The sequence below is a fragment of the Manduca sexta genome, chromosome 19 (assembly GCF_014839805.1).
Source record: "Manduca sexta isolate Smith_Timp_Sample1 chromosome 19, JHU_Msex_v1.0, whole genome shotgun sequence".
In the NCBI taxonomy this organism is placed as follows: domain Eukaryota; kingdom Metazoa; phylum Arthropoda; class Insecta; order Lepidoptera; family Sphingidae; genus Manduca; species Manduca sexta.
Window position 1 is genome coordinate 9,612,730 of NC_051133.1, and position 255,992 is coordinate 9,868,721.

Below are 255,992 nucleotides of genomic sequence, written 5' to 3' on the forward strand. Positions count from 1 at the left end.
GACTCACCTGCAGCTGTTGATCTTGGCAAATAATAATAATTATTAAATCTATTTAAAAGTGTACCTAGTTACTGCAAACAATATACGAAAATTCATCCTTTGTACTTATTTATTAATATTACTACTTACATTGGTATAGGCAGTCGGGTATACAATTTTTTCCACTCCTAACTAAGCTATCTCCACTGTTCTAAAGTGATGAACTCATTTGCGACGGCTGATATAGTTGGCTAGTAAAGTTGATATCTCCGCGTGAATAACTTGTATATTTCCGAATCACAGATGCGTATGTGTTCACAATAAAATATTTTTTCCTCGTTATTCTGAGACTGCATTTAGTAGCCGTCGCGGACGATGATGGATTGTGCCCACCAAATCACATGAGATTTGAGTACCCTTATAACTCTGTACAGAAGTTAAGGCGTCGCAGTTTTTTAAGTTTTGAAGCAGGCTAGTGACGTCAACCTTGCCCTAAAAGTTATTACTTACTATCATGATTACGCGGTATTTTTATGCAAAAAAAATCCTTCTTACTCTGTATTGGTTTCATTTGGAAAAGATGAGAGAGTAATAAAAGTAAATGAATTTATTTAACCACAAACAGCGCATTATTTGTGCGTTTTGAAGAAGAAGGCTCAGTTAAATATTCATTAGATTGTTTGTGTCTTAAAAGTACAGTTTAGATGCATCATGTTTTATATGAGAATTTATTCGAAACTCTATTTCATAATTGAGAACAACTGATACCTAACCAAATATAATGGGATAGTTCACTATTTTTTCCTAAAAAAATTTAGCATGAATATATGTCATCCAAAATCTAACAGAAAAAAAAATTGCAATTTCTTTGCAATAATAAATAAGTTACAAAGTTTTGAAATTTGATGAAAGGGGTAGCTGTCAAATAATAGCAATAGCATACTGTGTCGTCACCGACTGTCACCGGCCGCCACGCAGCGTGCGTGTGAAAGAGATAGCGCGATAACCCCACACACCCTAGTTTTGCTCACGGCATTATTTTTTTATATATGAATAACTATTTATTTTTAACCAATTTTGAAGCTGCTTTGACGGAAAAAAGGCGTTTTATTTTCTATTACATATAAATAATGTAAAAAATGGCTTATACAATTTAAAATAACTGCATAATAATATATTAGTGATTGACTTGACTGTAATAAGATATATTTTTGTACCAACTCAACAGTACTGATTTTCTGTGCCCCATAGCAGGAGGCTGCGTACATTATCATCTGTATTTCGGTTGTAACCCCGGTGTAAATATTTGACGACGTTGTGACTACTCGCCACAGTCTGTCTTATGCTTAATTTATTTTGACAAATCATCTTTTCTTTGTACGTTTGTTAAAGGTGTTTGCCAAGGGTAAGGTTTGATGTTTGTTTGTATGAAAAAGATGTGGGTGGAGTTGTATATGCTTTAAAGTTCGCGCATTTAATATAGTGGGGTGTGTGAATGATAAAAAAATAGTCTTATTTTATATTACAAAGAATAAGAATGAAAATCATATGTGTTATTGAGCGTTCAGTCAAAAAAATAAATAAATTATATGCTTAATTATTTTTAACAGCCAAGCTTAGGGCGCTTTCAAATTAGGGGCTGCATAGCCGCAGCATGGCAGGCCTTTGGCGCTATGTAAATCCATAAGATTTGCCATACCATAAACGACATTAAAGTAAAACACATAAGAACTCCTTCACTTTGTCGCTAAGTGCTGCACGGCTGGAGCGCGGCAGTCGCGCGTTACTTTTTTATATGGATTTGCGTAGCAATGCGACCGACGCGCTGTATTAGAAAATAAGAGAAGAATAAGAAAGCCACCTTTCAGTAACGCAATGAAAAGCCTATCATAACCTTAAAGTACCCTTATTTAATTTTAGGCCATATAATACAAATGAAAATATTTTTATATTATTTAAAAATAGAATACCTAAGATCTTAGTCGACATTCATATGTTACACAATATAAATTAAAAATAAACTCTGCGACCCTTTCTTTGTCCGTCCAGACTAACGATAACTGCGTATGGCGGCACACATGCAAATATTTGACTGGGAGATAGTTCAACTTGAAGTTAAATAAGTAAGCCGCAAGCAAATCCCAAAAGGTCGCGACATCCGACATTCGGCGAGCCTTTATTTTACCTTGCAGAACATCCCGTATTATACATCATGATTATAATTACATGCGTCATAGTATTTGTGTCAAATTAAACTTAGAATGCTAGGAGCTAAGAACGTATATTTTATTATTTATTTATTAACACACTTTTTATACATTAATGTTTAAAGGTGGACTCAATGCCGAAGGCATTCTTAACCAGTCAACTATTGGGTGATGTAGAGATGATAGTGTAGTGTAGGTAGGTGAAATTTATTGCACCATTTATTCATTCTCATTATTTATAATAATATAATAAAATATGGAAAGGAATAAAACAAAAAATTGTATACTATAAATATAAAAGTAGAACTACATAATCACACCCAAAAACATAATTAACGAATACAATATAAATATATTAACACGAATACTAATATATAAAATATGTATAAATACATATACCTTATATAATAGAATAGGATTATTGAGATGATTGCGTCATTCTGTAAAGCAATCGCAGTCAAAGTTTTGCTTTGAATGCAAAATGATTCGTGGTCGTCCTAACACCGAGTGTGAGTGCATTCCAGGAAAAAAACCTTAATTATTATTATTATATGAATTACATAGGAATGACGAGTAAAGTCGGAACTGTGAGTGGTACACTTAAGTAGAAGATTAATTGAGAAGCGAGCGTTTTTTTTACACTTAGTTGAGTTTCATGATAGAAATAAATATTAGATAAGGAATTAGTGAACTAACTGAGAGTTCAAATAAGTTTCATAATAACAAATTAAACCACTTTGAAAATCAACAAATAACTAAATAATATAAATTTTACGAGAATAACATTATTTTCGCTATGACATGTACGGCAAGATAAATATTTAGAATTTAAATCCAAACAAAAATATTTTAATTGAACTACATTCACCAGTGAGAACACTCTGTACATATCTAAGCGAGATACATTTGACACAGCTTCATAATACATGAGACGAGTTAACAAGCATGTAGTTACTGGCTACCTCGAATGTCGGCGAATCTCCAGAGATATGCCGCGAGTATGGAAATAACTTCACTTTAAATTTTACTGCATTTTTATTCATTTTGGATCATATGCAAGAGAAACGTTGAACAGAGAAGTTAATTGAGGTTATATAAAATTATAAGTTTGGTTTAACCAATCACGTGAGGAACAGTTGTTTTTAAATATATAGATTGATATTATTTTTTTATCATCATTATAGATATTATTACTTCGTAAAACACGTAGAAAATCCACATACGCTTTCACCTTTAGTTACGATGGGTTAAGCAAAGTAACTTAGGTACCGACTACTTTAGGTACCGACATTCGGTTCACTTTATATCCGACCTAATACATAATTAGATAGAACGTGTTTAAAAAACTTATTAATTTAAAAACATACCTATTAACATATAGAATTCAGAATCGATTCTCCAATCCTCAAGAGTATAAGACAATTTAAAAACTCCATCTCTATTCATAAACGCAAAGCAATCGAAACACCAATGGCGAATACTTTATAAAATTCATACGAGATATCCAATTCCAGTATATCGAAGTCCTCGTCCTTAATGTTTAAGTATACATTATCCATCGAACACGCAATTACTTGGGGGACGATATTTGAAAATGTCCCTTAAATATTTCAGTGGAGTAAGTTTGAGGTCCGCTTATTTGAAGGGGTTTTAATTTGTTTCTATCTCCCGATAATGTTGAAATTATTTATTTTTTTGGTCTGACAGTGTTTATATCGATGATACTCTTATTATGATTAAAATATTTAGGGACAATATAAATCGATTCGAAAAAAATCCTCTTTTTAATAGGTTTGGTAATAAACAGTATTTGTATAACGAAAACCTAAAAAACTGCAAATCGCCATTTTATCAGATACGATAGCTCTCAGGAGCCACCAAAATTTGAAAAAACTGGCTTACCAAAAAATAACTTAAATCCACTTAAACATTTCGTACACATATTTGTTTCATTAAACAACGTTAAATAAAACACAACCTTATAATATAGCATATAACATAGCAAATGCATTAAACATAACTTCTCAACGAATTACGAATTAAACTAATCAACGAGCCGAATTAAACTAGTTTATGAACAAAATTAATAGCAATCCGCAGCGGTCAGGTAGAGACGGCTCTGACCGAAACTAATCCGTCTCCCTAATTGCGTTAGCGACAACTTTGATCCTTACAGGACGCATCCCTTAGGATATGATCCGACAAGAAATTATATTAGTTGTAGTTGGCTTCGCTAATAAAGGGCACAAGTTTTGGATGATTCCGATAGTGTTGGGAAATTGGTTGAATAGTTTGGAGAAAATATTGGATGGTTTGCAATGTTTTTGTATGGTTTAGTAGTCAAAACAGCCATGATATAATTTATAATTAAGTACAAAAACATATACACAAACATCTTCACGCCTTTTATCCTCCAAAGGGAAGCTGGTGCACACACTTTCCGCAATGGGTATTCCGTCCCACGATGTGATAGGAAGCAAGCCTCTCGCCATATCAGTCATAAATTCCAGACACGGAGTAGAAAAACCTAATATCACTTTGCCCAGGGAACCCGAGTACTGCAGTCGTAGCGTAATACAACTACGTTACCAAGGTGGTCAAAAAACATACATATTGTACAATACAATAACATAGTTTAAGGCGAAAGTAAATCTTGCTATACGTTCATGGCCCGTCCGACGTGTAATTTTATCATCAGCCCACTTTTCATAAACGAAAAAAAATCTGTAAGCATAAAAGTAACCATTCTAACCACCAACACTCCCCAGTTATTTCACATGACGGCAAATTTAAACCAAAAAATTATGCATGAAGCAATGTTATTCAATGAGGTAAAGAATACCACCGCGCCTGCATCTTGTTACATATTTAAAAAGGCCGATGTCTCGCCATGGAAATTCATTACACAGCCACGTAAAAACACCCCTCTTTGTTTAAACGCAAAATCACAATAAACTTCCTCTTGTAATGGGCTATGCATTTTGAGGAGACGGTAAAACTTCCGGTGAGTATTTTGTTTATTCTTTTAATCGACGTGCGTTGCCTTTTTCGCTTGTTTCGCTTTTTACGAGAATGTGTTTGGGCTGTTATGTAAAGGTTTCCTGAGTTCTCTTTGCATTTTGCTACATAAATAATAAGGAAGATTTTTATACTATAAAAAAGTACATTAAATTAACATTAATTACAATTAAAAGTACCGAATTCATTAACACAGCTGGAATCGTATTTAAAACAAATATCAAACTTTAAATAGGTATAGATTTTGGGACAAGCGCATAAATAGCCAGACAATAGCTGGTGTAATCTAATTTCTCCGGATTGTACAGTCAAAGCCTTTAGCCGGCTGTCTGGTCAGTCCCCAAGGCATAGCCAGTCAAATATCACTGCGAATGTCTCCTCTATCAGATGTATTAAAATGAAGTTCCTTTAGTTCATAACAAAATGTTTTGCTTTTAAAGTATATGATTTTGTTCCAAATACTAGTTGTTAAATTATTATTTTTCCTTTCATAATAAGGTTTAAACAAACTTAGTGTTATAAGGAATTACTCGTTTTTAAAAGAATTAAACTAAAACATTTTGATATAAATATCCAATAGTTATGCTAATATGCTTAATTATTTTTTTAAAGGACCTAATTCAATTGCCTTTTCAATGTATAATTTTAATCTTGAAAGACATATCAAAATGACCGGTCATTCGAAAATTTCGCCGATAAAAATTAAAACAGAAAACACAAATTAAATTTTATTGAATGCGACGCTCATGTTGTCACATAATAGGGTAGAATTACCATATTACCTTCATCCCTATGGTAATGAACCATAAAACATTTCAATTTACCGCATTTATTGGCAAATCAAGCGAAACTCGCCAATTTTGTATCATTATTGGTGGAATGTACGCAATTGTACGATAGTTTTACAGTGGCTCTCTAGGGAATATTACGCATTATATTCCATATTAATAACACAAAGCCTTTTGTGTTCGCATCATTAAGGAGTTAGTGCGAAAATCGACAAAAGCAAAATGATATGGAATTTTGGTGAAATTGTTGAAATAAATGCGAATTAGTTTCGAAATTCAAAGCATTTTGATTGTAGTTTTGTTTAAAATTGTTTTGGATATCGATAAGTGATGGCGTTTGATAATCGCGGGTCGGCAGAATTCAGATTTTCCTAAGGAGAATTATTCGGTATGCAGGTACCATACCTAATCTAGATAACCTAGCTTTCAGGTTAACACCACAATTAATGTAATATTTAATTTCTTATTAATCGTAAAATTTATCCTTTGTTGCTGTTAAGTAATTTTACGTATAGAGCTTAAATATTAAATTATAGGGTCAGATTATTTATTACTTTAGGTTTATTTTACTTATTTGTCGAAACAAAATTTAACTATTATACACAAACACTATCAATAAAGTGAAAATAATATCCGTAATCCACTGCATACCTTTTGTTTATAAATTACTATACACCCTCTTTTCAGAACATGAATACAAATACCACAACGAAACTCAGATAGGAAAAAAATATGTAATTTTAATGCAGTGATATGTTCATAAAATACACATTCTGTTGATAATGAGCCAATAAATAAGGGTTGATAAAGTTCCGTTCATCCGCCGTTATTATTTACGCGCGCAATTTACGACGAACGGAACACGCGTTGTCGCGATTGGCGGGAATTTGTCGCCGATATTTATGATCGCCGCCTTTCATCTACGAAATTGGATGGAACTCGTTTATACGCGTAATTTAAATGAATCTGAATCACACCGTCAGATGGCTGTGATATTATTGAAAGCAAACAAAGATATTACACAATATAGTTCTGGACATCAGAACCAAATTTGTGCTCCAAAAGATATTACCAATACCTCTTATTTGAAAGGTCTGTGTGACAAGATGTCACAGCGTCCTTATATATTAATACAAAAATAATATATTTACAGATAATATGCTAATATACGCACTAAAATTACGATATGGAAAAAATATGAAATATTTTACATATAATTGTTTTGCTATGTTACAGAAGATTGAGTAACATTCGTATGAATACAAAAGTTTTGTATGACAATCATCCCAATGACCGCTCTTTAAAATCGTAGAACTCTTTGAAGGCAAAGTTGAAGTTGAAAGCTACGAAGAATGTTGTCTAGAAGTCGTAGCGGAAAGTGATAATAATAAATTTAAAAAAACTTTCTATATATTCTCATTCGCACCTATTTGCTTCTCGACACTCGTTTGAAACCAAAATTTTGCCTGATTCTCTTTCCACTGAGAGGGTAGAGCTTAAATCACCAGGATGGATTAGTGCGGGTTGGCAGGCCTTAGAAATTACTGTGGGAATTCTTAGGAAAGTAGGTTTCATCACGATGTTCTCCTTCACCATTAAGGCAATCTATAATTGATAACCCATATACACATAACTTATAAATATGAAAGGGTTGTGTTATATTTTGAATGTAATTAATTAATAGAGCTATTTAAAAAAAAAAAAACACTTTTTTAATGTTTAATATCGACAGACATCTAACACAATATACAAAAACTACTGAAGAGTATTTATGCATTAAGTTCTAATGTAAATAACTGTGTCTCAAGTTTTGAACCTGCGAACCTTCGCCTCGAAACCTACTATTAGCTAAAATAAAAATATTGAGTGTCGCCGCATGTTTCCCGCGTTTCGTTAATCCCAATCTGTACTAGTAAACAATCAATACAGCGTGCAATTTATGCGGGGGTAATTAAACGTATCATGTTAATTGCAGCCCTTTCGTACTTAACATCCACGGGGATATGTACTTTGCAAGTATTACTAATTGGGTGCATGTTTATAGTAATATAAATTATTGTAACATCGTTGCTTTGTGAGCAGCGATAGTTTAGTTGTAAATAAACGAACTGTCGCTGCATAGATCCCGAGTTTGAAGCCAGGCTTCGTGTACCACTAAATATTTTTAAATTATATGCGTCATTATCATCCTCATGAAGTTCACTAATCAACATAGGCTTCCCCTAAAGATTTCCCGACGGACCTGTCAAAAGCGGCCTGGATCCAGAATGTTCCTGCGACCTTAATCAAATTGTCTGTCCTTGCATTTGAACGCAGCCACGTGCGTATTCTTTACAAATCTATACTAATATATAAAGCTGGAGAGTTCGTTTATTTGAACGAGCTAATCTCAAGGCATTCTAAACCGATTTTGTTTTTTTCATTGATAGGAAGCTACATTACTCGTGAGTGTTGTAGGGTACGTATCCCAGGAAAATATTTATCCCGGAAAACTTTTTCACGCTAGCTGAGCCGCAGGCACAGGCTATTCAGAATTAAATTAACAGGGTTGCAACTACCTGACTGTCAATCTTGAAACCCTGGATTTGATACCCACAAAAATACAAAAGAAGGTTATTAATGATAAAGGTAGTTATTTAGGTTGATTTAGGTCCAACCCTGATTAAGTTAAAACATCTTAATACAAATTCAGACTATTATTATAATATATTTGTAAATGAAGTTCTTAACACTTCATTTAATTTTATTATTCTTAATTATATCTATGGTTTTTTAATAGACAATATTGACAAATGACATTTCAATTAAAGTCGTATAAATAAAGATTTAAAGATATTTATGAATGTGAAGTAATAGTTTTAAGTGTTGTTTCTCTTTCAGGTAAGATTAGTTTTATTTATTAGTATGGTATTAAGATCTATACATATAAAGTATGAAAATTATTATAATAAAAATATCTCTTTCAGAGCAACAACATATTACTTTTATTTCAAAAGAATACAAATACAAAATATTGAAATAACATATTATATATTTATTTATTTATTTAAACGCCACAAACACTTCTAACGCAAGAAATGTTATTCAAACAAAAAGAGTTGAGACAGCGGTCGTAAATCGGCGAATTCAAACGTATTTCGGTTAAACAAATGCGGATATAAATTAACTGAAGATTGACGAGGGTACACTGACACGTGGAAGAGCATGTATAGGTATTAAATACAACTAGAACAATAGATATGGGAGAACGAATGAATGGGTTAATAATACTAGCCCTATATTATGTAGCGTCCACTGCTGGTCACGGGCCTCTACCACTGAGAAGGATTAGACTTTAGTCCTCCACGCTAGTGTAATGCGGATTGGTAGACTTCACATACCTTCAAAATTCATATAGAGAACTTCTCAGGTATGCAGGTTTCCTCATGATATTTTCCTTTACCGTTAAAGCACGCGATAATAAAAAATACACACATGATTTTAAAAGTTAAGTCTCTATAAATGCCTTCTTAATTTGGACCTTTCGAATAATTGTTTATTGCCAACCTCGCCGCAGATCTAAGTCTCAAAGTATTTTCTCAAAATAAAAGACAGAAAGTGAATATTCGTTAATAAAATGTAGAAGGTCCTAATGATTCACATGTAACCTACTTCTACAATAGTTATTCTAACTTTGACTTTTTGGACATTTTATTGTACTATGACGTTTTAAAATACATTATCCACGAACCAGCGCAAACCAAACTACTTATATCAATAGGCAATACAAGAAAGAAGATTGGTGCGTGTCAGAAAACCATTAGATCGCATACATTGTTTAGTACAATGGACAAACATAACTATTGGCAACATTCACAGACATTGACGTTATGCCACCGGACAAACGCTTCCCCAAACATTTATTAACGAATTGAGAAATATGTAGAATAGACTACACTAAAATATTTTAAGTAAATGATTCTGTGTGGAAAGCACAATACATAACTCGATATAATAATCCATTGTAAGGAATTAAAATGGAAATGTGTGTTAGGGTTTTTCCTATATTCGATATATAAATTAATATTATCAGTATCATCAAGAATAAACACTTTAAATTGTGTACGTATTTTTATACTTCCTACAAAATATTCTACGTACCCATCGGTGAACTTAACTTAAAGGAATACTCTGTTATTCCACCAATACACTATTAGAGCTACGGTATTTCGTATGGCTCATTATAAATAACTACCAATTTAACCTATCGACTTTTGGATTTAAGTCATACACTACGGTAGAAATTACATCGATACTCGAAACTTTAGGAAATATATATCAGTAAATCTACTCAACGTCAGTCTATGATCTTGTCACGTAGTGCATACATCACGGGCCGCGGACCATTATTCTAATTGGTCACAAATTATGCCTGATCGGGTTAGCATTTAGCTCAGTTTAGCTGGGGGGTGACCGCGCGGGCCCTAATTCAGTTTATCTATTGTGCTTCATTATGCTTGCGGCACTGATTATTGCTTTGTTTATAATCAGTTGTATAGTAGGTAAGAATAATATTCAGTCACCTATAACCTAATGTTGTGAAGGCGCCTTCGTATTTGTGATTAACGGCCTATTTAGAGTTATTTCCGAAAGCCGAGGTAGACGTAGGTACCTAGGTAAGTAACTCTGGTTAGGTACTGCTGTTATCCTCTTTGGATCAGCCTGGTCAGTATACTGGCACATTACTGGGCTCGAAGATGATGATAAGATCCATATTTTCAATAATGTTTCAATAACAAAAAAAAAGAGAACTACAAAATAATATCGTCATTATAATATTCAAGAACTCCGCTTCATAAAAACTACCGAAATACATCAGCGACTGCCGCGTTGGCGACAAATATTAGGTCCCAAGGGACAAGAAAATATTATAAAATTCACTATAAAGTAATTGATCTCGCTAAGAACTAAAATAACTTTTCACTCCCACTCACTAATATATATACAAACAACTTTACCAAACGATGCTTTGCAAAAAAAATAACATTCAAAAACTTGCCGTTTTTCGGTTATATTTAAATAACATGTAAAAACCCAACCAAAGCCATTCGCATTAACATAACACGGGAATCCCATAAACATATGACATTTGTTTTAAGCACCCTTGTGGATGAGCGACAACGGATTGTCAAGGTTCCCCCTTTTGAGAATGAAATTCACTGCATAACAAGCGATCTAACAAATATATTCCTATGTTTATTATAACATACAATCACGCCTTTGTTTTCAGCGGTAGGCAGAAGTATAATGCATTTTTAGAAGTAATATGGTCTCCATAATATTCATAATAACGCCAATCGTTTATGACAAGTGTGTTATAAATTTGTTAATTGCTGAAAAAAATATTTTTGCGTACAATATACTTTTCACTGCGGCTGTAGATTAAATAGAGGTCGAAGTACACTTTTTGACTCTTTATTTAAAAATTCAAAGATACCAAAATACTCTTCTAATACTTAATCATTGTAAAGTTACCGTTAATCTAAATAATCAATATCAAACGCCCTCTTTTCTAACTAAGCTCTCTGCAGAAACATTCACTTCAAAATTGTCACCTCATTTCACCAAACTGATAGTTAAATTTAAACCCTCAAAAATTGCCATGACTATGAAAGCATCACTTGTTTTAAATACATAATTATCTAATGGCCTATTTATATACTGTTTATAGCAATATTTCATACTTAGCTCGTACAACTCATTTTGTTAATAACTATTATGTCATTACACTCGGTACTAACTATAATAAATTATTTAAAAATATTCATAGTTAGTCATTCGCTTCCATTTAAGGTTTGGACGACACGCATTTAACCCTTAAACATGGCGGTGTAATTAAATAGCAAGCTAAATAAATGGGCCACATTAATTAAAATAAAGTTAAGTACCTTGTTTTCTTGTGGCGGATTACATCCATATCTACTTAACCCTTTTCGTTTGTTCGTAAACTGTCACGGTCATTTATATTGTCGCAGTTGTGCGTGTTTATACATGTCGTGTGTGAGGTATCTAGCGTGTAATATTATCGATTATAGTATTGTGACTCTATTTCATCTTTAGGAGTCAGATAGAATGTTCATAATAGGATATGGAGATAGGTAAATCAGTTATTGAATAACAAAAGCATTAAACAGTATAGTTCCTTATAGACCGGACATCAGAATCTAATTTGTGATAAAAATATTACCTTTGTTGTAAGTTGTTATTGTATATGAAATGTCCGTGTGGCAAGTTGTCACAGCGTCCTTAGATATTAATACAAAAATAACATATTTACAGAAAATAAGCTATGCACGTTAAAAACGTGCAAACCACGATATGGAAAAACATGAAGTATTTTACATTAGTGTTTTGCTATTTCATGGTAGATTAGGTTTCAGCATCGCACAAGCGTAACATTTTTGTATGAGAATCTTCCCAATATTCACTCTATATGATTTTAGAACTTGCTGAATATCAATATCATCTCTTACAATTTACCCATCTTAGTGAAACTCCACAAAATTAGATTTAGCGCCCTCGCTACAAGCAATATCACAGAAAAAATTAAACCCTTAACATGGCTGAGTGAAAAACAGGAAGATTTTCCATGTGAGTTAATGTAACATACATAGCAGTCGGATTTTAACAAAAAACAAACCCGCGCCCGCACCGCGGACCCCGCACGCGCCGCCCAATGTTTTATTCAAATTTACTTACATTTATACTAACGGGAACGACCTTTGCTATCCAGAATTGTATTCCCCCGCCACACCATATATCTTCTTCACGCTGCGTTGTATTTATTTCTGGAATGTAACTGGCTGGAAAAAATACAATGTTTTTCTTAGAGTTATTTTTAATTTGTGGATATTCGTCCATTAAGTCAGTATTTAAATTTAGAATTGAATTTTATAATCAAAAATATTATTTAATAGTAATCCAGTGTTCGAAATTCGTCGAAATTAATAAGCACTGACTGCACTCTTTTTCTTTATGTACTTTAATTATGCCAAATCTTACACTTCTCCATGCGCGCAATTAGGGTACAAAGAGGTACAAAGTTTTTCACGTATTATTATATTGAGTAGTTACAAAAATTTAACTAAATAGAAAATTTAATTACTAAGTACTAAAATGAATTTAGTGTATCGATAATTCCATTTAACTGTATAATTAGGTAGTTGTATTACGTTAATTCAATTCATCCGCAGGCCTAGGAAAGTTCCCAACTAAACTATTCGGGAAACTATTAACAAGTATGTTAACCATAGTTAAAGTAAAGACGCTCGAAGCTATATTTTCCCACCTACGAACTAGAGTTTGGCATACTACAGATAATAAATAATACAGCGTGTCTTATAAATTATTATCGTGTTAGCTCACTGCTCATTTGCTGACGAAGTTCAAACCCCTCGGGAGTTGAACCAATCACGGCTCCGAAGCGAGATGTGAACTTATTATGGGAAAAGTATGGATGCTGGAACGCCGGACTTTGGCTGAATGGAAAAATTGTTGCCGGGAAATTCTATATTTAATTTACTGTTAGTTTTAGTTTCATTTGCGACACAGGGACATATATTATTTTATAGAAGAAACTAGGTAGATGTTAGATTCACCTTATTTGGTGCTGATTTTGGTGTTATGGTAGGTGATGCATTCAAATATAACGAGTGCGTTAGTCACTTAGCAAGGAAAGGATATTTTTCTGATTTATGTATTAATGCTGAAAATTAGATAATTTTTTTTCTATATTATTCCTGTATTTAAATGCTATTATAATAAAGTAAATTATTAAAAAGTTAACACAATCAATAATCCCTTCTATACCTAACACAACAACATTCAAATTCCTTTGAGCTAAATTAAAAATATAACTCAACAAGGCGATGCATCATCGGTTTATAACAGAGGAGACGCCGACGCGGCTGATGGTGACAATTTTTCAGCGGCAAGTGGGAACGGAACAATCCCTGATTAATCCGCCGGTGAGACCGCCTATTGCTTCACTGGCAATTTGTGCAACGGAGATGTTTTGATACTTTACCATTATAATAATAATAATAATAATATCAGCCCTGTATTATATACTGTCCCACTGTCTGGCACGGGCTTCGTCTACGATTACGAGGGATTAGGCCTTTATTTTACGGTTGATATTTCATAATATGTCTTTAGCGGTTTGATGCTATACCACTATTTTTAAATATATATTTTGTTGCAAGATGGTTATTCTTTAAAATAAGTATGTTTTAGCGATAATCAAGCTTGCAGGTCATCAAATGATAAATAAGAAACAAATTTGTCTCGGAATCTTTTATTTAATATAGCTTACAAAAAACTTACATCCAACGAGAGTTTTTGTTGAAGTAATTAAGTCCTATATTAGGGCATAAAATTAGTAGCTTGTCACTGAGGCGAAACCCAAGCACGCAAGCGTAGAAGCAAACAAGAGTAAAGTTTTGAGCAGTTAAATATATATGACAAATATATTCATGCAATTTAGGGAATTTTAGTATAGCCATACATATTCTGACAGATTACAACGTATTAACAAAATACGTAGTATGCAATAATGCAATAGAATAACTAAAATAACAATAACATTATCAAAGCATCAAAATCATTTAAGCGTACTCAATATTCGCGCCAATACTTACCGTAGAACCGGTGCATTAATATTTTGGTTGAGTTTTTCACCGCCGCCAATTCCCGGGAGCGAGTCCCGGATAAAGTGGGGGGAAGTTAGAAAATTACGGAAGGTATCATACTCCGTCTCAATAAATTATCGGAAATGAGAAGGCACATTAACTAATTAACGTACCGATAGCCGAGTGATATTGTTCTAGAAAAACTTGTGATTATAATTAGAGTTACGTAAGATTGTAGCGAAAGGGAATGTAGAAATAAAGCTATTTTGAGAATTTTATCGCGCTTTTATATTATAATTTGATGTCGACCTTTCGACTTTGCAGCCTTTGTCATCACGGGGCGGATTAAAGTGTTGGTCATCCGAAAAGTTAGTTATAATATTTAATGTCCAACATTCGCGTAAACATAAGAAATCATTATAGAAATAAAGTTTAGGTCAGTTCGGAAATCTTTGGAAAGGCGCACGTTCAGCATTGAATATCTAGTGGTTGATGATGACGATGATGTTTACGACGAATGGTACACTTAATTTCAGCATTTACAAGTCATAATATTTCACATTGTAACCTTACTCCTTCTGATTTCATATTAAACAGAATACAAATTTCCCTTTGTTCAAAAAACAATAAAATTCAAATTCAAAACATTGCTCAACAACTTTCTTAACTAAAAAAGGTGCAATCTCGTAGCAGTTCCAGCTTCACCCTTGCCCGGCGATATTTAATTCAACGGTATGCAGGTAACAATCGCGCCAAACACCGGTAACTGTTGTAAGTAAAGGTAGAGAAAAATTTTCCCCTGCACGGGAAAAAAACAAAGTGAAACTCAGCCTTCCTTATTTCCCCTGGCGAAGGCCCGCCGACGCTCACGGTTTCCCCGGAAATGGAAAATATTGCGATAAGGCGCATTATAGATTAAACAAGTCCCGTTACGTTAATGCTTTTTATGTTCGATACTGTTTAAGTTGTGTATAAGGTGATAAGGATTATGCAAAGGATTTTGATTTTTGTCTACTTAATGGTTTCGATAAGGGTCGTAATTCAGTTTGTAATCTTAAATAATGTTAGGGTGTTTGAGATGGTGTGTGTAAGACGGAACTCATGTCATGTGGGCTCTCCAAAATTTATTTATATTTTTTGAATAATAATTTAAGTTTATTCTTAATCGATATTGTTATTATTTAAGAATTTTAGGCTGATGAAAGATCAATAGTTAAACAGCATATGATTAAAAGAAAATGATAGCTAAAGTTGGTAAAAGATTATGTCAGATATATAAATGACACAAAAATGCTATGCGCTTGAGTGCCTTCAGTTGGAATCCAATAATAGTATTACTACACATTAAATAAAGTTGTCAAGCAGGTGTTACTTAACTATTAGTAATACAAATCAACAACACCAGAGAAACATAATTTTCAGACTAGAGAGGCCAGTAATAAAAACACACACCGAAAAAAAACAGCATGCGTATTTAATGTAAGTAAAATTGTGCATTACCACCGGTGCGTGCTGGTAATCGGTACGAGATCAAAATTTAAAGCCGCACGCACATGTTCCGCACTCAGATTACGCACTGTGCCTACACCCTTATTGTATGCGTTGTGCTGGCGCAAACACTGAAAAGTTTGAACTGTAGGCGGTTATAATTGCGGAAAGAAATTGTAAAAAATCGTGTTGTTAGGTATATTGATAATTTATTAAAATATTTGTTTACTTAGTGTACGCTTTTTATGCTTACATATATAATAAATGTAGTATTCTCATATAACTAGGATTATTTTTAATAATTTAAATTCTAACTATACTTGTATTTCATTTAGTTTATTAAGTTTAACAAAGCTTTATATAAAAATAATTTCATTTTTTTTAAATGCCTTTGATTTGTATATTTTAGCACGACAGAGTGATTTTGTTATATCTGAAATAATATATCAACTAATAAAAAACGTTGCATCCTTTAAAGCTACTATAATTATACAATTTTTTTTTTACATCATTTACATTTCCTTATTCTGTGCATCAATTTTGTGCTTACACCTCTTCATAAAAATCAAATATAAAAATAAACAAAACACAACAGTACTAACGCACACCGCCCAAATGAACAGTCGCGGCCCAAGTGTAACACAAGTAGGAGCGCATATGGTAAGACTAATTCCACACACTGGCCCCTACGTTGGGGTTGAAATAAAATAAAAACCAAATTAGGGGAAGATGATGCAACGACACACCCCTTCGATTCTTGATAAATTCCATTATACGCTTATATCGCGATGCATTAGCTACTTAGCTTTTGCGTTTTATAACACATGTGGAAACGAATAAAGTTCCAAATTTAAAAAAAAATGTTTATGGAATATAAAAAATATAAACAGTATTTTTAATAGCTTTGCAAATTTTGTGCACTTAACCAAAGTTGATAAATAAATTATAGTAATCCCTTATAACTGGTCAACAACAAGAAAAACTATTAACACATTATGTAGGTTATCCAACTAATTGTGACACAAAATATTAATTAACGATTTTTCTCTATTTCAATTTATTGAAATAGAGAAAAATCGTTTTCAGTATACTGCACAATATTTTTGAGATTCATAAAAATATTTTTTCACATAAGACCTACATACTATCCATTATAAAGATGGTCAAATAAACAGTATATTTATTAAAATCATAAACATATCCATTTCAGCAGGCCACATGTTAGTCAATTTGTTTGTTCGGAACGCCTGCTGCGCGATATAAATTATTTGCAACCATCACGCCCCTACGTTCAAATGATTATAACAAAGAGACTTGATTACGTCAGCTATAAGTGTCTATATCTCATTTTTTTATATCGTGATTGTTATTATTGGAGGGACAAGTGCTATTATTATACAAAAGAATCTGTATTTAGACTATGATAAGAATTCATTTGGCTTTTTTAACTTTCATGTAAAGTCAATAAGTATGTCAGTAGATCATGAAAACTCTAAAGAAGCCCAGGGTTTTCTTGGGCTTCGAGTCGCCCTTGCAGAGTAAGGGTGGAAAATAAACAAGGCTTTCCGTCGAATAGGAACTTATATTTTTAATAGAGTTAGCACGTTAGACAACCGTATTAGACTAGCACATATTGCTTAGTAACAGTACAATGTTATTTTATTCCAAATACAATAATTCAAAAAGATACATACTATTACGCGGCCAGTTTACATTACATTATAAAAAAGGGTTTGTATTTGTCTATGCAAACCTCAACAGGTTTCGCGTTGGTAGCCATTTTTTCTTAAACCGCGATGGTATTAACTTCAATTTGTTTACCATACCCTGATCATACATGGCAATATGTAATTGCTTTTGTATACGTCCATGGCAGTAACCCCATTGCCGCTGATGCTACGTGGAGTGCGGTCCAATAGAATGTCGACTGACGAGAGATAATGACAAGAGAATAACAAAACGATCAGGTCTCCCGGTAAATAAATAATAATAATATCAGCCCTGTATTATATACTTGCCCACTGCTGAGCGCGGGCCTCCTCTACTACTGAGAGGGATTAGGCCTTAGTCCACCACCCTGGCCTAGTGCGGATTGGTAGACTACACACACCCTCCAAATTCCTATAGAGAACTTCTCAGGTATGTAGGTTTCCTCACGATGTTTTCCTTCACCGATAAAGCAAACGATAATTCACCAAGAATACACACATCATTTTTTAGAAAAATCAGAGGTGTGCCCTTGATTTGAACCTGCGGACATTAGTCTCGGCAGTCCGTTCCACAACCAACTAGGCTATCGCTGCTTTTGTAAATTGTTAGTAAATTGTTAGTGCTCCCGGTAAATTGTTAGTGCCAAAATTACCATCTGTAACAATGCCATCGAAGAATTTGTTTTACATAATAGCGTGGTAGGTAGTGATTGCGTGTCACTTTGAGACAAGTTGCTGAGAGTTTTGAAATATCTAGAACTATATATTTTTATAGAGTAACGTCACGATTTAGGAAAAGTAGGTTACCTTTTTCCAATTTTGAACTAATGTATAATCTATGGTTATAATCATATCCGATTTCCTCTATTCAATTTTATTTACTTAATATGCACTATCGATCAAAATAAATGAATGGGACTCATATCGAAATTTCTTTTCTTACCTATTCTACGAGTATATAAATTAACTACTCTAAACAGCAATAAAAAAACAATTGTAATTTTTCTCTTTTCTGCGTATCATGTACTGTAATTTATACATTAAACTGATTTTTAAAAGAGCAACACCAGAGTTTCTTGCCCGTTCTTCTCTAGTGAGCATTGCTTTCCGAACAGGTGTTACAGTTAATATCCACGGAATCTAAATAATATATAACATTTTACAAGTTCATATAAATTATTTAATTTCATTTAAATAATATATTTTTTTAAATCTATGTATTGAGTTAATCACCTGTGTACGGGCCGTACCGCACGGACATTGGCGGCAATCAGTCGTACCGTTCCCGGATAATGAATCCCGGAGGAATGTTCCGGACGTTGCAACAATCGTGACTTAACTCTTGATCAATTCCCAATACATAGCCCGGCCGAAATGTACCCTGTGATTTATTACCTTACTATAGACGTTTGTTAAGATACGTAACTAAATGCTGTACAAGGATTCATGTATAATGTTTAGAAGGAAGTGGATTCGGTCTCTATTTTTTTTTTATTGCTTTGAATGACTAGATCTGCTTGCCGTTCGCCTGAACATTGAATCGCTCGCCATCGTGAGACATGAGATGTTAAGTCCTATTATGTACAGTAGTTACACTGGCAAATACAGATAAAATATTTGTTAAATCTGTAAAGTTTGAAACTTTGAATTATGTCAGAAATTTTCCAATATCTAATGTTGAGCGTAAGAAAAATTCGCGTCGATCTTACCTTACAAGAGTTGCAGTAGCGGATTCCTGATCCAATTCCATTTCGATTTTCATGTCGAAAATTTTACAGTAAGTGTCTTCTTTCTGCTCTTTAGCAGTCTCTAACTAACTTACTTACTCTTTAGTTAATTCCACAATTCTAACGATAAGATTGAAACTCAACTCTCTCACACAAATCAACCAAACGGTTTTGTAAGCGCATGAAAATTTCGCGCACTTTTAATCACTAAATATTAATCAAACTCATTTCCATCCTATCGCGTGGGATTTTCCTATAATTAATAAAAACCTGGTCCATTAAACTGGAGTATCGATCTACATCTTACGGTAATAAGTTGATCCAAACAACCCTCCAGTGTATTAAGCCAATAACGCAAAAAAGAGGGCCAGAGAGTCCTAAATGAGCCGTCTCGTGTTACTTGTGAATATTTATGAGCGGCGATCTGCCTCTAAAAACATCATGCTCTTGATCGAATTTAGTGCACGATAAAATAATGTTATGCTTTAAAAATTTAAACCTGTAGCATTTTTGTCTCATATTGGCACCTTATGGGTATTTCAGTACAAAGGAGGTATCATTAATGTTTGGAATACACATGCTATTAAAATATTTGTAAGTTACAAATCGTTCATATGTATCGATGATGTATTTTAGACAGAAGATCCCATGAGTTAAGGGATCTAAAATCCATTACTATTGTAACAATATGCAAGCATATTTGCTCCAGATAGATATGATCGTAAAAATAAGTAAAACCTTTGCCGCAAAAGTTTAAACTGTGTTGACCGACCATATAATAATAGGAGAATGTGAGGCTCCATGGCCAAAAACTGATAAGATAAATCACGAATAAAACATACATTGGCAGGACCTCAGTTAAGTTCAAAATATGGTATCAAGAATGATATTCAAAATTCAAAACACCGACACCTCTGAAAGTTTGAACAGAAACCATATCAAAATTAGCATATGCCCGAATGCCACGATCCAAGTACAATAAAGCAATTATAACTGTCATATTTCACCATTCACCCGCACTCTCTATTTACATTTATATTGGAAGGCGGGTGATACGGATTCGTCCAACGCACGGCATGTCATTTCAGTGGAATGTAGAAAAATTTTTTGGAAGCTAGAAGTATGTTGTTAATTTGCCTAGATCCGTTTTGGAAGCTTGAACTTAGATATATTTTTAGCTTTACTAGATCCATGCTTTAGATTAGATCTATACGAATTATGTTTCACAATTAGAAATACCAGATAATAATATTTAGATGAATTCTTTCTACTAGTGTTTTTGTTTAGATGAGAGATGTTACCTACGGATAGGTATATCTTTGTATATTTCTAACGCCAATGTGTGCAAGATTTGAAGAATCAACTAAAAGTATTTAAAAAACATCCTAAGTTGAGTTAACTTAATCTTATAAGAGTATATGTATTTCTTTATGGATTTTTCTGGGTCTGAAATAAATAAAAAAATTGATTTCAAAACTTGGCTTTGTTAGACTTAACATTTAATGTTTCAAAGTGACGAGCTCTCATCAGATAGCCAGTAGATGTGCTTTAAGTTTGAAGTCCTAGTTAGTTTTCCTATTGATATAATTGGCAAACGTGGTTTGTGACATAAGCGTTATAAAAAATCCTTTAACCATCATAATTATTATCAAATAAATTTAAAAATCGTACCTAAAGCTTGTATTATGTCTGTATAAACAAAATATTGTGTCCATATTCGTGGTGTTAAATTGTAATCATTCGATCGCTACAGAAATCTACAGAAAAGAAAATTTTAGTTTCTTGAAGAAGTCTATCATTTGCAAAATTACAATTGTTTTAAAAGAAACTTTGGATATCTATACACAAACTATCTCACATATTTCCAATAGAAAGAATAAAGTCGGTGACGTATGCGTATTTGCAATTCGGTTCACGGCCGGCGCTGCACTCTTCCTGATTCCATTTGGGAATTACTCTGTCGCCGCAAACTCACAAATCAGTACTTTCATTAGAAGCTTACAGAAACATCTTTCGTGCGCCGATATTCTATAACGGGACAGGAATTTTGAATATTCACTATAGGATAGACTGATATGTCTATCCAGAATAATTTTCAATATATTTTCATTGTGTTCGATCCATGTGGATTTCTTCAAATGAAATACCTTTTTACTGGTGGTAGGTCACTCATATGTGACAGTACGCCTGGGTAGGTACCTTCGCAATGTCTATTTCTGCAGCCAAGCAGCAGTGTGTAGTTACTGTTGTGTTTGAAGGACATTGTAGCCAGTGGACATAACGAGACTTAACATCTCATGTCTCAGGATGGCGAGCGCGGTGAAATACCAAACAATACATTGTAATTCAAGGTCTTGGATGGTGTTTCTTTTGTTTACGGACGGTCGTATCACTTACCATCAGGCGAACGGCAAGCATGCCTCGTCATTCAAAGAAAAAAGTAGCCTAATGTTTTAAAGCAAAGATGATTAATAATAAAAGATCATGTATTGTCAAATGTATTGGATTTTCAATATGAATTTCATCAATAGATGTCAAGCATTTCCTCTTTTAAACTCACCAACACTTTCCCTAACACTTGAATCAAGTTTTAACACGCATGCCTCCAAACCTCAGGTGAATTCAATCCAACTCGAAATACTAATGTCCAATAAAACTTCAAATCCCATGATAGAATAAAAATTCTCGGCATGCAACACCCGAATAAATAACATTGACAGTGGCCATAATAGCTTTTCCGCTGGTCAAAAGTGGGGGCACGTTTTTTATCCCATTATTGTTTCTGAGAAATTGTTACAGTTTTGACGAGTGACCGGGCCGTTTTTCTTGCCGGCCGGCTGGAATGAAAAATTTTCAAGTTGGTCCCCCTAGTGTCCCTAGGGTGCCGTAAAATTCTGTCGGACGCCGGATAGTCGGAAGGCTGACCGCCGGCGGACAATTTGTCATATTCATATGTTAACGTGTCCGTCTTTTCTTGCAAAAAGTGGATAACTTAATTCCGACGCCGCGGCCGGGTTGTTCGGTTTGTGAACATTCAAATTTCACGTCTTGTTATGGTAATACAGGTGTTATTTCGCCTGCAGCGGATTCATATTATTTTTGAGATGTGGGGACATCAAGTTTTGTAATCAGGGTTCGTTTTTGATATTTTTAGCATAACGAATGCCTAGGGCTACGTTCGCGGGGATTTAGGGCGGGTAGAACTCCTCACTGATTCCAGTAGAAAAGGGGAACAGAAAAACGTATTTAAACGGATAAAAAGTATTTTGTAAAAACTTAAAATGTTATTAAAATAACAATCATTAATACCTAACCTCAATTTTATGAATTTAAAGATATTTTTGCATATCTTTTGCGAAAGTCAATAAAATATTCGTAAATTATCACATTATTGATGTTTATATTTATTAATCAAATTACATCGACATCACCTTTCTCTTTTCATATCTACAAAATCATAATACACTAAATTTGTAGGGTGACCACACGATACAAGCGGCCCGCCAATATCAATAACGTATCGCAATTGATGGCTTGTCCGATTTGTTCTGAACACTCGTCCCTCACTCGTTTTACGACAGCCATGTCCCACGCCGATGTTATAGCTTGGATACCGTAGGTAACATCTCAAGAGCGTTGAAATGATTGATTTGTATTCGCTCGATACATTTATGGAGATTTCGGGTAAAAGGCTTAGAGAAAGTGGTCAACCCTGTATTATATACCGTCTCTCTGCTAGGCACAGGCCTCTTCTTCTTCTTCTACTGAGAAGGATTAAGTCCCAATTTACTACGCTGACCTAGTGCGGATTGGCGGACATCACATACTCTCAAAATTCTTATAGAGAATTTCTCGGATATGCAGGTTTCCCTACGATGCAGCGATAATTCACACATCATTCCATAAAAGTCAGAGGTTTGGTTTTAAACCTGCGGACATACATTTAATTACCAAAAATAAAAAATTGCATTATTTGCTGCAGTTACTGAATACATATCTGACAAAAAAAAGCAGAAATACTTTATCATAAAATTATCCACAAAAAGGTAACTTTTGATCAAAAGTTAAATTGATTCATAGTTCTAGTTTTCTACCATCCATTCATCAATTCATACAACTTAATAGTTCTTACTGTCCCTTATTCTCATTCATAAAAAAATCGTCTCTTACTCCCATTTAGTATTCATTGATGATCTTCAATATGACATCATATTGAATCTACATAGTATTTGTTTCTTACTAGACGGTTTTGTGTTCCGAATTCATTGCAGGATTTATAGTAATTTTAAGTGGTCATAGCCTTGTCATTTATGTACATTTAAACAAAAATTCTGACTACACATTTATAATGTCTTAGCTCTTCTACATACCCTATTTATTTGTAATTAAAAGCTATCGGCGTATAAAACAAATGCAATAAATAAGAGCATGACAAACCAAAAACAGCAGTCAAAAACCAGCAGGAACCACTCTATAGCTCATCAAATAAAAACACAAAATAATTAAATTCACTTCATTAGCATGCTTATCATAATGGCTTATTACTTAAGCGAAGATCCTTCACCTGGGGTAAAGTAAACAGAATTTTTGTCACCATGTCCAATGAAATTACATCGGTAGTGTTTAACTTATGACAGGAGGGCACGCGACCGTGTCACTGTAATGACAGAATAATAAATTATTCAGTAATAACTTATTATAATGTATTTTGATGCTTATAACCCCGCGTCGGGCTAATGGACGGGGCCAAAGTGGATTTAATTAGCGAATTTTGTAAATTAAAACGAGTACATGCGAGCTGCAAAGGGTTATTACTTAAAAATTACTGATGATTGTTAGAGTTTATATACCCTACCAGCGTATTTGGGCCACACCACACCCATGTGAGTCAGTTTGTAATTGATTACGATCAAAACTTACAATAAAACGTAATTGTATTTTCATAAACAGCCAGTTTTGTACGAAAATTATTTTGTGGAATGATAATTTCGTGCGACGGAAGAACTCCGTCGGCATTTGAAGATGTATATCTGTTGCAAAGTAAATTTTATAAAGATTATTCTAGATAATCTTAGGTGTAGAAATTTAATTATATTGAATTAGATTTTAATTTTAATTTAATGTAAATATTACCATGGCAACATATTGATATTACGTTTATCTTGATTTGGGAAAACTTCATCATTACTTTATTTTAAAAAATGCCTGATCCTATAAAATCCAGCTTAAAAATCATACACACATCACGGCTGCATCTCTGAAAGTGTAGACAGAGGTGCAACAAGGGCACCTATTTTTCGTCTATATGTTCCGCCATGTAATGTAATAAGGGGCGAGCCTATTGCCATATCGGTAACAAATTCCAGACTACGGACTTATATGGCAGAAAAACTCAATACCATTTTGCCTGACCTGGGATTTGAACCTGAGACTTCAGAATGTTGTACTGCACACGCAATTACGTCACCGGTTTAAAAATATTAATTGATTTAATAAATACATTAAAAATTTTATATAGTTGTGCCATAATCTTAAAAAAAATCTGCTGCCGATTTTATTATAATCCTATTTTCGTTTATAAGTCACATATCTCTGTTTTCATTACTTAACCCAATAAAACCTTCACAAACAAACAACGTTATAAATTCAACTAGTTTATTATAGGTTAGTAAACAAATGCACGTCGTATTTATCTACCCAACTACTTAGTATGCACCCTACAAGGCTCAACTGGTATAAAATAGTTAATTTTTAATTACAATTTTATTACGCGCATCCCATCCAATTACAGAAAGAAATATTAGAAGCCCAAGCCGGGGCTTTAAGGATGGCTTATGGGGCTCAAAACGTTTCATATCAGGAAAAGTATATTTAAAATTTTGAACTGCGAGTACTTGTGGATATAATTAGTTAGGTCTTTAGCACGCTACCAACCTAGCACGGGTACAGCACATTAATCTGTCTTGTAGATTCGGCTAGATAGGTTAGGTTAGGTTAGGTTTAGTATGTCAACTTTCAAAATTTTAAGCGAAAATGAGTATTTAAATCCTATGCGATAGAATTTTATGGAAAGCATACTCAATGACTTTGGTTTTTAAATTTGGAATAATCTTAAAATACTCATCGATTTATAACACAAAGACAAAGATAGCTACAATAATATATAACATTCGAAGTGCTTTATAAGGTACAATCACACACTCCGCGAAATAGGTCGTCTACAACTAAAAAACTCCTTTGAAATTCGAGTCGCGATCTACCACGATGTAAATCTGTATTCCCCATGCTTTTACCCGATACTAATACGATATACGTTATCAGTTAATGCCACATGGGATATGCAGTACTTTGCGCTCAAAGGCACAAGTTTTTTGTATAAACAGAATTTGTTTATTCCTATGTACGTTTGTGATATTTCGTTGGATTCGAGATTTGGTTTTCTGTGATACTAAAGGAGGTTTATTGGTTCCTTAAAGCATCGGAATGTTTGCCGGCAAACATGACAGCTATATGACATTTACGTGTGACACGGGAATATAACCTTATTATGTAGTATATAACGTAGGAATGTAGGAATGGTTTGAATTATAATATCGTAGATTAAAATTTTATGAATATATATTTCCATTTTTTTTATAGGTGCACGGCAGGATTACCCCACTGCACCAGATGTTAAGTGGAGTGGGTCCAATAGAATATCGACTAACGATGGATGATTACCCCTCAACAGTCGACAAAATTATGCCGGCCTGTTGAAATCGGATCAGGCTGATCTTCATACATGTTCACACCTTGTGTACGGTGATGGTGGATATAAAATATATCCTACCACCAGCAAAATATCCAATGTGCTAAATATGGCGTGCTTTGTATAACAGTAAACCTACATTAATTTATAAAACAAATTACATAGAAAAGTGATTTTAAAAATAAAGAATATTCAAAATGGGTGTTTCAACTCCCGGTTTAATCCCCGTCGCATTATCCGCTAAAATAAAACTAAGTTACAAAAACATACAAACGCACTCGAATTCACGTTACCATTTATCAGTCAATAAATATGATAAAAAGTATTATTGGGGCGAAAATGTTCCCGTCGGGACACAACGGGTCCATATTGTTTTTATTTTCACCCTTTATATGTGTTACTGAACGAATGTGTTTCATTGAAATGATGTTTGATATAAAGATTTATTGACCATGTCTGTTGTAATCAATTGGGTACATTTTCCTATGCTTATTTCGGGAAATTGGATTTTTATATACAACTGAATGGGCTACGATTTAAGACACCATCCCGTACTTTGAATTAAAAAAAGTACTTACTTACACCGACGCCCTAAAACATTTTTTTATACGAGTACTGCAAAGTGCCCCACCGCACCTGATGGTAAGTAGAATGAAGTCCAATATGTCGACTGACGATAGATATTTACCCCTCAGCAGTCGATACAATTATGCTGGCCTGTTGGAACCCGATATATGCAGGTTAATCCTGAAATGTAAGTCTTACGTGGGCTACTATGGCGGGTTTTAACACCTTGTGTACGGTGGTCGCTATTCGGGCGGATATAAAATATATCATACCACCAGCAAACATTTTCCTATAAGTTTTATAATAGTCAATAATTGCACTTAAATACTAGATATTGAGTTGAAACATATAAACTTACTACATTATAAATAACTATTAACGGGTTGCTTTTTGTAAATAACAGTTTCTTCACTCTAATCTGATAATCTATATATATAAAAATGAATCCCTATTTCCCTTGGTCACGCCATCACACGTGAACGGCCGGACCGATTTCACTTTTTTTGTTGTGTTTGTTATTGTCAGGAGAAGGTTCTTATGAAAGAAAAAATTCAAAAAATTGCGCGGAAAATTAGAAAATTTAAGAAAAATTAACGAAAATATAAATTTAATGTAACTGTCAATCGTTTGAAATAACTGTCAGCGATTGACAGAATGCGCGCTGCAACTTCATAGTTAAGACGGGACAACGTCTGTCGGGTCAACTAGTATTATTTAAATGTAAGTTAACGTCACCAAAAATGTTTAAATTACATTAACACTCCTTTTTTAAACTGATTGGGATCGGTTTGTATTTAAAATATTCAAGTGTAAAATAAAAAGTATATTCTGTCTACGTGAGATTAAATCATTGCTCGTCCCAGATATAACGCAAAATGTAGGATTATCATAAATCCCCCGACACTCACCGGTGACAGACCTTTGTTAATTAACTTGACGTAGGTGTTACTTGCCTGCTACTTATGAATAATACGTCTTAACACAAATTGAATCCGCGTTTCGAACATTAAACGATCATGGGGATATACGTCGGGAACATTTTCAGTTGAAATTTTCTTTTAAAATATATTAGTCATGTTCTTAAATTAAAAAAATAAAAATTATGAAATCTAACCAAAAACAATTCAGGTGAAAACATTTATACATTCTAATTTTGAAATTTCTATTTTCAAATTCCCGCCAAAATAAACAACATTAATCTCAATAAATAACTATTAAATACAAAGCGCATGCAATCACATTACATCTGACACCCCATAATCGCAAATCGTACTAATTTTACGTACCGTCACCCTAGCTAATAACAAGTAAATTTTTCATACAAACAAAACATCCAATATTGTCGCCAATAGTGAGGCAATAACAAGGTAAACGTCCCCGTCGGTGGCACGTCCTTATTTACTTATTGTAAACTCACATGACAGGTGCCTTAATGGGCGAAATAACATGGCGGGTGCGGCGTTCTACCGGAAATGGCAAAGAGTAGGTGACTTGGAACGTATCAGGTATTCAATTTCGTATTATGTAGATACTAAAACACAAATTTAATAATTATTAAAATAGGGAAATGTTTTGCCTCTCTTGATGTTACTTGTGAAATAGTGTAGGAAATTAAACACTAAAAAAAATAAGAAATTATTTTAAATACGTATCGTCTAATATAATCTTATTGGGAAATAAATTAACGACTGGACTAGCACGTGATATTCCATTTTTAGAAATGAGACTGATTACAATAAAAAAATATTATTTTTTATACGTAACCGTAAATTTTGATAATAAAATTATTCTGCAGGCATAAAAGTATACAACATTACTTTAAGTCTATATATTACAATTAACCAGCAAGAAAACCTTTCATAGTAAAATGTTTAGCCTATAACTTCTTATAAATAATCCGCATATCATCTAAATAAAATATAGTGTACTCACCGTCTACACATACTTATTCTATGCCATCGCTGAACGTGGACCTCATGGGAAATCGAGTGTTGCTCGCTAGTTACGGGTAGGTGCTGCGATGTAACCCGGGCGCGGCACTGCCTATAGCCGTAATTAATTAATTATCGATTCCAACTATCTATCATAAACACGATGTGCGAAATGATATGTATGGAACAGTATTTGGATGAAAATGAATGATGAGATTATGTTTGTACAATAATTGTCTTTGAATGACCGTCATACATTTTTAATATTTTTTAAATACATTCTTAATTAACAATACTGCTTACATTAACATAGATTTAAACAGTAATTTTCAACAAAAATAGTATATACCATTACTTACGTGTTCCTAGTTTATACAGTCTAAATACACAACAAAACATAACGATATGTAAACAACACTCACGCTCGAAAAATACTAAAACATTCACGTTCCAATTTTGAAATCTCGAATTCGATGCACAACAGAAAGTATTACTTGCAAGCTAAAGCCAACGCTTCAATGCGACGGCGTCGGTAAGTGCCAACAATGGGGACAGTTACCCTATCTCCACGAGCCGATAATGGACCGTGAACTCTCCAGGCGGCGTATCTGTCTGGAATGTCTTCCATGCACTAATGCAAAATGCGACTGATACCTATCCTTGGAGAATGATATCTATAAGGAAAGTTGATATGTTCGAAATATGTTTCCATTTTAGTCTCTATCGTCTAAATAAAGTTTCTTTCACAACTTTCAATTATTTCGTATTTTTTTAAAAAACTTTTTTGAATGAATTAAGTTCCAAATATGAAAACGTAAAAAAATATAACAATGGTCTAAAACAAATTATTATAAAAAAAAATCAAAACGAAAAACGAATTCGAATTTGGAACATAAACGCAATAACATGAGGTGAGGCAATAACAGTAGACGCAATAGACGAGCAATATAAACATTGGCAACGTAACGACGAAGTGAATGTGCCCTGACGGACATAACCGACGCGGTCAAATTGTAAATACCGCCGGCTTCCGTTTAGTTTGCAATATTTGTGCGGTTCCGTGTAAATGGAAAAAGGATAGCACAGAGTAGTGCAAAATAGAGTAAACCAATTTTTTAAAAAAAAAAATCACTATAAATACAAAACTAAAAATAACCCTTCAATTCCTACGTTGTTTTCAAAGGCCTATTACATTATTTTCCTAATGACCATAATATTATATCTGTCTCAATTAAGTACTTACATGTATTTTTGGTTAATAACCATAACAACTACAACTAAACCTTACTATAACAATTACAACTAAAGTTTTTTTTACTAGCAAATTATTTGGTATAAGGCTTCGTAGAATCACCGATTGGTTAAAATATTCATAACATTTATTACCGAAAGCGTATCTTTTTAGTCAAATCAAGTTATTATTTTTCACAGGTGAACAAAGCATCTCAAACTAACCTACGTAAACGAGTACAACATGGTATCGGAAACGCTGATGTGTGTAAGTCGACGGGAATTAGACGTTACGAGGGCTGGGAATTGGCACAGACGCCGCAGCGCCCTCGCAGAAGGCAGACGTGCTCCACCTCGCACCATGGTTAATAAATGATAAGGATTCTGACTTTAATGATTTCTCTGGTATAATAGTAACAATTATATTTTGAGCTGACACTGATCGGGAAAATAGTTTCAAATATTAATACTTTAACTTCTGGAGTGACTAGTTTTTGGGCGCAAGTAACCCATCTTTAAATTAAACTTTTTGTTTCTAGTCTAAACACTGACATATAAATAATAAATGAGCTATGTTTAACAATGGATGATGATATGAAATTAATTTATAAATATGTATACGATGTTCTTGTATGGTGTTGCTTAAAATGCCTATAACAGAACGAGGAAGTATAATAGTATATTACATTAAAAATTAGACTAAATCACCAAAACCAACTGAGTTAACTCACCAAATCAATACGTTAAGTAACAGAGCATACGTAACACGCGTTAACAATGATCGAATTAGCGCAAATTACCGCGCAACGTGTGTCCAATTAAACACGTCAAACGCTAGTCATTGGCGCGTGACGTGATTAGGCGAACGCGTGACGGTCGTGTGGGCTGGTCTGTCTGACCCGCGTGCAGTTACGGGTTAGGTGCAGCGTACGTGTACTGTTGGGATGATTTATATCCAATGGGATGAGTTAAGATGTCTATAAACATTAATAGATGCAACAGTTTCGATTTGTGCGATATCAGCTAAGACGCTGTCAAATTAATGACATCATCTCAAGTACGTCGCTTTTTAATAAACAGACTTCAACATCTCAAATGATACCTTTGATTTAAATTATGACGGTTTTTGGCAGCTAAGTTTTGTTTATTAAAGGACGCCCCCTGAGCTGGGAACAAGCTCTTTTATGAAAATTTTATCTTTTTTCATTAAATAGTTTAATACATTAAATGTAAACTTAAGATCCTACTCAAAGCTGAGATTGATGTATTAAAATGGCTCTATTAGTTATATTCTATAGGTAAGTATTATAGACAAAAGGAATGAGTTGCTCTGTTCAGGTGTGTCTGCGCGAATATTTTGCGAAGTATAAGTTTGTAAATTTTGTCGTCAACCGACACTGTTTCATAATTAGGAACATCTTGATTAACCGAGATGCACCTTAACTTCGCCCATCAAGTAAAAATGCGTGACAAATCTCTATCTAACCCTTAATGTGCAGATTGCGTTAATGTGTTTGATGTTGTTGCGAACATTTTATATAGAAGTATCATGCTTTTTACCAAACGTCTAATGAAAATTCATCGTTTATAATCGCCTTTATATGGGTATTTTTCGCCTTAAGTCATTCAGGGTTGTCAGGCGTCACAATTTTACAAAAACTAATTGAAGAATATGGCAAAATAAATAAATGAATGTTGTGAATAGATTTTTCTTCTTCTTCAAGTGCCTCTTTATTGTTGATGGTTAGCCGTCAGCTTCTTGTATTTCTCCTTATCATTGGCCAGGCGGAATAGGTGTCCAATGGAGGTGATACCAAGATGTATAGATTAGTTTGAGTAATCTTTTGTGGGGAAAAGAATATCGCAATTGTCAATCATCATGAATCAACTATACAGTTACGTAGCAGCTATTGATCTAACATGGCTTAACATTAACCCATCCAAGAAAACGTTTACGGGAGATCGCTCGGCCAAATTTTTAACAATATAACACCCTATATAGCGTACGAACATTACGATTTCCTACGGGGTGTATCACTTTTTACCTGGTGCCTAATGAAAATTCACCGTCCGTAATCGCCATTACACAGGGTGTTTTCTCGGCCGCAAGTCATTACGTAGGGTTGTCACGTGTCGCTAATCACGCCGTCACGCGCTTCATATTCACACCTCCACACGTGCAGGTGAGGGCGCGAGATAAATGTAATCAACACGTAATTTACTTTTTCATTTAATGATATCATTTTGGATATGTATTAATTCTATTTTGGTAGATTTTTGTTGAAAAAATTATTTAGAATATTGTTGGGTTTATTCAAATGATTGAAAACTTAGCATGTGTATTGGTGATTGAATAGCAATTATTATGTTTAGTGATAAAATAATAAGAGCCAATGACTAATCTCACCTGACTAGATCTAATAACCAAACGGAGATACACATAGTCCCGAGTTTTAAATCGCAATTTAATAAAAAAATATCAATACAAAGTAATCAAATTAATATATAGCATGGCCTGCGCACACAATGGACGATTACTTTTTCAGAATAAAAAAAACTTACTCTTTATTACTCGTGGATAATGTAATTTTGTATAATAGAGTTTTTAAAATTAGATACATAGTTTCAGAGATTCCCTTCACACATAAGAAGACTGTATTTTAATACAATACATTAAAATACTTCGGGAAACATATCATAGTTATTTACAGCAATGGTATAATAACTTCGAATTGCTGCGTTAATAAGTAAGCAGTTTCTATTTCGGAAATGTGTCCCTAAAACGGGGAGTCTAGACTAGTGTGACCAACTGATTTTAATGGACATCGACGATTTCGTTAATTGATGCTGCCAGGAGATGTCGTGCTTAGGTATTCAGTATAGAGGAGAGAAGAGACTGGCATTTTTAAGACAATTACTTTCATATAAGAAAAAAAAATATTGGGTATGTTATGAGTAACTGTTTTTTTTGTTTTTTTACTTCCTCTTCTTGCCAGTCTTTATTTATTAAAATTATGTTTTGTTTTTAATTTATATCCGCTGGTTTAAAAACTTGTTTTTCATAAAGAAGGTATACACAATAAAAAATATTAATACGGTTTGAGAGGGTACAAAAATTTATAGATGTAGATATAGATCTGGCTATTTAAAATTATTGTAAAGACACGTAAACTGTTAATTAAAGTAAAGATATAGTATAGATTCATAAATCTATACTAAAATATAAAGTTGAAAAGTTTGTTTGTTTAAATTATCTGATCTGAGTAACTAAGTACTAAACAGATTTGTTTTTTTTTTCAGTTATAGAAAGCTACATTACTCCTAAGTGCTATAGTTTACTTTTATCGCGGAAAATATTTTTCCCGGAAAAACTTTTTCACACGGGCGAAGCTTCAGGCAAAAACTAGTTAATAAACGTTTATTTATATGTAGATTTCTTTTCAACAATAAACTTGACGTTTAATCGTAGTTTTAGTGTATAACTAGTAAAGTAGAACTGTAATAAAAGTATTTAAAACAGTTTTTTTACCGTTCTATGAAGCTAAATCAAATTAGGTGTCAGAGAAAAAAAATTAAATGCGCCATCTACTTTTTCTCTGGCATCTAAATCGCGAGGGTGTTGTAAACGGGCGCGAGTAATTAACGCAATGAAGAATAATTCACGGACCGACAAAACGAGAATTTTAATACGCAAATGAAATAATTCCTCGGATTGATGACGCCGGATTTCTCGCGCGATTTTTTCTCTGCACCCGGATTTTTTTTTTGGAATTGAATTTTTAATTATGTTTTACGGGCTCGCGATTCGCAATTTACCGGATTAACTGCGTTTTAGAATGTTCCGTATCCGTTTTATTGCTTTTTACTTTTTGATGGATCGCTCTCTTTGCGCTTGTTTATATTTAAGTAGTTAAAGTTTTGAAATATCACAATTAACCTTTGTATGTTAATCTTTATGTAAAATCATCTGATGATTTACCTACGTTAAAAAAAAAAAACCTTTGTATTATTAGAGACGACAAAATTAAAAAAATAAAAATCTTAAATAATCGGTACATTAAAACCTCTAATGACATAAATACGACAGTATTAAAAATTTACTTCATCATCATCATCATCAGCCGCAGGATGTCCACTGCTGAACATGGGCCTCTCCCAAAAATGTTCAGAACGCCCTGTTGGAAGCAGTCCGTATCCAGCGACCGCCTACGACTTTTATGAGGTCATCTGTCCACCTCGTGGGTGAACGTCCGACCAAATTAAAAAAATATTTTGGCTTTAATTGTTTTTAATAAAACTAAGTATTTATTTGTAATCTTATTTTTCTATATAGTTCTTTATGGGCATTTCTTGTTTAGTCCTTCGCTTCGTAAATAGGAACCTAATACTTACATAAATTAAGTTCATTATGAATTACTAACTAATATTTACTTCAACAAACTACTCCCTAGACTCATATAATTCAAACGCACACAAAGTTGTGAAGTCAACGGCTCTTACAAGCTCTCTACATTAGACTAAGTCCAACTTCTAATGGCCATCTTATAATGGATGTTTCTCTAATTGAGTCGTGTTTTCCCCTGAAGTTGGTTGTAATATTCAAAAGTTCATCACAGTATATATTTTAAGGACTATACAAAATTTGAGTACTTCTATGTGGCATTGCTAAAAGTCTATGGGTGACGGGTGTCGTTTACTTTTTCTCGGACTTGGTCGACGTTCGTGTGCTAAAACAATAAAAAACAACTTAAATTAATAAAATCAAACATAATTTCTCTTATGTTTATTACTTATCCTTTTATTTAGATAAGTAAATAAGGACTCACAAACTTAATTTTATTATTGTGGTTCCAAAGTGTTATATAAATATACATACATGGTAACTAATTAGACAGCACTATTTAATTAAAAGACAGAGGTTTATACGACAGGAGTAGAATCACGTAGATTATGGATGGTAGTGGCTAGGCGATTGTGCTACTTATAATATCAGCCCTGTATTATATTATACTGTTTGGCACGGGCCTTCGGTACTACTGAGAGGAAATAGGCCTTAGTCCACCACGCTGGCCTAGTGCGGGCTGGTAGACTTCACACACCCTCGAAAATTTGAGGTATGCAGGTTTCCTCACGATGTTTTCCTTCACCGTTAAAGCAAGCGATAATTCAAAAAGAATACACATTGTACTACTTAGTATCTTAAAAATACAATATTATCAAATTACAAATGACAACTTTTACCAACTACGAAAAATACTAGCTACATTTAAATTTAGAACAAACTTTGAATAATATACCGAAGAACATTTTAGGTGGAATTTATTTCGCTTCGCGGTAGGTACATCATACAAAGGGCAAGGTTTTAAAATGATATGCGTTTCATTTATAAACAGCGAGACGGGCTCGTCCCGGCAAACAACCTCCCTTAGGAACCAAACTTTCCGTCCACCTAGCGACAATATTTGAAAGTTATTTCAGCGTTCACAACCCTCATAGGCGCCGTTAAAATTTTCCCTGCCACCTTATTCATAATACACATGGTGCATCTATCTCTCTCACGCGCCAATTCAAAATTAAACGCGTGAAAAAGACAGAAATATTTACAAACTGACATCTCCGAATTAACGGTGGTCGGCTCATGATAATTTACATATTTAGGTGAAATTAACCTCGCAACGTTAAATTGTATTATGAATATTAATAGATGAAGGTGTGTGGCGAATGTATTTTGTCCTATACGAATCCCTCTTTATGGCTCAGATTTTGGTTTCGAGTTACGACTGTCCTAAATTTGTTTTCAGGTTGCTTAATTAAATAACTAATCTATATTATGTCATTTTTATGAGTACAAACTAGCCATAAGTAAAGAAAAACTATTACATATTATATGCTTTTCATAGTTCCTTGGATCTGTCATATGCACAAAAAAAGGAAAAACAAAACATTTTTCGTCAAGAAGAATTGCTTTCGTCTAAAATTATATTTTACATATTTAAATATAATATTTATAACCACACTTAATATGTACACCTAACACAATTATAAATGCAATTGGATTGTTTATTGATAATAATTTCTCAACTACTGATACATTCGAGATTGTATGAAACGAATTGATAAATCTCTTCTGAAAATATTAACATAGAACGCAAAACCAAATACAATGGCGTATTGTGTCAACACAGATTCCCATGTTGCCGAAATCCATAAAAAGTACAATTACAATACAAAAAGGTTTTACTAAAATAGAAACCAAAACAATATTTCTTTAATAAAAACATAAACCCAAATCTATTTATTCACCAAATCTGGTTTACCAACGTCCAAAGTAAAAATTCACGATAGCCTCGGGCAAAAATTTGCAAACGTCGACCGGTGAGTTTTATTTGGTTATCTAATAAAATATTACGAGCTTTGACAAGTGCCTTGGAGGTGTCCCCTTGCGGCCTCTGTTTCTTACCTTTTCAGTTATGGCTCCGTAAGCATCCAGTTTATGTAACGAAACAAAGTAAATAACTTTTAGGTAAAATGGCTGACGTCATATTTTATATGTTGCCAGGGGAAAGAATTATTTTTGACCATTATACCGTTTCTCGTGAAAAAATATAGGGAAAGCAATTTCGTCAGTCATAATCATTAATTAATTATTAATTAATCATTAACATTATAACTACGACACATTGGTTCATTACAATCGTTTCAGGTGGCTTAACAAGAACGAAACAAATAGGTAAGTGTTAAAACAATACAACCCAATTTAATTATGAAATAAAAAAATCAATGACCACGCGTAACATTTTTTCACGTTGGCAATAATTTGACGGGCGGGAAGAATGTTAGGGGATTTAAATTTAATTTGCGAACTGGAACGTCGAGAAATATCCCCTGTGGCAGTGCCAGGTTCAACCAAGGAATAACATCTTTCAAAAGTCATCGTAAAAGAAAATGAAAATTATTTAAACTTTCAAAAGATAAGTGAAATTTACTTAAATTGTTTATTTTGTGAAAGCAGTTCATAGATAAAAATGTTGTTTTGACTTTCGTCAGCTCTCTTTTGTTACATTTATACACCATTGACTGAGAGTCAGTGTTAATTCGTACAACATTTACATTATTACTTATGATTGTTCCCAATCTAATATTAAAATACTAACATATATTTCTTAGATAATAATATCATGAATTGTTTATCCCACAAACTGAGGGCCTCAATACTTAAGATCTATGAAAATACATAAAATTTCTATAACTAATATTATTTCTCAGCAATAACAAAATCACAATAAAAATTTAAACTAACTTAATCCAAATATTTCGCAAATAAATATATTTAAAACAGTTTCAATAAATAGAAACAAAACATTAAAAGGTTTCCCCTGGTGCGACAGGCGACTTGTACTTGATAATTAACAGGGACTCCTTAGGGAAGGCCTGGGTCCGGCTAACGCAATATATTATATTCCAGATGACACACCGCCACGCTCGAGGGGTCGCAGTTTTGAAGGATCATATCTGACTTCCAAAACTGAATGTGTATTTGTAATTATAAATATATAGAATTGTGTATCATTTCTGTATTCTTATTATTTTGTCGATATATCTTAGGTAGTCTTAATTATTAGTTTATGGAGAATTCTACGAAAATATTTTAGTTATTTCAATTTCGTAGCTGTGGTTTTCATATTAATTTTACAATTTCAATGCTTAAAATAACTTATGTATAAAGGTTAATATTGTTTCATTCATACCTTAATTGAATGCTCACTAATCTTGCTAGCTCATTGCTTACTATTTATTCTAGAAATATACCAGACACTCCTAAATTAATTACTAATCTTGATAGTTTACGAGATGTTTTTATGATGAACGATACAGCGGTCTACCATTATAAGTCTTGCCACGCCCACAACACAGTCTACGATTAATTCTTTAATCTTTGATGAGATATGACTTCGCGAAGTTGCCGAAGAGATTGAGATATTACGGAAATTAATGGCGCAGTAAAACAATTTTTATACACGTACTGCAATTTCGTCGAATGTTTGTTACTCCGCGTGTTTTTGATTATGAGTTCAAAATAAATTTATATTAGATAGAAAAGGAATTTCAACGCTCCTATTTTTAAACCGTCAATGTAAATATAGTAATTATATTAAGATTCAATATAATATTATACTTAAGCTCAAGGTTTACGGAACTAATAATAATTAATCATTAAAATTTATATTATAAAACAAATTCCCCCACCGCGTCTGTCTGAACACTATAAACTCAAAAGTACCAAACTAATTTCGATTTGGTATGCGGATGGTTCAGGACCCTGGGCAGGGTATAAGCTAATTTTTATCCTACTAAAACGCTTTAACGTAGACGAAGTCATGAGAAAACTCTTAGGACTATAAAATAATAAAAACGAGAATATCCGCATGATAACGCTGGTGGTAGCAACAAAAGAAATTAGTATTATACAACACATCCCAATACACACGGGTACCTAAATCTTATCCTGACATTTTTATAAGAGCCTCTTCACCCCTACTGCTTAGCTGGATTAGGAATTACCGTACGGACAGCAGAAAAAAGCGCATAGAAAGAAATATTTGTGTTTGTTTTCTTACCATATTTGGCTGTCGAATGGACGATCGATAGAGCAGTGAGGCTCTGGATTAGATAAAAAAAAGAGAAGAGCAGAGAGTTAAAAAATGCAGATAGATAAGTATCGGATGAGTGCGCGCTGCTGAAGATCGGGTTTGTTGGCACTTACTTGGGAAAGCCTAGTTATAGCAATGGACGACGATAGCCTGATTCATTTGATTAGATATTAGTTTATGCTTGGGTTTATTTATTGCCCTTACCAGCGTGAGTTTTTTTGGAGGGCCAAATTGTACCTTATCTCTTTTAAAAATGTATAATTTTTGACTTACATGACCAAATTTCTCTTTATGTTTTGTTTGAGTTTGCAGAACAAGATTACTTATTATTTTCGACATGTTATTTAAACACTCGAGGTATCTAACTCCGGATTAACAGCTATTAAACACTAACCCCCCTTATTTGTAGACATTATTTATCTAAGAACGGAGCATTGCTGTGATAACTAGTCTGTTTCTCAGCTTTGTTTATTTGACAGCTTGCTGCTTGTTCAGCTTTGTTTATCTGACATCCAATTTGAAGTTCTATCTCAATATTAGCCAATCACAAGGGCCCTACGTCTACGCACTGCAAAGGCGGCCATGCCGTTAGCTCTGAGAAACATACTTATTATCACAGTAAAGATAGAGCTTCATTAAATAATATCTATGAATAAGGAGATAATTATATAAACCTCTTCGCAGTATCAGGGTCGCATTTCAGATGCAAAGATGTCCATTATATTCTTAACTACACTTATAAATAAAAAATATATAAGATTTTTCGTCAGACCCTACTGCACGCCCCGTTCATCTACACCGTGTCCATAACTAGTGTTTTTCACACAAGTTTTATGTGCTATTATTTGCAACGAGATATAAAAGCAACCCTGGCTAAGTTTACGGCCTGGCCAGACTAATCCCGGCAACGTAAACCTGTACACAACCCCTTTATGTTGTGTTCGACAGTAAAATCTTTGTCTTATGTATTGTTTATATGTTATGTGATATCACTTACCTTCACCGTAAATGTTTGGAGGAATTGTTACTGCTAGCTTTTGGAAACTGTTACTGCGACCTGGGTGTTTGTGATCTAGAAATTTTAATGGTAATCATATGGGAAACTGTCTAGATTTTAATCAATTAACAATGGATACGGAAGAGCAGTGTCTCCGAGTATTGCTACACTTAAAAGGAGACGCCAAAACGCTGTTATTGTAATAGATTTAATTGGTGCCAAATAAATATATATTTTTTAATTTATTATTAGTAATTAACAGCTGAAAGTTTTCTGTATGCTTCTGACAGGTTGGGGATATGTTTTATAAGTACATACGTAAGTAAGCAAGCACCGTAAAAGTACGCGATGACTGATGACAAAGTTACAGGATATACAGATAAAAGATTTACTAGCGATACTATCGATATGTATCTACGCGTTTTAAAGGTAATTAGAACCTAAAGTTATGTGTATATGCTTTGCAAATTATCACTTGCTCTAACGGTGAAGAAAACATCGAGAGGAACTGCATATTTGAGAAGTTTTAGTCTGCCAATCCGCAGTAGGCCAGCGTGGTGGACTAAGGCCTAATATGTATCGATAGTAGAGGCCGTCCGTGCCCAGCAGTGGGACAGTACACAATACAGGAGTAAAATTGAAATTCTAAAATACCATCAATCATTTCCACACTATTACGAAACTACATAAAATGTTATGTCGACGGTGGACTCGTTCACGCGAAAATAAATTATTATTTTTAACGTAGTACCTACAATACCTAATACCTACAGGACCTACTTACAACATTTTTAATATACTCTGCATATAAAAACCGATTTAAGGATTAAAATTAGACACTCCGCATACGAGACCGTAACAATTCGTTTAATGCGACTCCAAGTGATTTCGCCTCATTTCGAATGAAACTGCGACGGGCGAGGCGTCGTGATTGCGTGAAATTTTCATCGTATCGCCACTGTATTGCGGTGGACGTAAATGTGGAAGTTAACGTTTATAGTTTACGTATCGACGGAATTAGCCGTAAATGTTGTAAAGTTTTAGTAAAGTTAGCTATTGAATTATTTGAGTTGTATACAAAAAAAAAAACAGAGCTTTTATTTATTAAGATTTATACCTTCATATTATAAATGTAATAGTAGGTATATTTTAGCTCGATTTCCTGTGTTGTGGCTAGTAGAAATATACTACGTTAAGAGCTTCCTTAAATTTTAACTTATGTTATTCGAATAGAGTGAAGTGAATTCATTCGAATTAATTAATTTATTTTACTAATATTATAAGTGCAAAAAATTGGAAAATGTTTGGATGTTTGTTAGAAGCAAGCGCAGAAAACACTGAATCATTTTGGACGAAATTTCGCACAGAGATAGACCATGTCCTGAATTAAGGCATAGGCTACTTTTTCAGGTAATTTGCTCCCATGGGAAATTAATGGAATTTTGTCCGTAAGTAGTCTTATGTTTACGCAAATGTTAGACATTAAAAATAAACTATTTTTCGGATTACCTATATCGCGGTTTTTATATTTTAATTTTCTCCCGACGCGACGTTTCGAAGAAAGTGACTACGAAGTATGACTAAAATTTGGACCTTTATCTCAGAACTCTTACAGCACCTGTCTCGCGTAAACCGGAACCAAATAAATTGTTTATTGTTCCAAATAGAATGCCCTTTTTTACAGACGTCATACCTCTACCACGTAGCCGCGGCAATCCAAAAGCCATTTTCAAACATAAATAAAACCAGTCTCAGGCGCCCCATACCTTTCAATTTGTACCTAGTGTGCACCTACAATATTCCCGGGCCTGTACTAAACAACTGTCATTTTATTTTATCACCGGGCTTTCGCGTAAACTCTCACGTTTGCGATAAATTTTAATGTCGCGGACGAGTTATTGTCGCGTGGTAGGGGTGTTTCTTATTGAGCGGAGATCGCGACGTCTGTCGTTTCTCTGTATACTTTTACATCACTATGTAATAATATTAAAACATTGTTTTTATTTAGTACTAGTAATTAAGGAAACAAGATTTTCAGGTAGTGTGACAGAAGATAACCCGGTCCCTAACAAGGTCCGCCAACGATGTTTTTGGTACTATATACATGTTACAATTTTTTTGTTACTTCTTTTATTATTATTTTTTTAATATGTATCGATACTTTACAATTTCATCAAAGTTTTTTTTATATTTTTTCATGAAACGATTTCTGATGATTTTTAAAATAGGTGGGCCTTCAATGGTTCCATTATCTCATTATAATTACTATTATGATCTTTATACATTTTGGTTAATGTTGTTGCGCTATCAATAAGCATAATATCATAATTTATAGAACAGTTTTTAGACATTAATCAATGTGTAACTTTTTTATATTCCTAGAAAGTGTTTATGTAAGTATGATGTGGTATGTTCCTAATTAACAAACATTTAACGTCATTAACTATCACAATAAAACCTCTACTAATTTTAATCAAATCGTTATGTACATTTTAGTACTAAGTGAGTATATTACTCAAGTTACCTTCACCGTAATCGTGCGTACAAAGTCGAAAAAATATCTAAAAAAACTTAATGAAACGATGCCATAAGGGACCGCTAAAATTATTCAAGTCAAGCAACCTAACCCATTGTAAAAGTGACTTTAAAACTCAAGGAACTTTTCAACTTTGCAGTAAAACAAAATCTGCCATCGGTCTCCCGGGTACACCGTAAAAAATTAACTCACAAAGAGAGTGAAAAAATAAAAGTTTAAATGTCCCCTCTTCGCGAGAGTAAACATTTTACGTTCGCTTAGTTTGTGAACGCGAATTAAAAATCTTTGTAGCGGTTCACAATGCGAGTACCGAATACCTATTCTGTATTTTTTCGTTTCAGCGTTCAGCGAACAATACCGCTGAAGTCTAAATGTTTTCTTGCATTAACTACTCAAAAACTACACTCAAGTAATTTGGATCTCATATTGAAAAGTGAGACTTTTGTTTCGGTTCGAAATTCCGAAAACGACTTACGCAATGTTATTAGCTAAGCGCCGATTTGTTAATTTTTTTATACTTGACTAAACTTTTAGGATACTTTGCTCTTAACAAGATCGGCTGTAGTTAACTATAGTTTATTTTATTTAAATAAATAGTACTCTATCTATCTCTGTTAGGCATGTTATATGTCACTACATATATAATAATAATATCAGCCCTGTATTATATACTTGCCCACTGCTGAGCACGGGCCTCCTCTACTACTGAGAGGGATTAGGCCTTAGTCCACCAAGCTGGCCTAGTGCGGATTGGTAGACTTCACACACCTTCGAAATTCCTATAGAGAACTTCTTAGATGTGCAGGTTTCCTCACGATGTTTTCCTTCATCGTTAAAGCGAACGATAAATTCACAAAGAATCATCTCACTACATACTACATATTGAAAAATGTAAAATAATAAATGCCAATTTCTCTCACTATCGATGCTCTCACTATCATGTGGCGCCGCCCTGGTGGTGAAAATATTATGTTAACAATTTACATAATAAAAAAAGTCAAATCCTATCACCTAGTCATCTTTAAACATTTTAATACCTAAATACACTTAACAAACACAAGCGCCTAATTAAAAGGTAACGCAATGTAAAAGTATGAATCCGCGATTACCGCAGCCGAGGGAGCCGTGGCGAATTCATGTCGAATTCATTAAATTTGAAGGAGCCTTAACTAGGTGTCTTGATAATTTAATCCTTGCAGGATTGTCCAATTAAAATGTTGCCAACGACTTTTTAAATATTCAGTTCGGAAGGGTTGGAAAACTCAAAAACGGGGCAAAATTTGTCACCCGTCGGGGGAGTGATGGCGATATAATGGCGTTTTAGGTGTCGATTAGTAAAAGTTTCTGTTGAGACGACTTTAAGTTGTCACAACGAGGGCGTGAAATAATTTTTAGTTGAAATCTGTTTGATGCTCTTATTTTATCTATATACAAGATTCAGTGTGTTTTATTTATTCTATTCTCTTACACATTTTCGACAATCTCATATTTATTCTTATTAGTACTACCCACTAATTCGTCTGCGTAGACTTTGATGTATTTGACCCTTTACATTTTAAATTGCAAATATCTTAAAATAACGATAACTTTTTAATAAAATCCGATGAATTCCTAAACGCTTTCTCAGAGTTACACCAAGATGCCACACAGCTGCCCCAAGATTCCTAATCATTTCATGGTTACTGATTTTTGTCATCTATACGCCAAGTGCTAGTTTGCAGATCTTAGCTTAAAATATCGGTTAAGCTAACTTCACGCCTACATTAAGCAAACCGAGGAAAAATTGCTTGCCCTTATAAGATAGCATTATTTTAATATGTTCGGAATGTTAAAACAAATTAACTCTTCATTTCTATAAGGTAAGAAGAACCTATTCCATCTACGGGGCAAATCCGTCTTTTTGCAATAACAGACTTTCTAATGGAAGGACAGGTTTGACAGCCGTATAGATAAGTAAACAATATAGAATTGCTTGACTCTTTTACATGGAATTTTATGTATTCTTTAAATTAGCCCAGCAAGTAGTCCTGTTATTTTATATGTAGTAGGTAGTCATCAGGCCACTAGAGTCATGGGTATAGATTATAATTAGTGCTACCCGTACCAAACCAAGGCTATCGATGAAGATCGCTAGTATTTTTATGAATAATAATATTATTATGTACCTATTTAGGTTTTGCCCTACCTGAGAGAATGGTATTTCCTGGACCAAAAGTCCAACTACGTATTTTTCAGCGGTATAAAATAGCTTAACACATTTTAATTCAGCACATTTCATTTGTGTGACAAATGTCTACCTAATCCATTTATCAGATTTACTTCTAACAAATACGTAGGTACCCTAAGATGTTTTTTAAAACGTCCTTGTAGGTACCTACTTAAGTTTTCAAATACCTTTCTTCATCAAATACTATACAAATATTTGCATTTGTACTATGAGCATGAAGTAAATATAGTTGAAATTACCTAGGAAACGCTAAGCAAGTCCTTGGTGAGTTACTTATCATTCTCTATTAACACGGATGCATTTTCATACTATAATGATGCTAAAAGTACTTATTCAGGAAAGATAAATCATTATTAATAATTGGCATCAAGTAGTAAATAAAAATAAGACTATTTAAAAATAAAAGCAAATTACTTGACAAGGTTATTGTTATTATGTAGTAACAGTATACTATCGTTATTATGACGCTATTACGCAAGCCTCGGTAGCGCAGTAGGCAGCGCGTAAGTCTCATAATCTTAAGGTCGTGAGTTCGATCCTCACCCGGGGCAAACCTTTTTTATCTTTTTACTTTTTTTCACAAACAATTATTTAGCTTAGATACCTCAATAAAAAGAAAATCTAATTATTATAACCATAAATATTATTATTATGTATACACGTGCTGTCTATGATAGTGGTGCGACAATTAGTGATTTAACAACAGCAAAAACATTAAAATAATAAAAAATATGTACATACCTACTTTTATAAATTTTATTTTAAAGATAATAAGGTCATTATTCTTTAATTTGCATTTTAAAATTACTAGTTTAGTGACATCTATCGCATACATTTTTATTTCTAACATAAGGTGTACTATATTTGTATTGCACGTTATTAAATAGATGGCGCTTATAAGTATTTTGCTACAGAGCCATCTATATTTTATGGCTTAAACTATTTAAATACGTGAAGTTCTTTATCCAAATATCGTACGGTAACAATATAAGGGTTGTGTATCTTAATCAATAGATGGCACTATTTAGTAAAAAGAAATATTTTTCTACAATATTTTTCCGTTTTACCCGGATATATAATATTATACTTAAACATTCATCAAAATAGTCAGTAATAAATTAATCAAATCAATAATATGACATCACTGTGCGCTAATAAAAATAACTTTGCGTGTTATTGAGATAATTTATTATAAAATAAAATGATTACACCATATTATTAAAGAAATTAATGAGTCGATAAAAAGTTTAGTCATGTATTTTTATGCTAACGATTTTAAATTGTTCAAATCAGAAACAAAATATGTTTTTCAATCAGCAATCATTTATGCTGTCGTTTTTTACAATAATATAATTTTTTATCGCAAAGTTGTCAACTGGCGCCAGTATTAAAATTCTTTTGTAATGATGGAATATTTTTATTCCAAAAAAATAAAATTTACCTAATTTATCCGTTTATTAATTGTGTTTCATACACAAAAAATGCATACACCTAACGAGATGGCTTTTTGATTTTATGTGTATAATAAATATTTTTGAACTTGATTGTAATTTATGTAGTTGTTGTGCAGACTTTTATTGAATATCCTTTAAGCTTAATAACAAAAGGGATTATTTAATTGTTAATTATTTTATCGGTGGTTTTAATCTTATATCCAAAATTAAACTAAGCCCCTAAAATACGATAAAAATACGTTAATATACCAGCCAAGTATAGTAACAACTTACGACTAAAACTTTGACCAGGCCGTAAAGATCATTAAAATCTTGAAAAATTAAACAAATTTGGATGTCTGACTTTTCTATACATATTACCTACTGTCAATAAAATTGTACCTAAGCACGTAGTTCATGATATTAACGCGTCAATATTGCCCCTTATAATGAATTATTACAATTTATCTATGATAGTAGCCTATAAATGCCGAAGCTACTAATGCGAAGATAATAATTTGTTATAAAATAGTCAATTGTTTGAATTAATACTTAGATTGCATAATCTACGTAGGAAAATAAAATGCAGCAAAAAGTGTTCCCAAAAATATCTTGAATCGTCAATAATTCATCCTAAGAAGATTTGATAATTACTGGCATGATGGTTTAAACGATAAATTCTAAAAAATAAAAGAAAAAACCAACCAGAAAATTCAAATTTCGAACGCAACTAGGTTATACCGTACTGTTACTGGCAACTCAGCAAAAAGTAAACATTTGACAATAACCGGTGAGCAATAAAAGAACAAAATCCCTTGGAGGCAGTTTGATGGCGCATTGTTTCGGATTCCATCACGCGTCGTGCAGCGGACGTAGGTTAAGGCCGCTGGTCAGTGGTCACTCCAGGCTTCACAATCTAAACGCCAACATAGGTATTTTAAAATACCTGTGCGGGCTCATTTTCTGACGGTTTAGATTAAATTCCTCGACGGTTTACTATATGTAAATATATTGTACATCTTTATATTTTGGCTATTTCTATAATATATGGGTTTAATTGGTTGTTGTTAATAGTAAGACTACAATATATTATAATTCATATCTTTAATGATTGGGTTTTCTCGGATAGAAACGTCGTTATGTTAGCAATACCCCTAGATTAAAGGTTATAATTTTAACAGAAGCCTAGGAAAGTATTATGATTTTTATATAGATACCTGGGGTATGTAACATTCGCTCGTTTAAAAACATAGAATTATACTATAAAAAATATAATTCCTGAACAATTGTACAAACTGTGGTTTATAACGGTAATAAATTTTACCCGAGACTTCGTTTCCGTTTGTCTGTAATACAAAATGTAGTTAAATGGCAAATACCAAACATTATTTTTATCACAGCTTAGTAGTAAACTTAAAAAAAAAATAAAAATAGTCTTTATTTGCTACTACATTTTCGATACCTAAGAATCTAAACATTAAAATAATAAAAACAAGTGATACTGGGTTTTCCTTATCAATCAACCCGGTATCTAGAATTTATGATCTGGAAATCATGTTGATCCATCAATCATGTTGATTCCAATAGGTTGATCTGGATAAAGATTTCCAGATCAATCTATTAGAAGCGCCTCACATTCAGCGTCCTCCTTGGACTTTTATTGGGTCATTTGTCCACATCGCGGGTGTACTCGTACGTCCGATGATGTGCTTGCCAGTTCATGGCCTCTACTCCTGAACCTTCGTGCCCCATCATCCATCATTTCTGATGGCAGAACTGTTGGCTGTTCAGTTCCCACTGCCACTTCAACAAATTTTTGCTCAGCCAGCTAAGGAGAGGACTATGCTTGGTGTTTCTCTACGTGGTCAAATCAGAAATGAGGAGATCCGTAAAAGAACGAAAGTCACCGATATAGCCCATTGGACAGTAAGCTGAAAAGGAATAGTCTTTTCTCCTCATTCAACACTATATGGACTCCTTATTCGCTTAGCATCAGGTGCAGTGGGAACAGTTTGTCGCGCCAAACAAAAACGCTTTGCTTTACCTCTTATAAGAATATATATAATATATTTTTTTACGAACACGGCATAGTGACCTCACTGAACATGATGGTAAGTGAAGTGGAGTCCAATATAATGGCGACTGATGAGAGATGATTACCCCTCGGTAGTCGACACAATTATGCCGGCCCGTTAGAACCAGATATAGGCTGATCTCGGAACGTGATACACTGTGGGCCACTATGGAGGGTTTTAACACCTGTGATCGCTATCTGCCCGTATATAAAACATATTATTATACAAAAGTTTATATAATAAATAAACAAAGATAATTTAATTATAGTGCAATAGTTGACTTCACATAATAGGTTACGTTAAAGAGTGGCAGACGGGTGCATCACGACTCAACGATTATGTGAGAAAAACACTACCCATGTTATTTTGAAGGTAACTAATAACAAACTATTGAATATAACAAACATCTCCTTGAACAACATGATTTATAGTTCCTGTATTAATATAACATATTTATAATCGATGTTAAAATAAATAATGAAACTGTTGTAAGTTTAACAGCTCCTATAAATGCATCCAGACAAAAATACCAAATTAAAAATAAAATCTGAAGTAATAACGGAAAGAAAACGATATTATTTGAAAGAGATCAGTTGTATAATAGCTTATCTAATAATTGATGATAAATTGAAAGAATATAATAAAGTAATATCTTTAAAAAATAAAATAAATAAACTTTAAAAAATATGTGCATGCTTAGATCGTTTATCCGAGCATCCTGGATGTAAATTAACAGATCAAAAATAAATGCAATTTTTTATGGGAATAAATTATTTAAACTCAACACACCTAAAGTTAAAGATTATCAGTATTATATTTGCGGTACAAATGTTTTAGGAAAAACTACTAGTCGTAATCTGTACTGAAGCAAAATGTTTGTTAATGTTAACAATATTGATTTTTAAGGATTATAAAATAATTAATATTGATGTCGACCTCAACACTATCGCTGAAATGGAAGATAACACTGCTTTATCGACAATATTTATTTCATCGAAGTCATTTTGAATACATTTTAGCTTGTAATTTACAATTTTAAACACACCGGAATCGTTCAGGATTGGAATTTCTAATCAATTCTTAATTCTGCAGTCATTGCCCGTGCAGAATTATTTTAATTATCCATCAATTTAAGCTAATAAGGTCGTGCACCTCGAATGTGTGTTACCTTATAATTAAAACATAGCTTCCAACATAATTCGTCATCGCATTAATTACAGTGTATGATAAATTGTATTTTTCCCGAGATTCCAAGCGCTCATTCATCAGTCACCCTCGGACAAAGGGCGGCGTGTTATATAAATCACAACATTAAAACTATGCCAGATGAGCCTTACGATGCACTCAAATCAGTCAAGGGGAAGATCTTTAGAGCTAACATTGTTGGATTTTTACATAGCGTTACAGACCGTCTGAATGAATGAATCCCCCCCGTGACCACAAATGCTGCAATGTCTTCGAAACGTCGGGAGAAAAATTAAAAGATAAAATACGAAAAATAGTTTAATTTTAATGAATGAATCCCTCCTAAAATATAGGCCACGGCGGCTAATCTCAACGGAGACCAGTCAGATACGCAGAAGGTATTATAGTGCATAGGCGCTCTCTGTTCCTTCACTCTCAGTCCAGTGAGACGGCAATTTGACATGACTGGAGAGAGATCAGGCGCAGAGCCAACGGCTTATAATTTATGAAACTAATAAAATTATATCCGAATAAAGTTACCCATGTGTCTCTTTTTAAATGTTTTATTTTATTTTTTAAATATTTCGAGAAACGGAAGTCTCGAAATTTAAATATATATATCCTTTCACAAAAAGTTTTAAAAAGTAGAGTAACTTTCATAAAATATTCCAATGTATTTTTTCGGTTTACTTCTCCTTAACCCTCCAACGGTGACGGTGCACCCTTAAAATCACCCAATTATACCCCTTTTAAAGGGCGCCGCCCTAAAACACTATTAGCTGTTAAACTACTGATTTATCTACGGTCATTAAGATCATTGACGATCACCTACAGAAGGCAAGAGTCATGTAGGGTTGAACTCTTGTTATTCTTCTTGTACAGCATACCTGAAAAACATTTAACATATTATTTTTAATAGTCGTATCTTTTTCTAAAATAACATGATTATTAAATCGAGAAATACCTAATGGAGAATCGGTCAGTTTGTAGTAGAGACTACTGTTTTTTTATGTTCTTATTAATAAGTAACAATTTATCAACAGATCAGAAAATTAATACATTTATAGTGATTTTTCAACAGATCAAAAAATTACATACTACTTATTGGTAAAATACTTTTCCACGCTTTTTCATTTACTGCAAGAAGTAATATCATTTTTCAATGAACGCTTAGTCATTAATATTAGTGACAAAACTCATAAGGATTCGCGGATGATAGAGTGAATAAAACAGGAAATTAGTACCCGCCCTATATAAACGCGCTATTACTGCTACATCCGGCTGGAAATCGATGGATTTGTAATTAAAAGGGGTAGCCAGGACGTGCAATGTGCGAAAAACACGCACCCCTTTTTTAGAACGTAGGTTATTTCCATGAACGAAGGATATTTTTTTTTGTAGTTTATTTCTTGGCCTTAGCGTAGGTTATAAAAAAAGGTATGAATTTTATTTAAAGATTATATTCGTGTGTCTGTACGGTTAAATGTTTACCTTAGAATATAAGTTTTATGAAGCATTTTTAGGCACAAAAGCAAACTGTTTGATAGTCTAAGAGCTGGTCTATCTGTGTCAGATTATAAGTATACTTCTAACAAGTATACATACATGTATAATACTATATAGAGATACAATTTTCTTCGATTTAATTTTTAATGTTTTTTTATTGTTTAACCTAATGACAAACTTGATTTTTATTTAAAAATACATAATAGAATATACTCTAATCTTGTCGACTTCTCATTAATATACATTTTTTTTTGGGTCCGATTTTTCAATTTTCAAATAAGTTATCCATCAGATAAATTATAACCCAACTTAATATAAAAGTGAAACAATTGAACTATATACAACCGTCATTTCTATTTGTTCTTATTATACTGTATATCATAAATAAGTTTTATTTGATCATTGAAAAATTTGCCCTTACAATAACAATTTTCCTTATTAAATTACCGTTCGATATACGTTATTTTTCTAATAAATCGACCCTGTAGGTAAAACGGTCGATATTATTAATGTATTATTATTATTCAGCGTGCATCTTTTCACAAACGGTGCCGCCCGTGATGAATTTGTATGAGAAATGAAACGAATAGAATCACCATGTACTTATTTTTTTATTTTTTTGTTAATTTATAGGATTTTTTTAAATTTAGAGTACTGGCGGTTTGAGTACTGAATACTCTGAAGAAGTATAATTATGAAAATATATTTTCGCAATAACTTCAAGCAACATAAAAGCCAGAGCATTAATATTATTAATATGCAGTTAGAGACATCATATTTTTATCTAATATGCAATGTTAAGAATATAGTACTTAAGTATTTTTACTACCTTAATAATTCCATACAGGATTCCTTGAAAGGCATCAAGATTTTTAATTAACCATGACTGATAAAATACTGCCGAAATATTAATTAATAGAAAAAATATATACACATACGTCATACATCTAGATCTGTATTTGTTTTAAATTTTTTCTAACCTGTTTTCATCCTTTTTTACCAATCTGTTTAGGTGGAGACTTCTTGGCTATATATTTAACAACATCGTTATAACTTTATTTTTATAAAGCTGATATTCTCCTATAAAATAAAATAAATACAAAAACAAACGGCAGTACAGCGCACCACAACTCATTTAAAAAATTTAAACCGACTCTACATCTTCGTTCGTCCATGCACGTCCAAATTGAGTTATCAACTTTCGTGAAATTCATTGTTTTTAATCTTTGCCTTTTTGTGCCGATACGTTTAATACTCAATTAATGACGCTACCTGCGGCTCTTTTTATCCCGGACCGATCGGAGAGCATCTTGACCAGTCATCTCCAAGCCTTAAGGCGTCACGTGATCGACCGACTTATGCCAGAACATATTAAGATTTTTAGATTTAATTAGTTCCATAAAACCAATTGTATGGGCTTTCATGTAAATATTTTCCAAAAAACATAATGTAGAGACTAGCTGGGACAGATTACTGTATTATAAAAGTGGTATTTAGAGATTTTTTTTTATTTAAAACTGATTTGTGTTGATTAAAAAAGATTTTTATTCAATCAATTCCATAAAATAGCATAACAAGATTTTTAACAGAGTTATCTCTACCCAAAAGTTACAAATGTAAATTGAGTCCAAAACACTGCTTAAAAAAGTACTGTAAGTATTATTTAATGTTTCAAAAATATAACCCAATTTATTTGAAACTACTTAAATGTTGGCCATATTTAAATTCTTTTTTATTTTACATACAACAAAAGCAGCCATTCTTACGCTCTCAAAATAACATTTTAAATTAATTATAAATATAATAAAACAATATATTTCATAGCATATTGGACTTACTAGATATATCGCCATTGGCATTAATACAACATAATTTAAGCGTAGTTAAAAGTAGTAGGTGATTTTAGTTCCATCTTTTGCCACTAGATGCCGCTGTTTTAGGTTATAGTTTTAATCTTCGTCTATAAATAATAACTACTTTTTATAGACTGGCGGGTTGTAAAATACACTTTTCGATAAAACTCTACACATGCCACAAATTGCATTTACTTAACTCTTCTCTTAAAATCACACGGTAGAGTTTAAAACCCAAGTATAATATTTTATTATAGGCTTTAAACCCGTAAAAGTTACATGGTATATTATTTATTATTATATACTAACACAATTGTCAGTTTAACAAAAAATTTAAAATCAAATGTTTAATTACAATTTAAATTAATAATGGTCTCTACATTAGTTAATGCCCCAAGTGCTGCCATCTAGCGTGGTTGAAATAAACATTAATATTCATTTGATTTCTCTGTGGTACTTACAAATTATAATATGTTATATCAGGAGGTTATAATTTTATTTTCATTATTAATTATTGCAATAGTCTCACATGAAATAATAGAGGCTGTAATAGGATAAAAATGTGACCCCACGGTAATTAATTTAATCTTAGTAGATTTAATATTATATTGTTGAGAATATTGTGTTATTATCACTATGAACAATATGATGAATAATACAATTCAAAAATAATAAAATTAAGCTAACAACCGACATTTTAAGCTCTACATGCATCGGCCGAAATAGCTCAGTTGGGAGAGCGTTAGACTGAAGATCTAAAGGTCCCCGGTTCAATCCCGGGTTTCGGCATACGATACTTTTTGGGCGCAATTTGTCTTGTAATTTATTATTTTTTTATTTCAGTTATTTTAGATAAAGAAGATAACGTATTATAGCCATCTGAACCCATGGTTTCCATAGTTTAGTAAATACTGATTAAAATGCAGAAAATTGAAGTACTGAGTCACAATTTTCCATTTTTAAATTTTAATTGTGACAATTCTAATTAGGGTTGCCATCCGCGCTTTATAGTAAAGTATTGTACGTTGTATCGGGTACTAATACTCTGTAAAGTGCGCCTAATACAATCTACATATTCGGTATTCGGACAAATAGGCCGAATATATGTTCGGCAAGATATTCAAGCCGTAAATATCGATTGATATTTACTGTAATCAAAGTTGCCAATAAACATCCACCATACTAGAGTTGCCTACGATGTTTTTAATTGCCATCATTTTAATATATAGGAAAACAGTGATGAATAAAGAATAATTTTAATAAAGGTACCAGAAAATAATATAAAAAATAAAAACGCGAGTATAAAAATAATTATCTGCCGAAACCCGGGATTGAACCGGGGACCTTTAGATCTTCAGTCTAACGCTCTCCCAACTGAGCTATTTCGGCTTGTGGTACACCTTGCGAAATTTACGATTTCAATACTATAATGCTGTTTTATTTCATAAATATATAATTATATTATACTAACTATATATGACTAGATGCTATAGCTCAGCCAGTGTATCGTTTGAGAATACATTTACCGTCTTTTTTTATTGCTTCATTATATTATGCTCAGTTTTTATGGAAAGAAAAATATAAAAATCTGAAAGAAAATTGGATTATTTTGTAAGCATTATTACATAAGCTCACGGTTTGAACCGCATAATTGTGTATTGTTTCATTTGTTATAGGTTTTTCAGTTCGTATATAGGAAATTTAAAACTAGCGATCCAATTTCGAAGATATTTAACTGGTAAAGAAAGTAATTTAACGCTAGCAAAGCGAGCAAAAGCTAAATAAACGTAACCCTTGGCTTCTTACTGTTACCAACATATTGTCCAAAAATAGTAGATAACCAAAGAGAACCAAGTAACCTCCCAAGTAGAGCATCAAACAATCCATTCACACCAATTTTCGCACTAACAACATTGGCGGCAAATCGACCCTCTACATTATACGTTCACTATAATCAAAGTTGTTAGCCGTTTCGTCTATAAGTCGAGGCGATGAATCAGCCAGTTAAATAGTTTGTAATTACGGTATCTCCCCGGTAATCCATTGAAATGAATATCAATTTGCGAACATCGCTTGTGAGCCTCCTTGCTATAAAATACGTTACATTTCGCACTTTGTTTTGTTGGGCGATGAACAGTTCCTGGTGTTTTAATGCATAAACAATTTACGAGTTCTAAGATTCTAATTGGGATAAGTTACATTCTAAGTATAGGAAATTATTAAATCAAAGAAACAGGTATATTAATGTTTTTTAAGTATTATTGGTAATGAAAAGGAAACCTGCAGATAGTAAGATTATGTCAACAGCGATGAGACTTGAATATGGGCTTGAAGAAGACAAAGGAAATTCCGGTAAATAATAAAAAATGATAAGATGTATAAGTATAATTTTAACATAATTCTTTTCCTACAAATCAATGGACCTATGATCAGGACTTTGGTTCTTTTGCGAAGTAACCCCACTACACCTGATGGTAAGTTGAGTGGGGTCCAATATAATGTCGACTGACGAGAGATGATTACCCCTCGGTAGTCGACACAATTATGCCGGCTTATTGGAACCGAATATACACAGGCTGATCCTGGAACGCGACACACTCATAGGCCACTATGACGGGTTTTAACACCTTGTGTACGATAGACGCTATCCAGGCGTATACAAAATATGTCCCAAAGACATACCATATTGGTCCTTACGCGATTCTCACCTCTTCATATACCACCCCTAAACCACCAACTTCCCAATATCAATCAATTTATATTTATGATACGCTCATTACTCGAAAAAGAAACTCAACAACAAGCTCGCACGCCTCACCAAAAAAAACGAAAGAAAATAATTACAAGCGATCATCGTCGATTAAACGTCGTATATTACTCGCGTAACGTAATCGCTCCACTAATTATAAAGCGCGGTGTGTAATTGAGCCTTAAATATAATAATAAATTTACCTACTTGCGGTAACCAATTATGGTGTTAAGAAGAATAGTTCGTGCGTTTGCACTTTAAGGTATTATTGTAGACGTTGGTAAAGCGTACCTTGTCAGACATAGGATTATACGCATTTACAGATGCATAAATCTCTGTTGATAGTATTTTAACATAGTACACATGCTACATGATTACTAGTGGAAAATGCAAATAGCCAATTAAATGTTGTTTAACATAAAAGCATTAGTATTTTAAAAATATAGACGTTAAAGCATCTATCAACGGCAACAGTCAAATTCTGCCTGAAAGGGTTTTCTGCAGAAATGGCGCTAAATTTCAAATCTTGTCGAATCAGCTGACGGAGAGAGCTGTTTTAGTCTACATAATATAATCAATCGTATAATTACCTGCCAGGTGTTATAGATTGCATATAAAAGCATATCACCGATTGATAGGCAATCATATCTAAGCGACAATCAGTAAATTTTTGAGTAGAGTGATTTAAAATTTTGATTTTTATATGAAAATTCATAACAATTTAACTTTTTATTTTATTAAAATATAATCTAATGTTATTAAAATTGTCCTAGACCTACAAAACCTAGATCAAATGACGCAGAAAAAAATTGCGATTCAAAATATTTATATAATTCATTTTCGGTATAGTTGCTTAGATATATATTATTGCCTTTCAATCGTCGATATATATGAACGTAATTGACACTAGGTATTATTTTTTAATCTTGAGTAAAAATCATTATGAATAATTAGGAAATATTTTAACTCCGTCGGACCTATGGCTTAATCTCCGATATCAAAATATAATAATATAATTCTAACAACTTTCTGTCCGTATAAGACGTTAAAATAAGATATTTTATTAGTCTATCTGTCTGTTTGTTTTCTCTAGCGAGTCTCTAGAGCGACTCGACGGTTTTCATATTTCTTTAGCAGCTAGAGAACTTTCAAACAATAATCTAGAATTTATTTTTATAGGTTTTTTATATGGATATTATTTCGGGCTAAATTTATAATATTAATAAGGTTTTAAACACACGATTAGAATAACATTTCAGGTTTTTCGTTAGTTTGTTATAATAAGGTTGTTAGTGTATTTTATTTAATTAAGATTTTAAACTTTCATTTATGCAAAGTTTTTAGAATCACAATATTATGTATGGGTAAGATTAAACCATAAACAGAACTTCACATGCTGCAGTAGGTTAGCATTATCTTGGACGAAATTGCGTCTAAAGTTGTGTAAAGAAATTATCAGTGGATAAACGTTATATTTTTAGTTATATTACTATTTATAGCAATTTTAGAAATTATCTTTAAAATAAAATTATCAGTCGGGAATGCAATTTCATTTTCATCAATGTTCTGCAATAAGATTTGTATTTATTAATGAAACATTATCACATTCATTGAAATAACAATATCTTTGTGGTAGGTGGTGAAAACATTTAATTTAAACGGCGGTATACTGGCCCCTTATGAAATCATGAAACGAAAATATCTTCGGCAAAATGATTAATCAATAGAAATTACTGGCACCTTTACCTAACCTACTGCTCATCAAATAAATGATCCTCGCCCCGTTTCACACCTCTCTGTGGAAAACACCTTGTATATGATAAATAATTAAAAAAACTTTTTACCTACCTAACTTTTTTGGTGCCGACATTTTTTGTTATCGATGTTTCTTTTTACATAACTAGTATTATATCGATATTTGTACAAATTAGCGTGGATACTGAGGATACCTTGGCGGCGTAGAGTATTACGGTACGAATGCTGTGCTGAGGTCTCAAGTTCGATCCCCGGGTCGGGCAGTAATTACTACATCAACCCGGAGTGTAGAATTTGTGCGCGATATGACGATAGGTTCCCTCCTATCACATCATAGGATGGAATACACAGGGCGAAAAGTGGGTGCACCTGTTGCACTTCTGCCTATCCCTTGAGTAATCAAGGACATGTGTGTGAGTGTCAGTCCCGGATCTTGAATTTTTTGGAGGCGGGGCTAAACCTGGATAATGCCGCCCCCGACCACCTATATTTTTACCCATGTTTACCCATTGTCATCATCATCTCGCGCCCCGCGGGAAATAATTTACGTGTTTAATCAATGTACTGAACGTCTCAGTAGTCAAAGATGTGTTATTGATGAGTTGGGTATGTGTCTGCCAACTGTGAATTCGCCGCCCGGTGCACGGGCCCTGGCTTGCCCCCCACCCACCAGATCTGGGGCTGGTGAGTGTGTATAGAACTTTCAAGACCTTTGTTGTCGAGCTTGGATCCTGGTATGGTTTTTAACTTACATCGATAAATATTACAAAGATATGCTAGTTTATTATTAATACGAATAATAAAAGCAATAAACATTGCGAAAATTATCAATATTATAAAATTTTGTAGAAACAAAGAACAATTTTACAAATAAAAATGGTCAAAGGAAGGCATGCGGAAACCATTTTAATTACTCATTTTCCTATGTGTACTTGCGGTATATTGACTGAGTTAACATAATATATATTATACTTTAATCTTACCAATACATCTTTGAATTCCTCAAATATTTTAGCATAGACATCCCCTAATATCGTGTTCTATATCCATATTTGACCCATAACATTTACACAAACTAGGTATTACTCAACCTTCACCCAATAGAACTAGGAAAAACACATTTAAATGTCATAAGTAATCAATAATGAAATAGTAACGACTTAAATTACGATACGTAGGCGTCCCGGCGCCACCGTTCCAGCCCGTTCAATTGTATGCAAATTTTTCGAGATTTGAAATAGTAATTAAATACAAAATATTTTTTTAAAGCTTTAAGGACACCGCAACTGGTTTCCTTTTATAATTGAATACCGGTTTATTATCTGTAGGAATAACTGGCCCTTAAATATTCAGTGAAGCACCGTTGGTTAATGTGGAATTGCTCGTCAAAATTAGTGGATTTATATGTGATATATTTATTTATAGTATTTTTAATGATAAAAGTATTAATTCTAGGAGACAAGGATATTAAAGTCCATTTCAATTAAAACAATAAAAATAATTGACAATAATTATAATATAAAAAAATAATATAATCAACTAAGGACGTAGTGTTAAAATAAAGTTAGTGATAGTTTCGCAGTTGAAGAGTAATAATCATGGATATTTCGGCCTTTAAAATTTAATATGACGAAATTTTAAAGGCAGAAATATCCATGATTATTAATTATTTTACATTTTTCTTCAACTGCGAGAACTAATCACTAACTAGACGTGAATTTAAATTCTTTACTTGCCAATACTTGTTTAGTTACCCAGATTAAAGCCGAAACAAAATGTATGAAAATGGACCTTGAGCTACCACCTTAAGTACACGCAAAAACCCGCAAATGGATTTGAATACAATTTTGCGCAAACTTAAACCACATTGTAAATAAAAAAATATCCCTAAAAAGTACATAGTGGGGAAAATTAGGCCTAAAAAGTAATTAGTAAGACTTTTGTCCTGAAAAAATAAGACAAGTAAGGCCGCAAGCAATACCTAGTGTAATGTATTGAACTAGTTATCGAAGAATGTAGAAAATTCGTAAAAATATAATTGATCAAGATATTAAGATAGACGATTATAATTTTAGAAGAATTTTTGAGTTTAGATTTAATAAGGACAGATTTTGACTGATAATAACTGATTGTTATCGATGTTCTTACTACGATTTGCCGATAGTTGCATTTTGTCATGTTCCGATGTATTAAATTTATTATTTACTGATTTATTTTTTAATCTAGCAACATTTGAGTGAAGCTCAATGTTATTAATAATTAATTACCCCAATTTAATATGTCTCCTTTTATAAAAAGTAAAAAGGTTCAATAAATTCTAGAATTAAATTTTTCCAAAACTTTTCCACCTTCTCCTCTATTACAATGTAGAGTCAAAAAAAACACTTCTAAGCATATTGCGGTAAAGATTAGGCATAGTTTTACAACCACCTGTCTATTTGACGTTAACTGTGTCTGTAGGATCCAATCCCAGGCAATCCTGTATAAAAACACACATAAATATTGATGGAAGTGGAAGTGTAATAAGCTATCACGACGCCAAGGATATACATGTCCCTACATCGATAGGAAAATGTGTAAAATTATACACGCACAAACACAACGCAACATAAATTGTACTTTTAGATTTTGAATATTTTCTTTTGTTTTGTATTATTTTTATTTTTTTGTAATACTTGATCTATATTTAATTGCTGTTTTGGAAGAGCGGGGCCTCCTAACACAGGTATTGCTATATTTAAAAGGAGTGCTCTAATAATTACAAACTGTATTTAGATAGGTTAAGATAATACATTTTTTTTTTATTCATTTAGTTTTGATAATTAAATGCCAAGAAAAAGGATAAGCTCGACTGATTATTCAGAAATTGAGACCTTGACAATATAAGAATTCGTAAATTGAATTATTCATGTCCATTGTTTTAAATGCGAGTAGGATAGATGTAATTGAATCAAGGTTAAATAATGTATGGATTTCAAAATTTTAATACAATTCCATGATGTAAGTTGGGTTTTTATTATACGTTCTGACTGCTAGGCAGTTATTGTACTTTACGAGAATGCAAATACTATCAGCCCTGCATTATATAGCCCGTGCCTAGCAGTGGGAAAATATTCTCACTGCTGGGCACGGGTCTCCTCTACTAATGAGAGAGTTTAGGCGCTTTAGTTAGTTAGTTTACCACACTGGTCTAGTGTGGCTTAATAGACCTAAGAAATTATTATGGAGAATTGTTTCTTTTGTAGATCTCCTCATGATGTTTTCCTTCACCGTTAAAGCAAGCAAAAATTCACGAAAAATGCACACAAAATTATTACACCTTTAATTTTCAATTTACGTGAAAGAAACCCGGTAAAGAAGTCACATGAATTACTAGATAAGAATTTTCGTGGTAGCATTGTTTTAAAGAGTATGAAGTTGAAATTAAACTAATTTTCGGATTCTATCGCGGTGCTAGTATTTTATTTTCTCCCGACGTTTCGAAGACTTTGCAGCCTTCATGGTCACGGGGGACTGAGGTGTTGTTCATCCGTAAAGTCAAAGTTACAATATCTACCTACATTTTACAATTATACAACTTTTTTAAATTTTTTAAATTTTAGCTGTTGGTGGTCCGATCTACGCAGAATGAGCTCACAGTGTCTTGAAGTCTGGCAGCCGGTCTTTTGGGTTCCGATTTAATTAAATGTAGAACTGGATCCCAGGCTTGTGCAAGCTTCCAACCATCTTCCCTATTGAAATTAGGATGTTTTTTAATTTCAATAGCCTCGCGAATCATCCTAGGCAGGAATCGGTGTTCTTTGGCGAGGATTTGTGGCTTGTCTAGTCGCAGATAATGATTGGCGCCTCCCTCAGAGTGTTCAGCGACTGCAGACTTCGTCGAGCGTCGGTGTTTCACGTCAGCTATATGTTCTTTTACGCGGGTCCCTATATTTCTTTTTGTTTGCCCGATATAACAGAGGCCACAGTTGCAATCTATTTTGTATACTCCCGGTTCTTGTAGAGGTATGTGACACTTGACAGGTGGTAAAATTGACTAATCTTCTTAGGCGGCTTAAAATAAGTTTTTATGGAAGCACGCTTCAGGATGTAGCCAATCTTGTCGGTGACTCCTCTTACATATGGTAATACAACCGAACACGTTCAACTGTGGCTGGTTTCACTCGGTTTCTGTGACGGCGGCGTGGAATTTGGAGCTTGTTGTCTCGCAGTACTTGCTTGACATGTTGCAGCTCAGCGGCCAGGTGTTTCTCGTCACAGATTCCTTGTGCTCTCTGAAACAAAGATTTGCCCACGGTAGCTAACTGTTTTGGGTGGTGATGAGATTCACCGTTCAGATATTTATCAGTATGGGTCTGTTTCCGATATACAGTATGACTTAAGGTCTGATTAGGATTACGGATGATTAAAACATCTAAGAAAGCAAGAGATTTATTGTGTTCTAACTCCATAGTAAATTGGATTTTATTGTTGATGGAGTTAAGGTGATTTAAAAATGCAGTTACTTTATCAGATGGTAAAATTGTGAAAGTATCGTCTACGACCGCTTATAAAACCTTGGAGTGACCGGGCTGTACTCAGGGCTGTCTCCTCGAAGTCCTCCATAAATATATCGGCGACTACCGGAGATACAGGGAGCCCATCGCTACCCCCTCAACTTGTACATAGAACTGATTATTCCACAACATATAGCCAGATGTAAGGCAATGTTGGAGTAGTTCTGCATATTCCACAGGAATGTTATTCTCTGCTAACTTCTTAGATACAATTCTGATGCAATCTTGTACTGGTAAGCTCGTAAAGAGAGACTGGACATCAAAACTGACCATAGTTTCATTGTCAGCTAATTTTAGGTCTTTAATATCGCTGACAAATTGGTATGAATCCTTCACAGACGCTCTAGTGTTTCCTCTAAGTGGTGAAAGCACTTTTGCTACGTGCTGAGCCAATCTGTAGGTTGGTGTGTCGATTTGACTCACTATGGGACGTAGCGGAGCATTTAATTTGTGTATTTTCGGCAACCCATACAGTTTAGGCGGTTTTGCACACGAAGGAACGAGCAAGTTTACGTCAAGATTTAACTTATCGGAGTAATCTTTTATTAAAGAGCTAGTAGCCTTTAATACTTTAGTAGTCGGGTCTGATTTGACTATTTTATACGTACTTACATCCGATAAAAGTTGTTCCATTTTATTATTGTAGTCTGACGTATCCATTACTACTGTCGCATTTCCTTTATCTGCACGGAGAATGGTAAGGTCCTTCATCGATCGCAAGTTCTTTAAAGCGATATATTCGTGTTTTGGAAGATTTGGTTTCGGCACTTTCTTTTGACGCAAAATTGACGAAATGTCTTGGCGTATCGCCTCCGAATCTTCCTGTTTCAAGTTATTTTTGAAGAGACTATTCTCAACATTGCAAATAATGTCTTCATACGGTATCCTTCGTGGAGTAACAGCAAAATTTAAGCCTTTCGATAAAACCTGAATTGTGTTTTCGTCCAATGTTTGTTTTGACAGATTTATTACTGCGCGTTGTCCATGGTTTGCGCGGGAGTGTATCTTATCTATGGTCGCGCACGTTCCATTCCTACACTCGGTGTTTTTAAGATTATCGACATTTAATTTTGATAGTAATTTGTTGTATTTTATTATATGTGTATTTTTGCATTCATTATATTTTGAGGTTTCGCGCTTATTTAAGGTCTCGATGCAATTTTTAAAATCAAATGCTGATAACTCTGTCTTCAATTCATTGGATATAATCTCAACACAATTATTTATGTACTGGAGGTCGGATCGTGTTTCGTGTATGGTAGCTCGTAACAGTTTTGTACTCGCCTGGTTAAGAATTTTAGCGCTCCCTCGTATGTATTTCTTAGGTGATAGCTTGACACACGTAGGGATGAGATTGTGGTCACGACATCTCTTCAAGAAATTCAATGATGTGCAGAATCTTGCGCGCTTGGTTTTCAAATTCTCCAACCGGCGTATTTTGTTGGCAAGTTCCAGTCCGTACTGGTTTGCATTATTATTAATCATTATCAGTATGAAGTTGATATTTGTTTTTAGTAAAACAATATTCATAATTAACTATGTCTACTTTAGAAGTTATATAAATACGATAACTATAAAGAGCATATAAAATACTAGTAGCACAGGATTTATTATCAAAATAAATGTATTTTAAACCTCTTAAACAAAATTTATGTAACACCGAAACCGACCGTAACAGTTCAGAGTTTTAAAACAATTTAAATTCAGTTTTCCCGCAAGTACGACAACTTAAAATGTATAAGAAGCGTCCAATAAATTATTTTTAAATAACGCCCGTTAAATATGCTCATTACATGATGGAACGCCTACCAAAACTGTCGATGCATATTTTAGTAGCGAGAAGCAGATACAGTTAACTACACAGAATAATTTATAACTGTGGTAATAAAAATGTAATATATTTTATGCACATAACAGTGACGTCTCTGAGAGACAAAACATAAATTGTGCGCAGGAGTTGTTCGAAACATTCGAATAAAATTTATGTCTGTGCCTAATGTTGACGACATGCCAGGGGAAAGTCATTTGTGTCGGTATTCTCGTGATTTCTTACGCATTTGACAATCTGGCAATAATTTAACATTGTAAGTAAATTCAAATTCCGAATATGGATGGTCTTACAATAATCATTTGTAATCACTGTTTAACTTTATCAGCAATTTGTCTCTAACTCTGAATTGTTTCTTGCAACACGTATTTTATTCGCTTTGTAGATGAAGGAATATATCATGACTAAGCTGTATACCTGGGAAGTTATCCTAAAGAATTTCAAAGGTATGTGAAGCCTGTCAACCCGCATTAGACCAGCGTGGTAGACAAAGTCTTAAACCCTCTCAGTAATAGAGGAGACCCTTGCCTAGTTATGAGACAATACATAATACAGGGATGATATTATTATACTATAAAACATACTTTAGATGAACTTCTACAAACTCTGATTTTTATTGAGTCATTTATAGCTTTGAAACTATACGTTTAAGTGATTTTCCAAAAATGCTTTAATTTGTGGAATACAGTGCACACTATACCTAATTTAACAAAAAATTAAACCATAACCACTTTGTCGCCATAACAGGCATTAAACTCGGAATTGACGAACATGTAACACTTATAATGACAAACAAATCAAAGTAGTACCAAAAAAGTCCCACTCACGATGAAAATCTATCGGAGGTATTTATGACAAATTTGGTAGCCTTAAAACCAACGGAAGAATTGATTGGTAATACTTAATGATAACACAAACGACCTTCGTCAACTATCTATAGTCCAATCTGCTTAAACTTCATGAAGGAAAAGAGGCTAATATTAAGTCGGAGTAAGTTTTTGCATCTCTTTTAAACCTACGCTTTTTTTATTTATTGAAGTTACAAGAAAAAGAATGAGAAATATTGGGTATACTATAAATAAGCAAAAATATAGTCTATTCATATATCTTAATAGAAATGTGAGCAATTCTATCATGCATATTCAATTCGGCACCCTACAGCTCTTTAAGCCTCCGCATAGACGATCTAATAACGATAAAATTAAAGAAAACTAATTAATTTAAAAACCATATAAAAATATTAGCAGATTTTAAAATCAATTTTAATTGAAGATGAACATCGCTTTAACAACACATAAGTTATTCCATAAAGACGGAATTTCAAGCAAGCATATCTACTGACAAAAGCTAATAATGTTTAGGCATTAAAGAAAGAAAATACTATAAATATCTTTACACAGTGTCATCTTATATCTACGTCATAGTTATAAATTTTATAAGGCAGACAATGATTTTATTGAAGTCACAAAATTACATTATGTCTGTATTTTTCCATTATCTAACGAGTTATTTAAGAGTTTCTTTTATTATCACTTCTGGATATGTTTTCAATGATATCACGTCTATTTTCGTGTGTGTTTTTGATATCAGTGTTATTCTTAGAAAGAGCTGTAGATTCTTTGGGACATTTTGTTGCCGTTGCGATAGCTTCTACTTTTGGCAAGGAATCTCTTCCTAACCACTACAATTCTACTTCAATTTCTTTCTTCATAAATAATCATAATCTCAGTAACATTGCTCACCAGCAATATATCTGGGCGAATATAAAATATATCCTACCACCGTAGGATATATTTTATATTCGCCCAGATAGCGGGCACTGTACAAGGAGTATCCGCCATAGTGGCCAAAGTGTGTCGCGTTCCGGAATCAGCCTGTGCATATCCGGTTCCAGCAAGCCGGCATAATTGTGTCGACTGCCGAGGGTAATCATCTCTCGTCACTTGAAATTCTATTGGACCCCACTCCACTTACTATTAGATGCAATGGGCTCACTCTACCGTGCATGCAAAAAAAAACATAGAAAAAGATGATTCACACAAGTTGTTTGCTCACAAAAGATTTAACTAGTGGTAGTGGTTGGAACACCAGTAGCAATCAATTAAAAAAATCTGATACCAATATAGTTTAGTGAATTTAATAACTCCAAAGTTTTTTTAGTGATAAATATTACATGTTAGTAAATATTTACATAAACACTAAAACAAATCAAAATATATCTTTTAACGTTATGTGAAATACATTCCGTGCCAACTTCGCGACAACAAATTATAGTCAATTACAAATGATGCTTCCATTGAAACGCTCGTATTAAATTTATCACATACATTCTCTTTGAACGTTATCTATGCTAATAACGATTGTGCATGTTCATGTATGGAATATTTAGTGAAAAAAAAATCGGAATCTTACTACCATTAGCTCCTCATATCGTATGCAAATTGCCGACAACACAGGGCCTACAATTACGTCGGCCGAACGTCGATTTCTCTTAATTTTTCGTCATTCATTTCCCATAATTTTCATTCTTTATCTACGTTGTTTACGATCGCATGTATTGAAGGTGATGATTTTGGGTGGTCCATCAGTAATGATATTATTTACGGTGAGTTATTAATGATCCAGACGTTTCAAGTTATCGATAATTCAACCACTCATTAGTATTGAACGGTTGACTTTTGTCTTTATCTATGTTTCGATGTTGATTTGATCCTTTAGAATGGTTGTGGTATGCGTGTTCTTGGTATTGGAGCGTCGTTTGAGTGAGTTAATTAAGTATATTGGGTTGTCCTTTGTGTGGGCGTATATTGTACGGAATCTTGTATTAAAATGTCCTATTAATTAGGAGGTTCAAGTATTGGGTAATGATTGAGTGAGTTAATGAGACCTAAAAAATATTCAACAGCTACAGTTGTATTTATAATATACTAGCTGTGCCCGCGGCTTCGCCTGCGTGGAAATCATTCACAAAGTTTATCCCACGTAAATGCCACGAGATTTTTTACAACCATGCCACCTCTCCAACGGTAATCGTTATATTTCAGTCAATTTACATAAAACCGTAATGTATTATTAAGTATTAACCTAAGTCTTCTTCAAGAATAGCACTCTCTTTTAGCAAAAACTGTACAAAAATCCGTTCTGTAGATTTTGAGAAAATTTATGACATATAGACAGACAGCTTTTGGAGACTTTGCCTTATAATATAGATTTTAAACCGTTCTAATTAATGATGCAAATGGCCGCCAAAACAATAAAGATACAAAATAAAATATTTAGAACCGACTTAAGCATAGCAGGACAACACGACAAACAAATCGAAGACAGACTTGACAGCGATATAAAAGCGTTCAAAATAATATTCCGTCACAATTTTCCAGATTCCACGGCGCGGTGAAGGTGGCCATCTTCAAACACCCTCAGCCATTCAACCCTTACATTCGGGCTTGACCAAAAATACACCGCTTGGTAAATATTGGACGTCCAGTGTCTTAGGTTTGGGGTAAGATATAAGCTTTAGCGGTGATAATTGAAATGTTATTATACTTAAAGAAATTTTCAATAAAATTTCTTTTACTAGAATGAAACCTGATCGACTAGTACTTGTCAAAGTAATTAGAAATTTTATAATATCAAAAGAAATTATTCAAATTACAAAGTAGAAGTAATTAAGTATTACAATGTTTTCTATGATACAACAATAGATGCTTCGATCAAAGGTACGTTAATAAATAAATAAATAATACCGAAAATCAATCTTTCTATTTACTTTGAGTGAACTCCATAATCTATATCACTTCTGTAATAACAACAACACTGTCTCATTAACTGGATCCTTATTGGCGATAACAGTGACTGAGTTTTTTACCGGTTCGTACAGACACGCAAGTTCCATTTTAACTATTCGTTCCACTAACCAATATCGAAATATTTTTCAAATATTTTTTATTCATAACGAATCTATTACATTATTCTGTAGTACTAAGGCATTATGAACAATACAAGTAATAAATAAATAAATAAATATACTTATTATCTCTTATGCCTTGTACCACACGCCGAAACATATTGTATTGTCCCTTGGTCCTTTTAACGCCACTCTTATGTTTGAAGTCGTCGGGTATTACAAGTCCATTAGGTTCGCTTGCGGATATGTCATGACTTTCACCGCACGGGTGGGAACGAGACAAAAATAAATATACATTTAATATTTGGTATAATTAAAAGTGAGAACTAAAAATACTTAAATAAGGCACATTTTGCGGTCTACATTTTTAGTACACATTGTAAATTATATTTAATCAATTCATTTATTATTTTAGGAAAAGTAAATCTTTTTGAATTTCGTTTCAAAAAACGAAAAGCTGGCAATTCCATTTTTAAAATGTTTCAAACAATAAAAATAACGGCAATATTGATTCCACTTTTAAACTAAATTGCCGTGCAGCTTACAGCTGTTTTAATAAACAATCCCAATCTCTATCTTCAATCCGATTCCAAGAATGAACCAATGGAAATAACTCATTTGTGAGCATTTAAAAAAAAATTGTTCCGATTGGTTCATTTTTGAGATAGATCAAAAAAAGCTATTGGGATTGTTTATTGAAAATGGCTGTGAGTCAACGTTGCAAATGCTATCTTTACAAACATTACTTAAAAACCCTCTCGTTCCTTTTAAGCTAATATCGTCATAATATTTTCCATTCAAATTCTTTGTCATAGCGCCATTCCCGTTGAAGTATTCTTATTTTTATTTATCTATTCCCATTACGTTTCTGGACAAAAGACGTTGAGTGTTTGGCCTCAGGTTGGGAGAGCCACAAATGTTGTGGACAAATAAAACGGATTCCCACGGTGGTCGGTGCTTTGTACGTGCTCGGACAGATCGGTGCACAAATTGGGAATAATCAGGTGATTATAGTTTGATCGATTTGAATTTAGAATTGGAATATTTTGTTTTTTTTTTCCATTATATGGCTACAAGCACTGAGTTGCTGTGCTACGCCAAATATTTTGTTTAGTTAGTATGAAGGGAGGCTTACGTTACGTTATACGGTAAATTTTTGGCGAGAATATTTTTAATTTGGCCAAAAAATAGCGCGCGTCATTTTGCTATAACGTTTGCTATACAAACTATGGACTTTTAATTTCTAGAAACTTGTTTCTGTGCGTTTTTCGCTAGGCGCAGTACTGGTTGCATTTTAACTCCTTTTTGCTATAATGAAATCGTGCCGATCATACTGATTTTGTAATTTTTTTTTGTTATCAATTTGCATGACAGGGCTACCGAAAAGTGAACAATCATTATATAAGTGTATTTTTATAGAAGAAAGTAGGAAAACATGCAAGAAAGTTAAATAACAGAAGGTGACCCACGAAACCCAACTGCAAATAAACAATCATATGACAAATAATTTATTTATTTGCTCTCATACATATGTGATGGTGATGGCATTATCTACCAGACAACCTGGCGTAGCCCACCAACAAAAATATAGTAGATGCACGAAACTAATTAAAGACATAGTGTCGAAATAATTAAAATAGTAATATGTAAACAATACGTTAATTATACAGTAATATATTTAATTTAGCTATATTAACCGACTTAAAAGTAAGAAAAGATTGGAGAGGAAATGTTTTTTAGACGCTATCAATCTCCCTATAAAAATGTACCAGTAAATGTTATTCTCGTTCATACTATCACACAGTGGTGCCACCCAAGCCCAGATGACTCACTCTGTCTATAACTATCTAACCATACGACAAAACTTCATTAAAAAATCTTACTTGTAAAATAGTCAACTCCAACTCGATTTATTTTTAGTACAAATCCAGAAAGGTTATAAATTCGCTCCCCCTCGACATTCGCGGTTAGACGACGTTAGGGCAAAACTCCAGCGAATGTAGCCAAATAACCCTCTCGGAGAGCATTTAATAATCGTCGGCTACAAGGAAATTGTAGTGGTGCGCAAACAATCATAATGCTTTGTGGACTCCGATGAAATCCGTTTGGAGATTATTCTTTGTGCTTGACATAGTTCTAAAATATTTTTAACAAATTACTGGGTATGATGCACGATCTATTGAGATATGATGTCTCAGGTTAAGGAAAATACAATGCTACACAGTGCTTTTTAATTCAAAGTTTTTGTGGTGTTGCTTTCGCATACGGACGCCACAAAGTTACACCTTATGTTAAGCAGAATGGGGTCTAGATAGAGTCTCAACCAACGATAGATTATTATCCCTCGCCAAGTGACGCCATAGAAATTTTATATTTGACTTTGTAAATTATTCTATATGTAACAAGGAATAGTACAAAAAAGGCCTTTCTGTAAACTTCATTAAAATTAGTTAATAAATTAAACAGTAATTTATATTGCAAATATTGCATAGTGCAGAAATACGCGCGTATTGAGTATATTGCCTTATCTCTTTCGTTCGCACGCTTCGTATTTCCTGATGACGTCACATGCGCGTAATGCGCCTCTTTTTGGTTTCATGTCACTTACCCCTTCTACCCGAAATTAAAAACCCAATATTTTTTTGATGTTTTAACTTTTTTTTGTTTTAGAATTTATATGACATTAATATTCTGCCTTGTTTGAAACCGAATATACACAGGCTGATCCAGGAACGCGTTACACTTACGTGGACCACTATAGCGGTTTTGAACTATAGGAACTGATACAAATATCCTACCACCAAGAACTGCTACTCTTTCCGTGACATTTGTAAGATTACCATCAGACATTACCAGATGATATTTTTTGTGTGTTCTTCTTAATTTGCTATCTTATCTACCATCTCACAGAGTAAATGATCACTCAATTACCTCTGTCGCCTTGTACCTTCTACCTTAGCATGAGCATTTCAATATCTTATATTAATTAAACAATATCAATTATTTTAAAAGAAGCCAAATATTATGGAGTCAGTATAAATTAAACCGTACATGATGAATATAAAATATTTCACATTGAGATTCATAAGCTCCCAGTTGGTACTGGTTGGAACCGGTCCAAATGTTTGGTCAAACACTTAGAGTGGACCCTCAACTAGTTGGCTGAGGCATCATATACTTTGATTAACGTACAATTTGTTTTCCCATTTCGTATACTTTTATTTACATGTGTTAAAATAAAATTTGGTTTTATCTGTGTTTTTGTATTAATCTGTGTTATAATTTTCTATAGTTGTCATAGAAAGATGTCCTTTTTAGTACTGCTCTCCTAATTACTTTGCTCATGTTTTTTTAATAGTAAAAAAGCCGTAGTTCAGTTTATCTAGAACATCCCCGAGTATATTCCATCGAATTTTACATACAGTCGAGTTCCGAAGCGATATAAAATAACTTATCTCAATTAAAATATTGTTCATATTGAATATGCCTTTAGCGGTATTTATGTTAATTATATTCTTAGCTTATTCTTTAAGGCGTTTCTCGTTAAACACTACTAAAAGTCGTATGCAACGGCACGTACAGAGTAGTTAGCACTTACATCTGTACATGTGTTAGTATCTACAAACATATTAATCGAGCGTATGCTGTGGCCGATATGTCGAACTTCTTTTACAGAGTAAGGAAAGCCAGAGACAACGTTTGGATTAAGGTTCTTAAAAGAAGCAAGTGAGATTTTAGCTTGTAAGTGATCATTACTGGCACCGATATTAATTGTTAATATTCGTGGGATTTTATGTATAAATTAATTTATAATAATAACTATAAGTACTGTCATCTACAAGAGGCTCAACGGAAGATCAGCGCTAGCTTTATTGACTGCGTATTATGTTGAGTCGGGACAGTTTTGTGACATCTTTAATTCAAAAATTTGTGTTTTCTCAATTTTTTATGTATTCTATAGATTTAATTTCCACAAATAAACTGCTTTTCTTTCTTTTTTTGTAGGCAAAATCTCAATAGGGAAGATGGTTGGAAGCTTGCACAAGCCTAGGATCCAGTTTTACATTTAATTAAATCGGAACCCAAAAGACCGGCTGCCAGACTTCAAGACACTGTGAGCTCATTCTGCGTAGATCGGACCACCAACAACAAAAATTTTAAAAAGTTGTATAATAGTAAAATGTAGGTAGATATTGTAACTTTGACTTTACGGATGAACAACACCTCAGTCGCCCCCGTGACCATGAAGGCTGCAAAGTCTTCGAAACGTCAGGAGAAAAATAAAATACAAAAAACCGCGATAGAATCCGGAAAATTAGTTTAATTTCAATGTCTAACATTCGCGTAAACATAAGAAATCATTAGTCGAAATCTCGCCACTCAAGACTTGATATTTAAAATTACACCTCAGAAGTGTTTTAGCATTATCAGAATAAACTATCATATCACTAAAAAATAACATTACTGAAATTAATCATATGCAATCTAATATCAAAAGCGTAAAAGACGTTACAGCAATAAAACAATATGATGCAACTACCAACGTCATATAAAAAAACGCATGACGCAAATATTTTGAATCCATCGTAATACTAGCGATAATAAGAAATATATTACAATACGCTGACAAATGCGTGTCGAATCACGAACACTGTTCATAGTACGTATTAAACACAATGTACGCGAAACAAAGAATTCTTCACAGTCGAAACACTGTTTACTAAGTGTATTCGGAATTAATTTTTTAGCTGACTTAGCTCTTACGACTATGACAATAAAGTTCTAATTATTTAAATAAGTAATCTTACTTCTTACTTTTATGAATGCGAAAGTTTGTGAAAATGTTTTGATGTTTATATGTTTGTTAGAACGGATTTAGATGACTTAGGATTTAGATCACTGAGGCCCAAGTTTGAATTCTGAGGGGGACAAAATTAATTGTGACTAGGTTTTTACATCTTAAAAATTACTGAGTCCCAACTCGGAGTCAGGAAGGTGGCGGTGTGATACCCCCGTGCCTCAGAAACCACAAAAGGCCATTGATCCTGCGCCTGATCTCTCTGCAGCCACGTCGAACTGTCGTCTCCGGACTATGAGAGTGAAGGAACAAAGAGTGCACCTGTATTGCGCACACATTTGTGCACTATAAGCTATAACATCACCTGTGTACCAGACTGATCTTCGTTAAGATTGGACGCCGTTTATGATATTAGTTTCTTTCTCATTCTTTATCATGTTAACAATCAAACCAATCAATTTTATTGAAGGATCTGTGTATTTGACATGAACAAATATTATGTAATGTGTATTTTTCACTTCTATAATTAAATTCAAGTTTTTGTTCAATTTTAGTTCCGTTGCTTTATTTGGCATATTTGGCTATGACATAAGACTGCTACTCGATCGATGTAAATTAGACTTTATGTTAATAATTGTGTGTATTGGACACAATTATCTACGTTGATAATATTAGTTTTAGGACAGAAATAGATTGATGACAGGATGTTATTAGATTGATATTGTGTCGTCGAATATTGTCGCTAATAGAGGTTACGTCTGCTGGTGGTAGGATATATTTGATACCAGCTCGGATAGCGACCACCGTACAGAAGATGTTGAAACCCATCATAGTGGCCCACGTCAGTGTGTTGCGTTCAGGATCAACCTGTGTATATCAGGTTTCGATACGGCATAATTGTGTCGCCGTGGCAAAGATGAAATTTTTCAAAAGTTAACCCGATGCAAAAAATAATGCTTTAGTTAACATATCGCGGCCTATTTGACAGAAAACGAACACTAGGACAAACGTAAATATACCTAAAAGGGAAGCCGTTACGAATCGGGTTGTATGGACGCTTCGCCACTGTTGTGCCGACTGTCTAGGGGTATCTCTCGTCAGTCGACATTCTATTGGACCCCACTCCACTTACCATCAGGAGCACGGGTCGCATTTCTGTGCTCGCATAAAAAAATCAGCGAAATCAAAGTCTCATCATTTTATTATAGTCTAATAGATTTAAATTGGTAGCGCAGTTTGATATAGAATTATGTAATTTAAAGTTCTGGATGGTGTTGCTTATGATTATTGGGAGTTGTGGTGTTTATCACCAAGCGAGTGATTTGCTCGTTTCATCAGAAATCACGCTATATCGAGAGTACACAAAAAAATGTAAAAACTATTTCTATTGGATCATGATCATTATATTGTTGTCTATTAGTTTATATTAAACTATAATATATTTAAAACTCACGCTAATTATCTCGTATTGAGTTGTGTAACTATTGTGTAAAAAGCAATATTGAAATAAATAACATTGTTCGAAACATCATTTGTAAGTGTTTTTAAGTTTTCTTTCACAATTTCTCACGCTACGAGTTGTCGCTCACGTGGACAGATAAGTGGTTATAGTCACCCTCTGTTTGCCTTAAATATTTATTGAAGATTTATTAAACCACATGCTTATGACTATTTCAACAATGTTTTCGTCGCCTTAGTCTGGAAGTGTATCGGCAATAAGACTTGGGAGTCGAATCCCAAGTCCGGTATCATTTAGATTTTTACGGCATATCTGAGTCTTCTATAGTTATGTGGATCAAATGTTCAGTCCTAAAAACAAAGCCAAACTCTTTCTGCAATAGTTGAAAAAGTTTGTAAATTCGACCCTATAATGGAGAGGGGACTGGCAGCAGTAAGTACAATGTAGGCAAATGAGTTTTTAAATTTTATCTCATAATAAGTAACTCTATAAGTAACATAAAATCCCTTTGTTTTATTTGTCTTCAAAATGGTAAACCAATTCAATTTAAGATATAAATTAAAGATTTGCACAAACAACAATAAATTTTCTCCAAATATCGTTTTATACCGAGCTGGAAATTGTGCCAACAGTATTATAACAACGAATGCAAATAACCAATGGACATTATTTTTCTTACCTAACATTATTTGAAAACCTCTTGAAAGCGTTTTACAAACATATCTGTGCCAAATTCTGATATTTTCTTACACTTCACTGCCAATGTTAATATGGTATTCGTTTGCAGAACAGTTTGTAAGATCACTTGAGTTATTATCTAAATTAAATACCAATATTGTTTTTTTGTGAATCGTGTTTATTAAGCCGTTAGTTCTTTGTTTGTGATCCGAACATGTTTTACTTTGATACGTAAGAAGTTTTCATAAGTTATGCTAAACGTATCCTCGACGGGGGTAGGAATAGGAGTAAATTGTGACCATCGTCATGTCGAGCAAATTTCAGTCTCTGTCTCGCAGTCAATGCCTTTAAAGTAAAAATATGTAATTTTTATTTAAATCGACCTAAGGATCGAACCAGCTAGGTGGAGTGCCGATCTGCGATAGGTCGCTGGCAAGAAGTGGATGCGACAGGGTGTAGACAGTATAATATAATGGCGCATATTGGAAGGGATTTATGTCCAGCACTGGACAAAGATATAGGCTACTGATTATGATGATGATGATGATAATGATGATAAAGGATCGAACCCAGAAGTTCGTTAGTTTCAAAGCCAGCTGCCACTACACTAATGAGAAGACAAATAGCAACTACTTAATATGTAATTGAGATTTTGTTCCACATATGTACTGTAAATATACAATCGCTTTATCAACAACACATGATATACAAATATTGTTCGTTTAACAGCAAAGGATAAGAGAAGATTATTTATCGATTTAATTTATATACCCTGATTTTGAGTCAGTTAGCGTGGGACATCCCCGGAATTGAAAGGCGTCAAAATACAAATAATTATAGGTTTAAGATGTCTTGGATAATTTTAATAAAAGTATTTTTCGGATTTTATCGCTTTTGTATATTATAATTATCTCCTGGGCCCTTATTCTGTATGATATTGTAAACGCGTAACGCGGCCGTGTCATGTTATCTTCGAGAAATGTGCGTGGAATGGTATTCTGTAAGCCAAATTTCTATAGTCCTAAACATGATGCGTTGTGTTACGTGCTTGTTACGCACTGTTAAAATAACGTGCGGGATAGAGAATAATGCTCCTGATATTTTGGATAATTTTTCTAAAGTAGTTTTTCAAAACATTTTAATATACATATATTTGTTTTTTCATAATCTACTTGTAATATTCGAGGATAATGAAGAAAAAAAGTGATATTGAACATTAATAATTTGTTGTTGTTGTCTATTGGCGGAAGTGATGTTTATCATGAAGCTTGATAACTACTTGTCATTCAACAGCTATTTTTTACACCATCAACAATATGTCTAGCCACATTAAATACTATAAAATTGCATACAGGGCCTAATTATCTATGACACTGTAAACCCACAACGCGACCGTGTTACATTATCTTCGTGAAATTAACGTGGAATGTTATTCTGTATGACATTTTCAATTGTCTTTTCGTGATGTCCTATTTAAGTACTTTTTAAAATAATTTGTATAGAGAATAAGTACCCTGATCTTTCGTAAAAATTATAGTTGATGTAAAATGGAACCAATAGATCTTTAAAAGAGGTAAATTCACTTTTCATTTCTTTATGTATTTTATCATAGCATAACTTGCATAAAAAAATTAGAAAGAATAATAAAGATTAACCTCTGTCCCCAAGCTTCTCTACGCAGTTGTAGGTGCTAATCAGGGCGCGCGCACGCACTCCCATCCCGAACCCGTGGCATCACGCCCAGTTAGCCCCACTTTACCCTGTTTGTTCTTAAACTTACATTTCACCCGCAAACACCCTCTTCCGGCGAGATTATTGGAAATATCGCTTTTTTGTGGCCGCACCCGGTTAAGCTACTTTTGGACAAATAGGATTATTAATGGGATAGGAATTCTCATTACATTAGTAAGGTTGGCACAGAAAGTTAACATGTTATATTAAAAATGAAAGGATAACTGAGGGTTATAAACTAGTAATAAATAAAAAAAGGGGATAGGTGTGGAATATAATACGAAACAGCTTTGTTTGAAGAGTTTAGGATATAATTAACTACGCTAGTCTATTGTTTCATCGGGTTTTAAAAGTCTAGACTCTAGTGGATTGCTACAACAAAACAGGTCAAGACGTACCTATTTTTCTAAAGCAAGGATCTCTTAAAGAAATGACACAACTTTGGCGAGTTAAATATGATTTAATTTTGTAATTTTTCTTAGCAATTATATTTCGTTTGCATCTGAATACTTATAATTAGACACAGTGTTACAATACACAGTGTCATTCACGAATTTATTATGTATATAAGCGCATATTTTGTAAAACTATTAAACATTGTTTGGAATGTTTGAATGTCTTTGTTTGTATACTACGTACTATGGAATAATCGAGGAATGTGTAGCGATTTCTGTTCACATTTACTTTTAACATTTAATATAATAGATAGACCGAATCCGAACTTTGCAAAATTCAAAATGCTGGAATTATTGTCAAGTTTGTAACTACAAAAAAAAAATAGCTAAATATGTTTTTAAAACATTGACGTTAATGATAAATGAAAATAAATTTTAGGTACATTCTTAAAAACTCAGTGGAGTTCATACAAAATCTGTCGGCTAATACAAAATTTTTGCTGTATTCACTTTTGTACTCACTTTAAACGTTTGTATTAAATGAGTTTACAAAAGGTTTCCGTCATATAAAAAGGTTTTGATTAAATCCACAATGTTCGGAATCAGTCGTTCAATACGAGTATACAATGGATACAAGGTACAATATTACATTTTCTAAAATTTTATATATTTTCACGTAGAGGTCCACACAATTCTCAATCATCAATACAAATGGAATAAATACAAAATTATGGAGTTTAGATATAACCTCTAAGTGAAAATTTACAATTAGCATGTACTGTTAAGATAAATATTGATTTTCTACAAAGTTTACAGACACAAATAGAACATAGCTGCAATGCGAACTGGCAGCTAACATTGCTAGCCCACTATGGCACAGATCTTAGATTAATCTTTATATAATAATAGGTAGACACGATGTACAACTGCATTAAAGTTAAGGCATTCTGCATTCAACACAGGCGCGTATTTACTCGAAAAATTACTACAAGCGTCAATAGAAATCCACGAATTTCGATATTAAAGAGATTCAAAAAAACCTATCACTCACATACGAACTCCTAAAACAATATTTACAAAGCGCTCAAAATCATACAATCAAATTCACAGAATCGCACGAAAATATTCATTATGAACATTAATAAGGAAATAGTTTCAGTACATGAAGTTAGTAGAGAAAACTAGGTCATATCAACTGTGGCTAATCACAAGAGAGCGGTCGGTCGGATAGATTAAATACCGATAATTAAATACATAAAAAACATTTTAATACAACTTTACATCTAATACCTACGTATACAAATTTCTGATTAAAGTTTTTTTCGATAAATAAGTAAACACGATGGTTTTATTATATTTACAAGCAGATAACACAATCCGTACTTAATAGTAAAGCGTTTTAAATAATAACACACTGAGAATTGACGTAAAGGCGTTTTGCTACATTATAGCGGGCCAGCCGGAGCAGTAGGTTACGAGCTTTAACGCGTCCACTAGGCGCATGCGCATGCGGCACGGTGGTGTCCCGCGCGGAGTGTCACGTGACACGGTGCGGCCGACGCGACGACGTCGAACGGTGTCGAGTTCAGCGGTGGTCTGTCGGAAGACTCGTGACCGGTGCGACTATTTGCTCGTTCCACAGAAAACCTTTTTCCTTTTAGAGCACGAGTCCGACCGCTGGCTCATGAGCAAACGAGCGCCATGATGTTACACGACCTTAAGGAATTTCACAGCTCCGGACGACGTCCCGGCTCGGCGTTTTTTCCCCCATTCAAATGTTTGCTCTCTCGCTTTAGCTACCATTCATGCGGCGTTTGAAACGCCGCGGCCACCGCGACTAACCTAACGCTATCCAGTCCACGTCACTGTAATAATACTGCGATAGTTGACTAATACTCTGTCCACTCACAATGTCCAACGACAGCTGGCAACGGAACGCGCGAAGCGTTGAAGCGTGAAGCTGCTAATGTGTCGCCGACGTGACGCCTACGTGCCGTCGCAGTTCCGTCGCCTCTGATGCCTGCCGTGGTGGTGGCGCACGCCGTGGCACGGGGGCTTGATGGAGTTCTGCGGCGGGGGTCGCCTACGCTGCGAGCGCCACGTCTTCGTGTTGGCCAGCAGGTTGTTGTGCCTGTTGATGTCGAAGTCGTGGTTCTCCTTCATGAACGAGAAGCACTTGTGCAGCCGCTCGGGCAGCCGGCTCTTGCCGCGCCGCAGCTGCACGCCGCGCCGGTTGAACCCTATGTATCGGTCTTCGTTCTTGACCAGGTGGTATCTGTTGTAGCCGTCCACAAATTCCTCTTTGAACAGACAGTTGGGTTGTCTCTCCGCTTGGAAACGCGACTGTGAACAAAATTATTGTTTGATTACAAACCTGAGTAAAATTTTTAGAATTGTATGTTTCATTTGAGAGATCTAGTTGAAATGTATCATGCATTGGAGCACTTACAATGACACGATCCCTGATACATATTTGGTTAAGGACTTTAAAATATAATAAACAAACCTACAATGACATTCGGCACAAAAAATTACATTCACATCAAAGAGATATGGGCATATAAATAAACAAACTCATATATGCGTAATCCAATATAATGATAGTCGTGGTTTCCATGTGGTGACCATAATGTAATTTGTTATAACATGTGTAATTTCGTTCAAACTAATGAACAATTTGAAAAATTAAACTTTCTTTTCTCAACGACGTTTAAAATCGAATACAAGAATTAATTAACTCATAACGCACACTAATGTATTATGTAAATATTCAAGGAATCCTCGAATTTACTCTCGCTCGTAATTACTACACGGTAGGTGATTTTTTTTTAATTCCAATAAACGCCGACTGCATTCTCACAATAAGGTTTCTGTTCATCTAAAGCTATGTTTTTAAATGCGACTAATCTGAAAAACACTTTCGTTTAGTGCTGATATATAAAGCGGATTTTAAGACCAAAATAAAGATCGTTAAACAGGAAAATTATTTCTTTAAGAGCTGATTACAATTTACTAAAGATTTTGGTGGTTTTTGCTGTTGAATTTAATAAGTACTTAGGGATAAAGCTTATAAGATAATCGGTTTATTGTCTTATCATTCTTAAGCATATTATAAATTATATTTAGATGTTTCGGCCGTGGAATTTCGAAAATTGAGTTGTTGAATTAGTTACTGAATTAATCGCTTTAATTGTGATAATACCCTTAATTTACAATAGATACGTAAGGAGATATAGTGTTAATATTAATAGATTTTAGACAATTGTACTATTGATCGAAACATAACAAAAATATCTTAAGGTAATAATAATGATAAATGAGTAATATACAATGTTCAATAAAAACAATTATATATTATTATCAATTAGAAGTCCATCTAGATGTTTCGAAAAAAAAGTTTTTTTTTAAATTTAACCGACATTACATGAACTCAGAAATATATTATAAAACACACGTAAAAGTGAAACCCTGCAAGTAAACGATAGATATCGTAAAAGAAAGTTCATGTACGGCAACGGGCAAACGCAAACGCATTTCAATAAAAAGAAAAAGACTCGACCCGACACCGGCCATGTCATTTCAATTAACATTAGAAGATATAAAAATAACTCCGGTGTCGTACGTACATAAATTTGTTATAATTTCTATGAATGAGATAGTGGAAGCGGAAAAACAGTGTCGGGTTTTCGGTTTTGAACCCGTGACGCGGGTCGAGTGTTCGTGTTACCTCGTGAGTTGTTTGGAGTCATTTATTGCGTTATTGAAATCCTACTTTCATAATGATTTCTTATGTTTACGCGAATGTTATTCATTGAAATAAAACTATTTTACTTATTATATTTTTTTTCTAGCTCGTTCTGCCTAGATCGGTCCGTGAATAGCTAAAAATTCAAAGTAGATTAATAATTTTAAAATGTAGATAGATATTGAACTTTGACTTTGCGGATGACCAACACCTCAGTCCCGCCCGTGACCACTAAGGCTGTCTTCGAAACGTCGGGAGAAAATTATAATTTAAAAAGTCACGATAAAATCCGTAAAACAGTGTTATTTAAATACTACTTTCAATCTATACTAATATTATAAAGAGTAGATGTTTGTATGTTTGTAAGGGCTAATCTCTGATTCTACTGAACTGATTTTAATTCTTTCTCTAATAGGATACGACATTACTTGTGAATGCTATAGACTACTTCACTTTAAGAGACAAATCTCTAAACCATGATATGATACCAGCGCTATCTATTTAAAAAAAAAAACACATTATTACCCATGGGAGCAAATTACCAGGATAAAAAGTACCCTATATGTTAATCCCGGAAACGGGCTACTCGTGTGCGATTTTTTTGCAAATTCCGTTCATTTTTATCTGCATTCTCTTCTTACATACACACATACAAACATATTTCGTATTATTAAAAATACATAACGATAAAATAAAATATAGATAATATTCATAAAGCCAAAAAGGAAACAGACTTTTATTGATGACAGCAGGAATATGCCAGTTTGACAATAATGTTCAATATTGAGTACCTAAATTTTAATCAATTGAATTATTTATCGGATTCCATATGTTCAAATAACTTCTTACACTATTTTGAAAGCTAGATTAATATTTAATCACATAAATATAACAAATATAGCTTTTAATCACTTTATTTTACTAAACTCACATACACCGACATGATGGGCAAAATTTTGTTGAATAAAATCTATCAATTGTAAAAACACATCATTTTTAACATGACCCTACGTTTGTTAGCCTAGCAAGGACCGGCTTATACACATCGGACTTTTAGGTGAGCAGTTTAGGCGCTCGCAACCCTTGAAAATTAATCAACCATGCTAAGAGCAACCCACTAACTGATTACGAACCTCGACTCAGGACGATCAGGAGAGGATGAGAAATCAACGATTATGGATGCGCATAGTCGTAGCAAACTAAAACATGTCGCAATTATCTAAAAGCAACGTCAAAGATAAATACTACTGATATAGTATGTCTGTCTGGTTCCACTGCAGGATCTGGATAATAAACTACGTCATTCAATGGGCCAATATATGAGCAATGAGCATATCAGTTAAGAAGTCGATACATTATCATTATCCTGCTGTATGGTGATAGTAAAATCGAATAAATGTAGTACAGAGTCGAATTAACTGATAACGATAATTTAAATTATACATGAAATATAGTGTCTACAAATTTTATTTTAGCTCACAAAATGGGTGCCGCCTAATGTGCATCATGCTTTTGTTTTAATAATAATATTTGGTTTGTGTCCTTTTTATATTTGTATTTCGTGTGTGTGCAATAAAGAGTTTTTGTATTGTATTGTAATGGGTATAGAAAACTTTTATTTTATTTTCAAAATGAAATTTACAAAACTACGGCACCGAGCCGTAGACGATTTGCAGTAAGACTCACTATTGCTATGGTCATGGGTTCGATCCCCGAGTTGGATAGTAATATTGAGTTTTCTATTAGGAATCAGTTCCGAATCGCACCCGACAAAGGGTAATAGGCAAACCTGTAGACTTATTTGGCGAAAAGTGTACGTGTTACACCTCTGCCTGCTCTGAGAAAACGGAAGAGGCGTGATGGAATACAATTTGGAACATCTTAAATACCGTTTTGTTACTTTTAACGTTATCACAAAGAGATATACAGCGAATACCGTTTTAAAAGGGTTTTGTAACGTTTAATGATTTTGTTTTTTTGTTTTAGTTGTGCTCTCTAGCTTCTGATGATGCTGTTAATTATAGTGGCACTCAGATTTGTAAATCTCAACTTAAACGCAGGTGCTCTCTTCTACTTTATGAGAATGATAAATTGTAAATATTTGTGATATTAATTTCTAGCGGCTAAGAATTATATTTTATCCAAGACTTCTTTGTAAAAGTTAATAGAAAGTTTCATCGCCATGTTAATGAATATACCTTTTGGTATTGGTATTGGATCTTTCCAATCCTATCTGATTTTGATCTTCATAAGAGCACGCACTAAGTGCATTACGCTATTAGGTCCTCCCTACATATATGTATAAAAATACCCAAAGGTCATATTGTCTTGTCACACAAATAGCTCAGACCCGTAAAAAAATAATCGTTAATCAAAACACATCACGCGTCTGCCGAGGAGTGACAGGCAAAGTGGTAACCATGGCAACTACTTTTCGTCATGTGTCATCTGAGCCATGATATGTTAGGGGGCGAGCCTATCGCTGTATCGGGCATAAATTCCAGAGTCCAGGCTGATACTGAGTACAAAATCCCAATATTGCCCGACCCGAAATTCAAACACGAGACCTCGGAGGGTTTGTCACATCAAGCAGGCACCACCACGCCACCAAGGCAGTCGATTACTCAATTACGGATTAAGGATATCCTCCCACTCATAGGAGTCAACCCGTGGCTAATCGTTTCATAGCCGGATAATATTCCTTAACGAACATCAAAATACAACAATATTTCAGATTTTCTCGTGGTTTTTTATATTACTATATTTTTCTTTCGAAATTAGTTGTTTCGATGTCTCACATTCGTGTAAACATAGAAATAATTATACCTACACGGAGTTGGCTCTTAACCATTTAAATTACTTTACAAAAACTTCTTAAGGTTGTGTGGAATGAAAATTCGGAGGTTTTCCCACTGGTTAGACAGGCATAACTGTCAAAGGGAGATTTCTTCCGAAACTAACGGAGCGCGTAAACATTGTCTAACCTTCGTAATATAAACGGGCTAATTTTGTAAAGACAACGTAATCTCGAGTCGCCAAAGCAAACATTTCTTTGAAGTGAAGCCGACGCATAAATTTCACTTTTGTTAACACATTGTTTCATTGAATATGTTTAGAAAATTATTCAGCTATTACTTAGCACGTTTTATTATTTGCATAGAGAATAGAATTTTAGGTTTGTATATGACGGGTTTTATAGGTAATTTATTAATTAATAGTGAATAAGTAATTGAAATCAATAAAATATTATTTTTAATAAAGATTATTTGTTCGTTTCTTGATTTATTTGTACTTAATTCTAGTGAAATTTATTATGTATATGAAGGTATGATTTACGGTGTATTGTTGCTAATGATTGCATTATGTTATGTAAGAAAGAGTCTCTACTTAAGTTATGGAAAGATACATCCAATACCTTCTATAAAATTAACATTCATTGTTGTTTAATACATCTTATATAAGTTTAAACTATATTATATTGGAATATTACCGATCTATTTATTTAAGCTCTATGCACGTCATTATATTGCGAAAGTTTGTGTTATTAGTAGTAAACACAGAAATAGCTGAAAGGATTGGGATGAAATTTGGCACACGTTTAGACCATGTCCTGTACTAACACATAAGCTACATTTTATCCCAATAATTTTCTGCCATGACAAAAAATACACATTTTTATCCTTATTTTTAAATAGATGGCGTTGGTGTCGTACAGACGTTGTGAATTGCTATAGAGTTTAAGGGACTTTAGTAGTAGAAAAGCCTTTTGCACGGGCGAAACCGCGTGCAATATCTAGACAAATATAAAATAAATGTATATTAAAGCACTGCAGTTCCATTTAATACGTAATATTATGATCTACATTTTCAATACAAATCGTCGAAGTTAGTAAATAAACGGCCGACGTGGGGTCAACGACTGACAAACGCTTAATGATAACGTGCTATCGATATCTTTGTACTTGTTACCTGAATTATCCAACAGGCCATCTTCATAGTCTATGAAAAATATTCGAAATTGACATTTAAGCATGCTTATTAATTTTGCAATAAGTATTCAAACATTTTGATTGAATTTGAAAATTAAATGAATTGAGTTATCCGGGGAAGTCAAATTGATTACACAAAATCTGATTCTAAGTGTAATGTGAAATGAATGAATCCCTCCTAGTCGAATTCCGGCCACGGCCGCCAAACTCAACTGAGATCAACCAAGTTCGCAGGAGATATAATAGTGCACAAGTGTGTGCCAAATACACAGGTGCACTCTCTGTTCCATCACTCTCATAGTCTAGTGAGACAGCAATCCGACATCGCAGGAAAGATCAAGCGCAGGCCCAACGGCTTTACGTGCTTTCCGCAGCATGGAGGTTGACACTGCCAACTTCATGACTCCAGGCTACGACTAAGTAATTTTTAATATTTAAAAACCCAGTCACTATTATTTTAGGTCCGACCCGGGATGCGAACCCAAGCCCTCACCCACCACCACCGACCATAGCTTACAAATACATCACCAACGTAATCCAAATATAGACATAAGGATGTGTTTCTTAGCGGTAACTATAATTGTTCCGACCTGTTTAATGAAAATACACGTAGTATTATAAAAAATTGTCAACCGATTGCATAAGTTTTGTCAATGTCGGCGGCGGAGAATCCTTTGACGAAATCATATATTTACCGGATATGATATACTAATTATACTTGTTCTTATCAACAATCTATGTAATCCATCATTGGATTAGAGAGCAGAAGTTCCTGTCTCTAGGTCAAGCAATTCTTTAGGATTCCGTACATTGTTACACATTGCTATCATAAAACAGCTAGCCTATCTGGTTATCCATATATATAACGACGCTTGAACGGCAATTATATCTAAGCGACAATCAAAAATCTTTTGAGTAAAGCGATTAAAATGTTTTATATTAATAAGAAAATTCATAACCATTAAAGCTATTTACTTTATAATAATAGTCTAGTAATAAAACAACTATAAGTTATTATTTACAATGGATATAAAGGTAATTATTACTAGAATATTTTTTTAACCACTCCCTCCCTCGGTACTAAAAGATAAGCCCTAATATTTTACCTAAGTAAAACCTTTATTCCGGATTCCATTCTTGAATGTAAAAAGAAAATAAAAATAAAATATTGATTAAAAGAAAGATAACCAATTTTATTTATTATCTAGATGAATTTGTATTACATGATGCGTTATTTTATAAAAAAAACTGAATTATGCACTTTATCGTCATCATAATACCAGTCATAATTGGCTGACATGTACCACTCACCGTATAAAAATGTATACTTCTTATCTGCTCTACATTGTAATTGATTAGTTTATAGATTCATTTACGCAATTGTTCATAATAATTAGAAGTTATCTATTGTAAACATAAAACAGATTTAGTGACGAAAGAAAACAATTGATAGAATTGCGATCTATTCTATGATCCATTAAATTCGTTTAAATCACAGTTGCTCCACATAAAAGTCCTCATTCAGATTAAATCTAGTTTGGACTACTCTTAATATTACATATTAAGTACCTTTCGCTTCTTAAAAATAAATCTAACAAAATTCGTTCAGCCATTTCGTAGGTTAGCAAAAATAAAACAAAAGATATTTAAAGCGATAAAAAAGAAACATGTGATTATGTTTTCTTCATGCGATAATATTTAATTTAAAAATTTCTAATCAGTATTTTGACTGACTTATTTAAGTAAACGCAAGCCCTTTTCGCATGTAGTGTTCACATCTAGAAGGGCACAATGTTATTGCTACGTACCCTATTATCGCATGTACTACTTTATATGTTTTAAAATTAATATTGTACCCAGTTTTGTGAACCAAAAATAATAAAAAAAAAAAAAACCTTTACTTCTGAGTTTCATAGTAATACTTAATTTCACTTATTGCTTTTTAATAGCTATTAAGTAGAGTATGTATATTATTATTATAAAAAACCTTTTACAATCAGTATAGTGCATATCTTAAGTATGCGTTGCGTATTTTCCTTATGCTTAATTTTTTTACTTATTGATAATAACAAATTATTCTGCAATATCATTGTTACGCGTGTTGATATTCGCCTTAAAAATCTAATATAGATACTTAAACTGACCCCTAGGCCCCGCGAAACCGATAAATCAAACCCCTACGTCAACGTCGACTATAACAAAATAATTATCTGTTATGAAAACGTCACTTTTGACAACATATTGCATTATTATTAGGCGGTTAATTTTAGTTTCAAATATCGAAGAGTTTTTATTTGAATGAGTTCGATATTAAGCAACCCTTAGTTAGATGAATTAGGTATTAAAGTGAAATTCTGGACAAAATAAAATAGTGTAGTATATGGTGTCTTAGAATATAGCAAAAAAACAGGACTCGACTCCGTATCGTTTTATTGGGATTGGTTGAAAGATTACCACGTGACTGACGCATTGACCTCTCGATCAATCACAGAGATCAAAATTAAACGACATCGACTTTCGTTTTTGTTGGACATCCTAAGGGGCTGGATCGCGTTCAATAAATGCTCAGATTCACTCTTTTTCGATCGATAGCGAAAATGGACCAATCATAATATATATTTTTTAATTTATTTGCACTTTATATGCAAATGTTTATCGGCGAACTTAATGCCAAACCATTCTCTCCGAGTCAAACATAAGGTGGTACAGAAATAAATAAGGTAGGTGCATCAGGGTAACTTGATATTTACAAATAAAACATACATAAATGAAAATAAGCCAATTAATAATAAATACAAACATAAAATAAGTAATGTCATAAATATCGAAACATATAAGGTACAAAATATTATTACATAAATATATGTATATACAATATGATAATATTTCAATACAGTATACTTATAAACGACTTATTTTGTTTGATTTGTTCTAACAATCGTATCAAAGATATTCATAATTTATTGAAATTGGCCGAAGTTATATAGATAACACCAAAAAAGTACAATCAGGAAAAACCTATTATTACCAATACTATTAATTAATATTGCAATTGCTTATGGTAGGTTTCTCATATGTGAGAGTCCGCCTGGGTAGGTACCACTGCTATGTCAATTTCTGCCGCCAAGCAGCAGTGTGTAGTCACTGTTGTGTTCCGGTTTGAAGGACATTGTAGCCAGTGTAACTACTGGACATAATGAGACTTAACATCTCACGTCTCCGGATGGCGAGTGCGGTGGTGGTATTCCACAATACTTTGTAATTCAAGGTGTTAGTGTTTCTATTGATTATGGGTCGTATCGCTTGCCATCAGGCAACGGCAAGTCCGTTACGTCATTCTAAGAAATAAAAAAAATAAATAAAAAAAACATGCTGTTCTGGATACCAATAGTGAAAGGTGAAATTTTCCGAAATAACCCGACGCAATAAGTAATATGCATAAATACAGTTGCGAAATCGTTCTTATGATTATTAGATATCATATAAATTATGAAAGAGAAGCCGCTAGAAATTGGGTTATACGGACTCTTCGCTGCTAGGTATCTTTGTATGTTTTTGTTCAGCAATGTAAAATATGGATATTAGACTCAACGTCAAATATGTAAAGATACATACATACATAACATCACGCATTTATCCCCGAAGGGGTATGCAGAGGCGCAACTAGGGCACCCCCTTTTCGCCAAGTATGTTCCGTCCCATGATGTGATAGGGGGCGAGCCTATCGCCATATCGGGCACAAATTCCAGACTCCGGGCTGATACTGAGCAGAAAAAACCCAAATATTACTTTTCCCGACCCGGGATTCGAACCCAGGACCTCAGAGCGCTATTGTACCGGACATGCAATACAACTACGCCACCGAGGCAGTCAAAGATCGCGAGCGTAAAATAATATTTGCAATATGTAGCACTACGAAGACCTATGTGGTATGAATATGTTGCTTATAACGCAGTCGTTTCGTTTAATTTAGTTAAACAAAATCTTCACCAACGCTGAGTTTCACAATCAAGACTAAAACGCGTAAGCTTTTAATCAGCATACGAGATAAAATCGCGTTAATTAAAGGATTTACATTTAATTTGTAAAAAGAACGAAGCCACAATAATATTTTCATTTGCAGTGGATTTAAACGAAGTAATTATGCTGGGTTAAAAGATAACGTCAAATCCCGAAGAAATAGCTTCGCCACAGCGCGAGTCGTACAGAAGGCTTACTTGGTAATATTACATAGACTCAGCGCCGCAGCGTCGAATGAAATGAAACACACGTCAGTGGCGAAGAGGGAATTTTTTCAAAAAGTAACCCGATGAAAAAAAATCCTCTAATTTGATAACATCATATCGCGGTCAATTTAACAGATCAAAAACTAAGACAAACAAAAATAAACCTAAAAGGGAAGCCGGTAGGAATCGAGTTGTATAAACGCTTTGCCACTGACACACGTGTTTATAGAAATGTAAATGCAAATACAGTTGTTCTGAATTACGTCTGGCTTCACAAGGTCGTGTTAACAATTCAGAATCTTGTAAATTATATATTGTTAAAATATGTTTAGTATCTGATATGTAAGAATTTATATTAGTTCATTTTGGACATCAATTTGATTTGGTAATAGTCATTCAAACAATTTTCAAACCGAGAAAAAAATGTTTATTGTTACATTAAGTCATTTTCAGGCAAGCCTTCTGCTTCATGTTTTGTGGCATACGCTGCAGATATCAGAAGCATAGATGCGGGAGTTAGTCGGGATAAACGCGTGTAATCCCGGCAAATCCCGCAGGATCGTGCCTGCGGTAGGTATTCCAGATTCATCCCGAAGCTTGTGTTAACCTACATGCCGCTCTCCAAGTAGCTATGCGCGTTTTCATTTTAACCACTAGACCGCTATAATATTTTAAGATCTTCAATTTAGTTCTAATAGCAATTTATATTATATATTTTTCAATATATTGAATACGAAATATTTTTTGTTAATCAAATTGTAAATCGTTTATTGAAAATAAAGACCCATGACTAAATTCTTAATAAAATAAATTGACATGAACCTATAATATCCTTAATCCTAGTATTTTCATTACCATAACATAGCATAGTTTAGATCTTGCGCTGCCATGGCTGTTAACGTTAAGTGTTAGCTTCAAGTTTGCGGGAGAAAGGAAGAGAATAAAAAGAATACTAAAACAATATACCAAATTGTTATGTAAAAAAAAAATAAACCTTAATTATGTGGCTTATGGGTAAATGCCGAAATAACGCATCTAAAATATTTTGATCGCAAAAATATGTAGGTGCACCATGCTGAATATCAGACAATGATGGCCCGCCATTAAATAAAATGTATAAAATCACAGCACACATTCTTTATTCCAAAGAAGGGTACCTTTTCCAATTAGTAGATAACTGATTAACAATGTTTATTTAAAGTTGTTTCATATAATTTAATATGAAAATTTATCGATGTCAAATTAAGAATTTCATTCATCGACATATTTTATATATGTAAACATTTCTTTCTTCATTTCAAAATCTATAATCTTAAACAGACACCCTTTTTGACTGCAATTTATAGCTTCATAGACAATATGACTCCGAAAAAATATAACAACATTTTGTATTCATAACTCTAAGAATTAAAGAATGAAAAATCTCGTGACGTTAAACAATGAAAACGTATTAAGTGAGAAGCGCCTTCCCGGCGACAGGATGCTAGCGCCTGGATATTTGTACAGGGATTTACTTACACTACCGAAATCCTGCAAGAACTCTCTTAATCCGGTACAACATCGACGTTTTAACATCTCTACAATTGTCTTTCAATAGATAGCATTAAAATCTTATTAATTTATGTTTTGAGGTATTTAAAATTATATCTGAAAAGTTAGTTATTAACGTAATGGTATCTTTAATTATTATTTTCTGGTTTTTTGTTTGGGATTTCATATAAAAAACGTATTAAGTATTTTTTTTAATAATCATTTATTAGCTAATATACTATTTTATAGCGACCATAACTCACGCGTAATGTAGAAATGTTAAATATTGTCCAAAAATCTCCCACAATTACAGTTTTCTAAATTATACAGACGAAGTCACGTGTAAATGCCTGCCCCGTTAAGTAAACACAGATGAAGCAATAACTGAAGAACTCCTACAAGATATTTAATTAATAACATCAACACCATTCAATACCGTAATCAATTAACAATAAAGGTTACATTACAATGATTATTACATGATCTATAAAATTATTGTACGATGAATAAATATTTCCATAATTATGTGAAAACCGGCTTGAATATAGAAAATGAAAGAGGCTTTAGATATAATATAGAATATTTCATCTTAAAATTAAATATTTAATTCACCCAAATTAAATATCCGGATTTTAGATTCATTTAATTACCAGTATTTCAAACTAAGTTGCCGCTCTTAAGAAATTTTTCCTTTGCGTATATTTTTTCTTGTTTAGAGGTCGTTGCTTAAATACGGCTCAAGGTTGGAAAGCTCATTAGTAGTCGTAACATAAATAGGCTGAAGCGTAAATAACATGTTGAAAATGTTCTGTATTTCTCTTCACTTATGAAATTTAAAACGGAAATGTCTATCCGTAAAAGGATACTGACGGAAAACTCTCTTAAAGATGTCTTCAAAGAAATTTTATAAAATTATATTTCTGAAGTTTCAGAACGTTTCCAAGATAAGACTTCAAACTGTTAACATATGGCTTCTCTCTACGTGTCATACCTACAAAGTGCAATCTGCAAGTGTGAGGATCAAATTGTACGCACAATGTCCAAAGGGGAGGGAAGACGTGCACTATATTTTGTCGTAGTGTGTGTGAGTGGACCTCTTTTGTTTAGGTAATAATATAGGTGATATTAATAGTGTTATCGACTCCTGCGTTAGAGGGGCCAGGGTTTTGATCAAAAAAGTATTTTGGAAGTATGAAGAAAGTGAGTAGGTGCCAATTAGAATGGATGTATGACGACACAGTCGTAACATAGCTCCTAAATTTATAGATTTAAAGAATGTCCAAAGGGACTTGATACTTGATATATAATTATATTATTTGTAGCTACACGTATCAACACATTCCTAACAAACATTTACTAGTGAATAATCTATTTAAAGTACGGATTCCTAAGTGAAGGCTTCACGTCTTTTCCTTATCAATCTTCCTCACGTTAATGACGTCACAATTGCTTCGCCTAGTTCACAAGTTGCGACACTGTCTATAGAAACACAGTTTTATGATTCATAGAAACATGTATATACATATTATAATATTTAAAAAATTGACAATTAGTTTTCTTCAGACCTCACATTGACACATTAAAATAATTTGGACGCACAATTTCGAGGAAAAGCGCTTACAAGTAGGAAAAAATTACGTATTACGTTGGTATGTATAGTATATAGTGTGTATATAGTATATAGTATTTATACATGTAGTCATGTAATGCATTGTATTAGGTCAGTATAATTCCGGCCGTATTGATAAATCAATCTGAACTTTGACTAAAATTTCAAGTAGTCATTTAAACAATTGAACTATTTAATAAATTAAGCTTAAGCTGCGATTTAAGAGCTTTATCTCAGTTGAGTTGGTGCTATAGCATAAACAAAAGTTAGCTGATAAAGCCTGTTACATATTGTGACTTAAAATGTAATTTAAGGTGTCGTTAATATCGGCTTATTAAATATGGACTATCTTTAGATACCGACCTTAGGTTTACAGCGTTTCGTCTGATATCGCACTTCAGAGCGGAAATGAGTTGCATTTATTAATATGTCCATAAGAGCAAGACTAAAATAAAGAGACTAAGACCATCAAGACGTCTCCACATCATTCCTATCTTCAATATTTTATGAAAAATTCGTGGCATATTTAATGTGTAGATTTAACAGCACTATACTTATTTAGTTGACAAAATATATATAAGCTGCAAATAAAATAGAAGTCTACTCTTGTAGCCTCATAAAAATAATACACATGAAAAAATACATATATAACCAGGCATACCGTATATACTGTATATTTATAGTGAACTTTGCAAACTCATTTTATACTACAAATTAATTATCAATAAAAAATATCCTCTAGATGCATATCGCGCATACCTTCGGAAAATAAATAGACAAAGATTAGTTATATAAGTAGGCTTTTACGATATACCTTCTTTTATATAGGAAAACAATTATACTATATTAATTACTAATCGAAGCACTTGTAGAATGAAGTGTTTAATTCAATGTACCGGTACGTTACTCATCGGCTACCCATCTGGTCAATATTGTAATTATCGACATATGCGTCTAATTAGATGTTGTGATCGAATGTTGAACAGGAATTTAAATAGGTAATAAATAAGGTACTTACAAGTAACTTTAATCTGTTATTGTTAAGGTCATTTATTAATATTATAAAATCTTAATTTAGATTACGAATCCTAGCTAATATTTTTAATACGAGCTCGCAAAGTGACCCACTGCACCTTATAGTAAGCAGTATAGGGTACAGATAGTGTGCGTCTGATGAGAGACGATTATCTATCGTCGGTACACGGTTGGATAGTGATAGGACATATTTTATACCCGCCCGAATCACCATACACAAGGTGGGATATGATTTATATCCGCCCGGGTAGCGACCACCGTACACAAGGTTAAATCCCGCCATAGCGGCCTACGTAAGTATATCCCGCTCTGGGATCAGCCTGTATGTCCAGTTCCAACAAGCCGGCATAATTATGTCGACTGCCGAGCGGTAATCATCTCTTGTTAGTAGACACTCCGACCCATCCCTGCCTACCATCAAGTGCACTGAGGTCAATTTGCCTGTATAAAAAAAAGGCAAATATGGCGGCCAATTTTAATGACCCCACGCCGTTCACCATTAAGTGCAGTCGAGTCACTATCCTCTATAAAAAAGACAGAATTATGTCGGCCTATTTACAATATGATTCATTCAATAAATAGAAATCATGAAATTTTCATCAGAACTAGTGAATTGAACGAATCTAATTCCAAGATTTATGTCAATTCTCACTCGTCAAGTAAGTCTGCCAATGCCACCCGCGTTTAACAAGGCTGCAAACTGTCAACCCCTTAATGTTAACCCGTTAATACGTTCATATCTAATCGCGACCTAAGACTACAAATATACTACATTAACTGCGATACTCGTATCAAGTTACTGTCTAGTCAGACTAGATTATGACCACAAACACTTCGTGGCATTGACACTAATACTAGATATGCCCGTTCGTTTACACTTATCTGTAGTTTAGGTATGATTATATTTTTATGGTTCATAGGTGTGACTATTGGAGCATTGTTCCTGATTTGTAAGAATAATATAGCAAAACAAAAATAATCTTATTTATTTCTCAACATGTCAGCGGCTGTATTGTTGAATAACACTCAAACACACGTCAAGAATATCAAAAGAAATCATAAATGTGCAAAGTATATGAAAAAAAATCCTCTCATGATAGCTTTTTATAATAAGTTTTAAGATTAAGAAATGACGCCAATTTGTGACAATATTTTTCGTATTTCGGTATGAGCGTAAAACTAACTACACTCTAAGGACATCTAAGAAGCCATCTTCCATCTAACATGACAACGCATAACGTCAAGTTTCTGTGACAAATTTTATCTGACAATAATGTATGAACTGCATGATCTACGTTAGCAAAGTTTATCTGTTACCTAAAAATCTAGACATATTGAGAGTAAAAAACACGACGTTGTCAATGAAAACTGTGTCAGTGCAACCAACAAACTTCGCGATGCACTCGATAAACTCAAAAATAACTTCTACTGCATTGACATACGAATTTTCTGCAAAAAGTAACGTTATCGATATGATTGAGCAAGTAACCATCGCAGTGGAAATCAGGTCAAACGCATATTCGATAAAATGCGGACAGCACAAAGTCTTAGATAAAATACACGCTTTCAAAAATTCAGATATCTTGTCATTTCGTTTCTTGGAAATTTGTAAATGGTTTTCAACTACATCGTAACCTAAATAAAAATTAGGTATAAAAGGTCTAGCTAGATAGACTGAACGATAAAACGCACAATATCTACATAATCGACGTAATTACATCGTTCATACATGAATAGATAAGTATTTTAGAGATCCATAAAATTAGATACAACGATAATTAGAGGCAGCTAACTTCTGAAGTGTATGGTACAACTACTTGAATAATAAAAAACAAAACCGTATGACCCGACTGGAGAAATAGTATGTTTTTCTAATACGTAATAAGCGATATCATAGACTAACAATGAAATCATAACCGCTCTTAAGGTCAAGTTACTTTGGTCTTTCAACCTTAGATTAATTTGATACCAGTTTTTTTTGTGTAAAATAATGGCACTCATTTATAAATGATTTCTATAATAATTTTCCGCTGAACATAGTAAACTCGTATAATAAAAAAATGTATTTAACGTTATTAACATTACAAACCTGCATTTCACAATTACACCATGCGCCAAATATGCCAGGACCAAAACATTGCGTTTTGTTTTCATTTATCGTTACATATTTTTATTACATTGTACTTGTGTTTACCAAACGCGGTTTATTTTTTTATTTGCGACATTGGAAATACTCAGTACAGGACCACCCAATGCGCGTTGTTGCCAACACATGTTAAAATAATAGCAATAAAATATTGTAGATAAGCTTAAATATCTGTCTGCTAGTTGATAAATTCAATGTCTGAATTTTATATCAACATTTTCATACATCCACGAGCGCTAGTGATGACAAAAACAGCGTCATAAGATTTCAATATTAATTTCAGGTTAAACTGAGGTTAAATAAATATTTCTTATAATTAATTAACGCATTATAGATATGTATAGCTCGCCCTTATCTATAAACGATGTTTACCATAATAACGTTTTTTATTCAATTAACTGGCTGATACAAGTACGAAGTGCAATAAACTTGAACCGTGTTCAAAAAGCGTTAACGGAAGCCAGAAACAAAATAAATTATTGAGTAAGTAATTTATTTCAATAAATATTATTGACTATCGATACAGCTGAGCAATGCAAATGTTTGAGTGCGGAGACACTATAGGCGTCACAATAAATTACAAAGATCATATCGAAATAATTAAGTGTGATGGTGAAGAAAATCCTTAGAATGAGCGGAACTAATGCATTGGAATAAGCTTGTTGGAGACGAGATGGTGAGTTGGGCTAGGTTAGTTAATTAAAATATATTGACATAATGTTGACTCTCATTTATTTGCACGTCTTTGTTTGTAGTGTAAATTACTAAAATGACAATGCGTGTATTGTTAATTCCGATTACATTGTAAAATATTATGTACCAATAAACATATTTTTTTTAAATCTATGAAAGATTTTAAATCTAACACTAGTTAGATCTTGCAAAGCATATGCTTCTAAATATTTCAAACAGCAAACTATCAAATTATTATTCTAATCACACCCATGATGCTAAATCATCAAACACCTGGTTACCATGCACGCTCCCTACGTACTAATTAGACGATCATCAAACTGTATTACAACGATTAGTCAGTAATCGACAGGCCTAACGTTCATGCTTGTAATTGTATTGTTTAAAAAACATAACTTTCTGTCCAATATCTCCAAACACAATAGAAACAGTCAATAACAAAATTACAGCACTCGGCACATCACATTTCTTAGAAACAAACTAAAAAAGATTATCAAAATCGATGATCATTCTCATAAATCGTTGTTTTTGTACCAAAACGATTACGTTATTAATTTCTTATTATAGTATACCACGTTAATGAGGGTGCATGCGTGTGGTATCTTTTTTGCAAAACAGAGGGCCTTATGGACCTTTATTATAATATTTTAAATGTATAACAACTTAATTTGGACGGCGCTTAACCGCCTTCCTCGATTGATTCTATATAATTTTTGTTTCGCCAAATCATTCGATGAATCGATGCAAAAAATGTTACGGAACTCGAGTGTTTTAAAATCGAGCTTGGAATTTGTGATCGCATACCAGCTATAAATATACTTAATATTAGCATTAACTAAATTTATATCTTAGCTAAAATCTTTTAGATTTACAATGTGTGATTATATTAATAAAATAAAAATAAAAAGCGAAATGGACATAGCCTAATGACGTCTTTATTATTTTTATAACAAGCAATAAATATTACAATAAAAACACATCAGTGCCCCATCCGCAAAATGGCCATCAGCACTAGCAAAACGTGTTTCTAAGCTGCTGTCAATAATTAAATTTCTTTATCAGCACCTTCAAATCTAAGTTTAATTAAAAACCGTCACATATTTCACGCGTTATTCGGCGGTAGGCGGTACAATGGATTCGACGATATGTTAGATGACAAATTTATTGAGACCCGTCCACCATTACGAATTACGTACATTTATGATTTAAACGATAGATCATTCAGTACTGGCGATGCAATATTAAATCGTTAAATTTAATATTGGCTGTGTAGTTTCTTTTATTGCTTTACAACTAACACGTATGCTAACATGGGTCAAGTGATTAAATTTTTTTACTGTAGCAACAAATAAATGTTTATTCTCACGCGATTATTGTTCGTATTAAATTAATAGTTTTCCGCTCTGTATTGATTTATTGGTAGAAAGTAAGAATTCTTTATTTAATTTATAATATTGTCGGACGTATATATTTTGTAATTTGAATTCATGCTGTATTAAGTCATGCGTCGGGAAGTATATTTTATGAGCTTTGATAGTGTACATTTTATTTCATTGCATTATTTAAGTAATATATTACAATGAGGCATGTGAATGCTATCAAAGACAATGGAACTACATTAGTTTATGGAAAAAGAAAAATAAACCTAATTTACTCGAGCTTAAAGTACAAAATTAACCTCGATGCGGAAATAAATTACACGTCAAGAATATCAAAAGAAATCATAACTATTGAAAATGAGATGCATGCAAATTTTTCAAACAGGCACCACTCATTAATAAGCATTTTTATTTCGGTGTGGATACAAATGCGCTTGTTCACAATAACAGCTTTAGGGCGGTCATGATTCGACAGTCTCATATTTCGATGATGTACCGCACACAGGTGTTATATGTGTCAAACAAAAATAATGTTTAATCGCTTCAATCCGAAGGCGAATAAACAAAATACTTAGACGATATATCAAAATGCTGATATGCAGCAACTGTCTTGATTAGGTCACTCGTCGTACGTGTTGTTTGTAATATGAAACGCACAATACATTTTATTCATAAAAACATACGTGGCCTATTTAATGCAAAATATTTTAATTGTTATCGATAAGTATTAAAGTTTACAATTCTTTAAAATAAGACGTTTCATACGTTTTTTTAATTAAAAACAAAACGAACAATACACCACCACACTGTTTTCAATGATTTTGGGTTTACATTTTATAAAGGCAAAGCCAATAATGTCAAAAATCCTTTGTGGCTCGACATGGATAAGGTAGAAATAACACAAGATGAGTCTTAAACCAACCGCAAAGCGTGGGCGGCGAAAAAAAAGAAATGTGAAAGCATGTTTTATTTGGACAAGCGACTGCTAAAAGTTGCGTGTTTTTTCATCAAACATTAAGTAATTTGACAGCAAGAGTAATAACATTACATATTCGCGAGCATTTGCAGCACTTTCGCTTTACGGTGCTAGAAAAATGAAAGGGATGTTGTGTCGCGAAGAGGTAAAAGCCAAGTCTTGTTCCAAGAAAGAAAAAACTCAAAATAAATAGTGTGATAATGCAATCGGTTAACTTTTTTCCGATGTTTTATAAATGCCTTAAGAGCAAAACCTGTTACATACAACAACTAAATAGAAAAGCGAATCTGGTAAATTAGTTTCAAATGCACATTCTGATAGTACTCCGAACTGTTTATGGAGCATGTCTGAAGTAAATGTAGCATGTTTACTGCAAAAAGAACAAATCATCTTTCCTCAACATAATATCCACGGTAGCGAATGAACTCATTGTGCTTCGAATGCTAGAGGGATCAAAGGCACTGTTTTTTTTTCAAATTCCTTTCGTTCCATTCGCCTACCAGCGGCCAATATTCACCCATTGTGACCATACCCCGTTACTATATCGCACACAGTGGGCAGTACCTGTTGCAACGCCTGGCCGTTGACCCGTCAAGTATTGACATATTCCTATAGTTTCTCACGTCTAGCTCCTACTAGTCGATTACGGTTGCCATGTTTCTCTTCTCGACAAGATTCCTAGCTTGACAATTTCTCAAGACTTTGCAATCAACGATATATTTGCTTACTACGTCAAATACTTTCTTTTTCATTGCAAAAATGTTATGTCTTTGTTGATACAAATTTCTTTTATCATATTTTGAAGGGGATAGTTTGAATGACATGAAAAATACAGTGTTTCCCCTTCATTTCACCCTTTCATTCTGAAAGCAGCTGTACTGTATAATTTGCCGGCTAAGCCCTTGTGTTGTTCTTTATGACTAATCCATAATTACTTAACTACATATATTGATTTAGAACGTCAAATTACAAAACATTACAGTCAAAAAAATATACGTAATACGTAAGGCAGACATAATTGAATTTACAATGATATCAAGAACAATAATATAATTTAAACCGTCTATGTATTCATTATCATGTTTATCTGTTTACATCGTTAATCAAGTGTAACATCTGACGCTGGTATGTTCTAGTGCACGCTTATAATTTATTGATAATGTTTATAATCTATGCTCATCCTCTTTAGAAACGTGCAACATATTCCGAATAAGGGTCCGACCTAAGTAACTTGATCCAATTCATAAAAATCAAGACAATATAATCCGAAACTCAAGGTAACACGAAATGTCTTTTTGAGTGTAAACATTCAAATAAACTACCGACCCTGAAGTTTTGCAAAAATTTAAATGATACTCACGCTGATCGTTTCCATCGGAGCGAGCCATGACAGTGCCGTTTGGAAACACGTTGAGGTACATATGGGAACACTGGCTGTAGAGGCGAACCGACCGGACCATCGATGGCACCGCACCGCAGATCACCACCTAAAATTATACAAACACATATATTATTACTTATTTACTATATTGTAGATCTTTTGTGTACGGAAGACCGAATGAGTGGGTTAAGTGTTCTGTAGGCCTTTATAACTGTAAAAATAATTTATGTGTATTTACCATCAGGCGAGTGACTTGTTCAGCTAATAATTTAGCTGTACAAAAATAAAACACCTTAAATAATAAATTAAAAAGATCTAAAGAAAGTTTGAAAGTGTCTCATATTTAAATAGCCATTAGAGTATCGATACTTGTGACACCAATATAAAAGATCTTATAAAAGAAACGACATCAGCTTGAATGTAGTTAATGAGAAATGATGTGATTAAGAATGTGTAATATTCAAATACACAACCTTTATACCACTAAACCAACATCGGCTGAATAGAAAGTACCAAAATATTTTAATGAGCGCCGCAACTGGTTGCAGCCTTGCGTACACACATGTGATAAGATAATTATGAAAATTACCAAGTCCAATCAAATTTTAATAATCGCCTTGCAGGCGAGACGACGTCCACTAAATTCTGGAAGTTATTGACTCATCTTCGTGGAATAATACATGTACCGCTTACAAAAAGGATTCGCGATACTTTTTATCAAAATGTAAATTAATTATAAAAATATTTATTTAAATTTACATAACAGAATTGTATCAATGCAAAGAAAAATATAACTCATGCAAAAAGCAAATAACACATATATTCCGTCGCAAGTGACCAAGTGTGTGACATGGGTACGTTGTTTAATGCAAACATCAATACAACGGCCGCAGCTAAAAGCCCCGATGGTCATGGCAAATAAACTGAACGATAACAGTGGGCTGTAAAACACTGATTTATGCCAGGGTTAGTCATATTTTCATGGCTAATCGTGAGGCCTCTGACTGTATGACAAGGTTGACGTAACATTCGACTGTGATATGAAGTCAGAAATCTGGTATCGAACATAGAAATCCATAAATGCTTCATTTGCATACGCATTTTATTGGAATTATAATAGAAGTGTAAATGTTATTTTAAGCGAAAATGTCTGAGCATCATCTTTAATACGCAATTCCGTAAGCAAAGATGAACTATCAGAATTCTTAGTTTCTATGATGGTAGCATAACCTGTCTTCGTGTACGAACTATGTGCAATATTGGATAACATTCCAGTGACAAGCGAAATTCCGACTTAATAACCTTACTTATTCTCTTTCATAAACATTTCAACAACGCTACCACATGAGAGCTCCTCTTTGCGTAGATATTCGTCTACCTTACTATAACCTCGCAAACTTTGCGATCGATTTTATTAAACCCGTTTACTTTAATAGAATACGACATTTGAACTCTAATTGTCCAATCTAGATTCCTTGTCACCAATAAATTCTAAGCTCATTATTTTAACATGAATGACACTATCATTTACTATGTCTTAATTAATAAATATATCTGTTGACAACGTCTTCCTAGTTCTAATCTTAGTGTAGTTTGTACGGTTATTGTAAAATGCTCTTACAATCATATTAGATTTTGTAATTATAAATAGAAACAGCCGTCCCGGGTACCACAATAAGGAAACAATCGATCGTTTTAATGGGTCAGCCGTGCTCAACTAATCCGTCAGGCTGAGGGTTTGGATTGCGTGTTTGGACAAATTTAAATCTTAATTCATTGTCTACAAAGACTTGTTTTCAATATTTACCTTGTATAGTCGTAAGACCTTTTATAACTGTAAAGCCGGTGTCATATTCAGGTGGGAAAGCATAGGCTACCGCGACGTGGTCACTATTCAGCCATATTGCATTTCACTCGAACTTTTTGTAAACAATACTGTATTTACTTTTTAATGTTGAATATTTTCTTCAAGTTATACGAATCGCTCTTGTGGCGCCGTTTGTGTAATCGGACTCTGGTGAATGTCGTAAATGCAAATGAGATAAATTATTATTTGGATTTATTAGAAACAGTAACGTAATTATTCAGTATTAAGTTTCGGAACTTAATTAAGAAAATATTTTCGTTGAATTCGTGTGAAAATGAAATCAAAATATTTAAATATAAACATCAATAATTTTACTATAATTAATACGCTTGTTAATTATTATAGTATAAAGTTAAGAATATAATATTTACCTATATGCATTGATGTTTTTAAAATATATAAATAAAAAAGATAAAAAACTAACTAAAAATAAAGATTTTTTTTTAGTTATACTATAATCTCAACACATTAATGAACTTTTTGTCAGTATACGATTTCAACGTATTGGTAAGATTGAAATCATGATGTAATAAATATGTAATGTTTTTATTTTATTGTTGAAGAATTTTACTTTCACTGCGGAAGTATGTACAGCATTTCGAACATAGTGCGGCAAGGACTGGGCCCTACAAAAAGTGGCTAGTTTTTGTACAAAAATAGCATGTATCTCTTGGGGTACTACAAAAACTGACGTTAAATTATAACATGTTGTTGCCAATATGTAGCAAGATAAACCTTGGACTTGATTCTTATGATATTACTTTGTTTGGGATTTTCTAGCACAATTTGTCCAACATTGGATCCGTAATATCATCCCCTGACTGATACCAGGTAGCCGGTCATATACACGAACTAAAATACTTTTATACAACATGGATGAAAAATGGTTTTAACACATACTTCCATTAAAATGGACTTAGGCAGGCGACAATAAAATAGTTTTCAATAAAAAATGTTAATGAAGTATTTTTAAATACTTTATTGTTATTTAAGTCAATATTTCACTACCGATATTTAACAAGAACACGCAATAAGCAGACAGGAAGATTGTAATATGCAATTATCAATTCGGAGGTCACTGATCGTACTGTCATTGAGTTTATCGCCGACCCGAGCAAACGCATTATTAACGGTTGATTAAATATCAAATCCGCCAAAACTGTATCAGTAATTTTGATAGTACTTGAGCACAAGTCCAATATTAGATAGCGAATCATTAGAGGGCTCAATGAGCGTGAAATTCACGTGAATCAGTAATTGCTAAGTTGCTGTGTGAATTAATATTAATAGTAACATCGAATAAAAAAACAAAAACCCACATAACATGAGTTAGTAAATTGCGACTAAGCCGTGTATTTCCCTCGGGAGACACGGTAAAGACTTAAATTGTAGAGATCGTGCAGATTAGTGCGACAAATGAATTCGATAATAATTTTATTGTTCATATTTTGTCCATACTTGAGCCAGATAGGTCAACAAAATAATATAATGTTATAATAAAAATCAATAAGTCTAATCTATCTACGTCATTAAGTTCAATTCATTATATATACCCACTTTTTGTACATCAATTCACGAACTTAATCAGACATTACGTTTGTAAAGAAAACGATAATTTTATATTAAATATTAATTGGTTTTCCCCACAATGACGTTCGCGCAAACCTCCCGTTATTACGTAAAGTTTTAAAGGCATAGAAACCAATCAAACTCATCCTTAATGTACGCTAAGTACTAATTCAACACAACAGATAATATATCTAATTTTGTGTAAACTTCACTAAAATCGGCTCAGCAGATGCATCAAGACAGTCCAAAGACATTTAAGTAACATATCGATATTGATTTTTAAAAACTTCGTATCTCTAGAAATATAGATAAGTACTGAATAAAAGAAATATTGTGTCGACAGTATCGCTACCCTAGTTTATCGATTCGCTAACCTTCAATATTCAAAGGGTATAATTTAATGCGATTTGTTTAGTATTCCCCATGTGCAGTCTAAGTAGCTTAGCGTGGTATTTGAATGTAACATTGAATCGTTTGTGTATGAAAAAATCGTTTTATTATACGACCGTCAGTCTAATGGACTCTAAACTGGCTATTATGTGTTTAAAGTTTGCAATTCAATGAGCAATAGAGTTTGAACTTACTAAATAATATTTTAGTCATACTTTGTAGTGTTAACTGATAGTGTTTGTTATAAAATCTGTAAGCATTATTTCGACTGGCTTGATGGCGTAGATGTATGCTCGATATGACGATAGGCTTGCTCGGCCTATCATATCATGGAACGGAGTACTTATGGTGAAAAATAGGTGCAATTGTGACGCCCCGCCTACCCATTCGTGATACACTTTTTCACATACATTATTTTGATGTTTTGAAAAATATGACTATAATATTAAGCTTCTACACGACTTACATTAGACTTGATCTCATCAAATTTTCCATTTCAATTACATATTATTATAAGAGTGTGAAATTTCATAATTTGTTAAATATTTTCACTATGAAAAATACTTGCAATATTGCAACACAAAATTGTAACTGTTAATAGCCAATAAAACATTAGCGTTATTTCCGGGAGCGTTCCAAACTGCAATCTTATGGAAATACCAACTTTTATATTGACTATTAATATTAGGATATATGTGAAATTACAAAAAGATACACTTACAATTATATACATATGTAATTTGATAAACACGAGCGTGACGAAAATTATTTAGTAAAGACCTATCGAATGATGTCATCGTATTTGATTTTATAAATAACTTTATTTCATGGATAATGGAACATAATCCCATTAATTAACATAATAAGAAACACTGTGTGGATTAGCTCGCGCCCTATCACATCATGGGACGGAATACATATGGCAAAAAATAGGTTCATTAGTTACACCTCTGCCTTCCCGCTCGGGGAAAAAGGCATTATTGTCTACTAAACATTATACATTAAGGATCACTTTCCTAAAATACGTTGTAAAAAGCATAAATATTTAATGAAATAGTCGTGGGATATCAGTCATATACAGGACTTAATGAACGTCTGTTCAATGTTTACATATTTAATTAATTTTGTTTCGTCATATAATTGTTCGTTAATCTCTCAAGTGATGCAATGTTTAATAAACTTTGGATATTATTGGCCATCTTTATTATGCTAGTCATTGGATGTCTCTTAACAACGATGAAAAAGAAATATGTTTTTCTTTCACACTCGTTTTATAAATATTTTAACTGCTAGGTTGTTCATTCCTTGACTAATAAAAGGCAAACCTTGATTAATATCATAGCTTTACCAGTATATTTAATTATATAAATACTCTGATTATAAACTTCGCTGTACATTGAATTACTAGTCGAATACTGCCAAGTGACAACCTTTAACTCTTAACTGCCCCATTTTATCAGAAAATTGGCAACGATGAAATAAGAGACTCTATGTAAACTCTATGTAATCGGGTACAAAAGTGTATTCAATTGCTAATATTATTGAACTTGTAAACCCAAGTCAATCCATAGATAATTCTCAAACGGTAGTGAATCCCCGATAGCCTATTCTGTCTATCATTGTTCACAGGCTATCTCCATTCGAATGATTAAGCCGAACACACGCTCGCTAGATAACACATGGCTATACGTAGCAACGATAGAAGGCTTCTGTCTTTTTTAAGTTATACCTAGCACTATTATAATACGTACTTGGAAAGAAATGTATACTTCGCCTTTTATAGGCCGCAGAAATGTATGATGATGTAAAGAACCTCCTTTGACTGGAAAGTATCCCTCGAAAAGCATTAAATAATGGTGGCGCTACGGTAGCAAATGGGTAAATTATAAACATACTACCAAAAGTGATTAGAGTAGGATATTGAATTCAACAAGAAAAACAGGTTTTCGCTTTGTCATAGTTGAGGTTTTATATACTGCTGTTTCATCACAACCGTACATCAAATAAACAAGTCACCATAGAACTAAAAATTTTTCTAGTTAGCACACTTCACTATGTTTACAATTGCTAAATTCATGTCAAACTCCAGTGGCAAAGGGTCCATATAACCCGATTCTTGTCGGATTCCCTTTCGTACTAAATGTAAAATATAATTAAGTAAGATTTGACCGACCGAAGTCATGCATATTAGTAACTATATGTCGTGCCGGGTTCCCCTTCAGAAAATTGTATCCTTCGCCACCGTCATACCCTCTTGCTACGCTAGCGCTTTTATAGTGGGTTATTCAATTTTAACTTGCTGCGTACAGCTGAACGCGTTCCCCATATAAGATGATGTTCTTTGCCTCTATCCTCTATAATAGCCAGTAAAAGAATATTGATATTAATTTCAACCGTGAGGTCTTTCTCCGCGCAATGGTTTATGAGACCGGCAGCTACACATTTGTTTTAAACCTACGTTTTGTATAAAGTTTCAGGGTTTTTGATACGTGACATATAAAATTATCATATCTTATTATGCGTCTAAAAAATGAATGTAACCATTAAATATTCTGCAAATTTTGTATTTAGACCCAAGATTCTAGAGTTAAAAATCGCATCAAATACTTTTCGAAATTACGCAATAACGATCTCCCTATATCGCGTAATATGAAGCGGTATTTTCTTATATTTTAAATTTCTGCAACTTATGAAAAGGTAATTTTTCCCTACCCACATTAGCAACAAATAAAAGATCTTTAATATTGTTTAAGCGTAACTGAACTGTGAATCGTAAGGTACAGGGTACGATTCCGAGGTTCAAAAATTTGTCGGAATTTTGACGAGATGTTGATTGATGAAGTGCCTGGAATGTAACATGTGATCGATTTAGCGGTATACAGGTTACTCGCCGGCTTCCACGTAGGACCTTTGGAATTCCCGACAAGAAAGGATTGGAGTATAACGAAATAATATTACGTTTGCAATGTATGTATGAAAGTATAGATCAAAGATATCTATACCTTATACCTACCTATAGAAACTAGAAACTTTGTGGTTGTTAAATCTATAAGAAAATATATAATAACACACTTTGAATGGTTCTGGCACTAATTCCATTACCAAAACCTAATTTATTCGGAAAACCTACATTAAAATTTCGCGATACGTTAACGCTAAACAATTCCATAATCTTCAAATTCACGCATACTCCATACTTAGAACATCAACGATTTACTTTTTTCGGAGTCTCGATATAGCATATTTCTAAATCCAATATCCAAACACGTTGCCAAAATTACCTTCATAAACATACATTCAATGTAAAAATCGAACCCAAATCAAATTTGGACACGGATATATCCCAATATTGAGTTGTGACCCTCGTTTAATGTAGGGCAAGAAGGCCAAGTTTAATCCAATATCATCGAATACACGATGATATTCAAATCCGCAAACAAATTGTGCTAAACGATAATTCGTGAAGTGACACGGGCGGCCCGTTACCGTCACTTGACGGACTTGCCCTGCAGCATTTTTGTATGCATGCTCGTGAGTTTTCAACAAGAATACTGATTTGAATATCATATTATTTCTATTTTTTTTTATTTTTGTTTTTATACGTGCGCGTGCATTTCAGTGCACCTGATAGTAAATGGAGTGGGTTTCAATAGAATTTCGACTGACCAGGGACGATTACCCCTCGACTGTCGACACAATTATACCGGCCTGTTAGAACCGGATCTTCAATTATTTTTTTATATGAATGGTCGCAGTGATGGTGATGTTCATCTACTTAGTAGGAAACTGATTGGTACACTAGATACAGAAAATAATAACTTTAAGTCACTTTCTACGATCATTTATTTTAACTTAAAAATCAGCAAATAACAAAAAACGTATTGTCATATAAAATGAGTATATGAGAAAATGTTATCATTTAACTTTTAAAACAAAATTTACCAAACTACAAACTCATCCCTGATTAAAATGTACCTGCAATCAAAACCTTAAATCAAGGTCATAAAGGCTCAAAAGGCTCATCTAACTGAACTGAAGACAAAACTACCTAATATCCTAACAAAGACATTAGTATAGATAGATTTTTTTCTATCCTAAGAATAAAGAAGAAACAGTGTAAACTCTGCCTTATAACATATTGGGTAAATCCTAAACCACTGATCGAAGCGGTACACGACTCAACCATCGCATCAATATATTACCACTAAACTACTCTCATAATTGAAAATTCATAGTAGACGCTATTCAATAAGAGCAAATTTCTTCATCGTGCACGGTGCAGTGTTTGCGTATGTAATCACAGTAAATGATAGGTGAACACTAAACGTGGCCCTATGATGTCCCGGGTATTAGAAAATTATTATGCCGGCCGGGCGGAATGTGAAGCGCGTTCGCGGAATCACGGTGCGTCGACGAGGATAACAAATGCGAAATTGTTAATATCGGTTTTTCGATTTACATAAAAAGCAATGTCTTAGATTTTTAGAATTCAAATTGAAAGTACTATCGATGTTATTATAAGATTTTATTAACATTAAAAGTTAAGGACGGTATTATTATCATATCTAAAATTTTTGGGAAAAAAATCATTCTATGTCAAATGACCTTATAGATTTATAAGTACAAATTACTCTCATATGATCCTGCTGGATCAACACATTTTAATTAAATTAAGCCATACTTATTCCGTACAACGTCAGTATATGAAAGCGTAAAAACATAATCCAAAAAACCATATATTAAGCCATCAAAGTAAACGCCATATTGTTTTTTATACAAACACGACAAAACGACCCTGCTGCACCTGATGGTAAGTAGAGTGAGGTCCAATAGAATTTCGACTGACAAGAGATGATTACTCCTCGGCAGTTGACACAATTATGCCGGCCTGCTGCAATTAAAACTATCCAAATTCGGCATGCATACAAATCGCACGCTATCTCTTGTTTACGGAAATATTTCATCAAATTGCGTAGACATACCAGATGTTATAAAAAATGCGTGCAAGATCAAATTACTGTGCAGGATGGTCGTGTGCAAAATTGACACTAATGATAACGTTATTGGATTTGGTCGTTTGAAACTGTATTTTACATTACATGAGATTGTGCATGGAGGTTACAACAAAATTCTCAGTAAGACATTTTTGAAAATTATGATGTGATTTCACGTATATAGATAATACGAAAATATAATGTAAAAAATAAGATTTGTTTATACGTAAATGTATATGCTGAATTATAAATAAAGTATATTAATATAGGTATAGTAGGCTATTTAAATGTCGTAAATGGACTTTAACGTAGACGATGTATCATGCAGAAGCTGTGAATAATGTCTGTCCAAAGTATACAATTCTACATTATAATGAGCAGTATGTTTCATAGACTTTAAAATGCAGTACACAAATACAAATATACTACTGGTCGTATCTCTGCATTAAAAAAATTATAAGTCATTCATATTTAGTAAATTCAAAATCAATAACCGCATCACGTTTCACTTTTCAAACATGCATCCCGATTTATTTTACATAAAAACCGCTTTGGAATATTAAACGCACCGTAACTTGTAGAACGGGTATTAAACCTAACCAGAAGACGTTCTCTCATTAACTGAACTAATGTGAATAAAATGATAGTAAGTGCAATTGAAATTACGTCCTTTTATAACGGACTAAGTTAACTTTTTACTTGCCACTTAATTTGTATTATTATAAGATATGCGTTATAGCTGATTAGGATTCCGTGTTTTGTGATCGACAGAAATAATACGTAATAAACTTCATGTTAACTACGTAAAACTTTATTATGACATTAATAAGATCATTTGTTAATACCAAGAAGCTTGTTAATGCTAACTCGGCTATAAGTTGCAAATTCAGGGGCCTTATTCTCTATACCGCACGTTATTTTGACAGTGCAGAACAAGAACGTAACGCATCGCGTCGCGTTTAAGACAATAGAAATTGGCATAAATAATATTAGCCCTGCATTATATACTGTGCCATTGTTGGGCACGGGCCTGCTTTACTACTGAAAGGGATTAGGTCTTAGTCCACCACGCTGGCCTAGTGCGGATTGGTAAAATTCACACACCCTCGAAATCCCTATAGAGAATATCTCAGGTATGCAGGTTTCCTCACGATGTTTTTCTTCACCGTTAAAGCGAACGATAAATTCACAAAGAATACACACATGATTTTAGAAAAGTCAGAAGTGTGTGCCCTTGGGTTTCGAACCTGCGGACATTCGTCTCGGCAGTCCGTTCCACAACCAACTAGGCTATCGCCGCATTTTAAAGAAAGAAATTGGCATAAAAAATATAATTTCACGCTTATTTCACGAATGTAACGCGGCCATGTTATGAGTTTACATTGTCATAGACAATAAGTCCCTGGAAGTTTCATTACTGATTTAGTGATGTACGAAGAATTATTTTGCAATATCAAGGGATGAAAAATTAACAACTAATAAGGATAACAAGGCTTTATGTATTTACAAGTAATTTATAAATAAGTTACTTGAGTAACTGACCCTAAAAATTAACTGTTGTATTCAACACTTCTTTACTTGTTGCCTAAAAGAATAATATTAAAAGACACGGAATAATGAGTACAAGTACTTATTAAACGTGTTTACTGATCGTGGAACTGACAGGAGATGGTAGTATTTAAGGTCTTTCGTGGCTTACCGTCATGACACTCACTCGTCAATAAAAAATTATGGCATTTTTTTAATACTTTAAATGACCAGACGAGCTTGCCGTTCGCCTGATAGTAAGCGATACAACCGCTCATAAACAGATAGAAACACCATCCAACACCTTGAATTACAAAGTATTGTTTGATATTCTATTGCACTCGCCATCCTGAGACATGAGATGTAAAGTCTTATTATACTGGCTATAATGTCCTTCAAACCGGAATACAACAGTAACTACACACTGCTGCTTGACGGCAGAAATTGACATTTCTTGGCGGACTCTCACATATGAAGGAACTACCACCAATCGCATATTATCAATCATGTTAAAGACCATTTAGAGTACGGTAGCGGTTTAATTGATATAATTGAATAATGTCATTATCGTTATCTAAAACTTTTATTGGCTAGATATAGATAACCTTTTTCTATCGGCCTTTACTAGAGAATATATATGACTTCACTTGCTTGACTATCGGATAAAATTATGTACACGGGGAAAATAATTTTTCATCGGATGAAAGCACATAAACAAGTACGGACACCAAAAAAAAAATCGGATAAAAAAGCTTTTATTGTGAAATACTAAGTGGATCTTACCATGAAAATATTACCAAAAAACGACAAAATTATAATTTTAATACTCACTAACTCAGTCATTTTGCCAAAAAAAAAAACAATAATCTTACGAATAATAACACATTTTTAATATGTATAAGATTTTTTAAAGTTTCCATTGATAGAGTGGACATAAATTAATTCATTTATATGACTGATAATTAATCATGGTATAATTTAGTATTAATATGAATATATTCGGATAATGTATTTATTATACATATAAAAATACATATTAGCAGGTTTTATTTAAACGTTAAGAATTATTAGAAAAATAAATATATTTTTTTATAATTGTGAAAAGTTATATTAACGTTAAGTCTTTAATTAGTTTTTAAATATATATTTAAAAATGTATAAATGTATATAACTTACCATCAGGAGGCACAATATCTTCGCAGAGACGGCAAGCTGTGGTAACCTGGAAAGTAAAAAATACAGTATTAACATCTATACACACCTACTATTAGATCTAGACTTTAATTCTGAAATATTTCGTACGCGCGCTATACATAAACAAATTAATCTTTTTGTAACATTTTATCCACCTGATTTAAATTTAAAGTCGCAACAAATTACGATTTTTTTATATTACAGTACGACTGCAGTGCTGGGGTTTTGGATTTAAGACCCGTGTCAGGCAAAATGATATTAGAAGTACTTAGTATCAACCCGGAGTCTAGGATTTTTGCCCGATATGGAGATAGTGTCGCTCACTATCATGGGACGAAATACAAACGGCGGAAAGTGTGTGCAAAAATTGCGTCTCTGTCTACCCTTTTTCTTAAAAGGCGTGAGTATATTTTAAACTTACATAAGGCTGAATTTACATATTATTCATACATAGATGAGAATTGTCTATTTGTCTCATCTTTGTTTCTAAATGACCAAGCCTACACAAAAAAAGTTAGATGACGAACGCGAAGTGAAACTTAGTAATAATATACCAAAAACTCCCATATTTTATTATTTTCGAACTAATTCACATCATCAAATATTTTGAACACTGGCACCAAAATTCAGTTTCCGGTCGATTCAACTTGAAAATGGAAAACGTAAACACAGTTGAGTGTGTTTGTGTTATGCTAAAACATAAATGATCGCTGGCACCAATGTAATAGTGCGCGTGTTCAAATAACCACATACTGTGTGTCACAAACATAATATTTTTATATTATATTTGTAAAAGTATGTTCTTGCTACGTGGTTATGTTAGGATCAAATATTTATGCGTGTAGTGAAGTTGGTATTTAAAATCATTCGAGATTTTATATCTTTAAGTTAATCAAATTATTTGATGGAATGAAATGCTACAATATCTGTGATACTATTTGGTGACGAAAGACATATTCTTTACTCCTTACTGAACTTTGAAATATTTGAATGACACACATAACCTAGATAATATTGAAACATATTATACCTACTGTAGGTTTGATTTCTACTTCTATTTTCTCTAAGACAAAAAAAAGGATATTATAAATTATTGCTAAACAGCAATATTTGATAATTGTACATTGGCTACAGAACTGATTAAAAAAAAATCCTCACTATAATAAATTACGTCGAATGCGCATGACAGCGCAATATGTATAATCAAAGGAAAATAAAAAGAAAACCAAACGCCAAGGAAAGGTTATGTACAATGTAGAAATAAAGGAATTTAACACAAACACTATTAATAGTTAATGATTTCTTATGTTTACGCGAATGTTAAACATTAAAATTAGGGTCCAATCCAAAAGACCAGCTGCCAGACTTTAAAAAACTATGAGCTCATTCTGCGTAGATCGGACCACCAACAGCAAAAAATTTAAAAAGTTGTATATTTGTAAAATGTAGGTAAATATTGTAACTTTTACTTTGCGGATGAACAACACCTCAGTCCCCCCCGTGACCATGAAGGCTGCAAAGTCTTTGAAACGTCGGGAGAAAAGTTAAATATTAAAACCGCCATAAAATCCGAAAAATAGTTTAAAGTTAATGACTATTAATAGTTCTTAATCATATTGTCATTGTCACAATATATAGACATCGGAATGCAGGACTATTTGAGACAAAAACTGAGTTCATAGGACATCTAATCAGCCTTAGGTGATCTGTGTTATGTTTATGTACATATAAATGATAAAACACGTACGATTTACGTGAATATTCTTGGAAACGCGGAAATTATGACTGCATATTGGATGACGAATAACATTCCTACCGTATAATTTGGTATAGGGAATTGACACTTAATACTCAATGTTTAAGACCTTTTTTACTATCCCAAATAGAGACTTATTTTTTCATATAAAAAACATAAAATATATGAATAATAAACATACAAATTGTGTGAAATTATTTCGAATCTATGTCACGAGCATTGATTATCTATAAATGTTATCAGTCATGTCCTTTTCGAGGTGATATGCCGGCACTGCCCATCAGTCTTTATTTAAAATTCAGAGGTGTGACCAACATTTGGTATAAAAATAAATTATAATCCTCAGCGGATAATGAGTGCTTAAAATAAAATCGATTGTCTATTTGGTTTCAAAACAATGTACTTGAAGTAGGACGTACGAGTAGGTGGATTATATTAAAGATATTTTTTGTTGTTTCTGTGCTTTTTTTAATGATGTTGCTTCTGTTTTAGTTATATGTATAACGATTTACGTTTACACGAATTTTATAAATCGAAATGAAACTATTTTTCGGATTTTTTCGCGGTTTTTGTATTATAAATTTAAATCATAATATAAAAAAAAAAAACAAAAATATATAACTGTGAAATATAGATAGATATTTTGATTTTGACTTGCGTACGACCAATACCTCAGTCCGGCCCATGACTGAAAGCTGCAGTCATCGAAACATCGGAAGTAAATGATAATATAAAAAACGTAATAAGATTCGAAAAAGTTTCAATTCGATAAAGATATATATTATATATGTCAAATGTTCATTATTCAAAATATTTATATAAAAATTAACCTACTCTGAAATACGAGACAAGAGATTACGATTAGGGCCAAAGGTTTACCACCAAGTATATTATTGTGAAGACGCCACAAAATTGCTAATTATATTGTGAAATCTCGATATAAAGACATCAATACTGATTTATTCCAACATATATCAGTGTTATGCCGTGTTTCCAACATGTTATATGCAAATAACACCCTAAATGTATTCGCCGAAAATATAAATCACATCGAATTAACAAGAACAAAATAAATTATTGCCTGTTTACGAATTCGTTGCATTTAGATTTCAGTGTGTTTCCTATATCTCATTTTATATGAATAAAACAGTATGTACACTTACAATAAATTGGCTCATATATTTTTAAACAACAAATTAAAAAAATATTCCTTTTACATGAGCGCTATTAAAAAAAACTTTTTTTCAAATTTAGGATATCATAATATAGCAACCTATTCACGTCCCAGTAAACTTTCATTACGCACACATTAACCAAGAGAATTAGAGCCCTTGTACACCTGTGGAGTGACGTAGTAATATAACCAGCGGCTACCAATCAGACAAAACTCAACGACAAACCAAGCCTTTAATTAAGTAATACTTTGAGTTTAATTGAGTTACTGCGGTTCATAAATGTATTTATATTAATTAAGACACCTACCGACTTGTAAATGGTATTACGATACAGTTTTAATTGAACGGAACAATTTCGTTCATTATTTATAGTCAATACTTTATTAATTATTTGGTTTAATGTTTGAAATCTAACACCAATTAATTTTAATTATATATAATATTTTATTAAGTACTATCTTTTATTTGCGGGTCTGCCCGTATAAATAAGTTTTCACTGAATAAAATGTCGCTATATATTTTCTGTCTGTATATAAAATTTCATCGAAATTCGTTTAGTTGTTTTTGACTTTATCGCATCCGGAAAGACAGACACGGTGGAGGACTTTGTTTAAAAATATGTAAGAATTAGTACTTAATTGGAAGTCAGTAACATAATGATAAGTTAAATTTAATTCCATAATACAATCTATCATGAAACTGTTCGTTTAAAAATATATATAATTAGGTATAGTATTATAGAATTACTATCCTCTCTTCTCAATGAGTCTCGATTTGCGCCTTTTTTATCTCATTTGCTCCATATAACCGATCTAAAACGAAGAATGCCAATGCGCATATGTGTTTAACTAGAAGAAGAGATCAATAGAATGAATGAAGTGATTTTATCACAAATAATATATGTTTTCTCAATATAAATTACCTCATTACAATTTTTTTTTTTTGCGATAGTATAATGTTAAAATAGGATAGGAGAGTAATTGTATACAATAATTTCATTATCTTTCTCATAAGTTGCGTAAGATTGATTAATATTACACTTAGTTGTAAATTATATTTTAACAATCTGCCTATTACCCAGAAGCTTTCTTATACACGATAACATCGTGTTATTGAAGATATGTATCTAAATTAATAAATTAAGGTGTATAATACAGCATTTTCTTCACATTGACGTCATACCAGTATTTGGTTGTATAGCTGTTCCAAATTTAAAAGATACACACAACAACATCACACGCAACATCACGCATTTTATCCCCGAAGGGGTATAGGCATAGGCGCAACCATGGCACCTACTTTTCGCCAAGTGTGTTCCGTCTCATGATGTGATAGGGGGCGAGCCTATCGCCATATCGAGCACAAATTCCAGACTCCGCGCTGATACTGAGCAGAAAAACCCAAATATCACTTTTGCCCGACCCGGGATTCGAACCCAGTACCTCAGAGCGCTGCCGTACCGCGCATGCAGTACAACTACGCCACCGAAGCAGTCTTTAAAAGATAGAAGATGTTGAGTTAGAATACTTAGAATAAACTAGCTGTGCCCGCGGCTCCGCCCGCGTGGAAAACAGTGTGTCACATATTTTTTCCCGCGTAAATCCCGACCCACGAGATTTTTTACAACCACGTGACCTCTTCAACATTGGTCGTTATATACCAATCAATTTACATGGAACTGTAATGTACTTTTAATGTAAACCTTCCTTAAGATTTGCACTGTCTTAAAGTAAAAACTTTACAAAATCCGTTCCAGAGAATTTGAGAAAATCGATCACACACAGACAGATAGCTTTTGGGGACTTTGTTTTGTGATATGTATAAATAAAACAAGTTACAAAAATCAATAGACTTAAAGATTTGATCTCAGAATTGTCACCCGACAAAAAATCGTAGGCTATGCAAAATAGGTTCGCCATGAAGGACAGATTGCGTGCCTCGGCCCTAACATTAAACAAGCAAATAACATGTGGCACGCGATAAACGTTGCGTTATATTGATTTTATGACATACTGATCACGGATTGTTTTTCATGGAAGTTGGAAATGTTTCCATTTCATCGTCAATGAGTGGCGTGCGACAAGAATCAACTAACATGCTTCATTATTTCGGACTTATTCCTAGATTTAAAATTTGTATTAATACGCTCACTAAATATTTTAATAATCTAGGTAAAATTCGGCTTACCTATAAGCCTACATTCATAATACAATTCTATTTAATCAGTATTAATTTATTTACGTACACTAATTACTATTGTTAAACTATCTAATACTTATATAGTAGATAATTTAATCAATGAGAAATGTTTCATCAAAATAGTGTATACGGGTTGATAATGTTATCAATGTGATTACAAAAATATATTACATTGAAGCCAAGATAAAACTTATAAGTTCGTATAATATGCATAAAATTTACATCCGGTCTTTTCAGTAATAAAGCAAATACCAAAGAAAACATGAATTGATTGTAAAATATTTCCTGTCGACCACAGGTCGAACTGGTACATTCTGTAGACAAACTCCGTCCACATTATTAGTCAATCATATATTGAATATATCCTAGATAAACAATCTTGTATAGATAAAGAAAATATGTTCGTAATATATGTTATGACAACAAGAAACACAATATAACTAGTTACTTGTATTGCAAATGTCGATATAAGCCGTCTATGAAATCTTTGATAAGACGCATTCCTTGTAACGTGCGCGTTCTTAATGCAGTTATAGAGTATTCTATGTTGAGATTAGATAAATTTGTGTCTTATACTTTCACTTCAAGTGTAGTTTTCCATTGATTTTAGTATTAAGAATGTTGCAGTGCCGGATTTATATTTTTTTTTAGTGTAGGCTACTTTATTTCCGCTGCCCCATGTAGGTAAGTTTATGTATGTATTTAGGTTTCTAAAATACTAAATAATTTTCCATTTGTTTGTATTATGGAATGCACAAAAGTTAAAGAAATTATTAATTAAATCCAGAGATCGTCCTCTGAAATCTGCCGCCCCTAAGAGACTGCCGCCCATAGGCCGCGGCCTATACGGCCTATTTACAAATCCAGGATTGCATAGTTGTCCAGAATTAATTTTTAGAAACTATTTTAAATATTTGTGGTGTTAAAATATACTCTAATTAGCTTTACATACGGTTGACTAATAAAAATCTATTGCGTTATCGCTTTCTGCGTTTCTAAGTTAACGATAACGCAACGAGTTTCCAAGGCCTGATCTGTACCTCGTTTTCGGAACAAATCTCTTGATCGCTGACATAAAGATAATGCGAAATGGGGATTATTTTATCTCGCACTTATTTTTCCACATTTATCTGTTCAACCTGGAAAATGCACCATTTCACCACACGTATGTAGGTTACGTGAAGCACCTCGATATGGCATATACCAATCACATCGATTACTTCAAAGATGCGCTTATCAGATATTTTGACATGTAGACACAGATTTACTGACATCAAACGTGTTACGTAAATGTACACGAGTATAATAAAAGTATTTTTAACTAGGTGTTGGTCGCGGCTTCGCTCGCTTGTAAAAACTTTCCCGTTACAAAAGTACCTAAAAATTTACGCATGTATTTAAAAAATCAGATTAAAATGTATGATTAAACATTCGCATTTATAATATCAATAAGAAGTAAGACTAGTAAGATGTATCTTTTATGGAAATGAAAATTCGCACGTAAATTTTTACGAAGTACAAGATATTTTTTATTATTCCGGCAAAATAACACGCGTAGTGTAGTCTTAATTTAATATTGTCCAACAAAAAATGCAATCATCAATCATCAAATCAAAGTTATAGCTTTCTATCATTACTTAACTCAAAACATTAATCGTCAGAATAAGTCATGAATTTTTCGCCCTACGATTGCCATCACCCAACCCGGTACAAATACTTCGATACACTCCCATCAGATTAACTTGAATCTTACTTCCATACCTATACGATACAGATCTATAAAACAGAGCTGTGACTTAAGAAGCGACTAGAGTCGTTCGTAAGCATTTCACTTCTCGCGTCACAAGAGTGTTGAAGATGGAAAAAACGGAAGCAAATAGCTCAAGTATCAGGCTTTTAAGACGAACGGCCTTCCAGAATATGTTAAGTAGAAATGTAGTAGCAAATATTGATTGACAGTTTTAATCTTAAAATAGGTGCCCTATAGTGAGAGAATACTAAAATATAATTTTTCGAAGAGCTGCCAGTGGCGAAAGTTAAAAAATTTCGAAAGGAAATGCGGTCTGCAAACCATTCTAATGATAATTAGATTCGAAATAAATAATTATTTCTTATGTTTACGCGAATGATAGATAATTAAATTAAACTATTTTTCGGAATTTGTCGCGGTTTTTATATTTGAATTTTCTCCCGACGTTTGGAAGACTTTGCAGTCTTCGTGACCACGTAGGTTTAATTTTAATTTCTAAATAAAATCTATAAAGGGAAACCGGCAGGAATCGGTTTATATGGACCCTTCGCCTGCTACCATATTATTTAACTATCATCTTACCGATCTAATGGTGACGTAATTGGGCTGTTCACGAGATTTTGTGTTAAATTTTTATGTTCGACACAAATTTGTTTCACATAGGCTTATGCTCGAAACTGTCATGTACATTTGTGTAATATATCCACCTCTGCCTACCCATTCGAGATGAAGGCGTAAGTAAAATACAATAAATAAACTTTACCGTTATATAACCAATTAATTTATGAACTGTAATGACATCTAAACCCGCCTTCGAGTGCAGGAGGCGTTTATGAAATGGGAACAATATTAAGATGACCATAGATTAGAACGTATACGTAATTGTATACGGAATTCGTGTTATCACTGACAATGTAAACCTACAAATCAGTTAACAAATATAGATGCGTAGACATTCCCAGGGAACTATTTTAGTTTTAGTGAGGTTTTATGTATTGATGTCTTTGGATAGCTACTAGATTTTTAGAGGTTATAATGTATATTAATATAGACAGTAACATTTATACGATCACAACAAAAGAAATTAAGAAAAACGAATTTATTTAATTTTTCATCGCCATATCTTTTTTGTTACATATTTCAATAAACAATTTATCGCGAGCGTCAGAATCATCATTAACCGTAATTTTAAATTTCGAACAGTTTTGAAATTAGATCCCTAAGGGCATAGCCCCCTAGAAAATTCCTTATGCTTACAGGCAGTGTCCTGAGGTCTTTCGGTGATAATTTTTTTTGTTCCTGCCATCTCCCCACCCCCCCTCCCCCGAAGGGAAAATTCGTAGCTACAATAATACCTAAAGGTTGTTTATCACTCAGATTTTGATCAGAGAATTTAATACTATAATTTAACTAGTATAATCTCGGTAATCTCGGGTAAAAACCACGCTCGAAGTACCTCAATCTAAAGCTAAAATAATACAGCGTTTCCAAAATAATGATTTATATTTAGAATTTAATACTGTATTCTGGCGACTATCAGCATTATTAATCTGAGGATTAAAATAGAGTATTAAAATATAATGTATGGATGTGATTTGGTTAATTATCGAGTTAATATTATGATTAATTGAATTAAAATGATTAGTAAATGGAAAATTTGTAAGCTCAATTTTAGTGATATTTTATTTTACAAGTTTTCTACCATTTTACGTAAAAATATTTTCTACAATTTTGTTTATTTAATTTATGGATATTTAAAAGTGTGAGACATAATACTTCTTTAGAATCCGACTGACTATTGTTTTAAAACAGAGCTGATAAATTCTCAGACAGATAACATACATGAATATGATATTTTCGAAATGCATTTGAGTCATTATCTAAAGATAATATCGCTGAAGGTGTAAAGTTTATTTAGAATATTCTGCATAACACAATAAGTCAACAAAATTCTTATAAAAATGACGAATCAGTTATACCTAATTTTTGTTCTTTTGTTAATATGAAAAGGTATTTGTAAACACCAAGTAACACAAGGAAAAAAGATTTAAAAATCCATATTTTATATATACATAACGTTGTGTCTACTCTAATACTATTTTATAATATTAATAATGAAGACAGATGTAATTATATAATATCAAATGATAAAATATACAAATGAATAGAGTCAATAAGAACTCAAAGGTTGGTTCACGGTGGGTGGATATTTTGATTGCAGAAACCACGTGCTACGCAAATACATAATATTATAATCTCTAGCGGTAAAGCTATGAAAATATTTGAACTAGATTATTATATTATATTTGTTATACGAAGATTTAAACAAACGACAAATTCTGTGTGATTTGATATCTAGAATTAATGTTAAAGCCACAGAACGTCGGCCCCCAAGCCTATATTATTAAACATAATAAAATTTTAATATGCCTATATAATAAAATTTTAATTTAAAAATCTGCAAAAAAAATCGTTAAATAGTTTTATCTCAAAGTATCATAATATAAGCAATCAAGAAGGCACACTCCGGGACGAAGTCAAACGCAAAAAAAAAATCGTATTAAAACAATTTTCTAATTTCAGTATATTTTTTTTAATTAAGCATCAAACCCGCGGTCACTCTTTCACTGTTTTGAACGTACATAACAATTATAATATCATCACAAATTTTTATATCAAACTTCATCGGAATGCGTTTAGCCATTATGAAATGATTGAATAACATACTTTCGTAAATTTATATAAGTAGGATTAAAAAAATATTTATATAATTCTAAAACTTCATTTAAAATCCTAATTTACTGAGCCAATTCTTTTTAACATATTCTTTGCAACATAGGAAAAATTATTTTCACTCTATTTCATACAATTCGAAATAATATTTATATGTTTGATGTTACATTGCATTTTAAAACGCTTAAGTGTTTTATTAACCTAGGTTCAAAGATTATAAACTGAGACACTGGATTCGATACCGAGGGAAGATTATTATACGTTAAATAAAAATGTTACGTAAATATGTAATGTAGTGTCCCGTTGCACTTTTCCACACCAATCACAATAAATTATTTAAGATAAGGATCATCAGAAATCGGACATCTCCTAAAACCAATTTTCGGCGGAATTTTGTACCAGTTCCATTTTAACCATTGTAATAACAGAGTAGATAAAATGTATAAATAATTATAAAACAAATAACACGTACCTTTATAAGAATACATGTATATATAATTATACCCCTTCCTTTCTTAAATATTCTAATTTTAGAGATGTTAGGAACATTTACTATCAGAAAATCTTGCTTGTTAACTATTATAATAATACTCTATGGGTCGCTTCGCGTCACAATGACCTAAAATATTAATTAAATAGGTGCAGGTGTAAAGTGCACACTTATTTAATTTATTCATTGATTCCAAAAAACAAGACGACATTTTTAATAATAATTGTACATTATAAATGAGTGTAAAGACGAGCTGCGTCGGCGCACGAGTACAATGGGAAGGACACTCACAGTGCAATAAAAGGTAAATATTGTAGATACGCGAGGTTCACGACATTATTGTATCAGACTGTAATTAAAGAAGATTATGAAATTTATGGTTTTTGCTCAAAATATTAACTGCTATCATAAGGATAAGTAGATTTGGAAAAAGGAGGAAAATGTATACCTATAATAATAAAAAATGGATTTGGTAGAACAAAGTATAATTATCAATATTTTAAAATAAGTTATAGCTTAACCCGTCATAAATAATAACGATCAACTGATATATTTTTGGATCCAAATCGATTGTTTATCGCACGACAGTTCCTACTGTCGTCTGTCAAACGATTAGATTTTTTGTCACTAAGCACGAAAATAGCTCTCATACCGGTAAAAGTAAAAATAAAATTAAAAAGATTACAGCAAAAGTAATGGTAAAAATAAAAGTTACTTACATAGCCGAACTTTGCCGTCATGTTGTGTCCCGTTGTATATTATGTTGAACACACATCTAACTGAATTACTCTGCCGTTTTTCTTTACTAAAACTGAACAATCCACTTTTACGTAACAATTTTTCAATACACTTCTCATTCAAAAGAACAAAACACTGAAAAACAGTATACTTTTTATGTACCGATTCAAACTAGGGAACAATAGGATTTCTAATCACTAGAAAAAATACAGTGCGTACACTAAACGTGCTCTGAACATAACACCTACATTTCACATCACTTTCATAATTTTCCGAAGAAGCCCGACCGAGCGCAATTTCAAAAATGGAACACCTTGTTATTTGTCAAACGGCTTTGACGGCCGGGGCTTCTTTGAGTGAACATGAATTTGTATTTTTAATTTTTCGTATGCGGGTTGGTGTTTTTTCACGCGCGTATTTATGAGGCTTCAGCGTGGGCGACATGCGCGCTGCGCGACGGGCGGCCAACGACTACGAGATAAAAACCTCGCTTGATTATAAACTTATAAGCTAAACTTTTTTGTTCGTGTGCGTGAGTGTGTGACGGTGTGCACCCGAGGCTTTGTTGGTGACCTTACAAAGTTTTCACTTGCGTAGTTATTCTTTTGAAAATGTCTTTTTATTATAGACACCCTATAGAGTGGCATTCGTTTTTTAAATTTTAATTTTACCTCGAATTGTGCAGTTCTTTAATAATAAATCTTAATAAATAGAATTAAGTGTTTTAATATTCCATGCACGAACTAAGAAATAAGAATATAATATGCACTACCTGGTTTATAATTAACTCATGCGAGAGCGGTAGTCATTCTGAAACCGCGTAGGTCAACAGATCGCCAAGTTAAATAACTCTTCATTGCCTAGTTTTAGTATATTCACCTCACTGAGAGGATTATTCACGTGTGATAATTGTTCTAAGGTCGGTATGCATGTTCTTAGACAGATTACTTCTCTACGCTAATCAATACATCATTTGTTCTAGTTTACTTAAAATTGGGAAAAATTGGGCTCAAGATATCTAATAATCTAATAGTTCGTTAATTGTTTTAATTTAAAATTTAACTATGTGCAAGTGCAAAATGCACTCGAATTATGTTTCTATAGTTATAATAAAACCCACTATAGTGGTCCACGTAAGTGTGTCACGTTCCGGGATCAGACTGATATATCCGGTTCCAACAGGCCAGCATAATTGTGTCGACTGCCGAAGGTTAATCATCTTTCAGTCGACATTCTATTGGACCCGACTCCACTTACCATCAGGTGCAGTGAGGTCCCCTTGTCGTGCACGTATGAAAAAGAAGATATATTTATGTTGAAGTGATATATAAGAATACTCATTTAAAAAAAAAACATGTAGACTATCATTTTATAGTACATTTAAAAACCAAAGAAAATTACGCGGAGAGAATTGAGTTAATGGTAAGAATGATTTTGTATAACTATGTTAGTTTTCTTTACAAGGTATTTTGTGATGGAGATTCGCCAAATAGATAAGGATGTTCACCCAACATCAAATTAGATTACAGTTGGACATCAAGAAATCATTTAGATCTTCTCGGCTAAGATGACAGCACTAACTCACCATGACCATGTGATGGTAGATAGAACGCGTTTTTGACCGCAAAAAAAAAAGTTGACAGCACAAATTGTCTACACTCATTCACCTGCCAAAACCTTGTGACATCCAACAGATAGAGATCAACCCTAAACCACGCAACCCTTATCTGATGTTTCAATAACATGCATACTAAATACATGTTCGTATTTCACTCGTACTTACGTCAAACATAGATTTTCACTGCGCAAAATTCAATGCACGTAACACCGTAATGCGCTAACGTAAAGGTCACAATGGAAAAGAAATCCTAACACGGAAAACGCGTGCAGCTCAGGTATGGACGTGGTCGTAATCTGTTCGGCATTATCAAAATAGGTCAATGCGGTAGTTCCTAGCCGTGCTTGAGCGATGGATACAGTTTGTTCAACGTACATTGCTGGCTTTGTTAGATTTTGTATAAATCGTTCAATGGAGCGACCAGTGGATTCTTCTTATTGTTGAGAATTGTGGACGAAGTTTCGGATACAGTGAGCAAAGGTTGAAACTAGATTAGAGGATTTTCAGTATTTTGCAACATAAAGATAGTATCTCTGATCCGACATGCCTGCCACCAATAAAATAATGAGTCATAAAAGATGAAAATATTTGAAAATAATTTCCACACGAATTACTTATTAAAATCTATATATATAAAAATGAATTGCTGTTCGTTAGTCTCGCTAAAACTCGAGAACGGCTGAACGGATTTATCTTATCTTGGTCTTGAATTATTCGTGGAGGTCTAGGGAAGGTTTAAAAGGTGAGAAAAATTCGAATAATTGCCGGGAAAATCCTCAAAACAGCATTTTTCTATTTCCCACACCAACGTTTTCTAACTAACACGTAGAGTCAATTTGAGCTTTATTGCTATTGTATAAAGTCCACTGTTGTCTAAGCAATGTAGGTGTGTTCCTAACATCAAAGCAGTGTGCGTTGGAGCACAGAATATAATAATGTAATGTCGCGTTCTGAAACTCAACGAAAGTGATATCGCGGACCCGACTAAATTGAACAGTCACAAAATTTAATATATCATTAGTTATTTGGTTGGCTTCACGATATTATTTCTTTTGTTTTACTTTAAAATGCATGTTTTCGTTATGGACAATTTTTGAGCTACTTTTGCATATCTATACTTATAATAAATCTGTAGAGAGGTCAATTCTGTACATGAAATATATTTCCAAAATAACTGGAGGTGATTAGGGATCGATACTGATGCCAAAAATGCAATTAGTAAAATTTTTGTCTGTCTGTCTGTATAACCGTTATAGAAACAAAAACTACTCGACGGATTTTAACTTAACTTGGTACAATTATTTTTCATACTCCTGAGCTGGTTATAGTTTATGTACTTTTCATCACGCTACAATTAATAGGAGCATAGCAGTGATGGAAAATGTTGGGAAAACGGGAGAAGTTACTCCATTTTTAAGCTTCCGTCATTTCGTGTGCAACCTTAATGGTTAAAAGTTCCTTCGATTTCACCAGGATCCCATCATCAGACCCTGACTGGACAATCGGACCACCTGCATACCACCATAAATTAAAAAAACATCCCGACAAATTGAGCACCTTCTCCATTTTTGAAACCCGAAATCCACGCGGGCGAAGCTGCGGGCGGAAGCTAGTCATAAATAAATAACTTTGTTAATATTTAAGGCCAATTATGTCATACTAATTAACATAGATCAATACTAACAAAACAAACAACTAATTAATCACGCAAAACACTCATTGCGGAGGCTAAAAAAAATTGCAATATGAAAAAAAAATATTTCCTTCACAACAAACCAGAATAAATCATTAGCAGCCAATTACACCGGCAAATTAATATAACTTTACGTTTAGATTTCAACCTTGGGTTCTGATAACTTCTTGTAATAACAGGGGGCAAAGTTATAAGACTGGTGAGCTGTAAATTAGTATAATTTATGTTATAAAACGCTGTATTAATGAGCAGTTCCGGTTGATTTGCTACCTCTTACCTAATTTACGCTAAGAACGGTGTAGAAAATTGTCTATTCCATTATTTTTAACAGACCATTAATTTTTGAGTTTTTAATTAATGTTTGAATATTTTTATTTATACCAATATAAGATGAGCTCTGGAGCATCTAACTGTAACATATTTTCTATACTTGAGGGGTCAAACAATCAAGTGGAACACCTTGTATAATGTATAAAGTTGTCTGAGGTTGGCCATTAACAATAACATATTCGAAAGTACGTAGCCGAATTTTGAAAAAAAAAATATTTTTTTTATAATTTTATTAACATTAATTTTAATTATCTTATGAATAACGTAAAACATCTAAAAATACCAAAATAAAATTCCTATATTTAACATAACCCTGTTACTTATATACATACATATTTATTATTTATGATAATAATACTGGCCAAAAATAAAGCCAATCCAAAAGTTTCGCTTTTAAAACTCCTCTGATTTTAAAATAATTCCTTCGGCTTCATAGCGCCACACATCTACATTCTACACTGCTTTATATTAACCGTAAAAGCTAAACTAACATGACCAATAAATTATAGTTTCGAAGTACCTACACGCTAGGAACAAAGTCCTTCAGTTCGGTTTATAATGTTTTATTTTCAATTTATTTGAATATAAAGTTTGCTGCTAGTGGCTTAGCATCTCAGGATTTTCGCTGATCCAACCCATTGAAGGTAGCCCCGCAAAGGCATTACGTTTTCTAGCAGATGGCAGCACATGGAAGCACCTTAGTGATGACTTACCACCAAGTGATTTCTTATTTCTCCAAATCAAGCGCTCTCTTACTAATCTTACAATTATTACACTTATGTGAAATTTCAATTAGATATTTTCAAGTCTTAATATTTAGAGTAAACGTATAAACTCATTTATGTACATAATACAGGTAATTTTGAATGGAATTTGGCACAAATATAAATTATTTCTATTCCAGAGAAATAGTAGTGATTTTTGTACCAGGAAAAAAATTTCAAACAGACGATGCCGCAAAAAAATTACCGTCACATGAAGTCCTGAACCTCCTCTAAAGATTTCCAGACCTGACAAAAGTAGCCTGCATCCAACGTGATCCTGCAACCTTTATCAAGTCATCTGTCCACCTTCCAAGCGGATGTCCAACGCGACGCTCGCCGATACGTGGTCTCCACTTGAGAGCTTTTTTGATAAAAATATATTATAATAAAATTATTACACTATACACCTATTTAAATTACTATAGGCTTACCCTTAAAGAAAACATGTCAAATGTCAATCTTGATTAAAACACACCTAAAAAATTACCTTGATAATGTTATTATTTACATTAAACATACCGATCGTATGTTTGGTTTGTACAAAATTATGTCATTGTCGTATCAACATTATCTTACGATGTTTTTCTATTCAATGTTACAATTCAAATTACCTATCTATAGATAGTCAAGATTTCGCAGTCTTGTGAATTGTGTGGCCGATTCTTTCCTCGAAATAAGTTAGGGAGTTAAAAAACGTTGGAATTAAAACAAAACCTTAAACACTACGTAATAAAGGGCGAATTTAGTAATACTTTTTTTTAGTGTCATGTATTTCTTTGCATAAACTAAAGCATAAAAGAGATTCATTATTTATTTATTTTTATTATGCGGAATCTACTTTATAAAATTCAAAACAAAGCTAAAATCATTTTTCAGTAATTGTTGAATCATAAAATGTTTTTTTTTCCTTAGTTATAAAATGACAAATAATTCACATAGATTTTCCAAATAAAATTTGCGTAAGAATTTAAACAATAACATCATATTTCGCTTGAAAGCCTACTTTAAATTCTCGAATTCGCAAGTTTAAAACCAAACAGAATTGACCTTTGTATCATTTCCGACTTCCGACTCTACCGAATTATTTATTTAAAAATTATTTTCCTTGTTTAGCTTGCTTTAGAAGATACAGTATACAAACTAACAATCTTATAAGAGTAACTTGTTTGATTTCTAAGCAATATACTTACTTATAATTTCAATATTTTGTGACGGCAAATATAAGTTTGTAATTCAGTAAAGAGTATTGTTTTAGTAAAGTCTCCTTGACCCGCCCAATCGTATTATCGCCCAACAAAACTTGACCTTTGGAATATTATTTAACTTCATTATTTACTTCGGAATTACTTTAGTCAGAGGTTTTTATCGCTGGTCAAGAGTCTTCGTATCGATCATAGAAAGTTTCGCCACCACTTTGGTAATCGACGCGTAATAAGCTATTAATTTCCGAAAAAGGTCGCTATATTATTTCCCAATCTCACACCTTTGCTAACAAAGCCCTTGAAAGTAGCTATTAAGATGTTACATTGACAAATATACCGTAAAATAAAAATGACAAAAAGATAGCCACGTAATAAAGCATTAATTAATTTCGAAAATATTTTACATTTGGCATTTTATAGATTCGTAGTTTACACAGACTTTAGCTTAGCTTAGCTAGCAAAACAATTTTAGATGACGGCACACTATTTATGTCATTGAAACAAAAGTTATATTCCCTTAACCCTAATATTTTAATTACCTCAACAAACTGTTGAAACATGACAGTTGTATGATCCCAAGCATCCAGAGTGAGTAGTGCTCGCGAGCGTTTATTTACGCTACAATACATCTCATAATTTTACGCTTACACTATAATCACAGCGTTCAGAATAAATAAACTCCGCGAGGACACTACGCTGTTAACTTACCCGCTTTTATTTAGCTAGAGTTTTACGCTGATAAAAACCTGGGAGAAGCAGGATTAGGGTTGTCAACATGCTATCGTTACATTTATTTACTCTTTTTTTATCATTTTGAATTACTGTATTTTTATAGATGTTGTGTTGTTGTTATTTAACATCATAAGTATTGTTTGGAAAGAATTTCTGCGTAAAAATGAATTCCACATTACCTGTAAAGTAGTATGACCGAACAAGGCCCGGTTCCTAATAACGCCAATAACTATGTTTTGCAGTATTTTTAGAGAACATACTACGATTCAAAAACATACTACGATTTATATTATTTATATTATTATAAAATTTTATAATATGTAGTTTTATATTGCAAAGTAACCCAAGCCTTTCTTTATACATATATATGTATATATATTTGGCTTTTAATGGTTCCGATGCGTTATATACAATTTTTTACAAAGTTGAACTGAAATATTAATTATTAAGAAAATTATAACAACAAAAAGTCTTTCTAATCTGTATATGTTTCGTGAACACTCATGCTAAAACGCGCAACATAATTAGTATTCTGAACGTTGTTGTCTCATTAACGCCTGCCAGCCCTGTTGTAACGTCTTATTCCACCTTTACTGCCGTCAACAAAGTTCGTGTAACAGTCGACAATTCCGAAAATTTATACTATACCTAAATCTATAGTAAATTGCGGTTTCTTCGGTCATATAATCGTGACGCCCTAGCCACATGCAAATAAAGGTACGTACTTTTTCACTGACGTCCGCTGAAATAACCATTGGAGATGCTAATGACCACCATGTTATGTATATAAAAACCGACGTAAACTAACATAAGTGGGTTTTGTATGTTTATTGATCTATTTCCGAATGGACTAGCAATTCTTTTTTATTCGTATCAAGGTTAAAGGGAATTTTGGATATTTATTGAGATTATTATAACACGATTATAACTTTTCTGATAGAAATAATGTATGTCGCAGAGTAAATAACACCTTTAGAATTTATTAAGTGGACTATCCAAAAACCTCGTTATATCATTGGAAATATTTATTTAATATTAGTACAGATTACTCTACATCGAATAAATAACACTTAAACCATTTTCTTTGTTATTTTTCATCATTATAGAAACCACTACGACAGATACAATATCAGCTAAATTGATACATATAAAACCTTTAACACTTCCTTATGAACTGAGCTATCCCATCATAACCAATTCAGAATGTAGTAACCATAATAATAAGAGTGAGTATGCATTATGTATTGATAAACGTTTTACGTCATGTAAGATAGTTTTGTGTCTATCATTGAACGCAAAATATCAGTTCTTTACTGATTTGAGTCTATCGAAATTATATAATAGCATATAGATTAGATAAATATATAGATAAAGAAAGATAGAAAGTACCGTAAATACAATTCCAGTAGTTCATAGGTATATTTAAAATGTTTTTATAATAACAAATCATATAACAGTTTTCATTAAATAACGAAACGTACAGGTCGCTCGGTTTATAGCCGTCAAATTACTCATAGGCAGTAGCAACACGTACTTAGAAGTTAGAACTTAAAATTACAAGAATTTCTTAAAATATGTGTACGTAGCAAAATAGTTTTTACAAAATATTTCATCATCTCATCTGTTTTTTTGTTTTGTTATTCTTAAAGCATCCAGTCTATTAAATAAAAAAAAAACAAATTTATAAAAACAAACAAAAAAACGTAACACTATTTCTTAAAAACTGTTTCGTTAAGTAAATTTACTTTGAGAAATACCCTCAAAGCACTGCTTGGTGCACTTTTCTCGTCATCTTGAGACATAGGATTTCGATTAATATCAACACCTTGAAGCTATATAAGAGTAATTGCGTGAAAATATATTATTAGTATATTTCTGCGAGCAAACAAAACAACACAACTTACGTTTATCTGGCCCAAATACGTGACAATCCGATCAATTTGAAACGTAGAAAGTCGGCACAGAGACCGCAGATGGCGTTTACATGTCATACATAAAACAATGGCTCCAGATATAAAATATCACTGCATGTCTATTATTATGAAATACTTTCGACTTCGAACGACATTTCACAAAGGTTTATAAACAATAGTAATAATATAATTCTTTATGTTTACCTAAATACTATGAAGAGAATTCAAAGGTTAATAAAAGAAATAGATTAATTAAAGGAGTATTAAAAAAATACAAATCTAGGACACTTTTTACATAAACATTTAAATCAAGAATGAACTCTTCAAATTACTTCGAAACACTGAATATTTTATGCAGCATTTTCCCAGTTTCTAATAATAACTTAGCGCTTATCTGAAAAGGCTGATACTTTCTTAGATTACATAAGCCCATGGGTGCCAATTGGTTTCAGACAATTTTATAAATCCACGTGGATTTTGTTAATACATTTTATCTTTGTCAAATCGAATTTATTGTATATTTTTGTATCCACGTTCGATAAATATTACATATCAACAACACATTGTTACATAATTCACGAAATGTTTTTATTTATTTAGACGCGCAATGCTAAACACTAAATATAACTAGGGTCATATTTTTTATTCCCTTGTAAACATCTACGAATAAGGTCGACAAATGACATCTTTAGCATTCGTAAGATACGGAAATTGATTTTTTATAAACGTCAGTACTGTTATGATGTAATTTACGATTGATTCAATCACGCCTTTCGTAGCTCTTGGGTCAAGACTGTACTTGTTGGAAAATTTTACTTTGCCACAATGTACACGCGACTATGGATCTTATTCTTAAACGTATAAAGACTATATTAAAATTATTAACTGTGTACCCTACTTACGTGTCAACATGCAAGCCTGCAAAATAAACATATACTAAAAACATCGCCTACACGTTCGCATGATTATTTTTATAATTATGTACTTAACATATTCGGACTATTTTAAGCAAAGTGATAAATATGTGTTAAATATAAACAGTACGAAAATATTTATTGAAAATAATATACCACTTAACAGTTACAAATTGTGTAAGAATGTCAATATTTAAAGAAGGTATTGGGAAAAATAGAGAAGTGTATTAACAAATACATAAGAAATCGACTGTAGAGTTTATTTTAGGTTTTACAGGTCAAAAAGTTGGATCTCCTATTGTACTCCATGTACAGCAAGGTGTAACTATGCTGCTAATAAGATCGATAAATACAAAATGCATATATCTTGTGACATATTTTTTATAAATCACTACGTTTAAAGCGAGACGAAATCGCTTAGAAATGGACGCGGCATGCTTGATCTGAAATATGTATACCAAAGCTCAGCCATATGTACTCGAAGAGGCAGGCCAACTGGTTTAATAGCATCTAGCCTAAACAAAAAACCATAAAATCGGATAGATTTGAACAAATAAAAATTTATAGACGTTTTGAACTCCATACGAAATTATCTAATCAATTAGAATACCAGAAACATTGTCCATCATTACAACAATTTATTACAAAAACATAATATATTCCAGTAATCCTCGATTTCCTCAAAATGATAATTGTTCTAAATCGGCATTGATTAGACTCTAACACGTCATGACATATACGACATGATGTCAATGTTCAAAGAAACATGTATAATTGTATTAATTTACCTTATGATAATGACGAAGCATCTGTGTCATAGAATATAATCCTAACTTATTACGAAGTCATTAAAGGGATAAATTAGTAATACAACTCAATTATCAATTACAGGTAACAACGAGATGAATCAAATTGAAATATTGACGTGTTTAGCAAACAAATTGGCAATTAAGTTTAATTCCAGCTAAAAGGATGAATAATAAATGTTATTAATTAACATGCAATCGTTATTAGAACTATGATATATCTAATTATTGATAAAAAAATAAACTACGAGTGTTTCGAGGATACGGGCACGGCCAAGTGACGGCACTGCACCATCAGGTGAGTGGAGTCCAGTAGAATGTCAACTGACGGGAAATGATTACCCCTCGACAGCCGACACAATTATGCCGGCCTGTAGGAACTGGATATACATAGGCTGACCCCCGGAACGCGACACACTTACGTGGGTCACTTTGGAACATAAGGAGAATAAGGTGAGGTTTGTGCTGTGTATATTTTAGTTGCCAAATTATATGGCCAGCGTCATGAAATAAACTAATGTCTTACAGAAAACATATGTAATCAACATTGGTTGCATTTCATTTCATCAATGTGGTTACTCTACTAATTTTCTTCGCTTCTCCATTTGGGCTCTATTCCTACGTCGTACAATGTTATAGTTTACAATCTAAAATACGTGTTGAATCTAACTGATATTAAAAAATCATTTTTTAAGTATTAAACTCTAAATGATGTTTTTGTGTACCACGAGGTTAATTGATGATCAATATCAATATAAAGGCTAGAAGTAATGTTAGTTTCCGTCTATTTTTGCCCGGAGGTTAACGTTTCGGATAGTTTCGGATTGTGTAAGTGCTAAAACTAGATACATTAGTAAATCACAACGTCTCGACACGGCTGTATGTCTGTTTGTTCGAATAATTACATATAGCAGGCGCCAGTCGACAAACATCTAAGTACGGCAAACTTCGTGTGTGGGTATATCTAGCTTTTTAAATTTACCGTATTTATATGGATTTTATGTTTAGTTTATTGGCATAATTATATAAATATATATTAAAATGAACCTTTAGGACGGCAACCGATAGACATATAATATATTTAGTTTTTTTATTGCTTTGAATGACAAGACGAGCTTGCGGTTCGCCTGATGGTAAGCGATACGACATAAACAGTACAAACACCATCCAAAACCTTGAATTACCAAGTATTGTTTGTTATTCCACTGCGCTCGTCATTCTGAGACGTGAAATGTTAAGTCTCACTATGTGAGACTTAATACCGGAACACAACAGTGACTACACACTGTTGCTTGGTAGAAAACGACTTTGCGGAGGTACCTACCCGGGCGAACTCTCACATATGATAGACCTACCACCAGTGTTTATGTTTGTTTTATATTTATATTTATTATTAATATTTATAAAATATCGACAAGAGGTTTCTATCTATGGGCTTTAATAAAGCCCATTATAAGACGGGCACCAGATTACAATGTTTTGTAATCGCATTTTTGTCACACGTGTTTTAATAAGTACTGATATTTAAAAAAAATTAAAAACAATTAATTTATGCCTCAATAAATTATATTTCTGATAGCTGAAAGCGATCGAAGGATTGATGCACCTAGATACTCACCTTATTGTCAGTATCGAATATTACTTTATATTTATTTTTTCTTATACAATTAAAAAATGAGACGAATGTGATGTCATATAGTTAACGTCGATGATAAAACATCAAGAATTCTGTAGAGATTCTTATTGAATTATTAATATTAAACTACAAATTGATTCTACCTATAATAATTTATAGTTCATATATTATCAAAAGGAGAAGCATACATTACGAACAAAATAAAAAAATATATATAAATTCTTTGGGAAATCCCGTAAAACACATATTTGGAATTGACTAATTTCAATTTAGAATTAATATTCCAAGCCATGATGAGGAGAGTGGAGGACCGAGCAACGTGGCGCGCTCTAGAGGAGGCTTATGTTCAGCAGTGGATAGTTGCAGGCTGATGAGATGAGATGAGATTCCAAGCCAAACAAACGTATATGTGCATTACCGATACAACGAATAAGAATATTATTTCGAATCCGACAATTCCATGTGTGGACATATCAGAGACGTCGAAATCCAATGTAAGTAGACACTATGCCATAAACGAACATGTTATATTGCACTCCGATATTTTTCCCTCTGATAATCCAAATATTTCCTTTTGCTTATTGGATTTTCTGATGAACAAGTCTCGATCCAACGCACTAATAAACACGCTCACGCATTTTATCGAAGGGGTAGGCAGAGGCGCAAAAGATGCACCTACTTCTATACCATTGTTTGATACGAGGCGAACCTATCGCCATATCCGGTGCAAATTCCAGACTCCGGGCTGATACTGGTAAAAAAAAAATTAAGAAAACCCTAGTATCCTTTTTGTCCGACCCGGGAATTGAACCGAAGACCTCAGTACTCTGCAGTGCTATAACGGTATGACTGCTCATACCGTTATACAACTATGCCACCGACGCGTCTAAAAGAAAAGATCAACTAAAGAAAAATAAAAATATTGAACTTAACAGAACAAAATTACATTACAGTTACAATTTTTTACGAGGGAAACTAATAATCCCACGGTACTTGCCGAAATAGACATTTACCAACTTAAAAATAAATTGTGTCAAACATACAAGCGTGGAGATGTACGATAACCACCAACATTCCCTTATCAAATGTCATACACACTGGCCGTCTGAAACGTTGAAACTTATCGAGTTATCACTTGTAATCATTATTGTTGTTATCGAAATCGAAGCACTCATTGATACATGGCGCCATGTGCATTATCGATATGTAGACTGCGCAGTGTTGTGAAGTTCAGTAAGGCATTTATTCAATTTATTTTATATGGTTTACAACGATAATCTTAGAACTGATTGTCGAGTTGATCATCGAGATCGATTCTAAAGAATATCTTTCATTATTCACAGTGATATGTTATTTGTATAAGTGCTCTTGTGTAAGTACTGATGGAAACTTGAAGAAATTATGGCAAAGAATATTAATATCGAGCATAGGTTTATTCGAGATGTGATTAATTAAGATGATCTGTATCGACTATAGAGACGATGTTACGCAGTGTAGAGTTTGAATTTCCACGCCGAACCATATATTTTTAGTGTTTTTGATGTCAATAAATAAAAAAATATATACAAAATAAAAATAATAGACACTAGGTTTGGGTTATTCCCATAGCCATTCCTCGTGTAATCGATAAAAAAAATTCCTTAATTTATTTATTTCTTATACTCCACCTATTAATCCGTATAATGATTAATTACAGTACATTGAGCCTACTGTTCCTTGTTATATTGTGAAATAGGCGCGATATTAGTCTAAGATTAATTGTAGGCATAATTACATATCGAATTATATCGATGAATATTATTTCATATTGTAAAAAATTATAAGTAAATTCGTCATTACTTATTCACATTATTTTCCCGTAAGGCATGTATTCAAATGACGTAATACCATTGTGTCATTGATTGTGAGTACTTTTGATTAATTCGATAACATTGCCATTATTTTTCGTAATAAGAAAACATACTTTTTATGACTGAATGACGAAACTTTCATTCAAGTAAGTAGTCATTCTATTGTCGTAAGTAATCTTTGCTACTAATAAGTTCTATTAATACCTTTTGGCATTATAAACGGCATTTAGCATTCGTTCCATATACACGGTGCAAGAGTTGCGAGCGGGAATATGTAAAATGACGTCAGAAACTTCCGATTCATAAATCAGATACAGTACTATTAGGCCAAAGGGCAACTACAACTCGCACAACTAACTCGTTACGGGGTCATTTTATTAATAGAATTTTCCAGGCAAACTCGCTATCCTAGTCAAAGTTCCTTTAACTATGAGTTCACATACCACAGCTGCAACGCAAATACTTAATAGGCCACGCAAATATTTAGCTTTGTGGGGATCAAATTTACCTCCTACCATGGAAGGCACTACAGGAGACATAAGGCGTTGACACACGCTTGCTTTACTGTGAATAAATTTATATTTAATAAATTAAGAATTTTCATTTTCCGAAGTTATTTAAACTATGCTTTAAATGCATTAGATATGTATACTGACCGTAAAAGCGTTATATTTCTAAACACATTTTAAAATAAGACTATTTTTACTAGAATGAGGAGATTTACTAAACTGGTAATATTTGGTAATATTTGATAATATTATACTTGATAATATTGGTCTTGGTTACATGGCTATATGTGTTCAGATAAATAATATTATGGTAAAGACGAGAATTTAAAAGCAAAACAAAGAGAAGCCTTTGAAATTGAAAATCTTTTTCTTAAAATTAAAGTCAATACACAGCTTCATGCTTTCGATAAATGTTCTTTACTCATTCGCTTATGTACCTTTATTTCGATATAACATCTCCTGGAGCAGCGTCGACATTGGATCGCAAAACCAGTGCAACGAACACAACTGTATCTCCCAATGTTAGTAACGATAACGCGTTTTTTCACGTGATAGAGACGAAACGTAATTAGTTATTTTTCAAAAAGCAGTTATTATTTAATACATTGTTTTTCAAACCCCATGCCCTCAATTCCGTAACTAGTTGTAAACAGTTCGTCGGCTATAATCATTATCCCGCTAATGCGATTAACCTTTTCACGAATAGCAATGAGCAGTTGCTATGGATAGGGTTGGCGATACCGGAATAACGATATGAATCGGAATTTCTGGAAAGAAATAAGAATGATCTGTTGTTTCCTTAATTTATGCATTTTCTCGTTATTGGTCATGAGTTTAAATGTTAAGAATAATCACTATTTCTCCTAAGCTTACTCATACAAATTCAAAATTGTGTTTTGTCCTTGTAATAAAAAAAAATATGGACATAAATTTAATTTTTATCAGCAACCATATTTTTGATGATTATTTTTATTGTAGTGCAAAACATACTACGACATTTTTTTAAAACAAAATTATGATGTGTACCCATACCGATTGTTGCAATTAAACCGAAGAATATCATTATAAAAACTTTTAATAAAGTTTTTCAAATTAACTAGGACTTCAAGGATTTCTTTATCTTACTTTTTATTGTGTATGCCTACAAATGATTCTCTCATGTAAGTCCCTAGGAAAATGTTTTCTCGGTGCTGAACGCTCTAGCTATGACTCAGGTAGTAACTCGCTAAACGCTTGATAACGGAATTATTCTTTTGCATTTCAACAGCGTCGATGCTTTTTTGCAAAATTAGTTTACGCCTGTAGAACTTTCGGTGAAATAATAAAAAAATTCGAACATTTGGGGAACATAAAATTATGACGTTGTCTATTTGATTTGAACTCGTTCAAAATTAAAATAAAATATTCTAATTTGCATACACATTGACTAAGCACAAAGCGCATTTTCTTTATAGACTTTATGTTATATTTTCTACGTAAATCTTTTTATTTCAATAAACATTGTGATAAGAAAGGTTCATAATAAACACATATGTCTTGTTTTTAATAAAATTTATATGAATTTGAATTGTCATTAAACACTTCTGTTTCCTACACAATATTGGACTGGACAAATATTTTGACCCACCCAAATGACTAAAGAAAATGTACGGACTCGCTAAGTCAAATCTCGTGTACTTAAATGCCCTAAACTGAGGCGTGTTTGTAGCATACATGCCTGAGCATTGTTGCAAGGCCACTGAGCAAACAGAGCCATAAAACACAAGTGTGCAAGCGGCCTTACCCCGCGGTACCGAGCGAGCAAATATTTGCAAATTACAAGGGGATGAAAAATGAGACGCGCCTTTCGTTCCATTTTTGCTAACTTTACTAGTATTAGTTTAAGTATATTATGACCATTCTGCAGAATAAACACATTTTGTTTGAAATAAGGAAATATTCGATTTACTAACAATATATTTTTCCAACGTGAAAATGTGCTCAGTCTAAACCTGTTACGCAATATTTTGAATTTGTATTTGATTCTCTGACTGAGGTCTCCCATTATAATTTCAATGACACACGTGTCATCACAATATTTACTCATACGCATTGATTCACACCGTTATTCTGTATATTTTATAGAAAAATCGGCGCCTCAAGAATCCAGGTCATTACTCATGCATCAAACTCCATTGAAGGTTGCCATTACACTCGGTCAAGCAGTTAAGGTTAAAACAATAAATATTTGGCCACAAAGGGCTTCGAATTCCGTCGTATTAACACCTTTTACCCAAACGTCTTGAGTGCGATGACATCAGAAAAGTCTTAAAGCAAACAATGCATATGTATTTACTCAGACACAAAAATAAAAGATTTAATCGAATATATTTGACTCGCATGTTTATTGTTGACAAAAAATAACTAAGAAATGCATACTTACACGTATCTTAGTAGATGTGTACTTAGTCTAAATCCTAAACAGATTTTCTGGCTTCGTGGGTATTGGAAAAACTGGCGATGGGGGTAAAATACCTTATAACAGACACGCCTGCATTATATTAGTGTTATTTAAAGACCCAAGCGGCGATAGCCTAGTTGGGTGTGGAACGGACTGTCGAGACGAATGTCCGCAGTTTCAAATCCCAAGGGCACACACCTCTGACTTTTCTTAAATCATGTGCGTATTCTTTGTGAATTTATCGTTCGCTTTAACGGTGAAGGAAAACATCGTGAGGAAACCTGCACATCTGAGAAGTTCTCTTTAGGAATTTCGAAGGTGTGTGAAGTCTACCAACCCGTAGACTTATTGACGCATTAGGCCAGCGTGGTGGACTAAGGCCTAATCCCTCTCAGTAGTAGAGGAGGCCCGTGCTCAGCCGTGGGCAAGTATATAAGTAATACAGGGCTGATATTATTATTATAATTATTATAAAGACCCAAGACTTAAGCTTCTAAAAGATATTTTTATTCGAACGAAGGGTGCAATATAACCTGATTTCTGTCGGCTTCTCTTTTGTAACATAATATGTAAATAAACTATTTAAATAAATTATATTATTAATAAGTAACTAATTAATATTTATAGCATAGTGGACAAAAATCTAATTATAATTAGTATTAGAATCTATATTGTGTCTCTTTTAGAAAATTCTGTCTTCGCCACCGCAGAATATGCTATCAATTGCAAAGCGTAGGCACTAAGTACGCACCTAGTTAAAAAACTACTCGACCGTACTACAATGTCAATAAAAATCGAATTCAATTCAAAGTGTGTATTGCTAAATTTAAACGTGATCTGGTATTCACCCGGCAATGGAAACGCAAACAAATGTTTATACCAAAGTAGTATTCGGTTAATTAATGCACCGGCACGGGTCCGTCTGTCGTTAGACGACAACATAACATTTTCATATAAAGTGTGTGCTGTGACCACATTATTACCGAATTATAAATCTCTTATCTAAATGGTAAAATATCGACACGACGTAATCGATATAAATTCCAACACTTATTTTAATTTTCTATTGACATTAAAATGCATAATGAAGAATGTTTTTAAAATTAGTAGGTGATATAATACCTAAATATTTATAAGTGGAACGATAATTTAAGTTATAATAATGGCTGCTAACACTAAATATCGATCTTTGGGTTTCATATGCTCATTAATCTTGGATTTAGATACGCAAAACTTTTCAATACTGCTTATTCGTATGAAATGCATTCAACATTGTGTAATACAAAATGTTGATTGGACACTGCGACGTAATACAATCTTGTTCCTACATAACATTTACTTAAGTACGTAACTCAAGACAATAGAATTCATACCTGTTACGGCTAATTAGATATTAGTTTATAGCAAGGTTATGATGCTCTTGTAGCAACGTACGTAATTAAAATCACAAGCCTTTTCGTACCTGGTATGAACAAACGTAAATAAATATGACAGCATACATAACACTTGAGTATTATTAAACAATGGGTAATGGATGACTTACATTATAAGATGAAATAATATTTTATTACCTTCACGTAACTTATGAAATTGAATAGCTATCGGGAATGTCCCGTCGCTTTTTACGTTCATATCCACCCTAACCGTGTCGAATTTGCTCTTTTTAATTATTATGCAAATACCGTGAGTAAACATACCCATGAATGCTTATTCCGTTAATTACATAATTTTAGAGGAATTGTGCCACCCGTGCTAAATATAATATTGATTTATTCTGTAACACGTTTCTCTTGAGTATTTTGAATGACATTCAATGGCTGGTGTTCTCACGCTGTACTCATCTCTGAAATTATAGGAATTTTATTTACACACAGTAAACCTACGAAATGTTCAAGTCCTAGATGATACTTTGTCAAAAAGATTATTTTTATTTTATTTTATATTGAACACTGCCTATTTCATTCAACAATAGCAATATTCAAAATATTTATAAATTGTGCAATAAAAATTCTCGCATAATTAAAATCGTTTCGCATGACTTGGTGATATTTTCGAGAACACACTCTTTTTGTATTTGTATAACTTAACACGCACTTGCAATACTAATATTATTAACCGACCAAATTTAAAGATCCTCCATTTTCATTATATTACATACACAAAAATGTTCCTTCATTAAAATCAATTATTTCCAGAACTTATTCCCCACAAGACGTATTAAATTAAAACCCGCCCATGGTGTTAAACTGACACCAAGGTCCCAAGTATCAGAGCTAGAATATACGATTATTGCGACGGCATCTCGCGACCGCACGCCAGAACAATTACACTGACTCTAATGAAAACCGCAGCCGATACGAATCGCTCATTGTGAGCAGAGTAACTTTTATCTAATTTATCTGACAACTAAATAGATCTTATGGAGTTGTATTAGAATATGTATATATTTTTTTTTTATGTAAGTTAAGACTTCTCTCTCTCTCTCTTCAGTCGGCCCCTCATTACTGAGGATCGTGATCCCGTCCAAATCTTCTCCACAAGGCGCGATCTTCGGCTTAGAGCACCGCTACGCTCATTGGCATATTTAGCGAGTTCGCGACCTGGTCCGACCAGCACTTCGGATTACGCCCTCTTGGTCGCTTGCCTTCGAGCTTGAGGGTGAGCACCAGATGATCAAGATGAGATTTAAGGTGATATAATTTGAACAGTAGTTGGACTTTATACGAGAAAGGAAAAGGGACAGATTGGTAAAGTTTCATACACAGTACACCAAATTCTTTATTCCAGAAAATAACACATAGGTACTTATATTTCTTAATATCTTACACGCTGGTGAGACCACGAACAAAACCTGGTATCTTGATGTATTGAATAAATTAAATTTAAACGCATTATGACAATGACGAGTAATCAATAATTAGAATCGTACGATTATGTAAGCATAACGCCTTTATCTGTAAACTACACTAGGTAGGGCGGATTTACACCAAAACTAAATGTAAACCTAATACTGCTTTGAAAATTATCTTATAGATTAGATTGATCATACGATGCAAAATATATGACGTTATTAGCTAATACTTAAAACTTTTTTTTTTATTTCTTTAAACGACGAGCCGAGCTTGCCGGTCGCCTGATGGTAAGCGATACGACCGCCCATAAACAGTAGGAATACCATCTAACACCTTGAATTATAAACTATTGTTTGGTATTCCACTGCGCTCGCCATCCTGAGATGTAAGATGTTAAGTCTCATTATGTCCAGTAGTTACACTGGCTACGATGTCCTTCAAACCGTAATACAGTTACTACACACTGCTGCTTGGTAGAAATCGACTTTGCGGAGGTACCTACCCAGGCAGACTCACACATAAGAGACTTACCACCAGTAAACACCCTCATCTCTTCTTTTATTTTTTTAAACTGGCATTAAGAGTATTATTGCGTGATATATGGCGTAAGCTGTGCCAAATAAATGTGTTTTCTTTCTTACTTTCTGAAAATAATCTTAAATACCAATGGGACCATTATTGACTGACATCGATAAACAAACCACGTATCAATGTCAATGTAAAAATGCTATAAAATACCAGTTGCAGGAAGCATCGCACAGAAGCTGTCAACTAGCAGAGAAATACTTTACATTCATGAGTCTTAAAGTCGTATCAGCAACTGTTTAAACGGCAACAAATTGACACCAACTGCTCGAGTTATTTCTACCTCTACAGACTACGTAATATATAACGTCTTTTACAATTGTACGCGTGATCGTTTTTATTTCGTTCCCAGAACTGTGTTTTTGGGAAATAAACAAATTTCAAGATCTTATATACCCTTACATTTGCCAAGTCTTCAAAGTTCAGGAGCGAATTCATAGTTCTGATGCTATCGTGAGCGATTATTATTTCTTCACAAACTCTGCCTTATTCATTAACCTACTTTTTAATTAAAGTCTCTTAATTTTCCGTATTTCGACTTACTTCCACATCGAAAACGAAAGTTTCATCTAAAATAGTGATAATGTATCAGTTATGAATGGATATTATGAAGGATTGTCGAGTAAATTCAGGTCAGTCTAGTTCATGAGAGCGCACCACACTGACCTGCAAGTTCGAGCGTTGCTTTTCGTACCAACCATTCGTTATAATTCTGTCTGACCTATTAAACCTTAGGAAATTTTTGCTATTTTATTACAATTATTCTTTTATACAGAAAAGATAGTAAATAAAGTAATTAATCACGATTTATGACTCTGTAAATACTTTTATAATTGAGTTAACTGAGTTAAATTAATATTCGAACAAACAAAACATTGGTTAGGTTATTAATTAGGTTAGATTTTTATTAAAATAAATGTACGTCACGAAATAATTTTTGCGAAATATTGTAGCAAAATTATGCGTCTCATCTATTTTTATAACTTTGTCTTAATACAAAAAAATTCGTCATAATATTTTTTAAAAACTATTTTCTTACGTATATTATTTTGAGAGTACTCATTAACAGCCATTTTGCAATAAACAATCCCAATCTCAATCTTCAATCCTATTCTGAGAATGAACCAATCACAATAACTCTTTTGTAAGCAAGTCAAAAAAACTGTTCTAATTGGTCCATTTTTGAGATAATTCGAAAAAAGCGATTGGGGTCGTATTGCAAATAGCGGATATTATGCTTATCGCTTTGACAGATATTTATTCACATAGCGCTAAATCGATGTTGTCTAATTCTAAAATGTTTTGTCTATATGTTCTCTGTTCTTTGCATGGTCATAATCTTTGACGAACTTAACCTTCAGCTAAGGGCATCCCGCCCACACAATTATTAAGACAAAACAAATATCAATATGGAAGTTTCGATCAATAAACACTTTGTCACATTTGTTCAATGGATTCGTACAATGACAATCAACGAATATTACCCGTATGTAGAGGCTCTTTACCTTTATAACATAATGTGTTTTGTATCGCAATTATGGTTATATCAATTGGTATTCAATTTATTTCTTTTTTATTTTTACAGTCAAATCATTTCAAATCAAATAACAATATATATTCCTTAAAAATTGTAGAGCCACGTTGACAATTTTAACACTTTACTATTAGACCCGCAGCGCACACATCATTCTTCTAAGGAAAAATTGAAAGTCAATATCAGGTGGCCCGCTTGCACGTATGCTAAATTAGTACTTAACTAGAATGATAAAATATTATTTATTAGGCATTATTTACTGTCAATTACAATACTACTAAGTGCGCAGCCCCATTTCACGAAGCGTGCCTTGTACGCCCGAGGCGGAAAATTTATTGAAATGCGCGACATGAAACAAAGCGCTAGGAATGCTACGCTTTTGGTGGCAAAAATACAACGCCTTTTATAGGCAAGTGTGAAAATTGTCTTTTTAAAAACCTCTTTTAAAAGAGACAAAACAGCGGAGACCTAGATTCGAGACAATTACACTTTAAAACGCAAACCGTGGCGTGCGGCTGTTTCGCTGACACTTATTTGGAGCAAAATCTTTTCAAGAATAGATTTTGCATTTTGCACCTTAAACTGAGAATGCTATATACCTACTATTACGTGGGGTCCGTGTTATATTTTTCTTTTCTATTTCTTTTTATCAATTGCTTCAGTTTACATTTTATCTCTCACTCAATCCATGTTTTTATCCTCCTCTTTTAATATACCTTAGCCGTTTTTATTTATGTTAATGTTATCGCATTACCTACTCATCTTTTACGTCACTAAAGCTACTTTCGAACTATTATTTAAAGAGGACAATGGTCAGCGTCAAAACGCCTAGACAATTCGTAGAACGATCCGCACGATCAGAAACTTCCGAAAACACATTATTAAACACTTATACATTTTCCTCAATAATTATAATGCGCAAACACTCAGAGACCCGTTCAACTTGTACCGTGAGGATATCTGTAGTGTTTATCTGAATTACCAACCGGCCAATATTTGCTTAGAACTGAACGAATAATTATAAGTGGCTGCAAGTCGCCGCATATGTAACGAAACGTAGACGGCATGACCGCAAATTTACAGTCATTTGCTTGTAGACGATTTATTCTTGATATACTTAAGAATTTTAACATTAAGTACATAGCATAAATTATGTAGTATATTTGTGGCTGATTATTACATTTTATAAATTGATAAGTCTAATTTCTTACAACTTTTCCCGTGGAAACTTGTCTGTTATATTTAAAATTTTCCATTTGGCATACCAAGAGTTATCATCATCATTTTGTTTCGAATCTGCTCTAAATCTTCTTCTGACATTCTTCTTGCTCAAACCACATCTCATCTTTTATCTTGCGTCTTATAAAATGTTTGTTTTATTTTTATTTCTTAAACATATTTTCCTATATAATAATGATCAAATCACACAATCAATCTTTATCTTCAGCCTATCATCTCGAATGATGGACATACCTTGAAACTCCCTTTAACTTCATACTTTTGTAGAAAATACTTTAGGTACAAATAAATAACAATACAGTGTATAACCTCCTTAGATAATACATTACATACAGCCTCTGTACTCTCTCATACGGTAGGCATTAAAATTATTTTATAACTGATGTTAAAATCTAACTAGTAAGTAGATATTATTTACATATATATTTTTATGACATTCTTCTTGCGAGATTCAAGATTTTTATGTTTGTTGACATACTTATCAAATTCTTAGCTTATTATATTGTGTGTCTGTTTTTGGATGTTTTCGTAGAATTATTGTACCTAACGTCATAGATTAACGTCATTGTAAAGTAAAAGTTTTTTTTATGTTATAAGGGGCAAACTAGCATAAGACATAATTGATATAAATTATCTTAGTAATTATCTTAATCATAATATATATAAATTTTCTTGAAAGAAATAAAAGTTAATTATAAAGCTTTCGGGCGAATATAAAATATATTCTACCAACAGAAAAAGCATAAACAGAAGCAAAACTAACAGCAGCACAGCACTTATCATTTTATACCATCATCAGTTTTGTCTTCTATCACGCAGATAGTATTCACTGAAATTAGTTATGTCAGTTGTCAACTTTATACAATGTGGTGGCGTTTATGATACAATGTTATTTATCTGCTTGTTAATCATTTCGTCGAATTCTATTTGTGTTATATCATAATGTTGACAACGTTGTGGTTATATTTGTAGTTATTTGAGAACTCTTTATTGTACTAAAATCATTTACGTGTACCTAGTTGGTGAATTGACATTGACTTGTTAATGTTCTCTTATAAATATTTCTACAAACATTTAATTAAGTTCATATTCAGTACTAGCCTTCTGAGCTATTTTCTTAACAATATAACTATATACAGTAAATTTGTTACACTAAGAATTTTGCGAATGATTTTCATAATAATTATAATCTAAATATAATACTATTAAAATGGTAAAATGTTCCAATTTCATAACATTTAAACATTGAATATAATTCTCATTTAAAGTGAATAATCTTGCGTTAAATCAATGGACACAACACCTTAAGGAAAACATTACCTTCCATTTTGCAGATTTCCAATTCAGTCAAACTCAAAGTTTGACAAACAAATCTAATGCATCAGCCGAAAACGTGTTCTAACTTTCAAAGGGTGTAATGTGAATGGAAATAAAATATCGTTTCAGTGGCTTCGTTCAAATCGGATTAATTCAATGACCCCAACCTGGTTGAGACCACGTCACCCAGATACAGGCGATCGAGTATCAATTTCTATTTATGTTCAACGTGACCTTACGACTTTTTTTTTTTTTTGGAGTGACTGTTTGTTAGCCTGGCAGGGACGGCTTTTACAAACACACCGGACTTTCGGGTGAATGCTTTAGGCACTCGAACCCTTAAATTAAGTGACCATGCTGAGGGCGACCCTCTAAAGGGTCACGGCCTCGTCTCAGGACGGTCACTGAGAGATGATGTTTGGGGACATCAGCGATTAGGGGGTTTACGCGAGGTGCACGGAGCGACCTACACAGTCTACCTAATCGTCTTCGTCGGCGCGCGGGCCGACGGAACTAATCGAAGAGTCGGGAGGACGGGGAACGCGGCGAGGTCCTCGGCGGCGAGGACGGAACTGCGGTCGTGTGCAGTGTAAGAGCTTTAAGTGCTCGTGCTTTCGGCGGATGGCCAGAGTTATATCGTCCTCTGGATCTGTAAGGACAGAACGTGGACGTCTCCATTTCGCGCGGTCGAAAGGAGTGTATATGGACACGGACCTAATGAGCGGGTTCGGATGATTGACCGCCCGGTAGAAATAGCGTCTGCTGGACATGTGCATGAAATGCCTGAAGGTTGGCATATCGGTGTCCACATGGAGGTTGCGATTGCGAACGTACCACGGGGCACCGAGTGCACGTCTTAGGAATTGATTTTGTAAAACCTGCATACGCTGAAGACGAGCAGGCGGTATGTGCGCGAACGCGGGCGACGTGTAAGTCATTATCGGCCTAATACACGAGGTAAAGATCCGAATTTTGTTGCGGGTGGTGACCTTACGAAATTTGATTTTTTACTATGTACTTTCTTGTGCACCCTACACGTTGACTTAAGAAAGATACAAAATAGTAATTCCAAAATGGTTTCAAAGAACTTAACCATATTCTCTGAATGGTTGAAATTTATTTCTGAAAATGTATGTAACTCATATACTTTAGTAATGGAGATAATTCGTGTAATATTCATGCGCTGATTACGATTCGAAATCGTATTTTTGACTTCACCGAAATGGTTACTAAGCTTCTTGTTACCAACGGAAATACAGTATGTAATTAATCTGTGTTTCATACAAAAGTATTATCAGTTTAAAGATAAAAGTGTATAATCCACTTGTACAAAATTACGCATGTTTTTAGAAATTATGATTTATGGATGATAAGCTATAACTGTAATTTTTATAAAAAATATTGGAAGGAAAATTTATGTAGTATCTTCACGAACGAGCCAGTCTTATGCCTCAATGACTCTCTTGTACGTCATGATTAACAACCATACCACAGAAGACGTGCAAACTCCTTAATATTTTTTTTCAATTTTAAGCCTAGTTTCCCTTACACTACTTCATTGTATCAAATTATAAAGACACTAGCGACCCGCCCCGACTTCCTAGGTATATAGTATGCCTACATTTTCACTGTCGTACAAAACGAATGTGACAATAATATAAAGATCTGTTCGATAGTTTTTGAGTTTAGGATGTTCACACAAACACGGCGGTAGGGTCTTTGTTTCGTAATAATTTAGTATTTAATAGCTGTCATATGCTTTTCAATACAAGTAATGCAAAAAACACGCGAATATAGTTCTGCTATAGACGTCACAGCGACGATAGCCTAGTTGGGTATGGAACGGTCTGCCGAGGCGAATGTCCGCTGGTTCAAATCCCAAAGGCACACACACACCTCTGACTTTTCTAAAAAATCATGTGTGTATTCTTTGTGAATATATTTCGTTCGCTTTAACGGTGAAGGAAAACATCATGAGGAAACCTGCACATCTGAGAAGTTTCTCTATAGGAATTTCGAAGGTGTGTGAAATCTACCAATCCGCACTAGGCCAGCGTGGTGGACTAAGGCTTATCCCTCTCAGTAGACTAGAGGAGGCCCGTGCTCAGCAGTGGGCAAGTATATAATACAGGGCTGATATTATTATTAGTATTATTATAGACGTCACAGTGACGGCGATCGCCAAACGATAAAATGGATATAAATATTTTCTACGTGGTCAATAACGCACGAATCTACTTACATAATAATGCTCTCATACCTTTGAACAGTTGCAGGTAATTGACCTGTGGGGAACACGTGTCAATGTCATAAATCAACAATGTATCTTTATTCTAATATGTACGAGGAAATGTCGAGGAACTAACACGTATTGTATCACGAAACTTTACTATAGTTAATTATTCGACTACAAATTATCATTGGCTAGTATGAAGTTACTAGCATCTTTTTAATTATTGGATACGGCAAACTGGGCCCTTATTCTGTATGATAGTGTAAACGCGTAACGCGGCCGTGTCATGTTATCTTCGAGAAATGTGCGTGGAATGGTATTCTGTAAGCCAAATATCTTTAGTCCTAAACATGATGCGTTGTGTTACGTGCTTGTTACGCACTGTTAAAATAACGTGCGGGATAGAGAATAAGGCCACTGATCTCTATGTTACCTGATAGACGAAATATTCAATAGATACTCAGCTCAATTTCAGCAAATTCTCAGCACAGAAATTTTGGGGAGGAAGACAATTTCTTTTTATGCTAGCACGTCAAAGTGACCCCTTTGTACCTGATGGTAAGTGATGAGTGTACGAGAGATGAGTACCTTGGCAGTCGACACGATTAGCCGGCTTGGTGAAACCACCGACCACCGGCGTGAGCCAATATGGCTGGTTTTAACTGTTGAGGTTTGCATATACAAATACAAAGCCTCTTTTATAATGTAATGTAAACTGGCCGCGTAATATTATTATCTTTTTGAATTATTGTATTTGGAATGAAATAACAATGTACTGTTACTAAGCAATGTGTGCTAGTCTAATACGATTGTCTAAGGTGTTAACTCTATTAAAATATAAGTTCCTATTCTACGGAAAACCTGGTTTACTTTCCACACTTACTCTGCAAGGGCGACTCGAAGCCCAAGATTGACACCTTGTGTACGGTGGTCGCTATCCGGGCGCATATACAGTATATCCTACCACCTACAAAACTACAAACTATAGACTCTCTAAAAATGCTCCTAACACTACCATGACCATACATTCGCACCTCTTTATCTATGTATCTGTCAATATAAAGGGATTTTTTTAAACTATATATCTTGTTATTAGCGCGGCGTAGTAGTTATTACTACGTTTATTAAAATATAACGTTTATTGCCTTGCAATTTACCACAGTAATGTATTAGCATGATGGTGTGAACATACCTACGTCGACGCAGAGCGATTTATTAGTACTAAGAATATCTATCACATCAATAAAATCAATAATGGAATATCATTTTTATATTATAACTAGATTTTTGTCGTGGCTTTGCCTGTGTGGGAAGCCTTTCGCGCTAGAAAAGTCCCTAAAACACTATACGACACCGGCGCCATCTATTTTATGTATCTGATTAAAAAAATCCATAATTTTTCATGTGAGAAAATTACCAGGACAAAAACTAGCATATTTAATCCAGGGCTGTTGTATTGTGGATTTTTCTACGTTTATTTCTAACATCAAAACATTTTCACACCTTTCGTATAATAGTGAAAAGTTAAATTACTTACATAGTGAGGCATTCGTGACGTACCGCGTATAATATTTCTATTTAACTTATTATCTATACATCTATCTATACTATAATATTATATAGCTAAATCGTTTGTTTGTTTAAACGCACTAATCTAAAGAACTAATGGTTAGAATTAAAAAAATATTTTAGTGTTGGATAGCACATTGTTCGAGGAAGGTTATAGGTTATGACCATTATTAGCCAGCGTTAACGAACAATTTTGCTAAAACAGGATAAAAATATTTCTCTTGACAGCTTCCGTTGCGTGCGCTGCTTAAACGATTAAAGTAACGTAACAATCACGTATGACGGAATTGTTCGTCTTAAAAAGTTCTAGTAAATATAGTGTAAAACTTAATCCGCCATATCTGTCATTTAGTGCGGGTTTGCAGATGAGTAACCTATATCAAACATTTTAAGATTTCGCTGTCACTGTCACAGCGTATATTCTATGAAATAGTGTTATCTTGATTAATTATTCGTACATAAAAAATTCGTCTACTAAGTAAATTTGAGTCAGACTGCTTGACGTCAACTTTTATCTTAATCACTGAGAAACCTTTCGGGAAATTTCTAAAACATATCTTACGTGTTACGTCTTTAATGCCTATTACAATACAATTCACATCGCTATTATCGTATTTTTATTCAATACATTTTACGAATTTTTTTTATATTGGCACCGCAGGGCGACCCTTCTACACCCAATGATGAGTAGAATGGGATCTAATAGTATCTACTTGCATAAATAAATGACGACTAAATATACATACACTCACCCCTTTTACCCCCAAAGGAGTAGACAGAAGCGCAACTAGTGTACCCACTTTTCGCCGTTCGTATTCCGTCCCATGATTGGATAGGGAATGAGCCTATCGCCATATCGGGCACAAAATCCAGTCTCCAGGCTGATACTTAACAGCAAAACCTACTGCCCGACGCAGATTCGAACCCAGGTCCACATAGCGGTGTCGTACCATGCACGCAATAAAACTAAGGCACTAGTAGCACCGCGCGAAGCATCATGGAAGCTAAATAAATATTATTTCTAACAGCGAACCCTATCGATACGGATTGATAAACACAAATATTTGATTTCGCCAATACGATTAGCATACTCATCAAACCGGGGAGCCGTAGCGTGTGCACTTACTGATGCTTCGGATTTAAAGGTTGCGCTTGTATGTATAGGAGATAAGATATATTTTCCCATATATGCTTCTTTAAACTAATTCAATTCTGGATTATACGTAGCAAAAATTACGGTTAACACAAAGGAGTATCTAAGTCGTCAAAACGCATTTGTATTTCTGTAATCCTACGATTTGAATGAAACATTTAAATAATTGCCTAGGTGACGTTATTATATTAAGGTTCTGCAGTAGTGAGGTCCTGGGTTCGATCTCCGAGTCGGGTAAAGTGGTATTAGGTTTGTCTACAGTATCAGTCCGGTGTCTTGAATTTGTGCCCGATTTGGCGATAGGCTGGCCTCCTATCACATGGGACGGAATAAAGTTAAAAGTGGGTGCACCAATTATGCCTCTGGTGACCCCGTCGAGGATAAAAGGAGTGAATATATGTACTTAAATTAAGGTCATAAAGCCACTAGCTTCATCATCATCATCCGCTGCAGTCCACTGGCCTCTTCCGAGGTACACCACAGAACACGGTTTGCTGCTTTACGCATCCAGTCACTGCCGGTCATCTTGTGTAAGTCATCTCGCCATCTAACCAGAGGACGTCCCACACTACGTTTGCCAAAACACCACAAGCTTACCTCTAGGTAACCTATATAATAATGAGTTTAAATGTCACAATCATTCTAAATCTTACTGATCTTTACTAATATCGAAATTTTGTGCAGTACCAGTGGAACATTTGAATATGCAAAACCTTGACAACACATCAGCGTCGCGAATCCTGCTGACTCGAATAACACGTCAATACCAGCTTAAATGGAACCGGGTGTTTGGGAAATTAACTTTGATATGTAATTAAGACTCGCTGAGTAGACATGTTTGATTTCAAAACATCTAAATACCATCGGGGTACTTATCGTTTTATCAAATTATAATAATTTTGCTAGCTTTTGCTTGCGGTTTCGCTCACGTATTTCTAGTTACAATACAAACTTATCCAGAATAAAAAAACATAGCCAATAAATATTTATATTATATTATAATGCGATAGTAACTATGTTGCGCTTTGACGGCTAAACTATTAAACTGATATTGATGTGATTTAGTGCAAGTAAGCTTGAATAAGAAAGGATTTAGGCTGCTTTTACACAAAAAAAAAAATAGTATTAAATTTATACCAATAAAATTTTATCGCGCGAGTGGAGGTGTTAAAAAGCTGATATGTTATATGACAATCCAGGACTCTCTCTCAGAGGGTCTCTGTTCAAGTGCATGTAACAAATATACAATATAATTTTTTTATTCATATTAGTAGGATTGGTTGTTACTTTCTATTCCGAAAAGATGATGATTTGTTGCTTGATAGGTGACGAGTTTATCGCCATATCGAGCACAGATTCTAGATTCCGGGCTGATACTAAGCCGAAAAAACCAATATCACTTTTCCCGTATATCGAACCCGAGACCTCAGCACTTCAGTCGTACCGTTAACAACTGCGCCACCGAGGCAGTCTAAAATGCAATAGTCCTTAAGAAAATAATATATTGTATTCAATCTTTTCTTTGTCATATTTTCCTCTTGCTATCATTTTGCATTTAAAATTATCAAGAAAGAATTTACGTAACGTAAACAATTATAGAAACTTAGTCATACATAACACGCAATCTTATACTTTCATATATTAAGACGTCATAGTTCATAGTCAATACAATTTGATAAAAAGGTAATAGATAAGATTAAAAATTATATCTTTCATACAAATGAGTAATCACTTTTATATTTATAGACACAGAGCTAATTAAAGCCAATATCGATTTAAAAATAACAAAATATTATTGAAACTGCAACCAGAGTTTCTCTCTCAACGCTAAAGAGTCGTGGTATCTATATAAATAAAAATGAATAACCAAATGTTTGTATGAGCATAACTTCCAAACGCCTGCAACAAATTGGATAAATCTTTTATGTGTTCGTTATTGTCAGACGAAGGTTTGAATAAAAAAAATAATATCAAATATTTAAAAATCTCAGAAAAGTGAGTGTGCGAATGAGACAGAAGAGAAAATATCAAGTTCGTAGCGTCAGCTAGTTTTAAATATATTCTGTTCCGATTATATGCAAAGGCATGTTTGTTTGGCTACAAAATGTTTCAGGTAACCAGGCAGTAATAGATTTTAATCACATTTAAATATATTAATGTAGGCACGAATAGGACGTCTATACAGCTGTCAATATGTTGGGTTTGTACCCTATATGGTATAAACCATGGGTTGTCGAGTAACTGGCCTGTGGGCAATGTCGTTGTCAATATGGGTGACATTGGAAAATTTAGTTTGCAAATAGGTTATAAGCGTTGATATGCTAATCTCTTGTTGTTATAGTTATAATAGATTTTTCGATATACAGGGTCATTTTGTCATTGCGTCACTAAATGAAACACTATACTCGTCTTCACCTTTGCTGACATTATGCCTAAAATCATCCACTAATAACTAATATTTTCCCGAAAAATCCTGGTTTTAGATTTCTGATTTTTTTATGATTTTGTAGTTTAAAGCGAATATGGCGTGTGTCTGGGTGTATTTCTCACTGAATTCTCTTAGAGTAGTAGTAGTGGCTTTAGGCCGCATAAAATTAAAATTAATTTTAATCATATTTATTTTGTTCAAAACTTAAACTTTTATTTTACATCTATGACTTAAGTAACTTATTGTAAAGTATTATTTCCAAGTTAGTTAGTTCCAAGTTTCATTTACTAACGCGATGTCAAAATAATCCTGTATAAAGATAGTTTAAAATTTTAAAAAATATTTCAATATGATTAGTATTTATATACGAATGAGGTATTCGAATTGTAAGTTTAGTATAAATCTGTTCTATATACAATATGTATTTTTAGTCGAGTGACCTATTTATTTAAGTTCATGCTTGCATGTAACTGATAAATACGTATAAAGAAGATAAATGAGAAAGCAATCTTCAAATAAATCGTAAAATGAATCCTAACGTGTGGGTATCCTAGTGCTAGCAACTTGTTTGATCTATCTTATCGCTCAATACGTATGAACATGACCTTTAAATATGATCAGTTTTCCCACATACTTCAAATCCGGCTAAGGTAGACAAAAATGCCTAGGTGCTACTTTCCGTAGAATATAAGGTCATATGAAATGATATGATTTGAACCCGTAAAACGTTATACATTATTTAGATTCCGTCAATAATAACTCTACCACCAGTTCGGAAAGCAATTCTCACTAGAGAAGAACGGGCAAGAAACTCTGGTTTTGCTCTTTTCAAAATCAGTTTTAGGTATAAATATGATACAGAGAAGAAAAAATTTTTTTTGTTGTTTAGAGCAATTCATTTACTAGCTCGCAAATAAGTAATAATTAATTTTAAATTTCCATACGCGTGCACAACCCTCTCATATATTTTAAATATATTTGGAAAGAGTGTTGAACACTGACTACCCTCCCTAGTCCAGTTTCGCTGCTAACCTTACATAGTGTATAACTTCAGATTGTACGCTACCATTTAATAAAACAATTTCAATATTTCTAATTTGTAAAGATTAAACGCAGATTACGCCATAAATTATCGTATTAATAAAGTAAAATTAATAACATACTTAAGTCTAAGAATATTCATATTGCAAAAAGTTTCCAAAACTGACCTTATATTTATTAATATTTTATGCATAATTAGTAAATATACAAACATTATATTAATTTATATTATTTTTCAATTTCTTAATATTACTTATGAGTCGTGTATCTCATAAAATAATGTATGCATATGTAATGTTTTAATAAACTTGACTTTTATGTGTATATTTTACATAGTTTAAAATTTTCTTATGATCATCGTCATTGGTGGTCAAGCTATTCATCCTTTTGGAATTTGACCTGTTTTATAATGCTAATCTCGTATACAAAGTTCAAAATGTACATACATATAAATTTACATATTTTATTTCTTCACCGAAGGTATCATTTAAGAAGGTCAAACGTAAAATTCAACTTTTATTACAAATAACTTGTATTGGATAAATTGCACTACTTTAGAAAAGAAATTAGAATAATAAATTTTACGTATCAAATAAATTATCTAATCAAAAATAAGATGTTAATTAATTATTTTATTTCCTGCAAATTCCAAAACCACAAACTCCGTGTTCGAACTAATAACTATTTGTCAAGACGATAATTTATCGTACATTTATGTTAATAAAATGATTTGGCGACATATACTGGTTTTACGGAATTTTCATCTTTTTTTATTGTTTCATGTTGGAATGTCAATACCTGTGCGTGTGATGTGACCTGCTCATGTATAATTAAAAATATTTTAATCACGTTATGTGTTGATAGCATATTAGGGTTAATAATGCCCGGGTGTCATGTTACTCCTTTGTGTGGAGGTGGTTAATTAACATTACTGAATTGTAATTGCATAATTAGTTGACACACATTCTTTATTTATTTATGTTTATGGCGATTGATCCAATTTTGTACGCGCCATTTTTGTTTTGATTCGGTATAATGTCACATTTTATTTACAAAATCATAAATCGCTTATGACGTTTATTATATTTAAATAACTCATCCAATATTTATTGTCAAATGATTTATAGACTAATGCGTTTTATATTCCCAATATTAATGTTTTATAAGGTAACATTCATACAATAAAAATAAAAAACGTAAATATTCAATGTGAAATATCGTGTATATTTTAATTAAAACACAAACAAACGAAAATAATTCAAACAAAGATTATTTGTAACAAATCTTAATAAAAAAACATAAAATATGACATCTATATTCGCATGAACGGTTGTAAATTATACCATGACAAGCAAAATAAGACAATTAAATATTTTGGTAAAAATGACATGCAAATTTGTAAATTTACAATATTGATTTACACGCTGCTTGGTTCATTTTTATGACATTCCTTATAAAAAGGTATGAACACACTTACGATACTATGCTACAAAAGATTGTAACAGACTAGCTTATCTATTTATTGTATTTAACACTAATATCAACTGTATAGGGATGGTTTATGAAATATCATTTAAGAATCTGGATATTCTAAATAATATGGATCTTATTTAGAAACCAATGAATACTTTAACTAAAATTTTTTTTTATTACGAGTCGAGCCCGCCGTTCACCCGATGGTAAGCGATACGACCGCCTATAAACAGCAAAAACACCTTCCACCACCTTGAATTACAAAGTATTGTTCGTACAAAGTGTTTTCGTATTGTTTAAGTTCGCCATTCTGAGACGTGAGATGTTAAGTCTCACTATGTCCAGTAGTCACACTGGCTACAATGTCGTTCACACTGGAACACAACAGTGACTACACACTTCTGCTCGGCGGCGGAAATAGACATTGTAGTGGCACCTACCCAGGCGGACTCTCACATAAGGAGACCTACCACCAGTGAAATTTACATAAACCTGCTATGTCATAGTTGCGTACTATTTTTTTATACTTATCGCCTAATTTATTCATGACAGATTTTAATGCTATAGCTTTAAAAACTCCGGTATGCACTATCCCTTAAAAGACACGCGAAACTATGTTGTATTTTATTAAGCTACCGTGAGCTTGGCAACAGTTCATAATTAATTAGCAATAGAGGTTTTATAGCGTATTTTATTACCTATCAATTTTTAATTTAATTATCTGAGACTTAAAATACTTAGACCGAGTCTTTTGTGATACATCAATATTCTTTTTTAATATAACAACATAATAAATTTATTATTTCGACATAAATATTATCCGATTGTAGAAAAGGTTAGGTTATTTACATTTTTATAGATCGAACTGATGATGTTTTTCTATTATAAATAAACTACGCAGTACGCAGTATATGCAAACAATAAGTGATGTAAGAAGATCGACACAAAAAGTCTCTAAAATATTAAAAAGCAATTTAGTATTTTTCCATTTATAAAATACGAAAATACATACAAATTTTTGCCACCAACAAAGCAAGGTAATCGCAGCGACCTCAATTCAATACTATCTGCCTAAAACTACACTCGTTATTATTCTACGAAGAGTCGCCACCAGTGTGTCCGACTTAGTATTCCCGATGCACCGCACTGTCGATTTAGAACTGATATCAATTTGTACTTACCACGCTGCGTGAATTACTAAAACTCCACGTGTATTTCGAGAAAAGTCTTTTTTATATATCGGTTATATTTATTATTGTAGCTATATTGAGTGTAGCTACTAACTTTTCGATTTTGAAATGTAGCCTCATCCACATTATAATGTTTCAATACTCGTTTTCTGATTAAAGTTATGATGAAGACGCCTTGAATTCCGTTTTTCTGCTCAATTACATTACCAATAGTCCATCAATTCAATCAATCACAACATAATACACTAATTTTACACATGCCAAAATGAATTCCACTCAATTCATTACGTTGAGAACCGTTTTCATTGTCGAAATTTTTATAATTTTAATCGAATGGAATGCTTTATTGATGCGTCTCATTATGGAGTACATTAATCACCGGTTAAGCAGATCTACTTGAGTGGCAGGCTCTGCAGGGTTCGCGGCGCGGCGCCACTGTCGCGTCCACCGGTTGAGCTTTGAACTTCCCCGCGCGATTAAGCGCAAGACACTCTGTTCTACGGGTTTATGCGATTTTTTTTCTTTATTTTTTTGTTTTTATAATTTATTAATTAATTATCATTGTTATTTTTAAGGGCAGTAAATAAAATGTTCCGGTACCATGTTTAAGAAAAAAATAAAAAAAATTTTTTTTTCCGTATTCTGTTTTTTCTATTTCATGAAAGTCTTAAATAACATTTATATTTTTACATTTAAAATACCAGAAAATGAGGAAGAATTACCTAACGATCAAGTAAAGCCTACCAAATATGGAGCAATTGATTAATTAAAGAATTTCTTCTCATCGGCTCGTTACACAGAAAAATGGCGTGTTTATCTTATTATTGGCTCTTTTCACTTTACTGACAGTGTTTTATTACCATCACTTGATAAGTCCATTTGGGGTAAGATGCTCAGATATTTGAGGTTATTGGGTCAAGAGAATCCGCGCGCAGTCCTGGCGATACATGAAAGCATAAATAATAAAAATAATAAATCTGTATGTCACCAAAAATATTAATAGAACAAACACCACAAAAGCAATACAATACAGATTACAGACCATAAAAATGCAAAAAGTGTTGTTGAACACCCGGTATCCAAAAAAAAGTTAACTTGAGTTATGGATACCGATTAAATTCCTATTTTTTTATTTTAAATTTCCTCCTACTGTATTATACCAAGATATCGTAGCTTCCAAACGCAAGGTCATATATGGTTTGTCCATTATTCTCAGCGACATAGATTCAGTAGAAACCAGTTATAGCGTAAATAGTAAGGTATATTTAAATAAATGCATATTAAAAGCGTATCGTTTATAACGACTATCAGATATAGCGTCCAGATTCGGTGATATCATCGATGTCGCTATAACCGGTTTTTAATTGTATATTATGCCAACGAAAGAATATTTTTGGCAAAACAAAAATACCTAAAAAACAGCAAAATTGTTGTACGACTTGACAGACTGTTAATTAGCATATTAGTAAATGAAACAGAAGGAAAATATACTTAAAATGTCGCTACACAAATAACGGTGGATATGCACCAACAAACTTCATTATTTAATAATTATTAACGCCATTTCATTTTGCATAAGCCATTCATATTTATTGAGGGTACCCATTCTAACGAATAGTTGAATATTTTTCGAAATGTTTACAATATTTAGGAAAGGTGTAAAATTTTATTTCACAAACAATAACTTTTCTATGTAACTTAACAAACTTTCTGTGTCATAGATACTGATAAATTGTAAAAGAATACGTTTTTAGTGTTATTGAACAGTAGTTTTCACGAAGACAATAAATACTAGGCATCAATTTGTCTAGTAGAGATATCTTTATTCATCTATTTAATAAAACTAATCTGTTAACAATCAGTAAAAGAAAGCGTAATTCTGTTGGCGGGTCACATAAAAGCGAACATTGACACTGAGCGAAATTCAAATTACAAGGAATTCCATAAATCAACAAAAAAAGACGCGGACACATTCGTCTCTACTGCTCGACTCTATTAACACTGTAAAATTAACAAAGTATGTTACTTATTGCACAGTTAATTACTTCACAGTGTCCAAGCAATAAATATGTAGACAACTGTATCGTAGACAAGCTAAAATCGTCAGTTGCAACCTGCCCATCAGTATCTCGGCGGTTTTGCATATCGCGAGCCGATGCTGATGCGAGGCAAATTAACGATCAGATGGAATCCCGCCATCGCTCGCCTTTCTTGAACTTCCGAACCGTGCAAAATTCACATAAAAATTTAAACACACAAATTTGAACTTTAATCTTGTACATTTAAGGCCTTATTGACATACGTCAGACGCAACGCAAGTTTGGCGTAGTAATTCAATTATGCCGTCCTTGCCAAGTGTACGCAACGACCATCAATCATACTTCCAACTGTATCAAGTTTTTTCCTTGCTTGCGCCACCGCCTCAGCTTTAGTATCGCCGCGTATGCCATTTGTCAAAGTTTTTCTTTCAATTAATTGATCACCGTGACTGCAACCAACGATCGGCTGTCAAAATCAAAATCCCGCACCGGAATTTGGTGAAACATCGTACGCTTTTTCAACTATGAATATGATGTCGCGAAACTAACATAAATCCGCTAAACGATGGACATGCGAAAACACGTAACATTTCTTAGACGCAAATATTGTAAAGTTATTTTTATTTCTTCATTATTTCGCTACCGGTAATAAAAGACAATGTGTGAAATACAATAGCATTCAGTATTTGACGCGGTTAACACGAATGAAGAAGACGATTCTAAGTTTTTGGTTCCACTAGCCGCAGTACAAATAGAGGAAATATTAATACACTCAACAACTGTGTATCTAAGAAGTGAATGTCATTAACTATTTCCTGCACAAGAGTTTCGAGTGTCCATCTTTCAACGGTGCGCCATTGAACAAATATTGTTGGACAAGTTGACAAGTGACATTTCGTTGCACACCCTCCCACGTCTCGCAACGTCCACAGCGAACAATTAATTTCAATATGTAAAACATCACAATTATTTTATAGATTCATAGTTTCCATTAAGATTTAATTTTGATAACGAAGACTGTATCATTAGGGAGCATTGGGTCTTCTAGTATGAGTTATGAACGCGAAGAAACCGGAACAATTATGAGTTTTTAATACGCGATATTTTACGTCAGACGTCTTGTTTTACAATGTAAATGTGACGACGGCGTAAAACGTATAAAACATTAAAGACTACCTTTACTTGGAATTGCAGGTCTGAAAACTTCAAATAGCAATAAAATTTCACAAGTAATAAAAACAGAAGTAGAATGGAGATTTAGTGCTGTTAGTGGATGTTGTCGCGCCGCCTTCTTTGGTGGCCGACGGTTTATGGCCAATGCATTGTGATGGCACTTATATACCAGCCACTAATTATAGGTATTTAAAGAGGTTGGACCCCATACTCCGACAAACCATTTGTGAGAATTGAACAAAAAATTGTATTTCTACAATGTTGAAATTGATTACCACCATTTTACATGTTTATGCAATAAAAGATGTATTTATATATAAGGGTAAAGGTTCAAATTATCATACAGATTTCTATATCCTCAGTCACAATCCTTAGTACTCAATTATCCTCTTCAGAACTCATAAAATAAATTCCCCTATCTCGAAAACTAATAAAACCCCGCCGAAAGTATGAAACATACGTCAAAATCTGTTTAACGGGGTCGAAATGAAGACATAAAGGATAATAGAGGCCTGCAAAAGCAGTGTTAATTTTCTACAAGCATTAACAGGGCAGTATTAACCAAGAACATCCGAGCTTTAAAGACAAATTGCCATTGTGAACACCGCTATTCGTGTCAGGGACACACTTATGCAGTATAGCGGCAAACTCATCGATTGTCACGTACATTGTAGACATTAAGAAAACGATTGTAAAGACTTCCGACTATTTGCACTGACGCTTGTTGGCATTCTACAAGGGACTTTTGTGTTTCGGTAATTGACAATTTGTTTGATGTGTACAATGTACATTCCGATAGAAGTCACGTTCAAAGATTAAATGACACTTGGAACATTGTCAATAATGTGTTATCATGAAACTTTAGATTGGCGCGCCTATGTCATCAAAGAAATAGGCTGCATTGAATTGAAATCGCACATTTTGCACAAAATATAAGTGTTTAAATTTTATTATCAAATGTTTGGTCTGATGGTGATAGGATATATTTTATATCTGCCTTAATATTGACCCACGTAAATGTGTCGCGATCAGTCCGTGTATATCCGATACGAACAGGCCGACATAATTGTGTCGACTGCCGAGGGGTAATCATCTCTTGCCAGACGACATTCTATTGGACACAATTCCACTTACCATCAGGTGCAGTGCAGTGACTGCCGTGGATGTATAAAAAATATGTGATTAAAATAAATCTCTTACAGTTTATTTTTCTTTTATTGTTGTCAAACCTGGATATCTAACTTAGAATCTTACGGTCCCCAGATGAAGTATTCTGCGACTAGGCCAAACGAGTGACGGAAAATTGCAAACCTAGCAAATATATTCATAAATCGAAATCGAATCAATAACTTAAAACATCTAGCCATACAAAAATCCTGATCTTAATCATAACAACATAAAACTTATTAATATACAAATAAATTCAAATAAAATAAAACGATATAAACCAGTCAAAGCGAGATGAATGATACACCCAGATATGCTTTCCCATTTAGCGTCGGAATGTGGAAATGACAGATAAAAGCATCTTAGAAACTCTAGTTTAAATGTTGACGAGTCTTTGTAACACCTTCACAGTATTAGATATTACTGGTTTTTAGAATTAAGTGCCTGCCCACCCACTATCCGAATAAGAATAATAATAAAATACGACACAAATTTATCATGTGTACGCAATACGAGAATATTTTTACTGTAAAATCGAAAATACTTTCGTCACAAGATACCTTTAAATGGCTCAGACACCCATAAACCGTGTTTCGCGAAAAGAATAAACATGATTTATTGTGAAAGTTATGTTAATAATAACATCTTAACTTATATTATTGTCTGCTCATATATCGTACTTAAAGACGCTTGTGAAAAGGCAGATGCAAAGGCTCACTTTCACGATGACAGAGAACCGGGCACCATTGTACTGCGCTATAAAATCGCATTTTATACGTGCCGTCAAAGATTTGCTAACTGCCCGCTTAATGTCAAACGTAAGGTATGATATCTGTATTATGTTTTATAAGAAATTTGATTTTAAAAATACATCGCTCATGTCAATGATGTTTTACTTCAATATCAAAATGTAATTCGGGCAATTCGAGTCAGGTATTATTAAAAACAACTCGAATCTTTCCAAGAGCTCTCAAACCACCTCTCCATCTTAAGTTACCGACAAATTTAATCATCAGTCTAAATATCTATTTATCGGGTTCATTTTGGGATCAACCAATACATTGGTCGATAATAATATGATTAATACCCATCATTTCACTGGAGATATTGCCTTCACCTCATTAGTTCTTTGGACGGCACTAAGCATACATTAGTTCCACCTTATTTCGAAGCATAAAAACGGCGAACAGGCTCTCGATTCACCCCGGCTGTCATCTGCTGAGTTTCTGACATTGCTAACGACTGTAGCCGTGGGCTATTCAAATTCTACGGAACATGCTCATCATCAATAAATCCATTAATTTAACTTGTCAGGGCTGCGAAAGCCCAATTTAGCTCCCAAACGTTCAGGTAGCAACACAAATTCGTACACAAAGATTTTTATTGTCTGGCGGCCTGGGTAAAACTAAAGGCTGTATAAAATGGACCGCAATAATGCTGATACAATCTGCTCAAAAACTGACACTTTACAAGCTAGCGAGGAAATGCTGCATATATATTGTTATATGGCAACTGCCGTCAACATGGTGTAAAACCTGCTAAAATGACAAGTGCTAACGAGTAGCATACCGAGATCTGACAGTATATAATAATGGCGACTGTCAAGAGACGCGGCATCTCGTAATATCAACAGTATATTTAAGCTCCATTGTATTGTATTCAATTTCACCATAGTCGCTATCCAGTCCAGTATTTTCGGTACTCACCTAGCTGATAGAAGCCTAACTATAGAAAATAAACAATGCTAATGAGTGTTGTCTATCAATTCGTGACTGTTTAAGATGGTACGTCGGAAATTCAATATTAGTTTCATAATCATTTATTTAAGGCGTCATTACTATAGATCGATTTCGATGTTGAATGACTACTTCCGCATTGTTCCTTTCATGTTTGTATTGATGCTTTGTTTCTAATGTTTTGACATGTTTGAACTATGTTTATGGAAGATTGGTCTTTAAATGCCTTTTTTAATCTGAGTTTGTGAAAGAATTAGATTTATTTCATTTCAGCTGGTTTTTAGGAACTGTGGCTGAGTTACATTAGCAATGCAATTATCTTCATAGACAGATCAGGAATAGAGAGAGGAATGAGAAGGAAGAAGGGATATCCATCAACCATGAGGCAGATATATGGTACTTCGGAATTGTAAATTAAGAATTCATACAACTAAAGCTTCCATCGATATTACATTCATTTTGATTGTGGACATTTAACCAGAAGTGCAGAAATCAAGAAACGGACCCTTTACAACAAATAATACGAGAAAGGGTCAAGTGAAACAGTTGCTTGTTGAATAATAAATGATTTTATTAATGCCGCCATAATCACAGCTCATGTTTCTTCATTAGTATGATCATTTGTTGGGCCGTCAGCCGCCCATCGAGCTACTAATATGCTTCTGATGGTAACATGCTTTTTAATACTCGATGATTTCATGATTGTGTAACTCGTATGCTACGTTTTTGAATTACTATAGAGTTAAATAATCGACTGTATGTTATGAGAGATCATTTAATGTTGATGGACATAGTCATGTTAGTAAGTAACAAACAAACAAGGTCTGGTATCATTGTTTTGGATTTCTTAGTGATGAATGGGAGTCATAGATTTACTACTTGCAGTCAGGTGTATAAACCTCTTTAGGTAACATGGCTTCTTCAATTTCTGACGGCAAGTGATAGTGTGACATTGTTGTAGTTATTTTGATAGGCAACGTAATCACAAAACCTTATGATACTAAATATCTAAAGCCCCAGAGTGACGAGCGTAGTGTGGTTATCCAGAACATTGTAATTCAAAGTTCCCAGTTAAGTCGGTATAGTGTAATTGCTTTATACCCAACACAACAGACAAAGAAAGATATGGAATTTAGTTTTCCCTTCGCCAAATACAATTTGCCTGGACAATATCAACGAAGCAAACTATGAAAGCATTACGAAACTGTTTAAATCAAAGCCAGGCTTGATTGCTGGGCGTTAGCGGCTGACTCTTTAACATTAATTCAATTACCGGCCACCATAGCGTCCTTAATGGAACAGTCTAATGGGCAGACTAATAGAGTGTCATTGGGAGAAATTCATAGCGTTTTAATAGTCGTTTATTTAATTAAACTAGTGAAACGTTTTACTTATTGCGCGGGTATTGGACTAGACTAGGAAAATCTTTTATGTTTATTTCAAAAAAGGGTTTAAAAGGGTCACAGTGGGTGATGATGCGATAATTTAAAATTTACTTTAATTACCAAGGCATCGCGCAGTTCTAACTTGTGACCCCAAAACACTATGAAACTGACAGTTGCTGATGTTATATAAGCGTCAATCACCAACACAGCGTCTGCGTGGCGCCTAAACAAGTTTACATAAACGTGAAATAATATTATTTTACTATGTTCCTTAATAAAGTGGTTATTAAAATTTTGATTGTGTTTCGAAAGTTACAACCAAAAATATCTTTAAACATAAATACGTTAATATTAATCGGATTGCAACGTTCGCCATCTGCTTGATATCTTGACATTTCAGTTGTAATCAAGATCATTACATATAGTAAAATATGAGTTGTTCGTCACGCTGTGACATTAATAACTTCACGGTACCTTCACAAAAAATGACGACAGTAATATTGTTTTGATATAAAGAAGGAAACCTTATTAATGGTGCGTTTAATTACTGACAAAATTAGCAAAAACCGAGGTCTTTAATTAATGTTTACGTTGTTCATTATAATTAAGGCTCGTGCACATAACACGAATTTTTACCGATTTTTACTTAGTAGCAATGGTCAAAGGTCTATATTACCCGATTCCTGCTAGCTTTCCTTTTGTAAAATATAACATCTTATTATCATTAGAACGGTTTCCAGACGGCATTTATTCATGTTATTCGTACATATAGCTTGGGTCTTTCGAAAAATTTCATCATTCACCACAACTCAGTAATGTTTTTTTTTTTTTATTAATGCTAAGAATTTTTTGTAACACATGTTCTATTTATTAAAAATCTTTACACCGACTGGTGAGCCGTAAGAAATCAAAATTAAATTTTTGCGGATACAGGACTTAATAAATAAAACGTTTAATTTTAACTCCTTCATTCATAGACCGCATACACTTAAAGTTTTTCAGAACTAGAACCTTTTAAAATTCATAATTTATCGTCACTTCCACTAAATATTAATAATATCTTCGTAAAATATCGTACAAAAACATCGATTGGCTTGTTTCAGCGTAAGTCCCTTTGCCGATCTGATAAAATATAATGGCCGAATGATAAAATCTTTTTGGAATATAAAAATTCTCAGTTGTAAATTTTTTACAAGCTCGCCATTACGTTTTTAATTGTAGACATCAGAGATATAAACCAAGTATTTTATTATCATTAAAAACGACACTTTTGCATCGTCGAAGACATGTCGATTACAAATTGACTACCGATGAACGGTCCACCAATGGCGTAGCAAGGAATGTAGATATGTTCCAAACCTGTATTTTATTCATGTTAGTTAAGCTATTTATAAAAGACTACTTATATACCTTCGCAAAGCAGTGTATCTTTATATATGGTTAAATCTGACATTGGAAAGAGAAAATGATATTATGATAATTTAAAAAGCGTTCAATTATTATGTCAATTAGGTATGTAATTGTAATTTATCGAGATTTTATGTCAAAGTCTTAATTAAAAATATGAGAATTGCACATATAAAATATATATAACCGCCGATTATGATGACAGTCCGCATAACACGCAATCGTTTCCTTACAACATCATTGAGACAGTCAACTCGCTAATTGGTTACTTGCTAGCGGGTCAGGTTTGAATAAGATACAACATGATTTTTTCCGTATTTCTGGTTTTGTCTCACTTACGTACTTTAATGTCGCTGATTGATTCTGATAATTTAAATGGTCCGAGAACACGCAAGTGCATGTCTTTATGCGTGTATAAAGCTTAAAGGGCTTCTTTGGAAAAGGGAACGTACGACTATAGGGATTCTATCCGATAAGTCACCCTTCACATTTAGTCATTAATGTCACTTAGTCATGATCGAGAACTGTACATTATTGGAGTGACACATCTGAGATCTTATTTCAAGTGATTATACCATTAATTCCCATTAAATTAATTATTATAGATAAAAATTAACAAACTATATAGTACGTAAGATATTTAATAAAATAAAACTATTAAGAAAAAATCCATACTTAGTAAAAATTTATTAAAATTAAAACTAAATGATGTCCTTCTCGATGAAATATAAAGAGCTAATTTTACATTAAGGCAATTTGGTTTAAAGTTAATTTTGTAAGCTTAATATGTAACTAATCAAGTATTGTGTTTGTTAAGTAAGAATACTACTGAAAACGAGCGTGTCTCGCCTTTAAACTTAAAAGTTTGGCGAGTATGTTATATTGTAAGCATTTGTATTCTTCTCATGATAAATAAAAATATAAAAAAAATGGCTAAAAAACCGTGATACATTTTCATTAAGAAAAGGAGCTACCTAATTTATACTATACAATGACAAAATAAACACATACTTTTATCATACAGAGGTCATACTAAGAAAAGTTATGATTTCGCTTTAACATGAGATTATTAGGTGACCCATTTCCTCGTAAAATTATTCAAATATCGAACATAAAAACACATCTGAAATCCAATAAGAACTTCACACTAAGTGATTATGATTCAATATTGCGCAGTAGTTAAATAGGAAATGAAATTTCGTGTGACCTCAAACACGCCTGTCGATTGGCATCGGCCTGAACTTCGAGTTATGTAAAGCCTAGATGATTACGAATACCGATAACCGTTTCAGATCTTGAGGCTAGATAAGGAAACTTGAGCTATAAGAAAAAAGGCCGTGGCCTCTGCATATTACGTACATTGAGAATTTCCCGCAACTTTTCCACTATTAATCAATTATCATATCAGTTTTTGTTTTTCATATTTTTTTTATTGATTTCAATGACGAGACGAGCATGCCGTTCGCCTGATGGTAAGCAAAACGACCGCCCATAAACAGTAGAAACACTAATAATATAAATAATAATATAATATCAGCCGTGTATTATATACTTTGCCCACTGCTGAGCACGGGCCTCCTCTACTACTGAGAGGGATTAGGCCTTAGTCCACCACGCTGGCCTGGTGCGGATTGGTAGACTTCTCACACCTTCGAAATTCCTATAGAGAACTTCTCAGATGTGCAGGTTTTCTCACGATGTTTTCCTTCATCGTTAAAGCGAACGATAAATTCACAAAGAATACACACATGATTTTAGAAAAGTCAGAGGTGTGTGGTCCTTGGGATTTGAACCTGCGGACATTCTTCTTGGCAGTCCGTTCCACACCCAACTAGGCTATCGCCGAAACACGAATCTACACCTTAAATTACAAAGTATTGTTTGGTATTTCACTGCGCTCGCCATCCTAAGACATGAGATGTTAAGTCTTATTATGTCCAGTATTTACACTAGCTACAATGTCCTTCTAACCGCAAAACAAAAGTGACTACACACTGCTGCTTGGCGGCATTTATTGAAAAGTTGCTCTACTTATTGTTTTCTCTTCCAATAGCCCGTTCTTCCATATATTACTTTCAAAGAGGGGCTAGGGCACCTTTCTCAAGCACTTTGCAAAATTTACTTCTTATATAACCGTCCCCTCAGCGCTGACTAGGGGAAGTTGCTCTGTACAAATTATAATTGCTTTAGAACACAGGATTATTTATATTTCTTAGTATGTAACTAAACATAATCATTTAAAACCATGTATAATTTAAAAGAGAAGTCGAATTAAATACAAAACAATCCCGAAGCCTCTACAGTACGTCCTAAAATTATGACACTGGGTGAGACTAATTATACGATATTCAAATTAAATGAACAATTTAAGTAGAAAGGTTAAGTAAATATGGCGCGGGCAGGTGTGAGGAATGTTAATAAGTACACTACACGCCCCGTTACCGACTTACTATGAATTTTTATACTCATTAAATAATAGTTCATACACGCTCTTTATGCATGAATCTCGAATAGTTTTATTTTAGACAATCAAGAAACTTGACTGGCGTTTAGCACCACGAATACTAATCAAAAAATCATAGAATTAAAAAAATAAGAATAAAATAGTCTTTTATACACAGCTCGAAATTATAACCTCTAATTGCTATTGATTCGCCCGCGCCATCTTGATACGTTACATTTTGTAATTCATGATAACTAATACACAATTTTGGATAGCCTTCAAACAGTCAGGGTGCCTCCATATTTGCTGTAATGTACTGACCAGCTATTAAATTCGACCTAATGGAACGGTGCTTACATATTACTGCTTGGCTACAGAAATAGACAATGAAACGGTCTACCCAAGCCCACTATCCAGGACAGACTGGCTTATTCTGAGACTACTTTTTAAATAACATCTTAAAGAACTCCTGTCCATTGAAAACGTTGCTTTCACTAAACATCTCATTATGTTTATAAAGGGAGGGCTACTTGGTACTAACAATAATACCATGAATAAGGTAAGGGAGGGAGAGGCTGCGGTTAAAGAATCTTAAGACGTACAAATTAAAATTATAATAAGAAGGTGTTTGGTACTTTTATTAAATTCAATATGCTAGCACAATTTCGCGATTAAGATATTTCTAATGAAATGAATGGATCTGTATCTGCCACAAAATTCGATCGCAGTGCTGCCCCCTCGAACGTGTATTACGCACTTCCTATTCAATACAAGTAACGGTCTCGAACGCAACGTAGTTTGGTGCGCGCTGTGTCTTATATTAACAATTAGCTCAAATACAAGAAGGACGACCAGTGATAGCCTGCTATCACACTATACTATGCTATGCACCCTGGTGCAATCCTGAACGGCAGCCAGCATCCTATGACCATTCACCAGTACTGGGTACCCAGGGAAACGAGCGGTGCTGACAGTGCAGGTGAGTGGTAAATACAGTCCACACATTAACATCCATCGAAGGTCTTATAGTTTTCCCAAACAGAAGGTCTGGTTAGGTAGACATATCCGCAAGCAGATGTATGCAGGTATTTTTGAGTTCTGATTTGAATGACATACATAGTATAATTGCACATAATGTATTAATAATCATAGTAAGCTGGTGGTAGGATATATTTTATATCCGCCCGGATAGCGATCACCGTACACAAGGTGTTAAAACCCGCCATAGTGACCCAGGTAAGCGTATCGCGCTCCAGGATCAGCCTGTGTATAGCCGGTTCCAACAGGCATAATTGTGTCGACTGCCGAGGGGTAAACATGTATCATCTGTCCACATTCTGGACCCTACTCCACTTACAATAAGGTGTAGTGGAGTCACTTTGCCGTGATAAAAACACTCAAAAACGAATGCAGCTAGCAACTGGAAATTAGCAATAGCAAGTTCTATATATATTTTTTTTATTTTTAAAACTTTATTTATCGTTCCCTAACCCCTACCATGATTACAATACTCACTTAATTTATTACTCGCTCGTTTATAGTAAACAAAAACCATTCCCCACTGACGTTTAAATCATAGTGAGTGGCGCGAACGTGTATTACCGCGAATGTTATAATTATACGCTGGTTAATTTAAATTAACCAACCGTGAGATCGTTTTATAGCTATAGATATATATACGCACATTATAAAACAATTTCGTTATTCGATTGCTTCGGTGGCGAAGTTTGGTACTACTGCAGTGCTGAAATCTCGGACTCGATCCGTGAGGGCAGTGATATTGGGTTAGTCTAGTCGGCCTGGAATATGGAATTTGTGCTTGATTTGGCGATAGGCTCGCCCCTGTCACATCATGGGACGAAATCATCACAAAGCGGGTGCACCTATCCCCTCGGGGATAAAAGGTGTGAGTGTATGTTTGTCTATCGTTAGTAAATGATTATTGCATGTGTTTAACACGTTTGACATTTGGCTTTTACTCACGACTCTGCCTGCGTGAAAACGTTTTTCCGGTATAAAAAGCAACGTGTTCCTTGCCAGAGTCTGAAACTATCACCATAACAAATTTCTTGAAAATACGTTTAGTGGTTCACCCGTGAGAGCTAACTGACAGATAAAGTTACTTTCATATTTATAAGTATGGCTCATAGAACAATAAATAGCAATTACTATCACGTCCAGGTAAGTACACAAAATGTCACTTTAATTATAAATATAACATACAATTACTATAAATAACCATTTAAGATAAATTAACAAGCGTAAAACGAACCATTTCCGACACCATATCAAAACATTTTCAAAATTAAAGTAACGTAAAACATCGATATTTATTAACAGTTATTCACCTGTCACAATAACAATTATAAAACATATTTAATCGTCTAACCCAGTGATTCTCAAAGTGGTCCTGGTGACCTCCAGAGCTCCACGAGAGACTTGACGGGGTTCTACATTGGCGATACCAATAAGCGGGTTCGCAATTCATAAGCGGGGGTCCACGAAAATATCTTATTTGATAGTAAAGTACCTAAACGTTAGCTTGACTTCACCTATCAATGTAGGTAAATAATATTGATAGAGGATCGTAAGGCACTGTGACCCCATAATAACTGTCCAGCCTTCCCCGAGAAGTAATAAGGATAGGCGGTTGGTAAAGCACTTTCTCCGAAACCAAAACAAAGGGTCACCGGAACCAGCAAAATTTTGAAAGTGGTCTATAAGAGAAAAATGTTTGGGAACCTCTGGTCACTATTCATTTTACACCTTAACTCAGTGTTGAAACTATCATAATATTACGTAGCGGTTATGAAAGTGTCAGAATATAGAGTAATATAGTATAGTGTTATTAGTTTAATGAAGCTTTGCTTTAGCTGGAAATGATCAGTTTATTTCACTTTTAGTTTCATCGTTACGAACATGTTTTATGATAATGTTTGTAGACTACGTGCGGCTGTTTTTCAGGTTTTTTAGATTTTATTTTGATCTCTATAGTTTATTAATATCGTCGTATTTATATTTTATTTTCCATAGCAATATATAAAGCTGAAGATTTGTTTGCTTTAACACGATTGTCTCTGGAACCACTAAACCGAAATAAAATTGTTTTTTTCTCTAATACAAAGCTACATTTTTCTCGAGTGCTATAGGTTATTTTATCTGAAGAAATATATATCTCAGAAAAACGTTTTTATGCGGGCAAAGCCGCAAGCAAGAGCTAGTGGAATATATTTAATCTAAGAAAATATAGTCAGTCCATAATTAATAAAAGGAGGCCAAATGCGCTTAATATTATTATAGATATAATATAATATCCAACATACTTTCTATATATGAATAATTTAATAAGTTAATTGTAAATATTTATAGATTAAAAGAGTAAATAAGCAGTTATCGTCATCACCCATCAATCATTGATTAAACTGACATTTAGTTTCACTTTCGAAAATTTGCGCAATGTTTGACTATGTTTAATGCATTTTAGCATACTGAATACCCCTACTAAAATATTTCTCGACTATTGTGGCGATAGCTGATTGGAGAGTTCTAAAATAGGTGATAAATGAGTACGACTATCGCGCTGAGGTCCTGAGTTCGAATCTCGGTCGGGCCAAAAATAATTAACTGGGTTTTCCATCTTAAATATTGCTCAATTGCTCAGATCCAGGAAGTTGGTGGTGTGATACCCGTGAGTTCTAAAATTAAAGTAAAGCTGCGTTGGTCTTGCGACTGATCTCTCTCCGTTCATGTCGGATTACCATTTCAATGGAGTTTGAGCGTAAAGAAACAGAGCACAAATACTTGTGCACTATTATATCACCTTCGTAGGCTGATCTTCGTCGACAATTGGCTGCCGTGGCCGATTTTCGGATTCATTCAATCGAAATAGATACAATCAAATCCTAATTGATTTACTAATGAATATTTTGGCCTGAATTAATAATTTTTTACGGAATTATATCATTTCCCAGGGCTATTTAACATCCCAAACACAAGGCTAGTTATTAAGAAATACATTCGGTATCCCCGTGATCACTATAAAGCGTTTAAAAGTCCATAGTTCTTCAGATCGTAAGGAGTCGGAGTGACCACCGAAGTTTGTGTCAAATAAATTTTAATTAAATCCAACAGCCGCCCGAGATGGCCACGTTTGCTACCAGAATAAATAATTGACAAGCTGTTGATGAATTGCTTTAGCCACCTTGTTACATTATAGCTGAGGGCCATCTGTCTTTGGTGGCGTGCTGGTCGGGTTTAATTTGAAAATTTGTTAGTGATATATCGAATATGTGCGTGATCTGTTTCGTAAAGTCGTCTTAAATTGCCAGTTAAAAAGGTTTATATAAATGCATACATTTATTTGCTATAAATAATGTAAGAAAAATATACTGCCATTGATTATTTTCAAAATATTGTCGTGCTGTTTTTCATCCTTTTAGGTAGATAACTACAAAATTCATTTTCTCCTCCGTTATTCTGATAGCGTTGTAAACTCAAACAGAACTGCATTTCAATGTTACAATATCAACTGGCATGTTTAAAAATCAAGTTAGAATTGTTTTCGAAAGTAAAACAATTAGTACATTTAAATAAATATTGATATGAATATTTTGATATAATTAACAAAAGAACTAATTTTAATATTTCATTTTTTAACATGTCCCATACTTTGCACCTGTTTCTACAAGCATAAATAACTATCGAATGAAGATCAAAACGCACTATCTCTACACTATAAAACACGAAGTGTCACCTAAATCATATCGATAATATGAAATGTAATAAAATTGAGTTTTAAAATACACCCTTATCCCATTTCTATAAGTTGTCTTTTTGTGCTGACAGTCTGACATTCAGTGTGTGACAACCCTACAGCGCCCTTAATGAATGTGTGAGATAGCTCTTAAAAGAAATTATACCTTATCAAATTATTACATATGGTTTAAAATTGTACAATAACATTATTTATGTATTAAAATAACGTCTTCTACATTACTACTACTATTCCAATTACAATTTTTTGCTAAATCGAATTATTAACTAAATATTTAAATACTAATAAAAAATATAAACCTGCATGATCATACATTATATCAGGAATAAATGAACTAAAATTTACACGACCGTAATTATTTTAAGATCGTATAAAATAAAACTTATTTCTCCATCAGTAAAATATTCATATAATCTTACTATCTTAACATTATCTATTCCTGTACACCTACGCTTAAACTATAAAAATACATTACTTCATGTATGCGTTCACTTTTTGTATCGTCATGGTGACGGTTTCAATATATGAACACTTATAATTGATATCCTTAAAAACAGTAATCGTAAATAGACTTTTTAATTTGTTAACTATGAAATATAATATTGTTCATACAATTATGGCAAAACAGCTAGGTCTAGTAATCTTGTAACATATGAAAATTATTGAACACTGGCAGGATACAGCTGCGTGAGATATTAAAAAAGGAAAAGGTTAAGGTTCCATAATTAAATTAGCGTCTTCGAAAATTAAAAATGGAAAAGAACACAGGGGACGTCCTACCGGCCGCGGCTGGGCGCCGTCCTCACAACACATACCATCGCGTTTTATACCCATCAAATCGACCGATAATTGAAATGAGTTCCTTGTAAAAAGCAGAAAAACGATTATCCCCATACCTTTTAAGACGTCCGAGATACACAAATGGACTTTGTATTAGAATTTATGTCACTTGAAAGAGATGATATAAAAAAGCGCCGACGGCTTTACACGCAATAAAAATATTGGGAACGATGAGAATGCCTTCCCGGTTGTCAATCGTGGGGTTTAATAACCGTAAAATGTTTTTTGATCTACTCAAGAGATGCTCGTGTTTGGTGACATGTATTCTGTGCAGGCACAGAGACAAATGTTATTGGATATAAGCGCAATAGACTCACGTACTTGAATAATTCAATGTACGAATTTTCCGTACTGTTTGCAAAAAACGAAACAATTTGCCCGGGACCCAACACGAAGTATATTGCGTATTAGAATTTATGTATTGCACGTTACCTCATAAAGTCCTTTATTGTCGTATTTTATTGTATTTATTCGATATAAGGCATATTTTATGTCCTGTAGTTTTTCACTTAAACACGTAGTCGTTTGAATTTAAATAGATTTTATATTAATGTGATTATAATGGCAAAAGGAGACGTTAGAAGTAATATATATCTATATTATTATTGAACCCTAATTTAAAAACTCCAAAAATATAACCTAACTCTTAATTGTTTGCTGGTATGATATATTTTAAATCCGCCCGGATAACGACCACAGTACACGAGGTGTTAAAACCCGCCATAGTGGCTCACGTTGATATGTCGCGTTCCGGGATCAGCGTGCATATCCGGTTGCAACAAACCGGCTTAATTGTGTCGACTGCTGAGGGGTAATCATCTCTCGTCAGTCGACATTCTATTGGACCCCACTCCACAGCTGCAGAAGGGTCACTTTCCCGTGCAAGCAAAAAAAATTAATATAATGTTGACTATATATTTTTCCAGTATCACAGTAAAACTTAAATATTTCCATGTCCATTCTTTCTAAAACTAAATATATTTAGTTGTTAAATAATCCAATGATTTTAAATATACCAATAATATTAATAAAATACTGATACACCACAACTTTACACTATAAGATATGTACTCCATATTTTTCCAGTATCACAGTAAAACTTAAATATTTCCATATCCATTCTTTCTAAAACTAAATGTATTTAGTTATTAAATAATCTAATGATTTTAAATATACCAATAATATTAATAAAATACTGATACACCACAACTTTACACGATATGTGTACATGACTCCTTTATACATACCTATATTGAATTTAAAATTATATTAAAATCACGCTGTGAATCTTACAGTGCGACGTAAATACATTAATAACGATTTTATGACCCCAAGTGGCAATTATATCTGTTGTTTATCTAAAAATAGTCACTTTTATAATCAAATTAGTTAAAGTAACGAGCGATAAAAATTCATTACAAATTCCTTAACGTACATAATTATTGCGTTACTTGCCCTATGAAATATAGCGTTACTAATGTCGGAAAAGGTTATAATTATGATCAATTATAAAAAATCTGTTGCCGATCGTTTTTCACAGTTCTAAACGTGCAAGCTAATAACGCCTTACCGCCTTCCCTTAATCGGGAAGTAATTTATATACGAAATTCCGAACGCCCAGTACAATAAAGGTATGTTCTCTAAATATTCTCGCTTTGGGCATTGGATGTGCACTCAATCGATCATCAGTTTTTATTGTATTGTGTTTATCAATAAAAATGTAAACACGTAACACAAAAGGACCAAAATTTATTGATATATTGATGTGGATGTAAAAAGTGTTGTTCGAGAATAATCTATATACAGATGGTTTACGTTTTTTAAATCTATTTTATTCCGACTAGGTTTTGCTCGCGGCTCCACCTGCGTGATATAGTTTTATGAAAGTCACGCTTTATATTTTCCCAGGATAAAAGTCTATAGCATTCAGGAATAATGTAGTAATATTAGTGATTTTTTTTTCAAAATCGGTTTAGTACTTCCTGGGATTAGCGCATTCAAACAAACTAACCCTTCAGTTATATATTAGTATAGACTATGTGTTGAGATGATATAATCGGTTTCTATGCAAATATCGAAATATAATGATATAACTTAATTAGCCAATTATTTTTAATAATATTAAGTATGGGTGAAGACGTTATGTCGTTTTCGTTTATTTTTCTAATCTGCAATAAAACAAATTAGCAATGATGTTAATTTTTAAACAGATAATTTCATATCGCCGTAATAAATTACTTGAAATAATTAATAACATTATCTAGTATCCACAGTTAAACTCAACTCATAAATAATATACGTAGTTTTTAATCCAACTTATCTGTCACCGGTGTTGCCCAAGCTAAAAATAAGAGGTAATAAATTTTAACAATGAATATATATCATGAATAATCAAGATAACACGCTGATGTACGTCAGTAATAAGACATCAACAGTTTATGGTAAAAATCCAGCATCCGTTATATTATAATACCTATTCATTAAAAACAGTTGCGGAGTGTAAAAGGTAGACTACGGGTTGGAACGAGTCATAGACTTTTAGCAGTGACTCCCCGAATATACATATTCAAAAATATTAAGTAAAGACGACGGGATATAATATCTTTGTTACTATATGGAACATAACACTATTTTTTTTAGTTAATGGGTAGAAATATGCATGCGTGGATACAATGCAACGTTATTACAAGGTAATGTTAGTTCGTAATACATATTGCGTTTAAGTTAAATGACCAAAAAAATTTAGTTTTTATAATGCGCGCCATAGTGACCCCACTGCACCTGTAAGTGGTGTGGGGACCAATAGAATGTCGACTGACGAGAGCTGATTATCCCTCAGCAGTCGACACAATTATGCCGGCCTGTTGGAGCCGGATATACACAGGCTTACGTGGGCCACTATGGCGGGTTTTAACACCTTGTATACGGTAGTCGCTAACTGGGCGGTTATAAAACATATCCTACCACCAGCATAGTAATTGGAAAACAAAAAACGGGAATGACACATCCAAACTATAATTCTGTCGCTAGGATGTCATTCGTATACCATCAACGATTGTAGAACGGTCTCTTGGCTGCAGCCCCAGAGTGACGCTAACTCATAAACGTAAGAAGTTCAATACCAGTTTTACCTTGATCTTGAACAAAAATTCCATAAAATTTCTTGCATCAGCTACTACGTCATGTCTTATCATGAATCAACATCGTATCCATGCTTTGTCACTTTCATCGCCCACGCAGCCGCCTGTAGATTGTCCCAGGCAGCGGCCGCTAAACCCACAATTACGTATATTGAACGATCCAATCAAAAACACCGACATGAAGCTATTAACGCGTTCTGAATTAATTTTGATAAGTTTTGCTATTAAGGAATCACGAGTGATGTACAATACTGTGATTATATGTAAGGCTTTTTGTATAAGCTTTTGCGAGGACGTGATAAGAGGATTAAGGAATCAATTTACTTTTCTGAAGGTTAGATGTAGGGGGGCTTTAGTTCATTCGATTTAGTCACCCCTATTTCATCACGAATAGTAAGAAATGCGTGATTGGTAAATGGCAATAATGGAGATTTTTCGTTCTTGATAATTGCCAAAATTGTAAGTAATAATCGATATTTTTATTTATAAAGATTTGAATTCGAATATATAATGTCATTTTGGCATTGCGTTTAAATGAAACCACATACTCGTCTTAACTCTGCTAACATTATGCCAAAAATCTTTCTTGAATGACGAATATTTTCACAAAAAATCCTAGTTTTACTTATAATTTTTGAACATTTTATAGTTTTGTGCGAATATGGCGTGTGCGTTAGTGTATTTTTGACTGAAATAATAATGTTGCCGCTGACACAAATTCTCTTAGAGTCGTAGTAGTGGTATAAGAGCGTGTAAAATTAAAATTACTGTTATTGATTTTTATTTTAATCAAAACTAAACTTTTATTTTGTATATCTACGGTTCGAGAAACTTATTATAAACTTCATTGTGAAGTGTTGTTGTCAAGTATGTAGTTTCATTAAATAACACAATGTCAAAATTAGTCTATATAAAAAACTGGTCCACATGTTGTTCCCACTGATCTTTTCGAAAATTCTTTAATAATAATGCATCCGGACCATCCATTCAATCATACTTCCGCAAAATATATACACTTTAACCCTTTCAAAAACTTACTTCCCTCTTGAAATTTGAAGATGAAGTGAGAATACAAGGTACGTTGAATAATTTAAAATTAAACCATTTAACCATTCCTATTATTGCTTATAAAAAAGCTACTATTCTTTTTATCAAAACCCGTCAAGAACATTGTCTTATTACTATAATGTTATTTTTAGGGTCTCCGAACCTCCTCATTCATTAAAAAGAATTATAAAATACAACCTACTCTACTCCACTTAGTTCGCTATCAAGATTACTACTATTACATTTTAATTAAATAAACTCATTGAAAATTTAATTAATCCATGAATTGGTCTTTTCATTAACAGTAACGCCTAAGGTCACAGGCATGAGGATGAGACCTGACCCTCGAAACTAGAATGCAGGGCCATGCTAATTAATTTATTGTCACGTATACTTTCCTATGTATCTTTTGTGTTCTTATTTATGTTCAAGCATGAATGGGACGGGGCCGAACGTCTATTGATGCCAGTTATTGGTACATCGATGTCTTTTTTCATTCTGAATAAAGGGAAACGTCCATTCAGCCTTCGAACGGTTATCGAAGATTATTTTGACAAAAATATATTGACTTCCACGTATTCAAATCGTATATTTTGTAGTCGTTTTATAGTCATTCTATATTATAAAATACCTAATCAAAATTGATTTGTGCTAATAAGTAACTACGCCTTATTTGAGACTACACAAAAGGACTAAATTAGCTAGCGGATTACTGATGGCATAAATTCTAGGTTTAACATAAATGATTTTACGCTTCATCAAGATCTTTTTTTGTTCACATCACGACATTTATTACCTAGTCTAACAAGTTTAAAATTACTTATTTAATATTGGCATGATGCATACTCTAAAAATAGACAACAATATTTAGGTACTCATAAAATACTGGTTACATATTTTCTCTATAAAACCCACGTCAATTTTAATATAAACAAACAGACATAAAAAACTAGTTCAAATTGAAATATTGAAATAAAACTATTGTACTAGTTCGAATACTTACATAAAACCCATTGTAGAAAGCAAACGAATATTACCTTTCCCTACATTATGATTTAAACTAGTATCGTATATATCATCTAAGGAATATACATTACGCTTTAAAATTAAATAAATACAAAAGCAATACATCATAAAAATTATTTTACTTTTTAAAGTACAGTCCTTGTCGTAATAAAGGCGCCCACGCACGGAGTAAAAGTAGCTTTCCAACAAACGTGTAGAACAGATAGTGACATTTCTTTCCGATGCACTTGTTTTTAAAAACTTTACAAATTAGAGAAAGTTTTAATCGATTTTTATTCGTCAACAACAAAAAATAATATGCATATTTTTTATTTATTTAGCATACCTATTTGTATCATCATACCGATATGTATATAATTTTATTAAAAAAACAACTCTATGTACTTAGCTCTAGTAGCGAATTTTGTTTAAATACATATCAATTGCAAATCAATATCTCACAAAAGATTACCTTTGTACCTTATATTAATAAGAAAAACAAAATATACATAAACAATTTACGACATCAATAAAACAGTGGAATCCTTTTCAATATGAGACATGTCATAATCGTTTAACGTATACAAGATATAACGAAGACATTACTTGAACAATTATCTGCCCATACAAGCTATTAGCCGCACAATTCATAATTAAACACATAACTGCTGTTTAATTAGTGTATTACAAAGGTTGCTGTGGCCATTGTGTGGGCGGAAAGCGAATGCTAATGATCTCGTTAACTCAACGATGGTCGGTTATAAAACTTTTATCAATAGTTTTAGATAAAGTTTTGTTGCGTTTTTACCCTTTTATGTAGTCTAGTTTTGTATTTGGATCGTAAAACTAATCTTATAAATGCCATCTTTAGAGATTTTGGTTGTAGATAAGTACTTATAAAGATTTTTTCTTTGATATAATATCATTTTATAAACTAATTTGCTTTTAATTTATATTCAATGCACCAATTTAAGCAAAGTACGCAATAAAATTATTACATTTAAAACAAATCGCTGTCAGTGCCACCACGTCCTGTCTAAAACCGCTTTCAGTAAGGACACAGCCGTATACACGAGTGGATGCTTTACATTTAAAATGTTAATGTCATTAACACTCAATGTAACTTTTCGTCTTCGATCACAATCAGTGAGAGAACTAATCCGACTATTAGTATTGAGCGGTACAGCACTTAACCAAATCAATTTGTAGTGTTGTATTGGGCGGTGTTAAGGCGCAGTATATTGAGATTATTTTCAAACATGAATTTTAAGTACAGAATAAATTTAAAATACATTAAATTAAATGGCATTACATTTAGTTTTATCTTCATGCTCTAGCATTAATAACGTATTTTTCAAACATCGAATCACAAAGCTTTTAATAATTTTACAATTTAACATAGTTTTGTTTTGAATTTGGGAAATAATTTTGTATTTGGTCACTTTATAAATTATAAGACACTATACAGACATACATTATATTAAATAAGATTTTCTGATATTAATGCCGATTTTATTAAGTTATAATCATATTTAAATTAATAAATTAAATCCTGGAAATTCTTTAATTAACTAGGTATTCCTGTTAGTATAAAACATTGTGTTATTGCTGAGAAATACCTCTATTGCGATAATGTTTCTAAGAAAATCTTTGTTGCCTATAAAGCATTTCCTTATTTCCCTATTAATAAAATAATCGATTATTAATAATCGCATTAGCTATGATACGATGTAATATCTTGTTTACATTATAATTTAAATTCACTCAATCAATTTCGGTTTTTTCAATATTTTTAGCAAAAATTTCGAAACATATTTCTAATAGATCTTATAAATTCTTTTTATATTTTTTTCCTTAAAGGGAAAGAATATTACTTCTTTTTTCCTTATTTTTTTTTTTTGAAAACAAACTTAAAAAGTGACCGCGCAATCCTTAATGGTCGTCTTGTAAATCAAAATATATATAATACAGTTTTGTAAATTTTGAATTCAGATAAAAATATTAAACCTGTGTCGATCCTTTGAAGCTCAAAATTTGAAAACATTGCAGTAGCAAATTGCAATTAAATGGTGTCAGTGACAAATATTCAAATGATAGCAATATGATAGAAACAATTTTCATAACTCATTCCAGTACGACATCAGCTTATTGGAGTCGCAATTACCCTCCATATCGTATTTTTCGCTGACACTAAAGCGTAGATGTTTTGATGTTGAATATCTGTATTCACAGCAGATATCTCCAACTAAGATCATGTGTATTTACACGTACACACATCACGCCTATAGCGCAGAAGGGATAAGCAGAGGTGCCACCATGACAGCCATTTTTAGTCTTTGCGTTCCGTCACATCAAGAAATAAGGGGCGAGCCTACCATGTCGGATATAAATTCCTTATTCCAGGTTGGTACTTAGAAGAAAACCCCAATATCAAATTAGCCGCCATAGGATTCCCAGCCGAGACCTCAGTTGCATGCGTGATTATGATATAATATTAATGACCACTTCGATTATAATAATATTTTTAAAATAGCCACTTTTCAATTTGCTAAAATCGTTATAATACTGTCACTGTCAGAATGTGATGTTGACATATAAAAAAAAAATACTTTAACAATTACAAAATAGAGTTGCTCATTGAAACATAAACGTTACTATGTGCCAGCTTCCACTTAAATCAGTGTATTTAATTACCCCTCGTGTTTGGCCGGAGCGTGTTATTATGATTGACATATGAATGACATTGTTTTCGTGTCATTGACTCGGAACGTTATTTTACAACAGAAAATAACCGAATGAAAACTGTCAAAATTACGACAAAGTCATAAACATGCTTGTTTTCCCAATATGTATAGATTTGATAATAATTAATAATAATCAATATAGAATTTCCCAATATAGAGATGTGTGTGCGTGTAAATATGTATATGATCTTAGTGTGCGTAATGCTGCTTTATCTTCTTCTACGCTTTCCCATAGAAATTTATTTCTTTATTTATTTAACTTTATGTTTAAACATTTCCATATGCGAATTTAAGGCCTTAGGCATTATCTAAGAGTCTACTCTGATGTAGAGATGAGATGTAGACGATATATATAAAAATTTATAGATATATTTATAAATAAGAAATAAAAAACGGTTATTATTTGTGACTAATTATTGAATACATAAAATATTGCATAGAAATTATAATTTGACTTAAACATTTTAGTAGGCTTCATAATATGATTAAAATTCTTTTCATAGTCTATTGAACCTTCGTAAACGAATTAAGTACCGGGTATACAGCAGAGCATATACCTAATAACATATACGAGACACCTACGCCGAAATAATAGACGTTTGTACTTTAATACAAATATTCCATCTATCTAAACGAATCAAACACGAACAACCCCATTCTCCTCAACCTACGAGTCCAAATAACATCATCAAAAGATCCAAATATTTAAATAAAGGCCCGAGAACTATCATAGCCCACACGATCGAAACAAACGATGGACATTCATTGTTCGAACATCAAACATGATTAATTAGCTTTTAAAACACCTACAACGGACAAGTAGCGATATAAAAAATGTCTACCTTTCAATACGTCTAGACCGATGTTGTAACGCGAACCAAGCTCATGAGTTCAAACAATGATTCTGCCCACACAACGATTGACATACGTGTTGAGTTGGTTACAAAAACAAGTTACATGATGCCACGTGCGGCGTGCTGTAGGTTGAGTACGGCATTGTTCGGGCACGTGGATCTACAAATTAGGATGCGAGAGGTCGTCTCCCTGCCCTTTGAGTATGAAAAAATTACGGTTAGGTCACCTTTCTGACATCTTCTTTATAGGAATATCTTGAGAACAGTCTGAGACAAGATTAATTTTATTTACGATTCCAATAACGATTTTTAAAACTAATTCGTTCTCAAATCTTTTTTAATCATTGACGAAACTTAATAAACCTTTCAAGACTGCAGCCGCATCAGCTTCAAAACAGGTCAATACTGAGCAGTAGACTAGACAGATAATCCGTATGTTGGAAAATCGACCTCGATTAACCCACCATCTAGATCACAAGACTCGATGTAACATTTGTTCTGTAACTGATGCACGAGACGACGTGCAAACAAATACGCTATTTGAGTATGAGTATAAAGTGATCTCGACCAAGGCAGGATTAGAATTACAATCCAGAGATTGCTGATTAGATTTGTATTGCGTTTTTTAATGAGAATTACATGCCGCGTCTTGCACGATCATTGCGTAATGACAACGTGTGTGGTACGTTACCAAATTGTTTATTTTAAACCTAGTGTAGAGTTTGCAACGCCTTGTGAATTAAAATGTGTAGCAGCCAATGTCTTTCTGCTCCTATTTTTCGACAGAACTGACCTTGAGTGTCTTCTAATGCGTCAAAGGTATTATGTATTTAAATCTAAACTAACAGACGAAGAAGTATTTGCTAAGATTGATGTTTTATTTATTAATAACTTGTATTTTTAAACTATTTCTTAGGAGTAATCAGTATACTAATTTACTTGGAAATTGGTTGGTATTGCAAAGAAAATAAATGATATTTTGTAATGTAATGATCTATATACATGAACCTTAGCCAAAACGCCTCTTTACCGTTATAAACGGTATTAGAAAATAAAAAAAATGTAATGATAATGCGATGTATCCTACCAACAATTTATTGCTAGGATATGTTGCTCTCATACATAACGTTAACGATAATGATTGTAGAAACGTATTTTAGCTACGGCCCCAGGTCAATTCTATTACAAAACTCCGAAATAATTGAAACGAAACATAAATGTCTTAGCATAATCAATAATATTATGATCATGGAAAATTTACAATAAACCTTTACACAAATCATTTATTTCAATCTAATTGGAATTAACTCATAGTGCTTCAGATCGTAAATCTTAGTAGAAACTTTTCGAACCTAATTTATATAACCGGTTTGCTTGATAATATTTGACTTGCAGTTCGCAAGGTAATATAACTGTTAACTGTAAGTAAATAATTGAAATATGTAAATACTAACTCTCCTTTGAACATAGTCATTTTTTCCATGACGATATTCGAACGCAATAGTATTACGATGCCTGTGTTTTGACATCTCTATTTCAGTAGTGATGACACTAGGTACTGACTTTGCATTTTCTTTAGAAGCGTAATAGTAAACACAGGCACAGTCCAAAGAACACAGTATTATGTAGTATATCTTAGCTTCTTTATTTTGTGCTAACTTTCTCACTGACATGGAATTTGGTTAATGTATTTGAATATAGAAGAATATTAAAACAGTAGCCTTCCTTCCGTAGGATTTAAGATTGGATTCCATAAGAGTTGGGTCACCGTGATATTTTTTTTCAAAATCATTATATTAGTTTACCGTGAAATGGTAACAAACAGAAAAAAATAATTCGTATTTATAATAATATTAAAGGATTATATTAATAAAAGTAATATGTCTCTTAAATAGAACACAAGAAAGAACAAATCGCCGTAAAATTTAATATTGATTTTTAACGAATTATTAAATTATAAAATTGTGTTCAAATCATATGAAATGAAACAATTTATTTGAACCTGTCAAAGGTTATGCATTATTTAGATTCCGTTAATATTAACTCTACTATCAGTATAGAAAGCATTAATATTAAACTATTTTTCTGATTTTATCGCGGTTTTAATATTTTATTTTTCTACCGACGTTTCGAAGACTTTGTAGCCTTCATGGGTGATAGGGGGACTTGGAACAACGAAGGCTAAAAAAAAATCCAAAAATTAGTTTAATTTTAATGTCTAACATTCGCGTAAACATAAAAAATCTGCTTTCCGTACTATAATAGTACGGAAAGCAGTTCTCTCCAAAGAAAATAGTCAAGAAACTCTTAGGTTGCTCTTTTCAAAATCAGTCAAATGTATAAACAGTGCTACAGTATAATTAACCTCTATATTATGTATTCAGTATTGTAGATTTCGAGAGCAGCATAGGTCGCGCTCTTCCGATACCCAGACAAGGAACAAATACTTGTAGATGGTAATAAAATATTTGCACAGACTCAGAAACCGAATTTGTACCTCGCGTCCCTGGCTTGTACGGAATGTAGATATCGATATTCATTCAACTCGAGAATAAGTCAATATTTAAAAAACCGAATTACATAACGTTTTTGAAATTGGAATATGTGCAGAATGTTCTAGAAACATCTGAATGATTTTTAATATTGCATTTTTATCGACGGGAATTATTTCGGAAAATCTTAATTATAGTTACCCACAAATACATATTCAACAGCTTATAAATACAGACTATATCAATTTTTAATAAAAGCAAACATGTTTAAAATTCAATGAGTTACAATCTAGTAGCACACCCCATGCAATAGATTAAATCTAAGCGTACCCTAATCAATTCTAACAGATGTACCGACCGCCGAGGTAATGGTATGTGCCGAATGCCAAATTCTAATTAGCTACATAACAAAAAACCAATATGTATGCAAATATATTGCCTAACTGTATCGTATTTACATAACAAAGTACCAACTACCTACCGTGTTACATCTAAAATTTGCACGTCTTTGTTTATGCAGCGTCCCAGACAAATGTTATTAATTAACCTATTGTGTCCACTTTTGGTACGTGTTGAATATGTGCTGTGGGCGGAACCGATCGGTCAAGGGTACATTTCGTCTGTTCATCGAAAAATCCTCCTTATAACCTTTAGCATAGGAGACGAATGCCATAAATGTATCGGATATTTGTCATCAACATGTTTGGATAAGGCATTATTAGTATAATAGGATATTTATTGACAATTTTGACAATCCAAAAATAAAATTATGGTTTTCAATAGTCTCATATTCCAAATTGGATAAAACGGAACTAGTGAGTCATTTTAAGGAGTAATTCCAGATGTTCAAATAAAATTTATAATATTTCTAGATTAGAACTGCTAGTGCTTCGGTTTGTTTATAATCAAATACACTATTAGAAAGAAGATATGTTGCTTCATAAAATAAAAATGTGTGATAAATATTAAAACAGACTTTACAACGGCGTCCAAAAATAAATTATTTTAAAATTAAAAACCTAACTTTCGAAATGAGAACCGTTTTAGAGTGAACCCTAATTATATACCTCATTCATTCATTCAAATTCAAATTAGGAATTCCCATAGACACCTATGCAAATACCGTTCCTGTTATAAAAAAAATATTGAGCAAGAATATGCTCAGCAAATAATCTGAGCCGATATATTCCTACCAACCGAACATTGTTTATGAACAAGCCCAAAACATGTAAATTAATCTCGTAATAGCAAATTATCTGTTTAACATCAAATAATGTGACATTCCAGCCAATTTGACACATCGTCGTGACTTTTTCAACAAACTATATGAGCAAACATGTCATGTTGTTGCCAAATATTTTACGTACACTTTATAATATTAACCACGTTGATACAACTCACGTAAGACCTACATTCGATGTATTAAATGCATATAACCTATTTCCTACTAAAATTGATAGTCGCTTACCGCTGAAACCTTGAAAACGTAAAAAACATTTTAGAAGTTCGCGCTGTGGAAAATTTAAATTATTGGGAAGACGAATTGTAAATTTAAATGCATATCTAAAACATACATAGAAACTTAATCCAATTCAAATGGAAATAAATTTGAAGAGCGTTAAACTCGTACAAAGAACGTAAAAAACAACTGTTTAAACAGATTTAATTATAATATAATATGCGCTCTGCTATCTAAATGTTTGATGTGGCATTATCTAATATTATAATAGTCTTGAACATTGTGATGTTGATATCTCTCTCCCGTCATAATGCTCAAATTTTGTTTTATCTTTTAATTGTATTGTAAATTCTAGTGCATTATATCAGTCGGAAGTACGATTCAGAGTACCTTTAACTGTGTGAACGAACTTTATCTGCCTTTATCTGGAAGCACTTACTCTAATCTGTCGATGGAAGTTTATTTCTTATACCAAAGACCGTACACACGTCACAGTTAAGGAAACCAGTTCTTATACGATTTAAAAAGTATTAAACAATTTATAAGGAAACAATGTTTATTTGTTTTGTATCTCAAAAACTTTTAAGGTTACGATAAAAACACGTTGTATAAATCGTTACACAAATATTTGTCACAAACCGCATTGTGCGAATACACGTGTGGTTTCCACGGTTAAGTATCGTATGAAAAAATATAAACATTTTTACGACGGCATTGTCAACACACGTGAAAATACTATATCTCATGCGAGAGGCGGTAGATAATGACTATAATAAGAAAGGAGCATTTACTGCTGAAGCGCAGACGAACAAAGGTAAATACATAGAAACTAGTAATGAAAACTACATCGTAAATCGAATGGCGGAGTAAGTAGCCACTCCCGCCAAAGGAGGTTGTCCGGGGAACTTAACGGAACGTATACACAAGTTTTATGTCCTTTACATTGATGAGCGTGAAGTAGAGAAGGTCGGAGGCTCCACGATCAAACGTATAACATAGTATGTTCTATGATCATATGTAACGATCATTGCTACTAAATTAGTTACTTTGTATCCAAAATCTACAATTAAAAGTAGTTAATGTAAGATATAAACTTTGAGTAAATAAGTAAATTAATTGAGCAGTTTCAGGTATAGAAATGAGATCTCATTAGCAAACAACTCAAAAGGCTGCGTTTGAACAGCAAGGTGAAACTGCAGGAACGGTGATTTTCTATACACATAGCGAATTCCTAGAACCAATGCAATTATAACCGGCCTATGTTGCACGTGAACAAATATGTCTGAAAACTTATGTTTAAATTTATCGTCTATAAATCCGTAACAATTATTTTTTGCGTGAATATATAGTGAATAAATGATATTATATATCCAAAAATCATACTAAACTATAAAAAAATTTCAACAGAAATGTTCAATCAAATCGATTAGAAAGAAATAGAAACACATCTTCATATAATGAAGTACGTGCGGTGAACACCAAATATTTAAGCGACAAACATCGCTTTCCCCGCGTACAGTTGCGTACAAAATGAATCAAAAAGAGTATTAAAATTTTCTAACATTCGCGTAAACATAAGAAATCATTATTAAAAAGAGTACTCACGTGTATACAGTTAGTAGCATCCAGCACTGAAGTCGCGCGCCTGGAAGCCACGTGACGTAGCGACCTGTCAGCGCACAGTCGATCCAAGGTGCAATATAAAGCATACCACCGCAGTGGCGATTCAACACAGCACGCACTAGAGCTTTGTTCCTTTACTTCACCTATTGGTAACTTACTACTGAACTCGGTTTTACTTTGACTAGTTTAGTTGCAGATGCTTCGTATTTCGTTCGTTAGGATATTCGAAGAGTTAGGAAGGTTATCTACTTATCTAAGCACCGGCTGTCGTGAGCCGAGCTGAAGCTGATGTATTTTGGTGAGAAGGAAGTGGACACTGAGGTAACTCTTCGCGGAGCACACCCCAGCATCTTTGGTTTTCAGACAGTTTTAAAGAACTTGGTGTTATCGAAAAGGAATTTAATTATGCGTCTTCTAACAGCGTGCCGTTTTGAAACCAAATTTCCATATTGTTCCTGGAACAAAAAGAAATATTATTAAATGACTGGTTTTAATCAGTAAACACACATATTAAATTGTAGGACTGATATCTATTCCGAACCACCCAAAGTCGGTCAAGCGAGGGCTTTTAAAAGGTAAAGTCGTAAATAAATCACACCTTCACACAAACCCCGGTCCCTTTTGTTTAAAGGCTACCAATGTACAAAAAAAATCTTCTCGCAAGTTGCATTAAAAAAACTGAGATCGCCGGGAATTGTGCAAGATCACAACAGAAAAATCATTAAACAATGCCTCTGCCGAGAATTGAGGTGTTTATTCCGTATATTTGGCTGCGAGTGAATCTGCAAAAAATGAACTCAGGTAAATTGTTGCCGTGTTTTTTTCACCTCTAAGAACTTATTATGCAGGATTTATGTCACTTTTTGTTGCGTCCGAGCTAATTATTGTTATCTACTTTCCGCTTGACCATAGCGATTTCTATAGAGCCATAATGGCCCACTAATTCTCATAACACCTCTGGAGTTAAACCGTCAATCTCCACAAGGGACATTGCCATTGTGCACGTGGACAAAGCCACCCGCAATGCCTACCGTACCTTTAACATTTTTATTATTTGCATTGTCGATAACTCATTCAGGTGCTTCCCTACCCACATCTATGGGTTTTGCGAGATTTTCTCCTTGTCGTGTCGTTTTCGTTTTTACAGTTAATTACCGTATCGCTGAGTCATTCAATCGCTACTAATGGACCAACAAAGGATTGCAAATTAAATTTTTGGATGGTGAGCCGAGGGAAAAGAAAAAAATAACAATAAAATGTCGAATTTAGAACAGCAATCCGGGCGCGGGTCTTATTATTTTAGCCAACAAAGTAGAAAACCATTTACAATAAATCATTTTGAACGCTTTCTCGGTTCCCATGCGTCGAGCGGGCGACGCAAAGGGTGATTTCTGTCTGAGTGTACATAAATAAAGGTGAAGGTCCTTAGTGCGGATCGCAGGTACTCGCGGCGTGAATTTAAGCGCGCCTGCATAGGGTTACTGGAAACGACACTTACAAGTCTATTAATTAAGCGAAATTAGTTTATAGTTTTAATTTAACGTAATATTCTACGTATACTTTCATACGATTATATAATTTTGATTATTTCATAGAAATGCTTATGACTTTAATCATTTACATTCAGATTCTACATTGCAGAATAAAGTATAAATACTTTGATAATTACTAAACATACGGTTAACGAGCCTACTCGTCTCTCAAACAACATATTATAGACTCTGTGGAAACCTCGAACTGTCAAATTTGATACTTCAAAATAAAAAATTGGCACCAATATAAAAATCTATTTCATGTATTCAAATTACCTCACAAATATTAGTAAAAAGGTCAAGGAAGTCTTTTTTTTATACATAGTCCTATCTAGCTATAACCAAGTCGGTATACTTGCGGTATACCAACCGCAACGTAGAAATGTGGCGACACGTGGTTGTATGAATTAGACGGCGGCGTAATGGTGTATTATAGTCAGGCTTATTGTAATGAAATGCCGCGTACACTCATTTGTATATTTTACTACATATTATTAGGTTTTATAGCAAATGAGAAGAAAGTCGTAGTGGCCCAAGTAAGCGTGTCGCGTTCCGGGATCAGTCTGTGTATATTCAACAGGCCGGCATAATTGTGTCGATTGTTGAGGGGTAATCATCTCTCGTCAGTTGACATTCTATTGGAGCCCACTTACCAGATACAGTGGGGTCACTTTGACTTACACGCTTAAAAAAAGTCTTAGGAGTGCTAATATTTTCCAATTTGTATTTAAAAAATAAATGGTAATTTTGAATTATAGTTACTTGTTACTTCGTGGATAGATAACGTCTTAAATATTATATGAAACCGAAACCATAAATTTTTGATACTTTTTTTTTAATGTTTGTAATTTTTACAAATTTACGATTAACGTAATTCCATACCTTTTACTCATTAAGACTTATTTTACGTTAATAAATATTAGCTAATAATAAGACTACAATTTCACCTAAATAATAATATATTTAGGATATTTAGGAAACCTCATAAAAATCTTAAAAAACCGCTAGAGTATGACCATCGTATTAACAAAGATCATGCATCATTGAATTGAACATGAAATCTTGAAAATATGAGAAAGGAACTAGAGTAATAACTGTAATTATATAATCAGAAATAGTCTAAGAAACAAAAAAATTGTCGAGAAAATAAAAAATAATTTTTTATTTATTAACTTTCTTTATATAAATTAATTATAACCATTGAGTTTTTTCTAAAAATCCAAAAGATTTTTTATTGCATTTAAAACAACCGTGTCCTACCATTAACCAAAGATCCAGTCGTTCCGTTTGTCACAATGTTTCGCTATTTCCGGCCATTTTGTTAAATAAATCTCTCAACACATTTTCTTTACATTATCAAATTTTAAAAGACGGAAAACGAAACAAATATCTGTGAATCTTCACCTCAATAGAACGTAAATAAAAAGACATGTTATTTATTTGCACCTTACTACAAAAGTATTCCAAACGTATACAAAACTAATTAAACGTTGAAAGCTATAAAAGAAATGCTGGGTGGTCCGTTCGCGTGTGCACTATCAAGTTACGAATTTAAAAAGCGACTAAAGTTAACCCCAACGTAAGTACTCTTAAACTGATGGATATGATAGAGGTTGTTTTGTACAAAAAATCCTCTTTATAATTTTCTTTTAAGTAAAAAAGGATGTGATGGCAAATTATCAAACTCTTTCAAAGTTTCGTCTTTAAAATATATTTAAATTAACACTAACATATTCGGCATTGTTATTACTGCAAGAATCAACATATAATTGCAATTAATTTCAAGAATAACACATATACCAATAGTCATGATAATTTTCAAAATATATCTATGGAATTTAAATATATTCTTTAAACTGACAGAAACGTTAGATGAGTAACAACGCGAATCTAGTTTACGAGTCGAAAACAACCATCCATCTGCCGTTGTAAATACACGAAGCGCTAATAAATCACTGGACATTTCTCAATCGACATTTTATACCGAAACGTACGGAAGTTGCGAGTTAGTGAATGCGTGCTTACTGCTATTTGGAGATTACTATGAGTCTACAAGTCATATTCATCTCGATTGTATTCCGCACTTTATTATCAATTGAGTGTAGGGGTATTTATAATGTGGTATTTTAAAAAAATCATTTAATTAGTGACAAATAGTGAAATAGATATAGCGATGTTTTCGCAATCTTTCAAATAATTCAATTCACACTTAAATTTGTTTTTGTTTTATTCTCAATTGTTGTGCTTATTGTATTATAAAATATCTCAAACTAACCGTGAAGGCTAACACCCTAACAAAATTTACAATAAACTTAGCTTTCTTCGCAACATCTTTCATACCGTTTATATAAATGCCTTAAGTGTGTAAAAATATGATAAGTATTTATCAATAAATTACAATTAAAAACAATAACATAAACAAATTTATTACTTTACTATTCATACGCACATTTCAAAAAAATCTTATCAAATGAAATCTCACTACAATCTCGACATTAACATTTTCTTCGCATCGAGTTCCAGTAGTAGTGGTTTTCATTTCACAGTAAGCACGTACGGATGAACGTAAGTAACATATCCGAAATTGGCGAATGTCTAGTCGTCGCCAAATCCAACGACATCGCAGAGTGCAATGAACGATTTAGGTGCTTTCCACGATTATACATCCACAATCAAAAATCTCCCTTATGTTTATAGAACGTAGTACATTTTTCCTGTACCTCACTTATGTATACATACTATTTCAAAACTTACGATTTGATAAATAACGAACTAGCGCGTCAAACTCTTACAAACGATTACTACAATCATAAAAATCGATTTAAATATTTTCTAAAAAATTATATAATTAACAAATTATTATTAAGGTATATCTGTAATATATAAACTTACGTAAACTTTGAAATCATAGTACACTTCGTACACAAAAAGTGCCGGTCGAAATGACAGATCGGACTTGTGAAAAACGCCTTACGTAAACTTTAAATTTTCAAATTCATAGTACACTTCGTATAAAAAGTGCCGGTTGAAATGACAGATCGGACTTGTGAAAAACGCGGTGAGGCGACAACGAGAAGTGTTTTATCGTGATTGCATTTATCGTGGTGCTGGAACATTTCAGCCATTGACATGAGATACGCGACCGCTTGCTTGTCTGGATTTTGACAAATATTAAACGAAAAATGGAGTTTTCGCATCCATTTTGAGTGCGGATGTGTACGTTTCGTTGTCAGTATCCATTTTAGTACTATGTTGATGTGAAAGATTGTTAGGATTTGTTTTATTGGCAATAGGCGATTGCATCGTGAGATGGGATTATTAAATGAGCGCACTCTTGGCATCACATCGATATTGTATGTACACTGTACAATCAGACACAAAAATAACTCAAAAACTACAAATTCTTCTGCACATAACTCTAATAGATTTTTTTTTATCACAAATAAATTAAACCCTTTTAAGTTTATTTTAGCAAAGAAAATTATAGTTGATAAGAACATAAAAGAAAAGTGATTTAAAATTTTGAGTTTGTTCAACTACTTTTGTTGTTGACTGTACTTATATGGAACCGAGACACCCAATTTATTTTCATAATAAATGGAAGTGCGTTGTGAAAGACAATATACGAAATATCATGAACAGTAGCGTGGACATTTTATAATTTGTCTAGCAGCCAGACAAATTAACTTTACCAGTATCGGATTACCTTCTAAACGTTGGCAAGTTAGAATGGTCCGTAATTAATCAAGCGGCTCGGGATAATACCAAATACCATAGTTTAATTACTTACTGACCTCGTATAAAATAGGTTTCCTAATTACTTGAAGCTTACGTTCTGTGACATACTCGTATATTGAGTAATATTAACTTTAGTGAACAATCGTGTGTTCGTCGCGATCTGATTAGTTGTTAAACCTACAAATTACTGAATATACAAATAAAATCTGAAGAAGTTTGATTACGATTACTAGTTTTTTAAGACATAACATAAACTTTTATTACTAAACACGAAATGACCGTACCGCCCAACAAATTAAAACTTTACACATTCCATGAGCCGAAATGAACATGATCATTATTTTAAGACGCGATACAAAGACAAAAACAAGACAGTAAAAAACAATTGCAAAACAAGAAGACGGTGAGTATCTAACTTTTGTTTTGCGGAAACGTCGAAAATATATTTGGCGCACCTTCACAACAATGTGTGTTGAAGTTTGAAACAGATCGGGAACTCAGAATTGCAGTCCCACCGTTCGCTATACGAAAACTTACTCTACCAACTCAATAACCATACTTTTAATACGATGGTTATATTTGTAAGCCATTTGATTTTATTTCTACAAGCGCTGGAAGTTTCTTAGATTGTTTTATCTAGATAAAGTCTATGATAGCAAATAAACTTGCAGTTACTTGTATAATTTACAATAAATTATAAATGTAATTGAATAATGCGAATGCTCTAATAATAGCTTCTATAAAATTGAATTTAGGTGTAAATTTATCTGGACCTAAGTAATATCTTTAAGTGCCTAGTTTATCTAATCCCCTTAGTTATTAGGCTAAATTCGTGTGAAGTGTTTAGGTGATATTTATTATTCAGATATTATTGTAGTCTCGCTTAGACCTTCATGCGACCTTATATTTACTCGGATCGTCTTTTTAAGTGCTGTTAGTCATTTTGTTTTTTTAGAATTAGTACATAACAACAATACCAGGGAAATTAAGACTTAATGACTTAATCTATGTTATATTAAAACTCGTCAATATAGTTTTGTAATATTGAAAAAGAAACTACTCATCGAATAAACATGACACGGAAATTACGACTCTCTAGCGGTAACTTTAGAATACTATTAGAAAATCTTAGTTAGCACGTCCTACCAGCTTCTCATGTTCCTAACACGATATACGCCCGACACTACTTCCCGTTGTATATATTGATTCTAATTCTTCCTCTGACTCATTGTAGGACGGCCATCCGTTTAAACCCGGACAAAGATTTCTCAAAACACGAATCTTGGTAGATTTTATTAAAATTACAATTCTCAAATAAATAACTGCGTAAAATCCGTAAATAGTTTCATTTTAATCTCTAACATGCGCGTAAACATAAGAAATCATAAAATTTACTGGACATATTTTATTCGTGTTATATTATTATTTAATCTATTTTCAGATTTTTGGTGATTTTTCTGGCTATATTTTATTAGTGATGTAATTTACAGACAGCAAAATATGTAACTTTAATATTTCCTAACAAAAATACTTGTTTTCCGATTGTACCAAAGACTGGATGTTACATTTTTAAAAACCCTCTTACGAACTCCAGTCAAGGGAAAACCGAGGAGATCAAGATACATTCGGTGAAAGCGAGACGCATGGCCACCCTACCATATCACAGGAACGTCTTCCTTTTACCTAATGTCGATTGTTGCGCAACACGGACGTGCGAGATTGGTCAAGTGGGCTTATTTGGGTCAAAAGACTTTGGCCTCTGACCTTAGTGCCTGGAAGGGATTACACGCTATAATTTGTAAATTTAACAAATTGACCTCATGCCCTTTGTTGATTTATTGCTAATTTTGGTACCTGTTTCTATAATTTCATATATACGATTATATTACGTCAATCTTGTGTATTATCTTGGGGTTATTTTTAAATTACTTAAACGATAATTTCCCACAATTTTCAGATAGAATCTATCTATCAACGAACGAACGTATACTTTCTATTAAAAAAAATATGTTACGCTTAAAAAAATTACCCCAAAATGAAAAAATATATTTACTTTCCATTTTTAAATTAACATATCGGTGTTCTATTAATTTGAAAATGTGTGCTAATCAATTGATTGCCTCAAAAGCTAAAGACTGTCCCTACAAAGCACTGTGAAACAAACAATGTGTTAGATTCGTTCTCGGGCAACAAAAAGTTTTCGATAAAACACAGGTGCCTTGCCCAAGTTTGGAATTCATGCCCAAGATTGCAACATCGTGGCCCTCTACCACAATGTGAGTTAAAAAATTTGTTGTGAACTATCGATGTACACCGCTGCCTACCTACGATATATAGCGCGACTTATAATTAATTAATTTGCCTTCATTAAAACTTGTTTTCGTATAACTTAAAAACTTGGCTCCACCGCCGTACAATTGGCTCATAAATAAACAAACGAAATAAAACATTTCACGATTAATTATTGCGAAGAGAAAGTCTATTCGATTTAATTAGTCGCGTTAAACTACTATAAAATGAATAAAAGCGGAACGGGTTCCAAACTTTTAACTTAATTGTAAGAAGTTTTAATAAATGATTACTTAAGTACCATTTTATTGGGGTAAGTATTGGAATTGTTTTGAATTTAATATAAGCGAATTGTATTCATGAAAGCTGCCTCGGTGACGTAATTGTATTGCTTACGCTGTACGACACCACTCTGGTCCGGGGTTTGAACCCGGGTCGGGCATAATGATTAGATTTCGCGGCTTAGAATCAGCCCGTAGTCTGAAATTTGTGGTCGATATAACGATGAATTTGCACCACATCTCGTCGCAGGATTTAACACACTTGGCGAAAAGTGGGAGCCCTGGTTGCAGCTCTGCCTACCCCTTCGGTGACATAGATGCGATTTTTATTTTATGTATACCAAGTCATAGTTATAAACATTTCGTCTCTCAAGGGAGTCAGACATGCAACTTATACAACCATGGTCTGCCAAGATTATTTAAGTAATATTTTAGACAGCAAATCTACCGCCAAACGTAACCCTGAGATTATTTTTCTCCTTTGCATCACGTGCAAAACGTGCAATTTTCAAATCACATAAAACTTGAAATGCCTAGCCTGGGATCGAATCCAGGACCTTACAAGATACACAATTTTAGTGCTCTACCCCTAACCTAAAGATGTGATACAATGTTGCAATATGTAATAATTATGTGCAGTCAGCTAGAAAAGTGTTGAAAAATTAAAAAAATTTAAACGCTGCTACACATTAACTTCAATCGAAATATATTTTTTATTTATCTAAAGTAAAGTAAACCTTATGATGTTTATTTTAGTGAAGAAAAAATGATTGTTGATGCAAACACAAGAGTTTAAAAGCGATTTGAAATTTTAAATATCAGCTAGTTTTTTGAGTAACTGTACATATTCAATTTTCCTCCTACCGACATGAAAACACAGATTCGATTCGTTATTCTAAAGTATAAAGTAAAAAGCTCAAATTGGCTTAACTACTACATTAATCATTGTTCAAAATCAAAAATAGTGTTTATATTTTGTGTATAAATTGCGCGTCGCGTAAGGCTTGTAAACTATAAATCCTAATTACATATTACGTCAGTCACGTCTCGGGTCAGGCCAGATCTATCGCCCTTGATCTAGTGGCATATAGGAAGGAGAAGGTCCCTGGTTCGACTCCCAGGTTTTTTATGTCTAAGATATACGTCAAAAGTTCGTTAAAATTAAACAAGGTCTTTTAAATATACGTATAAAACACCTTGAGAAAAGAACGATGAGATTTATCTGGAATGGAAATTGTGTTAATCATTCCATTAAGTAACCAGGTTTTTTTATTCCTTTGAATGACGAGTCGAGCTAGCCGTTCGTCTGATCGTAAGCGATACGTCCATAAACAGTAGAAACACCATCCAACCTTTTGAATTACAAATTATTTGGTATATATAAATATATTTCATAAAGTTTTAGTGACTAGACTGACTAAATGATACATTTTTCCACGTCGTGAGGACACCTACGTACTTAAGAATTCTATATGAGTTATGAAGGTATGAACACTGGCAATCCGTAGGCCAACGTGTTGGACTAAGACCTACACCGACTCAAAACTCGTGCTTAGCAATGGGTCAGCTCAATCGCGTACTTGCTTAATATTTGATTACATATTGGTGAAAACAATAAAATTACATCAAAACTGATCAGTTATTTGTAACTAAATATTGCTATGAAGAAGACAGTTATTCGAAAATATAGCAATACAAATTTCTTTTTGTCCGCCACAAACCCTGCACCAAATCCTGAGTTAGGCAAAGTGATATTGAGTTTTCTTCCTCAGTATCAGCCCGGAGTCTGGAATTTGTACCCGACATGGCGATAGTCCCCCCCGCCCTTACAACATCCTGGGACATAACATAATTGGTATAAACTGGATTTCCAGGTTACACCTCTGCCTACTCCTTTGGGGACAAAGACGTGATGTGTCCTTGTTCGCACCGGCATCTTTACTTTTATTGGGATGGACAGTGTTTCTTCGCAACCTTACTTTTATTAGGATACAGCTGTCTGTATGATAGTGATGTCAGAAATGAAGTCGACCTGTACAACATGTCTGAACATGTCAAATCAAATGTACTTTCGGCTAATTCTTTCCTTCTGTTATTCGCGTCAACGGCACAAATTAGCTACTTCCTTCCACGATTTATGCATTGTGCAATAGACATGTAATGTTCTAGACTTAGTTTTTGGAATAGTAAAGGCTAGAGCCGCGCTGTATGAATAGCATAAATGGGACGGCCCGACCGAGGTAACACCTCGGTCTTAGAAAAAATAAGTAAAGTGCCAGTTTGGTATTTTACATCTGAATGCTCAAAAACTATACAAACTTTTCAAAATTACGTTAACGCATAATCATGAATTTTAGTTATGAAATTTAAACTCACTACCTTTGGGTCTCAGTCCACCATAGACCAAGAGTGAAATATAAAGTACCATTATTCTAAAAGTACATTAGTTGATTTAACTCTTAGGTAACCTTTCGCATATACCATTAAACGTATACTCAAATAGTAAATGGACCTCTAAATAACTCCGAAACGATCAACGTGGTGAGCCAATTAAGGCTTCAACCGTACCCGTCTATTTAAAATACCTAAAACTTTCAATAACCCATGATCTATAAATAACTTCTTTTAATTCGAAAATCTACCTAATCTTTGGGGATAATTTAGAAGTATTGTTATACATGTCACCTGTATCTGAGACGGTAGGGTATGGAACTATCACTTTAATATAATTTTCACTATGATGTAACAATTTTATAGTCAACACAATCATTCTCAACCAATAAATATTATATATGTTTAAGCCGACAGAATAGAATCTATGTTCAGATGCGTCTTTACCATTGCAGTAGTTAATTTTGTTCCATACATAAAATGTATCTTCTAGCTCAATAGAGAATCAAACCTACGACCTTACATGTCTCTTAATAACGTTGTTATCGTGTACTGCAAATAATAATAAAGGAATCGAGAGGACGCATTGATCGACATACATTAATACTTAACATCAGGTCTAGTACAAACACGATCGGATAAAGTTTAAATACATTCGTTAAATTATTAAAAATAAATATTTCAATACGTCTATTAAAATAAATCTATTTTGCGGATTTTATATTATAATTTTCTCCGGATATTTCAAAGACTTTGCAACCTTCGTGGTCACGGTGCGGACTGAGGTGTTGATCATCCGAAGTCAAATGTACAATATCTAAAATCTACACCCGCAACATAGTTTTACTTTAATGTCTAACATTCGCGTAAACATAAGAAATCATTATAAACACCTTTATTAATATTATGGTTAACTCTACTTCTATTCATAATCATTACTATTAAAACCTATCTATACCTACTCTCTAAGTTATAGGTTCACAGTAGCGACCGCAGTTTCGTGACACACGTGACTTTGAAATTCATATACGGAAAATTATTCCGACGCGAGGTCCTACACAAGGTCTTACGGGACTGCCTTTTCTACTCGTTAATGATATATAATTTTCTAATAAATAAACCAAGCAATAATAAGTTTGAATTCCAAAATAATTTGTGAAGTTTTCATCGCGGGTTCGTCAGAGATTTTTCAAGAATAAAAGTATGAAAAGTAAATATAGCTTCACTTGAGAGATATTGCAATTTTCTGTAACTCAAAGTTATTTTGCTTCGACTGTCTTGATAGATTTTGTGTTGGCACGACTTCAGTACTAAGGTCCCGGGTCGGGCAAAGTGATAATCGGTCTTTCTACTCAGTATCAGCCTTGAGTTTGGAATTTGTGCCGAGTATGATGGTGGGGTCTCCCCGTATCATATCATGGGACGGAATACACACGGTGGAAAGTAGGTGCACCAGTTGCGCCTCTGCCTATCCCTTTTGAGGGTAAAAGACGTGAGTGTGTGTGAGTCAAAAATATTATAATCGATTGAATAATTTCAGTGATTATATCCTATATGTACACTCTGTCTACGTTATTTATTTTAAAATTATTGTACAGATTTGGGATAGCGCGTAATCAGTTACAAAAAATATTTTTCAAATAATATTAATAATATCAGCCCTGTATTATATACTTGCCCACTGCTGGAACGGGCCTCCTCTACTACTGAGAGGGATTAGGCCTTAGTCCACCACGCTGGCCTAGTGCGGTTTGGTAGACTACACACACCTTCGAAATTCCTATAGAGAACTTCTCAGATGTGCAGGTTTCCTCACGATGTTTTCCTTCACCGTTAAAGCGAACGATAAATTTACAAAGAATACACACATGATTTTTTAGCAAACTCAGAGGTGTGTGCCCTTGGGATTTGAACCTGCGGACATTCATCTTGGCAGTCCGTTCCACACCCAACTAGGCTATCACCGCCTGACATTTTTCAAAAATAAATATTTATTAATTATTCAATTATTTGTACAACTTTTAATTTTATTTTACTAATTATTCTTGTCAAATTTTTTGTCCATCGCTCAAGTTAAAGTAAAAAGCCCGAACTAAAGTTGAATAATTAAAATACAAATTTTATTAGATAACGCTACCCACTGTTCACTATTAGAAATCAATCATTAGCTCGCCGGGCGCGCGTTAAATAATATACCAAGGCACTAAGCCGTTAGCGTAGGTAATATTTATCTACATGATATAAACGACATTTTTAATTAAAATTTATACCACAAAATAAATTTTGTTCAAAATAGAATGAGAATAAGTGGCAATTACGCCTTTCCGTCATATTTTCACAACGACGCCGCGCGGCCCGAAAAAGTTCGGTAATGAAAATGAGTTGTAACAAAAACGCAATGTGACGCTCAGATTTCGTATTTGTTCGTTTTTCTCGAAAACCCTGGTTGAAACGATAAAACGACGACTAAAATTTCTCTTTAGTAAAATTGTTTTATCAAATATAATTTTACAAATCAAGTGAGAGATATATTTAGTTATAAAAAATAACCCGAGATATGTTATCGAAAATGTTCATTCTACGCTATAATATTTTAGTGGCAGTACACGCCGTAAACACACGGAAATAAGTTGTAAAAATAATTACACATTAACGTGCAAGATAATAACGCATCTATGAGATAAGTATACGCGACGACGTGTACATTTTCCTAAGATTTTCCCCTAACTTCAAGCATACCAAAGTGACGTAACCTAAAAAAACACACACCAAATAATTACATTAAAAACAAAAATAATAAATAAAATGCATAAAAATTATAACCAACCAAAAATTTCCGGAGCAAAAAAATCCAAATGAAAATGTGCACAAAATAATAATAAAACACTTCACTAACAAAATCTTTCAATACACCGAAAAAGCACAGAAATTAAAAAATCTTAGAAAGCTCTGAAAGTTGTCTAAACACTGTTACATACACAAAACACACAACTTTACCGTTTGCCGCCAACTTCGCCAACTTTTCGACGGCAGCTTAGAAAAAGAATTGTTCGAAAAGGAATAATTTGCAAACACGAAATTCGAATGTTAAAGTTTCGCGTCGCGTCGGCACGCGGGCGTCCCGGACTCGAATGTGGAATTTCGGCTATGATGGGGAGGATGTTCGCATAGCAATGGCTTAGATGAGACTGTGGTGTGGTACCGCGTCGGTCCAACTGTGTGGCCGAAGCCGACTTTCGCCCCGACCGGTCGCCCTACAGCTCCGCCGACTAGTGACGCATCCAGGAACACTTAATTCACTATATTTAACTCTGTGACTAAATTTTTTCTCGGCATAGACACTAATCCACTTATTATTCTAGTTACGTCTCTATATATTTTTTGTAACTCAACATTACGGTCAAACTGATCGAACGACGAGTCGGGACTACGACAAGGGTGGAAGCATAGAACTATGAATGAATATTGTTGACACAGAAATTTTTGCATGATCGCCTGTCTATTATTACTAGGGGAAATGAAAATAGTTATAATTAAAAATGCATACTCATTATTTACTATAGGATAAATTTGTATTACAAATTAATTAAACAGTTTGAAAGAAATAAACAGCATGGTTACTCATAGTTACTTGTAGAGTGACTAAAGAATTATTCATAATAATGTCATTATTTAGGTGACATAATATTTGGATAAAATAATTCTACGATATAAATTCAAAAGAAAACGATCAATATTACAGGGTAAACTGAATTAAAATAATTCATCGGGTCATCGCATTAGAAAAAACCGCAAACCACAAAGAGTTTAATAACTAATTCATAGAGCGGAAAGCGATGTATTTATAAATAACCGCGCATCTAACTTTATACATTATGAATTGTAGTTAGAAGTTTATTAAAATATAGGTCAGAACTGAGACAATAATATGAATTCAACTCTAATCATTTTTGCATATTCTAACAGATCTTTGTTTATGGCTAGGTTTCTACAAACTTTAAAGATAATATTTTATTCTAGTAAATGCTTATATTTTTATTGCATTTTTTGTACACTTAGTTAAATAAAGATGCTTAATATTATTTTACCCTAAAATTGGTTTCTCGAGATACCTCGCCTACATGGAGATCCTCTGGTAATTTTTACACTAAATAATTATCGTTGCGATATTATTTAATTTAGTGTAATTTTGTGCAAAAAGACTATTTAATATTGCACCATAATTACCAAAATCGTAAGACGAGAATCAACTTAAAGTACTGATAGTTGAGTAAAAAAATCTCTGTTTTGAAGCTTGTGTGATTCGTATATTTATATTTGCATTATCTTCATTAAAATCCCGAGTCATCTGTTACAAGCTAGCCTGTATTAATAGGCTATGTCATCCAATAATAAGAGTATTATAAATTACGTTCAGACAAGACACCAGTCCGCGTTTTTTACATTTGCGCCTCCACTATAATTTATAGAAATACAAAAGATAACAAAATCCGCTGCGTAATGTGTTTTTAAACTTTTTCTTTTTAAGTTTTTGCGAATAAAGATTTTAAATTATTATATACAACGAAACAGAATGTCTATTTACGCCAGTAATCCAAGTTTATATAGAAATGTAGTGCCAAAGAACATTAATAAGTTTCGATTTTACCATTTTTTTTAAATTACAGTCTAAGTTCAGCTACTTAGCCACCATTAGTAGTATAAAATGACAAATTTGACAATCATAATATAAAAAAATATTATCGACTCTAGTTTATAGAATCAATAAATACTACCTATATATGTAAAGAAAATAGATAACATACGTGTAATGAAATTAATAATGTAAAGGGTAAAAATAATTATTAATATCTCTAAGTCAACAATGATGAGCCTAAACTCTCACTCAGTTCTTAGGTCAAGAATCGAGAGCTGAAAGTTGTGCCGCTTGACATTACTCACTTATCGTGACTTGCATTTTCTGACTCTTAACGTAGGGCTTCGGTCTTATCCTTAGCTCAGAGACACCACTTATTTTGACAAATAATTTTAATGAGTTTATAATTAATTTACCTTCACGTGTATCAGTCGTACCTTAAACCTTCTAATCCACGACTCCGAAACAATTCCTCTGCAGCAAATCAAATTGAATTAAACTCTTGAAGTTCCTGAACATGTAAAAAATCCTTGCCGATCAAGCGATTTTTAATTCCAAAGGTTCCTAATACTTTTTAAATTAATATACATTTTATCGTCAATAAGCTATAGGTAGGAGACGTAAGGTTCGGTATCCAGTAACCCAGTTGAGAGTCCGAGGGGATGCGACGCCAGGAAGCGGCAGGAGCAGGATACAGTACAAACTTCAATGGAACTGTTTGTGACAATTGTTCTGTTGTTGCTGTCACAATGTTGTTTATGATTGTTAGTTGCGATGGGAAACGAGGTCGCCCGTTTTATGTACGTGAGATTTGACGTTTTTGTTTGTTCGTTTGTATAGACATGGCTTGAAGTTCCGTTGTTTTCACAAAGCGATATTCTAATGTTTCATACTTAAGGAATGTCAATTGGTTTATATAGTCAACATTAAAAAGTATAATGTGATCAAAATTCAATATATATCTGAAAATATTCAGGTTTTTATTTTGGCGTAAGTAGCTACAGCTTTAACATTCGTGTTCTTTAAATCGTAAATCCAATACTCTTTTATGTTTACGTTCAATCAGCTGAATGGAATGTGGTCGATAGATTAAGACAGCAGCAGCAATTATCAATATTTCATTAGAAAATACGTACGTGTCAGACACCATCTAACACATAATCATTAGCTGTGCAGTCATTATTTAATCTGTGCTGGTTTTTTAACATACCAACAACATTATGGTATAAAAGCATCAATATAAATATTTAAATACGTCGAAATTCTCGTTGACGACACTGTCATTCATTAAACTTTCTCTTAACGGACTAATGCCCTTTGAACGGTATCAATGATGGCTGCAGACGTTTTATATTTTGACGGGCACCAATTGCTCGTCCTTATAAAGCCGTTGGAGGAGTCAGCATGACCTAATCTAATGACGCAGACTTTGTTATGATTCTCCCTTGAAGTGCCTTAGACCTAGTTATTGTAAAACTAAATAAGGCAATGAATATAGGTATATTGTTTACATTCAAGTGCATAGGTTTAATGTAATTTATTATAATTTTCCCTCTTTGAACTCTCAGTCATTTGTAAAGTAACTGAAAAATCCTGCGCAAACATTTAACGCATCAGCTATTTTATAAGTTGCAAACTAGTTACCAGTATGATAAACTCGAGTTGGAAATGTTCGTTATCGGCCATGTATCTCGATCTCGCAGACAACTCACTCGTAGGCAGCTTGCGATGCTACCGTCCGCGGCAATAAACAGAAATCCGATACTCTTGCCCACCGCGACCATTTAAGCTACCAGATCTGCGATAAGGGGATCGTTGGCTGTATTATTTACAACCTGCCCAGTGCCCGCCCTTACGCCAAAATTATCTGTCTCGGTTATTACGTTTGATCAAATATTGGCACGATCGCACGGGGCGAAGAGTGTGCCACTGATGGCCTTAATTTTAAATATCGAACATCACGCTAAGAGGATGTCCTTAGCGGCGTTCCAATTTCGATTTACGACAAAAAGGTTGTTTTATAACTAATTCTTACAGAGTAACAAACAAATACTGCGGATACGCCTGGTGCGACCGCGTCCTTACACATTACGTATTCAGTGGCAACAGCTGCGTTCTAATCTACTATTTCTAAGGTCTCTTATTCATTTACCCTTCACGCCCTAAATCCGTGGGTGTACAAAGGGGTGGTAGCCGCGTGCGCACATCCATCGATCATCGCGGCAGCGCGCATCAAATCGATTTCCAACTGCGATTCGATCATGTGTGATTTGTTATAGTGTTATCGACGATTTATTACATTATTTGGTGGTTAATCGATACACGCCATTTTCAATTGTGTTAAACGACGGCAATTATAATGTTGGAATAATTAATGTAACGTGCAATGTTTGTGCAACGAAAAGCAGTTACGTATATACTAAGTATAATAAACAAAATAAAGAAGACATTAAGTAATTTTTTAATGCCAAAAAATAAAAAATTAGATAAAATAATTACGAACGTAACAAAAAAATATGCAAAAACAATGATTTAGCTTTTTCGAATAAGAAAGCATTTTTACGCTGATAATTCTGAGAATCAGAACACCTCATTGATAAAAATCGCAAACACAAATAGCGCTGAATAGAATTTCGAAAATCCCTTTGAATCTACGAATAGTGCACAAAGGACGTAAACAAAAAACTTTTTATACTCCGGTCAGCTCCTGTCGATCCCCATTTTAGATATTCCTTAAAACAGTCAAAATTAATGGCCGCTGTTAAACCATATCATTTTATTGTTACATTTTATTACTTATAAAAGTTGTTGACATCATACAGTGTTCATTGACTCGAATCTTTTTGCAGTAGTCTTTACTATATTTTCATATTGGTTTTATTAATTATTTAGAGATTTCAATCAATGTATTTAATTCGCTTTTGCTCGCGGCTTCGCCCGCGTGAAGTTTTCCGGGATGAAAAGTACCCTATAACCTTCCCAGGGTCTTAAATTATCTCCTTACCAAATTTCATAAAAATCCGTTCAGTAGATTTTGAGAAAATCGACCACATACAAACAGCTTTTGGGGACTTTGTTTTATAATATTTATAGATTATAGTGCCGCGGTTGTAACAAAATGCCTTTTAGTTGCGGAATTTTAAACAATTATAAAACGATCATCTGCGATTATTAAACGATAGTGAAGGTATTTCAAACGTATGGAAGCAATAAGTTACGCGAAGGATATAAGTATTAATGGATTTATTGCATTGTATTGTTCTTTAATATATTTTATTCAATTAACATAGTCTTATTTTTTAATCAACATCATCATTGTCCACAACCTGTAGAGTCCCACTGCTGGGCATAGGTTTGTCACATATCATACCACCTTTTTCGATTTCAAGCCAATCGCATCTAGGTTCAACCTGCGATCCTGATAATGTCGTCCACCAATCTTGTCGCTGAACGATCCGCGTTGCGCTTGCCTTATCTTGACCACTCAGTCAGCGCCTTACTCCATCTGCCATCACTTCATCTAGCTACATGGCCTACCCAAAGCAATTTGAGTGCCATAACGAATTATCCGATATCTCAAATTTTTAATTTTTTTTTTATCATTAACAAGAAATATTTTATCACTGAATTCATTTCTGTTTATGCGAAGTTAAAAATATGCAATTTTTTTTTCACACGTACACATCCTAACTCTTCACTAATCTACCGAAAAAAACGAACATTCAAGACTCCTAACCAATCAAACAAAACATCAAAAGGGTGCATACATCAATATTAAAAGCGTAAAATAACAAATGATTCTATAAAAAGCCCGTTGCGGTGCATTCGGAAGCCCAGGGCTGGATAGGAAATGACACCGGTTTTATTTCCTTCACAATATGTATCGATTCCCCTGTCACCGCTGGGGTGTTTTTCAATCGCTTTTGATTGATGTTTCAAACCATTGTTAGTTAGCTACGGAATTCTTTGCGAATACTTGCCAACCTCCTTGAGGAATTCTTTAAAAATCTCAAAGGTTTTTATCCTTTTAAATAAGTAAGTTATATCATGTAGTGTTTCTTTCTTTCAATTTTACAATTTTCTTAACTCTGCAATTAATTTCAGTTTATAAACAAGTATAATCAAAATCCAAATATGTAAATAACAATTAAATCGCTATACTTCCTTAACCAATCTATACACGTATATGTATAATGCTTCACCAACACAATAAAGTCAAACTACGCAGATTTCAGCTATTCACTTTAGCACATGTGTAAGATACTTCAACACAATAAGGACTTATACGCTTCGTAATAAAACATGATTATGCAAAGCATCCCCAATCTTTGGGATGAAGATATAAAACCCGTTAGTCGTGTGTCAAACCGGTTTGCATTCATAAACAAACAAATCACAAAGGAACCACGGATTGTATGACTTTCTATAATAATTGCGGACCACGATTAATTTGTCATCGTACTTACGGGGACTATTGTTAACATTTTAATTGGCATTAGCATAGTTAAATTTGCATAAGGCGAGGGGTCAAACGGCATGCGCGTTTACAATGTTGCAGCTACTCCCTGAATTAGAAAACTTGATTAGTAATCATACATACATAGTAGCGGTATTGTACATAAAGGGTTGACAATCATTTCAATTTAATGCTCTATGCAAAGGGCATAAAATGTAAAATGCAAGCACATCCAAAAATGGCATAAGTCATCACTAGAAAATGTCTCTATCACAAATTCTTCGTTTAGAGATTCGTCAAATGTCTTAAGTTCCCACGAATTGTGATAATTTTTCCGCCAGTATTCGAGATTAAGCCCTTTAATCCGATGACTTTCGTTGATTAATCTAGCAAAATCTCCTATCAAGAGTTTACCGCGCATTTTCATAATTAATGACACATTAATACACTGATTGTGGACTGTAAAAATATTCTTCAATTCACTTTCCATTAACCAATTATGCAAAATACAGTAGAATGTGTCTAATCGGTCTTTAATATCATATTCAACCAAATCAAATTACTAATAAGAAGTATCTTCGGTAATAAATTTTGAAGGGAACGCAATAAAACGGATGAAATAGCGTATTAGTGAACGGTTGTAAATAAATATTTATAGCGTATTAAACATCAGTAAAAACTCAATAAACGAATGAGGCTGTAACACAACAAAAGTATTGTGAAATGGAATTAACAATGGTCTCACTCAAGATTATTGGAAACTGATTTTCTGACCGACCATTAATTGGTTATAAAGTAACATTTAATATGAATATTATAATTTTACGCAACAAGAAAAGCGTTCCCACGTTCGATTAAAATATGAATGATTTAGATTTAGTGTTTTATAATATACTTTTCAAGAATTTTGTTTTATTTTCTAAATAATGAATCAATGGTTTAAGTCAAACATTTATTTTCTATAGTGTTAGGACCTGAAGCGATATTAATTAGAACAAAAAGGACTATCACAGAGATATACTCTCACAAATATCAAATAAACTAAACGACCAATGCGAATGACCAACTGCCTCGGTCTGTCAAACGCTCACGATTTTATAGCAAAAGTATCACAAATACCCTCAATTTTATCCTAACTATAGTGTATACAATTTAAACAGAGATTGGTGGGTGATTAAATTGATAATTTAATTTATTCCTAGACTATGGCTATTTAGTTGTTCGTATCTAAAACAATAACATCGTTTAAAAATATAATAATTTATTGTTTGACGTCAAGATTGTCTCAACTTGGCGAACACAACTAACATTACTGCTAACGGAAACTTGAACATTTTGGCATTTCCACAAAATTATGATGTTCGCTTTACGTCAATATTCAAATTATAAATAATTAATAGACGGATTCGCTAAAAATAATACGATAGTTTATCAATAAATCATAATCAACAAATGGTAACAAAGGAAATAATCAGAATGAAGGCCAATTCGTTTGGATTTATGAGGCCTCAATAGTATATGAAATACGTCAATATAATGCAGAAATATGCTATAATGCAAAACATCCTAGGAACGTAAATTTAAAATACAAGAAGATTTTGATAAGATACAAATAGGTAGTCCTTTTTCGCATACAACGAGAAAACCTTCCCAAAATTCTATAGACCTATGTTTTTCGTTCTTGAAGACGCAGTATTTCATGTCATAATACATTTCTTACCTACCTACCTTGTAACTATTAAGTATTATTAATTACAACTCCTCTTGTAAAAGTGAGTTTTCAAGTGAACGAACGAAGTTTGAAGAGGATTATACTCGTGCGCAAAATAAAAACAATACCTATATAAATACTTGTTTTTAATTCAATATCATTTTTTAGTTTTTTGGTAAGGAAATAAATCATATTATAATAAATGCATGTATATTCTTATTTTATATTTTAAAGGCGGACCTATAAAAATTTATATGTTATTAATGAGTATTTTTTAAGTTTTATTTATACCTATTTCGGATAATATTTACTCCTATATCTAGTTCTAACAAACAAATTTACATTAGCAGAGTATGTTTTCCGACCCTTATTTACAGGCAAACACATAAGTTTTCCGAAGTATGTTGGAACAAGGCATATGCAGTATTATTCCATTCTGCGACACATAAACATCACAGACCTTCGGTTCATTGATATTTGTTGAAATTATTGGCACATACATGGCATTTCCGATTTTCCGACAAGCAATTTGTTTATTTTCATCATATATTGCACAAATAAATGCATTCTTGTGCGAGGAATCTCCCATTACTATAAACATTTGTACACATTACATAAGGTTACCTATATTATGCTGGATGCGTTAAAATGCTGTCGACTGCAGAACGGAAAATATTTCACCTGTCCGTACTACTAGACCATGCGCATATCCATACTAATAATATTATTGAAAAAGTAACTCTGTCTACCAGTAGCGAAGTAGAAAATTTTTCGAAAAGGCACCGACGCAACATTTACTTAAGATCTAATATGCATCTGCAAGAAGCAGACGGCGTTCATCAATAGAAAATTATATTTCTACTAGCTTTTACTGGCAGCTTCACTAGTATGAAGGAGTTTTCCGGGATATTTTTTTCCGACTTATTTGATATGTATCGTTGTATTATGACTAAATTACACAAAATCATTATAAATTGTAACCTTTCTATTATTCTGATAAATAACCAATATTACTGTAAAGTTTCATCCAAATCCGTTCAGTAGTTTTTTTTTTTATGAAATAGGAACAAACATACATACATACATCCTAACAAACTTTCTCATTTATAATATTAGTAGGATTTTACCTAAATTACGAAAGGGAAGCCGGCAGGAATTGGGTTATACGGACCCTTTGCCACTGTTGTCTACAGTGAAAAATTAATATTTCGGTTACATATGGGCCAGACAGTATGTACTGCACCGCGTGTCCTATGTACAAGCGCCTATTTTGCGCGAAAAAAGGTCCTTGATTACAACTATGCCGCTCCCTAAATAGGCCACTGCTGCCCATGAGCCGCGGCCTTTATGGCCTATTGACAAACCCGACAATGTTATTGTGCTTTCACATCTAAAACACTAAAAAGTTTTTGATTTGAGACGAGTAAGTTTGAACCCTAATCGAATTCCACACGAGCAAACCCGCGAGCCAAAGCGAGTACGTATATAAACATAATTCAATGAACATCAACCATTATAACATAAAGACTCATTCACAATAAAATTTCCATTCGTACATCAATGCCCATCGTATCTGTTATGGTGCATAAAGTAAAACTCTATGGGAGCCAAGTGGGCGGCCCATAATCTAGTGATTACAAGGGAATTATCGTCCACACAGAACGAAACGCATCTCGCCGATAAATGCGTGATTTGCTTAAAACATTTTTACGTTTGTTTACTCAATACGTTTATCGTTTCAGGTATTTTAATATACCATTTTGTGCCGGCTTAAATTATATTATTGGCTGTCCACCACGCACAGTTGGATTATCTTTTCATATTAATTTATCCTCGTATCGTAAAAATATATTAATTGAAATTCTTTACGTAAACTACATCTGGCTTGTAATAAAAAATAATCTCCGACCGACGCGATAAACTAAAATATCTATTTTCAATGTAGAAAAATATGTGATCTCAAGTATAGATATTATTTAATAACGTGAATTTAATTTACCATTACGATTACATCAGAGAACGTACAGAAATCGGACTTGCGTAACATTTCCTTCCAATTTATAAAACTATTCTTGAGCCAATCTTGGTGAATACCAAATTTAAAGGTAGTCATTCATAAATCCCCCTAAGAATCAGATATTTCTTATAACAATCAGAGATTCTTATAACAATTTCAGCATAGAACATATCGAAGGGCCACAATTTCAATCGAGTAAAAATATTAAAATTCTGTAGGTATTCTTTTACAAACGGCCGGTAGGAACGTAAAATCTGTTGGTATTGTATGTACTACTAGTTTGTCCAGTTCAAGGCACATGAAGATGCGCCGGCGCGCGAGTCATCGCTCCTTGGAGTGTTGACACTCGATTGTTTATTCTCCTCGACAGACATACAACAGTTGCACACACTAATTACATATAAATATAACCTTTTTACGATGCGGTATGTAGGGAATTGTTTCTAAGCTGTGAATAAGGCCTTGGTCTTGAAATACTAAGGAATCCGCGCTGTTAAGCATTGACCTCAGTGTGAACTAAGTAAATTATATTCAATTGACAATACTTAACAGTATGTATCAAGTGTGATTAGGAATCGAAAATTCTATTACAAAAAACTGTATCAACAACAAAATGGGTCATAATTTTTGATTATGGAGACCTTCCGAATTATCAACGTTCTCAATTGTTCTCTACATAAATACAGTTTTATGATTCTCTTGGTACGTCATTAATATCGTAAATATATTTTATAGCCAACCTTGACACTTCGTTGGGACGTCGGTATTGGGCAACAATGACCTGTGAAGGTAAAATTTTTGTGTTATATTTATTTTCCTTAATATAGTAAACCCAAACAACCGCTGAAGGCAACGTTCAGGGAATTTGCGTTAAACATTTAAATTAAATAATAAAACACTTGGTAATTGCACGATAATTTTAAACATGTGTGACATAAATGAAATGCGATTATTTTTAATGACTCGATAAAATAATTACATGAATACCATGTTAATTTTTATCAAGGTATCGATGAAGATCGGTATGCATTTTATTCTTATTCCGTTGTATTTACTACTAGTTTTGACTCGTGGCTCCTCTGAGTAGTTCCTCTACAAAATAAAAGTCCCTAAGATGTGAATTATTTTGAAATATAATTTTACATCTGTTTACCAAAAATCAAGAACCATTTCGCTGTCCCCTTTAACAAACGAATAAAACGTTCACAAACTTCCATACTACTGGTATATAATATTATCCTAATTATTGTGTAAATGCTTTTCCTACAGTCATAAATAGACAACAGTACGTTTCCTAACAAATCTGTGTCGGAAATAGGCTCGCAAGTCAAGTTGTTTCGCAGGAAAACTTATCGGCTCAGAAGGAATGTCGAGCGCCGGCGTACCGCGCGAACGCACTTGCACTGTGCGTTAATGCCTATCCGATTTTTATTATTTCGAATTATAAGCTTTTATCTGCAAGTCTTTTTTGTAAGTAATAATTTTAGGTAGGTTTTTGTATGATCATATTTTGCTTTTAATTTAAATTGAAGATAATTTTGTGCTTTACATTTCAGTGATGATTTAAAAAAAAATTAAAACCATTGTTAACCTCATTGCATTTATCTTAATTTACCACTCGTTAGTGTCTTCAAAATGGGAAGAATAAATTATATATTTTATTTTCATTTAACACGTACAAAATAATCATCGGCTTAAAAATTTTCAATCGCTAAATCCTCAAAAATTAACTATATGCCCAGAAATAAAGAACCGCCGGACTCTTCCGATATCCAAAATCGTCAATATCTTTAAATAACGTTATCACAATTCACATTAAATCAGGTTACGCCTACCAACAACAATTATAACTGTGGTGTAGAACGTCGTTCAACCCACATGCACATCAGAGGTTTGTGTTACCAACAATTACCATGTTAATGCGAAATTTAGCTCAAACAACCATAAAATTTAAAATACATTGTTAAGAAAAGCGGGAAATTGTGAATTGTTATTGCTTTAACGTCACTAATTGGAATCCAGTTGCGTTTATCGAAAAGAATTGATATTAAACAAACAATGGATTGGATGTGAATACAATTAGAAAGTGTTTAAAAGTTCCATGCATCATTTTGAAATTTTATCCGTTTGATTTGCCATTCATATTTATTAAATACTAGCTCTGCAAGCGGCTTTGCCCGCGTGGAAATCAATGTGTCACAAAGTTTTTCCCGCATAAATCCCGATCCACAAGATTTTTTACGACCACGCGTCCTCTTCAACGGTAATCGTTATATTATAGTAAATTTCCATAAAACCGTAATGTACTATTAACCCAAACCTTCCTCAAGAATTGCACTTTTATTAAAAACCGCACAAAAATCCGTTTAGTGGATTTTGAGGAAATCGATCACATACAGACAGATAGTTTTTGGGGACTTTGTTTCATTATATGTATAGATGTAATTTTTAGGCTTACATCGGAACAAAAGTATTGAAAACAAAAACCAAAAATGTAAATATTTGGAAATGCTAACGGGAATTACGGTAAAAACCATTTCATGAAAGAAATTAGAGGTTGTAACACCTCATATGTTTTCATGGCCGAACGCTATGGCGCATGGTCTAACGCTAATTAAAATACTGTCGTAGTTTAATTTCAATCTAAATATATGATTTTATAAGAATACATATTTATTGTGTGTAAAAAAAGAAATAAAACAGCTGAGTTTAATTTGGCATACAGATATTATTTAGACTCCACAATGGCGAAAAGTGAAATTTTCCGAAAAGGAACGCGACACAACAAATAGCTACTCACATGCATAAATACGGCCTGTAAATCGTTCTAATGATAATTAGATTCTACATGAAAGGAAGACGACAGGAATCGGGTTATTTGGAACCCTTCCCTACTGCTCTACACCCAAGTTTATTATTAAAAAACAAACACGTGAAACGTCACACTATATCACGCCAACAGTTGAAAAACAAGTTATGTCTGGAGTGCGCTTCTGATTCGCCAGTCACGCACTCATTCTGTACATATTGTTATAGGATATTTGTGTTTTATAGTGCCTTGTTAATCTATACAGATTATACAATGGGACACACAAAATAATTTTCTACGTTATAATAAAAAAACAATAGCTCCTTTATTTTCAGTATTGGCTATTTTGATTTAATACTTTGAAATTTTCAAATATTTAATTAGCCCATTGGTTGGTTGGTTTTATAATAAACAAAGCAAGCAAGAATTTCATCGATCGAATATAAATAATTTATCATATATACTAATACATAAAGTTCACGAGCTTGTCTGTTTGTTTAAACGCGCTTATCTCACAAGCTATTTAACAGATTGTGATTTTTTTTTTCAGTTACATTACTCCTGAAGGCTACTATTTATCCTGGAAAAACTTTTTAACGCGGGCGGAGCCGTAGGCAAAAGCTAAGAGTTTTAATAAGAGATAAATAAAAAGAAAGAGATGCAAAAAAATCAAATAACACTGTCCATTGATCTTTTGCCGAGTAAAAAGTACGCACCAAATATAAAAATATTCTTCAGATTTTCCTCAACAATTTCCTATTTTATACCTTTTGAACGGAGTAAGATTGTCCTGTTTTTCAAAAAGCAGGTAAAACTCCAGGTGATTTGAATGAGTGTTGCTATAAGTTTGTAGGAAAAAACATTTTAAGGATGTCCGGAGACATAACACTAAAACTTTTCTCTAAGGTGTAAGGCGGTAGGAAACGCGAACATATAAAACCATGGCGTACGTTTCTTTTACATCTTTTTGTTGCCAACATTTGAATGAACTTAGAATATATTTTATGTCATCAAACTTTGTGAATTAGAATGAAGATTTCTAAAATAATTGCAAACGATCAGTTATAAAAAAAAATCACGTCGAAGTGATAATCTCCTCCTTTTTTTGAAGTGGGTTAAAAATATACTATAATTACGGATATAAAATATTAAATACAACATATAAGTATATTCAAACAAATATTTATCATAGCAATTATTACATCCATTTGCTTATGAGTTAACGAGTGATATTTCAATGGCTTTTATGAAATGTATCTTAAAGACCTTTTTACAATAACAGCATGTTATATAATCGGCAATAAAATGAAGTACAAACAAGATAAAATTGTGCATGCAAACGATAGTGCGTTCATTATCAAACCCTTGAAAGTGCTTACAAATATTTTTTAATTGAGTACGAACATTTTTTTTACATTCGTTATCACTGGTCATATTGAATAGAAACTATTTGAATTACAATTTTATATAGGCATTTCTTTGTGAATTATCGCTTGCTTTAACGGTGAAGGAAAACATCGTGAGGAAAACCTGCAAACCTGAGAAATTCTCTGTAGGAATTTTCGAGGGTGTGTGAAGTCTACCAATCCGCACTAGGCCAGCGTGGTGGCCTAATCCCTCTCAGTAGTAGAGGAGGCCCGTGCCCAACAGTGGACAGTATATAATACAGGGCTGATATTATTATTATAGGCATTCAACAACACCAACCTTATATCATCTTCATTGCCTCACTGATGGGAAGAAAAAAGAAACGTCCATTGTGGCAGTAGAAAAATACATTATTACAAGTAAAATTAAAAAAAAAATTATAAAAGAATAATATACATATAAAAACAAATCCCGACACCATATTCACATCGCGAAAACTAGATGATCAACTCAGCAACACTGGTTTTTAGTGGCTACCTAAGGGCATGGACCACCTCTGTTACTGCGCTCGGGGTTACTATTTGAAATATTATAAAGTCTTTATTGTGATTTAAAGCCCAAATTATTATTTAAAACTTGCGTTTAATTTTGATATTGCACAACATCTCTAAATGGCTTAATTTTTTTTTTAATTGACTAAGCAAAAATTAACGCTAAATATAATATTTACAATATATCCCAACCTTCAGGTGCAGGTATAAATATAGACATTGCACAAGAGCCACTCTAGTGACCTAGATATCATTATTTTCATCGGTAATCCCCCCTCGTAAACATAATTACGTTAATTACGATATCAATCTAATTGTACGCAGAGCGGCCTTTGCATTATCAATAAGAGTACTAGCATTTATTGTTGTAATTGTATAATATTTGTAATTGGAGGTGTGTCCTACTTACAAATTGTAATCGTGCTGGGTCAATTGGCGCGAATTTCCTAGAACAATCAGTGGGACTTACTTTGTAAATAATTATGCGTCATATACAACAAACAAAGTGATATTTTGGTTTTTCTATTCAGTATCAGCCCGGAGTCTGGAATTTGTGGCCGATATGGCGATAGGCTCGCCGTCTATCACATCATGGGACGGAACACACTTGGTGAAAAGTGGGTGCCCTGGTTGCGCCTCTGCATACCCCCTTCGGGGATAAATGCGTGATGTTGTATGTATGTGTGAATATACAACAAAGACTAACTTACCTAGTGATCCATGATGTCTTATCTCGTATCCACGATAACTTTTATCCTCGTAGGAATGTCTACACTGTACTTGAAGGGGTGTACCGCGGAATCCAAATGTCAAACAAAACATGATGCATTCTTTGACGCCATTGGCTATGAAACGCTTCTCCAAAACTGATTATTATATATTATAGCCAAATTTGCTCCATATTTTTATAGATTACTATCCAATACAAGATAATACATTGGTCATATGATATAACCCTAAAACTGCTCCCAAATTACTTCAATATCCACAAGATCACATCTAAGATATCGAACCTACAGCTTAGAGAATCGTAGCGCTACAAATACAAGTCTCCAAAACGTATTTGGCTTTTATTAACCGTCACCGAATCGGGGGAGACCCACGTCAAGTTTACCTAAACACGCCTGAATTTAGAAACGTAGTACGCTCAAACACTAATGCAGATGGCAAAGATTTGCAAACGACTCTTATTTATATGTGTTTGATAAAAAAAATAGGGGAATACCTTGATTAAAATCTAATTGAACTGCGGAAGTGATTGTGTGCATTTATTTCTAATTCCTAAACCTTTTGTAAACAGATTATTAATTGGATTAAAGTTTAAATGACATGGATTTTAGATTTGAATACACTTGCTAAACACTTTTTGCCATAACTTCTGGAATTGAGACTAAATTGTTTATGCACAGCAGAACATGCTATAAAACTAAAAAAGCGTTAAACTGTTAAAAGAAACCAACCTAAGCATAATCACAAAAACACATCACGCCACCGATGGGAGGGATAAGGTTCAACCAGGGCACTCATTTTGTTATATATGTTCCGTCCTATGATGTGATAGGATCCTGCTGCCATATCGAGCATAAATTCCTAAACTAAACATCCATCCCAGGTCACCTCCACAATTAGTCCAAAATATCAATAAACGTGGTTAGAAATCGCCCCTGTAGTAATAATAAATGGACGTACCTACATCATCGTATTTATCACTCCCCAACCGACACCCGTCAAATGACCAACAATTACCCCAAACTAAACTGTATGCGCTTAAATTGATCTATTTCCGTTCAAAATCGACGACTCGTCACGGTATGGACAAATGAACACGATTTATGGCTCACTTCATTGAATTAAATTGAACTCTTTTGTGGAACTGATAGAGAATAATTTTGTGCGACAATTTTTGTGGAGATATGCTGTTTAAATTCTGTTGTTAGATAACCACAATTGAATTTGGGGACAACGAAAAGCGTCTAGACGAAATACATTTTCGTACTAGTTTTTGATATTTAATTTAAATCTTTAGCATGTATATAATAAAATTCAGTTTCTGACTTTGTTCCAGCCCTCTTTTACCACCTTATAGGTGAAATGGTGATTAACTTTCTTTTGTAGCAAATCCCTGCAGCACGCCAAACCTACATCGCCAACTACTGCCTACAATCTAGGCTTCATAATTCCTTCAAGTTTAAAAATAAATATATTTATTAGCAGCATATTAAAATGTATTATTATGTTACCACTTCCTTTCTATTTAATAATCTTCATTTAAATATTTATATTCAACAAGGCAACGTCCTTTGAAATCAAAAAAAAAAATTCATATAACACTAACACATCGTATAGTATCCAAACTACCGATAAATTGTCGCCACAATTAAAATCTGATGAAAAATTAACTATTTATCACAAAGGTATTGAAATAATCCCCTACATCACAACAAATATGAAATGACAATAGCAGTAGCAGATTCTACCATCTGCCATATAGCATGAAATGCCACGTGTTAGCTAACAATGGCTGTAATCGCATTAACCGCGGATTGTCACAATATGTGTCAAATAAATTCACCACTATTGTGACCATTGACCAGGATTTCGGAATTCCGTTATATTTATTCTAAACATTAATCAAATATTAATGGGCGGCGAATGGAGCGAACGTACGGAATTCTTTTGTCGTTGATTTTATTTTAAGTTGGGACGTTTTACATTAACACCAATTATTATGTTTGCTTACGGCTGTGGCCGGGCTTCGGAGACTCAATGGTTCCGAGGTACACTTACTTTGTGCATCCGATGTTGTATTAAATTCGCTCTCAAATTAATTTCTGCCTAACCTTTGGGATGACAGGCGTAAGATATAACTGCCCCGTTAAGCCTGTCTTTCAAATATAGTCCAATTTCCTATTCAAAATATCTTAAGATACCCGTTTTGATACAGCTACCGACCCAAAAGAACCTCCAAAACTTATATCCAAACACTTCCTAACATCATAATATTTCGCCATATCAAAAAAGATATCATAGCAAGTATATGAACGCAGTTAATTATAATTAATTTACCTAATTGTTGTATCGTCTTCTCTACACGGCGAGGAACAAAAACTATCATTTAATATTTATATTATGTTGTGCAAAAAACAATTCACCAGACAGCGCGCCGCTAACTAATCTGGTTGACGTGGAGTTACGAAAGAATTTATGTAGAACAATGAACTGTAAGTCTACAGAAAAACATTAATACAACGTTTAATGACTTATTTCTAGAAACGTAAGGAACCGCTAAATTCATTAGAAATGGGTTTCAAGAATGGTTATAGGTGTTAACTGGGTTAAATAAGAACACGTTCTATTTTTAAATGGATATTGAAATGCATTTTATTCGTCAGGCTCTGTCATTTATAAAAATAAGTATGTAAGGCATAATAATGTTACGGAGAGGCGAGCCGGGTAACCGTTCGAGATCTCGTGCTTACAGGAAGGCTCCTGAGCGGTACCTCGGAGGACCTATTTTTACGATCTTACCGATGAAACTGTTAAAACTGGGGAATTTTATTTTTGTTCCGCCCGGGGCCTCGGGTCGTTTGATTTTTACTTTTGCTTGCTGCCTCGCGTCGTCTAAGAAAGGCGCTGTAAACACTTTTAAATGCAATATGAATGTATCTCTCGTGGTACTACTACGTCGCAGAAAATTATTATAAGCTTGTTTTCCAAAGGTGTAACCAAAATTTTCATAGTCATTTTCATGAAATACAATAATATTTAATATTTCTTATTAAATACTCTAATATTATTCGAGCTCTGCAACATTTTGAACATCTGGTGGAGCCAAGGTCTGGGAATGGAGGAAACTGTACCGAAGACCTCACAAAAACTAATAAGCTATAAAGATCATCGCAAGCAAAAAACTTAATACAACTAGTACGACCGCAAAAAACACTGCAAAAATTAATGAGCATCAAAAATAGAACAACTGCTTCCTTGACAACTTACAGTTACTTTGATAGGTAACACGCTTGCAACAAAAAATCCGATAGCCGATATATTATGACTACTAATAAGTGTAGTCATTGAAATGAGAACACGGATTGATTTCATTCACGACAAAAACATTATACACCGCATAGTTCGGTCTACAGGAAAATATGTTCCACGTGTAGACTTAATACCGCTTAACGATGGAATTCTTAAAACCTTTGCATGTCCTCATTGCGACGTGATTATCATGACACAGAAATACCGTTGGCACGATAAGCTGTACTAGTACGGTGGATCCTTTTACTGGGCTTATTTCTAACTCATGATGAGATAAAATGCTGCCATTTCGCCTAAATTCCAGCTGAGTGGAGTCTGATTTCGAATGGCTCAAACTGGCGAAAAACAATTTTATAACATATCTTGGTTTTCACTACTCATAAAGCCGTTAAAAACAATTGACCCAAAAACCATTTAACAATATTATAGTATTATGACGCGAATATTACCACATTTATGGCCTAAATTCGGACTCTAAATTGCAACACGTTTTCGAGTGAAGATCGGAAATTCCTTTGCAATCCCTCGGTTACTTACCCCTTCAATCGAGATATTTGTAGAACCGGATAATACAATGACAAATTAGCAATAATTCTTCATTGAACTTCAGTCAACATGACACGATTTATTCAACAGTAGATGCGTTTACCTTATAATAAATACCGATAAACTACGTCCAAATACTTAAAGTCAAGCATAAATCACGCTTTCTTATCGTCTATGGTCATAAATATCGAACCATAAATAAATTTCGTCTATTATGCAAATATCTTTATAGCATTTTAAAATTTGTATTTTATTGGATGCAAGCGGAAAACCCGAGGTTTTATTTCTAGATACGAACCCTCATATCTGTATTCTGCTTCAGTTATCGTGTTTTTCACACATAAAGATTATCTCTATTTCTAACGTTTTGTATATGAGGGACAAGGTGAGACCAGACGCTTTCGAAACATCTAAAAATATAATGAGTTTTGAGGCTGTTTGTCAAAAGAAAGATCAATAACTGATAAGTTGTATAATAAATGTATAATGATTACATTATTGTATGCAATAAAAACGGCGTTTGCACATCGACTCCGATTGTAAATCATCGATGCGTGTTTGAGACTCGGTTTTGTCCAGTTTTTGACATTATTTCTTCATTAGTTTTATTGTGCTTACGTCACTTGCGTACAAAAACTGACACGGGATTGTAATAAAAGTTTTTATTTTTATGACTTTCGGGTGTAAAATCAATATAAACATTATATTCAATAACTTATGACACATCAAGTTAAAGAGCTATGAATCATTTTTATAAATAACAATAATTTAAATGATATGTGATATACCTAAACTAATTGGACAATTTCTGAGTTGTACTGACAGATTCAGGTTATGAGCCATCCATGAGCCATATTACGTTCTTTCTTTCACACAGTCCATCTAACTCTTTATACTCCTATCCTAATATCCCTTCTCCACCAAACTTGAAAAACTATAAACTAAATATTTCAAATATCAGCTTCGTAAGCCTCCATAGCGCCACAGAGATTAAGGAACTTAACAACACATCCTCCCCATCTAAAGAATTAAAATTGATTGATTGGCGACATAAAAATTTAACGATACGTGTTAACTGGACATCAATCAAGACAATCACGGAGTTATGTTCTAACTGACGAGATAGCGTGCGTAAATGAAGCGGCTCCTTTACGTTATTAATAAACACTTCTTAGGAGGTTTACTGCTGAACTGTACCGGGAATTTATGTGGTGCATGATATATATTCTTGATCCTTTAAATTTTTACAGGTTTGTGTAATGTATACGAATATGTGCCAATGCGTATTCTTGATCCTTTAAATTTTTAGAGGGTTTCGTAGTATATGCAAGAAGATGTAACAGTCACCTAATATTAGATAGTTCTTAAACATGATACCAAAAGCCATGAATACACTGTCATCTTTAACAAAATGCAATAGCTTTTAAAGAAAAAAGTGGGGCGTTTGGGCCTATTGAAGTATTTACTGGGAGTACAGTTGAATTTTTTATAAAATTTGAGGATTTAAATCAAAATTATTTTAAATGTAATTACTTAAATCAAAATTATGAAAAGTCGGATAATCTATACAACTTACGATTTTAACAAACTTTTTAATAGTTTTGGAATTCTAACACATTTCTCTAGATAATCTGCCCACATTAAGTTATGCTTCCATTAATAGCTGTGTCACGTTTAAAAATCAATCCTAAAAATACATCTTCATTTTCATAGAGTCCTAGTTATAATGAACACGCACACTCCGTATTCGATTACCATTTAATCCCTAATCTTGTATCAATGAATATCATTAACCTGCCGCTTAGTTTCTATCAAATTAATTTGACCTTTGTAATCTATGTTATAAAGAACAAAATATAATTTATTAGATTTAATATTAAAATATAAAGTGGCGACAACCGTATTAGCATACCGACAAAAAGCTTTTTTTATGTTCAAAATATTATTTTAATTATAAACGAAATCTAACAAGAGAAAAGTTCGTTTTATCATAGTATTTAGAGTATAGCAAGTTCTATTTAACGACTTGATAAAACTCGAGTTCTTGAGTTGAAACCACGGCTCGGCAAACGTAATGTAGGACGCCCTCCAGCTAGGTGGAGTGACGATCTGCAAAAGGTAAGAACTGGATGCGACAGGCCGAAGACAGTGTAAAATAGCGCATATTGGAGGAAGCCTATGTCCAGCAGTGAACAAAGATATAGGCTGATGATGAAAGATCGCAGGAACACGTTGAATGCAGGCCGCTTTCGACAGGTTCGTCTGGAAATCTTTGGGGGAGGCCTTTGTTCAGCAGTGGACTTCATGTGGCTCATGAGGATGTGATGATAAAGTTCTATTTTTAGAATTACATATTTTAATAAAGATAAGACAAATGGTCGCGCCCAAAAGCAATAGAAGTCATGCAATTCTTTACGCATCTGTCTTTATATGGTAGGAAGAGACGCGCTTACGGCATTCGCATTTCTTAAAGGTGTTTTCATTATTATTTAAAGTGCGGGCTTTTCGCCCTATGATATATGAATGCAAAACATACAAAATTAAATAATTATTATATTTTATTATTAGGTCGTAGTATTTACAAATAAATTACGAAGTGCAATAAATCACTGCGCTAGGACAGTTCTATATCGCAGGATTTTTATGTAATATTACTTATGTTGAACATTTAGTTTTAAATTTTTTTATGACATAAAATTGAACTTCAAAGACTGGAAGTCATAAAACAAATTTTACTAAGACATTCTATAGTTTACAAAGGTTAATATTAAACAGCTCAATTTTCCTGACAACTGGATTCTCTAATCATAGATTAATTTGACCAGCTTAAGAATTTTCACCAATCTACTCACTACGCACCAACAAATTGTCAGCCTGAGGTATCAAACCCAAACAACGCTGTTTGCCTTTCATGTTCAAGTTATAGATACCTTCGACTAGCCGCAATAAAACTGCACAAACACCACACCCTGATCATAACTCACGCAGAAATATTTTGCTAGCGTCAGCACAAAAATACATTCGCTAAGTGTTTGCTTAACCTTAAAAATAAATATTTTATAGCTAGTTTGCAAGTTACGAGCTCAACGGATTAAGCGAGGGTGACTAGATTTGTAATAAGTTTAAATATTTTCATATTGGATAGTGCAAGATGTGTAAGTGCATTTTCCGAATTACTTTTTACGTCAGACGTTTATAAGGTTGAATTTTAATTAATAGATATTAGAATTGAAATAAATACAAAACTATTACTAATCTGTCATTTATATAATAATGGTTCGTTTTTGCTTAAAATAAACGATGAATTATAAAGAAATAATCGCAAATTTTCGAAAATTAATCTGAAAAATATAGCATATGTAAATCCAATTTTCAAATCTGGACTAAATTGCCAAGAAATTCCAATATAAGTGATTTATTTAGAATGTTACTTACTTTAACATTCTAAACATCCACTACCCTATTGAAAATATTTGAAACATCTCAATAGGACGGAATGACAGTGGTATTGATACCAGTGTGGTTCATGCATGTACATCGAATTGTAGGAATGTGTGAGACAGCTGCTATGCGCATTCTCACGATGAGCTATTAAGGTTTTGAGTTGTTTGGACTGTTAATTAACACGTACCGTAGAATTGTTTTAAATAGCTTATTAGCTGTTTTAATTTAATAGACATAGGTAAGTACATGTTTTACAAGAAGCTTATGTTTCTTTATTGGTTTGACACATGTTAGTGATTGCAGTTTTATTTGTTGAGCGTTTGGTGTCGGTATTCAATTACATTGTAGATACCTTCTATAGAAAATTTGTGCGTAAACATTTCACAAGTCAAAGAATCAATTTCACATGAATTTATCATTATCGTTACCCTTAACGGTGATTTATTTTTATTTTAATTCGCGTAAACCTAATAGCAAAAATAGACTATATATAAGTACAACTGTGTCTTTAAACATAATGATTACTTTAAGAACCCTAAACCAATGCTCACCACTCAATATATCAAGAAAAAAAAATAATTCAAACAATGAACTAAAATCACATTATCTTAAGTTTTTAGCTAAAAAACGAACGATAACAAATATTCAAGCAAAAAACAACTTTACAGCAATCTACTAAATCATCTTGGATACACTAAATCATAGTCAGTGATAAAAACATTTATTCCATGAAGTAAACATGAAAGGTGAGGTATTTCCACTGTAATAGCGGTTTAATGAAACTCAAAAAGCACTAAGAGTTTGTAAACAATTTGATAGATGACCTGAAGTTTGCCTAGACCAAAAAAGATCGAAAACAATTTAAATACATAGGTACTTTAGTTACACAAATTACTGATGAGAATTTTGTTGACGAGATACCAATAATTTTGAATATACTTTGTGACAGGTTAATTATTACAAGAATATGATACTTTTTTAAATTACGAATATGAATAATAGAGAAATTTGTAAATACATTTTATCTGTAAGGCAGGTCCTTTGCTTAATTAAGTATACCTAATCAATCATGATTTATACTAACAAAGATAAAAAGTTTTGAGTACAAATAAAATACTTAGTGTACCGACGACGGCAACCAGATATCCTAGAATTTAAAAATATCTCTTAGGAATATAATATGGTAAAAATTTAAAATAAAACCGATGTACCAGAAACTAGAAAACATCGTATCCTATAATTCTCTTTTCAAGTGAGAAATTCCAGACGAATTACTTTATGAATCGTTTTATTTTATTTTTACCGACGTGTTTTCGTAACTCTACGCTATTTACTTCGCGTTGTTTTGAACAGTATTATCATGTCTTAAATTTCATAACTTTAACTTGAGTTTAATATTAAGGTAAAAACATGCGAAAAATATCCCTATGTGTACTAAGTTTAAAGCTTATACGAACTCTATAAGAAAACAACATAAAAATATTAAATTTTTCTATACATTTCTAATCATAATTTATAAATCAAAAGGGAACATAGTCGATGCTATGAACGAAAATATAATTCTGCACAAATGACTACTTCAGTACAAACCCATATGGAAACTGTTATTCGTTTAAAATAAAGCGAGCAATGCACGAACAAAACATTTGAGCCAGGTATTGAGGTAAACAATTTTCATTTATACTTTTAAATTCGAAACGAATGAATGAACGAAAATAAAAAAAGCATCGTCAGCTTTTAAATAGACGACGGATGAAACGTTTCAATACAATTTCCCGACGCGAAGGCATAAATTGAATTCGTAGTCGATGAGTCCGCAACGGGTCGATTCATTAACTGAAACTCTTGTAAATTTTTAACTACCTCATTCGCACCTTAAAAGGCGGATATTCCATTTTACTTTTAGAATTTTTTAATTATAGTAGTTATGTAGACTTACTAGTTTTTCCTCGCGGTCATACCCGCCTGAGAATTTTCTGGGATAAAAGTCCCACTATATTATGACCCAGGATAAAAATCAGCCTGTATTCTTCTCGGGGTTTGGAACTATCTCCATACATCGCAATTTCATTCGGTAGTTTTTGAGCTTGTCGCGATCAGACGAAGAGACGGTCAGACGCGATTATGGATTTGTTTTATACTGTGTAGGGTTTATGGAAAAGCATTTTAAACATTGCTTATACTATGATATATGACCAATTTATTCCTAAGTAGACAAAAAATAACAATGTAAAGAATTTTACAGTATGTTGTCTTATAGAAAAATATTCTATGAATAATAACACACATCAATCTCTCTCAATAATAACTCACATAAATCCTATATTATTTTCCAACTGAATCCGTTTACCCACATACACGATACGTGCAGGTGAACAAAATTTCCTTATTGAAAACAACATGAATACGTTACTGTACTCATGACGAAAAATATATTATGAATGAGCATGAAGCTGCTTACGTCATCGTTTTTGGCTGGCTGCCAGTTTTGGGTAGTGAGCTGAAAAAATAACATCTAAATGTTAGAGGTCAAGCATCAAATTAAATATATTAACCTCTGAAGACTGCAGGCAATTAGAGGAAGATGCGACTTTTAGTTTTAATGAGGTTTTCACTTTTGATATACACTAATAAGGCTTACGTACGGCTGATCTTAATACTGAAGACTACGAAATGAGATGAGAAAGTCTGCATATGTTACGGATGTGAACTATAAAGAGGTTGATGCAGGAAATTAAATTCTAATTGTAAGTAAATTTTAATTGAATTGCTGTAATACAATACAGGAAATATTATGACTTTATTAAAATATAGACATGCAGTCTAAATTAATGCGTAAGAATAATTTGAATAGAATGTGCATTTATATCTAGCTTAGAAAAATCGAATAGCAAAGTTGTCATATCCTCATGAAATTTCACATGAAATTATGTACTTATATAGATACTTACAATATCTTACCTAAAGGTTTGTACGGAACCCCCGATGCGCGTGTCCAACTCACACTTTCCAGTTTTATTTTATAAGCTGTAAAGATAACTGACTGCTTCGGTGGCGTCGTTGTATTATGGTACGACTGCAGCGCTGAGGTCTTGGCTTCGATCCCCAGGTCGGATAAAGTGATGTTAGGGTCTTCTGCCCAGTATCAGCCCGAAGTCCGAAATGGTCATAGCCCCTATCACATCATGGGACGGATAACACACGGCTTTAAGTCAGTACATTAGTTAGTTGCGTGTCTGTCTATCCTATCCCTTCAGGAATAAAAGGCGGGAATTTGTTAGTATGCCTATAATTAAATAGGACAGTAATATTATACAATAGCCTATCCAGTCACAATAGAGGTGAACAGTACTCCAAATAAATTTAAGAACGAACTATATCCTAGAACGCTAAATTATACTAAATTGCAGACAAGTTAAAATTAAATAAAGGCCATAGATTTATGTCTACTCATTTTGATATACTAAGCGACTGATAGTAGAAACTATGAATGAAATACCGAACTGGCTGTCTGCCAAACGTCGAGACAGACGCGTGGGCTTGTCTAGAATTCTGGTGAAATTCTGAAAAGGTTAAATGTGACAAAAATAATGTAACAGGCCCCTTTCTGGGGTAATATGCTGTTTCGATGGCCCACATTTTCCGGAATGGCCGATGGTAAAGTGGGCGTTTATAGGAACTTCGCAACAAAAATATTATGAGAAAGGTTTTTCTTGCTAGTTGCTTCATGATTTCTTTGACTTGTAGATGCAAAGTTCTAAATAGACATTTGAAGTTATGAAAGAGCTTGTACCTTAAATCATGTTTTAATGAGTTCATTTGAATAGAGTAAATTGAGTTGTTTCTATCGACTATTTAATTTGCCAATAAAATCCTTATCCATGCATTTAATTATGCCTAGTAAAGCAATATTCGTGAATTAAACCTATAAACAAGATATGGTTAGTCAAAGATCTTATCAAAAACGTTTTATTACTTAACAATCATTTTTTCAATTTTAATATCATGATGGTTTCACTCACGCAGCACCATATTGACAATTATCGCTTAGTTTTAAAGAATTCTTTTATTCATGTCCATGATTTAAACTTGGGGGCTATGGAGAAAGACCTACATAGCTCCCGCATATAATGGAAAAGAATATTGTCGAAAAAATAAAAAGAAAGAAAAAAGAATATAAAACACTATCTGACACAAACTCCAACAGTTTATTAACGACACAGTATGTATAGCATACGCTCGAGCTGCTACTATACGCGAAAACAAACAGTAAAATATTTATTGTTCAATAAAAAACAACGGGATGATTTCATTAGTATTGTACTTAGAAATGTTTACGATCTCGAATACGCGCAATCACAATAAATCATGAAAATATTATGGCCATAGATAGTGCAAACTTAAATAGCAGTGTCTTTTAAAAAAGTTTATAACATATATTAATGAACTATCTATGACTTCGTTTGTGTCAGATCTTCGGCCACTTATATCGGGCTCCAACACGCCACTCCGTGAGACAGACCGTACGTGACGCAACGTAGTGATATGAAATTTCTAATTTAACTAAAAAATTGAATATCTCTGGATTCTGTGATACTTCATTAAGTATAAGATAAATATTTTCCAATAATAAATTCTTCATACCCAATTCATTCATACATTTTACTGTTTCTAAAATCACCAATACAGTTTCTAATACATTTTCATTAGGTTTTTTGTACGTTAATGGATCTCTAATATATTTTTTTTGTTATTTTTTTCAAAATATAAATACAGATCTTAATATCTTTAAAAATTTTGAATTATCTCCTAGTGAAGTCTTCTTGTAGCTACAGCGTGTAAGATTGCTGCCCTTCTGCCCCGTTTGAAAATCCACCCTGTATAACGCATTGGATGTATATATAAGGAGTCAGAAATATATGTAGCCTGAAGTTATTGCTTGAATGCTTATAAAATACCAAGTCTCTAATATCTCTGGACAAACTTCAGAAGGTCGTAGATGAACAAATTGAAACATTATTCCACTGCTATCCACCACATTGAAACTAGAGGCATAAATATAATATAATGAATATGTAAATACAGCAAAATAGTACTGAGTTATCAAAGCAATCAAATTCAAAACATCTCATTAGTACTTCAAAACCATAACACAATTCTTGCATAAACGATTCAAAACAGGAAATTATCTACGTTTTCAATTAGTCTTTTGGCCTACTTATTCACGTAGGTATTATAACGAATACCAGAAACAGATGAAATTATGCTCTCAGTAAATTGAGTAACACGACTTTTGTTACATAAAAACATAACTAATTTTCTATGCACGACTTTCTCTAGAGCTAATAATGCTTTACAACTTCTCTGATGAAACTTTAAAAAACCTGAAAAACTAAGTAAGAACCAAGCTCGCACACTTCTAACATAGTGCACATATAAGAAATCTACACGGATCGCGAACTTCTTGGGTGTATTTCCTCTTGTAAAACTATGAAAAACATCATGAGTGAATTAGTATTCCCATGAAATATTTAAAGAGCGGACGCATTCTCCGAACCTGCGCGATCCTCTACGAAATTCACTGGAATGACAAGTCAGTACTAGTTACTGACATTCAGGCTCGCTGTGTGTCGACACAATTTTCCTACTAAATCTTTTAAGGTATTTTGATATTCTGATGTAGGCTGCTGGGACGGAGTCCGACATAATTTTGACGATTATCGAGAAGTGCAATACTTTTTAGTTAAACATATTTACCACACAAAATTCGCCATCAAAAAGTCATTTTGCCGTACAAACTCATTTATTCCTTAAATAAATTTATGTAAAATTTCAACACAACTAAGTTTATTGGTAGCAAATCTCTGAACTAGACGTCAGGGTCCAAACAAATGTCCAGCGTATATTAATGTTATTTGACGTCACAGCCGCCGGAACTGGCGCCTTGCTTGCTCGCCCACACTTCAGCGTTCAGTGACTAAGCTGTATTAATATACTACAAATGTATTTACCCCCAAGACGCCTACGCACCGCAAACCAGTGGGAGTGTTTTGCTACTGATGTACAGAGTGCTTCATTTTTGGATAATATTTATAGATGAATTATAATCTGTCAAATACATAATATCAAATATAAGCAAATTTAGTGAAAATACACATTTACTACTTCAAATAACAGTTTATTTTCACTTATATACTTCTACTTTTCGTCTTGCCTCGGTGCCTGGTCGCAAACGCATCCATAAACTACTTAAAGATACTACGAATGCCTCTCCCAATGCAGTCTACAATAAAGTGAAATTGTCCACCTCTGTGTTGCCAAAAAGTACATGTCTTTTCGATATTTAAATCGATGTATTCAGTATCGATACATATTACAGACGCATCTAAAATCTATACATTAAATTTAATAGACTTACTTTTTATTAATAAAATACTCTTCTATAGTTGTTATACATATTATGTAACACATTAAGTAATAACAACAGAAAATTAGCTAGTGAAATCAGACCTTTAACGATCATGTAAGTAACCTACAAGATTTTATAATATCGATGTCAATAATTATAGCACAGCACTATTTATATAACGTAGATAAAAATACGAACTTATTTCATAAGCTTATGCATGTATTCTCGTTGAATAGGGAGACGTGTAAAAGAAGCATTAAGGGAGTGCCGAGCTTACGTGTATGTCATAATGCGATAGGAATCGGCGGCACCGCATACACAAATATTAAACTCAGGTGATTCACTCGTTTAATGATAATCGAAAAACAAAAAAAAACAAGTCAATTCCTCATTAATTTAACAGCCTAATTACGTTCACAATTGACAATAAAGACAATTACACCAAAGTAATTTACAGCACTTTAAGTCAATTGTTAACTACAACGTCCAATAAAATGTCAACCAGAAATAAGCAGCATCTTTTGACGATCGCTGGAATAACTGTCTCTATTAGTTTATATCTGGAAATTTGTAGACATATCTGTTTTGTAACACCCTGTATGTGGGTGAATGGGCTTGTTCACAGCGGCGTCGCGGCGGCTCCGATGCCGGCACACTTTCCATTGACTGAGACGACGCCACCCCGCCCATGCCACCGCGATGTTTTCTTAACCGCGTACTATTGGAGAACAATACGTCAATATACACCAGCATTTTATATTGGTTCTAAATAAACATTTATAATATGCCATTAACCTCCTTTTTTTTCTCTCATTGTTAATTTTGAACTCATATCCTTTGTCTAGTTACAGTATCTATTAAAGGGAACCAAGAGATACCAGAATCGAATCCCTGGTCAATATTTTGTGTGGAGTTTTTGAACACGATTTACCTATGATTGGATCTTCTCTAAGGAGATTGATTTACAAGCATCCAACAAATCAAGCCAAATCCATTATACTACATGAATGAAAACGTTTAAAGGGGTTTATTTAAATATATGCATTCATTTCTTAACACAGCTACAAAGCATGAAGTTAAATAACTTGAAAATGCCTCCATCTAATTTTAGGGCACATCTGGATTGATGTAATAATAATATCAGCCCTGTATTATATACTGTCCCACTGTTGGGCACGGGCCTCCTCTACTACTGAGAGGGATTAGGCCTTAGTCTACCACGTTTGCCTAGTGCGGATTGGTAGACTCCACACACCTTCGAAATTCCTTTAGAGAACTTCTCAAGTATGCAGGTTTCCTCACAATGTATTTCTTCACCGTTAAAGCAAGCGACAATTCACGACGAATACACACATTTTTTTTTTTTTGGAAAGTCAGAGGTGTGTTGCCTTTGGGTTTCGAACTTGCGGACATTCGTCTCGGCAGTCCGTTCCACTCCCAACTAGGCTATCGCCGCTTATTATCGCAGTCTTGATGCGGGGCTGGCGAATCGTGTGCTCTCCGCTCACTCAGCCTTGTGGCCTTGGTGTATCAATTAACTATCAACATTACCTAAGATTTTATCAACACTATGAAATTATTAGCGAGGCAAGTTTACAAACCTTTTAAAGATATTCTCTTATTCCAGGATAAGAAAGAATATAAAGTCTATGGACCCATCATGAATCATGGTGACCCACATTTTTTTTTGTTGCTTTGAATGACGAGACTAGCTTATCGTCTGCCTGGTGGTAAGCGATACGATCGCCCATAAACAGTAGAAACACCATCCAACACCTTGAATTACACAGTATTGTTTGGTATTTCACTGCGCTCGCCATCCTGAGACATGAGATGTTAAGTGTTATTATGTCCAGTAGTTATACTGAAAGCTAGTTCTATTATTTAGTAATACTACGTCACAAAATGTACATTAATTTCATTGTTTCATTTAGTATGGTCGATGTGATTGCAACAGTACATAGTTATTTTCTCCTACCCTATTAATAAGGGTCGTTGTAATAGCAATAACATAACACTTTATTGTTATAATTATCAATTCTTCTTCTTCTCAGTCGTACACTGCTGACGGAGGTGTCATGGTTATGGATCGTCTGAAAAATTTATTGCGGCTTTTGCGAGATACTCCATCCCTCTTTATTATAAATAGCGGTTTCTGAAACTAGCTTTTTTTGAGGTCACATATCTAGCTGCTTTATGCTGATAATAATGTTCTAACTCATTTTCACAACCGTGTATTTTATGGTTATTTATAAGTTTTATCCGATTGCATACTAATACTCATATTTTTACATTAGAAAACATTACTTCTTACTTGCTTCCAGGCTTAGACTACACATTAATTTCGAAATAGTTAAAATAGTAGGAACAAAATGTGTTTAAGCTCTTTTTAGCTTAACTCGTTTTAATAACTGACCTGTGGTCTCGCGTTTTGCGTCTATAGCTAGTTATCAAAAATAGTCAGTTTACACTCACGAAAGCCGCTATTTAGCTATCCATAACGGTTTTTGACAGCTTTGTATGATACAAAACCGCCACCGCTACCCTATAATATTTATTTTCCTTCTATGTAAGCTATATCTCTAACATAGTGATGAAGTCTTAGACCCGAGGACCCATGCCCCCGAATGCGTAGTGTCAGTAATTTCATAGTTTTCTTTAGCTTTGTTTATCTGACATCATTTAAAGTAATACTTGTATCTGTATACCAATCACATTACCTCGTCCTATCCTGAGGTCTTCGCAAAGAAGACAGTTATGCTAAAAGCATTGAGAAACTGACTTTTTACTATAGCATTACTCTGTCCTTAAGTGAGTAACGTTTGCGAATACGGGCTTTAATCACTTACAATACGTGCTATAGGTTCATTACTCTGCTATTCTTCCGCTACCAAAAAATATAACGGTTGACACGCAAAGAAAAATGACCGTTTCCAAACTAGATCAATATTTTATTCCTTAAGGCACCGCTTTATTTAATGGCTTACATAATGTATTGCGATTTAGTACCAATTAAATAAGTATTTTTATGTGACGTCCACACTTTCAACCAATAATTGTGCCTGGAGGGTATATTTAAGATTTATATCTCGTAGGGCGTATTTGGAGTGATATTAACAAAGACAAACGTGATACAATTACAGACGCTTGTACAGAGTGTTCTCAAAGTTAATTATGAGCCAGGGGAGATTGGGTTGTTTTGACCATTAGTGCTTTTTAATAATGAAAAGTGCTTTTGTATCGTGGATTTTTTCTTGGCAAAATGCCAAGCTTGCATTTTAGTTTTATATTCAGCCCAGATTGGATGTATGACCTATAATACGCGATAAGAAGTAGTCCAATGAATATATAGTGTTATTCCAATAAGTAAAATCTACCAGTTGCATAAAAATACAGATACGTAACTCATTATATAAATATCAAATTACCTATTGCAGTGTTTATTCCTTCTCATTAAATAGGAAAAAACAAACAACATTAAAAATAAATAAATCATAACAATATTACTTTATAAAATCGAAGTAGCCCAAACTAATGGCCAATTCAAATTGATATACCTGTCAATTATTCTAATTTACTTGATGCAGTTTTCTCGACCGTACCGAAACGTTAAACATTAAGAAAGTGCGTTCTTAACAAGTCCCACTGACTTCAAAAGAACCGGACTTTAGTTACTAAACATTGAATATGCGAACCAAATGTTAAAACTGATTTATTATTCACACCTGAGGACATAATATATAATTTATGTATAGAAGTATTTGATTCGGCCATAAAATCATCCATTAACTGTATGAAACGTAATCAATATAATTATGTTATCTTCTAATCCGTCAAACTAATGCGCTTTATGGATAAGAATTAATAAATCGATGTATGCATAAATATGAAAGCTTTTCATATGTATATAATTGCGTAAGCCTCATCATTTGCCAATAAAGTATGAAATATAGATATTTTTTGAAACTAGAAAGTATGATAAAGACATCGACTAACGGCATTAACACAAAACACTATTAACATATAGGCATGTCCATCTGAAAATGGTAGAACGATCAATCGATACATTCAAACATATCATTCGCTAAATCGATTATAAAACATTAAAATTCGTACCAATTATAAAGTAAATCATTAGGGTAAAAACTAGAATAATGATAATTATTTAATAAGTAGTTATCGTATGCGGAAAAAAATAATAATAAAATAGAATAATGCGCTACATATGGTAAAAATTGGTATTGAAATCGAGGGTCGTAACTACATATAAATAAAAAGTACGCATGTTGACTAAAAGTATATTATTTCATTTAAAGATATTCGATTTTTAAATCGATTTATAAGAAATTGATTCAATTGAAAATTCGACGTAATATTTTTAAGGAAGTGCAGTCACAACTTAAATTTTTTCCCACGTAAAGTGCAAATATGAACCGTTTTGTATTCGGAGTGGTCGTTTGCGAAGGATTAACGTCAGTTATGTCAGGTTACCTTTATGTTACCGCACGGGACCGCACAATGCGAAGATCCGGCCAAATGAACGCGCCGGGTGGGTCCTTCGACGGCTTAGAGGCTTAAATTGGCAAAAACAAGGTGGCAGTCTTTTAAAGGAATTATTTTAACTTCATTTAACATAAGACTGCATAGGTGGTGTAGTTGTATAGCAATAAATGCAGTGCTGAGGTCTTGGGTTAGTTCCCCGGTTCGGGCAGTGATATTTGATTTTACTAGAGATAATAGAGAAATTTCATGATTCCTGAGAGGGTTGTGCAGTCATACAAAAATTTAAATTAGTTTATTCCTTATTTCACGAGGCTATAAATGAACTGCTCTAAACTTTTTTTAAACTTTTTTTTTCTCTTCTCACTTTATCATGTACTGTAAACTGATTGAAAAGAGCAACACCAGAGTTTCTTGCCCGTTCTTCTCTGGTGAAAACTGCTTTCCGAATTGATGGTAGAGTTAATATTGACGGAATCTAAATAATGTATAACATTTTACAGATTCAAATAAATCATTTCATTTCATTTCATTTTACTATTCAGTATTAGATCGGAGTCTAGAAATGCTCGATATGGCGATAGGCTCTACCCCTATCACATCATGAAACGGAATATACACCGCGGAAAGTAGGTGCACTAGCGCCTCTGCCTGCCCTTTCGGGTATAAAAGGCATAAGAGTGTGACAAAATAAATTATTACAAAGTAATATTGAGTATATTTTATTTTAAATCAATAAACATTGATTAAGAAGTGGGCGCCACTTTTGTCTTGTCCGCTTAAACTATGAGACTATACTAATGTAACCTATTCTATAGTTAGTATTTTCTGAGCAAATTGCATAAGCAGATATGAATTCTTCGAACCTAGTATAAAATAAATAAACTCTCCAAAGTAATGGGGCACTAATTTTCATCTTAAAAGCAACCATAATAATATAAGTGCGTATACAAACTAGGTAGCAATTTAAAGTGATAAACAGAAATAAAACAAAATCCAACGCTTGTAAGTTCGGATGGTCAGTAGAACAAACTACTGACTTGTTTGACTTAACAATTTCACATTCTGAGAAGGTGTTTCGACTCCAGGTAGTTTTTTTTAGTTGCGTTCCTTTGCCTCGCTCGCCATGACACGTCACAAAGTCAAACATTTTTATTACCGCCTTTTGCGAATGTTCTGACCTGCCCTTCACTACGCAGGGTGAACTTTCACTTTGATACAAAGACTACATTTATTTATGTATGCCGAAATACCTCCATGTTTTATTTATTTGAACAACCAACAAAACATACACCTTACATAGTTTTTTTAACAATTCGGTAAGTAATTGCTGCAGTGCTGTTTTAATTACAGGCTATCACAGCATGTGACAAAGAGAAACAATAATGATGAAATAATGTAATTTTGTAACATTTTTATAATTTTTAGGAACATAAGCAACTCGTTTCAACCCGACAACTAAGAATTGAATAAAAATTCTAATATCAGAAGAGCAAACAGTTTACAATAAAGATGTTTCAAATATCGACAAAACGAAATAATAGTTACCAAATATTTTCTTATTACGCCATTTAAGACATTGTAAAGACGATATAAATACACAAATCACGTGGAATAATAACAGAGTGTGCATCGAAGCGGGTGATATAAGCCGACAGTTATAGGGCGGCGTTGACACGACATCACGAACCATCCAAGTGTCAATCACATAAAACATGGCAATTTATTCCGATAAATACAAGTCTTACTTTTATCCTCAGTAATGTTTGTTTGGAATTTCTATTGCAAAGGTAAGTTAGCAGCATATAGTGTAGACAGTGGCGGCAACATTCAAACGTTAAACTATGTTTCCTATTATTTCAATTCACTTTATATTCTCTGAATTGATTGATAGTATGTATTTTTGTACGGTGGTCATAAGTTAGGTACAATCGAATAACAAACACTACCTCATTTCCCGTCCTTAATTAGAAAAAAAAAACAATTATATAAGACCATTATTACTCAAAATTAATAGTCAAGTTAAAAAATATATAAAATACAAATGTTTACGTCTCAGCATAAGATGCCTAGCCCCCAGCAAACAACGTTGCCCCACCATTTTATTGCTAACAAAATGACTTTAAATATAGAAAACAATGTGACCTCACATTCCTGAAGGCGTATTACTTTAGTGTACATGTTGCTAATCGTGTTCTGTATGCGCCATCACGAAGTTAACACTGAGAGCTAAGGTTGCGCTGAAAGCGGTTTTATATTTAACAAAAATATAACAAAATTTCAAAGCAATGCGTTATTGTGGACAAACAATATAATATTCTTATTTGATTTATTATTTCCCAATAAGAATTCAAACTAAGACTAACCATTAGCCCTTCTATGAAGCTACAATAATAATGAGGATTTATGAGAATAAAAAATCTAAGTTTACAAATTATTAATTTGACATAATACGTGTATTCTTCAATATATATGCTATTTCTATAACATTTAATAATCCGCTTAAATTACTTTTTTTAGCAATAAATGCAAGATTCGACTCGCCAAATCAATTTAGCTAACACGATGATTTATTTAAATTAATACACAAAAAGCGTATCGAAAATGGGTTAATATAAATAAATTTTTGATTGAAAGCGATGCAATCAAATTTTTATGTCTCATTTAGTATATTAATATAGAAATTCAAACTAAATATTTTAAATTAAGATCAATCGCAACATCATTTGGATTATGCAAATGTTTTAAACACATTCGTTCTGATATTAATACATAACTTATCCGTCCAAAGATCGCTCATTTATCATACATTGGATTGGTTGTTTTTGTAATCATTTTTGCAAGATTAAGACATTTTCGAATATGCAAATGTTGTCATGTTTTCCACCTAATCACATAATTAACAGTTTTAAATATATTTGTCTATCTCGAAAGTAAAGGTTAGTTTACATAAAAACAGCTTCTTTATACCACTAATGTAGGTAACTACTGCCTTATTTAAATCGTTATGAAGTACGATTCAACTTAAAGCTACCACTCAAATTATGTTTAAAGCTTGAAAAAATCGTCACGCAGCGCCATTTTAGCAACCCAACAAGTTTTGTGTTCATTCCTGGAGTTTCTCAACCGAGAGGAATCTGTAAAGAATCGGCCCTTCATGTCATTTGCATACATTTTATTGACCATAAACAATACTCATAATCGTTGTATTGCAAATCGCTTTTCGGTAAGTCACGTGGCGTTTACGTGTCCCTTGCCGTCAGAGAGCTTAATGAATAGAAATCAAAGCTTTAACGTCCCGATCTAATTTAAGCCATATACTTTGGCGCCAGTTAAACGCCGTATCAAACAGATACTAAACTTTATAATGTCATAATGTAGGTAGGCGTAAGTTAAATTAAATCCGATATCTACTTAGCACATGCTTCTAAAAATATCAAAGCAATATAAATTACGAAATGTATTTTACACATTCGATCATTAGTAGGAATCTCCGGGTTGTCCCGCGGTACTGTTATGTCATACCGACTTTATGATTTTACAAGCCTCAGTTCAATAAAATATACTGTTCTAACAATTGTAAGGAATTGTTACATACTAGGCAGCGATAAACTCAAAAATGGCTGTTGAGTTTCTATGTATAACTTGCAAATATTTTGTGTCGAAAGCATTATTTTTATTGATTCAATTATTAAATAATCTATAATCTAATTGAATTAATAATTCACATCTTAAAATGTTTTTTCATTAAGAAAATACATATAAAATATCCACAGTCCAAACTATTGTAGTATAAAACTGCATACACAAACTGCACTTAAATCATAATAATTGCGAATTAAATTGACGAAACGCATAAAATAACAAATGAAATATCAGCATTGCCAACTTACTCGTCAAATAACTATCAAGGAAGTACTTTTATACAGCATTGTATGAACAATACAAAACCCGACTTGATATGGGCAATAAAGTCACCAATGCCGAGTACTACAACAATTACATCTGAAATAAACAGTATGTGTAACGGGTTTGTTGTTGACATCTTCTAAATTGGACTTTTTGGTAGATGTCCCATTAAAATGTCTGAAAACGCATTTTATTTTAGCTTTAGATAAGCGGTGCATGATCGTGCGGCATTTGTGCAAGTTCTTTGGGCTGATATGGATCATAACAAATAAAACCACGAGTGTAAACGTTGTACGAAGTGCAATAGTTATGTAAAGAATTGACTAACGTATTTTAGAAATTAAAATTTAAGTCCACTTTCACAGAAATACTCTACCACTAGATCTATCGAAGAATAATTATAAATTCACAGTATATGATTTATATTATATTAATATTATTGACTATTAAACGCGTTCTCAATTAATACCTGTGTTAAAATTATCAATAATTGATCAATATCACTAACCACCTAAACAAGCTTTTACAAAACTTAAAATAAAAAGCTAATGATCCCAATATTTTACATAGTAAAATATGCTCAAATGTTAATATACAAATGAATCTCAATATGTTAGGATTTTGTTAATTTACCCAATTTAAAACATCAACTACAACATTTTCAGACGTATTGCTAAATGCACGAAAGGCACATATGAGTTACGAAGTCGCGTCTCGGTGAGCAATTTGGGGTTCCGACGGCAGTCAGTGCGTTCGCAAACTGGTGCCAAAATTGTCATGTTTCCGCTCCACGTCGCGGCTGACGAAAAACATTATGCGGTATTTAATTGTCTCTATGAATACCGAATGCATTGTATGAGTCTTCATAAATTCATTGCTTTAACTGCGTCGTAATGTGAGAAGTTTCATACACGTGCGGTTCACTGATGTACGAATTTAACCATGTAGAATTATATCTCTTTATCATGTATTGTAGTCATTACCTTAAACTGATTTTGAAAAGAGCAACACCAGAGTTTCTTACCCGTTCTTCTCTGGTGAGAACTGCTTTCCGAACTGGTGGTAGAGTTAATATTGACGGAATCTAAATAATGTATAACATTTTACGGATTCAAATGAATCATTTCATTTCAGTGAGACTGCCTCGGTAGCGTGGTTGTATTACGGTATGACTACGGTCCTGAGATCTCGGGTTCGATCCCCGGGTCGTGGCTTTGTGGCCAATAGGGCGAAAACTCGACACCTTATCACATCTTGGTAAGGAATACACATGGCGGAAAGTGGGTGCGCAAGTTGCGTCTTCGCGTACCCTTTTGGAGATAAAAGCAAAAAATAATAGAAAAATAAAAGTAACATTAGAAATGTACTAAGTAAATTATGCATACATACAATTGAGTATTGAATAAATGAAAATAAACATATTGTGTCGCGTCGATTCTATTAACGTCATTTAAATCTAGTACGAAAGAACCCAAACTTATTAGAAAACGTACTAATAAGAAACTCATAACTAATTTACATGAATTCCGTGCGCAAAGTAAAGAAAATCCTTTACTCTAAGCACTATAAATAATATTTAATCATATTCAATATGATTATGCAATATGCAATTTAATATATAGAAATTATTTGTTGACATACAAGTCATAACCATCTTGATATATGCAAAAATGTACAGTTCGCCCCAGTTTAACAGCCTTTTACCCGACTCCAACATCGCCATATTATAACATCCGATTTAATACAAACATGCCAATATAAATCGGAAAACGTTACTAATACCCAAGTTTTCAATATAAGTAGTGCTGTTCTGCAATATGGAACGATTCCAAGGAACCGAGCGTGCAGTGCAAATCCACTTTATTGCATAATCTAATAGAATATAATATTTTATAGATAATAAAATGTACGCTATTAAGTTGATAATAAACAAGATAGTATTCTGTGTTGATACCGAATTAAAGGTCTATTATGCGCCTTGTAACAGTTGCTGGTAGGCTGTGGAGGTAAATCTAGACATATTATATTGTAAGGACACTTTGATCCTACTAATAGAAACATTAAACAGCTCTTGATCGTGGACTCTAGACTTTTTATTACTAAGAGTTTTTTTTACGCTTTCAAATTGTTACCAAACGAATGGTCATGGTTTTACTAAAAACTTTAAGATGGAAATGGTGCATTTTATGAAAAATTTCAGTATCCAATAAATAGCTTAAATACGATGTATAAAATAAACATAAACTTCCTTACTTATTGACATTTCATTTTTAAGGTGAGACTATTATATCACATTTGGGTTTCATTTCGATTATATAAAAGATAGAAAATACGTATTAAGCGTCTACTCCAACAAAACATAAGAGAAAGCTAGCCCATCATAAGAGAAATAAAGCCAGTCTTACTTTGTACCTACTCGTTACTGTCCTTAGAATAAGAATATAAAAGCCGGTGTAACATCACACCTGATGTTACACGACATCCCACGAGAGAAAGTCTAGAAAATTCCATTATTTTATTCAATTTATTATCTACGCTTTATGCATCAATAATGGGCTAAAGCAAACTGAAACTAAAGGATCTAAAACTTATTTAAAACCAAGGCCGGAAAATGGAAAAGATGGTAACCTATTGGTAGTAATTATTTTTTATCGCTGAAGGATCGCACAGATAAATCAAAATCCTTTAACTTTCCTTGGGGATTGAACATAACTGCACACTATTCTGCAGTGCTAAGGGCAAAAGCGGTATGTCAGGGTACCTTATTTCGAGATAATCGAAGTTTTGTAAATAAAGTTTTATGGTTTTGTATATAAAACTGAGATAGAGAAAATTTTTGAAGGTTTTTTTAACAAGTTCTATACAAGATACCGTTATTTAGGTAAGTTCATTGGATGGGTATTTCTTTAAGCTATCTGATGACATAAAAGTCAAAATTTAGATATTTTTTTTTGAGGTTACCGCTTTTGAGCTTAACACGGCAGTATTGCACTAAACGTACGCCAAATAATCTCATAATTCCCCCATCGCACATGCGAGTTTATGTCGATTGGTCGCGTCTTGATGTCCCGCCGACCAATTCGCGTTGTATGTCGTAAAACTGCGCTCCAATGCGTTCCACGTAACTGATCGTCTTGATTTGACTGCACCGCAAACTGCGGCGTTAACTGTGATAAAAATAACACCTTATAACGAGGAAAAGTGGCGATGAAAACACAAAGATATGATTTTGGAAATGGAAATGTAGTAAAATTATATACTATTTATGTTGAATAGTTACTCTTATACATTTTTATATATCTTAAAAATTACATACACAGTATGAAGATAATAGGAAAATAATTATAAATTGTATCATGAAATTGCTTTAGTGACATAAAAGTTTATCGATCATCAATTTCATAATTTACCGGTTTTATAGATTTTATAAATACCAAATGCTTGCGACAAAAATTTCTCATCATTCCATTCCGGATAAACATAGCTTAGTATAATCCTAAATGCATAACTTTATCGAAACATCAAATTTATTTTTAAAACATAAATTCCAGATGCATATATCCCACACAACAAAATCGCATTAAATAGCAAAGAGGCGATTTCACACGAACATGAAAGACGCCGACGGATTATGCAGGCATTATCAGCTGTCATCGGAGGTTATTTGGATTAACCCAATTAATATTGAAGTAATATAATAATTTATTGTTATAAAGCTTACGTTAATTGATATAATCTCATCGAGTCGTTTTCATCGCCGTTTCATCATGTCCGAAGTTTATTATTCGCGGAAAAAATATCAAAAGAAAGTAGGTAGCCCTTGCGAGAAAATGTTTGGATATACTTAGTACTGATGCTATTCAAGTTCGGTAAATAACTATTTTCACTGACCTGATTTGATCAAACGGCAACGCAGTCCTCCATGCAGTGCCGGATTTATATTTTTTATGAGTGTAGGCCACTTTATTTCTGCCACCCCATGTAGGTAGGTTTATGTACATATGTAGTTTTCTAAAAAACTTAAAAAAATTCCGTTTGTTTGTATTATGGAAGGCACTAAAATTAAATAAACGAATGATTGATTGATTAAATCGAGTGTGCTTCCTCTGAAATTTACCGTCCTTATGAGGCTGCCGCCCATAGGCCGCGGCCTATACGGCCTATTTACAAATCTAGGACTGCCTCCATGTCTCTACATGAATACTCTTATTCACGCAGCGCTACTAACTGACATAAATGGAGAAGCATTAGCTGACCTGCAAACATCGCTGAGAAGACTGACTGCCGCGACAAGTTTTCATGTATTACCATGCCGACAAAAATGACTAGTCTGTCAAGAATGCCCGAGTAAGAAGAAGAAATGAAGAATTGTTATAAATTATAGTATAATTGAACCAATAATACTGTGAATGTATCGCAGTTGCTATTGTTTGTACTGTCTGTAGCATTTATTTTCATGTTACAATTGTCTTACAATACTAGACGTAAGGCGGTAATTTTATATCTCTCTGATAACTTACTCTACTATACCAGACCCAACAAAACCTCTTAACCAATCTTCATTTTTTTCCTAAAGTTCTTAGCTTCTCTTGCTGATTTGCTTACATTACTATTTATTACACAATATCAATATTTAAGTCGAAATAAAATTGAATCATCAATAATTTGCGAAAAGACATAGAACAGTTCTATCGAATAAGGATTTAAACATAAGGGAACATTTCTCACGACCACACAACCGGCTCGTTGGTCTAGTGGTATGATTCTCGCTTTGGGTGTGAGAGGTCCCGGGTTCAAATCCCGGACGAGCCCTCTTTTATTACATCTCTCAATTGCAGTAACTTAAATAGCACTTAAAGCCTATCCTACTATATCATGCGAAAAAACAAGTGCAGATAATATGTTTGTATATATGCAAGGGTTTAACTACTTCTTTATCCAGTAACGCCCGAAATTAATAACCAATCCTAATCCAATGTATGCCATCTAAGATTGATAATTCATTCGTTTTTATGGATAAAGCATGCCAATAACCAATCCATAGATTGAGTAAGCTATCTCTAACAATAATCGATCTTTGAGAGGGATGGATTTCAGTCATAGATTACCCTCTGTTTGAAAATGACAGTTTACGCTTGCCAATACTCTATCTACCCGTTTTGACATTTGATTTGATTGTTGTAAACAATCGCATTTTCCAATCGGACCAATTCCTCAGTTTACTCCATATGTTTTGAATATCGCTTACACTGATTTTTAAGGGAAACGAAAAGGCAATGGAAATATCCATATTCTCTAGTGACAGTGACGACAGTGATTTGGAGGGACTAGCGATACTGATAGCGAAACTGAAAGTCGCGCTTCATCACGGGTAATGAAAAGAGTTAATTACATGCAGACCCTGGATGAGTTTGATTTCACGTTTAGATTAGGCTTTCGAAATCTGCTTGCCAATCAGTGTTAGTTAAACTGATCTCGTATATTCGTGTTACTTCTATGTACAAGGTAAATAATTTTTGACATTATTTACAAACAATACCGTACCTACCGAACTATTAGATAGGTACTAACAAGGGGCAATTGCGTCGTTTTTCAGGAACTATGGTGTTTCTCCATTCCATCAACTTTTTCAGGACATTTGGTACATGGAAACGTCGCTTTCCTGTGATTGCATTGACATTGCGTTTATCTTTACCTAAAGTTCAAACAATAATAATTGCAACTGCAGTTTTGCACAATATTTTTCGGAATCACAGGCTAGAGGAAATTCCAACCCAAGTGGAATTATCAACTGCTGATATTATTAATTATGAGAACAATATAGAGAATCAAGATGTTGGAGAAAGAACAGCATTAACAAATAACTTCTTTACTTAGTAAAATAAAATACCTTTACAATCACTGCTATTTATTTTATTGCTTATCTACATTTGTAATTCAAAATAATAATTACAAATTAACATAGTTTTATTAGTTGAAAGTTAAAACATAGAAATAGGCAAAATATCCATACATTATCTATACTATTATATAAAGCTGAAGAGTATGTTCTTTTGAACGCGCTGGTCTCAGGAACTTCCGGTTCGGATTGAAAAATTCTTGTAGTGTTGGATAGCCCATTTATTGAGGATGGCTATTATAGGGCATATGTATATCATCACACTATGACCAATGGGACCAAAATCGGCAAAAATTGATTACTTTTGAGAGCTTCCGTTGCGTGCGCTGCATAAACGGTTAAAGTTATGCAACAATTATGTATAACGGAATTGTAATTTGTTCCATAACACTGGATAATGTGTACAGAGTCCAATTATTATTATATGGCACCGAGTTTACTGCGTACTTCATACTAAAAACTAAATCCTTTAAAGATTTATTAATATATTATGAACAATGTTATTAAACTTCAGTGTCAAAATATGTCAGCAACCACATTACTCACGTTCCATTTTGAAACTAATTAAAAAGTTTGTATCTTAAATATGACATGTACTAATTATTAATTATTTCTTTTGAGGGCTAAAATACATAAAATATTTTTTTATTACTCCAAGTCTTATTGTTCCAATTAGGCAAATATTGAAACGAATAGTTTGTATGGAAAATACAAAAAGTATTTTTTTTACGAATGGAATATTCTGCATAAAATGGAATGGTCAGGGAGGGAACGCATCTGGAAAGGATTGCCAGCGATCTATCGTTGAAGGCAAGCAAGGATAGGCGAGTTAAGATATTGGCATGCTGATAGGAGGCCAATCGAAAGATAGTCGGCAATCTAAGATAGGTTTCAGTCTTGGATAGTAGATACATTATTAATTTCGGGCGTAAATCTATAAAAAATATATCCATATATCTGTCTCTGTTCCAATATTTTTTATTAATCGCTGATACTAAGTACTGAGTATAAAAATAGCAACACAAAAGGAATATGCACGCGTCGAAATCTCTGCGCATAATAGGCATACGAGTACCTAATAACCATATTCAGTCATACAATCATAGAAATACTAAAATGATAATAAATATTATGATTTTCATACAAAATTGCTAAAATATATTCGACGTGGTTTCATAATAAATCCCTATAACTTTAACCAAAATTTAAACACGACCCAGATCCGCAAGCAACTATGATAGGAGCAAGACCCTATCAAAATCATTTATCCGCACTGAAAACTACTTAACCCGTGGGAATTCACATAAAATTTTTAATCCTAAGCCCCCCATAACAGTAACTGCGTGCACACCTGTTCATAGTAATCGCGTTTCGAATCTTATCGTAACATTACACGCTTATAATAAATAGTAGATAAATAATACGATATAAACGTAAAGCAAGAATAATGTCCCATTAATGAGCCGAAGGAAACATCGAAGTTCAATATATTACTACCTAATTACCTATACATTATACTTATCGCGCGTACACGACAAACGCATGAAAAATGCTTTATTTGACCTGTTGAAATGTATCCAGTATTTACAAGTCTATTAATAAGATTAAAATGGATTTAGTCGCGAGTGTTTGTAATGAAACTAGTTTTTGACACACGCTTTTGGGTTTCCGCTTAACAGTATTAATACTCGACAATTATAGATTTCAATTCGGTTGTCATTTTTAATGAATCTGTACGGAATTGGGTCACTCGATGTTTAATTTTATTGTGACTGGGTTTATAGAGATGGAGTCGTTTTTTGGATTTATTTTATAGCTTTCGTTATTTCTTAGCTACGTTTCAAAACGATATCTGGCCGATGAGGATTAAAGATACATGGAATATAACTTATATAGTGATATTTCCACTTCGAATATTATCTAGGTTTATACTTAATAGAACAAAATGTGCGAAATTTACTAAAAACATTATTCTAAGAATAGATGGTTACAGCAGAGAATCAGTCAATAACAATTTGTTATTGTTTACTGCCTTAACCGTAACAAATGTAAAAGGCTACAAGACCTTGGCCTCCAGCGTACTTCATTTCTAACTCCTAAACTAAGCTTAAGGTATGCGCACATAAGTTCAGACCGGATCGGATTCGTCGCCGGACCGGAGTAGGAATATAATGAATCCCTAAGTGACAACTTTTTTGTAAACCACTGAATCTCCATTCAAAGAGCCTAATTGGAGAATCCTACATTGCAAGAACAGTTTTTTATGTTACCACAATTTATATATGTATTAAGTGCACATTTTATGTATATTTTTTTTTATTTTATGTCTTTATTTAATATATTTATTATTCAATAATATTTGTGTATATCGTATTATTTGTTGAAGTCCTATGTACAATGTGTAAAGAAGTACATATATGGAATGTAAATAAATTTTATAATTTGCTATGTTTTCTAGATGACTTTAAAAAAAGCTTATTCATTTAATATACTCAAGAATAGATGACTGAGTAGCATCGTAAATGCGTTCATATAATATAATAGTAAAGAAAATGATTCTTCAACGGTACCAACGAGAAACGTTGTAATTTATGGACTCTTACGATTTTTCCATTATGTGCGTATACAACATTTTCCATCATATTTATATATTTTCGACATGAATCGAGACGGCCGGTAAGACCGGCTCTACAACCCGCACGTGTGAATAAACCCTTAAAAGCGGTGCCAGGCGCGGCGGTCCCTTTCAAACTGAAAATAACAGTAATTGTTGTGTAACTAATGGGTTTGTATGAAACTAGAATTTATTTACATGCCGAGTAATGCGGTACACAAAAGGAATACGTGACTATGTACTAACATTTTCAAATAATGTTTGAACAGTTGGTAATACATAAAAACTTGTTTTATAGCATTTCATGCGGACTATTTCTTTATTTGTCCCTTCAATCGGCTCGTTGGTCTAGTGGTATGATTCTCGCTTTGGGTGTGAGAGGTCCCGGGTTCAAATCCCGGACGAGCCCTTTTTATACCGTTGAAGAATCTATACTATTATATAAAGCTGAAGAGTTTGTTTGTTTGTTTGTTTGTTTGAACGCGCTAATCTCAGGAACTACCGGTCCAAACTGAAAAATTCTTTTTGCGTTGGATAGCCCTTTGTTCGTGGAGTGCTATAGGCTATATATCATCACGCTATACCCAATAGGAGCGGGGCAGTAATGGCTAATCTCAGGAACTACCGGTCCAAACTGAAAAATTCTTTTTGCGTTGGATAGCCCTTTATTCGTGGAGTGCTATAGGCTATATATCATCACGCTATACCCAATAGGAGCGGAGCAGTAATGGCTAATCTCAGGAACTACCGGTTTCAACTGAAAAATTCGTTTTGTGTTGGATAGCCCTTTATTTGTGGACCGCTATAAGCTATATATAATCACGCTATGACCAATAGGAGCGGAGCAGTAATGGCTAATCTCAGGAACTACCGGTCCAAACTGAAAAATTATTTTTGCGTTGGATAGCCCTTTGTTCGTGGAGAGCTATAGGCTATATATCATCACGCTATATTCAATAGGAGCGGAGCAGTAATGGCTAATCTCAGGAACTACCGATTCGAACTGAAAAAATATTTTTGTGTTGGATAGCCCTTTATTCGTGGAGTGCTATAGGCTATATATCATCACGCTATACCCAATAGGAGCGGAGCAGTAATGGCTAATCTCAGGAACTACCGGTTTCAACTGAAAAATTCGTTTTGTGTTGGATAGCCCTTTATTTGTGGACCGCTATAAGCTATATATAATCACGCTATGACCAATAGGAGCGGAGCAGTAATGGCTAATCTCAGGAACTACCGGTCCAAACTGAAAAATTATTTTTGCGTTGGATAGCCCTTTGTTCGTGGAGAGCTATAGGCTATATATCATCACGCTATATTCAATAGGAGCGGAGCAGTAATGGCTAATCTCAGGAACTACCGATTCGAACTGAAAAAATATTTTTGTGTTGAATAGTCCTTTGTTTGTGGAGTGCTTAAAGTTATATATCATCACGCTATGACCAATAGGAGCGGAGCAGCAATGGCTAATCTCAGGAACTACCGGTTTCAACTGAAAAATTCGTTTTGTGTTGGATAGCCCTTTATTTGTGGACCGCTATAAGCTATATATCATCACGCTATGACCAATAGGAGCGGAGCAGTAATGGCTAATCTCAGGAACTACCGATTTGAACTGAAAAAATCTTTTTGTGTTGGATAGCCCTTTGTTCCTGGAGTGCTATATATAGGCTATATATCATCATGCTATGACCAATAGGAGCGGAGCAGTAATGTAACATGTTGCAAAAACGGGGAAAATTATGAGTTTTGAGAGCTTCCGTTGCCTGCGCTGCGTAAACGGTTAAAGTTATGCAACAATGATGTATGACGGGATTGTTTCACTTAAAAAGTTCTAAATAATATAACAAAGTCCCCCGCTGCATCTGTCTGCCTTAACGTGTTAAACTCAAAAACTACCTAACGTATTAAGATGAAATTTGGTATGGAGACAGTTTGAGACCCTGGGAAGAACATAGGCTCCCGGGAAACTACTATTTTTATAACGGAAAACTTTAGCCTGAAAAACTTTATAACGCGGGCGGAGCCGCGAGCAAAAGCTAGTTTATTAATAATTGTGATCCACTTAGGAACTATCTGAAGGCCTGCCTACCTAAAACTTTTTCACAATTTCTATACTAAATTTTATTCGATATTTAATCAAATCTATTTTTAGTATTTATTACTATAAATAATTAGTTTATGATTATCTAAACTATATTAGTATCTCGCTGAAAAAATTACTTGGTAACTTCAGAAAATTTATACTTTGTTATCCCCGTGTTCAATGTTTCGCTATCACATTCCGACTACATCCAGTATAAGAAACAAGCATATTATTTGGGACCATCAACCATCCCATGGTTTCGCTTTGGTAAACTAGTTATTTAAATTACACCATGGCTATCAGGATCAGTGTAGTTACTTTTCCTCGAATAACAGAAACTACATATCGACGGTCGAAAAGCAATTTTTTTCCGACATTGACTTCATACATTCGATTTCTATTTTATATTTATTTATTGGGAAAAACAAACAATTTTATATTTAATAATTTATTTATTTTAACAGCCAACAAAACGTACACCTTACATAGTTTTTTTTAACAATTCAGTAAGTAATTGCTGCAGTGCTGTTTTAATTACAGGCTGTCACAGCACGAACATATTAATACATAACAATTAATATATTACAATTCTACATAACATAATATGAAGCTAACAGAGTATAAGTAAATATACAATCAACAACATTTCCACTAATTAATTTAACAAGGAGTAGATACAGGGGTTACAACATGATGTTTACGTTAAATGTATTGTTATTACAGCACATTTTACTGTATTTTGGACATAGTTAATATAAATAAAAAATGTCGTTAGGTCAATTAGCCTTTCACCCGTTAATATACGTATTACGGGTCTACTAAGTAGGTAGGTATATACATTGTGTGCTCATGACGTTTCTGATAGGGTTCCGGGTGCACGCCGTAAGCGCTAATTCATATTATTGGCATAGCATATGCATGTGAAAAATATTGACTTCTGGACTTTAACCTATCTATACAGCCAATTTTGTAAGTCATATCATATATTTGCATAAATACATTGGTTAAAATATTTCAAAGAAAACAGGTGTGTTGTCCATGTTGAGTCTTTTGGGTCTTGCAGAATCAGCGGCATTATCGGGGACCGAAACAATGACTCTCGCGCTCCACTAAAATGACACACTTCATCGTACAACTTTTTAAATCAAATTACTTACTAGGTTTTTTTTATTATTATTTACACTAAAATATAATAGTTACACAATAATAGCATCTATAAAACCACAAAGGTTTATACTAGAGCTAGTATGAGTTTACAACATTATCGATACATAACTATTGGTACTTAGTAAAATATACAGAACAAAAGATTCTTATCTACTTTATGATTTCCCTTCACTGTTACCTCCGATGGAAAAAGAGAAGTGTTATAAGTTTACGGCACACGTTAATACATATATCTGTGCGCTTCGAGTCTGTGTGTCTGTATATTTATATGTCTGTCTGTGGCATTTTGATACGACTTTTTTTAAAACTAATGTGAACGAAATGGTCCTTAGCTACAATTTAGGAAGATATATTCAGACGTTGGAAGATTATCAGCTGTTTTCCTACTTTCACAAGTCCGATTGCTTTAAAATTAGGTATAATATTACTTCGATAGTATTTCTAAGAAATGGTCAACTTGAGCTGATGCTGCAGCATCATATAGTCGACGGCATATCCAACTTCGCAGCAACTTACAGCAGATACAGTGTGTTTCAGCTCATAAGAATGGTCTTGATGAGAAGTAGTAGGTGTAAGTAAAAGGTGATGATTGAAGTCCATGATACAAAAAATAGTAGGTAAATTATTTAAAGAGATTGAAATAAAAATGTTAATAACCTCCCACGTAAAAAACCTCTAAAAATTCAAAAATAATATCTGTTTCATTGTACTTACAGTATTATAAATACCGATTGATATTTTGACCCCAACGTCGTTACGTCAAAGGACCGTATCCTAGACCGAAGGCCAAAATACTTCTTAGCAGTCCCATTAACACAACGGCATTTGGATCAAAATATTACTAGATAATTATAACATACTTGAAGGACTAAATATTCGATTTTTTACTTTTTAGAGATTTTTTGTCTACCATTATATAGAACCACCATCACCTCAAATGCAATTATCAAACACTTATACATCAACATCTCAAATGTTTAACCGACTATCCATTATAATTTCAAAAACCCTTACACAAAACACTCTCACTGGTATTTCAATAAAAAGTAAAATTTTAACAAGCAGCGGCGTGTTCCCAACCTCCGATATTGTAATCACGTGTGTGATCATCCGAAATTTAATAAATCATTTCCTGCCGCATTATCGAAACCATTCGATATTCATAATATTTTTGAACGGTGACAACAAAAATGAGAGGGTAGTTCGAATTTATACTTTTTTAATGTATCAAGAATAATTTTATTTACTTCGCGGCATCGTATCTATACTTGATTATTAATAAGCGACCTTATTCTCTATGACAGTGTGAACTCAAAACTCGGTCGTGTTGTTATCTTCTTGAAATTAGCGTGTAATGTTATTCTGTATAACAATTTATATTGTCTTAAACGCGACGCGGTGCGTTATGTACTTGTAAGGCAGTGTCAAAATAATTTTTGGTATAAAGGATAAGACCAACGGTCATTCAATTTTTTAATTTATACTTATGGAAACTCGACGTCTCATACTTTGAAATGTTATCGATTTCACTGTAGGTACTATCAAGTGCTGTATAATTTTGCATTTCTAGGGAAACAAGTCTCTCAACATTTTGCCCCAGTTGGGAATCGAACTCGATGCCCCTACGGCCTTGACCGCAGAAATGATTGTCCTGAATATCAATAATAATTTAATAGGCGTCAATAATAAGTTTCTCGAGGTCTTATATCGTCACTAATCCATCCTACATCTTATATCTCAATTAATCCCGCGCCCAGCTCATTTAAAGCGCCCTATTAATACGTTCAATCATTAACTCTTGTTTTTACTAAATAAAATCGGATTTTTAATAAATTCCACGTGGTTTATAAGATAAAATTACTAGGACGTATTTGTATAATATAAAATATGTATGTATGCCTGTTAGAAGTTAAGTCTGTAGCTGAATGGATTTGGGTCCAATTCCGGACACGAATAAACCAAGTCTTGACTTAAAGCATAGGTTACTCTATGTCGCGAAAAAATCCGCAAGGATACTTTTATTCCGTGGAACGCCTTTCACTCAGGCGACCCCCAAGCAATAGCTCACAAATAAACATATTCAATAATCTTTAATATCTAGTCATCGAACTCAAACCACGAATCTAGGTTCCCGCAAAACACGGCCGTTTTCCTTGTTGCGATAGGCATGTTCAAAGGAGATTTTATACAAACGACAATAGTCTGTTTTCCTAGAACTCGTCCTTAGCCCTAGAGATCTTTGTCCTAGTACTCATAAATAATGTGACGCTAAACAAACTATTATTAATTAGTGTATAGCGTAATACTTATTAGCACACTACACGGATTCACGATAAATCTAATAAAACAATATTTGCGTAATGACGGTCATATTTTTGATGTTATGTTCATAAACAGTTTAATGTATAGTGTAGTGTTGTAATATTTTAGAACTATTTTTAGTACATGTGGTTGTTTTCTTTGTATTTAGTTCATGTTAAATAATTTAGTTATTTCCTAAAACTTGTACATATGCATTTATACAAATTTCTCAATAATCGATGTGACAATGGCGAAGGGTCCCATATAAGCCGATTCCTACCGGCTTCCCTTTTGTAATATATTTTAAATCTAATTATCATTAAAACTATTTGCAAGCCGAATTTATGCATATTAGTACCTATATGTTGTGTCCAGTAACCTTTCATCAAATATCACTCCTCGCTACTACTAACTATTCATCTTATAAAGTTTGAAAAAACTATGTTTGTTCACCACGCATAAAGCACTAAAAAGATTTTAATCAAGTTTAACATAGTCAAACCATGTTATGAGTAATGCAATAACTACTTCCCAGATAAATGAAAAATTCGTAGTATTTTCACACCATAAAAGACTTTAGATACACGAATTCACTAACAAGTAAAAAATAAAAATAATTTCAAAACGGAAGTGAAACTACGAACAACTTGTCTGAACCACGAAGGTCGTCTAACACCTGTAATTATGTTTAAAGTTTACTCTTTAATAATGGAACCTATAATTACCATTAATATATCAAATTTCGAAATAGCTATCTAATGTAGAGTTATAATTAAAACATGACCCAGTGTCACTGGCGCTCGTGGGGTTATCCGAACCGGCAAGGCCCTTTAATTGTCTTCAAATCGAAGCTTTACGATAATATTCGAATGAATTTATTAAGCTCTCTATTCATCAAAGATTAAGTTATTCCGTGATTTGCCTACGTCGCCGATGAATATTTAATGGTGCGAATAGAACAGTAATTTTTATTAAATTTTACTTGAGCATAGAACACATATATTTTGTTTAGGTGTAACATATATCAGTGGCGAAAGAAAACTTTTCCGAAGTGCCCGACGCAAACAATTGCCTTCAACATATCGTGGCCAATTTAACAGAAAATAACAATTAAGACAAACGTTAATAAACCTAAAAGAGAAGCCGGTAGGAATCGGATTGTAGGGACGCTTCGCCATTGACATACATTATGTTCCTTATAAGTTTTATGATTCTTACACGTAAGAATTGATGCGCGAGCAACATAATTATTTTATTTAAAATCGCAATCATTTACTAATCTTATTATTTAAAGTAATCAAATTATTTTAGGCTCATATTTGTATTGATTTCTATGGGTCATATTTTATACATACCCCTACTATTGTAAAAGAAATCGTGTACCGAACATACTAAGTAGGTAGAAAAATAACTTATTTGACGAATCCATCATTGGCAACTATAGCATTATGTAACATTCTTACTTATACTACCCAAGTCTCTAAGAACCAAGTTCTATAAAGGCATAATCATTCCTAACTTTAACTTACCAATCTCCAACATTCTAAACTATGGTTCAGAAGCCGGCGCGCGCTGTGGCCCCAAGGCGCGCAGACAATATCGCCCCAGATTGAATTATCGATCCGATAATAGGATCACAAGAGTAATGCCCCTATATATTGTTCCAGCTACTTTAATTATGGAAGCTATTGAACCAACCTGTTTATTAAAATCTTCCTGTAGGTTCTATTATTGTTTGAAGAGATATTATGTTTGAACTTTTTGCGTGACTAATAACCACACAGGAAAAACAAGTCGGTCATAATTAAGGCTCATTTAGATACATGTCACATATTTACGATTAAACGAAATTACAAGGAAAAAGACCAGGTAGCATTGCGCAAATCTATCAATATCAATTTAAACAAATCACACACTTGACAACGTAACTGACCCACGGCGGCTTTGAAAGGGCCGATGAACAGATAACCATCAAAATGGCGCCCGAAGCGTCACCAACTGTCACCGAAATGAACGAGCACATTAAAATGAAACGCCTCAAAGTGGTGGACATAAATTAAATAGTCATCCACGTCACTCAAGGCGAAGGACTTCGAGAAATACGCCTTGACGGAAGCCAGGTAGTTAAGATTCGAAACAAAAATATGAGATAACACTGGTTAAGATGTTAAATTTTATTAGGAGCTAACAAAGCGAGGCTAATTTACGTCTTTCAGTGCGACGAGATAGGGATATGCATAGTCGCGTCCTTAACAATCAATCTAAACTGGGCACTATATTGGATGATGGCACACTCTATACATAACAAATATTATTGCTAAATACAACCAACATAAATGTGTTGGACAATCGCTCATCAAAAAATACTATTAGGGGTCATACCACACGCGAATATATTGCAATTCATTACGACAGTGAGACTAGAAACCGATAGTTACAATACATAGTGGTTACAAGTAAATTACTAGAAGCACTCGTAATCTACGCCCGGGAGGCGAACAATAGAGCAATAAAAGCGACTGCACCCAACGAGAAAGCTACAAATGTATCGACAACAAATAAATCAGATACTACATCGGACGTTACTACTACTCTTGAAACACTCCGGAAATATATGGATGGACGTTACCAACCAAACACTAGAGCATAATTTACTTTTCTGCAGCATAAATATTCTATTTCATAGAAATTGTTTGCTGGCAGAAAGGGCTTCTTGCTATTGTCTAACCTCTAAACAGATACATAAACACTGACGGACAACGATTTAATGATTTTACATATAATGTCGGTATGTATTTAATGGTATTGGCCTATATTTTTGCGCAATATTCTATACGTAATAGACATTTCTACTTTAATATCACTACTTAGTTCTTTTTCCATTGTACACGATAATCCTCCATTATAAAAACAAAATATTTTAATCCAATAAGGCTCTTTAGTGCTTCTGTATATTTATGTTATCTCGCTACGTAATGTGGACAATAATTAAAGTTTACGACTCAAAAAATACATATTTGGCCATCTTTGTCCAGAATTTGTTGCTGTCACGTACACAAATTTATTCTTGGAGATGTCATACAAAATGTAATATTTCGGTACAATTATCCAGATGCACAGTGTAGCCCAAATTCTTTCACGGCGTATTTCGTAAGCACAAGACAATCTTAAGGGCATCGGTGCTTGGATAAACAATCTTATTGTAGTCGTAATTAATTATATTTTTTTTAAAGTTAAGTATTAGACGTTTGATGATTTAGTAATTTTGCTTGATATAAAACTTACCTTGTGGTAAAATTGTGAATTGTTTCAAATATCATTCTTCCATTTTTCCGTAAACAACTTTTTCAGCCATGAACATCTCACCATAGAACATCATTAGAATAAGTATTTAGCATTATTCACATTGTAGATAAATTTATCGCCGTATTGGCACTAACTACATCATCGCTCGACTTAATGTCATAAGCACCCAAT

At 33.4% G+C, this 255,992-nt stretch overlaps 1 protein-coding gene and 5 non-coding genes across 6 annotated transcripts; 4 read left to right on the plus strand and 2 right to left on the minus strand.

Annotated features, from left to right (window-relative positions):
• Positions 1-44,950: 44,950 nt before the first annotated feature.
• Trnam-cau lies at positions 44,951-45,023 on the plus strand. Its single transcript has one exon. It is a non-coding gene; the product is annotated as a tRNA-Met (tRNA).
• An 8,217-nt stretch (positions 45,024-53,240) lies between these two features.
• On the plus strand, positions 53,241-53,313 carry Trnaf-gaa. Its single transcript has one exon. It is a non-coding gene; the product is annotated as a tRNA-Phe (tRNA).
• A 527-nt stretch (positions 53,314-53,840) lies between these two features.
• Positions 53,841-53,913, minus strand: Trnaf-gaa. The gene has a single exon. It is a non-coding gene; the product is annotated as a tRNA-Phe (tRNA).
• A 22,512-nt stretch (positions 53,914-76,425) lies between these two features.
• On the minus strand, positions 76,426-201,251 carry LOC115440833. The gene is made up of 5 exons (XM_037440524.1): positions 200,879-201,251; positions 187,803-188,275; positions 110,613-110,658; positions 98,962-99,195; positions 76,426-78,735 (listed from the first exon to the last, which is right to left on the minus strand). Exons 2-5 carry the CDS (start codon positions 187,904-187,906, stop codon positions 78,367-78,369), a joined length of 753 nt encoding a protein of 250 aa, XP_037296421.1. The 5' UTR covers positions 187,907-188,275; positions 200,879-201,251; the 3' UTR covers positions 76,426-78,366.
• Positions 201,252-243,185: 41,934 nt separating this feature from the next.
• Trnap-ugg lies at positions 243,186-243,257 on the plus strand. The gene has a single exon. It is a non-coding gene; the product is annotated as a tRNA-Pro (tRNA).
• A 4,038-nt stretch (positions 243,258-247,295) lies between these two features.
• Trnap-ugg lies at positions 247,296-247,367 on the plus strand. The gene has a single exon. It is a non-coding gene; the product is annotated as a tRNA-Pro (tRNA).
• Positions 247,368-255,992: the final 8,625 nt, after the last annotated feature.

Excerpts from the sequence above, each read along its gene's own strand:
- LOC115440833 (XM_037440524.1), bottom strand. The coding sequence starts at position 187,906 with ATGCTTTATATTGCACCTTGGATCGACTGTGCGCTGACAGGTCGCTAC. Across the intron at positions 110,659-187,802 it reads ATGCTACTAACTGTATACAC|GTTACCACAGCTTGCCGTCT; the intron begins GTGAGTACTCTT and ends TTTACTTTCCAG. Across the intron at positions 78,736-98,961 it reads AGTTTCGGATTATATTGTCT|TTTTGTTCACAGTCGCGTTT; the intron begins TGATTTTTATGA and ends ATCAAACAATAA.